Raw genomic sequence first — 254,161 nt, forward strand, 5'->3', positions numbered from 1 at the left:
CTCTGCTGTGGCCCAGGAAGGCAGTGGAGGATGGCCCAAGTGCTTGGGCCCTGCACCCCATGGGAGACCAGGAGAAGCACCTGGCTCCTGGCTTCGGATCAGCGCGGTGCACCAGCCGCAGCGGCCATTGAGGGGTGAACCAACAGAAAAGGAAGACCTTTCTCTCTCTCTCTCTCTCTCTCTCTCACTGTCCACTCTGCCTGTCAAAAAAAAAAAAAAAGTATGACATTGTCAATGTGTATATTTTGTTTAATACAGTGCCTAGACGTAGTAGGAATAAGATAATATTTAGAAATCATTTCATTAGCAAAATTTTATGGATAGTAGCCATATTAGGGACAATAATAATTCAACAGCTATTCATTGGATATCTGCAAAACACAAAATACCACAATGAGCTACTTGCAAACAAAGTTCCTCGTGACAGTCTACAGTGGCAGATACACATGATAACATATGAATGTAACCAAAATGATAATCTCTTCCAGGAGTAGAATGAGATGTTATATAAAGGAAGGTGAGTAATTTTAACAAATGGGAACAAGTGTTTTGCTGTCTCATAGCCAAGACATGATGTGAATTGGATGTGATCATTGTAGCTCAAGACAGCAACAGTCTAAAGATGTGATATAATGTATAATTTTAGTGTTCACACAAGTGAAAAAACAATACTTGACAATTCAGAGACACTATATGGCATAGGTCATATAAATATAAAATTATTACATTTGACTGAAAAATGGAAGTTATGCAAGAATGAAAGCTGAGGCTGTAAATGAGATCCATGGCAAGATGTGAAGACCCGTGAAGGTCAGGCACACAGTGATGCTGCCCAAATTACACAATTTGTAAAGTCAGAGAGTCGTTCTACTGACAACAGCAGTTTACAAGATGGCTGGTTTTGTTTCCTTGGACATATATACTGTGTGGCTTTTGTGATTACTAGACTTGATACTGAAGGTAGGAAACCTTTTCATATGTTTATTTTTTTACCCCTCAAAATATTCAGTTTTCCAATTAAGATAAAGATAAGCAGGACTTAGGGCAAATAGCAACCTATTCCTACAAGAGTCTACCTAAGAACTTTAAACCTAAACACAAAATTTCTAAACTCTATTTTTTTCACAATGATAGAGTCTAACGTCTACTGCTGCTACCTTCAAGTTAAGCTCAAAATAATGTAAAGTGAGAGGGAGAAATGATCCATTGTAGTCAAAATTGTAAGGACAAAAGTGCCTACAACCATCCTATTTAAAATGGTTTTGGTGGATGAAGATCATGTCGTGATATCAGGAAACCAATTTCTCCAAAACCCAGATACTTGGACCAAAATTTCTGGGAACATTCTTGCTTCAGTGAAGCATCTCTAGAGACTATGCAAATAGGTGATTGCACTGAACCGTATTTTCACGGCTCCCAATTCCAACCCCATCACACTTACACACTTGAATTGGGAACTGCCTGCTGTGGTTGAATCCCATTCCACCATTTTCCTCCCCAAAAAGACTGGAATCTTTATCCCAATCCTTCCCCATGTGATCGTATAGGGAGATAGAATATCTACAGAGAGAATGAAGTACAAATGAGTTTATCACAGTGGGCTCTAATCCAATAGAAATTTAGACACAAAGATAAACATATACATAGGGAGATTACTAATTAAAGATGAAAGCAATGATCAGTGTAATGCATTCTCAAGTCAAGGAATGCCAAAGATTGTCAGAAAACCAGCAAACTCTAGGGCAGAGCATGGCAAACATTGTCCCTCTCAGTCCTTAGAAGGAAACAACCTGCCAACATCTTTATCTTTGACTTGTAGCTTCCAGGAATGTGAGACAATGCATGTCTGTTGTTTAGTCACCCAGATTGTGGTCCCTTGTTACATAAGCCCTGGGACATGGAATCCGTCCTGTTAGCCTCACAGGTCCCAGTTTAAATGTCACTTCTCTGAACAAATATGACTAGGTCAGGTGCCTAGTTCTGTGCATTCAAGGTGCCTTGTATTGATCACACTGTGTATCTATTGCTGCCTGAACTAGGCTTTGAGTCTTTACTTGTTTATTGCAGTATCTGTAGTACGTAATACAGGGCCTGGAACTCAGCTCCTCAGTAAATATTCATTAAATTATATAATTAACAAAGGTGAAAAAATAAAAATATATTATCAAAAGATACCAAAACATTTGAATTTACCAGGGCAGTAGTTCAAGGAAAACAGAATCCATCCCAGGATTTGCAATAATGGGAAATAAATCACAGAATTTGATTTAAGGTGGAAAATTAAATGTTAAGTACAGAAGCAAGACACATGGAGACCCACAGAGGGATCTCTGACTTACCTTTTCCACATCCCCCAGGCCCTCAGTGTCTAGAAGGACTAAGGTGAATTTTGGCTGGGAAGGATGGGGCACACACCACATCCAGATGCCCTTGGTTTCAGACTTCACTGTAGTTCCCAAATGAAAGCCTACAAGGGAAGAGGAGAAAGCAACATGCCTGTGTGTAGATTCTAAGAAGGCAATACACTGAGGTTCAACCCTGCATGGAGCCAAGCTAAAGATGTGAAATATTAAAATGGAATAAAAGTGGCTGCATGGACCTCATAGACAAAAAGTATTAACAAGGTCATGGATAAATTCTCTTTAGCTCAATAAGAAGCAAATGAGATGACCTAATTTTTAAAAAAGACTCAGATAGGGCTTTAATGAAGTAGGAAGCACAAATGGCAACATGTGGAAATATGCTTAGCCTTATTTATGACAAGGGCTGTGATATGCAATTAAGCACTCACCACATCAGCAAAAATTTAAAATCTTACATTGCTGAATCTTTGTAAGGAGTAGTAAATTCTTCATTGCCATTAATAGGTGTGAAAAGTTTAAAAGCATTTTGACTTTATCTGGAAACACTGAACATACCCTATGACACAAATGCCCTGTGACACAGCAATTCCTCTTCTGACAGATACAAGGCAAGTATATGTAAGATAGCCTTTTTTGTAAAAGTCGAACACTGGAAATAAACCTCTGTTCACCACAAAATGTGAATAATTACAGTATGCTTATATAATGACATTCTAGAAAATGTTGAAAATAAGTCCCTTAATGATACATATGGCAAACTGGATGGATCTTATAAATTTCTTTTGAGTAAAATTAGCAAGAATCATTAGCATACATGCCACGTATGTAATTATGTAAATTCAAAGAAAACATACAATATGGGGACAATTCAAATAGTTTTTAGGAAATTGAAATAAAATATAATTTTATGGGGCTAGTGCTGTGGTATATTAGGCTAAGCCTTCACCTGTGGCACTGGCATCCAATGTGGGTGCTGGCTCGTGTTCTGGCTGCTCCTCTTCCAATCCAGCTCTCTGCTTATGGACTGGGAAAGCAGTGGAAGATGGCCCAAATGCTTGGGCCCCTGAACCCGTGTGGGAGACCCAGAGGAAGCTCCTGGCTTCAGATAGGCCCAGCTCCAGCCACTGCAGCCATTTGGGGAGTGAACCTGTGGATGGAAGACCTTTCTCTCCATCTCTTTCTCTCTCTCTCTCTAAGTCTGCCTCTCAAATAAATAAATAATAAAAAAGATAATTTCATAATGCACAATTTTTGAAATCCATGCATAATTTCTCATCATATGCATTTTTCACAAACTTTTTGAGGGCCCTTCAATTTACATGCCATATAAATACATATAAATTGCATACTATTCCCTTTAGGTAAAGCTTAAAAGGAGATCAATCTAAACTTTTCCTTATAGATGCGTACATAGATCATAGAGCAAGTTAGCAAGTTGTGGAAACCAGTGGCGGAAGTATAATGAAAATCAAAACACTAAGGAACATTCAGAGGTTGTAAAATCGTGTGATTTAAGTGTTTGATGTTCATAGTTTTATTTCTTGACCTGGTCAAAAATTAAATAAAAGTTCCCTATATTTACTATCTTATTGTTCATTGTATTTTGTTAATTCTTTATGTATTCTATTTCATATATTTAAAAAGGCTAGGAAAGAGAGAGAGAAGAGTATAAGTTATTAATATTTTACTTTGAACATGAAGTAGAAAAATCAAAAAGTAGTTCCATTGAGATATGGGATAAACAACAAATCCTTAATCATTCTCTCCATTGCTCTCTTGTACTCTTTTTCATTACTTCCATCCTGCCTCCATTTTTAAAAAGAAGACACATTGAACTACATTTTTATGCTGCTTGGTAAACCTGATGTGGGAAAAAGCAGTTGAGCTTCTAAGCAGGAGAGAAGGGATTGTATCCAGAAGCCCACTGGAGTGAACATTAGACAGGCTGGGATAACTCTTCTTTGTTTTAAGTTTTATTTACTTATTTGAGAGGCCGATTTACAGACAGAGAGAGGGAGAGACAGAGAGAAGACTTCCATCCACTGGTTCACTCCTCAGATGGCCGCAATAGCCAAAGCTGAGCCTCTCTGAAGCCAGGAGCCAGGAGCTTCTTCTGGGTGTCCCACGTGGCTGGGCCATCTTCTACTGCTTTCCCAGTCCATTAGCTGGAAGCTGGATCAGAAGTGGAGCAGCTGGGACTCGAACCAGCACCCATATAGGATGCATGCCGTAGTGCAGGTGGAGGCTTAACCTGCTACATCATAGTGCCAGTCCTGGGATAACTATTCTTTATCATTTGAGTGAAAAGTGACATTCAATGGACAGATGGATTTGAAACTCTAAATTTGATAAAAAAAATAATAATCAATCGTGGATATTTTTATCCCTTGGGAGGACTCAGATTCTTCCTGCAGATGACCCTAGAGTGAGCAAATCAGTTTGCATTACCAATAGTTCTAAGAAAATGACCTCAGCCCTAGGACAACACTCACCATGATTCTCCCCTGCCAGGCGGTTCATGAGGTAGGATTTTCCTGTACGATACATTCCCACAATGGCTACCACCACCACAGGCTGAGATATCTGGTTAAGAATTTCCAGTGCTTTTGGATTCACCATCAACTGCCCATCCTGGTTTTCCACTATACACATGGGGGCCTCCATGTTGACTCCAGATGCCATGGTAACCTGTAAATCCAAAAGAACTCAGTAGACTATAATAGGCCAAAGCCATCTCCAAGGGCATGCATGTCAACTTCCTGCTTATGGAATGTATTTATCAACTTCTTACGATCTGTACAACTGTAAAGGGAAAGTATGTGGCCTTCCAGTGACAGAAGGGAGCTCTTGTCCTCCAGCATGTCCATCATCTCTCATGATGTTAATGAATGACAGGCAAGTGGGTTTTATTTGACCCTAATAATTCATTTATCTGAATATAAAATCCTAAGTAATAAATCTATCTGTGATGTAAGCTCTCTTCATGGTGTCTTAGTCATACCTTCTTTTTGAACCTTGAAAGAACTCTAGAGATCAAATAATTTTATTCTTTCTTATCAGATGTAATAAGAGCATGTAGATATACTGAATGACTGCTTAAAGCTTTATCAGTTAGTGGAGAAGTAGGAATTGAGCATCAGTCTCTCTGCCTCACTGTAGAATCTGCTACAAAAAAGTATCAAAATCAGCTTCCTCAAATAAACATTCTTTCTAACTGATGAATTTTCACAAAGAAACATCAAAGGTTCTCTAGTGACTAACCCCATAAGACAGCATCACAAATGTATAACGTGATCTAAATTGATGACATTAACTGTGCTGTGTCATATAAAAACCACTGCCAGACTAACTTATTAATTTATCAGTTGAATTTGTATGTCTAATAGGAAACTTCACTTCATCTTAAATTTTGTCAAAGGCATGACCTTGAGATTCAGTCTTATTTATAATCTTTATGCTTTATTCATTATATGTATAATGAACTTGACACTATCTCAATTTTGTGGGTAGAAAGAATATAAAATATGTGTTCAGTGTGTCTTAGAATTCATACGAATTAGAACTCAGTTCATTTGTGACAGAAAACTGTTGTTTAATAAAAAAATAAATGTTATTCCCCTCCATCACTAAATTTGAAAGGGCAAAACACATGGCTCTGCCTCAGAAAGTCACCAGGACACACTGGCTCCTTTTATTATCTGCTTTGCCACTTTAACAAGCTGCCTCCTGGCTCAAGGTGGCCCACCATCACAGACACCTTCCATTCAGCAGAAGAGATTAGGTTTCCTCGTTTAAGTACATTTTCTAGATGATTTATTATGCATAATCATGGCTCACATCCCATTTGAGATGTTTTCATATGACTTTGTTCAGAGGATGCTTAAACAAATAGAAGCAGCAAAGCAAAAGACAGAAGATAAAGATCTTAGAATACTAATATTGGGGCACAGACAAGATGCAAATTGTCAGAGACTGAGAATGTTCCAGAATTTCTAGGAAAACTATGACATGTTAGGCTAAGAAGGGTTGACATTAAAAAGAAGGTGGGGTCAACAGACTCACTATGTGGAGAGAGTTCACAAAACTATACATATCTTTATCAATCTTCACCCATTTCATAAATATCTATTGGGTATCAGCCATGCCCTGCACTGTGCTAGGCGCTCAGTGTATGGCAGTAAACAAAATGCACATAAATTTCTCTCTCATGGAACTTTAGTAGAGACAGATAATAAAATAGAAGCAAAACATATTGTGTGTTTATATAAGTGTGTGTATAAGTATATGTATACATAAATATACGCATCCAAATATAATGGTAAGGGCTGTGGGGGAAATAGGAAAGGAGTGAGGATTCGGAGTGTTGGGAGTTGAATTTATGCTTAGGGTAGTCAGGGAAGACCTCCCTAAGAAACAGAACAAATGGAGGTGATCGCCGGCTGTGATGATGGCACATTTAATGAACTGATGGGGCAGGAGTGGGCTGGAGGGAAGAGGAACACAAGGAGAAGAAAGAACAGATGCAGAAGGGACTCCCACCCACCATGAAGTCAGGAAGTGCCTTGTAGCACCGAAACAAGAATCCCACAAAAAAAAAAAAAAAAAAAAATGAAATTTGTGGAGTCAAACATGAGCCTTTAGCTGCTGGCATAAACAGCAAACATTATAGAGTTTCTTTCTTTGATTTAAGGTTTAAGAAAGCCCTGGGGAAGGGACAAGCCTACAAAGTTTGATTTTTTTAATTTAAAAATTTTTTTTACTGATTTTAAGGTAGAAATGAGACATCCAAGCCAAGAAATACTCTACTCCACATGGAGTAAGTGGAACGATGTAAAATGAGGTCGTGTAGACCATCAGTGGTTTCCAAAAGCTGCTCTCCACGAGTCCTCTGCAGTGCAGGTTACAAGCCTCAAGCTCTCCATCTCCCACAAGTACCGTGGGTCATTCTGATGCCATGCTTCTCGCGTGGCCCGCACATTTGAAACAATTTAGGATAAACAAGTAGTTAGATAGTATAGATATGTTAAAGAATTGATTAGTTAGGGTGGATTATTTCACTTACGGATAGATTTTTAAAACAATTTTTTAAAAATTTATATAAGGTGAACAAATTAGATGTATTTTATATATACAGATTTAGGAGCATAGAGAAACTGCCCACCCTGCCCTTCCTCCTGCCCATGCTCCCACCCATCTCCTCCTTTCTTATTTTTTCTTTTAATTTTTACAATGACATGCTTTCAGTTTATTTTATAATCATAAGACTAACCCTCCACTAAGTAAAAAATTCAACAATAAGAAAAAAAAAAACAAAACACTGTTACTTAACAGTGGCGACAAAGGGCTGCAAACAATAATCACTTCGCAAAATGTCAATTTCGCACTTAAGACAGGATTTGTGGTGTCCACGGGAGTAAGTGTGGATGATTCCAAAATAAACGAGAGTCAGTCTCCGAGGCTTTACGATGTCTGAGTGATGATCTTTTGCCTTGCCTACTGCCGCCAGTGCACAGAAGGGGACAGCCAGGAAAGGTCTGAGGACAGGAAAAAGTGACCCCACAGCAGCGCCTCTGCCAGGAGCTGGATTTGGGCAGCTCCCTCCCAGGACAGCTTCAGCTGCTTTGCTGGGAGGAAGGCAGGAGGCGCCCCTCCGCGAACCCAGCAGAGATCTGTGTTGCTGCTCCAGGTGCAAACCCTGAGAGCAGCAGAGCAACGCTGGGACACCCGGCGGTTGGGGCCGCCTCGGACCCTGGGGCTTCGCTGAGCCCCGGGAGAAAGCGCCCGTCTTCTTCACCCCAGGGGCCCCTTGAGGTTCTCCCGCCGCCCGCACCCACCGCCCGCGCCGGGGCTGCGCGGGGGATTCGCGGCGGTCACGGTCAGTGAAGGGTCCGGGCAACCAAGAGTCGCCGCGCACTCACCGGGCCAGGGCGCCGCCGTCAAGGCCAAGTTCGCTGCCCGCGGTCTGGTCCTGAGTCGTCTGCTTGGAAACCCACTGTTACGCTGAAAAATAAAGCAGATGTAACTACCCAAAAAAGGTCTGAGGGGAGGAGAACCGAAACTGAAACCGCACTCCATTCTTGGCTAACTGTTCGAGGGTTTGCACCATTTGCACGCGTGAAGGAAATGGGTTTGTGTTTTGCTGCGCTGGTAAAGTCCGCGGCTCCCCGCCAGTTTCTGAACCGCCGCGCCCGCGCGCTCTCCTCACAGATAGAACATGTCCCCTTAGCACTCAGCCTCACTTCCGTCAGGTAAAAGGTTCCCTGTGAGTGCCCACTGCAGACCCTCTACGTTCCTTGAAAAGGAAAATCAGCGATTTGGGGCGTGAGAATTCTCTTTCCATTCTTTGGATGTCAAAGCGTTCACAAAATCAAACTTGACAGAGTTCGGTGTTTGAGGTGGAGGGGAGCTGTCCATCCATGCTGCATCACAGAGGAGCGCAGCGACCGGCTCAGACGTGAGCACCCCGCTCTCTGTGCTCGGGATCTCTGGACGAGCTGACACTGTAAGGAAATCACTGCAGGTATGGATACTCCCCAGTACTGCTTAGTTCAAGCCTCTAGGATCTGGACACTACATCAGCAGAGTCTACCTCTCACTCACCTGCAGTGCCCTACAGGTCCCCAGTAGACTCGGTACAAATGGAGCTGTAGGGTGCTACACTTACACATCAAAACACCAGCCTGTCTATTCTGGAAATACAAAGTGACTCAGACTTCTGCCAATTTGATCCTCCCTGTTCTCTCTTTTGCCTGTATTTACTATAAGGTTTGTGGATGAAAAAAAAAACTGTAGTTGGCGTGACATGAACTAACTGTGATTTGACTTCTGTTGATGAATTCTCTGGTCCTGGGTAGTTTAGCTTCTTCCTCCACCCATCCCTCTCAAGTAAATAAATAAAATCAGTGAGAGAGAGACAGAGACAGAGACAGAGACAGAGAGAGAGAGAGAGAGAGAGAGAGAAGAGGGAGTGAAAAAAGGAAGAGTCTGAGGAAATATGGAAAGGTAGAGAATAAATGCCATGAATCAGCCAAGATCCACTGAAGCCAATGGGCTCATTGAGAATGAGGCTGCTTGTGACCTGCACCAAGGTTTTTATTCCAGGGGCAGGTCAAGTGAGCTCATGTAGGAGGCTGTGGCTGCAGTTTAGAAGAACATACACTGGCGTCCCGGCTTGAGTGGAAGGAAATATTGCTCTGCAGCATCATCCAGGGACTCAGGTGCCTTGCAACCTGCGGTTCTGTACACACTAAATCAGAAGATTCATCTGCGAGCTCAAAGCTCGAGTGCTGCCACAGCTGTGATGCAGATAGGAACAAAGAAAAGAGGAATGCACAGGCTATGGGCTCGAATTTCATCTGGTCTGGATCCAGAAGTGACACACATACACTTCTGTTCATGGTCGTGTGAAACGTAGCACACGGCTACATCATATTGCACGGGTAGTTAGAAAAAATAATTTCTATCTGGGTTGTTATAAAGTCCTTTTATAGAATGCAGTCATGCAATATTTAAATGGGAAAACTCTTTTATAACTACAACAGAATATGCACCAACATTAAATCCAGCCTTTTTTTAGGTCCTGAAATTGCACTTTGCTATTTTTAAAAGTGAATCCAAGCAGGGCTATGCACAGTGGTCTATACTGAGCCACAAACATGGGAGTGGCAGGTGGGTGGGCTTGGAGCCAAGACTAAGTGACAACAATCTTTCTCTCTGGACTGGATCCAAGAAGTCCTTATCGTTTTTGTGTTTCAATTTGTTTATCCAGTTGTTAAGAGGTGACTCTAGAGAAGAAGAATCTAAGACCACTCCCTCCTTTTTGACCACAAGCAAGGGTTTTTTGTTTTTGTTTTTTTTTTGACAATGGAAAAAAGTAAATTTTGAGTCTTTCAGTACCAAGGTTTGCAACTGCTACAAAGAAAAATATCTTTCAAATTTAGATTCAAGAAGTCTCAGGCACAAGAGACTAATGCTGAGAGAAAGATGTATTGAAAAGTTTTCCCAAAGTGATGGAAGTTACTGAGACTGTGTTTAAACCGACCTGAGGTTTGTTCACATCCTGTTTGTTCCACTCTGGAAAAGACTTAGTAGCTTCTGTTAGCAATTGTGTTTTTTTTTTTTTTCTTTTCATTTTTGTATCTTGACAAGTAGTGTACTCAGCTTTGGAGCCTGGTGTTAATAATCAGATATGAAGAGCACTGTTTTTTGAAAACCTGCTGTACAAAGTTTGTTGAAAGATCATAAAACTTGCCTCCGCCAGGTGCCTACAGGAAAGTACAGATACAGAGCAGGGAGGGCGGACTGAGCATCAAGGGATGATACTGCACAGCAGTACTGGGAGAACAGAGATGGTCCATGCCTTCAGTAGGACCCTTGAACTGAGCAACAAACAATAGAAGCCCACTGTCAGGACAGAACAAGCTCACAAAAAAGAAAAGGGTCATGTTCCAGTAATGTAGGGACTGCAAAAATTGGGAGTGGAATAGCACCACTGGATTTACTGAAAAAAGAGTATAGTTATAGAATTGCACTGGTGAAGGTTGAAGCTTGTGGAGCAGTAACAAACAAAGCCCATGTTCAGTTGAACTACGGCTGCACGGGAGCAACAGTCACCACAAACCTCATAACATAAAAGAGGGGTGCTGATTTCCAAACACAAATATTATGATCACAATCCCAATTGTATCTTTAGCAATGCCCAACATTCAATTAAAAAAACACACACAAGATACACAGAAAACTCAAGTAAAAGCCATGCTATTCATTTTGAAAGAAGAAAGCAAGCAACAGAAGCAGAGAGAGAGAAAGTGCTGAAATAATTATGTAAGCCCTCTAACATCACTATGATTCTTTTGTTAAAGGATATGGAAAGGTGGCCAACATACATACATAGAGATGGATTTTCAGCAGAAAAATGGAAAATAATCAAATGGCCATTTGGAAATGATGTAACTGCCAGGCACAATATCAATTGCTAATTTAATGTGTTTAACAAAAGACTGAACATGTACATAGCCAAGGAAAGAATCAGAAGCCTTGAGATATGTCAATAGAAATTAAGCAAACTGAGGCTTGAAAGCATTCCAAGAGTGAAGGAATAATAAGTGAGCACAGGACATCCCACAAAACACTGTAGAAAGGTTCACCATGAAGTGACTGGGATACTAAAAGAAGAAATGTGAGGGATAGAGAACATAACCGAGCAATCTCCAAAATTACTGAAATACAACAAACAATAGACGCAGAAATTCAGAGATCCTCAAGCAGAAAAATACAAAGAAAATCACATGTTTGTACACTATTGGCAAAGTGAGAAACCTAAATACAAAGAAAACATCTTCAAGGCACCTAGAAAAAAACAAACACTATATGCAGAGAAGCAAAATTAAAAATGTGGGCAAATTTTCTGAAATTATGCAAGTTAGAGAAAATGGAAAATATTTACAGAACTGAAAAAAAAGATTCAACCCCAAATTCTCTACTCAGTTAAAAAAGGTTTCAAAGTGAATAGAAATATAAGGTTATTCTAAATAAATCTGATAGAAAAATGTTTAGTGAATTCAATATAATCCTAGTGAAAATCCCAAAACTGTTGGGTCTATAAAATGATTCTGAAATTTATGTGCAAATATAAATGCAAATGTTCATGTAAAGCTACTTTTGAAGAAGATGTAGAATATTTATTGTAACAGAAAAAAAATTATTAAAAATTTAATAACTACCAGATTGTAATGTTCACACCTGGAAGGGGAAACAGGTCAAAAGAACCATGGAGACAGCCCCATAACAGATATGCTCATATGTGGATATTGACTTAAGAACAGAGCTGTTTGTTCATAAGGCTAGGGAAAGACTATCTTCTGACTGATTTATCCTGGGAAATTGAGTTATCCTTCTACAGAAAAATACTCTGGACCTGTAATTTACACCATATAGGATTTCAATTTTTTTTTTTTTTTTGACTGCCCCGGCCTGCGGGGTAATCAACTAGGACACGAGGAGGGCAGACCTGAATGGAGAGACAAACCAGACACGAGAAAGGAGACCAAGACAGTATTCTGATCAAGGTCTCACTTTATTGGAGAAGGAGGCAGCTTATATAATACAAGGCAAGGATTGTAACAGTTGAGGGCAAGCAGGGGTCATCTTACAACATAGTTCAAAGGAATAATTTCACAGGAATCAGTATCAGTTTGACAAAGGGAGTTACAGCGAGGTCTTACAGCTACCAGACGTGCTTATCAAGGTACAAGAAAGAGAGCACTGAAGCCAGATGGCCAAGCGCTAACCATATCAGTGAGCTGTACAAATGGAATTTTCTAGTGAATCCTCCTTACAGAAACACAGTTGAAGGTTAATCTAAACAAAGGCCTATACAGGGAAACCAGCACAGTGGCTCCCAACATTTGACAGGCAGAGTTAGACAGAGAGAGAGAGACAAAGAGAAAGGTCTTCCTTCCATTGGTTTACCCCCGAAATGGCCGCGACAGCCGGTGCGCTGCGCCAAAAGTAAGAGTTAGAGAGAGATATTCCATCCACAGGTTAACTCCCCAGATGGCAGCAAGGGCCAAGTTTGGGCCAGGCTGAAACCAGAAGACTGGAGCTTCTCAGTCTCCCACATGTGTGGCAGGGGCTCAGAGTCTTACTTAAGCCATCTTCTGCTACTTTTTCCAGGTCATTAGGAGGGAGCTGGATTGGAAGTGGAGCACCCAGGACTTACCAGAGCACGTATGGGATAGCAGCATCACAGGTGGTGGCTTTATCCACTACTCCACAATGCCAAGTCCCCAGAAATTAAATTCTTAAAGGATTATAGTTCTAAATGTGAAAGGTAAAATGACACCCATTTTAGAGCAGAAATGAGTAAGAAATAATGAACTTCGATGAGAGAGAATTCTTACAGACCACACACACACATACAAAACCACACACACACAACCACACTAATCATAAAATCAAATAGTATTGAGTATATTAAAATCAAGAACTTTTCATGAAAATACCTCAAAAAGTACTAAACTAGGTCATATAATAGGAAATGACATTGACAAATCATCTCCCCACAAAAATTCACATCCAAAATATATAAGGAACTCTTAAAAATTAAGAAAAAAGACAGATAACACAAGAGGGAAAGATCAACAGTCTTTGCACACACAAAAGAAAAAAGAATAGCAAGAAAATATATCAAAAGGTGTTCCACTTGATTTACATGAGGAAAATGAAAGTTATTGCCTCAGTGAGATATGCCCACACAGCCACCATACTGGCAACAGTGAAAATTGTTGAGATAGCAGCCAATCATAATCTACAGGTAGATATATAAATTGCTTTAGAGACTCTGATTTGATGCTAAACTTGATCCAGAAAGCCTGAGGGCCCACATCCTCCATAACCTAGGAGTCTCCCTTCTGGAGTATCACACAGGGAAATCTATACACACAGACGAAAGTGTACCTGTTCAAAAATGTTCTCAACATTTCATAAAAGGTAACCCTGAAAATCCAAATGTTTTTCAACAACAGTATGAGTCAATTGTTTTTGTCTTCATACAATGCAATATAAATAGCTCAGAGCTCCACACAATGGACTACACACATTTTATGAATATCACATTGACAAATGAAGCAAAGTACAAAAAGAACACAAACAATGTAATTCCTTTTGTATAAAGTCTGAATGCAGACCAAACTAGATTATATTACTTAAAACCCACATCATATGTTCTAAAATCCTAGAAAAGAACTGTGAAAGTTGTGAAATTGACTGACACTTGCAGGGTTGTCAGATGTTGTAATAAGCACCTTTAAGGTATTAGGAATGCTGAATTTGTGTGCCTGTGCGATGATTTATAAGTTCATTTTAGAATTATACTTATGTATTTCCTTATATATAATACTATACATATAATATTGACATTTTATATATCTGAATTGTTATATTTCATAATTTTAAAAAGTAGAAGCGGATATGATTTATCAAATTATTGCTTTGAAGTGGATCAAGATTATATTGTAAGTGATTGAGGTATGGAGTCAAGAGACATTTCAAAAGAGTTTTTATTTTCTTAAATATATCTTTATTTTTTACATTTTAACCTTTTACCAATTTAAATTTTTACATATTATGCTCACTCGTGTGTGTGTAGTGTATGTGTATGAAGTCTGGCTCCAAATTGATCTTTGCCTAAATGACCAATCATTTTTCTCAGTCTATTAAGGGGTCCATTTTCACCCTACATATCCTGCATGCAAACTAATTTGGGGCTTTTTGTTCTTTTTGTGATCTGTCCATTCCAGGATCATTATTGCCTGTTCTCTATTTCTTTTTTGGAAAATTCATCATCTATTTTCTCATGTATAATTATTTTCTATTTTTTGAAGCTATGCTTCTGATTTTCATTATTTTAATAAGCACCTCAGACATTTTTGAAGATTATTTATTTGAAAGAGTTACCGAGGAGTGGGGTAGAAGGGGACAGTCCTTCAATCTGTTGATTCCCTTCCCAGATGGCCACAATGGCCAGGGCTGGGCCAGGTCAAACTCAGGAGCTAGGAGCTTCATCCAGGTCTCCATATGGGTGTTGGGGCCCAAACCCTTAGCCCATCTTCTGGAGCTTTTCCCAGGCCATTAGCAGGAAGCTGAATGAGAAGTGGAGCAGCCAGGATGTGAGCCTGGTGCCCACATAGGATGCAGGTGTAGCAGTCTGCAGCACCACTCACTATGCCACAAAACTGGCCCAGCAACTCTGTTAGCATATTATTCAATATTTCAATTTTTTCCTAAGCAAGAAAAGTACTTCTATGACATTATCCTTAAATAAGTTACTTAATGTCAATGCCTCAGAAAAATAACTAATAGCACTAATAAATATTAATGATCTTATTACTAATTATTATGATAAAATAATAAGAAATGCCCATGGAATTATGTGAACAATGGATGAATTTTTTTTTTAAATTTTTGACAGGCAGAGTGGACAGTGAGAGAGAGACAGAGAGAAAGGTCTTCCTATTGCCGTTGGTTCACCCTGCAATGGTCACCGCGGTAGCGCGCTGCGGCCGGCGCACAGCGCTGATCCGATGGCAAGAGCCAGGTGCTTCTCCTGGTCTCCCATGGGGTGCAGGGCCCAAGCACTTGGGCCATCCTCCACTGCACTCCCTGGCCACAGCAGAGAGCTGGCCTGGAAGAGGGGCAACCGGGACAGGATCGGTGCCCCGACCGGGACTAGAACCCGGTGTGCCGGTGCCGCAAGGCGGAGGATTAGCCTAGTGAGCCGCGGCGCCGGCCCACAATGGATGAATTATTACAGCCACCTCAAATGGCACAGAGCAGATGCTGAAGAAATACCAGCGGGCATTAATGCCTATTCAGAGTGCTAATTAATAAAAAAGTTATATTAGCATCCTATTGCTGCCATAACAAAGTACCACAAACTTAGTGGATTAAAACAACAGAAGCTTATTCCCTTCAAACTGGAAAAATCCCAAGTCTTTGAGGGAAAATCCGAATGTTAGCAAGTCTGTTTTCCTCCTGGAGGTTCTGGAAAGAGTCTCTTTGCTTTTCACTACACTTACAATGTAATCAGTTAATTTCACAACAGTGAAACCAGAAGAATAGACAAGACTGCATAGTTCTTGGTAGCTTCAAGGAATGGCCAATGTTTATGTTGCAGTGTGTTTTCTGTCCTTTTGCACCTAAGGACAGCCCTTCGATGAGATCAGGGTGACTGGGGCAGAAACTGGGACAAGAGGAGCCGAGAAAAAGGGCATTTATGAGTCACGGGTGACAGCAACATGCTCCACTGAAGGTTGCCAAACAGGGAGAGGATCTAATTTTGGTGGGGAATACATGAATATATAAAAAAAAAAAAAAAACAGTATTGGCTTGGGTGTTGGTTTCTTTGTAATATGGTCTAGGTTAACAGCACCAACGAGCAGACCCTTAGGTAAGTGACTTCATTTTGCTAAGTCTCAGGGGTGCAAGAATCTGTTCAAGATAGGCAGCAATATCAGTGTCTAATCTGGAGACATAGTTGTCCTTTTCAGCCATGAAAAGGGTTTCATGGATGTGAAAATGTATTTATTCTCTCCTCTATACATTGTATAACTTGCAAAGGTCATTACAAACTATTGCTTGACAAATGCTCAGCTGAATTAGCTGGTACCTTCTGAAATTCCATTCAAGTCTAGACACAGAACTGAGCAGCTCTAGATGCTACCTGATGTGTGACATCCAGTGAAGTAAGCTTCATAGAAAAGAAAAAAGAACAGACATTAAAATTTATCTGCTTTTCTTCTGAAAATATGATGTAATACAACTGGAAAAGTCCTTACATAAGTAAAGAGCTATGAGGACAAAATAGATGCTGTGCCGCGTTTCTGTAACTTACAAAACATTTTACTGAAGATAAATAAAACAAAGACAAACAATAACAACAAAAACAAAAAGATAAAATAAAATGTACTTTAATTCTAATGTTAAAGCAATTCTTAGTTTCCTTAGAGAAATTTAGAAAGTTTTCCTATACATTTTAAGCTACTAAGAAAAATAAGGCAAATTAATACTGAGTTTTGGTGTTTGAAATGTCTTGTGATTACAATTTTGAAAAAGACACATAATCTATAATTTTAAGGGGGAAAATCAGTGGTTTTTACATACAACTACAAAGTTAAGATTATTTAATATTGATACTATAGGCAAACATCAAATTAGATTAGCTTCACCAGACCTTCTAGCACTTTATACAGCAGTCTATACACCACTTATTTACCAGATCTTAAGAATAATAAACATGGAAGACAAATTTATTAGGTACTAAATAAATTGGCTCCAATTATCAAGTGGTCTATTAATGTTATGCCCTTTTTGAAGGCAAACAAAAAGAAAAGAATTCTTTAGCCTTTAAGCTTACAACACCATCTTCATGTTGTAGTTCCTTTCACCTTCCACAAGATATCCATCTCATGAGATATCACGTGCTTTCAGCCTGCAGTGTCTCTGTACGGGTGACCAATGGCACAGTTGACAAATCACATCAGGGGTCCTGGAACAGTGCTCTCCACCAGGAGAACTCCACACGACTCCCACAATGTCACTGGTGCTTCCTGCTGATGGCTTCCAGCACATGCCCACAAACAGGAGTGAGGTCCAACAGAGCCTAAGATTTGGATCAAGTTCTATTGGACTGAGTCTATGTGGGTAACACCTTTTCCATAACGAAAATGCCCTGACAGAAATGTGGAAGATTAGACAGGTGGCACTGGGATGCAAGGGAAAGCTGCTCCTTATGTAACCCAGTATCACCCCTAATTGAAGGCAGCGATAAAATCACCTTGTTGTATAATTTATAATCTCTTCAAGGAAGTTATCATCATTTGAATTATTGAGATACATGTTTCATCAGTTACCAGCACCATAACCTTAAAACTTTCTATAAAATTATTTAATTGTTGACTTCTAAACATATACAGTTTCTTGTTCCTTTATCTCTTTGGTGAAAAGAAAGCTCCAATGTTCATTTTTGGGTGAGGTACAATAACGCTGACAGATCTGGAAGTCTTGTGCCACTTCAGTATCTGCTGTGCAAGCCTTCTTTGTTCAGCTTGGAGTTTTGCATTCAGCATTGCAGCCTCCTCCTAAAAAGTGATGAAGAAAAACTGTAAGACTTAGCAAAAAGTGAAGGCCACCTTGTTTCTGATGGCCTACATCACTCCTTCCCCTTCTTTATTCATACCACTAGACAAGCCTCGACTATCTCCCATTCACGTACTTCGAACCCACTCCTGCAATTATCCAACCTCCTTCTCTTTCTCTACCTCCAGAAATATCATCTCTCAATCCATGACATGCTAAATCCTTAGCATTCCCATTCCAAGATTCTCTTTTTCTTTACACTGCACAGTTTACTTGGACAAACAGTCACTTCGTGACGTGAAATCTCACCCACATACAAGAGAATGGCGGCTCTATTTCTAAGAGAAGATGCTCTGGGTGACATGCAGGATCATTTGAGGTCTGTGCCTTAAATGAGGGAATTTGTTCGAGGTCACCACAGTTTTGGAGGCAGAAGTAGATAAAAAGACTGAGATTAAAAAAAAAAAAAAACAACAACAACAACATAGGTTGCCTGCCTTATCCTTCAAGAAAGAGGTGAAATAAAAAATATCTTAAAGTAGTCCCTGAGAAACTGAGGGAAGAGTTAGCATGCTGTTTGTCTTAAGAGGGTGCTGGCATAAGAATCTCAAACTAGGTTTGCAAAAGTAGAAGGACTGCAAATCCTACTCAATGGGTTGACAATTCTGATACTTTTCGAGGCTATGGGACATTGACATTTAGTTATCTCCTTTGGATTCATTTACCTCATTTAAAAAGTGGGGACACAAAAGTTCTGTTTCACAGTGAATAGATATCATGAGAGAACATGTGTAATTGCTTGGTACACTGCTGGCTAAATAAGATCCACTGTGTACTGAGTGATGAAAACCTGCAGGAATAGATGAGAACAACCTCTGCAAGTTAAAGGTTCAGAACCAGGGGCCGTCAAGACAGAGACGTGGTGATGGGCATTAATTTAATAAGTTATTTGTAGTCAAAGCAAAAGATTATCCAGGGAAATGGCAATGACTAATTACTGTGAGCTGAAAACACCATTGTTTTAAAAGCTTATTATGTTCACTCTGTGTCTAAAAGCATTTTGAACACAAACATTAACTAACTTCATTATCAAAATATCCCAGTAAGTATGACCACTATATCCTTCTTACACATGAAGAAAACAAGACAAAGAGGAAATCCATAATATGATTAGCTCTATATGATAGCAATTCAAAAAGCCTGTGGAGAGGGAATTATAAGATTAGATTATTTGGTGCCAGAAATTTTGAAATCTATGTATACAAGGAGTCTTCAAAAAGTTTATGGAAAATGTATAGTATTAAGAAATGCATGACTTCTGGGACTGGCGCTATGGCTCACTTGGATAATCCTCCGCCTGTGGTGCCGACATCCCATATGGGCACCAGGTGCTAGTCCTGGATGCTCCTCTTCCTGTCCAGCTCTCTGCTGTGGCCCAGGAGGGCAGTGGAGGATGGCCCCAGTGCTTGGGCCCCTGCACCCGCGTGGGAGACCTGGAGGAAGCATCTGGCTCCTGGCTTCGGATCGACGTAGCTCCGGTCGTGGTGGCCATTTGGGGGGTGAACCAATGGAGGGAAGACCTTTCTCTCTGTCTTTCTTTCTCACTGCTAACTCTATCTGTCAAATTACAAAAAAAAAAAAAAAAAAAAAAAAAAAAAAGTTTGTAGAAAATTGAATTAAAAGATAAGCTTATAAAAAAATACCTGACTTCCTAAACAATTTTGCACCAAAATAAACTTATCTTTTCATTCCTTTTTCCCATAAACTATTTAAAGTCCACTGATATTGAGTAGGAGGTGAGGCTTGGATGTATACCCAGCAGAGTGGCTCCAGAATCCTGGTTCTAAGCCTCCATATTTGATCCCCTGACCCTCTTCCCAATGGTTGATCATCACAGTGTGGGGAGAGATGGTGAAACCCCGAGATGAAATGACTGATGAGTACCTGGAGCCGGCGCTCCTTGGCCCTCCGCTGCTCTTCCAACATCCGTGCTCTGTTCATCTCCATTTGCCGCACCTCTTCCTGGTGGCGCCTCTCCCGCTCCTCCATCAGCCGCTGGTTCTCCCGTTGAACGGCCTCCAACCTTTCTGCTTCAGCCCTTGCCGCCTCCGCTTGCCTGCGTGCCTCTGAGGAGAGAGTGGAGAAGGTCAGACCCCTCCAGGATGAACGTGCCCCTTCCCTCTGCCTCCCACATCTCCCTGTTCATAGTCCGACTTCTTTGGGAAAGTCCCCAGGGCCTGTTTCTCCATCCCAGGAAACCAGAATGCACTCCTCATGCCACGCTCAGATGTGGCCTGAGAGGCTAAGAAGCATCTTTGCCAACCCACTGTAGTGTAATGATCCCAACAAGCCAGGCCAAGTTCAAATGTAGACTTTTCTGTTCATCTTGCATTGTTCCCATCCCTTCTCACCTTTCATCTTCTTCTCTCTGGCTGTGAGAGCCTGGTCTGTCTGCAGAATTGTAGCGCTCACAGACTCCTTGGACTTTAAATACTTCTGCAGAACTTCCTCAGCCTAGGAGGCCAACAACATGCAGTCAGTCATAGGGAATGGCAACTGCCAATGCTATAAATGTCTCTGTTTCTCTGTCCTCTCAACTCTCTTCCTCCTAGGAGGTGCTCAACCTGTGCCTGCTGGAACTGTCCACCAACCTGCTCCTGCCACAAGGTGGACATAACCCCCAACAGGCCCCTTAGAGCACTCAAGGCCACCATATGCAAAGGATTTGTTCACAGGTAGGAAAATACAGCTTCTTGGGTGTTTGGAAAACTGTTATGGATTCTGGGGAAAGATGCTCTTTCTCCCTCCTGAGACTGAGGGCACTAAGGAATAATTAAGTTGGACCTGGCACTGTCAATGCTGTTGCCATGGGGCTAAGTCTGCCTGACAGTGAAGCCAATAGTCAGGAAAAGGGAATAAGTAGTAGGGGTTGGAAACAAAAACAATAGAAATTGATGACAATGTTTAAATTCTAAATCATATCTACATTTGAAGCAAAATTAAAACCTTTTTATGAGCTTATATAAGCCAATGAATTACTGATTTTTCTAAAATTAGTTCAATTATTGGGATTCTGTCCTGGGTAGCCAAAAATACCCCTTTGTGGCCATCAATGCTGATGGCTGAGCAGAGGTCTGATGACTATGGTAATGGTTCCATGCAGTTCCAGGGATATCATTCAAGCATAAATTTGGCTTTAGGAACACCAGTACCAGGCACGTATTTTCCTATGCATGTTCATTTAATGAAAGAGTAACCTCTGGCAGAGGCAAAAACCTCATCTGTACTTACAGTGGTGTCTTTCCTCCTGTCCTCAATGTTTTTTAAACAGATGCCCCCATGCATTTTCTATAATTAATAAATCAAATCAGGGATACCTGTATCCCTTTCCTGGGCTTCTGATAGTACTTTGCCTTCAGCTCTTCTGTCTTCTGAAGGTAGAGATTGTGACCTCCTGGTTTTGAATAAGTCCCCTGCTTCACTGCTTCTTCTAGGGGACCAAAAATATCCTGAAGCAGAGCTGAGCAAAGATCCGATGAGGCTTCCAAGTTCCGTTTACAAAAGGCATCACGCTTTGCATCTAGTTGTGTCTTTAAATGGGGAAAAAAAAAAAAAAAAAACAAGGGAAGATGTTAGCATTTCTTCAGTTTTTCCAAAAAGAATTTACAGTTTTTTCTAGAAGTACAGAGGAATGCAAGCAAACTATCCATCCCATGAAACCTAGAAAAGTTCCAATGATGATATTCTGTAAAAAAAATAGCATTTACTTTATTTTAAGATTTATTTATTTACTTGAACGTCAGAGTTACACAGAGAGAGAAGAGGCAGAGAGAGAGAGAGAGGTCTTCCATCTGCTGGTTCACTCCCCAGATGGCTGCAATGGCCAGAGCTGTGCTGATCCAAAGCCAGGAGCCAGGAGCTTCCTCTGGGTCTTGCACGCGGGTGCAGGGGCCCAAGGACTTGGGCCAACTTCTACTGCTATCCCAGGCCATAGCAGAGAGCTGGATCGGAAGAGGAGCAGCCAGGACTCGAACTGATGACAATATGGGATGCCAGGCACTTCAGGCCAGGACATTACCCAGCTGTGCCACAGCGCTGGCCCTAGCATTTATTTTTGAGTTTGAAATTTCCTGAAACCCCACTCTCTTGTTAGCTTTCCTTTAGAGGTGTTCTTCAGACAATAGACATCTAGTCTCAGGCTGTCATTCTAAATGAAACCCCATGATTTATGATATTTCTAGTTTCAATGTTTCACTGGACCTTGGATTTCCATAAGAAAGTGAATAGGCCGGCGGCACAGCTCACTAGGCTAATCCTCCACCTGCGGCGCCGGCACCCCAGGTTCTAGTCCTGGTCAGGGCGCCGGATTCTGTCCCAGTTGCTCCTCTTCCAGTCTAGCTCTCTGCTGTGGCCCAGGAGTGCAGTGGAGGATGGCCCAAGTGCTTGGGCCCTGCACCCACATGGGAGACCAAGAGAAGCACCTGGCTCCTGGCTTCGGATCAGCACGGTACGCCAGCCGCAGTGGCCATTGCGGGGTGAACCAATGGAAAAGGAAGACCTTTCTCCCTGTCTCTCTCTCACTGTTCACTCTGCCTGTCAAAAAAAAAAAAAAAAAAAAAAAAAAAAAACAAGAAAGTGGAATAGAATAGTTGGCTGGAATTATATTAATTTACTCTATTAAAATTGGACATATTATTACACAAGATGCAACTGACAATGCTGTATGATAGACTAAAAATAAGGAAATGTTAGTACTTTGTAAATGCAATTCTTTGTAGTCATAAAATTAATTCAAATTTAGTCCATGGATATAACATGTTAAAGATGTGAAAATAAGAATAGGAATACTTGACCACAAATCCATCCTTGAACCAAACCTGTATCCATCTCTGACCAAAGGTTGCTCCACCTGACTCCAAAGCATTCAGGAAGAAAGAATATCCCCAACCCAACTGTTAAGACCCCCTACTGCCTGTTTAGGGACTTTCCCAGTGCATGCACATGCCAAGAACTGCCCAGTACTACTCTTGGAGAAGTAGTCCTGAGCAACACCACCTCCCTGAGTGTGTCATGTGCCAAACAAGCAACTGCACCTGTGCAGAACGTGGAGCTGGATGCAAACTGAAGTGCCCTGTACTGAGCAAGATTCTCCAGAGACCAAGAGGGCATGGTTATGCCTCCCCAACATGATAACAATGCTACTCACCTCTCATTTGCAGAGGCAATCAGTAGAACCTGTCTCCACCACGTTGTCTCCACTGTGCTCGGGCATAAACCCCTCCCTAGCCCACCATAAAAATCTGTCTGGGTAAAACATTCAAGTATAAATTTGGTGCTAGGAACACTCACTTTACAAGTGAGTCAAGAACCTTGAATTATTATCGAAAGCTTCAGAATCTACAGGGCCTAGAGTATTACCTGCTTGTTTTCAGAGTAAAATTGATATCATGGAACCATAGGTAAATATCATTTTCAGTCTAGTAGGAATTGATTATCTTAATTAAGACCTATTTTACCATTCATTCCAATGCTTTGCCTTGGTTTGGAACTTAACAACCATGAAGTAGAACAACAACAAAAATAATCACCTCTAATTCCTTCTGGAACTTTTGGTCCATGTCCTTGAAGGAGTCCTTCATGAAGATTTCGATGGCTTCTCTCTGGAAAGCACTGTGCAGGTCCAGCAGCTCCTGGAGGGTTTCTGTGGGCAGCTGCACCTTCTGGCTCATCTGCTGGTCGTAGTGGGCAATGGCCTTTTGTACTGCAGCTGCGTTCTCTACCTGGGCCAAGGTAAGGACTGAGTTCTCAATACAGGGAAGATCCCCACTGTTGATGGCATTGACATAGGTCAGCACCAGGGTCTCTAGACCTTCACAGGGAGAAAATATACCTGCATTATTTCCAGAGAAAGGGACCATGGTGTGTGTGTGTGTGTGTGTGTATAAATTTTACATTTATTTGTCAGAAAATTTTACTTTTCTCATCAATATTCAAGTGGCCAAAATAAGTTCCAACAGGAAATTGTGTAATCAAAAGTACAGGTCTTTTTTTACCTTGAGAAAACAAATAATGTTCAAATAAGGACATGGGAGAAATCTCAAGATCTACAGAATGGTCCACATTTCATTCTCCTCCCATGAAAAAATAGGGAGATAATTATATAACAGCCATCCATATTCATTTCATTAGAATGCCATAGGCCTTGTGTCTTTAATCTTCGTACTCTTTTCCTCTTCCTCAGTTTTTCAGTCTCTTTAGGATACATTTTTGTCTCTCACTTTAATGTGTGTTAACTGGTATAAAGGTTTAGCATCCACTGATAAAGTGTGAAGATAGGCCGGCGCCGCAGCTCAATAGGCTAATCCTCTGCCTGCGGCACCGGCACACCAGGTTCTAGTCCTGTTCGGGGTGCTGGATTCTGTCCCAGTTGCTTCTCTTCCAGTCCAGCTTTCTGCTATGGCCCAGAAAGGCAGTGGAGGATGGGCCCTGCACTCTCATGGGAGACCAGGAGAAGCACCTGGCTCCTGGCTTCGGATCAGCGCGGTGCACCGTCCGCAACCGCCATTGTGGGGTGAACCAATGGAAAAGGAAGACCTTTCTCTCTCTCTCTCTCTCTCTCTCTCTCTCTCTCACTGTCCACTCTGTCTGTCCAAAAAAAAAAATCTGTAAAGTGAGCATTTTATACCCACTTTTCCTTATTGATAATTAGAGCTTTCCTGTTTTTTTTTCTTATCATTTGCAGAATTGTGTTTGCACTCAACTTCACTCTATAATTTAACAATAATTTACAGAATTCTGAGACATAGATTTCTTAGGAAAAATTTGATCAAGAAATCTGTTTAGATTTCTTTGCAGTTAAAGACATTTGGGGTGTTTGTTCAATGTTTGTGTCAATCACCTTTCATCTCTACAGAAAGTATGTATCTCTTGTTCATCACAGCAAAGGCAATGATGCATAATAAGAACCAATATATTTGTTGAACAAGTACTGCCAACCCATGTTTGTTAGTGTAGTTAAACAGTGGGTCATTTCTGGGTAAAACATTTTTAACTTGTTCTATCTTCAACTTATATTCCTGTTTTATGTAACTTTGGAGGCATTAACAAAAACTAAACCTCTAGAAATATGTTTCATATCCATTAAAACTTAATGAATTTAGTATATTTGGTTTTCATGGTAGTAATTGCTTATGCAATTGTCAATGCTGGAACTATGAAAGAATCTTGTAAGTGTCCCTTACTCTTGGGGCTGAATGAAGGAAAAATCCCTAAAGTACTCACGAGGTCCATTAACCTTGATACCTCCCGGAAGAGTTTTGATCATGGAATGGCTAAAGATGTAGGAACAAAATTCTTGCACTTGTTGCACAAATTCACATTCCAGCTCATCATCATGCAGTATCTCAAGTTGGGCAAGTTTCTTCTGATTGGTGGGTAAGTCAAAAATAAAGCATTTCCTTGTTGGGAAGAACTTCTTTATACACTTACGAGGAAAATTGTAAGCCTGAGTTCTTTGATCAGTTCCTGGGGAAGGAAAAATAGGACTTGTTTAGTACAGAATTTACTTTCATTTTGATCTAAATAGCTGAAATAAATGCCTTTTCATCTGATGTTACTTAAAGATAGAAACCTGCCTCACTCCCAACTGACTTTGAGTCTTGCTGGGAGGGTTGACAAAGGTCTAGGCCCTCCTGAAGGACTGTGAGGTGCTCCCATCCTCTCAACATATCACAGACTCTGGGAATCAAACTGCCAAGGGGGAGCACCTATGGACAACTGGCTGTAGGAACATCTCTGCTCTCTCCATGGATGGACAGGTTAGTGGGGCTGAGTGGATCCTCTGCTCCCTGTGACTGTGGGAGCTTTGTGTGCTGTGACTGTGGGAATTCTGTGACTGCATGATAGGCTGTGAGGTGTCACTGGGTTTCTGGGTAGTCACTGTCTCTGACGTCAGAGCCTCAGTGCTCCCTGACAGCATGGGTTGGGTCACTGCAGAGGGTTCTATGCTCACAATGAAGATCGCACAAATCCTTTGTTCAGTTCATGCACCAGTGTGGATGGAGGTTTTACCCACTGTGGGCTTACTCTGATCAATGATCACCTGGGAAAAGAGATGAGGTTGTGATGACACTGACAGGTGTGATCATACCATTTCTCCTGTTGACATTAGAGGAGATCTATCATGCCCAACTTGGGTGTCACCCTGGATTCTTGCCTTACCCTGGAACACTGACCACAGCTCCCTGGCCACACCTAACACATGCCTCTGGATAGTTATTGAAGATCAAACATTCCACTAAGCCATAGAGGCATAGTGCAAACATAAAATCCCTCAGAGGAGAAAACCAACAATTATCTCCACAAATATCTGAAAACAAATGCAGAACTTCAAGAAATAAGAATAAGTAAGACAACCTAACTCCCCCAAAGGAACACAACAACACTTCAATATTTGAATGTGAAAGGAAGAGATTGATGAAATGCCTGAAAAGGAATTAAAAAGAGTGATCATAGGATTACTCAGACACAATGAGAAGCAAATTCATGAATTAAAGAAATTTATACATGACATGGATGAAACATTTTCCCATCAGATAGAGACTTTGAAGAGAAATCACATTGAAATATAAGAAATGAAGAATTCAATATGTCAATTAAATAATACAGGGGAAAGCCTTAATAACAGAATTGATGAGGCAGAAGAAAGAATATCCAGATAGAAGACAAATCTTTATAAACATCTCAGACCAAAAGAAGCAGGAGCAGGAGCAGGAGCAGGAGAAGGAGAAGAAGGAGAAGGAGAAATCAGAAACATTAAAAACTATGTTAAAGATTTATAGGAAAGTATCAAAAGCCCCAACACATGGGTCTTAGGAGTTCCTGAAGGTGTGGAAACAGCAAATAGGTTGGATTAGAAGGCATATTCAGTGAGATAATAACAGAAAACTTCCCTAATTTGGAGATAGAAAGGGACATCCAAGTTCAGAAAACATAAGGAACTCCTCATAGATATGAACAGAAAAGATCTTCACCATAACACATTTTAGTCAAACTTTCAACAGTAAAACATTAAGAAAAGATTCTAAAATGTGCACGAGAGAAATGCAGGATTACTTTCAAATGTCCTCCAATTGAACTCACAGCTGATTTTTCATCAGAAACCCTACAATTTGGAAAGAATGGAGAGACATAATCCAAGTCTTAAAATAAAAATACAATCAACCAAGAATACCATACTATGCAGAGATCTCATCTATAAATGAAACTGAAATAAAGCCATTCCATAACAAACAGAAGTTGAAAGAGTTTTTCATCACTTGTCCAGTCTTACAAATGATGCTACATGATGTGAAACACACAGAAACACATAATCATCATTATGAATGAATGTGAGGATAGAAAATCTCCTAGAAAAAGTACCAAAGAAATCCAAAGCAGACAATAGGAATATTTATGGAAAAATGGCATGGCCAGATTGTTACTTATCAATAGTAATTTTAAATGTAAATGGCTTAAATTCTCCAATAAAAAGATATAGACTGGCTGAACTGGTTAAAAAACAAGACCCATCTACTTGCTGCCTGCAAAACACTTCACCAACAAAGACACCCACAGACTGAAAGTGAAAGGTTGGAAAAAGATATTCCATGCTAAGGGAAAGCAGAAATGAGCAGGTGTAGCCATCCTAATATCAGATAAAATAGACTTTAACACAAAAAACTCTGAAAGGAGACAAAGAAAATAATTATATAATGATTAAGGAGTCAGTTCAACAGGAAGATGTGACTGTAATAAATGTATATGCATCCAATCCAGGATGCCTGGCAGTTTAAAATAAATGTTAATAGATCTAAAGAGAGACATAGAATCCAATACAATAGTAACAGGGGACAGTACCCCCACTTTCATCAGTAGACAGATCAACTAGACAGAAAATCAACAAAGAAACAACAGAGCTATCTACACTATGGACCAAATTTACCTTACTATTATCTACAGCACATTGTATCCCACAGTTGAAGAATACACATTGTTTTCTTTAGTGCATGAAATTTTCTCCAGGATGTACTATATTCTAGAACATAAAGCAAGTGTCAGCAGATTCAAAATGATTGAAATGATTCCATGTATCTTTACTGACCACAGTGGAATGAAGCTGGAAATGAGAAACTTAAGAATCTCTAGAGAATATGCAAACGCAAGGAGACTGATCAACACACTCCTGAATGAACAGTTGGTCATAGAAGAAATCAAAAGGGAAATAAAAAAATTCCTGGAAACAAAAGAATATGACAATGCAACATATCAAAATGTATGAGATACAGCAAAAACAGTGTTAAAAGAAAAGTTTGTGACAATTAGTGCCTACATCAAGAAATTGGAATGGTATCAAATAAATGTGCTATCACTGCATCTCAAAGACCTAGAAAACAACAAGCCAAAACCAAAATTAGTAGAAAGAAATAATTGAAATTAGAGAATAAACAAAAAAATTAGCAAAATTAAGAGCTGTTTTTTAAAAAAATAAATAAAATGGATACACTATTGGCCCAACTAACCAAAAAAAAATGAGGAAGAAGATCTAAATTAGTAAAATCAGAGATGAAAAAGGAGATGTAACAGATACCACAGAAATAAAAAGAATCATGAGGAATTACTGCAAACAGCCTTTTGCCAAAAAATTGAAATTCTAGAAGAAATGGATACATTCCTGGACACATGTGGCCACTAACACTGAGTCATGAAGACTTAGAAAACCTATACAGACCAATAACCATGATGAAAATCAAATCAGTAATACAGACTCTCCCAGCAAAGAAAAGCCCAGGACTGGATGGTTTCACTGCCGAATTCTACCAGACATTTAAAGAACTAATTCCAATTCTCCTCAAGCTGTTTAAAAGAATTGAAAGAGAGAGAATCCCCAAGCTTCTTCTATGAGGCCTGCACCACCTTAATTCCAAAACCAGAAAAAGATACAATAAAGACAATGAACTATAGACTAATATTACTGATGAACCTAGATGTAAAAATCCTCAAGAATATACTAGCTAACTGAATCTAAAAATACATTAGAAAGATCACTCATGCAGACTAAGTGGGATTCATCCCTGGTGTGCATCACGTTAACAAATTGAAAAATAAAACCACATGATTATTTCAATAGATACAGAGAAAGCATTCGATAAAATACAACATTCTTTCATAATAAAAGGTTTAAGCAAATTGGGTTAGAAGGAACATTTCCTAATATAATCAAGGCAATTTATGACAAACTCTCAGCCAGCATCATATTGAATGAGAAACATTTCCACTAAGATCTGGGACTAGACAAGGATGCCCACTTTCACAACTGCTATTCAATATACTCCTGGAAGTTTTAGCCAGAGTCATTACAAAAAGAAAACAAAGGAATACAAATTGGGGAGGAAGAAGTCAGATTATCCTTATTTGCAGATGACATGGTTCTATATACAGGAGAACCAAAAGACACCTCTAAGAAACTATCAGAACATATATGAGAATTTGGTAAAGTACCAGATATAAAATTAACACAGAGAAATCAATAGCTTTTGTATACAGAGACAATGCAAACTGCTGAGAAAGAACTTGTAAGATCAGTCTCCTTCAGAATAACTACAAAAAATTCTAAATAGCTTAGTATAAATTTAATCAAGGAGACCAAAGACCTCTGTGAAGAAAAACACAAAACTTTAAAGAAAGAAATAGAAGACACCAAAAATGAAAAATCTTCCATGTTCGTGGTTTGGAAGAATGAATATCATCAAAATGTGCATACTATCAAAAGCAGTGTACAGATTCAATGTGACCCCATTCAAAATACCAATGACATTCTTCTCATATATAGGGAAAATGATGCTAAAATTCATATGAAAGTACAAGAGACTCTGAATAGTGAAAGCAATCTTAAACAACAAAAACAAAGCTGGAGGCATAACAATGCCAGATTTCATTACATACCACAGGGCAGTTATAATGAACACATCCTGATACTGGCACACAAATAGACATGTAGACCAGTGGAACAAAACAGAAACTCCAGAATTCGCTACATGGATCTACAACCAGCTTATCTTTGACAAAGAGCTATAATCAATCCCTGAAGCAAGGACATTCTCTTCAACAAATGGCGCTGGAAAAACTAGATCTCCACATGCATAAGTATGAAACAAGACCCCCTACCTTACATCTTATACAAAAAATCAACTAAAATAGATCAAGGATATAAGTCTATTACCTTCTATCATCAGCTTACTAGAGAAGAACATTGGGGAAACTCTGCAAGATATTGGCATAGGCAAAGACTTCTTGGGAAAGACTCAGAAGCATAGGCAATCAAAACAAAAGATAGACAAATGGGATTACATCAAGCTAGGAAGCTTCGGTACTTGAAAGGAAACAGTCAAAAAAATAAAGAGGCAACCAACAGAATGGGAGAAAATATTTGCAAACTATGTAACTGAAAAAGGATTAATATCCATAACCTAAAATGAGTTCCTGAAACTCAAAAATAATACAAAAAAGCAATCCAAATAAGAAATGGGCAAAGGACTTAAACAGGCATTTTTCAAAAAAGGAAGTTCGAATGGCCAATAGAAACTTGAAAAAATGCTCAGGATCACTAGCCATGGGAGAAATGCAAACAGAAACCACAAGGAGGTTTCATCTCATCCCAGTTTGAAGGATTCTCAAAGAAAGAAAGAAAGAAAGAAAGAAAGAAAAGAAAAGAAAAGAAAAGAAAAAAAAAAGAAAGAAAGAAAGAAAGAAAGAAAGAAAGAAAGAAAGAAAGAAAGAAAGAAAGAAAGAAAGTCAACAAACAATAAATTCTGGTGAGGTTGTGGGGGGAAATGTACCATAATCACTGTTGATAGGAATGTGAACTAGTCATCCACTGTGGAAGACAGTATGGAGATACCTCAGAAAGCAGAAAATAGATGTGCCATATGGCCCAGCAATCACACTCTTGGGGATTTACTCAAAGGTAATAAAACCAACATATGAAATAGTTATGTATAACCCCATGTTTATTGCAGCTCAATTCACAATGGCTAAGATATGGAATCAATCCAGATATTATCCATCTACTGATGACTGGATAAAAAAATTATAAATACACACACTCACACACACACAGAGCAAGAGAGAGAGAGAGAGAGAGAGGGATAGAGAGAGAATGGAATATTACTCATCCATAAAAAAGAATGAAATCCTGTCTTTTGCAATAAAATGGATGCAATTAGAAACCACTGTACTTAGTGAAAGAACCTATTTCCCAAAAGACAAAAACCATTTGTTTTTCTCTATCTGTGGTAACAGAGTATCAAAAAATATAATGTATATAAATGAAATTAACATTTTGAGATTTGATGGTTTTTAAAGCCTCATCTCTACTGTTTAGGAACAGCGGTCTTTTTTTTTCTTCTTACTATTTGTTGACTTCTTTGTTTAGGATAGGGTTAATCTTATGAGTATAAAATAGGCTGAGAGTAGATCATTGTAAATATTAAAGGAAGGAATAGGAAAGGCAGGAGGAGGGAGAGTGGGAGCATGGATGGGAGGGAGGTAGGTTGGGAAGTATTACTATGATCCTTAATCTGTATATATGAAATGCATGAAATTTGTTTCCCTAAGAAAAACTTAAAAATAAAAAAAATCCAAAGAACCAAAAACATAAATACACAAACTTAATGAAGGAAAAGAAAAAAAGAAAAGAAATTTGTTCTAAGTTCAGGGGAGTAATATAGTTTGAAAATCTGCTAATTCATTCTAATTTAATAATATTCATTACTTATTTTATAAAATAAATATTAAAAAACTATATATTTAACCACTGTTCTAATGAGATAATTTCTTAGTTTAATTTAATTTTCTATTTCCAAAACTGAAGTCTTAATCACCTTCTTTCAGCTTCAGTGAGTTTTCCAGGTATTCATCTGCTGTGATGAGCTGCCCGTCTGTTTCTAGGCATAGGTAGAAATCTCTCAGAGTCCACACCAGGTCTGGAAAGAAGCTCACCAGGTCAGCAGTGTCTTCAACCTCATTTAGGTCAGGTGACGTTCTGACCCTTAGCAGATCTGTCAGTTCTGTTACATGGCTGACACACAACTAAGGAAAACTGATGGTAACAGGACTGCACCTGAGCCCCTTTCAGTCGTCTGTATCCCCAGACTTTGACTTTGATTTTGGCTCTTATACAGTTCCCTCACATTATTACTTTTATTTGTATTTTCAAAGTTTCTCATTTTTATTTTTGTGACTCATAAGCTCTGACAGAGAGCTGGTGAATCGAGAAGTTCTCTGGCTTTAGTTCCATTATGAACCACAAAAGGATACTTCAGCAGGTCGATAGCCCCCTGGTCAATTTTGTTCATGGTGTTGTATACAAAGACACTACTCAGTAGGATCGCCAATGCAAAGATCTGGGTATCATTCTTGTTGTCAACCTAGACATGAGAACAAATTCAAATCATGTTTTAATGACATTCCCAGTTGAGCAGTCATTAAAAGCAAATTCCTGACCTACAAAAGTTAAACAAGACAAATAATAATGAGTGATACATGAACTTTGAAAATTTATTATTTGCATAAAAAATTTTACACTGATATATATGTTGTTGACATTGTATACAAATCAAGGTAGCTTTTTCTCAGTTAAATATTTGTTACATTTGCCTGAGTGTACCTGGAAAAAGCTCATGTATCTACTGTTTAAATAATGTATTGAATAAGACAAAAAAGAAAATAAAAGATGTGAGGAGATTATAAGAGCCAGAGACTTGATTTGAACACATGTTTATCTGACCAAGAACCCACCATTAACCAGTATTCTCTGTAGAGTCAGGGGTCCAGTACTGGTTTCATTTTTCATGATCTTTATGCATCTGAGTTAACTGCCTAGCTCAATATCAGTGCCATCCTCTCAATACTTTTAGCTCAAAAGTATATGATTTTTTAGCTGAAAGGTATATTTTATCACTTCAAGCTTCCAAATTATATTAAAAATGGAAATGAAAGAAGGAGTATAGTCTGGAGAAGAAGTGAGTGTCTTACACAGCAGTTAAGCCACCACTTGGGATGCCCACACCCCATACCAGAGTGTCTGGGTTTGAGTTATGACTATACTCCCAATTCCAGCTTCCTGCTATGTGTAACCATGAAGGTAACAGTTGATGGCTCAAGTAGATGGGTCCTTGCTACCCACATTGGAGTCCTAGATTGAGTTATCAGCTCCTGTCTTCAGCCTTGTCCAGACCTGGCTGTTGTGGGCATTTAAGGAGTGCACTAACAGTTCGGGGATCTCTGTCTACTTTTAAATTTTTTAAAGGGTATAACCAAGAAAAAATATTAATTTAGGAAAAAACTAAATCCTCTCTGTATAAAGAATGTTCAGAAATGAGAGATAAATTTAAAAGGAATACTGCAGCCATACCTTCTCTACATCACCCAGACCTTCTGTGTCAAGCAGAACTAGGGTGTGCTCGGGCTTCTCAGGATGAGGCACACACCACATCCAGATGCCCTTAGTGTGAGACTGCACGGTGGATCCAACTGAGAAGCCTGCAGAGAAGTGGAGATGTTGTAAGAGAGGAGGGGCTCTGGAAAGAGGAGAATTGTCTTGATCACTGAAAGAGGATTTAGGGAAAGTAATATGAGGAGACAGCAAAAAGCATAACCAGTATGGATCTGAATTAAAATAGAAGAATGGGAAAATAACAACAAATATCACAGGTAAGTAATTTGTTATTTAAAATAATAGCATGATACTAAAATTTTAATAGCTTATAATTATATGAATGGAAATTACTTCACTAATATCTCACTCTTTATACGGGGAACACAATGATGCTTTTTCCAAAGAAATGCTAGGGGCAAATAAATAAACACAGTGTGAGGCTTCAGGACAGACAGCTGCCCTTTGTCTCCCAGGAGATAAAAAGACCAGTGCCTTCCACACATTGGCTTTCAGTGCCCCTCCCCCTCCCCACCTTTCTCCCTTCTCTTCCCCAGGCTGAGTGGTGACAGTGTGGGTGGACAGAGGAGCCCCTCAGAGCTCAGCTGTTGCCACTCACCCTTCTTCTTCCCAGCCAGCTTGTTCATGAGGTAGGACTTGCCCGTGCGGTAGAGGCCCACGATAGCCACCACCACCACAGGCTGTGTAATGGCAGACAGGATCTGCACGGCCTCCTCATTAACCATGAACTGCTCATTGGTGTTCTCAATGAGGCACAGGGGTTCTGCCATGAGGCTCTCCGAGGCCATGTCCAGGACGTTACTTTGTCTGCAAGGGAAGAGATGAGCTGGGCCGGAATATCTAGTGTTTAAACCGAGAAAATCATTTTGTCTACTGAATCTGGGCATATGCTCCTCCCCAGCATGGCCTGTTGCTGAAGAATTTTCTAAAAGCTAAAAATAGTTTAGCAAATGTGGGTTGCAGTAGAACACTACATCCTTCATACTCTTGACCACGTTATTGGCTCCTAGCTATTTGGTAGACACAGGGAAATCCCCATTCTGAGTCTAACCTGTTACTGGTTTGAATATAATACATATTCCAATAGGATTTGGCTTCCTCATGCTTCTTTGCTTTTACCTCCTTGAATACCTAGTTTGGGTCTTCATCACCATTATTTGGGTTTTTTTTTTTTATTATTTCATAAATGTGAATTTACAAAGTGCAACTTTTGTATTGTTTTTGCTTCATCACCTTTATTTGTTAAATAACACCTGTTGCTTTTACTCCATATCAGCTTACTTTTCTCTTAGTTCTATGTCCAGACAAACTATATTACATTAAGTAATGCCATAGTATCATCTAACAAACCAGTTTTGTTTTGTTTTTGTTTTTGTTTTACTTCATAGAGCTGGGCTGTTTAAAGAATTTTTACATATTTATCAGTGTACTTGGTTAAACCCAAGCTTCAAAGCATAATCACATTATGATTGGCTAAGTGACTGAAAAATTTGTTTGTTAACTTCTGGGCATCAATTCCTGTAACCTAAAAAATCTGTAGTAAAATGTTATGAAGCTGTATGAGACACAAGCAGATACTTGTATTTCTGCCCTGCTTTGTCATAAAGAACAGGCCTCTTCCATTTTAGAAGTGATTATTTAGAGCCAGCATTGTGGCACAGTGGATTAAACCATTGCTTATAACCCTGGCATCCCATTTGGGAGCCAGTTTGAGACCTAGCTGCTCCACTGCCAATGCAGCTCCCTGTTAATGACCTGGGAAAGCAGCAGAAGATGGCCCAAATGTTTGGGCCCCACACCTACATGGGAGACCCAGAAGTTCCCAGCTTCTGGTTTCGGTCTAGCCCAGGCCTAGCAGTTGTGGCTATTTGGGGAGTGAATCGGTAGATGGAAGATCTCCCTTTCTCTGTAACTCTGCCTTTCAAATAATTAAAAAATAAATAAATCCCCCAAAACACCAGACGTAATTATTTACTAGAGAAATTAAAACTCATTACCTGCTAGACTTCATTATTCAGTGAAATTTTACCATAAGAAGTCTAGACTTCCCATGACTTTATTAGCAGACTATACAACTTGTTTTTGTTTTGTGTTTACAATCATAAAGACCATTGTCTTCCTCTCCTCTTAGCCAGTGCCATAGAAATCATCCTTATGACAGAATGAGTGAAACAGAAACTGCTTGGGAGCAGACAATAGGAGATTCATTGCAAATGGCATTGCACCAGGCATGGGAGTCAAGGAATGCAAGCCTGTCGAAAGGGCAATTCCTCAATGAATTTAGAGACTCAAAAGCCAAGACGCTGTTCTTTCTAATCCACTTCCAATGTAATACTGGCGTCTTATATTTGTAGAATTCTAGTTGCCTGACGCATTTAGCTGGATTCACTCATTTTTAGATTAGAAGATGGCAGGAAACTTACAGTGATGATCTTCAATAATTATCTGGAAAAACAGAAACACATAAGCCAAATTTATAAGCAGATATTGGGGCCTTACAAACTCTTGTTCTTTGGGTTGATGTCACTCATGGAGGAGAGAACTAGCTTGTCTTAAGTTTTCAGACTTATGAATAACATTAGTACTATGTATATATGCTAATAACAGTGTCACCATAGGTTGTCCCCCAAGTGTTATCTGGGTAGCATCTTTAATGCTTATAAAAGAACCAAATCTCTAAAACATCTTCAAAGATGCACAATATTCAATCCACATATGATGGCTGCTCTACCCTTAAAGCTCAACCAGTGATGTCGCTCCAGCATGCATTCTCCCTGTCCCTACTACAGCCCCATAACCTTTTGTAAATAAAAACAATGCAAGAACAATTGAAAACACATGTGAAAAAATATACATTTTTGACTGTATAGTAGTAATTTAGATTTAATTTCCAATCTCAACCCAGCAACTCAGCTCTATCACGTATCACTCACCTCTCCAAGACTGTTTCATAAAAATTGAGATAAATACTTATTTACAGTAGTATAACTGCTATCTTAGAAACAACAGTTATCTAAAGGAGAGAATAAAAGTACAAAATGGAAAGTACCTAGAAATGTAAAGAGAAAATGCATAGACATGCTGGCAATGATGTTTCTAAAAGTAAACATCTCAGATTTCTGGCAACCCAGTTTAGATTTTATGCAGAAACAAAAGTTTTTTTCTTTTCTTTTGCCTTGTTTTGTGCTATTTTTGAATTGAATTTAGAACAAATGGAAAATGTTCTTATAAAGGAAGTACATGGAAGCCAAACAAGTAGAAGATATATGAAGTTTGTGCCATAGAAAGAAATTCAAGGGAGAAGAGATCCAAGAGGTAACCAAAACTGCCTAATAGAAGTGAGGGGTCCCATCAGGAAAACTTTGAGTTGAAAGATTCTTGCAGTGAGAGTGTTTGGCCCAAATATTATGCTGCAGGTTGGGACACCTGCATTCCATATTTTGTATAGCACCACTGCTCCAGATTTCAGCTTCCTCCTAATGCAGACCCTGGGAAGGAGCAATTGATGACTCAAGTACTTGGGTCCATGCAACCTGTCAGGGAGAACTGAACTGAGTTCCAGGCTCTTAGCTTCAGCCTGGTCCAGCTAGCTCCGTGATTGGGAGCATTCATTGAGTGAACTACTGGATGGGAGATCTCTCTGGGTCTTTTGTCTCTGTCTCTGTCTCTCAGACTTTCTGATAAATAAAAATACATAATTTTTTAAAATACTCGTAATAGTAGAGGCAACAAAGTAGTAGACACAGAATAAAACACAGTGGTAGTTAAGTAACTATTGCCAAGAAACAAAAACTAATTAGGGCTATTTCTTTTTTTTTCCTTCTTTTTTTTTCTCTTTTTTGACAGGCAGAGTGGACAGTGAGAGAGAGAGACAAAGAGAAAGGTCTTCCTTTGCCGTTGGTTCACCCTCCAATGGCCACCACGGCCGGGGTGCTGCGGCCGGCGCACCGCGCTGATCCGAAGGCAGAAGCCAGGTGCTTCTCCTGGTCTCTCATGGGGTGCAGGGCCCACGCATTTGGGCCATCCTCGACTGCACTCCCAGGCCACAACAGATAGCTGGCCTGGAAGAGGGGCAACCAGGACAGAACCAGCGCCCCAACTGGGATAGAACCCGGTGTGCTGGCGCCACAAGGCGGAGGATTAGCCTAGTGAGCCACGGCGCCGGCCAGGGCTATTTCTAAAGGAAGAAATCCAACTTCAAAACACATGATTATGACTCAGAATACATGGCTGTTTTCATGGAACCTCTTAGTCATTTACAATGGATTTCAACTTTTTTCTTTCCTTTACTTCCTGGGAACACGGAGATCCTGCATATTAGCAAGCTATTTACATTGCATCTCATTCATTGCTCTCTCCAGAAAACAACTAGCATTTCTCTTCAGGCTTTAAGACTGCAGTTTGTACCAGCTTGATGGTATGTGATCAAAGACAAAAAGTAACGTAAGTAGCAATCAGAATCCCCAAGAAGTCAGAAGAGCCAAATGAAGAAAAACAGTCTCAAGGGATTTCAAATTCAAACTAAATGGAATCTTGCATGTCTCTTTCCACCTTTGCCCAGTCTTACCTTAACTGTAGCAATAAAATCAACAGAAAGCAGAGAGCTTTCAGTGAAGGCAAGAAAGCTGCTTTGATGAGGACTTGGTAAGAAGCTGCTTCAACAAGAACTGGTAAATCTAACTCTTGTACCCTAGTTTAGAGATCCTGATTTCTAATATAACTTCATCATTACCCAACTCTGGGAAGTTCCATCCTCTTCCCAGCAACATCAGCAGACAGTTTAACTGTGAAGCAGTGAAACTGAAAGCAGGAACGGGTTTTGGGAAATTCCCTGCAGGAAACTGCAACAGGGCAAACCCAGATGCACCGGATATGTTCTGGGTGTTGCCAAATGACAGGCTGAGGTTATTTGGTCTGATTTCCCAGAAATTCCATATTGTGACTGAACTTTGAGACCCTTGGCAATGTTTCCAAGTATATGACATTCTTACATAGCTTGAAATATGGTGGTATTTATCTCCAGTTTAAAATCAAGAAAGGAGGAAATCTCATAAAATTTTGGGGGTCTAATTTTCTGATATGTTCAGTGCACTTAGGGTCAAGTTTATTGCTTTTCTAGTAGGCTCTGTAGCTGAGAATTTTACTCACATGAAAGGGTGTATGTTTGGCATTTAATAAATGAATGATAACAAGGATACTATTAGGGCCAGTGTTGTGGCACAGCAGGTTTAGCTGCCTCCTGCAATGCCAGTGTCCTGTATGGACATTTGTTCGAGTTCTGACTTCTGATCCTGCCCTTGGGAAAAACAACGAGGTGCCTGGGAAAGCAATGAAGATTGCCCAAGCATTTGCCACCTGTATGGGAGACCCAGCTTGAGATCCAGGCTCTTGGCTTTTGCTTGACTTTTGCCAAGTCCCAGCCATTGTGGCAATCTGGGGAGTAAACCAGCAAGTGGAAGATCTCTCTGACTCTCTGTCTCTGTGTGTGTGGGTGGGAGAGTGTCTCCCTACCCCTCTGTAACTCTGCTTTTCAAATAAATCTTTATAAAAAGATATTATTTACTAAACACTTGCTACACTCTCTGAATAGTACTCACTACTTTTTGTGAATTACCCTATATTTATCTCTCAACAAACAGATAACCTTGACTTTACAAAATCTAGGGCACAGAAAAATACAGTTAAGTTGTCCAAGATCACAAAGCTACTGCTAAATGGATCTTAAGGTTAAAACTCAAGCACTTCATTCTAGTCGTACTGTATTTGCTGAGGGAATGATCATCATAGTCATCATAACATCTCAGCCTTTTTAGTGATTATATTCTAACTTGTAGACACTTCAAATATCTCACTTATTCTCACAACCATCCTATGAGACAGTTGGTTTTATCCTTATGTTACAACAAACAAACGTGGATTTAGGCTGTGTTTCCTAAAGCTCTGTCCTTGAGACAAGAATTGGAGACCATGGGTTTTATCTGGAAGGTGACTGTAAGAGATAAATTAAGAAAGTAGGAACGTGAAAACTGGATAGGAAGGAAGCCAGTAAATACAAGCACACCCAGCAGGTCCCTTTTTAGTCTTTACGCAGCCAGGCTGCCAACTTTTCAGATCTTTTCATTGTATTTCACTTTGTACTATCTGTAAATAATCTCTTTGGGGACCAGTTTGTGGCATATCAGGTGAAGCCATCACTGGTGAAGCCAGCAGCACATATGGTGTCATGGCTGTTCAACTTCCAATCCAGCTACCTACTAATGGCCTGGAAAAGCAGCAGAAGATGCCCCAAGTGTTTGGGACTCTGCACCAACATGGGATACCTGGAATAAGCTCCTGGCTCCTGGCTTCAGCCTGGCCCAGTGCTGGTCATTGGGGCAACCTGGGGAGTGAACCAGGGGATGAAGATCCCTCTGTCTCTACCTCTTTCCTTCTCTCTCTGTAACTCTGAGTTAAACAAAAATCATATTTGGGGCTAGCTGTGGCTGAGCAGGTAAATCCAACACCTATTGGTTGAACTCTTTAATTAACACACAATTATTGTTAGGTGTTTAACTGAAGAGTGATCCCTGTTAAATATAAGAGTGGGAATAAGAGAGGGAGGAGATGTACAGTTTGGGACATGCTCAATCAGACTTGCCCCGAATGGTAGAGTTAGAAACATGCCAGGGGATTCCAATTCAATCCCATCAAGGTGGCATGTACCAATGCCATCTCACTAGTCAAAGTGATCAGTTTCAGTTCACAATTGATCATAACAATAGAATTAAGAGTCAAAGGGATCACAGAAACAAGACTAGTGTCTGCTGATACTAACTGATAGAATTAAAAAGGAAAGAACGATCTAACATGGGAAGTGGGATACACAGCAGACTCGTAGAATGGCAGATGTCCTAAACAGCACTCTGGCCTCAGAATCAGCCCTTAAGGCATTCAGAAAATCTCTTCAGTGAAACGGGGGACTAGGAATCTTCTTGAAAACAATGCCTGCAACATCTTTTCCAATATTGAAATGCCACACTATGTCCCTTTTTTAAGATTTATTTATTTGAAAGGCAGAGTTATGGAGAGAGAGAGAGAGAGAGAGAGAGAGAGAGAGAGAGGAGAGAGATACAGAAGAGAGACACAAAGAGAGAGACAGATCTTCATTCTGCTGGTTCACTCCCCAAATGGCTGCAACAGCCAGAGCTGGGCCAGGCCAAAGCCAGGAGCCCAAAGTTCTTCCTTGTCTCCCATGTGAGTGCAGGAGCCCAAGCACTTGGGCCATCCTCTGCTGCTTTCCCAGGCACATTAGCAAGGAGCTCAATCAGAAGTGGAACAGCTGGGATTCAAACCAGTGCCCACATAGGATGCCAGTGCTGCAGGACACGACTTTATCCCACTGAGCCACAGAGACATCCCTCCTCACTATACCCCTTAACAGCAGGTAGTGTTGAGTTATTTCACCTACTATGTTAAGATTGATCAGTAACAAGAAATAAGTGGAATAGAAACAAAACCCTTTAAATTTAAGTGCCTCAAATGCAGAGGCAAAATATCAGCATGTCCCAGTGTCTCAGCCTTCTACCCCTAGCTTAAGGTGTCCTTGCCTTCCTTTATGATTGCTAATGAACTAACTAAAAGCAGCTCATTGAATTGAGCAAAGGGTGCAACTGATGTGATCTGGATAGAGAGGCATCTGGATGGATCTGAGTAAGCTAGAATCCTAATGGCCCTGCAGGTTATCTGTTTACCTGTCAATAAAAGATGCCCCACCTTCCCAAAATACCCCTGTGTCTCATCTAGGAACAAGAAGGAGCAAAAACCACTAGGATATATGGATATTGTAAGCTCCACATGCAGGCTTATGCACATGTCATAAACTTCCCAGATGGCTGTATACACACTAAACCAGCACCTTGTACCTCATAAGAGACAAAAGCTGTGCCATGCCTACAATTGGAGTTGCTACTCAGGTTTTTGTCTCCCTCCCTGTCTTTGGGTAATCCTTTGGCACACTCAAGATGGGCATTTCTCCATGTGTGGCAGCCCACATTCATGTGAGAATGTGTGTTTTCTCTCTCACTATTAAATAAATCCTGTTCATATTTGTACATGTATGTAAATGTCTTCACATATAATTCTTATTTCTGTAAGAAGTAAGGACTGGGAATAAAAATTAATGTGTTCATGCCCACAGCATAAATGGTGTACCAGCAAGGAGACTGAAATAATTGGAAGGAGACTGTATTTCCACAAGTGAATGAAGTGAGTGAAACCCCACCTCCTCCTGGGTCTCAGCCTTCTCAGGTTCCAGGAAAAAAATGCCTATGTTCCATTCAAAAAGTTTTTTCTCTGCTCTCAGACTTTTAGGTGGGCATTTTAAAATGTAAGTCTCAGTGCTTTTCTTCCTCTGCTGACAGCTGCAGCCCAGCAGCAGGAGCAGGCTGTTAAGAAAAACTGAGGGAAAAGCTGACAGAGACATGGGGTGAGAGAATGCCAGCTCTTGGCCAATAGCCTATCATGCACAGCCATTCTCTGCCTCCAGTGTGTTTCTAAATCCAGTGCCCACTGTGAGATAGGTCAATGCTTAGCACTAAGCCACCAAGGCCAGATTCCTCATGGCTGACTCAGCCTTCTGGCCCAGGTTTATTCTCCTATTGTATTCAGACCAGCATGGCACTTTTTAACTCCTCACTTTTTAAAAGATTTTATTTATTTACTTGAGAGGTAGAATTATAGACAGTGAGAGGGAGAGACAGAGAGAAAGTTATTCCATCCACTGGACGCTCGCCAAATGGCTGAAATGGCCAGACCTGATCCCATTGAAGCCAGGAGCCAGGAGGTTCCTCTGGATCCCCCACACAGGTGGAGGGGCAGAAATGCCATCTTCCACTGCTTTCCCAGGACATAGCAGAGAGCTGGATTAGAAGAAGAGCAGGGACTGATGCTGTGGTGTAGTGGGCTAAGTCTCTGCTTGCGGCACCAGCATCCTATATGGGTGCCAGTTCGAGTCTCGGCTGCTCCACTTCCAATCCAGCTCTCTTCTATGGCCTGGGAAAGCAGTAGAAGATGGCACAAGTCCTTGGGCTTCTGCATCCGATTTGGAGACCCAGAGGAGCTCCTGGTTCCTGGCTTCGGATTGACTCAGCTCCGGCCACTGTGGCCATTTGGAGAGTGAACCAACGAATGGAAGACCTCTCTCTCTCTCTCTCTGAATCTCCTTCTCTCTGTGTGTAATTCTGACTTTCAAATAAATAAATATATCTTTTAAAAAAGAGAGAAGAGGAGGAGCAGCCTGGACTAGAACCAGCTCCCACATTGGATGTCATCCCCACAGGTGGAGGATTAACCTACTGCACCACAGTGCCAGCCCCTTAACTCTTCACTTTTGCTCTATGGGAGGTAGAGGAAGAAGGAGTCAGTTCTTGTTGCCTAGTTACCAGATCCAACTGCTGGATGTGGAGCATCCTTTTTTGATGGTGGAGGTTTCTGCATTCAGCCACAGAAGGCAGGACTTCCTCTTTTGGCAGAAAATGGCTAGTCACCATCACCATCCACTGGGGTACAGGACAGCATGTCTGAATTTAATGGGGCTAGATGACCCAGGAGATTCCCACAGCCTAGGTATTTCATGCTAGGAGTCCCAGGTGATTACTAGGACTGGTGATTACTGGATTGCAGGTAAGGGTACTAATATTTAATTGATACAGGAGTCACTCTGCACTAACTTTCCACACAGGAACTCCATTTTCAAAAAGTTGCATAGAATTATTGGAGTTGATGTTAAACCTCACTTTGAGATTTACTCTTGCCTATTGTATATCAAATAGAGAATATTCTTATCTTTCATCAATTTTTGATAATGTCTGAATATCCAAGTCTAGCTTAGAAGGGATTTGCTATCATCCCTCGTGCTTCACTCATGTTAATTACTACTAAGTTTAGGCATTTGTTAGGATGTTTACAAGCATTGAGGTGAACCTTAGTATGGATGATCCTTCTGCTGAAATAAAAATAGAGCCTCAAGTCTGGGATCAGGGAATTCCTGGACAGACAACCCATGTTGTTCCTGTCAGGGTCCTCTTGAAATACAAGACTACATTTCCTCATCAGCATCAGTAACCTATAAAATCAGAAGCTAGATAGGGGCTCCAAACCTTCACTGATAATTTTCTCAAACACAGAGTCCTGGTCCCATTTCAGTCTCCCTTAAGTAATCCCATTCTGTCTGTTTTAAAGCCAAATGAGGAATATAGAATGATTTAGGATCTTAGAGTTATCAATGAGGCAATCATCCCACTTCATCCTATTGTGCCAAATCCTTATGTTATATGGCTGTGTGTATACCTTATGCTATATATACCTGAAGTAATATCACAGTACACATTCCAAGACTTAAAATATTCTCTCTTCTGTATACAGTTAGACTCAGTATTTATTTGTCTTTGAATGGACTAATCTGTCCTTAAAGATAATTGAAGAGTATACTTGGATAGTCCCTCCTCAAGGTTTAAGGGACAATGCCCATTTGCTTGGCAATGCTCTTGAAAAGGAACTCACAGAGCCATTCTATAATATATAGATGATAGTCTCATTTATAGGCACTCCAAATAGGACTCAAATAAAAATAGCATACAAATATTAAACTTCTTAGGGAAGCAGTGACATAGTTTCCCCAACTGAAGCTCAAATTTCTAAATAGGAGGTAAATTACTTAGGATATGTTCTAACCCCAGGAAATAATGCTCTTTCATTTGATGAAAAGGAAGTTATACAATGTATAGAGCCACTGTAAGTCCAAGAAACAGCTAAGGACATTCATAGGAATAGAAAGTTTTTGAAGGATATGGATTCAAGGATTTGAGTTGATAGTTAAACTTTATATGAGATGTTAAAGTGTACTGAAACACACTCACTTAATTGGACAAAACAACAACAGGAAGCCTTTTCAAGTACTAACACACTGTTAACAGAAGCTCCAGCACGAGGAGTCCCTAATTTGGACAAGTCATTCACTGTGAATGTAGCAGAGAAACAGAATAGCTCTGACTCCACTTTCACAATCAGTAGCTGACTTTTCTCACCAACTGTTGGATGTCCTGCATGCTTGAGGGTCGTCACGACAACAGCACACCAACCTAATCATAGTTTAAAAAATTTTTGGCTAAGTTTTGCCAGGAGACCTTGGATAAGTCATATTATCAATCTAGTTCAGGTACAGAAAGCTCTGACAGAGTATGGTAACAATATTCTCTCGGTACCAAACCCCAAAAGTCACAACCAACTTATCACCCCAGGAGATGTAGTTTTGTTAAAACTTGGAAAGAGGGGTCCCCTTCTGAACAATTACAGCCTAAATGAAAAAGACTTCACCAGGTGCTACTTAGCATTACTACTGCAGTATACACATTTATCACATGCATATGCTTTGGAGCCATATAAAATGTAAGACTCAGAGCTGATCATTGAAGCTTAAATGGCATTCTGAAGAGAGGAAACAAGTGAAGTTAGTGTTACTGGGAAGGGGCGGAGTTGACAAAGCTATGGGTTGTTCAGGAGAAGAACTGCATGGAGAACAAACACTTCTGATGCACATAAAGTTTCTCAGGTCAAAGTCCTTAGAAGAGATTTGTGTTTTAAAGGAAATAGATGGAGGTGGAGACCTATAAACTCCTCTCCTATGAGTCCTACACAGTTTGATGACATTACAGGGAGGGAGGTCATGACAATTCAGTTTCTTTTGAAACAAAGTCCTGCAGGCAGATAAGGGAACTTCAGAGAAAACCACTCCCTTTAAAAGAGAAAGAAGGGCCAGAGACAGGCAGCAAGGTGAGATGTTGGAGCTGAGTCCCCTTTTTTAATTACAAGTTTTTGGAGAGTCAAAGCACCAGACATTGAGCCATCTTGTTCTAAACCCCAATATTTCCTTCACTTTAGTCCTGCTATGCTCATTTGAAATTTTAACTATTCACTCAGTTACTTGCTATCATCTCTTCTGAATAATAATAAACTTTTACTCTCTTAAAAGAAATGGTTACTTCCAGGGTGGACAACTGGGTTAAGCTCCAAAGTCAAGGAGCATTCAGGTCTATCTTTCTGGATTTCTACATTATAAAGTGTTGGATCCCAAATCTTTGCAGACTTTCTGTCTTGTAACCATAATAAATGTGTTTTCTCTTCCTTTCTTTTCATATTTTAACTAACAAAGGCTAAAAGCAAAGTATCAGTCTTGTAAATTACCTGTGACTAGTATTATGAATAATAATGCTTCCATAAGAATTCCATGGCCAACTGAAAATAAATGACTAGAATGACAGTCCTTACATCCAAGATAGGGAAGAAATTTGCAGCTAACTACAAACAGCTAAGCTTCATGTCAAAGAAACCTCCACCTGACTCACATCCTGATGATCATCAGAAGACATGCTGAAAATTTGCTTAACAATCGACTAGATTACTGATTTTTTTCTAACCTTCCTCGCCACACACACAACTACACTTTCTCCTTTAAAGGTCATCCTGATAGCTTTCACATTAGTGGAATAACATATTGGGGACTTCAGAGTCTGCCTCCTTTAAGATGACCTCTCATAAATGAACGTCTCCCTGAATCAACCCTCATCTTATGTGTATTGACTATTCAGTGTGGGGCAGCCCAGGCCACTTTGGGTACAGAAACAGTCTCACTAATATTGATACTTTCACACACACATACACACACACACAAACACACACACATACACAAACATGTACTTTCACTTCCCTCCCTCTCTTTTTTTGTATTCCCTATGATTTTAATCAAATGAATTTCCAAGTTATAGTCTCCTTAATGACTTGCTAACAATGTGGGGCTCAATGTCTTTATGTAAATGGATTGCTTACTCTCCTTCTTATACATTTTCCTCCCTGGAAAACTGGAAAAATAAATCAGTATATTAAATCAGTATATGAGGCTAAATGATATATATAAAAATATGGACCAAAAATCAATTAATAAATGAGAAATATTATTATCATTGTTCACTTGATAAACACAGTGTAGCATCAGTGAAGTGGTCAAAAGCATCAGTTTTAGAGCAAGAATTCTTGGGTTAAAACCTTACTGACTAGTTCTGTGATTTTAACAAGTTATTAAGTCTCTGTAGCATTGGGATAAAACATATATGTGATAAGGACAAGATGGAACCATCAGTGTAAAGAAGTTATCACTAAGTCTAAATCAGAGGTGGAAGAAGTAGGAGCTAGGCTCATTAGTATTTATTCTTGATTTAAAAATTAGGTTCTAAAAATTCAAAATTTTATAAGACACAGAAATTCCCATGGGGCACTTAGAGTTTTCCTATTCTAAACATGAGTAAGTCCTTGGTGAATCTAATACTCAAGGCAAGTAAACAAAGAAATAATTATTAATAAGTCTTTTTCCCTCCCATTGCTTCCAAACTGGCCCACAAAAGAGAAGTGAACGGTTTTATTTTAAGTGACTTTTAAGGTGTCTTGAAATATCTTCTGATGATAAAATTGGAAAATCCTGGTTGAGAAATCATGTCAAACCCTCCATTAGGTCATTCAGTGATTCCTGTTGTGGATGTGGAGTCAATGGCTCAGAGTCAGTGCACTTTTTCATTTTTTTCCCAACTTTTATTTAAAATATAAATTTCAAAAGTACAACTTTTGGATCACAGCAGCTTTTCCCCCAATAACCTCCCTCCCACCCACAACCATCCCATCTCCCACTCCCTCTCCCATCCCATTCTTCATCAAGATTCATTTTCAATTATCTTTATATACAGAAGATCAACAATATATACTAAGTAAAGATTTCAACAGACTGCAACCACACAGACACACAAAGTATAGAGTATTGTTTGAGTAGTAGTTTTACCATTAATTCGTATAGTACAACACATTAAGGGCAGAAGTCCTACATGGGGAGTAGGCAGACTCAGTGCTTTCAGTTTCATACTAGGCTGCTTTTATAAGAGCTTGCTGTTTTCTTTAGATATTATTCATAGGATCATAGGGTACTGCTCTCAATGAGTAAATCTGAGACAAGTTGAGCAACAAAATAAATATAATAAAATATTAGAATTCCCAGAATAAAATAAATATCTATCAGTCTCTACTGATACAAGTAATAATAAAATAACAAAATAAATAAATGAAGGAGAAGGGGTGGCTCTTGCTTAGTAGAACTCCATTAGAAAATGTAGAAAGAATAAAATACAAAACACATGGGCCAAGGCCAGTGCTGTGGCACAGCAGGTTAACACCCTGGCCTGAAGTGCCAGCATTCCATATGGGCACCAGTTCAAGACCCAGGTGCTTCACTTCTGATCCAGCTCCCTGCTATGGCCTAGAACCTGGGAAAGCAGTAGAAGATGGCCCAAGTCCTTGGGCCCCTGCACCCATGTGGGAGACCCAGAGGAATCTCCTGGCTCCTGGCTTCAGATTGGAGCAGTTCCGGCCAGCCATTGTGGCCAATAGGGGAGTGAACCATTGGATGGAAGACACCTCTCTCTCTCATGCCCTCGCTCTCACTCTCACTCTCACTCTACCTCTCCTCTCTCTGTGTAACTCTGACTTTCAAGTAAATAAATCTTTGTAAAACACACACACACACACACACACAGGCCAGCATTGCGGCACAGTGGGTTAAGTCACTGCTAGGGACATATGCACCCCATATTGAAGCACCAGTTTAAGTCCCGGCATTTTGATCTCTGATCCAGCTCCCTGCTAATGTGCCTAGGAAGTGGTAGATGATGACAAAGTACTAGAGACTGTAAAACACATGTGGGAGACCCAGATGGAGCTCTTGTCTCCTGACTTCAGTCTGGCCCAGCGTTGCTGCTGTGGTCATTTGGTAAGTGAACAAAATGTGGAAAATTCCAAAAGTAGAAGATCTCTCTCTCTCTCTCTCTCTCTCTCTCTCTCACTCTCTCTCTCTCTCTCTCCCTCTGTCCCCTCTGTGTCTCTCCTTTGTCACTCTTCCTTTCAAATAAATAAATCTTTTTTTAAAATAGAAGATACCTTTTAGGTAAACATCACAGCAACAATCATCAATGGATGCTAAAAAAATTGACCAAAACTACATGAAAGTGTGATAAGACTATATTTATACAGTCTCAACAAATATTACTTATATTTACAAAATGTTGAACAGTACTTTATAACAGATAAATCTAACAGCCTCTTAATCAAATAATGAAATTAAAGCCAAAACATCAGGAAAAAAATCATGTCAAAGTCATTTCTGTATTGATCTTGCCAAAAATGTGTAACTTCAATCTAATACTGAGGAAACACTGGAAATGCCCATTATTCCATAAATGATAGGTCAGTATTCTTTAAAATGTCAAAATCATGAAAAGATGAAGAAAAAACAAGGAACTATCAAAGATGAGAGGAGACTGAGGAAGTATAATGTCTAAATAAAATGAAGATTTCTGGACTAGATTGTGAAACAGTAAAAGCACACGAATGGCCGGCGCCATGGCTCAACAGGCTAATCCTCCGCCTTGCGGCGCCGGCACACTGGGTTCTAGTTCCGGTCGGGGCTCCGGATTCTGTCCCGGTTGCCCCTCTTCCAGGCCAGCTCTCTGCTGTGGCCAGGGAGTGCAGTGGAGGATGGCCCAAGTCCTTGGGCCCTGCACCCCATGGGAGACCAGGAGAAGCACCTGGCTCCTGCCATCGGATCAGCGCAGTGCGCTGGCCGCAGCGCGCCAGCCGCGGCGGCCATTGGAGGGTGAACCAATGGCAAAAAGGAAGACCTTTCTCTCTGTCTCTCTCTCTCACTGTCCACTCTGCCTATCTTAAAAAAAAAAAAGCACACGAATACACGAATATTAGTGGTTACTGGTGAAAGTAAAGTGTTTGGTTAGTTAACACTTTATTAAGATGCTGCCTCAATATTTTTTGTATGGTTTTGTAAGGGAGTCACATTAGAAAAAGCTGGGGAAGTAGTTATGCAAAATCTCTATACCCATTGTGCAAATTTTCTGTAAATATATATCAATATAAAGTTATTTTAAAGAAAACCAGTTGGCCAGCCTATAGAATTGCCATTAAGGACATTTAAAAATGTGTCAGAAACAAAGTTCATGGGTAGAAAGCAAAATTTTAGTACAATTGTTAAGTTCATCTCAGCTAACCAACTAGAAATTGCTTTCCATTTCCTGTTTTCCCTTGCAGACAATGGAACATGGCCTCAGAAATCCACACACTAAGCCCCATGTGCCTCATTGAGAACACTCATGGCCAACTGATAGCCAATCAGGAAGCTTTGCAGATCCTGTCTGCCATTAAGCAGCCTGTGGTGGTAGTGGCTATTGTGGGCCTCTATAGCACAGGTGAGTCCTACCTGATGAACAAGCTGGCTGGGAAGAAAACAGGTGAGTGGCATCAGCTAAGCTCTGCTAGGTCACCTCTCTACACCCACACTGTTACCACCCAGTATGGGGAAGTGAGAAGAGAAGGATGTGAATGGGGGTGAACACTGGAAGTTAGCTTTCATTGTGCTAGTGGACTCCTTATTTTCTCTCTGTTTGAAGGATCGGAGGCAGTTGGTTCTTATATCCCACTTTGACTTTATTTTCCCATTTAAATCTATAAATGTTCCTTTATGAAAGAAATGATGTATTAAAATTAACTTGTGATTGGGATTGGATTAAAATGACTGAGTAGGGAGGGGGCTTACCACTCTAATCTAGGAGAAGATAGTTTAAAAAAGTAGAGAGAGTATAGTCTCATGGAAGAGTGAGGAGAAAACAGCAGAGGAAACTCCATGCAAATTAGAGGGACACAGTGGAGGGTATGTGAATGCACAATTCAGGACCCCAGCAGCCAAGAGCCTCTGCACCAGCTTTGGAGAGAGGTGAGACTAGACTGAAGCAGCCCAAGCCACTGGCAATAAAGCGGCAGGAAGAGCCAGGAGGGAATCTGGCTTGGAGCCCTGGGGACACTAGTGTACCTGCCAAAGTAGAGGAGGGAAATAAAGGGGGGCAGGTATCTCTCTGATCACACTGAAGCAGTGTCCTGTAACAAGCTGATACAGAGCAGGTGCCATTTTAGACATACATAACAGCTGTGCCAGCTCGTGTCTGTGCACAGCAACCAGCTGAGCAGACACTCTTGAGTGTGGTGGGGAGAACTGATGCTCATGACTGTGGGAGACTTGTGCACTGGGACTGCAAAAACACTGAGGCTGCATGGGAAGGCTCAGGATGTGTCTGGGACCACGGGCAGTCACTGTGGGTGGCTCCACATACTCTGGGCTCCCTGGTTCCCTGGTGAGGGACATTGCTGGGGAATCTGCTTACACTGAGGACTGCACAGATCCTTTGTGTGGTCCTTGTGGAAGTGAGGACAAATATTATACCCACTGGGGCTAGTGCACAGGCACTGGTCTCATTTGAGGAGAGGAAATGAGCTAAGTATGCACCAACAGAGGAAAAACTTCCCCTCTGATTTAAAAAGAGAGAGAGATTTACCACACCCAAACACTCCCTTCACCCTGGAGCACTGAACCCAGCTTCCTGGCCACACCCACCACACACTTCTAGGTACTCCCTGAAAGAAGACACTTCATGAATCCACACAGACATAGTCCAAAGATAAAAGCCAACACAGCAAAAACAAACAATGAAGAAACCAACAAATATCTCCACAAATACCAAATAATAAAAGCACCAATTAAAGAAACAACAATAAGGAACACAACATGATGCCTCCAAAAGAATACAACACTTCAATAGTGGATTGTGAAGATGAAGAGTTTGGAGAAATACAAGAAATCAAATTCAAAACTTGATCATAAGATTACATAGAAACAATCAGAAGCAAATGCATGAACTAATGAAAAACAAACATGATGTATATATCCTGGATATTAATCCTTTATCAGATGTATAATTTGAAAATATTGTTTCCCATTATATCAGTTGTCCCTTTCATATGTAGAGTGATTCCTTCGCTGTGCAGAAGCTTCTTAGCTTGATGTAATCCTGCTTGTCTATTTCTGCCATTCTTGCCAGTCTGCTGCCTTCTTATCCAAGAAGTCTTTGTCTATGTCATCATCTTACAGTGTTTCCTCTATGTCTTTCTCTAGTAATTTGATGGTCTTGGGTCTTAGATTTAGATTCCTCATCCATCGTAAGTTGACTTTTGTAAAGAGTATAAGAAAGGAGACTTGTTTTATACTTCTGCATGCAGAAACAGAGCTTCCCAAACACAATTGTTGAAGAGGCTGTCCTTTCCCCAGGGAGTGATTGTTATCTAATTTTCCAAAGATTTGTTTGTTGTAGATGCATGGAATAATTTCTGGGGTCTCCGCTCTGCTCCTTGGTAGACATGTCTATTTTTGTACCAGTATCAGGCTATTTTAATAACCCTGTAATATGTCTTGAAATCTGATATTGTGATGTCCCAGTCTTTGTTTTTGTTATTTAATATTGCTTTAGCTATTTGGGATCTCTTTTTATTCCAAATGAATTTTAGCATTTTTTTTCTAGATCCTTGGTAGTTTGATTTGGATTACATTGAATCTGAAAATTGATTTGAGTAGTATGGACGTTTGATTATATTACTACTTCCAATCCACAAATATGGAAGATTTTTCCATTTTTTGTATCTTCTATTTCTTTAATGTTTTATAACTTTCATCATAGAGATCTTTCACATTTTGGTTAAATTTATTCCAAGGTTTTTACATTTTCTTGTAGCTATTGTGAATGGGACTGATCTTACAAGTTCTTTCTCAGCCATTACATTGTTTGTGTACATAAAGTTATTGATTTTTGTGTTGATTTTATATACTGAAAAATTATCAAACTCTCTTTTGAGTTCCAATAGCCTCTTAGTGGAATTTTTGGTTCTCCAACATATAGGATCACATAATCTGAAAACAGAGATAATTGGACTTCCTCCTTTCTCATTTGTATCCCTTTGATCTCTTTTTCTTGTCCAATGGCTCTGGCTAAAACTTCCAGAACTGTATTGAACAGCAATGTTTAGAGTGGACATCCTGGTCTGGTTCTGGACCTCAGTGGAAATGCTTCCAATATTTCCCAATTCATTATGATTCTGGCTGTGGGTTTGTCATAGATTGCCTTGAGGGATGTTTCTTCTTTACTCAATTTGCTTAGAGATTTTTATCATGAAAGGATGTTGTATTTTATCAAGTGTTTTATCTGCATTCATTGAGATAATCATATGTTTTTAGTCAGTTTGTTTATGTAATTATCAAATGTATTGATTTTGCATACATTGAACTATTCTGCATCCGTGGGATAAATCCAACATGGTGAACGATCTTCCTGATTTATTTTTAGAATTGATTAGCTAGTATTTAGTTGAGAACTCTTGTAGGTATGCTCGTCAGGGATTGTGGTGTATATTTGTCTTTCATTATGTCATTTTCTGTATTGGTACTAAGATAATGTTGGCCTCACAGAAGGAGTTTGGGAGGATTCCCTCCCTTTCAATTGTTTTGAGTAATGAGAAGAATTTGAATTAGTTCTTAAGAAAGTTTGATAAAGAGACCAGTTCTGTGTCATAGTGAGTAAAGCCACTGCCTGTGACAATTGCGTCCCATATGGGTACTTCTCCTAGATAGACAGCTCCATTTCTGATCCAGTTCCCTGCTAATTCACCTGAGAAGGCTGCAGAGAATGATCCAGGTGGGCCCCTGTGCATATGTAGGCAATCTGGAGGAAGCCCCTAGCCTCCAGCTTTGGATCAGCCCAGCTCCAGCCATTATGGCCATTTTGGGAGTGAACCAGCAGATGGAAGACCTCTCTGTCTATGCCTCTCAATCTATCTCTCTGTAACTCTTCCTTTCAAATAAATAAGTAAATCTGTTTAAAAAAATATTGGTAGAATTCAGTGTGATGCCATCTGGTCCTGGACTTTTCTTTGTTGGGATGATCTTTAATACTGATTCAGTCTTCATGTTGGTTATTGGTCTATTTAGGTTTTCTATGCCTTCCTGACTCAATTTTTGTAGCTTTATGTATCCAGAAATCTATCCCTTCCTTCTAGATTTTCCAATTTGTTGGCATATAACTGTAGTAATTCCTGATGATTCTTTTTATTTCTGTGATATCCATTAAAACATCTCTTTTTTCTTCTCAGATTTTATTAATTTTGATCTTCTCCTTTTTTTGGTTAGTTGGGCCATTGATGTCAATTTTATTTATTTGTTCAAAGAATCAGCTCTTCATTCATCATTTTTATCATTTCATTTTTGTTTCAATTTTGTGTATTTCTTCTCTATTTTTTATTATTTCTTTCTTCCTACTAATTTTGCATTTGGGTTGTTTTTCTAGATCCTTGAGATGCATTGTTATATTGCTTATTTGATGTCTTTCAATTTCTTGATATAGATTTAATTGCTATAAATTTTACTATTAGCATTGCTTTTGCTGTATCACATAAGTTTTGATATGTTGTATTGTCACCTTCATTCATTTCTAAGAAATTTTTTATTATCCTTTTGATTTCTTCTATGGCCCACTGATCATTCAGGAGCATGTTGTTCAGTCTTCACATTTTCAGATTTTCTAGAGTTTCATAAGTTGTTAATTTCCACTGTCATTCCATTGTGGTCAGAAAAGATACACAGTATTATTTCAATGTTTTTAAATTTATTGAGACTTGCTTTATGGCCTAGCCTAGCATATGCACTACTCTAGAAAAGTTTCCATGCACTGATGAAAACAATGTGTATTCTGCAACTGTGGGATGAATTGTTCTGTAGATATCAATTTGTCCATTTAGTGCATAGTGTAAATTAGCTCTATTGTTTCTTTATTGATTTTTGTCTAGTTGATCTGTCCATTGATGAATGTGGGGAATTGAATCTCCCATTATTTATGTATTGGAGTCTATGTCTCCTTTTATATCCATTAACACTTGTTTTAAAGAGACACTTGTACTGGGTGATTGACATTTAATAAATCTTCTTGTTGAAGATGTGACTATATTTAGATTTTCCTTTGATCATTACATAATGCTCTTCTCTTTTAGCGGTTTTGGTGTTAAAATCTATTTTTTTCTGATATTAGGATGGCTACAATTGTTCTTATTTGCTTTCCATTGGCAAGAAATAACTTTTCCCATCATTTCACTTTCAGTCTGCATATATCTTTGTTGGTGAGATGTGTTTTATGTAGGTAGTAAAAACATAGATTTTGTTTAATCCTTCCAGTAGTCTGTAGCTTTTAATTAGAGAATTTAATCCATCTACAAAGTTATGATTAATAAATAATAACTTGGTCCTGCCATCTTCCCATAAATATTTCTAGTATTTGGTTTGAATTTCCTTTGTACTTTTACTAGCAGATTTTCTGCCTTCACATTCTTTCATAATGCTGACTCCATATCTCTACTTCTGTGAGTAGCACATCCTTAAGCATTATTTGTAAGGGTGACAAATTCTTTCAATTTCTATTTGTTTTGGAAAGTCTTTACTTCACCTTCATTTATCAATGAGAACTTTTCAGGGTACAGTATTCTGGGTTGATAGCTTCTTTTATTTAAGGACATGGACTATGTTTCCATTCTCACCGAGTCTGTCAGGTTCCTGATGCAAAATCAGATGTTAGTCTAACTGGGGATTGTCTGAAGGTAATTAGACATTTAGCTTGTGCAGATTTTATGATATTTTCTTATGTTTTGATTTCAAAAGTTTGATTATGATGTATCATGGTCAAGATCTTTTCTGAAGATTCCTATTAGCAGTTCTATGTGCTTCCTATATTTGCATGTCCATATCTTTCTATGAGTTAGGGAAGTTTTCTGCTATTATTTCACTGAATAAGTCTTGTAATCCATTCTCTTTCCACACCTTCACAAACTTCTAAGATACATAGTCTTGGTCACTTGATAATATTGCATCAGTCTTGCACACTATTTTTGTTTTTTTAAAATTTTTTTCTTCATTTTTGCTCTCTGAGAAATTTCCAAAAATTTGTCTTCTGGCTCGGATGCTCTTTCTTCTGCCTCATCAAATGTGTTGTTAAGGCTTTCCATTGTATTTTTATTTGACATATTGAATTATTAATTTTTAATATTTCCGTTTGATTTCTCTTCATATTCTCTATCTCCTGGCAGAATTTTTCATCCATGTCATGTATGGATTTCTTTAACTTGTTCATTTGATTCTCTTTGTTTTTGAACAATCTTGTGATCATTCTTTTGAATTCATTTCTGGAATTTCATCAATTTCTTAATCTTCACATTATAATTTTGAAGTGCTGGTATGTTCTTCTTGTGGAGTAAAAATGTCTTTCTTCTTCATATTTCTTGTATTCCTATGTTTAGTTTTAGGCATTTGTGGAAACACTTGCTGATTTTCTCCTCTGAAGGCTCTTATGTTTGAACTAAACCTCTATGATTTAGTGGAGTGCCTGCTCCTTCAGTGGATATTAGAAGTGTGTGCTGGGTAGGGCCAGGAAGCTCCAGGCAGTTCTCAAGTGTGAGGCAAGAGTCCAGAGTGACACCCAACTTGGACATGGTGGATGTCTTATTTTTTGTATTATTTTTTGACAGGCAGAGTGGACAGTGAGAGAGAGAGACAGAGAGAAAGGTCTTCCTTTTGCCATCAGTTCACCCTCCAATGGCCGCCACGGCCAGCGCACTGCGGCCGGCGTATCGTGCTGATCCGAAGCCAAGAGCCAGGTGCTTCCCCTGGTCTCCTATGTGGGTGCAGGGCCCAAGGACTTGGGCCATCCTCCACTGCACTCCCGGGCCACAGCAGAGAGCTGGCCTGGAAGAGGGGCAACTGGGACAGAATCCGGTGCCCTGACCGGGACTAGAACCCAGTGTGCCGGTGCCACAGGTGGAGGATTAGCCTATTGAGCCGTGGTGCTGGCCAGTAGATGTCTTCTACTGTCAGCAGGTTGGATGGTATGATAGCATCAAATGGCATGATCACAGACTTAGCTCCTCTCTGCCAACATGAACCAACTTCCCAGGATGAGTCCATAGCACCCACCAGTCCACCCACACAGGTGTGTGACAGCACAAAGGATATTGTGCTCCTCAGTGTGAGAATGGAACTCTCTGCAATGACCCACCCCTGCACTATAGGAACACTGAGGCTGTGACACAGCCACAATTTATTGCCCAAAAATCCAGTCACATCCCACACCCTATCAAACAACTACAGAACTCTCAAGTCACAGGCACAGTGATCCCACAATCACAGGAAACAGGAGATGCACTCTTAGCTCTGTGAGCCTTCTTCAATCACAGAGAGAACCACAACATACCCACAGCCAACTGCCTGCCTGATAGAGGTTGGCTGGTGCTCCAACTTAGCAAATTGACTCCAGGTGCCTTGACAGAATGAGGAGAAGAAAGCATTTCATGGGCCTAAGTGGTGCACAACCTGCCACCAACCCTCTAAGCCAGACTCAAGGTCAGTGGAGCCCTCGGATTTATTCCTCTAATAAAATCTCCCAGTCATACACAGGCCACAACAGCCCCTATTAGCCTTAAAAAGATAGCATTTCCTCCTTTCTGGTAACCTCGTACCTTATTTGGGGGGTGGGTATAGAGGAATGCAGTGTGCTCTTCCTTCACAGGGTTAGGCAGGTGCTCTGCCTCCCGCCAGCTCTTCAGACCAGACTCAAAGTTAGTAGGGACCATGATATGCTTCTTCAGGTAATGTCACCAGTGGCATGGGCTGCTGGAGGTTCCTCTCACCTCTCTCCAAGATGGTGTCCCTCCAGCTGCTGGTTGTGAGAATTGCAAGCAGTGTACTGTTGTTTGAGTGTACCGTACCTTCTGCTCCATGGCGTCTCTCTTCCCTCCGTAGAATTTCCACTGCAAACCTCTCTCCAACTGTCCCCTAGGAATGTAATTTCTCCTCTTTTCTTCTTTTCTTCTGCAACTTTCCCATGGTCAAATCATCAGTGTGTTTTTTCCTTATTCCATCATCTTAGATCTCTCCAGAATAAACATTTCTTTGTGGTTCTGGAGATGATCACTTTGTAGCTATGTTATCCTAATTGGTCTAACTGAGGAAATGAAAACATTTCTTGACTAAAGTAATTGGAATCCATTTTACATTGTATTACCTACCTCTTCTTGGAAAAAGACTTTTCTTTCTCTACTTCTTTAATTTCTTTTTGTTCTTCACTCATAATTTTCAATTTTCTCTTTATATTGAGTTTATGAAAAGAACAGGGTTGAGATATATTTGAAGAAATTAATTTGAAATGGTACTACTTCTAGTTTTTATTCCTGCAAGTAGTGACAAAAAACAGAAAGCTTTAATGAGCATTGACTGTCCATTATAAAGTTCTTCCCAAATATGAAGTGCTTTATCTTTGACTGCCCTGCTCACAGGAAGTTCCTTATCCAACAGGAGCAGGTGCAAGAGCAAGATCTGAACCCCGAATTCATAGACCAAGTTGCTGAATTCTGTTCTTACATCTTCAGCCATTCTGAAGCTAAGGTGGCATCACAGTCAATGGACCTCATGAGTCACCTCTGTCTTCCCACTTCTTAACTGGACTTTCATTTGGCCCATTACAGAGGATAAAAAGGGAGACATAAACATGACTTCTCACAAACAGTAGTCAAATGCACCAAGAAAAACACAACACAAAGAACACATTTTAATCTTACATGGTAGCTAATACTTTCTTTTAGTATCTTATGTTCACACTAGCAAGTAGGAAAAAATAAAATACCTAGAATGCAATTCTAGTTTAGCAACATTTTCCATGAACTTCTCAGATCTCTGCTTATAAAACAACCTACCAGGAGATACACAGAGCAACAGATTTAGACAAATATCATATTTAATTGAGACTTTACCATTAACAATAGTGTAATCTTCTTGATTAAAAAATAGTTAGAAAAATGTCTTCAGTGTACAAACCGTTGGGTATTAAGATGGATAAAATAAATTTGATCTTTATCCCCATTCTAGTATGTTGGAAGCAAAATCATGACAAAGTAATTTATATTAGCTGCTATGAGATAGTAAGGGGCATATGCAAGAGAAATATAATTTAAAGTGGGAGATAGAGATTATTTGTCTGGGAAAGTGATATGTAAGAAAGAACTTTTAATATGGGAGTTAACTAGAACAGCAGGGAGGATTAACTTCACAGACATAAATAATGTCATGTGAGAGGGCCCAAGGAACCAAGGAAATTTGCAACCCCACAAAAATGGAAGACATGTGGTTGGAACAAGATTAGAGTGAGTAAGAGTGGTGCCATTATTGGAAAGGACATACAAGTCTCTTTAAAAAAATATTTATTTGAAAGGTAGATTGACAGAGATAGAGAAAAACAGAGAGAAAGTTTTCCAACCGCTAGTTCACTCCACAAATGTCTACAATGGCCAGGTCTGGATCAGGTGGAATCTAGGAGCCTGGAACTCCCTCCAGTTTTCCCAGCTGGGTGGTAGGGGTCCAATTATTTGGGCCATCATCTGCTGCCTTCCTGGGCAATTCAGCAGGGAGCTGTATTGGAAGCAGAGCTCCAGGACTCAAGCCAGTATTCTCAAACCAGCGCTCCAATATGGGATGCAAACATCACAAACAATGGCTTAAACTGCTGTACCACAAAGCCAGCCCCAGGACAGGTCTTCAGAGGACTGCAGATGACTTCAAGGAGTGTAGAGTTTTCTCTAAGTTCTATAGGAGGATTTTGAAGGAGTTTTGGCAGCAAGATAAATTTATCAATCTTATGTATATAACTATCTTTCTCGGTATCTTGTAGTTAATATGTTGGAGTGCTGTAAGAGAAGAAATGATAAGATGGATTCTATTTGCAATGTTTTAGCAATAAATGGGAATTTGATTAGGCTGCAATTATAGCAGTGGAGATGGTCAAAATGAAAAAGATTTTGACACATTTTAGGTCTCAAAACCACAAAACTTGATGATGAAAATAATACAGATGTACAGAGGGAATATATAGAAGGAATTGTCAAGCTTGTCTCCATTTTCAATTAGTAACTGAATGAATGAGACAGCAATATCAGAAGAAATAGTTTCTCAGAGTAAATAAAGTTGTTTACATTTGGATTACTTAATAAAGACTTTCTTCTGGAACAGGTAGTAAGGAATATCATAAGACAAATATATACATTCAAAGCTTAGAAATATTAAAGTCAAAAGAAATTAGTAAGTCATCCATACAGATGGTATTTAAAGCTAAAGAATGATAAAAGAAGGTGAAGGATTGAGTCAAGAAGCGCCATATGGACAGAGCCACCAAGAACTCCAGTTATCCCACAATTGACTTTTTCTGGGATGTGAGGGTTTCAATGTGACAACCAGCAACGCAGACCTGGGTGAGTTATTCACCCTATCTGTAGCTCTAAGAAGAAAATATCAGGGAAGACTCATCCATCCAGGTATAACATAGGACTAGTGGCCTGCACTACTAAAAAGGAAGAGAGAGAGGAGAAAAGAAAAAGAAAGAAAGAGAGGGAGGGAGGGAGGGAGAAAAGAGAGAAGGAAGGAAGGATAGAAAAGGAGGAAGAGTGATTCAGCAAAATTCTTTCCTTGGCTTTTTTCATAAATTAGAAGTGAGGAGAACAAAGGGAGAAAATAAATCAAGGATAGATAAAATGGGTAAGAAAAGACCCAAACAGAGGCCTTTACTGTGAGGAAGCAGGTTAAGCTGCTGTCTACAGTGCCAATTTGAATCCTGACTGCTCCACTTCTGATTCAGCTCCCCACTAATGTGCCTGGGAAAGTAGTGAAGGATGACCCAAGTGCCTAGACCCCTACACCCACTTGGGAGACCCAGAAGAAGCTCCTGGCTCCTGGCTCCTGGATTCACCCTGGCCCAGTCTCAGCCATTGTGGCCATTTGGAGAGTGAACTAGCAGATGGAAGATATGTCTCTTTCTGTGTCCCTCCTTCTATCTCTCTCTGTCCTTCAAATAAACAAATAAATCTTTTTGAAAAAACCTAAACCTAAAATCTCAGGACCCAAAATGTCTTTATTCATATCCATTCTTTCCAACATCTCTCCTTACTAAAGTAATAATCTGAGCATTACTTGTGATCAGCCTGCATGTTGTAGATAAAGTACCCTCTGAGTACTGGGGCTCTGAGACTGAAACTATTAAAGATACATTCCCCCAGAATGTAGGTCCCCAGGCAACCTGCATTTCATTGCTCCAGACCAATACCTGTCAGTGCACAATTGCCATCCTAAACTGTGGATGAAATCTGAGATGTGGATAAAACCTCCAATGCATTCTGCTGCTCTGGCACTGTGATTTTTGGCTCTATAATTCCCAGGAACACCTGCACTTGCCCTCTGTGACCTAGGGAAGGTTCCCTCTACATTCCACTGCTGTAAGTCCATGGTTGCCAGAGCAGAGTCTCCAGCATATCGTAATTTTCCCCACAGGACCTGGTCAATTTACCTTTCCTACTCTGTAGCTCTGGGACTGTGACTATTAGTACTATATTCTTTAGAGTATAGCAATCACCCTGTGGGACCTATGAAAGCCCGATCTCTATTCCACTGCCCACACTTGACAATACACAATCTCAAGCATAGCCTTATATGTCCCATGTAAACTGGGCAATGTACCCTTTGCATACCCCAATTCTGAGACTATGGCTCTTGATACCATCAGCCACATATAATCCAAGCCCACCAAGCAGGACCTAGAAGGTCCCATCCATATAACACAGTTCCATGGCCACAAGCATTGGTGCTACAACCACAGAGTCACTCAGGCTTGCCTGGTGAGAGGAGAACAGGATCGTGGCTCTCAACATCACAAACCCTAGTTTGATACCTACTCTAAGGGGACACTGCCCTGGCCCCAACCTCTCTTCTTCCTGCACTGGTTCTTTTCCTCAACCCTATAACTTGGCTTTAGGCGGATAGGAGAAAAGAATGTGCACCCTCCCCAGAAAAAAACTGAAGGATCTTTAAGCTTAAGGCGAGAAGAATCAGCTCTAGGAAAGTTCTCTGTCTTCCCTATTTGCCTAAAAGCAGGACATAGGTTCACAAAAACAAAAGACATTGTGCCCCTTTCTTCCAACAGGATAAAATACAGATTAACCTGGGGGACACTTTGGAACAGTTACTGGATTACAGATGGGGCCAGAGGAATCTGAACTAAAAAAAAACTTTGTAAACTAGCATTTATCTATAATTTATTTGCCTTCCTCTAATTTGTTACCTGTAGAGACGAAAAGTCCTTTGTTTTAGCACTTTTCCATTTTATTTGAAATGAAGAGAGACAGAAATAGAGAAAGAGAGAAGGAAAGAAAGAGAGAGAGGTCTCCTTCTGATGCTTCATGCCCCAAATGTGTGCAACAGCGTGGGCTGGGCTAGGCTGAATCCAGGAGCCAGAAACTCAGTCCAGACCTCCTTCCTCTGGAAGGATTCAGCCACTTGAGCTGTTTCTTCTGGTAGCACATTAGCAGACAGCTGGAATGGGTAGTGTAGCCAGGACTGAAAACCAGACATTCTGATGTGCAACTTGGGTGTCCCAAGCAGGTTCTCAAGAGCTAGGCCAAATAACAATTCCAACTATACTCTTTTTTAAAGATTTATTTTATTTATTTGAAAGACAGAGTTACAGAAAGAGGTAGAGACAGAGAGAGAGAGGTCTTCCATCTGTTGGTTCACTCCCCATATAGCCACAACAGCCAGAGCTGTGCCAGGAGCTTCTTCCAGTCTCCCACGTGGGTGGAGGCACCCAAGCACTTGGGCCATCTACTGCTATCCCAGGCCATAGCAGAGGTGGATGGGAAGAGGAACAGCCGGGACTACAACTGGCACCCATATAGGATGCCAGTGCTTCAGGCCAGGGCTTTAACGTGCTGTGCCATAGCACTGGCTCCCCTACTATACTTTTCTGAAGATGTTATGTAACTGATAATTCTAAGTTACCTCTTTAACAACAGTTCATTCTCTGCATGTCTAAATGTATATGTTATGAAATAACCATGTTAGTAAACTTCCATTTGTTTTTTCTTTTGTTAATCTGTCTTTTGTCATAAAAGTCTTTTCCAATTAAGAACCTCCAGGAATTGTTTTCCCCCTATAAGAGTGAGTGAACTTCCTCTAACAATTTAATTTATCAATCATTTTTTATTGCTTAAGTTTCTGGTTGATAGTTACAAACTGCCATCTCTCCCTCTGCTTCATCTGGCATTTCAAAGTATTTTTGCAAACATACACATTTTGGTCTTTATTGAGAATTGTATATTCAGGGGATAAAAATAATAAACTTTTGTTTTACCCTTTTACATGTGCTATCTCATTATTTATTTTGCCACAAGAGAGAAGGAGACTTGTAAACAGTTCACAGACTCTTACATTGGAATCTCTGGCAAAATGTACCACAGGAGAAACATGTGTACCACTTAAATTGCATTACACAGTGAGAGGACTTGAGGTTTTGGTTAAATTTCCAGCTGAGCAGCAGCTGCGCATGACGACATTTCTCTGGCCAGTGAAACACGTGCTCTCAGTGCAGGAAATGCAGTATCTAGAGATTCTGCAAAGGCAGAAAGAGGTCTGCAGCAATGTAACAGACACTTCCTCTACTATTGCAGATAGTAGCCACTGGCGGAGGATGGAAGCCCAATCTAACACTAGATTGGGTGTTTTACCAAAATGGAAATCTCCAAATAAAGAAACTCCAACCTGAGGCCTGGTACGCTGGTCGAGTAATGGCAATCCCATCTAGACCAGGAACAATGACGAATGTGAGTCCTTGAGAGCTGAGATGTCTTCCATCCAAGGCAGAGGGTCTCAGAGAACAGTGAGGTTGCTGAGTTTTCCGTGGAAATCGCATGTCACTGAGAGCAATCCAAGTTAGAGCACTGGGGAGAGAGTTTTTGTAGTGATTACTGTAGACCAGACCAGAAAGGCTCCCTGGAACTGAAATAACCTTATAGAATGAGCAAATCAGCCTACTCAACCCAGTGTTCTAGGGAAAGGAACTGTGCCTTAGGGGAGGAGAAGGACAAGCCGAGACACGAGCATATTTTACCCATCACTGCAGCCAGGACCAGCAAGCGCAGCCACTCTCATCCCACAACTGCTCACCCAGCCAGACCCTCTGTCTTGGACTGTTTTCCGCCACCATACAGGCTACCACAGGCTGGGTAATTTATAAACAAGAAATGTCTATTTGGCTTGTGAAGTCCAAGAGCACAGCATGAACATCTGGCCAAAACCTTTGTGCTGTGTCATCTCATGGTGAAAGCAAGAAGAGCAAAAGAATGCTTGCAAGAAAGTTCATTTTCCTGTGGTAACTCACCCCCTCCTGCAGTAATGGCGTTCACCCATTCACTCAGCCCTCACGGCCTGAACACCTTGTGTTTGGCTCCAGCTCCCAGCACTGTTGCTTTGAGGATTCAGTTTCCAGCACAGAAACACTGGGGTGGCATAGTTAGGCCATAACCTTCTGCCCTTGGTCCCTAAAATGTATGTGCTACTCACAAGGCAAAATATGTTCATTCCATCCAATAGCCCCTACGGCTTCAATTTGTTCCAACATCAACTCAAAACTCCAAGGTGAAGATTTTTCCAACTCAATCGAATGTGGGTTAGACTCAAGGCATGATTCATCCTGGGACAAATTCACTTTAGTTATGAGCCTGGGAACAAAAACAAGTAAGCTACTTTCAAAATACAGTGATAAGACTGCCACAGAATAGACATTCCAGCTCCAAAAGGGAGAAATGGACAAGAGAAAAGAAAAACTAGGACTCAAGTCCAAAACCCAACATGAAAAACCACATTAAGTCTGCAAGCTGGAGAATTATCTCCTTTGACTCCATGTCCTATACCCCATACACACCAGGATGGGAGTTTGGCCCCAAGGCCTCTTGTAGCCCCACCTCATGTCTTTATTGAGGTGGGCTCAGGTTTTACTTCTCTCAAGTTGAATCCCCATGCCCACAGTGTGTTGCACATTAGTATCTCTATAGGTCTGGAATCTTACAGGAAGACCCATCCTTGAGGTTCCACTAGGTATTACCCTAGTGGTGGCTTCTGATGATTGCTCTAATCCCACATTTCCTTCATTGGTCTTGTTCTAGAAGGGGCTTTCCGCTCTGGCTTTGTCTCTGTGACAATCCTTGGTCAGGGTCCCAGGCTGTCCACAACATCCTTTGAAGTCTGGGTGCCAGCAATGCCCCCACAACCTCAACTCTTGCATTCTTTGGGCCTGCAGAATTAGTACTACATGGATGCTGCCAAGGTTGACAGCTTGTACCTTCCACAGCAGCAGGTTGAGCTGCACCTGGACCCACCAGAGTCATGGTAGGGCATTCAGGAGTTGTGCTGGAGTGCAGGAAGCAAATACGCGAGGTGGCCCCAGGTATTGAGTCCTTCTGCCCTGAAGGCCCTGACATTCTGAGCCTAACATTCTGATAAAATGGACAGTATCAAAGATCTCTGAAATGTCTTTGGTGTCTTTCTCAGATTGTCTTCATGAGTAGCATCTGGGTCATTTCCATTCAGATGAATCTCTTTGGCAAATGGTTGCTTTCCCAAAGCTTAATGCTATGTCCTAAATACATATTTTCACCCTTTATGTGCCCAGGCTGCTGATTTTTCAAATCTTTTCATTCTGCTTCCCTTTTAGCTGTCTGTAAATCATCTCTTTCCTCTTGTATATCCTACTGAATCCACTTAAAAAATGGCCACATGGCAACTAAAAGCCTTTGCTTTTTAGATGTTTCTTTTTCTAGATAGCCTAGCCCACCACTCTTGAGTTATACACTCCATAAAATCCCAGGACGTGGAAGCCATTCTAAGTTCTTTTTTTTTTTAAGTTCAATATTATACTCCATTCTGTCTATTTCAGTACTGATGGTCTTCTTGTCTTACTTGCAAGTACACAAAACACATTACAAAATTCACCAGTAAAATTTGGCAAATAGTAAATAAATTTAAGCAACGTAATTCCTTGGTTCTTAGCAACAGAGAATCAATAAATTTAGAAACCATAACTTTTGCCTTTAAGCCAATTCACAGATACTCAAAGAAAACCTGTATATTTTAAAGAAATTTTAGATAAAGCAGAAAATCCATCTTCTTCCATTTTAATTATTAATAAAAGACTATATCCTATGAAAGAAAAATTATCTTTGATTTATCATTTCCTCTGTAGAAATAAATATTTACATTTAATTTGTGTTGACTTTTTTAATGTTGAATTTTTTAAATTCATGATGTGTTCATTCCCACAGGCACAAAGGGAAGTGAAGTAGAGCATTAAAGCTTGTGCCAACATTTCTTTGTTTCAGTTATCTATATAACTCCTAAGGAAAAGATTTGACCTAAATTCTACTTTTCACTTTGGTCACTTTTTTTAACCTTTTTTTTTCTTTTCAACTTTTATTTAATAAATATAAATTTCCAAAGTACAACTTTTGAATTATAGCAGCTTTTCCCCCCATAACCTCCCTCCCACCCACAACCATCCCATCTCCCATTCCCTCTCCCATCCCATTCTTCATCATGATTCATTTTCAATTATCTTTATATACAGAAGATCAAAGAAATTATGGGATATGTACTCTATAGAATATTATACAGCAGTAAAAATGAATGAAATCCAGTCATTTGCAACAAAATGGAGGAATCTGGAAAACATCATGCTGAGTGAAATAAGCCAGTCCCAAAGGGACAAATATCATATATTCTCCCTGATCAGTGACACTAACCAAGCACCAAAAAAGAAACCTGTTGAAGTGAAATGGACACTATGAGAAACAGTGACTTGATCAGCCCTTGTCCTGACTCTCGAGGAACAACTTAATACTTTATTCCTTTTAGTATTTTTTTTGTTCTACTTAATACTATTGGTAGAACTCTTTAACACACAATTACTCTTAGGTGTTTAAATTTAACTGAAAAGTGATCCCTGTTAAATATAAGAGTGGGAATAAGAGAGGGAGGAGATGTACAGTTCGGCACATACTCACTCAGACTTACCCTTAATGGTAGAGCTAGAAACGTGCCAGAGGATTCCAATTCAATCTCATCAAGGTGGCATGTACCAATGCCATCTTACTCGTTAAAGTGATCAGTTTAAATTCACAATTGATCAAAAAGATGGGATTAAGTGTCAAAGGGATTACATAAATAAGACCAGTGTCTGCAAATAATTGATAGAATTAAAAAGGAGAGAATGATCCAACATGGGAAGTGGGATACACAGCAGACTCATAGAATGGCAGATGTCCTAAATAGCACTCTGGCCTCAGAATCAGCCCTTAAGGCATTCAGATCTGGCTAAAAAGCCCATGAGAGTTTCGCAGGCATGGAAAGCCAAGGCATTGTGGCAAAAGAAAAAAATGACCTAAATGAAAGCTCTCTGTGAGTGAGATCCCAGTGGAAAAAACAGGCCATCAAAGAAGGCAGTAATTTCTCTGAAGGGAGGAGAGAACTCCACTTTGAATACGGCCTTGTCTAAATAAGATCAGAGTTGGTAAACTCAGGAGGCTTCCATGGCCTTGGCAGCTCATGATAAGAGCCTCAGATGATCACTGACATTATAAATAAGAGTGTCAATTGTTAACAACAGGAGTCACTGTGCACTTACTCCCCATGTAGGATCTCTGTCCTTAATGTGTTGTACTATGAGAATTAACAGTAAAACTACTACTCAAACAGTACTCTATACTTTGTGTGTCTTTGTGGGTCCAGTCTGTTGAAATCTTTACTTAGTATATACTAAGTTGATCTTCTGTATATAAAGATAATTGAAAATGAATCATTCTAAGTTCTATCCAACTGTTAAACAAGTATGCTATTTCCTCAAGTTTCCAATATCTTCTTCCCCAATTCCATCTGTGACGTCATCAGAATGGCCTTTACTTCTGCCAGTGTTCTGATCGTGACCACATCAGTAATCTCCAAGAAGTTCCACGCTTGTCCTACTTTTCTCTTCTTCTTAGACTTCACTGGAATTTCCCTAAACCCTCTGTTGTTGGCAACCTAGGCTTTTGCTAATCTGCTTCTCCTATTCTCCTAGACTTTACCCATTTCCCTGTTCCAAAGCGGCTCCTATATTTTCAGATATTTGTTGCAGCAACAGCCTAACTCCTAGCACCAATTTTCTATCTCAGTCCATTTTCTGCTACTATAAAATACCAAAACTGGGCAAATCATACACAATAAAACTTTATTAGGCTATGGTTCTGGAGGTTGAGAAGTCTAATGGCATGGCACCAGTATCTGGCAAGGGTCTTCATGCTGTGTCAGCCCATGACAGAAGGCATTTTGGTAAAACACCCAATCTAAAACTAGATTGGTCTTCCATCCTCTGCCAATGGCTACTATCTGCAATAGTAGAGGAAGTGTCTGTTACATTGCTGCAGACCTCTTTCTGCCTTTGCAGAATCTCTAGATACTGCTTTTTTGTGTGCAGAGAGCACATGTTTCACTGTGTGCCATGCACTGTTATACTACAAAAGGTGTTTTTCTCAGAAATGTCTTTGAAGGAAGTCCTTCGAACATAAGGAAAATAGTGTCAGATAGAAATCTGGATCTTCCCAAAAGAATGTAGAGCACCTAAAATGATAACAAGGATAAATATAAAGATTTTTTTGTCATAAATCTCATTTTCAGGTGTAGGTGACTACTTAAAGAAGAGTCCTGACAATAGATTATATAGTTTAAAACATGTGATGGTACATGAAGAAAAATCTCAGAACTTAAAATAGGCAATTCCACAATTATCTCTGGCTCTGGTGCTTCGGGTCCTACCATGCATCCATGTGGGAGATCCAAGTGGCTCCTGGCTTCAGCATGGCCGACTCCTGGCTGTTGTCATTTCAGGAAGGGGGTTGAATCAGCAGAGGAAAGATCTCTCTCTCTCTCTCTGTCTCTCTCTCTCTCTCTCTGCCTTTCAAATGAGCAAATATGTTTTAAAAAATGGTAAGGATGGGGATGACAATGTTTAACCTAGGAGTTAAGATGTCCCTAGGGATGCCTGCATAACGAATCAGAGTTCTTTGGTTTGAGTCCTCGTCCTGCTCAAAATCCAAGCTTCCTGATAATGAACCCTGGGAGGCAGCTGATGATGACTCAAGTACTTGCATCCATGACACACACATGGGAGACCCAGGTTGAGTTCCAAGCTCCGGATTTTTGTCCTGGCCTAGCCCCAGCTGTTGCTGGCACTTGAGCAGTAAATCAGCGGTTGGGAGACCCTTCTCTTTCTCTCTGTTTCTCTGACTGTCTACCTTTCAAATAAATAAATAAAAAATACAGAAATGGTATAATCCTGGGCCGGTGCTGTGGCATAGCGGGTAAAGCTGCCGCCTGCAGTGCCAGCATCCCATGTGGGTGCCAGTTCATGTCCTGGCTGCTCCACTTCTGATCTAGCTCTCTGCTATGGTCTGGGAAAGCAGTGGAAGATGGCCCAAGTCCTTCAACCCCTGCACCCACGTGGGAGACCCAGAGGAAGCTCTTGGCTCCTGGCTTCAGATTGGCACAGCTCCAGCCATTGCAGTCAATTGGGAGTGAACCAGCAGATGGAAGATATCTCCCTCTCTCTCTGCCTCTCTTTCTCGCTCTGTAACTCTGACTTTCAAGTAAATAAATAAATCTTTAAAGAAAAAATGGTATAATCCAGGAAATTACCCAGGCCTTATGCCTATCTTAGGGACAAATTTTTCTCATTTTTGCATTTTCAATGGTAGTAAATGTCTGGGGATTTTGTCCTTTCTTGTCTGTTTTCCAACATCGCACAGTCTTAATGTGGATGGGTAGCCATCTGGTTTCCAGTTCCCTCCCTTGAACTATGGGAAGCAAAGCAGACCTTATCTGACACATGCTAATCTAATTGTGGTTGTACTTTTTTTGATCTCTATTTGCCTAACATGAATTTCAGATAGCAATGATATCCTGGAAATGATATGCAAACCACAGAAGAAAATGAGAACATAAATAAACTATACTTCACAAAAATTAAAAATTTGGGGGTAGGCATTTGGTCTAGCAATTAAGGTACCAGTTATGATGCCTATGTCCCACCTCAGAGTGCCGGGGTTTGTGTGCTGACTCTGGCTCCTGATTCCAGTTTCCTGCTAGTGGAGACCTAGGAGGCAGCAGATGATAGCTGAAGTCAATGAGTCCTTGGCATCCACATGAGAGAACTGGACTGAGTTCCCGACTCAGATTCAGCTCCAAACAAGAGCCACTGTGGAGTTTTGGGAGGGAAAGCACAGGTGGGAAAATGCTCTCACTCTTACTCTTTCTCTCTCTTAAATAATAAAAAATAAATAAAAATATTTAGTGCACAAAAGGACACTATCAACAGAATTAAAAATTAAAAATCCATTAAATGGATCAAAATAGTTGTAAATCACCTGTATGTTAAGGGGATAATATTCAGAATATAAAAAGAACTCCCACAACTGAACAACAAAAACTCAACACAACAGGCCAGGGACTGGAAGAGACACTTCTCCAAAGGAGATACAAAAATGTCCAAAATAAGCACCTGAAAACATACTCAAAATCACTATTCACACGTATAAAAATATCTGTGCCATAATAAATTTTTAAAGAATTGATTTGATGGGGCCGGCACTGTGGCATAACAGGTAAAGCTGCCGCATGCTGTGCCAGCATTCCCAGCTGCTCCACTTCCAATCCAGCTCTCTACTGTGGCCTGGGAAAGCAGTAGAAGATGGCCCAAGTCTTTGGGCCCCTGCACCCACATGGGAGACCCAGAAGAGGCTACTGGCTCCTGACTTTGGATTGGCACAGCTCCAGCCATTGCAGCCAATTGAGGAGTGAACCAGCGGATGAAAGACCTCTCTCTGTCTCTGCCTCTCCTTCTCTCTAACTCTGACTTTAAAATAAATAAATAGGCCGGTGCCGTGGCTCACTTGGCTAATCCTCCGCCTGTGGCACAGCACCCCGGGTTCTAGTCCCAGTTGCTCCTCTTCCAGTCCAGCTCTCTGTTATGGTCCAGGAGGGCAGCAGAGGATGGCCCAAGTACTTGGGTCCCTGCAACCGCATGGGAGACCGGAAGTACCCAGTTCCTGACTTCGGACTGGCGCAGTGCTGGCCGTAGCGGCCATTAGGGGAGTGAACCAACAGAAGAAAGATCTTTTTCTCTGTCTCTCTCTCACTGTCTAATTCTGCCTGGCAAAAAATAAATAAATAAAATAAATCAATAAATATTTTTAAAAAATTGATTTGAGAAAGATGCAATTTATAAATTGGAGAATACCAGATGGAAAGAAAAAGTATATAAGTGTTCCAATAACAAAGTGTCAGAGGCAAGTATTTATTGAGAAAATATGGAAGCAAGATCAAGAAGTTATTTAATTGGTTCTCATTACAAAATTATCTTTTAAAAGGCTTGTTTGAAAGTCCTTAGCCACATAGTCATGTAATACTTGGCTGCTTTATGATTAGCTGGGATTGCTTTGTTTCTAACATCAGCTTTTTCCAGAAATTACTCAAGTTAATTTCCCTCATTAATGAGCAATAAGGCAATTTTTAAGGCATAGTTGGTTTTGCATACTTAAGAACTGTTAATATCTGATCTCATTTTCATTTTCCTTTGACACAAGGGAAAAGCAAATAAAAACCATACTAAGGTCCCACTTCACATCCATTAGGATGACTATTATTGGAAAATAGAAAAAAAAATGTTAGCAAGGATGTTGATAAATTAGAACATTTGCCTTTGTGCCTTGCTAGTTACTATTTACTGTGGCTTTCAAAATAATGGGCCTAGAATTAACATTTGATCCAACAATTCCACTTGTAGATATTTATACAAAAAATTGAAAGCAATGACTTTGAACAACATTTGTACACCAACGTATGGCAGCATTATTGACAGTGGCCCAAGAGCGGAAAGAACAGAGGTCCATCGGCAGATGAATGGATGAACAAAAGTGGTACTTGCATGCGATGGAGTATTATTCAGCCATTGAAAAGGATGAAAAGCTGTTCCTTGCTACCTCATGGATGATCACTGGGGACACTGAGTGAAATAAACCAGACATGAAGGGATTAATATTGTATGTTTCCATTGATACCTCAGTTTGGAGTGATGAAAAATTCTGGAGAAATTTAGTGCTGATAGGTGCACAACATGTGAATATATCCATGTCACTGAAATGTACTAAATCTGATTCATTGATAGAACAATGGATTCAGTTCTGTGTATTTTACCACAGGTTTTAAAAGCTAGATAACCTATTGGTCTGTGCTGTGTGCTGCAACCACTTACTTGGCAGAATTACCTTCATCAAATACATTGATTATCTCAGAAGGGTTTTTTTTTTTTTTTATCAAAAACCTGCAGTGACTTTCAAATGACCATCATCTACCCAGATACACTGTCAAATGCATCGGGTGTGACCTAAGTGCTCTTCTAACTGCAGCTTTAAAAGACTGATGGCAACAAGAGCTGGAAGTGGAAGAAGGAGACCTATGTAAAGAACACTGACATTTACCGTTAACATAGCACCATGCCCTTCTTGCCTCATTTTAAATTGTTTTTTTGTTTTTGTTTTTTGTTTTTGTTTTTGTTTTTTTTTTTTTTTGACAGGCAGAGTGGATAGTGCGAGAGAGAGAGACAGAGAGAAAGGTCTTCCTTTTTTGCCGTTGGTTCACCCTCCAATGGCCGCTGCGGCCGGCGCATCTCGCTGATCCAAAGCCAGGAGCCAGGTGCTTCTCCTGGTCTCCCATGCGGGTGCAGGGCCCAAGCACTTGGGCCATCCTCCACTGCCTTCCCGGGCCATAGCAGAGAGCTGGCCTGGAAGAGGGGCAACCGGGATAGAATCCGGTGCCCCAACCGGGACTAGAACCCGGTGTGCTGGCGCCACAAGGCGGAGGATTAGCCTGTTTTAAATTGTTAATATAGCCACCCTTGTATTCTTTGTGTTTGCATTTCCCTTCCCTGGCAGGTATTTAATGCTCAAACTTTCCAAATCTTTTTGCTTGGATGTATGTCTTAGGAATAACATACAGTTGGATTTGCTATGTGATCCATTCTGAAAAACATTTTATCTTAATAAAAATCTGCTCTTATTAAATATATATTAAAATTTAAAAAGTGAAAAATAATGTAGCTTCCTTTCAAAATGAGAGGGCAAGGGGAAATGTCTAGAATCTTAAGAATTCAGATACGGTGTGAGGTACTTGCTGAGAAGAGTTGGGTTTCCTGCTGCCCTCACAATGAGATAGGAGAAAGAATAAAAACTAATCATATGTTACATCAAGAGATACATACAAGTCTCTAGCAAATATATACATATATATATGTGTGTGTGTGTGTGTGTGTGTCTATATATATGTATAGACAGAGAGACAGAAAGAGAGAGGACTAGTGTCACCATTTAGTGAATCTAGATGATGAAAGGAACATGGGGTTTCATTGTAATTTTTTCAAGGTAAAAGTTTGATTTAAGGAATCAAATATTAAAAGTATTATTCCAGGAAGCTTCTGGAAAATTTTTGGTTGTCATTATATCAAAGTGGCTTTCTGTATCTGTGTATTTATTCATAATCATAATATGTAAGCCTAACACTGTTCAAATGTAGCAAATATTGCTTGATATTTATATGTCAAATTCTCAGGATGTATCTAAGGTCATCAAAAAGAACTACTCTATGACTTACTGCTTGTGTGGCTGTTTTTTTTTTCCTTATTAAGATTCATTAATTTATTTGAAAGTTACAGTGACACAAAGAGAGATCTTCCATCTGCTAGTTTACTCCTCAAGTAGCCACAACAACAATGGCTGGGCCAGGCTAAAGCCAGGAGCTAGGAACTCCATCTGAGTCTCCCACATGGGTTGCAGGGGTGCAAGCACTTGGGCCATCTTCCACTTCTTTCTCAGGTGCATTAGCAAGGAACTGGATCAGAAGCAGAGCATCTGGGACTCAAACCAGTGCTCAGGTATAGCTGGCATGACAGGCAGCAGTTTAACTTGCTGCACCATGACGCAGGCCCCTTGCGTGGCCTTAAACAAGACATTTCATCTAGCTAAGATTAAGGTTTTTTTTTTGGGGGGGGGGTTATTACAGGGCTAACATGAGTAAAATTGTAGTTCCAACCTGAAGAATGTTTTGATAATTAAATGTCATTATAAGCTTACGTGAGACCACTTCAAAAAGTTCATGGAAAATGAAACTAAAAGATAAGTTTAAATTTGGTCAAAAAACTTTTGAAATTCATGCACCTTTTTCCACAATATACATTTTCTATAAACTTTTTTAAAGACCTCTCATATCACAAAATAGGATTTCAGTAAATATTGAATTAGGTGGAGATTAAGCTATAATATCTATATTAAGCAAAGTGATCTGTTAGATTATATAGTTCAACAAAATCTGCAAACTGTAATTTACTAAGAAACAAAAGCTACAAACAAATTTTTCACCATAGGATAACAGTAGCCAAGTTCAAATACATTGTTCCTATGTTACCTCTGCCTGTCAGATTCCTCAGTGTGGGAGCAAGGAATGCAGAGGGAAGCCACCAGAACTCACATCTGCACTGCAATCACTGAGACTTTATAGTCCCCTGTCTACAGTGAAAACTAGAGAAAGCTCTTGGGAAGTGTGGCTGTCACTACAAACAACTAAATAGAATCCAAATTCCTGATGTCTTACCAGGGAATGATTCACAGAACATTTAAATCCAAATTAACAAAGTACAGTGGCCAGTGTTGTGGCGTAGTGAGTAAAGCCACCACCTATGATGACTGCATCGCATATCAGTGCTCTGTGTCAAGTCCTGACTGCTCCATGCTAATGAGCCTGGCAAGGCAGCAGAGGATGCTCAAGTGCATCTCAATTCTCTATAATTCTCTCAATAAAAAATTCTGCTTCTGTCCACCCTCATTGTCTGTATTGTGATTCTTCATCTCTGTGAGACAAAAACCAAAACAAACAAACAAAAACCACTCCAAATTCCTGTAACATCATTGGTGCCACGATTCAGATCCATATCCAGTGACTTGGACTGACTAGGATTCATACAAAGAATGAGTGAAGTGAAGAGAGCGGCAAGATGGCAGAATAGGAAGGGAGTACACTGACAGTCCAGGAAGACACAGTTTAATTAAAGTGGAGATACTGCAGGGTCAAGAAGGGTAGGGGAAGAAACAGCAGAGGAAACTCTTCTGGAACTAGTGATTCACAGTGGACCTGCATGGAGAGCCTGGGAGCCCAAGTTCGGGACACCAGCAGCAGAATCAACACACCAGCCCTGAAACACGAGGTGAGGCAAACCTCAATAGCCCGAGACATTAGCGGGAAAGCAGAAAGAGGAGACTAGAGGGAACGAGGCTTGAAACTCAGTGGGGGAGAGTTCACCAGGCTAACTAGAAGAGAGAGAGGAAAAAAAAAAAAGTGACCGATACGGACACGAGTTTCTCTCTCTCCGCTCACCCCTCAAAGGCTAGCAAGACAAAGAGCAGGCGCCATTTTGGACATACGTCATAAGCAGGGCGACCTCAGGTCTGCACTGGCCCTGAGGCTAGCATAAAAACCTGACTCTGGGGGGAGGGGTGAAATAACAGGAGATTAGCATCTAACTTGGCAACCCAGTGGGAGACTGCAGGAGAATTGGAGCCCACACTGAGGGCAGCAGAGATTCCCTGTGTGGTCCTTGGGAAAGAGCTTCCGATCTCTGGATCCTGTGGATATATCATTCGCCTGCTAACTACCTCCAATTACATTCAGCTGTTCAGAATTACTTCCCTTTTGAATAAAAAAAAAGAAAAACAAGGAAAAAAAAGAAAGAGAGATTTACCACGCCTAACCTGGGAGTGTCATCTTTGACACACCCTCAACCCTGAGGAACCAAACAGAGCTCTCAGTCCACACTCATCTCAAGCCTCTAAGGCTCCACCAAAAGCAGACAGTCCACTTAATATAGAGCCATAGTATAACAAGAAAAACCACCACAGTGAAGAAACCAAATATCTCCAACATGCCAAACAACAAACGCAAAAACCAAGGTAACTAGAACAAGGAAGACACTATGATGGGCCCAAATGAAAAAGACACCCCAATTCAAGATTATAAAGATGATGAGATCGAAGAAATGCAAGAAGCGGGTCTCAAAAAATTGATAAGAACATTAAGAAGTTCTCAAAAACAAATTCTTGAACTACAGAAATCCTTAATGGACAAGATAGAAAATCTCTCTCGTGAAAATGAAATATTAAGGAGGAATCAAAATGAAATGAAACAACTAGTAGAACAAGAAACTGTGATAGTGATGAGAAATCATAATGAAATGAAGAATTCAATAGATCAAATGACAAACACATTAGAGAGCCTTAAAAACAGAATGGGCGAAGCAGAAGAGAGAATATCAGACTTAGAAGACAGAGAACAGGAAAGGAAACAGGCAAACCAAAGAAAAGAAGAGGAAATTAGAAATCTAAAAAATATTGTCGGGAATCTACAGGATACTATTAAAAAACCTAACATTCGGGTTCTAGGAGTACCTGAAGGCATGGAGAGGGAGAAAGGATTAGAAGGCATTTTCAGTGAGATACTAGCAGAAAATTTCCCAGGTTTGGAGAAGGAAAGAGGCATCTTAGTACAGGAAGCTTATAGAACCCCTAATAAACATGACCAAAAGAGATCCTCACCACGACATGTTGTAATCAAATTCACCACAGTGAAACATAAAGAAAAGATTCTAAAATGTGTAAGAGAGAAACATCAGATTACTCTCAGAGGATCTCCAATTAGACTCACAGCAGACTTCTCATCAGAAACCCTACAAGCTAGAAGGGGATGGCAAGACATAGCCCAGGTACTAAGAGAGAAAAACTGCCAGCCCAGAATATTATATCCTACAAAGCTCTCATTTGTGAATGAAGGTGAAAGTAAGACTTTTCATAGCGAACAGAAATTGAAAGAATTTGTTGCCACTCGTCCTGCCCTGCAAAAGATGCTTAAAGATGTGTTACACACAGAAACACAGAATCATGGTCACCAATATGAAAGAAGGTAAAGGAAGGAAACCTCACAGCAAAAGATCACAGGAAGCTCAATTTCTCTTTGACATAGAATTAAACTCTGATGCTCTGTTAAAGCAATGTGTTAAAGTAATCTACTATGTTCTCTTGATGTCTTTTAAATTCTAATTGTTCAAAAACAGCTGAATTTTTATTAAGAGCTATGGGTTATTTAAATATGTGCTTATTTTCAAAGATTTGAATAATCACCTTGTAACAATGATCAAATTTGTTCTATATTATGTCATGATTTTAAGGAATCTTATTTCAACCAGATATTTTGGATTTTGAGCCTTCTTGGCATTCTTGACAGGCATTCAAAAAATCAAAGTTTCAAACAATCTGGACTCTAAATTTTCCAGTAAATCTTGGACTTTAGTTTTTCCAGTTTGGGCCCAACTGAAAAAATCGAAGGACCTATGTCTCTCATCTTATAGAGACACCAACTAATCAGGCTATTTGGAGTATATTAGAAGTACTGTCAAGATGTGACGTGGTACCAAATTTTAAGTTTCTATAATGGAAAATGCTATTAATACAAATGTTTGAGAATTAAAAAGTCTAATGGTCTTGTGTTACTAGACATGATAGTTATCTTAATGAGAAAGCCCCAGAGGCCTAAAGGGTTAAATACTTGTAAAATCCTACAGGTGCTTTCAAAAATACTGTGAAGTAAGCAAGTGCCTCTTGTTGGTTGATGAGTTTATAATTTTAAACATGGCGACTTAAAGTCTTTTGTCATCCACAGTTATATATGATGTGCTGCTCATAAAACTAAAGTATTGTTGGTTCTGTGTTTAGCTGTCCTCCTATAGGTTCCTATGGACTTTTTCCAGCCACTTCTATTGTATTCAGTACTTTGGGATGGCTCTGTAAACAGATGAAGCCAATAATGTATTAACAGTACCAACTGAGAAAAAGTATGGTTAACTGAGGTTACTAAAAACAAAAAGCAATTCAAATCAATTGGCAATCTACAAAAAGAGTTAAAGATTTTAAAAGCTATTATTAAAATTGCTATATTGGTCTATTATGCTATGTTATATGTGTGTACATATTGTATGTCCACATGGGAAAATTTTATTAAGAGTTTTATTTTAGGGCCAGCGCCGTGGCTCAGTAGGCTAATCCTCCGCCTTGTGGTGCCGGCACACCAGGTTCTAGTCCCGGTCGGGGCACCGATCCTGTCCCGGTTGCCCCTCTTCCAGGCCAGCTCTCTGCTGTGGCCAGGGAGTGCAGTGGAGGATGGACCAAGTGCTTGGGCCCTGCACCCCATGGGAGACCAGGAGAAGCACCTGGCTCCTGCCATTGGAACAGCGCGGTGAGCTGGCCGCAGCGCGCCTACCGCGGCAGCCATTGGAGGGTGAACCAACGGCAAAAGGAAGACCTTTCTCTCTGTCTCTCTCTCTCTCACTGTCCACTCTGCCTGTCAAAAAAAAAAGTTTTATTTTAATTTGCTTATAGATAAGATTGTCCACAAATTTAAGCTGCTAAAATCAAAGATACATTTTAATTTGTGTGACCTGAATCTGTGTATCATATGTTTTAAACTTGTTGGTAGAAAGAAACTAAAAAACATTTTATATGGTTGTGCTTAAGTTTACTGGTTAAACAAACTACACCATGTTAGATACTTAAGAGGTGTTTCCAAATACATGAATCTTAAAATTTATAGAAGGCATTGGACCTTCTGGTAAATGTTTTCTTAAGTTGTTATATAATGGTTGAAACTATTTGCTAAGTATTCATGTAATATTGCTATTGTCAGCAAGCAATCTAGGACTTGCTCCCTCATTTCTCTATTCTAAGCCCAACTTGTTCTTTCATTTCTCTATTCTCCTCAAGGTAGGAAACTAATTCTATTATGAAGGAATCTGTAGGATGCACAATTTAATCTTTAGACCTTATAAAAGAGATAGCTACATTTTTCTGTAATAGCATAGCCAAAATAAGAGCTTAAATAATAATCTCATAGCTAGATTTACTTCGCCATCAGCGAAGTATACAGTAAGTAGAAAAAAAAACCTCCCTTTCAGACCAAAGGGAAAGAAAGTTTTAAAGTGAGAATATAATTTTCCTCATGGGCATTGTCTACCTTAGAAAAACTACTACAGAACATGCCTGTGACTATAGACTTGTCATTCAGGTCACCGAAGATTAGAGATGGGACTTGGGCACTCCCTTGACTTGCATCCTCTGGTCTGCTTTAACACAAACCAGGAGGAAAAGAAAGCTAGGCATCAGAAGCAATGGGTGGCAGGCAGGCCTATTAATGGCTGATCTGTACAGTGATCTGCCCTTAAGGAGACCCAACAGGCCAGTCCACTGCAGTGGCTTTCAATGTGGTAAGCCTGGGCTTCAGCAGAAGTCAGCTTGTGAAGAGCCCTGGCAGCTCTGCCAAGAGTTGGATCACTGGAAATGGACCTGCCCTGGAGTCGAAGGATGCCCAGGTCAGAGCCACAGATCTTATTGGCTCTAAGCTGAAAAGCCCTTCACTCAGCCCAACTTCCAAAGTGACCACTGCAGCTGAGGGTATGGTCAAATAGGGTCAGCAACATTGCAGGCAGAACTGTAAATTTCTTGTTAGAGATGCCCCTGCCTTTACCTGGCCAGCTCTCCTCCCAGGCCAGCCAAGCAATGAAAGTCAACAGAGTGCCTTCCCCTAGGAGGTTCACACCTCCCTTAGGATATACCCCATGTGAAGAGATAGATAGGTCTGGGTCTCTTAACTTACAAGGCCTAAAGCCCACCAGATTATTATCAAGCCCCTTCTATCAGGTTCTATTTGCCTCTCAATCAGAAAACTTAATTGTAGCTTAGACAGCACCTTTCTTAGCTCCTCTAATAATGACTCTGTCCTTTGTTCTAGACCATGTCTAGCGCACTTGGGCCTCATCCCTTTGTAATCATAACCTCTACTCTACCACCAATGGCTCTATTCCCAACCTGTGTGTACTGATGGTCCTCTTCCCCACTCAATGCTGTATAATTGTTCAAACCTGGTAAATGCCACTCTTAGGATCATTGGTTACTATCCTCACTCTGTCTTTTATGACCTTGTCTAAATATGATCAGAGTCAGCAAACTTGGAAGGCTTCCATAGCCTTGGCAACTCATGACGACAGCCTAGGGTGGTTACTGGCACCATAAACTAGAGTGTCAATTTGTTGGGTCAACAACATGAATCACGGTGCAGTTGCTCCTCATGTGGGATCTCTGTCCTTAATGTGCTGTACATTTTGATTTAATGCTATAACTAGTACTCAAACAGTATGTTTCACTTTGTGTTTCTATGTGGGTGCAAACTGTTGAAATCTTTATACTAAATTGATTTTCTGTATATAAAGAGAATTGAAAATGAATCTTGATGTGAATGGGGAGAGGGAGCGGGAGAGGGGAGGGTTGCAGGTGGGAGGGAAGTTATGGGAGGTTCAAGCCATTGTAATCCATAAGCTGTACACTGGAAATTTATATTCATTAAATAAAGTAAAAAAAAATTAAAAAAAAAAAGAATGAGTGAAGTGGACTGTTTCTGCCGCTGCTTTTCAGAGAAACTTACCCCCACCCCCACCCCACAATGGCCGGAGCTGTGCCCATCTGAAGCCAGGAGCCAGGACCTTCTTCTGGGCCTCCCACGCAAGTGCAGGGGTGCAGGGACCTGGGCCATCTTCCTCTGCTATCCCAGGCCGTAGCAGAGTGCTGGATTGGAAGTGGAGCAGCTGGGTCTCCAGCCAGTGCCCATATGGGATGCTGGTGTTTCAGCCAGGGTGTTAACCCATTGCACCACAGCGCTGGCCACCTTACTCCCCTTTGCAGTCATTTTTCTTTAAAAACATCAGGTCTCTGCCAGCGACTTAAAAGCTTCAAGTTAAAAGTTTTAAGGCAAGCTGGGCTGGCTGAAGCTGTTTCTCTCCTCCTCCCACTTTATTTTCCTTTCTCTGATTATTCTCTCAGGTTGTGTGTCTGCCCTGCAAACTCTCCTCATTTTCTTCATTTGGTCCTCTCAGCCCAAGTCCCTGGTCCTATTGGTCAAGCACTCCGGAGATGCCTTGTAGCTTCTAGATTGGAATTCAGGTGCCACTTTTCAGACTCGGGTCTCCTCATGACCCAGACTTATGGAAACAAGTTCTCTGGCACTTTTCCTAGTACCCCTGGCAGCTCCTTTCCTGCCCTCATTTTTCTTTCTTTCAGAAAGGACCTGACAGAAGTAAATCCTTTTCATAGCTCACCTCTCATAGTAGCTCACTGGGAAAATTTCTACCCTCTTACCATGCCCTTTTACTCTTTCCTCTGCTTATTCAAGTCTTTGTGACAAGGAACCAGTGACCTCCCTCTAGACTTTGGTCCTGACAGTATTAGTTGAAATTCTCTTTGTAGAATTTCCAAGTTCAGGTCCATAAGACATAGCTCAAAGCTAGGATTTGTAGAATGACTGTTTCTATTCACAGGAGGCAGAAATGGTGACACAGGTAGGGTATCTAGTCCTGTTCCCAGGATTCCCGCAGGTCACAGGCAAGCAAGGGCTGAGCACGGGTATACCCACCTAGTCTCACCTGTGGCTTCCTCCATCACCATGGGCTTCAGGGTGTGTCTGGTCCCACAGACTGGGAGTTTGAGAAATGTTGAGAAACTAAGGAGAGTTAAAAGCTTATGGAGGCCTTTGTTTTTATCTGCACATTATAGATGAGAACAAGGCCTCTATGGCTGGTAACCCTTTGGGGTGCATTCTCAAGTATTTGAATTCCTTTGCCCTCCAAGCTTAAACAATCATAAAAAAAGCTCTTTTTCTGCACCATTGCCCATCCTTATTACAAACTAGAAGGTGGAGAGAGCTGGCACCCTGAGGAACCTAGATATTTCACACAGCCTCTATGCTGTCATATCATTCCCCAGGGGATAACTTAAAATTCCATTATCAGGTTGTGGAGCCAAACATCTGCTATGCTTGTATAAGGACCTAAAGGGTTACACCTACTCTTCCCCACCTCCTAGGCCACCCTAGCTGCAATGATGGTTTCAACAGTGATGGTTTCCTCTGCTTTCAAGTGGTTTAACTCCACCCGTTTGCCTAGTGAGAGGCAGATAAGAAGACTGATTACGTTTTTTTTAATTTTTTTTATTAGACAGGCAGAGTTAGACAGTGAGAGAGAGAGAGAGAAAGGTCTTCCCTCCGTTGGTTCACCCTCAAAATGGCCGCTGCGGCCAGCGCTGCACTGATTCGAAGCCAGGAGCCAGGTGCTTCCTCCTGGTCTCCCATGCGGGTGCAGGGCCCAAGCATTTGGACCATGCTCCACTGCCCTCCCGGGCCACAGCAGAGAGCTGGACTGGAAGAGGAGCAACTGGGACTAGAACCCAGCGCCTATATGGGATGCCGGCACCACAGATGGAGGATTAACCAAATGAGCCACGGCACTGGCCCTGACTGATTACCTTTCAACTCAAGGTTCATCAACAGGCAGGACTCTCCCTGGCAAACAGGTTGGACTGAAACAGATTTAGTTTAACCTATAAAAATAAATGATGTTATTTTACCGTAACACTGCTTGGGTCTCAGTATTCCTTGGAATTAAATGAGAAATGGTCACTAAATAGATTGCTGGTTTATGTCACTGTTTTCCAGCTTTGAGTTGTTTTGTGAACAAAAATGGGAGTACTATACATGCAGTATTTATGTTGTTATACCAAATGAGCCAATACAAAGTGCTTAAACAATGTACTGATACAAATGCCTGTTGGTTTAGGTAAATCATTGATAATGTGCTTTAAATTTTTCTCAAAAGGAATAAACATAAAATGAACTATAATTTTTTAAAATTGTTTACAAGACTTTTGAAAAGATAAGCATTAATATCAAAGGTACATAAGATTAAAGACATAAGATTAAAATCTAATCCTGCTTGCTGTAAGATCTTCTTCGGTTCTGACATTGTGAAACTGTCAGTTATGGGATGATTTCATGTGCTAACTCTTACCAAAAACACACAAATTTAGTGTCTTATTAAAGTAACATCTGTGTTCACTACTATCTTCGTTAAGTTCTGATTGCTGAAAAGAATTGAGTCTTGAAAGAATTAAAATTATCTTTGAATATATACTTATTCTAAAATATTTGGCTGAACACTTTATGACTGTAATTAAATCCAGTCTATAACTGGTTAAATTACCCTACCTTAATAGATGGATATCACTGCACAATGTTAAGGGATCCTGTTTTGACTGGATATTTTAAGCCCTCTTGGCATCTTTGACAGATTTTCTGAAAATCAAGGTTCTGAATTCTTCTGACTTTGATATAGAAAGTAATGCCAAAGGATATATTTCTCACCTTATAGAGATAATAATAATTGGATTTTGAATTATATTAAAGGTACTGCCAAGATATAAAAATATGCAAAACTTTAAGTTATGCTATTATAAAAGTGTTATTGATATAATTGCCCAAAAGTTACAGAATCTTGTGTTGTTATCATTCAGGATGATTATCTTGATGAAAAAGGCCCAGAGGCCTAAAAGCGACAAGTGTTTATAAAATCCTTCGTAAACTTTCTAAGATGCTGTGTGGAGTGAACATAAGTGCCTCTTCTTGTTGATTGATGAGTTTTATAATTTTAACATGACCATGTAAAGCCTTTTTGTCATCCACATTTTTATATGCTTTTCTGAAAACATTTGCAATCAGATTTATGTAGAAAAACTCTAACAAATATCCTGAAACACAGATTTTCTGACAGCCTTGTGATCAATGGAATAGATAAGAAGTTTAAAACTCTGTGAAAATAAAAATAAAGTGCTCATGGAAATTAACCAAAAATTAGTTATATAAGGCTGGAAAACTGTTAAAAATTATGGATGTCCATATGTTTTATTCAAAATATTATTGGTTCTTTAATTAAATGTTTCCTCTTCTAGATTTGAAAGAACCTTTTTTTCTCTGTGACTTCTGTTGTACTCAGTGCTTCTGGACAGCTTTGCAAACAGTTTAAAATGTTTACCTTTCCTTCTGTTTAATTACTGTAAAATTCAAATTTTCTGATGCATATAACATTCTCATGGCAAGGCGATTGTGTTTACATGAATTCAATGGAGATCTGTTCTCCTCATAACAAAGTGTAGTATTGGCATATGTGTGGCAAAACAACTCTTTTACCTTACTTAATAAAATAGTCAATCAACAAACAAAACCACACCTGCTTTTCAAAGTAAATGCTGATTTTTTTCAGGCTGGCTAATCCTGAGAGTTTTCTGTATCTGATTACCAGATAACCTTGATCATTATTTTTAACAAACAGACTTGATTTGTTGTGTTTCTGTTGGCTTTGGTGTATATTTTCCTTTTTGTGCTTTGTGCTTAATGTCTGTCAGAATTCTACAGAAATACACAGCCCCTGCAAGGGAATGGTGGCCTGGCACTTGGAGAGGATGACCCAAGACTACAGAACAGATACAGCCAAGTTTCACACTAGGCTCCAGGTCCAGTTGCCTAAGGACCTCTTCTCAGAGAAGCTCTTTGTTGCTGAAATGTGGCTAAGAGGGTTATTGACACTGACTCCTGGTCATGGAACACCTCCCTCCCCATGCGGGAGAGACCAGATCAACAACCAGGTCAAATCTGCCCTGGCAATGGGAAGACAAATAAAAGGTAGACACAAGGTGATTGATCAGCAATGTCCTCAACCAAAGGATTTGATCACAAGAAGAGACTAAAATCAGGATGAATTCATTTGTGTCAATCCTCAACAAAATTAAACAAAGCTGAAAGGCTGTAGAGAAAGGATTTGTAGGCATGGTTGACTGCTACCTGCTCAACACTGCCTGGCTCAAACACTAGGTGTCCTTTTTACTGTTATGGCTTTGGTTATTGCTTCAGTTTGGTTTACTTGCCTCCTTCAAACTCTGCAACAAGCTACTTCTTAAATTCCTGGCTTCAAAACTCTGTATATTTAATCCTCTTGTAAAATTTGCCCCTGCTCATGTAGAGGCTGCCAAGCTAGAGATGGTATTATGGGTGGAGCCCCGGAAGCAATCCTCATTCTACCAGGGACCCTAAGACCAACCCTCAGGAAAACACTGTGCTGCCAATCCAGTTCGATGCACCCCACTATGCCCTAATGGGATTAGGACCCATTTTTTCCTAAGGAGAGAATATGAGGATTTAAAGGGTCAATCGACAGTTAGGAAAGGCCCCTGTGAGAATGAGGAACCAGGTATTTGTATAAAACCTTTGATCTGCTGATTAGACAAAAAATTGCCACAAGAAAATGAAAAGATTGAAAGTTAGGGACATAAACTGTCTCATACCCATAGTTAACTATAAGAAACCAGGACAGAATGAAACACACCACAAAGCCATGTGTTCTCAACTGTCACATTTCTCAAGTGGTTGGCAAGACGATGTTTTTAACTGGTCAATAACCATGACTACTTCCCAGGAGACGTAGAAATAAAAAGCAAACTGACCCCTGATGTGTTGAAACTATGTAAAGAATTGATCAATTGATATGCACTCCCTCTTTAAGCTCTCAATACCCAGAGCTTGATGGACCTCTCCTTTGGGCACCCCTTACTAGGTAGCAGGAATCTTACTTTTCAATTCTCTGTGACTCCCTCAATAAAAGTTTTCTTCTTGCCAACCCTCATAGTATCCACATAGTAACCCACATAGTAATTTTTCATACCAGCAAAGCAAACAATCAGCTCCAAATTCCTGTAACAATACCACCCAGCTAGCTCTACAAACTTTGTTCAAATAATAATGTTTCAGGGTTTTCAGTCCACAGGGTCTATGCCATAAGGATTCAAGCAAAGTATTCAAGAGAATTTGTAAATGAATGGGTATGACTGTGTCCCTTTGAAACTTTATTTACAAAAATAGGCAGCAGGACGGATGTGGCCTGTGGGCCATGCTGTGCTGACCTCTGGTTAGCTCAATGTAATGGTACAACATCCAAAGGGTTACCACCACTCCGGGGACCACTGTTCTGCAGGGTCATGGTTCAGTTCCAGAATCCCAAACTGAATGTCTGTTTCTAGACTCACTTTGGCCAAACAACATGTACAAAGCCTTATTTTTCTGGAGCACAGATGTAAAAAAGGAGCGTTTACTCCATTTATGTGGGTATCATCCTGAGTGCCTGGACCGCACATTCACATGCTCACACAACTAACTGCATCACTGCCCACAACACAGCACTGCCCATAGCTCCTGGGTAAGCCACGGAGAGACAAGTGGTGATGGAACAGTCACTTGTAAAGCAGAGAGGCTGGTTTGCTCACTTCTGCAAAGGAAGCCTGCCATGCGGCACATGGCATTGTGACCCCAGCGAGCCTGACCAGAGTGGGCAATAGTGAGGGTCACAAAGACAGATTTTGCAGGGGGATTTTTGCTTGCACCTACAAGAATGACCATACCACAACATAATTTCCACAGATGCATAGTGAGATTATACCCGAGATAAAAGCTTGCAAGTACTGCCACCAAGTGGTAACTCAAAGTCACTTTTTTAAATATATGTGATTTGATTTACTGATATCAATATATACTTTATAGAAATGTTTTGATATTGGATATAACATAGAAAATCTTATTAAACTATATTTATATTATAATGGAATGTAAATTATTGTTTAAGTTATATTTGAGGGCAGGCATTTAGTCTGTTGGTTAAGATACGACTTGGGATGCCTGCATTCAACGTCAGAGTGGGTTTGGGTCCTGGTTCCAGTTCCAATCCTGTCTTCCTGGGAGGCAGGAGGTGATGGCTCAAATACGTGGGTTCCTGCCACACACATGGAAGACCCAGATAGAGATCTGGGCTTCTAGCCTCAGAGTCCAGGCCCACCTGTTGCAAGCATTTGGGGACTGAATCAGTGTGTCTGTCTTTCTCTCTGCCTTTCAAAAGTAAATACATATTTTTAAAACATTAAATTTTATTTTAATCATACTAGTTAATCTACATTAATAAATTTTATAAAATAATTGTATATTATTCATTACATATTTATTTTCTGTATTATATTTATTGCCATCACATCTTTAAATTATAATTAAATTTAAATCACTATTTAAATTATAATAAAATAAAAATCACCATTTAAATTATAGTAAAATATAAATCACATAATTTTTAATTAAAATAAAGCAGAAATCTATATGCACACAATGATAGCATTGCCTTTGCATAATTCCTAATGTAAACCTTGGCTACAATGTAGATTCTTTAAAGGTTAATTGGAATAATGAGAGAGGTGGTACAATCTTATGTTCCTCTGGGAAAAATGTGTTTTTATTTGAGTTTTTCATCCAAGAAAAAGAGACTTAGGTAAATGCAATTTATGGGGGAAGAGATAATAGGAAGTCAGAAAAGGGAGATGACATAGAAAATGAGAAAGCCTCAACAGGGACTGATTGCATTGATGACCATTGTGTTAGCTTTCTGTTACTTAAAATAGCCAAGAGTAGCTCCTTGGGAAGGAAAAAGCATATTTCTAGTTAGGTTGCAGAGGTTCATCCTACAGGATCAGGCAGCCCAGCTAGTCTGGCCTCTGGTGGAGGCTGGCAGTAGCTAATCAGGTACACAGGAACTATCACACGGGGATCTGGGACTGGGTACAGAACCATCACACAGGGATCCAGGATCAAGTACAGAGCAACCATCACACAGGGATCTGTGAGTGGGTACAGAAGAACCATCACACAGGGATCTGGGACTGGGTATAGAACCATCACACAGAGATCCAGGATCAAGTACAGAGGGACCATCATACAGTGATCTGGGACTGGGTACAGAGGAACCATCACACAGGGATCTGGGACTGTGTACAGAACCATCACACAGGGATCCAGGATCAAGCACAGAGGGACCATCACACAGGGATCCAGGATCAAGCACAGAATGACCATCACACAGGGATCCTAGCAGCAGAAAGAAGAGACGCCGAACTCAGCTTAAAGCCAACCCTAGTAAAAGCTACCATCTGAGGGTGCACCCCAGTGACCTAAAGACCTCCCATCAGACCCACCTTTCAGACACCATAATTACATCAAGTCCCCACCCTTAATCCACCAACCCTTAATACGAGTTCTGAGTTCATGGGACGAGTGTCATGGCATAACCAGTTGATCTGCTGTGAGGAGATAGAAGGGTTAATAGGCAGTTAGGGTAAACCCATGAGAATAGGAACCAGGTGTTTGCATGAAATCTGCCATCCTTTGCTGAGACAAAAGGCACCACCCCAAGAAATTGAAAAGATGGATAGGCAACACAATGGGTCCCACAGCCGTAGGTAACTAAGAAACCTGGCAGAGCAGAACACACCACAAAGCAGCAGGTTCTCAACTGTCAAATTTCTTTTTTTTTATTTTATTTTTTATTTTTGACAGGCAGAGTGGACAGAGAAAGGTCTTCCTTTGCAGTTGGTTCACCCTCCAATGGCCGCCGTGGCCGGCGTGCTGCGGCCGGCGCTCTGCGGCCGGCGCACCACGCTGATCCGAAGCCAGGAGCCAGGTGCTTCTCCTGGTCTCCCATGGGGTGCAGGGCCCAAGCACTTGGGCCATCCTCCACTGCACTCCCTGGCCACAGCAGAGAGCTGGCCTGGAAGAGGGGCAACCGGGACAGAATCCGGCATCCCGACCGGGACTAGAACCCAGTGTGCCGGTGCCGCTAGGCGGAGGATTAGCCTGTTAAGCCATGGCGCCGGCCTCAACTGTCAAATTTCTCAAGTGGTCAATAAGGTAACATTTGTTAACTGATCAGTAACCATGACCTCTGCCCTAGAAACAGTGAAAAACAGACCCTTGATGTGTGAAAACTACCTAGAAGGATTGATCAATTGCTATCCACTCCCTACATAAGCTCTCAATACCCAGACCTTGACAGACCCCTCTCTTGGGGACGTCTCCTGGATATCAACAGTCTTAATTGTCAATTCTCTATAATTCTCTATAAAAATCTACCTCTCTACAATACTTTTGCTTTGCTCATCCCCACGCCTTATTGCCATCAGAAAAAGAACCAACTCTGAATTCTTATAACATCACCATATATGGGTGCTCCACTTCCAACTCAGCATCCCTGCTAATGCACCTGAGAAGGCAGGGGAAAATGGCCCACGTGCTTGGACCTAAATTGGAATGCCTGGCTCCTGACTTCAGGCTGCCCCAGCGCTGGCCACTGCAGCCATTTGGGGAGTGAATCAGCTGATGGAAGACCTCCCCCCCCCCCCCCGTCTCTCCATCTCTCTGTAACTTTGCCTTTCAATTAAAAATTTAAAAAAAAAAACATTAAAAAATAAAGAAAGACTTGAGTTTAAACATCTGTGTGAATTTGGGGAGCTGGGTTCTGCTCAACCCATAACAACTATTATGGGCAACAGAGAACCAATTCCAATATGGACATTCAGAAGAATTACATACAATACATTTTTAAAAGATACATTTATTTATTTGAAAGTCAGCGTTACAGAAAGAGAAGGGAGGGAGGGAGGGAGGGAGGGAGGGAGGGAGGGAGGGAGAGAAAAAATCTTCCATCTGCTGGTTCACTCCCCAAATGGCCACAATAGCCAGGCTGGCCCACGCTGAAGCCAGGAGCTTCTTTCAGGTCTCCCACATAGGTGCAGGGGCCCAAGGACTTGGTCTATCTTTCACTGTTTCCCAGGCCATTAGAAGGGAGCTGGATTAGAAGTGGAGCCTCTGGGACTGAACCAGTGCCCATATGGGATGCCAGCACTGAAGGCAGTGGCTTAACCTGCTGAGCCACAGCGCTGGCCCATAGAATGCATTTCAGAGGTGTCTCTTTGAACGACAGTGTGTATTATTTCTTAATAACCCACAGTTCCCATTGACTGGTAATTACCCATCAGGAATGTTTAGAATTTCTGAATTTACAGATTGTGCTTGGGCAAAATAGACTTTTTTTTTTTTATTTTATTTGAAAAGCAGAGAGATAGAGATCTATCTACTGATTTACTTCCCAGATGCCCACCACAACCTGGGTTAGGTGATGTCAAAGTCAGGAGACTCAATATGTTTCTCTCACATGGGTGGCAGGGATTCAAGCACTTAAGCCATCATCTACTGCCTCCCAGGTGTGCATTAGCAGGATCCTGGATTGGAAGTGGAGGAGCTGGAACTTGAACCAGGTACTTCATTATGGGGTGAGGGTACCCCAAACAGCATTTTAGCTGCAGTGCCAAACTGTTGCCCTTCAAGCTAGCCTTTTACAGCTGAAAGAGAAGCCTGAGTGAGAAAAAGAGAGCGACACTTGCAGTGACACCTAGCAGTGTGCTAGCACTATGCACGATGGCTGTACAAAGGGTTTGAAAATAGAGGCAACCGACAGATGCAGCAAAAAATAAATACCGGCAGTAACTTAAGCTGGGGATTTGAAGAATGCCACGGCCTGTCTGAATAATCTATCCAGATGAAGATAGGCTGAAAACAAAATTCTGGATTTGAAAGGTTTGATCATTTGCAAATTAATTTTTAAAAGTGGCGAATTATAAAGAATGACATTATAGTGGGAGTGGGAGCCCAAGTAGTTAAGTGGAGCATCATGGTTGCTTTTACTTAACAGCCTTTGCCAATCAAGGGGATGGAATGCTCAGGTGTGAAGGCATTGTGAGGTAAGGGCCAGAACTTTCCCAAAGCTCTGAGTCTAGTCGGAGACCACTCTTAGCTGTTAATGGACCACACGAATAAATCTTCATGTGTGCTGCACAGGAACATTAATCAGGGCACTCTAAAAAGTCTCATATTTGAGATTTGGATCCATCAGCAGAGACTGATTTAATACCTCTAGAGTTGCGGCTGAGCATAAGTATTTTTTAAACTCTAGCCTCTCCTATGTGACTCTAGTGGCAGTGAAGAATGCAAACAACTTGACTAAATATTCAGAGAAAATGTGTGGATGGGAACGAGCAAGGTAAGTGGATTTAGAATCATCTAGTTTGAATAATTTCAGTGGGCTCGGGGGCATAAGGATTGGGGCTGCTTGTTTGGCACCTGGCCCGGAATAGAGGTGATTAGGGCAGGTAAATAGTAACCCAGAGTATGCGAGCCCATATGGGAAGTGGTTGGGTTGTGCCCTGTAGGGCTGGTTGGTTGTTTATGAAAGACACACTTGCAGATGAGCTCTTTACTGTATCTAAAATCTGAGTAGGAATAAGCATTTGGCACTGCTGGGGATGCCCACTTCCCTTATCAGAGCACCCGGTTCAAGTCCCAGTTCTGCTTCTGAACCAGCATCCTGCTAATGCACACCATGGAAAGTCAGTAAATGACAGATCAAGTACTTAGGTCCCTGCTACTTACATGGAAGATCTAACTTGCATTTCAGGCTCCTGGTTTCAGCCTGGTCCAACCCTGGCTGTTGTGGGCATTTGGAGAGTGAACCAGTAAATGGAAGCGCTCTCTCTCTCTCTCTCTCTCTCTGTCTCTCTGCCATTCCAAATATATATATATATGTGTGTGTGTGTGTGTGTGTGTATTTGTATATCTATGTATATGTATACATATATATGTATGTATATACAATTTTTTTTTTAAAAAAGAACTGATGGGACCGGTGTTGTGGTGTATCCGGTTAAGCCTCTGCCTGCAAAACTGGCATCCCATATGGGTGCCAGTTTGAGACCTAGGTGCTCCACTTCCAATCCAACATCTCTGCTAATGCATCTAAGAAACCAGTGGAAGATGGCCCAATTCCTTCTTCCCCTGCACCCACATGGGAGACCCAGAAGAAGTTCAGACTCTTGGCTTCAGCCTGGCCCAGCCTCTCGGTTTCTCTCTTTCTCTCTCTTTCTCTCTCTCTCTCTCTCTCACACACACACACACACACACAGACACACACACACACACCCCTCTCTATAACTCTGGCTTTAAAATAAGGAAAAAATTGTTTTTTTTTTTTTTAAAAAAAGAACTGGCTAGCCCTAGGAGGGTCAATATTTTCAAAGCAAAGCCTTTAGATGTAAAATCTTACTGAAACTAGAAAACATGGTTATTTGAGTGTTGCATCTCTTAGACAGCCCTTAAGCTAAACACAGATCTTGGCCCAAAGCATCCAGAATAACCAAGAGATCTGATAAATAACAAAACACATTACAAACCTACAGTAATTGAAGCAGCATAAAACAGACATTCGTGTAAGGAAGCAGAGGTAAATTCACACATTTGAAGTCAATTGATCTTCTACAATGATGTTAAGAGTACACAATAGGGAAAGGATAGTCTCATCAACAAAGGCTGTTGGGAAAACTCAATATCTAAAGGCAAAATAATTAATTGGGCCTCTATCTTGCTCCATTCATACAACTAAATCTGAAAAACTTAAACATAACACCTGAAACTGTAAAATTCTTGGAAGAAAATATGGGAGAAAAGTTTCTTAATATTGGTCTTGGCAATGATTTGGAACCAAATCAAAAATAGATAAGTGGGACTACATCAAATTGAAAAGCTTCTACCCAGCAAAGGAAATAGTCAACAGAATGAAAAGGCAATTTATAAAAGGGAAGAAAATATATATAAACCATATGTCACACAAGGGACTAATATACAAAATGCATAACTAATTCTATAGCAGCAAAACAAAATAACAAAAACATCTCATTTTGAAAAATCAGCCAAAGAACCTGAACAGACATTCCTCAAAGACTCAAATGGCTAAAACAGGTATATACTACTTTATTAGTTTGATGTCATGCTCACCTATATTCAGTTTTCCCAACGCCATGTATTGAGGAAACTATCCTTTCCCTATTGTATATATTCTTGTGGAAGATCAGTTCACTATGTGCATAGATTTTTTTTCTGAGATCTCTATTCAGTTCCATTGGATCGTATGTTTGTCTATATGTCAGTACCATGTCATTTCAATTATTGTAACTATGTAGTATTTTTTTTGGAAATATGTTGAAAAGGTGCTCAACATCACTCATAATCAAGAACATGCAAACCAAAACACAATGTCATAGTGCCTCACACTTGTTAGGATGCCATAACCATAAAAAAAGAATATAAGTGTTGGCAGGGAAATGGAAAAACTGGAAGCCTTGTTACACTGTTGATGAGAATGTAAAATGTTGCAACTACTATGGAAAACAATACTGAGGCCGGCACCGACTCAACAGGCTAATCCTCCGCCTTGCGGCACCAGCACACCGGCACACCGGGTTCTAGTCCCGGTCAGGGCGCCGGATTCTGTCCCGGTTGCCCCTCTTCCAGGCCAGCTCTCTGCTGTGGCCCAGGAGTGCAGTGGAGGATGGCCCAAGTACTTGGGCCCTGTACCCGCATGGGAGACCAGGAGAAGCACCTGGCTTCTTGCTTCGGATCAGCGCGGTGTGCTGGCTGCAGCGCACTGGCCGCGGCAGCCATTGGAGGGTGAACCAACAGAAAATGAAGACCTTTCTCTCTGTCTCTCTCTCTCACTGTCCACTCTGCCTGCCAAAAAAAAAAGCAATATTGAGGTTCCACAAAAATCAAAAATAGAGTTAATGTATGATCCAGCAATATTTGTTCTGATATGAATATATAGCCAAACAAATTGAAAGCAGGATCTCACAGAGATATCTGCATTATTCATGAGAGCCAAAATATGGAAATAGAACATTCACCCAAAGATAAAGAAAACATGGTAACATTGTGTGTGCATACACACACACACACACACATGAGTGTATGAGGAAACTTGAAAAGTAATTGGAAAAATGGAAATATTAGCTTTTTTGCTGCAAAACATTTTGAAATCAATGTATCATTTTCATAATACAGATTTTTCCAAGTATTTTGAAAAAATGCACTAAAATAAACACACTTTACATCTCTATTTTCCATGAAATTTTGAAATACCCTCATGTATGTGTTACACCCACATTCCTCATGTATATGCAGTGAAACAGAATACTATTAAATGAAATATTGTTTCACCTTTAAAAATGAGGTGTGCTGCAACTCACAACATTTTTATTTGAAGTGAATAAAACCCATCCAGAAGGACATGTACTGTATGATGTCACTTATGAGCACACTTCAGCAAGTTCATGGAAAATGGAATTGAAAGATAAGTTTTTCTTGGTAAAAAAAAAAATAGAAATAAACGTTTAATTCAAAAGTAAAAAAAATTACAGTACAATAAGCTTGTATTTTCAAACTTATTTAGAGACAGAACTCCTATGTGCTGGTTCACATTTAAAATGCCTGCAAATGCCAGCTCTGGGCAAGGCTGAAGCCAGGAGCCAGGAACTCTATCCAGGTCTCTCACATGGGTAGCAGGGGCCCAAGTACTTGCAGTCATCTTCCACTGCCTCTCAGAGTGAACATTTTTTTAAAGATTTATTTATTTATTTATTTGAGAGGTAGAGTTACAAAGAGAGGGAGAGACAGAGAGAAAGGTCTTCCACCCATTGGGTCACTCCCCAAATGGCTTAAACAGCCAGAACTGGTCCAATCCAAAGCCAGGAGCCAGGAGCTTCTTCCGGGTCTCCTACACAGATGCAGGGGTCCAAGGTCTTGGGCCATTTTCTACTGCTTTCCCAGGCCATAGCAGAGAGCTGGATCGGAAGAGGAGCAGCCAGGACTAGAACCAGCGCCCATATGGGATACCAGTGCAGAGGCTTAGTCCACTATGCCACAGCATTGGCCCCAGGGTGAACATTTTTAACCTTGATGAAAGGCATATAAATGCTCATTACTCTATTGCTTATATCTTTATGTCTAAAATGCTTACATTTGAATATTGAGATAAAGAAAATAATCATCCAAATAAACAAAAAAAATCTTGTAATAGTGATAAAAATGGTACAATCAAAATGCTCTGCAAAAGAAATTATTTAAATGCATTTAGAGAGTGGGCATTTGGCTCAGAAGTTATGTCTTGGTTTGGGCACCTGCATCCCATATTGCTTTGCATGGATTTCAAAGTGATTATTGCACCAAAATTAACTCATTATTTTAGTTTGTTTTTCCACAAACTTTTTGAATTACTGTTGCAAACGAAAATCATTTCAGAGAGCTAGTGATCTATGGCATCAAGGAAGAAGTCACAAATGACACGAGGAAGCACCTTGGATATCTGAGGTTTCAGAAGCCCACCTGGTGGTAGCACTATCTGACCTGAGGACTCACTGACAACTACCAGGGAGGATCTTCTTTTTGTAAAATATTTACTTACTTATTTGAAAGTCAGTGTTACAGAGAGAGTGACAGAGAAATGGATCTCCCATCTGCTGGTTCACTCTGCAGATGACTACAACAGCCAGGGCCGGGCCAGGCCAAAGCAAGGAGCCAGGAGCCAGCAGCCAGGAGCTTCTTCCAGGTCTCCCACGTGGGTAGCAGGGGACCAAACACTGGGCTATCTTGCGCTGCTTTTCCCAGGTCATTAGCAGGAAGCTGGATGGGCAAGTGCAGCAGCCAGGACACAAACCATGACCATATGGGATGGTAGCATTGCAGGCTGCAGCCTTATCTGCTATACCACAAAGCTGATGCCTAGGGAAGACCTGTTAAATCTGTCTATCCTCACAGAGAGAAATCAAGTGCCAATGCACTAATGCCAGCCTGAGAAAGGCATTAAAAAGATTAAGTAAGTTTATAGCATGGCATGGGGAAATGTGTGCAATATATTTTTATGGGAAAAGAGTAACATAAAATCATTTCTATTCTATTATAGAATATAACATTTCAAAGAAGGATGATCATATGCAAACTTTTTTAAAGATTGATTTATTTATTTGAAAGGCAGAGTTACAGAGAGAGGAGGAAAGACAGAGACAGAGACAGCCAGGCTGCAATAGCCAGGGCAGGGTCAGGTCGAAGCCAGGAGCCCGGAGCTTCCTCTGGGTCTCCCACGTGGGTGCAAGGGCCCATGCAGTTGAGCCATCCTCTGCTGCCTTTTCAGGTACATTAGCAGGGAGCTGGATCAGAAGTGGAGTAGCCGGGACTGAACCAGCACCCCTATGGGATGTCAGCACCTGCAGACAGCAACTTTACCCTCTACACCACAGCATGGACCCCCATGCAAACTGTTGACAGTATGACCTACCATATGCTAAGATTCATAGGTGACTGTTATTAGGACCCTATGTTTAAATTCACAGGTAACTTTTGCTTTTCTTGCACTATCTGCTTTTCCTAAGTATGTACATATATATGTATACATACATATATACAATATATACATATTATATATACATACATACACATACATACATATATATAATACATTTTAATAGAAAAACAAAAATGTGTTTCTTTTATAATTAATAAATAAAAATGTTCAGGGACAGGCATCTGGTGCAGCAGTTAAGACAGCTAAGTCCCATTTTGGAGTGCCTGTCCTAGCTCCACTCCTGATTCAAGCTTCTTGCTAACATACATCTTGCTAAGCAGTGGTGATGGCTTGGGTGGTTGGGTTGCTGCCACCCACATGGCAGACCTGGACTGCACTTCCAACTCCTGAGCAACTGGGGAATGAGCTAGTGGATGAAGGTCTCTATCTCTTCCTCTCTGATGCTTAAAATAAATAAAATAAACATTAAAAATACATATAACTTTTAAATTCATGCCCAGCTCTGGGGAGCAGAACCAGTCCACAGTAATTCCCTGGTATCAGCATGAACATAAATCTGGACGCCAAAGAAGGAAGGACCTTCTGATTCTGCCAAGCAATACTCCAAAAGGGGGCGGCTGCTCCATCCAAATCCAGCAGTGAACTCTGAGAAGCAACTTCATACATTTCCATGAAGAAAACGCTTTCTCCCTTGACTCCAAACCTCGAGACTGAGACAGGAAAAACTGCTCACATGCGACCAGCAACAGAAATCTATCTGAGTCTATCAAATTGTACCAACTAGTTAGTGTGGGTATGAGGTGGTGGGAGTGGGAAGTCAATGCCCACCTTCAAGGAGCCCACTGGTGGAAGCCAAGTGATAATCCCAAAAGTTATTTCTTTGTTAACCATTTCCCCAGCCAGAGGTCATGTCAGCTTTGAAGAGTATGCCTGCTTCTCAGTAGATGTCCACAAGAGGGAGGTAGAGGGTTTTTAAAGCCACAAAACTGAGCCCGAGATGGAGGGAGAGAAGGAAAGAGAGAATAAAACACCAGCCATGTTTACATGCTGCTCTTTTTGTGGGACTAGACTGGATCTCCAAGAATCAACACATTGTGCTTCCATGTGTAAAAGTTCTTGCATAAAGAAAATAATTTATTTAAGATGTTACGTTTATAGGAAGAGATGAAAGTCAGATAAGCCAATGATGGTAGTACAAAGAGATGAGGAACTCTGAATCCCTCACAATCTGCACATCACTAAGGGAAAGAAGCTAACCTGAGAAGGCTACATACTGTATGATTCCAATCATAGATCATTTTGGAAAGAGCTAAGTTAGGGAGACAGTAAGAAGATGGTGGCTGTGGGAGTTGAGTGGAGGGAAGGAAGAACACAGGTTTCTTGGAGGACAGTGAAACTACTCAGTGTGACATTGTAGTGGTGGATCCACATCACTATACATTTGTCTCATAGAACCCACAGCTTGCACACCACCAAGAGTGAAGCCAAACATACACTCTGCACTTCAGATGATCAAAATGGGAACATGTAGGGCAGAATGTGGAGGGCAGGGGAGGTTATGCTTGCATGGGAGCCGTGAGTTTACAGAAAATCTTTATGCCTTCTGCTCAACTTTTCTGTGAACTTAAAACATCTCCAAAAACTAAAATGTGTTACAAAGAAACCAAACCAAGACTGTTTTCTCACTGCTTCTGGACTGCTATCTGCTGCAGAAACAAAAGGAAATGCTCTATTCATCCAGGAGGCCAGCTGTCTGCATGCCCTCTTATGTGTTCTAACTTCTTTTTCCTTTAAAGTTCCTCCTTACCTTTTCTCTACCCTTAGACCCATAATTGCCCCCTCAGCCCCCAAATTTCATCTGTCTTATATAATAGCATTCCTTGGAGTCAATGCTAAGTGACAGATACACCTATTCTAATAAACTATGGATTTATGTGTTTTGCACTCTTTTTAAAGATTAATTATTTATTTGAGAGAGAGAGAGAGAGAGAGATTGAGAGAGAGAGAGAATGTTTCATCCAGTGGTTCAATCCTCAAAAGCCTGCAACAGCCAGGTTGACAAGGCCTAAGCAAAGAGCCTATAACTTCATCCTTCATCCAGGTCTTCCTCATGGGGGCCAAGAACACAAGGACCTGGGCCATCATCCTTTGCTTTCCCAAGTACATTAGCAGGAAGCTGAATCATAAGCATGGAATAGCCGTGACTTGATCTGCTGCTCTGACCTGGAATACAGACATCCCAAAGACAGCCACAATGCCTGCCCCTTCCATAAATTTTAAGCATGATTTTTAATCGCTATAGATTAGAAGGATTTCCCCACCCCCAATAAATTTTGGTCAACACAATCTTCCAGATTGAGGAGCCTCTTAGCTGAGTAAGATAATGAAGCTACTCCCAGCATTATCTGTTGCTGTTATCCTATCATGTAATGACATTTAATTATACATGTACTGTGTATTGGCCATCATGCTATGTGCCAAAGTCAAACAAGACATTCTTTCAACCTTTAAGCAAATTCCAGATAACTGGGAAGGGATAAAGTAGCAGTTATTCATCTTCCCAGTTACCTTTCTGGAACTTCACCATAGCAATCAGTGCATGTCCAAAACCCCCCTGCAAAGGATGATGGTTTTCTTCATGATCCATGGTTAGAAATGCATTCTTGTCATAGTCAGGACAGTCTTGAAATGGTTGAGTGTTTCCCAAATACACACACATACAGTTTTGTTCATTATTTTTCCCCACTTACTTTGAGGGCAACCCAGGATAGCAGAGTTCTGAAAAACACTTTCCAAAGCCTGAGCTGAACTCAGCATGACCTTGGCTTCATTTTTCCCATTGGCTCTTTCCAACTCTAACTCAGATTTGGAGGAAAGTTCAGTCCATTTGGCAGAAACTAGCTGGTGATGTACTGTTGACCTAAGCTTTTTTTTACAAAGTTTAAGTTGAGTCAGTTTCAGGAAAAGTCAACAGGAACAGCTGTCATCATCCTTCCAATTGATCCACTATAGTAGGCAAGAGATGCTTCTCTGTATTTATTGATTTGGCTGGAATGAGGTTCTTTGGCCCCTGGAAACTTTTCAGACATGCCAAATAAAACCATATTTTCCTTTGAAAATCTGCATACTAGGCAGATAAATATTTTATAGGCAGTTATAATCCCCTTGGCCAAATCCAAAATTGAATTTTGAAGATCATGTGTCTCTTCATTGGGCAAGCAAAGATGCATTGGTGGACCCCACAGCCTCCAGAGGGCCCTGGGCTACTCCCAGGCATCTCCTCAGCAATGCACTGGAAGTCACTGTGGTCACGAGAAGCAACCTAGGGACAATAATTAAGAAAAGAAAAAAGAAAGCTAATGACAAGTATATCCAACCAGTATTTTTGGTTTTGATTGAATCCTATCCTTAGTTCTAAAGCTAAGATTGTACACAAATGGAATACAAGTTACAATTTTATGGGTTCCTAAAGGGATCAATGCTCAGCTTGTAGTTCTATGCTTTTTGTTAGGCATATGTGCTAATATCACTGGTAGACAATGCATTAATCTCTACTGATCACTTACATCTTGGTCAGGATGAGTTATAGATTACTTCCTGACAGCCAACAGCCAAGGACAGGAAAAACCAAGAACATCAGAAGAGTGGGAAAATAAGCACTGAAGTGGGAAACAGGCACAGTTCTATATAAAAGGATGCATACAAAGACAGACATACTGAAATTTTTACCAGGCCAAACATGCATAAAATATGATAATGTATCCTCTAACCCTTTTCCCAGTTGGAATCTGCAAAATTTCCACAGTTGCATCTGCAAAATGTTTGTTCTTATAGATAGAAATCTGCTTTTAAATGATAGTCAAAGAGCTTGTGTGTATGGTAAATAACCATGCTCCTAGTGAAACGAATCTTCAAATAACTAGAGATGCACAATCTAAGAAAGAGTTCACTTTGTCTCTTGCTCCAACATTAAGGCTTTGAGCCAAGAAACACATCAGAAAGAACTTAAAAGTCCATAGGGTTCACATTAAGTGGAAAAGGTCTATGGAAAAGACCTTGAAGTTGGGAGCTTGCATTTGCAATTGTGTCTGCACATGGAACAGCTTTTTACACCATCAAGTGTTTTGCAAATGCTATGACTATGATCATAGAAATATTCACAGAGCAATGAACCTTTTGTCATATTTGCATGTTAAGCCAAAACCCATGGGATGTATTTCAAATTTATGCCTAGTTCCTACATATAAATATATTATTTGTCCTTCTATAATTTGCAATAAGTGATGAAAATGGCTCTCTAGAACATAAGCACATTGCACTTTATACTCCACACAATGCCAAGAATGAAAAATTACATGTGTCATTTCCATTGAATTCCAGTCAAAATTACAACAGGACATTTAGGAGACCTCAGTATATTCAGGATATAGAAAAACGAAAGTTCACAAAAATCTAAAATTATTCCTTAAGCATAGAAAAGAGGAAGTGTCTGCCTGCTAGAAATTAAGACATATTACATGTCCTCGATGACCTTAAAGAACACATGGTTCTGGGGTGGGCATTTGGCTCAGCAGTTAAGTTGCACCTGGGACTCTCCTATTCCATATCAGAGTGCTTGGTCTGAGTCCCAGCTCCTCTGCTTCCAATCCAGCTTCCTGCTAATGTGCACCCTAGGAGGTAGTAGGTGATGGCTCAAGTACTTGGGTTTCTACCACCTGTGTGGGAGACCCAGATGGAGTTCTAGGCTCCTGCATTCTTCTTGGTCCAACTGTGGCCATTGCAGACATTTGAGGAGTAAAGCAACAGATGGAAGGTTGATCTCTGTCTCCCTCTGCCTTTCAAATAAACAAAAATAAGTCAATAAAACTTTTAAAAATCCATATGGTACTGATATAGGAACAGATAAGTGCAAGTAAATATTGAATTCAGAAAGAGAACTCTATGCATATGGAAACTTTCCTTAAGTGAAGCAACGATGTGTTGTTTGTGGGTGTGTGAGGAAAACTGATTACTGAATGGGAATATTTAGGTAGGGTTGTGCCTCACATCACACACAAAGGTGAGCTCAGGATTAAAAAAAAGTAAAAGTCTAAAGAAAAATTATAAAGCTAATAGAAGAAAATATAGCAAAGAATCTCTTTTACCTTTTTATTTGGGGAAAGATATTTTTACTAAGACTTCAAAATCACACACCATAGGGGGAAACTGTTAAATTTCTTTCCATCACAAGAACCATTCAAACTTTAAAACATAGGTGACTGCACAAAGATTATTACACATCTATAATGGATGTGGTATCTACATCCGAGTGTATCTAGAGACATTTTAATTGTCTCGACAAAGGAATTTCTAGAATGTCTAAGGAACAAAAAAATTGACTAACAATAACAACAAAAAGCTACTTAAACCAATAAAGAAATGACCAAATGATTTACATCTATATAAATGACAATTATCTTTTGTGTTCATAAAACCAGAAAACCTGAAAACTAGCACATATGTAAAGCACAACTCTTCCAGTGCTGAAAGAAATTTAAAAATAAATATGACATCACTTAGTAGCTATCATATGTAAAGAAACAGAATCAGAAAACACCAAGTGTTGGTGTAAATGTTGTGAACCCAAACTAGCTCATCTGGTAGAAGAAATGGACAGTCTTTCTTGAGAGAAGTCTAACAATTCTTATCCTAGGAACATACTTCCAACTTCTGGATGTATACTTCAGAGAAGTTCTTGCAAACGGGGGATGTGGTGACCCAGAGATGTGATGCATCCGTGGCAGGGGTTTTGGAGCAACCTAAATGCTCACCACTACAGACTTGGTAACTAAGTTATTGCAGAGGACAAATTTTGAATTACATGACAATGAGAAGAAAAAGCAAGAAACACAAGCAATATATTCCATTTAATTAAAACACATGCATATATAATATTATGCATATATCTAAAGTCAAATTGAAAATGTGTTAGAGAGGACATATTGAGATGATAGGGGAGTAATAAATTGAAAGGAAGAGATAAGAATATTAAAATTAAAATCAAATAAAACTGATACTTTGCACAAGCTAATATTGAGGAGTACAATGAACTTAATTCTGCAATAAAGGCCCAATTTTGTAAAAGAGAAAAAAGTGGGGAACATTGCCTGAGGTCATACACTACATTGAGATGAAGTCTGGGCTTCAGTAGGGTTGATAGTGTCATTCACCAAGAACATGATCTGTACTAGTCATTGTGCCAATAATGTGACTTGCACTAACTCATTTAATACATACACACACACACACACACACATTATTATTATTTCTATGTTAGCAATGAGGAAGCAGAGACTCAGCTTATGTTATATGTCTAAGGTCAACCAGCAAGTAAGTGATACAGCTGGGATTTAAATCCAGAACTATACAACTCTGAATTTCATATATTACATTCCCTGTATCGGCTCATAATCGGAAGAAATAAGTGAAGCTATGGAAATGAGTTCATTCTTTCCCATTCCCCATCATCTGTCACTGACCACTGTGGTTACTATGGTAGACTGGCTAACAGCACCCAGATAGGTCCACGTGGTAACCTCCAAACCTTTGAATGTTTCAATGTTTCCATATGTGGCAAAAGAACTCAGCAGAGGTGGCCTTGTAAAAATGGGGAGAATCCTGGACTGTCCCAGCAGACTCAGTGTAATCCCAAAGCAACTTATAAGGAGAACATAGGAGGAATCAGAGAGAAGAGTAAAAGCCAGGGTCATGGAACCTGAGGTGGCAATGACTCCAGGAAGGAGCCATTAACTGAGGAACGGAAGTGTCCTCTAGACGCTGGAAAGGGCAAGGAAATGGCTTCTCCCACGAAGCCACCAGAAGGAACCAATACCTTTATTTTAGCCCCATAAAGTCTCCAGAATTGGAAGAGAATAAATGTGTGGGTTTTTTTGTTTGTTTTTTTGACAGGCAGAGTTAGACAGTGAGAGAGACAGAAAGGTCTTCCTTCCGTTGGTTCACCCCCCAAATGGCCACCACGGCTGGTGCACTGCACCGATCTAAAACCAGGAGCCAGGTGCTTCCTCCTGGTCTCCCAAGCGGGTGCAGAGGCCCAAGCACTTGGGCCATCCTACTGCCCTCCCGGGCCACAGCAGAGAGCTGGACTGGCAGAGGAGCAACCGGACACAACTGGCGCCCCAACCAACACTAGAACCCGGAGTACTGGCACTGCAGGCAGAGGATTAGCCCAGTGTTGTTTTAAGCCAGTGCATAGTCATCTATTAACAACAGCCATAGGAAACTAAGAGAAATAGTTCAAACTCACGTCAGGATCTTTGCAAGTTGTCATAAAAGTGATAGATACCTTTCCAACAAGACCTAGTGCTAGTTAATACCAAATTGGCACTAGACTCTGGATTTCTTGATGCCTCAGTGCCAGGCAATTTCCCAATTTCCTTACACCTTGCAGCCAGCCCAGGCAAGTCTCTGGAATAACAGTGGCTAGGACTTGGATATATAGTAAAATATAGACATCAGAAGTGAGTAACTTGCTTAAAAGGAGCAGAAGTTTAAACGCCAGGCAAAGAGACTAAATAATTCCTGTGTTTCTGCTAGAAAATAGCCCAAAATATACAAAGAAACTTTTCTAAACCTAAATTCTTATTTGTAAGGTAGACAGCTCAGGTTTGACTCAACTACTCTGGCAATACTATCTACATGTTATTTTTTTTAAGATTTATTTATTTATTTGAAAGGCAGAGTTAAAGAGAGATGGAGGCAGACATAGAGAGATATTCCATCTGTTGGCTCACTCTCCAAATGGCTGTAACAAATGGGGCAGGGGAAGACTAAAACCAGGAGCCAGGAGCCAGGAGCTTCATCTGGGTCTTCCATGTAGATGCAAAGGCCCAAGGACTTGGTCCATCTTCCACTGCTTTCCCAGGCACATTAGCAGGGACATTCCAGAATAAATAGTCATTGATAGAATTTGTCACCACTCATCCAGACCTACAAATAATACCTAAAGTTGTGCTACAAATAGAAACAGAGAAAGTCATCACCAAGAAAGAATGTGAAGGCAGAAAATCCCCTATAAAAGTACAAAAGAAATCCAAAATGAGCACTAGGGGTGTTTACGAAAAATGGCAGGACTGAGTCATTACTTAACAATAATAACTTTGAATGTAAATGGCCTAAATTATCCAATTAAAAGATACAGACTGAATGGATGGCTTAAAAAAACAATATTCATCTATTTGCTGACTACAAAAAATACACCTCAACAACAAAGATGTTGGGGTCTTAAGCCTGAGGCTGTCCCCTGACCAGCAGGGAACAGTACAAGCACTCCCTGACAAGGCGAACAGGAAAGGTAAGGTCAATGGGTCAAGAACACAGCAAGCACCTGTGAGTTCTGTCGAAGCAGGAACTACTTTATTGAGGAAATGTACAGGCTTATAAGGTTTACAAAAGACATGTGCAGTAGGGGAACCAATCAGCGAAAAGGTCATGCAGGCATGGGTGGACCACGCATGGGGCATCTTAAGCAAAGTATAGGGATCATGCACTGTCCACATGTCCGGAACTAAAGCAGACCTATCACTGCAAGTGGTCTGATCTTGCATGGCTTAACCACAGCAGCCACAAACACATCCCTCGAACATCCGCCAGGTGCTATGTTGTCAGGAACTATTTTAGGCAATGTCCAATTCAAAGATACATACAGACTGAAAATAAAAGGATGGAAAGAGATATTCCATGCTACTGGAAAGCAAAAATGAGCAGGAGTAGCTATCCTAATATCAGACAAAAAGACTTTAACACAAAAACTGTTAAAAGAGACAAAGAAGGGCATTTGTAATGATTAAGGGATCAATTCAACAGGAAGATGTGACTATAATAAATGTATATGCACCCAATGCCAAGGTGCCTGGCTATTTGAAGTAAATGTTAATGGATCTAATGGGAGATACAGGCACCAATACAAGAATAATGGGAACTTCAACACCCACTTTCATCAATGAACAGAAAATTGACAAAGAAACAACAGAGCTAATCTACCCTGTGGACCTAATTGGTATCTACAGAACATTTTATCTGACATCTGCACAATATACATTCTTTTCATCAGTACTTGAAACTTTCACTGGGATAGAACTAGGCCATAAAGCAAGTCTCAACATGTTTTTAAAAAACTGCAATTATACCATGTATCTTTTTTTTTTAACTTTTATTTAATGAATATAAATTTCCAGTATACAGCTTATGGATTACAATGGCTTCCCCTTCCCATAACTTCCCTCCTACCCGCAACCCTCCCCTCTCCCGCTCCCTCTCCCCTTCCATTCACATCAAGATTCATTTTCAATTCTATTTATATACAGAAGATCAATTTGGTATAAAATACTTCAACAGTTTGCACCCACATAGAAACACAAAGTGAAACATACTGTTCGAGTACTAGTTATAGCATTAAATCAAAATGTACAGTACATCAAGGACAGAGATCCCACATCAGGAGCAAGCGCACAGTGGCTCCTGTTGTTGACCCAACAAATTGACACTCTAGTTTATGGCGCCAGTAATCACCCTAGGCTGTCGTCATGAGTTGCCAAGGCTATGGAAGCCTTCCAAGTTCCCCGACTCTGATCATATTTAGACAAGGTCATAAAAGACAGGGTGAGGATAGTAACCAATGATCCTAAGAGTGGCCTTAACCAGGTCTGAACAATTATATAGCATTAAGTGGGGAAGAGGACCATCAGTACACACAGGTTGGGAGTAGAGCCATTGGTGGTAGAGTAGAGGTTATGATTACAAAGGAATGAGGCTCAAGTGCACTAGACAGGGTCTAGAACAAAGGACAGAGTCATTATTAGAGGAGCTAAGAAAGGTGCTGTCTAAGCTACAAGTAATTTTTCTGATTGAGAGGCAAATAGAACCTGATAGAAGGGGCTTGATAATAATCTGGTGGGTTTTAGGCCTTGTAAGTTAAGAGGCTCAGACCTATCTATCTCTTCACATGGGGTATATCCTAAGGGAGGTGTGAACCTCCTAGGGGAAGGCACTCTGTTGACTTTCATTACTTGGCTGGCCTGGGAGGAGAGCTGGCCAGGTAAAGGCAGGTGGCATCTCTAACAAGAAATTTACAGTTCTGCCTGCAATGTTGCTGACCCTACTTGACCATACCCTCAGCTGCAGTGGTCACTTTGGAAGTTGGGCTGAGTGAAGGGCTTTTCAGCTTGGAGCCAATAAGATCTGTGGCTCTGACCTGGGCATCCTTCGATTCCAGGGCAGGTCCATTTCCAGTGATCCAACTCTTGGCAGAGCTGCCAGGGCTCTTCACAAGCTGACTTCTGCTGAAGCCCAGGCTTACCACATTGAAAGCCACTGCAGTGGACTGGCCTGTTGGGTCTCCTTGAGGGCAGATCACTGCCCAGATCAGCCATTAATAGGCCTGCCACCCATTGCTTCTGATGCCTAGCTTTCTTTTCCTCCTGGTTTGTGTTAAAGCAGACCAGAGGATGCAAGTCAAGGGAGTGCCCGTGTCCCATCTTTAATCTTCGGTGGCCTGAACTACAAGTCTATAGTCACAGGCATGTTCTGTAGTAGTTTTTCTAAGGTAGACAATGCCCATGAGGAAAATTATATTCTCACTTTAAAACTTTCTTTCCCTTTGGTCTGAAAGGGAGGTTTTTTTTTTTTTTTTCTACTTACTGTATACTTCGCTGATGGCGATGTGAATCTCTCTATGAGGTTATTAGTTAAGTTCTTATTTTCAATAGATATTGTTGGGAAAATTAGATCTCTGCATATGTAAGTATGAAACAAGATCCTTGCCTTATACCTTACACAAAAATCAACTCATAGTGGATAAGAGATCTAATCTAAATACCTGAAACGATCAAATTACTAGAGGAAAACATCAGGGAAACTCTGCCAGACATTGGGATAGGCAAAGATTTTTAGAAAAGATCCCAGAAGCCCAGGCAATCAAATCAATAATAGACAAATTGGATTACATCAAGCTAAGAAGTTTCTGTACAACAAAGGAAACATTCAACAAAGTGAAAAAGCAACAGACAGAATGGGAGCAAATATTTGCAATCTACACAACTGATAAAAGATTAATATCTAGCATTTATAAAGAGCTCAAGAAAGTATACAACAATGAAGTAAACAATCCAGTTAAGAAATGGGCAAAGGACATGAACAGGCATTTTTCAAAGGATGAAATCTAAATGTTCAACAGACACATGAGAAAATGCTCAGGGTCACTATCCATAAGGGGCATGCAAATAAAAAACACAATGAGGTTTCACTTCACCCCAACTAGAAGTGATAGCATCCAAAAATCAAAAAATAATAAATGCTGGTGAAAATGTGGGGGAAAGGTACCCTAATATATTGTTGATGGGAATGTAAACTAGTACACCATTACAGAAGACAGTATGGAGATTCCTCAGAATCTGAAAATAGATCTACCATATGTTTGGGAATTTACCCAAACAAAATGATATCAGCATATATAACAGTTATTTGTACCCTCATGTTTATTGCAGCTCAATTCACAATAATATATGGAATCAACCCAGATGCCATCAACTGATGATTGGATAAAGAAAATATGGTATATATACACTATGGAATACTACTCAGCCATAAAAAAGAATGAAACCCTATCTTTTGCAACACAATGGATGCAACTGGAAACCAGAGTCCTGGCTCTACCATGTACCAGCTGTCTGCTCAAATTTTCTGTGCATACTTCCTTATAAACCATATGGGTAATATGCTGATTTTTTATCAAATTCTCTGGTAACCATTGTCTTAGTTTATGTTCTGTAGCTATAGCAAGATATCTGAGACTGGACACTGTATAAAGAAGAGAAATTCCAAGAGTATGGTATTGGCATCAGCTTTGTAATTCACATGGGACATGCTGCATCATAACAGGGTATACAACATTGCATGACAAGGCAGAACAAGTATGTTGACTCAGATCTCTCTTCTTGTTGCTAAAAACCCACTAACACCTTCATGGGTGCCTACCCTTAACATTTCATCTAACTCTTACTACTCCTAAAGGACACTCAAATATCATTGACATATGAGTTTGGGAATTAAGTTTCCAAAACAAAAACTTTTGGGGGAGACATAATTCAAATGATAAAACTCCAGAAATGTTTTATGAATTACACATGTTGATTATAATTGAATACTAATAACTACTTAAAACAGAATTATTTGTTTCAAATTATCATAGAAGTTCTTGACCTCAGAACACAGAGACTACCAAGTCTTTCCCTGTGTATTACCAAATTAGGAAAACAAAAGCAGGTAGTTAACACACTCAGTAGAGGCAGCATTTGATCTAGCAGTTAAATCAGGTTAGAACATTCACATTCCATAATGGAGTGCCTGGCTTCAATGCCCACCTTAGCTCCTGACTCCAGCTTCTTGCCAATGCAGATCCTGGGAGGCAGCAGATGAAGGCTCAAGTGCTTGGGGTCCCTGTTACCCACATGGGAGACCTAGTTTGAGTAGCCAGCTCCTACACTCAGCCTTAGTCAAGGGCATTCATGAGCATCTGCAAAGTGAATTCCTGAATATGAGCATTTCTCTCTGTCTCTCTACCTCTTTTTCTCTCTCCATCCCCCATCCTTCTCAAATAAATAATTTGTATATAAATTTAAAAAATTATCTCCAGAGTATTTGTAAAGTTAACTCTAGAAGCAATGTGTTAATATAAACCTGTAAAAAAGTATGAATACCTGACCACATATCGATGTTAGATTTTGTTGTGTGTTACGGAGAATAAATGATGAATAAGGTAAAATTTCTGCCTTTAAAGTGGAGGATAATGTCCTTAGATATCTATCACCAATAGAGATAAAAATTGGCTCTGAAATGATTTCTCTCTATCTGAATATTTTGCTTTGTATCTGCATACATTTAAGTCTGTGCATGTGTACATAAATATGTCTGCACAATTCAGTATGTGCTTTATATCATCTTAATAGCCTCTGGGACAATTTCATATCCATAGAATTATTTATCTCCCCAAATATTCTTGTCTTAGTCTTTTCTGCTTCAGTAAAATATGCCACCATCATCCCAGCTGCTCAAACTACAAGAACCCAAAAAATAAGAGTAATAACAGATTATAAATGAGTTTAAAAATCATCAGAAATGGAAATAATAATAATTAATTATGAATGATTGCTTATGTGGCAGATACTGCCCTATGCTATACAATAGATATTTCTATCAACCCAATTTGCAGGTAAGGAAACAACCATGGCGTTTCAGTGTCCTGTCTAAGACAATATGGCTAGTTTGTGGCACAACTGGAATTAAACGTTTGTGTCTATCTCTATATGTTCATGTGTGTGTGTGATACTTATAAAAGTATGCATGGTTGTTACAAAATGTGATGAGAAAAGCAAGTTTATGTTTCTAATCTGTAATGTGAAAAGTATAAAATATCTATCCTAATGATAATCAGATAAAGGTTAAAAGGTCAGATTCCATAAAGGAAGGCATTTTAGGAGAATGGATCACTTCCATTTTAGGATTAAAGTGACTCATCAAAGATATTTTAATCAATTTGTCTTGTAGTCTCACTATCTTTTTTTTTTTTTTGACAGGCAGAGTGGACAGTAAGAGGGAGAGACAGAGAGAAAGGTCTCCCGTCCCTTGGTTCACCCCCAAAATGGTCACTATGGCTGGCATGCTGCGCTGATCCGAAGCCAGGAGCCAGGTGCTTCCTCCTGGTCTCCTACACGCGTGCAGGGCCCAAGGACTTGGGCCATCCTCCACTGCCCTCCTGGGCCACAGCAGAGAGCTGGACTGGAAGAGGAGCAACTGGGACAGAATCCAGCACCCTGACCAGGACTAGAACCTGGGGAGCTGGTGCCGCAGGCAGAGGATTAGCCAAGTGAGCCGCGGCGCTGGCCTCTCACTATCTTGATACAGCACATTTTTTCCAAAGACAGCCTCTCATCTCTGGGTACCCAGAGCAGTTCATCCTGAAGAGATGAAATCATCTTCTTTTGAAACTTGCTGGGGTGGAGCCAAGATGGCGGATAGTCAGGACGTGTGCCGATAGTCTGGGAAAATAAAGTTTCATAAAAGTGGAATTATTGTAGCCTCAGGAAAAGACTCAAGAAAAAAAGTGCAGAGGAAACGTTTCTGGATCTAGTGGATGTGACACAGAGGACCTACAGGGAGCCCACCGCGTGGAAGCCCAGCCACGGGAGCCGAGCCGCAGAATCTCGCCAGCATGGGAACGAACTGGAGGTAAGACAAAAACGTCAGAAACCTGAGACATTGGTGGGGAAAAGCAGAGGCCTCTCTCTCCATTCACCTAACAAAACAAAAGAGCAGGTGCCATTTTACATATGTAAAGCGCCAAGGAATACACAAACTCAGTAACTTCGGGACTAGAGTGAAACTTGAGAACACATCGAGGGCTGCATAAACTCTTTGTGTGGTCCCAGGGGTAGATCAAACGAATACTCACAGAGGCCAGATTTCAATTACCCTCAATTCCACTCACCTGTGCGGAATTACTTCCCAACTGAGTCAAAAAAAAAAAGAGAGAGAGAGAGAGAGAGAGAGAGATCCAGCAAGGAGCAAGGGAGAGAACAATCTGGGTGAGTCACTTTTTGCACAGCCTTAAACCTAAAAAATCAAGCAGAGCTCTCTGGCCACACCCATCACAGCCTCTAAGGAACCATCAAAGCAGACAGCCCACTTAGAGGTATAGTATAACGAGAAAAAAACACCTCAGCAAAAAAAAAAAAAAATTATCTCCAACATGCCAAACAACAAACGTAGAAAACCGAGGTAACAAGAGCAAGGAAGACACTATGATGCCCCCAAATGAACAAGACACCCCAATGCAAGATTATGAAGATGAAGAGATAGAGGAAATGCAAGAAGCGGATCTCAAAAAATTGATAAGAACATTAAGAACTTCTCAAAAACAAATTCTTGAACTACAGAAATCCTTAATGGACAAGATAGAAAATCTCTCTCGTGAAAATGAAATATTAAGGAGGAATCAAAATGAAATGAAACAACTAGTAGAACAGGAAACTGAGATAGTGACAAAAAAAACACAATGAAATGAAGAACTCAATAGATCAAATGGCAAACACATTAGAGAGCCTTAAAAACAGAATGGGTGAAGCAGAAGAGAGAATATCAGAATTAGAAGACAGAGAACAGGAAAGGAAACAGTCAAATCAAAGAAAAGAAGAGGAAATCAGAAATCTAAAAAATACTGTCAGGAATCTACAGGATACTATTAAAAAACCCAATATTCGGGTTCTAGGAGTTCCTGAAGGCATGGAGAGGGAGAAAGGATTAGAAGGCCTTTTTAGGGAGATACTAGCAGAAAATTTCCCAGGTTTGGAGAAGGACAGAGACATCCTAGTACAGGAAGCTCACAGAACCCCTAATAAACATGACCAAAAGAGATCCTCACCACTTCACATCGTAATCAAACTCACCACAGTGAAACATAAAGAAAAGATCCTAAAATGTGCAAGAGAGAAACGCCAGATTACTCTCAGAGGATCTCCAATTAGACTCACAGCTGACTTCTCATCAGAAACCCTACAAGCCAGGAGAGAATGGCGAGATATAGCCCAGGTACTAAGAGAGAAAAACTGCCAGCCCAGAATATTATATCCTGCAAAGCTCTCATTTGTGAATGAAGGTGAAATAAAGACCTTTCACAGCAAACAGAAATTGAAAGAATTTGTCGCCACTCGTCCAGCCCTGCAAAAGATGCTTAAAGATGTGTTACATACAGAAACACAGAAACACGGTCACCAACATGAAAGAAGGTAAAGGAAGAAAACCTCACAGCAAAAGATCACAGGAATCTCAAACCATATATTAGAAAATATCTTTGGGAAATGACAGGGCAAAGTTATTCCTTCTCAATAGTCACATTGAATGTTAATGGCCTGAACTGTCCACTTAAAAGACACCGATTGGCTGATTGGGTTAAGGAACAAAACCCATCTTTTTGCTGCTTATAAGAAACTCATCTTTCCAACAATGATGCATACAGACTGAAAGTGAAAGGCTGGAAAAACATATACCATGCCAACAAAAATTAAAAAAGAGCGGGCATAGCCACCTTAATATCAGACAACATAAACTTTACCACAAAAACTGTTAGGAGAGACAAAGAGGGGCACTATTTAATGATTAAGGGATCCATTCAACAGGAAGATATAACAATTATCAATGTATATGCACCTAATTACAGGGCACCAGTTTATTTAAAAGACTTGTTAAGGGACTTAAAGGGAGACTTAGACCCCAATACAATAGTTCTGGGGGACTTCAATACTCTACTCTCAGAGATAGACAGATCAACAGGACAGAAGATCAACAAGGAGACAGTAGATTTAAATGACACTATAGCCCAAATGGATCTAACAGATATCTACAGAACATTTCATCCTACATCTAAAGACTTTACATTCTTCTCAGCAGTACATGGAACCTTCTCTAGGATTGACCACATACTAGGCCATAAAGCAAGTCTCAGCAAATTCAAAAGAATTAGAATCATACCATGCAGCTTCTCAGACCACAAAGGAATGAAATTGGAAATTAGCAACTCGGGAATCCCTAGAGCGTGTGCAAACACATGGAGATTGAACAACATGCTCCTGAATGAACAATGGGTCATAGAAGAAATTAAAAGAGAAATCAAAAATTTTCTGGAAGTAAATGAAGATAACAGCACAACATACCAAAACCTCTGGGATACAACAAAAGCAGTGTTAAGAGGAAAGTTTATATCAATAGGTGCCTACATCAAGAAATTGGAAAGGCACCAAATAGATGAGCTTTCAAGTCATCTCAAGGATCTGGAAAATCTGCAGCAAACCAAACCCAAACCCAGTAGGAGAAGAGAAATAATTAAAATCAAAGAAGAAATCAACAGGATTGAATAAAAAAAAAAAACCATTACAAAAAATCAGCCAAACAAGGAGCTGGTTTTTTGAAAAAATAAACAAAATTGACACCCCATTGGCCCAACTAACTAAAAAAAAGAAGAGAAAAAACCCAAATCAATAGGATCAGAGATGAAAAGGGAAACGTAACAACAGACACCACAGAAATAAAAAGAATCATCAGAAATTACTACAAGGACTTGTATGCCAGCAAACAGGGAAATCTATCAGAAATGGACAGATTCTTGGACACATACAACCTCCCTAAATTGAGCCAGGAAGACATAGAAAACCTAAACAGACCAATAACTGACACAGAAATTGAAACAGTAATAAAGGCCCTCCCAACAAAGAAAAGCCCAAGACCAGATGGATTCACTGCTGAGTTCTACCAGACATTTAGAGAAGAACTAACTCCAATTCTTCTCAAGCTATTCAGAACAATCGAAAAAGAGGGAATCCTCCCAAATTCTTTCTATGAAGCCAGCATCACCTTAATTCCTAAGCCAGAAAATGATGCAGCATTGAAAGAGAATTACAGACCAATATCCCTGATGAACATAGATGCAAAAATACTCAATAAAATTCTGGCCAATAGAATGCAACAACACATCAGAAAGATCATCCACCCAGACCAAGTGGGATTTATCCCTGGTATGCAGGGATGGTTCAACGTTCGCAAAACAATCAACGTGATACACTACATTAACAGACTGCAGAAGAAAAACCATATGGTTCTCTCAATAGATGCAGAGAAAGCATTTGATAAAATACAACACCCTTTCATGATGAAAACTCTAAGCAAACTGGGTATGGAAGGAACATTCCTCAAGACAATCAAAGCAATATATGAAAAACCCACGGCCAACATCCTATTGAATGAGGAAAAGTTGGAAGCATTTCCACTGAGATCTGGTACCAGACAGGGATGCCCACTCTCACCACTGCTATTCAATATAGTTATGAAAGTTTTAGCCAGAGCTATTAGGCAAGAAAAAGAAATTAAAGGGATACAAATTGGGAAGGAAGAACTCAAACTATCCCTCTTTGCAGATGATATGATTCTTTATTTAGGGGACCCAAAAAACTCTACTAAGAGACTACTGGAACTCATCGAAGAGTTTGGCAAAGTAGCAGGATATAAAATCAATGCACAATAATCAACAGCCTTTGTATACACAGGCAATGCCATGGCTGAGAAAGAACTGCTAAGATGAATCCCATTCACAATAGCTACAAAAACTATCAAATACCTTGGAATAAACTTAATCAAGAACGTTAAAGATCTCTACGATGAAAATTACAAAATCTTAATGAAAGAAATAGAAGAGGATGCCAAAAAATGGAAAAATCTTCCATGCTCATGGATTGGAAGAATCAATATCATCAAAATGTCTATACTCCCAAAAGCTATTTATACATTCAATGCAATACCAATCAAGATACCAAAGACATTCTTCTCAGATCTGGAAAAAAATGATGCTGAAATTCATATGGAGACACAGAAGACCTCGAATAGCCAAAGCAATGTTGTACAACAAAAATAAAGCCGGAGTCATCAGAATACCAGATTTCAGGACATACTACAGGGCAGTTGTTATCAAAACAGCATGGTACTGGTACAGAAAGAGATGGATAGACCAATGGAACAGAATAGAAACAGCAGAAATCAATCCAAACATCTACAGCCAACTTATATTTGATCAAAGATCCAAAACTAATCCCTGGAATAAGGACAGCCTATTCAATAAATGGTGCTGGGAAAATTGGATTTCCATGTGCAGAAGCTTGAAGCAAGACCCATACCTTTCACCTTACACAAAAATTCACTCAACGTGGATTAAAGACTTAAATCTACGACCCGAAACCATCAAATTATTAGAGAGCATTGGATAAACCCTGCAAGATATAGGTACAGGCAAAGACTTCTTGGAAAATACTCCAGCAGCACAGGCAGTCAAAACCAAAATTAACATTTGGGATAGCATCAAACTGAGAAGTTTCTGTACTTCAAAAGAAACAGGAAAGTGAAGAGCCAACCGACAGAATGGGAAAAAATATTTGCAAACTATACTACAGATAAAGGGTTGATAACCAGAATCTACAAAGAAATCAAGAAAATCCACAACAACAAAACAAACAACCCACTTAAGAGATGGGCCAAGGACCTCAATAGACATTTTTCGAAAGAGGAAATCCAAATGGCCAACAGACACACGAAAAAATGTCCAAGATCACTAGCAATCAGGGAAATGCAAATCAAAACCACAATGAGGTTTCACCTCACCCCGGTGAGAATGGCTCACATTCAGAAATCTACCAATAACAGATGCTGGAGAGGATGTGGGGAAAAAGGGACACTAACCCACTGTTGGTGGGAATGCAAACTGGTTAAGCCACTATGGAAGTCAGTCTGGAGATTCCTCAGAAACCTGAACATAACCCTACCATACAACCCAGCCATCCCACTCCTTGGAATTTACCGAAAGGAAATTAATACGGGTTAATAAAAAAGCCATCTGCACATTAATGTTTATTGCAGCTCAATTCACAATAGCTAAGACCTGGAATCAACCCAAATGCCCATCAACAGTAGACTGGATAAAGAAATTATGGGACATGTACTCCATAGAATACTATACAGCAGTAAGAAACAATGAAACCCAGTCATTTGCAACAAGATGGAGGAATCTGGAAAACATCATGCTGAGTGAATTAAGCCAGTCCCAAAGAAACAAATATCATTTGTTTTCCCTGATCAGTGACAACTGAGCACCAAAGGGGAAACCTGTTGAAGTGAAATGGACACTATAAGAAACAATGAACTGATCAGCTCTTGTCCTGACTTTAGATGTACAATGTAATACTTTATCCTTTTTAGTATTTGTTGTTGTTGTTGTTGTTGTTCTAGTACTAGTGGTTGAACTCTGTAATTAACACACAATTATTCTTAAGTGTTTAAATTTTAACTGAAAAGTGATCCCTGTTAAATATAAAAGTGGAAAAAGATAGGGAGGAGATGTACAATTTGGGACATGCTCAATCGGACTTGCCCCAAATGGTGGAGTTAGAAATGTGCCAGGGGATTCCAATACAATCCCATCAAGGTGGCATGTACCAATGCCATCTCACTAGTCAAAGTGATCAATTTCGGTTCACAATTGATGGCTCTGATAGGTCTAAGAGTCAAAGGGATCACACAAACAAGACAAGTGTCTGCTAATACTAACTGATAGAATCAAAAAGGGAGAGAAGGATCCAACATGGGAAGCAGGATATACAGCAGACTCATAGAATGGCAGATGTCCTAAACAACACTCTGGCCTCAGAATCAGCCCTTAAGGCATTCGGATCTGGCTGAAGAGCCCATGACAGTATTGTAGGCATGGAAAGCCAAGATACCATGGAAAAGAAAAAACAAGGGAGAAGACCTAAATGAAAGATCTCTGCAATTGAGATCCCAGTGGAAAGAACGGGACCATCAAAGAAGGAGGTACCTTTCTCTGAAGGGAGGAGAGATCTTCCACTTTGACTATGACCCTATCAGAATAAGATCAAAGTCAGCGAACTCTAAAGGCTTCCATAGCCATGGCAACTCATGACTAGAGCCTAGGAAGATTACTGACGCCATGAACAGGAGTGTCAAATTGTTAAGTCAGCAACAGAAGTCACTGTGTACTTACATCCCATGTGGGATCTGTCCTTAATGTGTTGTCTAATGTGCAGTGATGCTATAACTAGTACTGAAACAGTATTTTTACACTTTGTGTTTCTGTGTGGGTACAAACTGATGAGATCTTTACTAATTATATACTGAATCGAACTTCTGTATATAAAGATAATTGGAAATGAAAAAATAACTGGTGTTAAATTGGAAATGGCATAGAAAATTAATTAATTTTTTTAAAAAAATATTATGTAGGATCTCTTCTTTAATGTGCTGTACACTGTTATTTAATGCTATAACTAGTACTCCAACAGTATTTTTCACTTTGTGTTACTATGTGGGGGCAAACTGTTGAAATCTTTACCTAATATATACTAAACTGATCTTCTGTATATAAAGAGAACTGAAAATGAATCTTGATGTGATTGGAAGGGGAAAGGGAGCGGGAAAGGGGAGGGTTGTGGGTGGGAGGGAAGTTATGGGAGAGGGGAAGCCATTGTAACCCATAAGCCGTACTTTGGAAATTTATATTCATTAAATAAAAGTTTAATTAAAAAAAAAAAGAAAAAGAAACTTGCTTTGGCAAAGAGAATGTGTTTAGAGGATCCAAGATGGCAGAATGGGGAGGGCACTTACTGCTCTAGCTAGGGGAAGATAGTCTTAAAAAAGACAGCGTGGCAGGGAGTGCATTCTCAGGGCAAATTTAGGGAGAAAACTACAGTGGAAATTCTTAAGAAAGGGATATGTTGTAGACATATGTGGAGGGTGCAGACACACAGCATGAGCATGGACACAACACAGGACCCCAGTAGCCAAGAGCCTGAGAGCACCAGCGTTTAAAGAATGAGATGAGATCAGACTGCAGCAGCCTGTGCCACTGGTGATACAGCTGAAGGGAGAGACTGGCATGAGTCCAGCCTGGAACCCTGTGGGGGAACGAGTACCTGCTAACCTAGAGGGAAAAAGGGGCATGTTTCTCTTTCCCCATTGCCCCAACAATGGCACCCAACAACTGGCTGAGAGAGGGAAGGCACCATTTTGGACATATGTAACAGTTGCACCAGCTTGTGTCTGTGTGCCCAGCATCTGGGCAAGAGAAAATGCCAGAGTCTGACTGGGAGGATTGACAGGGAGCTGGGCACCTACGTAGCAGTCTGAGGTGTCCCAGCCTCTCAGCATAGCATAGGCTTGAGGGCTCAAACTGCCTAGGTGAAACACCCACAGGCAGCTGGCTCTGGGAGACTCTCTGTCTCTGTGGACAGTCCGGACTAGCAGGGTAGAGTGGATCCTCTGCACCCCATGACTGTGGGAGCCTGTGTGCTGAGACTGTGGGAACACTATGACTTCAGGAAAGAGCGCAGGGTGTAGCTGGGTCTAGGCAATCACTGTAAGTGGCTCCACACCTTCAGAGCTCCCTGATTGCAATGGGATCTGTGCCCATACTGAAGATTACATAGATCCTTTGTGTGGTTCTTACGGGAGAGTGGGTGAGTATTGCACACACTGTGAGTTACACTCAGGCATTGATCATTTTGGAATAGAGAAAGTGATGGTGTGACTATGCCAACAGAGTGGATCAAACCCTCTCTTCTGATTAAAAAAAAAAAAAGAGGAGTTCTACCGTGCACAACATGGGTATCATGCTCAATATTCACCCATGCTGGAGCACTAAGCAGAGATCCCTGGCCACACTCAGCACACACCTCTGGCTATTCACTGGAAGAGCAGACATTCCACTAAGCCACAGAGGAATAGTCCAATGATAAAAGCCATCAAAGGGGAAAAAGCAATAATTATCTCCACAAAGCCTAAAAATCAACACAGAAATTCAAGAAACAAGAATAAGGAAGACAACATGACTCTCTCAAAAGGAACATAACAACATCTCAATATTAGATGTGAAGATGAAGAGATTGATGAAATGCCTGGAATAGAACTCAGAAGCAAATCCAAGAACTAAAGAAATCCATAGATTACATGAATAAAATTTTTTCCCATGAAATTGAGACTTTAAAGATAAATCAAAAGGAAATAATAGAAATGAAGAATTCAAGGGCTGGTGTGGTGGTGCAGCAGGTTAAAGCCCTGGCCTGAAGCAGCAACATCCCATATGGGTGTCAGTTCTAGTCCCAGCTGCTTCTCTTCCAATCCAGCTCTCTGCTATGGCATGGGAAAGCAGTAGAAGATGGCCCAAGTCTTTGGGCCCCTGCACCCACAAAGGAGACCTGGAAGAAGCTCCTGGCTTCAGATAAGCACAGCTTTGGCCCTTGCGGCCATCTAGGGAGTGAACCAGCAGATGGAAGACCTTCCTCTCTGTTTCTACCTCTCTCTGTAACTCTGTCTTTCAAATAAATAAAATAAATCTTAAAAAAAAAAAAGAAATGAAGAATTAAATAGATTGAATAAGAAATATGGTGGAAAGCCTTAATAGCAGACTTGGTGAGGCAGAAGAAAGAATATCCAAGCTAGAAGAAAAATCTTGGGAAATTTTTTCAGTCAGATAAGAAAAAAAGGAGAAAGTAGAAAAATTAAAAACACCATTGGAGATGCATGTGGTACTATAAAAAGACCCAACAAATGGGTCTTAGGAGTTTCTGAAGGCATGGAAAGACAGAATGCATTAGAAGCCCTAGTTAGTGAATTAATTAAAGAAAACTTCCACAACTTGGAGAAAGAGAGGGATGTTTAAGTACAGGAAGCACACAGAACTCTTAATAGACATGACCAGAAAAGATCTTCACCACAACACATTGTAGTCAAATTTTCAGCAGTAAAACAAAGACTAGATTCTAAAATGCACAAGAGAGAAATGCCAGACTACTTTCAGTGGATCTCCAATTAGACTAACAGATGACTTCTCATTAGAAATCCTACAGGGTAAGAAAGAATGGTGAGATACAGTCCAAACCTTAAGAGAAAAAAAATTGTCAACCCAGAATACTGTATCCTGTAAAACTCTCATTTATTAATGAAGGGGAAATAAAGACCTTAACAGAAATTGAAAGAATTTGTAAACACTTGCTCAGCCTTACAAATGATGCTTAAGAATGCACTACACACAGAAACCCAGAAATATAGTCATCATTATGAAAGAATGTGAAGGCAGAAAGTCTCCCAATAAAAGTATAAAGGAAATCCAAAGTAAACAATAGGAATATTTATGGAAAATGACAGGGCATATACATTACTTATCAAAAATAGCCTTAAATGTAAAACCTAAGCTCTCAAGTTAAAAGATACAAAGTGGCTGAATGGATTAAAAAATAAAACTCATCTATTTGCTGCCTACAAGATACACACCTCAACAACAAAGATACATGCAAACTGAAAGTGAAAGGACAAAGAACTTTACGATGAGAATTATAAAACATTAAAGATGGGGAAAAGTTGGAAGCATTTCCACTGAGATATGTTACCAGACAGGGATGCCCACTCTTACCACTGCTATTCAATATAGTTCTGGAAGTTTTAGCCAGAGCCATTAGGCAAGAAAAACAAATTAAACGGGTACAAATTGGGAAGGAAGAACTCAAACTATCCCTCTTTGCCGTGGCTTAACAGGCTAATCCTCTGCCTTGCGGCACCAGCACACCAGGTTCTAGTCCCAGTTGGGGCGCTGGATTCTATCCCGGTTGCCCCTCTTCCAGGCCAGCTCTCTGTTATGGCCCGGGAGTGCAGTGGAGGATGGCCCAAGTGCTTGGGTCCTGCACCCCATGGGAGACCAGGAGAAGCGCCTGGCTCCTTGCTTTGGATCAGCATGATGTGCTGGCCGCAGCGGCCACTGGAGGGTGAACCAACAGCAAAAAAGGAAGACCTTTCTCTCTGTCTCTCTCTCACTATCCACTCTGCCTGTCAAAAAAAAAAAAAAATGTCCATTCTCCCAAAAGCAATTTATAGATGCAATGTGATACCAATCAAAATATCAAAGACATTCTTCTCAAATCTGGAAACAAATGATACTGAAATTCATTAGGAGACACAGGTGACCTCGAATAGCTAAAGCAATCTTGTACAACAAAAACAAAGCCAGAGGCATCACAATACCAGAATTCAGGACATACTACAAGGCAGTTGTAATGAAAACAGCATGGTACTGGTATAGAAACAGATGGATAGACCAATGGAATAGAATAGAAACACCAGAAATCAACCCAAACATCTGCAGCCAACTTACATTTGATCAAGGATCTAAAACCAATTCCTGGAGTAAGGACAGTCTATTCAATAAATAGTGCTGGGAAAACTGGATTACCACGTGCAGAAGAATGAAGCAAGACCCCTACCTTACACCTTACACAAAAATCCACTCAACATGGAATAAAGATCTAAATCTATGACCCAACACCATCAAATTATTAGAGAACATCAGAGAAACCCTGCAAGATATAGGCATAGGCAAAGACTTCTTAGAAAAGACCCTAGAGACACAGGCAGTCAAAGCCATCAAACTGAGAAGTTTCTGTACTGCAAAAGAAACAGTCAGGAAAGTGAAGAGGCAACTGACAGAATGGGAAAAAATATTTGCAAACTATGCAACAGATAAAGTTTTAATAACCAGAATCTACAAAATCAAGAAACTCCACAAAAACAAAACAAATAACCCATTTAAGAGATGGGCCAAGGACCTCAATAGCCACTTTTAAAAAGAGGAAATCCAGGCCGGCGCCACGGCTCAATAGGCTAATCCTCTGCCTGCGGCGCCGGAACATCAGGTACTAGTCCCGGTAGGGGCACCAGATTCCGTCCCAATTGCTCCTCTTCCAGTCCAGCTCTATGCTGTGGCCCGGGAATGCAGTGGAGGATGGCCCAGGTCCTTGAGCCCTGCACCTGCATGGGAGACCAGGAGAAGCACCTGGCTCCAGGCTTCGGATCAGCACGGTGCGCCAGTAGCAGTGCGCTGGCCGCAGTGGCCATTGGAGGGTGAACCAACATAAAGGAAGACCTTTCTCTCTGTCTCTCTCACTGTCCACTCTGCCTGTCAAAAAAAAAAAAAAGAGGAAATCCAAATGGCCAACAGACACATGAAAAATGTTCAGGATCACTAGCAATCAGGGAAATGCAAATCAAAACCACAATGAGGTTTCACCTCACCCCGTTAGAATGGCTCACATGCAGAAATCTACCAACAACAGATGCTTGTGAGGATGTGAGGAAAAAGGGACACTAACCCACTGTTGGTGGGAATGCAAACTTCCACTGTTGGTGGGAATCAGTCTGGAGATTCCTCAGAAACCTGAATATAACCCTACCATACAACCCAGCCATCCCACTCCTTGGAATTTACCCAAAGGAAATTAAATTGGCAAACAAAAAAGCTGTCTACACCTTAATGTTTATTGCAGCTCAATTCATAATAGCTAAGACCTGGAATCAACCTAAATGCCCATCAACAGTAGACTGGATAAAGAAATTACAGGATATGTACTCCATAGAATACTATACAGCAGTAAAAAACAATGAAATCCGGTCATTTATAACAAATGGAGAATCTGGAAAACATCATGCTAAGTGAAATAAGCCAGTCCCAAAGGGACAAATATCATATGTTCTCCCTGATTGGTGACAACTAACCAAGCACCAAAAAGGAAACCTGTTGAAGTGAAATGGGCACTATGAGAAACAATGACTTGATCAGCCCTTGTCTTGACTGTTGATGAACAACAAAATACTTTAAACTTTTTAGTATTTTTTTTGTTCTACTTAATACTATTGGTTGAATTTTTTTTTTCGACAGGGAGAGTGGACAGAGAGACAGAGAGAAAGGTCTTCCTTTGCCGTTGGGTTGAACTCTTTAATTAACACACAATTCTTAGGTGTTTAAAGTTAACTGAAAAGTGATCCCTGTTAAATATAAAAGTAGGAATAAGAGAGGGAGAAGATTCTCAATCTGAGTTGCCCCAAATGGTAGAATTAGAAATGTGCCAGGGGTTTCCAATTCAATCCCATCAAGGTGGCATGTACAATGCCATCTCACTAGTCAAAGTGATCAATTTCGGTTCACAATTGATCATAATGATAGGATTAAGAGTCAAAGAGATCTCATAAACAAGACTAGTGTCTGCTAATACTAACTGATAGAATAAAAAAGGGAGAGAATGATCCAACATGGGAAGCAGGATATACAGCAGACTCATAGAATGGCAGATTTCTTAAACAGCACTCTGGCCTCAGAATCAGCCCTTAAGGCATTCAGATATGGCTGAAGAGCCCCTGAGCATATTTTAGGCATGGAAAGCCAAGACACTCTGGCAAAAACAAAATTACAAAAAAACAAAACAAAAAAAAAAAAACAAACAACTAAATGAAAGATCTCTGCAATTGAGATCCCAGTGGAAAGAATGGGCCATCAAAGAAGGAGGCACCTTTCTCTGAAGGGAGGAGAGAACTTCCACTTTGACTATGACCTTGTCTAAATAAGATTGGAGTCGGCGAACTCAAAAGGCTTCCATAGCTTGGCAACTCATGACAAGAGCCTAGGGCGATTACTGATGCCATAAACTAGAGTGTCAATGTGTTAAGTCACCAACGGGAGTCACTGTGCACTTACTCCTCATGTAGGATCTCTGTCCTTAATGTGTTGTTCAATGTGAATTAATGCTGTAAGTAGTACTCAGACAGTACTTTACACTTTGTGTTTCTGTGTGGGTGCAAACTGTTGAAATCTTTACTTAATACATACTAAATTGATCTTCTGTATATAAAGATAATTGAAATTGAATCTTGATGCCGGCACTGCGGCTCAATAGGCTAATTCTCCGCCTGCGGCACCAGCACACCAGGTTCTAGTCCCAGTCGGGCGCCAGATTCTGTCCCGGTTGCCCCTCTTCCAGGCCAGCTCTCTGCTGTGGCCTGGGAGTGCAGTGGAGGATGGCCCAATTGCTTGGGCCCTGCACCTGCATGGGAGACCAGGAAAAGCATCTGGCTTCTGGCTTCAGATCAGCGCGGTGTGCCGGCCACAGCGTGCCGGCCGCAGCAGCCATTAGGGGTGAACCAACAGAAAAGGAAAACCTTTCTCTCTCTCTCTCTCTCACTGTCCACTCTGCCTGTCAAAAAAAAAAAGAAAGAAAGAAAATGAATCTTGATGTGAATGGAATGGGAGAGTGAGCGGGAGATGGGAGATGGGAGTGTTGCGGGTGGGAGGGAAGTTGGGGGGGGGGGAAGCCACTGTAATCCATAAGCTGTACTTTGGAAATTTATATTTGTTAAATAAAAGTTAAAAAACTAAAACATTAAAGAAATAAATAGAAGAAGACACAAAAATGGAAATATCTTCCATGTTCACGGATTGGAAGAGTCAGTATCATCAAAATGCCCATACTACTGAAAGCAGTTTACAGATTCAATGCAATCCCAATCAAAATAGCAAGGACATTCTTCTCAGATCTAGAAAAGATGATGCTGAAATTGTATATGAGAGACCTTGAATAACCAAAGCAATCTTAGACAACAAATACAAAGCTGGAGGCATCACAGCACCTAATTTCAAGGCTTACTGTAGGGCAATAATAATCAAACAGCCTTGTATTGGGGGAAAAATAGACACATAGACCAATGGAACAGAACAGAAATCAATCCACATATCTACAACCAACTTATCTTTGAAAAAGGAGCTAAAAGCAACCCCTGGAGCAAAGTCAGTCTCTTCAACAAATGGTGCTGGGAAACCTGGATCTCTGCATGCAGAAGTACGAAGCAAAACCCCTACCATCTTCATATAGTTAACATTACTTAAGTCTTCATTTTTGGGGGGCAAGATTACTTTAAAATACAATAAAGTCAAACAACTGAAACAAGGAGGTTAAAACTACCTTCCTCAGTTTGCATGTCATTTTCAGAGTACATCCATAAATCCTTTGGCTTTCCTCGTCCAAGAGCAAAAGCTAAAGACCCCTGCCCTTGACTGTAGCATAGTTTTAATGGCTAACCTATGATGATTAAGTCTACTAGAAGTATCAATATTCACTTATCAGATTGGTGTGCAAAACTACTGCAACTTTTGCCTTGAGAATATGCTTTCTTTGACCCTACTCTGGGGGGAGCCATGTCATGAGCAGCCTTGTGGAGAGGCCCACATGAGGAAGCATTGAGCTCCTGCCAGTCACCATGGAGGGCAGCCCTGGAGATCCTCCAGCCCTGGCAGAAACCTGGACTGAAAGCCCCGTGAGAAACTTGAACCACAACCAGCTGCCTACACCTCTAACAGATTCCTGACCCACAGAAACTGAGAGGCAACAAATGTTTATTGTTGTAACTGGTAAGTTTTTGCTTTTAATTTTTTTTTTTTTGACAGGCAGAGTGGACAATGAGAGAGAGAGAGAAAGTTTGCTTTTAATTTTTAAAAACTTACTCTACTTCTTAAAAACTTTTGATTAACATGAAATAGTCATGCATTCTTATGGGGTATGTTACAGCATTTCAATACCTATACACAGAGGAAACCCATCAAATCATGCAACAAGCCTTTCCCATTTTCTTACCTCTGTTTGAAGCCTGTTAGCTCCTCTCCTCCAGTTCTTTACACAGAACATAAATTCTTACTGTGAACTATAGTCACCCCACTGTGCTGTGAAACACCAGAACCTGTTATCTATCTAACTGTGTTTTGGTACCTGTTATCCAAACTCTCTCTCTCTCCTGCTTCTCTCCCCATTCCTCCCAGACACTATTAATAACTATTCTAAGTTCAATCAACTATTTTAACTACTAAATATGAGAAAGAATACATAGTATTTATCCTCTGTGCCTGGCTTATTTCACTTAGTGCATCTCTAATTCCATCCATTTGGCTGCAAATTTCAGGATTTTATCCTTCTGTATGGGGGAAACAATATTCCATTCTTTATATATACCACATTTTATTTCTTTTAAAGGAGATTTATTTGAAAGGTAGAGTGGCATAAAAGAAAGATGGGGAGAGACAGAGATATCTTCCCATCTGTTGGTTTCACTGTCCAATGCCACATTAGCTGGGTTTGGGCCATGCTCAAGCCAGGAGCCAGAAACTCCATCTGGGTCTCCTACATGGGTGGCATGAACTCACACATTCATAACATCATTTGTTATCTCCTGGGTGCATCAGCAGGAAACTGGACAGGAAGCAGAGAAGTTGGGACTTGAACCAGTCACTCTGACATGGGATACATCTCAAGCAGTGGCTTAGCATCCTGTACTATAACATCCACCCCTACAATATTTTCTTTATGCACTCATCCAACTACTGACATTTATATTGATTCTATACCTTGGATACTGTGAATTGTGCTGTAATGAACATGGGAACATAGATATCTCTTTCACCTGCTCATCTCATTTTCTTCAGATATCAGTTGGCAATTTTGAGGAAATTGTTTACACAGCAATAGATGAGGAATATATTAACACAGGTTGAATTTGGATGGTGTATTTCATAGAAGCACAAGTCAACATACCACTGGGATTCTGTTGGTTTTTCAGATGTTTAACACATGTGTTACAAAAAAAGGCTACATGTTTTTATTTTAAAAAATATTCATGGGGGGAAGAGAAAGAGAGAGAGAGAGAGAGTTCCTATTTGCTAGTTCACTCCCCAAATGCCCACAATGTCCTGGGCAGGACCAGAGTTGAAGTTAGACAGAAGCTGAACACAGGAACCACAGCCTGATGTCAGACAGGTTCTCCAATACAGGATGCAGGCATCTTAACCTTTAAGCCAAACAGAATAAAAGTGCTGGAGGGCCGGAGAGCATAAGGAAGTCTTACCTTTAAAGTGAAAACTGAGATTTAGACTAAGTGCTCTAATTTCTGAATCAAGCTTTGCTTTGTAACATAAAGCAAGTGTGGGACTTTCTCTCAGTAAGTTCTCTTGAGCTTTCATCCAGCAGCAGGGAAAGCATTTATCCTACTCATTACCCTTTCAGGTGACAGTGGGAGGCAAAAATAAAATTGCTTTTTCATATTACATTGTTCAACCCATACTTATTCAATAACTAGTTGTATTTATATTAATGGAAATATTATCCAGGTTAGCATATGAATAAAAACAAGAATTTAAATGTAGCATTTCATCACTATCATGAAAAAGGGATTATAAATAACAATAACAATGCCTTACATCTAAAACACTTCTTTTAAAAAAAATGAAAGTCACCTTCATGACTATTTTCCATTATCTCTACAAGGCTTTGCAGCAGTAGTGGAATATACTGTTAAATAAAGCACCACATCAAGAGACTCACTTACACAAAGCTGACTGAACTCTGAGTTCACAAATCTAACATATACTAATAAAATATTAGCCTTATACAGCCCCTTGCCTTGGGTACAGCTCAGCCTGACTGGTGGTCTCCATATTTGCCCCACCGAGACCCACTGGATATGGATCCAAATCCTCAGCAGCTAACTCAGTCTCTAGGCCTGGCCTGGAACTGCGCTTGCCCCAGACCCCAGAGCTTCATGTTATTCCCTTTGTTCTCAATTTGTCCCTGGCTCAAGGCCCCACTTCTACCTTGGTAATGTACAGCTTCTAACTGCCCATCCCCAAGCTCTTGATGACTTGCCTATACTGCAATTCCTTCTCATAACACTTTTTGGTTAGTTGTGAAGGGTTGGAAGTTTGTCCTTGACATCAGCTGTGAAAACTGAGTCTTCATAACCTTTGACAAATCTTTGTCAAGTCTTCATTAATGTGTCTTGCCCAAATTGTGGAATGCCTTAATACTTCAACCAACCATTTCCCTGGTTGTGCCTGACTAAATCCCTCTCTAAGATTTTTCTTATTTGTTTGCCTAAACTTCTACTCTAGTCCATAGATACAGTAAAACTTTGGCAGTTTGTTGCCAGGCCTTTGCCATTCTACAGGCCTGGTCTGATAGAAGCCACTAACATGCTCAACAAAATCCCAATAAGGACGCATTCACATTTGTTACCATCTTGCTGAGTTCTAGTCACTATGTAAAGTATTTTATTATTGGTTTTTACAATCCTATGAAGTAAGTACTGTTGCCTTTTGCAAATGAGGAAATTGAACCACGTGCTAGTTGTAGAACTTGCCCAATATTAATCATTCATAAATAGTGGAGACAAGACTTGATGTAGACATCTACAACTTTCTAATACAATTCCTTATTTAATGCACACACATTTATCAGGAAGAAAGTATGGAATTAATCCAAGAGATGACACTGAAAAAGCCTGTATGGACAAACACCAAATGCATTTTAGAAAAAGCAAAGACACGTGAGAACAAATTACTTTAAAGCTACTGATAAATAGGTGAGAAGAGCTATGAAAAAAAGAAAATTCAAGTTGAATATGCTGAGTTGGCAATTGGACAAAATTCAGGGAGAGACACAGAGAATAATAAGATGGGTTTCTGTGGAAGGACTTCTGGTCGCCAAAATCTAGAGAGGGAAGTAGTTGGAACTCAGTTCTAGATGAATAAGAGCTGGAACTGCTCCAGGTACCACATAATGCATGCCGAGAACTTTAACTCTCTTTCCAGGAAGGCTTTCCACTAACTCAGAAGAAATAAGAATGTAGGATGGCTGAGTCCCACTGAGTTGGGAATCCTGCCAGAGAAGGGTCCACAGAATCTTAGCCTTCAGGAGGTCAACTATTTATCTGATTCACTTTTCTGAGTTATAAAATGGGAATATTAGTATCTATCATGTAAGACTATGATAAAGATGAGGAAATAATTATATAAACAACCACCACAGTTCCTGCCACAGCAAACAATTAACATTGGTGCCATTAAGATTTGTGGGGGAAAAAAATAGGAAAGATGATCATTATGACAAGAAAATGATTGTGAGTACTCCATAGGTAGTTTAATTTTTTTTCTTAATGGCTATTTTCTTAGTTCCTAGTAGAGTTCCTGACACATAGCAGATAATCAACAAATATTTGTTGGATGAGTGAATAAAACAAGGAATGAAAAATACTAGTGACTGCATCTCAAGGGCCAATATAAAGTTCCTTGCATCAGAGAAGGCAACAGTTCACACACTTGCTATGTCATCAAAAGTTCTGTCATTCTTTGTGTCTCATGGGTTTCTTAGATCTGGCAGGCTATGAAGCACAATCTAGGGCTACTGTCAAGGTGGACAATGTGGAATCCTATACTGTAGCATATTGGATTCATTCAGAATAAGATACCACATCTACGCCCTTCAGAACTTTCATGTCTGAACAGCATTTTCTGTGATTTACTCTCACTCTGGAGGTTGAGTGGGTCAAGATAAGGATTCACCAGGGGCCGGTGCCACAGCTCACTAGGCTAATCCTCCGCCTGTGGCGCCGGCACCCCAGGTTCTAGTCCCAGTCAGGGCGCCAGTTCTGTCCCGGTTGCTCCTCTTCCAGTCCAGCTCTCTGCTGTGGCCCAGGAGTGCAGTGGAGGATGGCCCAAGTGCTTGGGCCCTGCACCCTCACGGGAGACCAGGAGGAAACACCTGGATCCTGGCTTCGGATCGGCATAGCACGCCAGCCACAACACACTGGACATGGTGGCCACTTGGGGGGTAAACCAACAGAAAAGCAAGACCTTTCTCTCTGTCTCTCTCTCACTCACTGTCTAACTCTGCCTGTCCAAAAAAAAAAAAAAAAAAAAAAAAAGATTCACCAGGTATTCCATAGTCTCCAGTTGCTTGACCAACCCTTTGGTCTGCAGTCAATAATCATTAAAAGGGGGTGAAGGGCATTACTTGAATAGGGGTGTATGAAAGTTCTGAAATAACATAAACGTGAAATTATTTAAGTTGTAGAGATGCAGAAGTTCAGGAATAGACAGGGTAGATGAAAGAAACGTTCATAATCAATGAAATTATGCAAGAACAATGCTAGCGCAAATCTTTCACCACATTCTGAGATTCCCAATGCTCACTCCATATAAAAATGAAATAAAATACAACATGATAATGGAACAGGGATTTTGAACACTGTGACCCTTTCATAAACAATAGAACAAAGAATTATTTACACTGACAGCACTTGAAGACTATTTTGAATCAGTGACTGATGCCAACTCTAGCTGCAATTAATAAAATATCCATGGCCAGTGATATAGAAAAGGGAAACCAGATGCTTTTAAAGACCTACTCTTTGTGTGAAGGCTGAATCCCCAAAGCAGAGTTGACTGCTAATGAAGACAAACGAGAATCAAAATAGATGACTGCAGCTATCATATGGTAGTTGGTTTGGTTCCAACTCAAACATCAAACCAATCTGTGACACTCTAAGATCTTTCTATGAGCTGGCACCAGGCAACAAATAGCCATCTGTATTGCTGGGGATAGCACCAATGAGAGCAGTCATCTATTTACATAAAGGCAGGCTTCAGTGGCTAAAATGATCCTATATTTGGCATGGTTTACACTCATAAATACTATGCCAATAGGCTGTAACTGGTACAATGAATAGTTTTTTTCATGCATGATAAATTTTCAGTGTTTTTCAAGAGACTAAGTCCACAATTTAGAAGTACATAAACTGTTTTACCTTGAAGCTAGCTATGTAGAAAAGAAAAATATAGCTGAAATGTAAAAATTTATCCCTTTGAATTTAAAAATTTTATGATTATTTCTTTCCAAAATTGAGGGTATTTTAAGTTGCATTTGTATGCTTGAAAAACATTTTTAAAGATTTATTTTATTTATTTAAAAGTCAGAGTTACACAGAGAGAGGAGAGGCAGAGAGAGAGACAGAGACAGAGAGACAGAGAGAGAGGTCTTCCATCCGTTGGTTCACTCCCCAGATGGCCACAACGGCCGGAGCTGCGCCAATCCGAAGCTAGAAGCCAGGAGTTTCTTCCAGGTCTCCCATACAGGTGCAGGGGCCCAAGGACTTGGGCAATTTTCTACCGCTATTCTAGGCCACAGCAGAGAGCTGGATTGGAAGAGGAGCCGCCAGGACTAGAACCGGCGCCCATATGGAATGCCGGCGCTTCAAGCCAGGCTTTAACCCACTGCGCCACAGCGCCGGCCCTGAAAAACATTTTCTAAAAAAAGCATGAATGTTAGAGTCATACAGAAGTATATTCCACTTCTTTCCAGTAGTAGCTGTATAACCAGGTTCCTATGAGACTCTGTTTCTGGTCTGCAAGATGAGAAGCTCTCAACTTTTTCTGAAGATAGGAGACTGAGAGAGATAGCATTTAACAAAGAGTAGACTGCAGAAATTAAGTATTAAATAAATAGTAGTTACTCATGTTTATTTCTTCTCTATCCTCTATATGCCAAGAGACTAAAAGATGATGTTTCTAAATTTTAAAAAGTAATTTAACCTAAATTTGGCACTCGGTCAAAAAAATTTATTTCAGGAGTAATTCAGATAAGTCTCTATAGCTGAAATGACAAAGATATACCTCAAAAGCTAATGCACAAGTTTTTAAAATTTAAGTATTAATAATGGCATTTAAATGAGATCATAAAAGAATCCTGTGGGTACAGGTGTTTGGGACAGCAATTAAAATGGGATGCTCTTTACTTAGTATATACTGAAGCGATCTTCTCTATATAAAGATAATTGAAAATGGAAAAAAAAAAAAACCTTGGTGTTAAATTGGAAATTACATAGAAAAGTAATCAATCTTTTTTAAAAAATATCATGCAGGATCTCTGTCATTAATGTGATGTACACTGTTATTTAATGCTATAACTAGTAATCCAACAGTATTTTTTCACTTTGTGTTGCTATGTGAGGGCAAACTGTTGAAATCTTTATATATACTAAACTAATTTTCTGTATATAAAGAAAATTGAAAATGAATCTTGATGGGAATGGAAGGGGAGAGCAAGTGGGAAAGGGGAGGGTTGCGGGTGGGGGGGGAAGTTGTTGGGGGAGAAGCCTTTGTAATACATAAACTATACTTTGTGGAAATTTATATTCATTAAATTAAAAAAAAATGGGATGCTCTCATTTCATATTGGAGTGCCTGGGTTTGAGTCCCACCTCCACTTCTGATTCTAGCATCCTGCTAATGGTCATCCTGGGAGGCAGAAGTGATGCCTTAAGTATTTGGTTCCCTGCCTCCCACCTGAGAGATCCAGATGGAGTGCTTGGCTCCTGGCTTCAGCCTGATCCAACCCTGGCTGTCATGGGCATCTGGGGAGTGAACCAGTAGATGGAAGATTTCTCTATCTGTATAACTATCTGTCTTTCTTTCAAATAAAATAAACAGATTTAATTTTTTCAAAAAATCCTGCAAATTATCCTTGCATAGATATCCTTGCATAGATCCTAGTTGATCTATTTTACATTTTGGACTTTCTTACTTTTATATAAACAGATTGCCTAAAATAAAATATAGCTACATTTAGTTCTTTGTAAGTCAAAAATTATGTATTTACTCATCAGTGCCAGTAGACCTTGAAAACTATTATACAGTGTTTATTATATTTCACATTTCAAAAAACTATTCCCTGGAAAATATTAAGAGTTGATTTATTTAAAAGTATGAGGATGTTATTACAGTTCATCTTCCATGGACAGGCCTCTATGTGAGGGATGTTTGTGTGTGTGTGTGTGTGTTACAACATTAGAGAAAGCATATTCTCCACCTAGTAGATAGGAGATACTTTTGTGGATGTTTGTTGATGTTAGCAAATATTAAGCTATCATCAGCCTCTGATGCTTCTCAAATTAACTTAATTGGGAAAGAGCACCAAGAGTTAGAGGAAAATAAGACTGAAAGCATGGAGAGGGCCTGATTCCTTCTATTGAGAGTTGACCTTGTCTGGTGTTGTGTGGGCAATGAGAAACAAGAAGGGGCCACTGAAGATAAAATTTACTACAAATTTCTGAGAAAACACATAGAAATATTAAAAATTGGAATACACAAAATATAGATTAGATAGCTCTGGTTGCAACATAGAATAATAGAAATTATTAAAGTGCAAACTCATCTGATTATGTGAGAAATTAAACATCATAAGTGGTCCTCTTGCAGTACTGACCATCATTACTATCATTTCCTCACTTATTCTACAGAAGCCAGCTGTGATTTCTGAATCATGAAAACAGATGAAGAATCAATTCTAAAGCAGAATTTAGTTTCAAGTTTTCCTAGAAACTTCTCTATGAAATCTTAAACAAAGATTGAAATGTCATCTGCTAAAAAATATTCTGGTGTGACAAATTTAAACAATATAAAATCCAAGAGATTAGAAAACACGGTTCAATCATATTACCATTCTTTGGCTGGCATTGAGAAAGCAGATGTTAGCTGAAACTTTACGAAATATTTCATTTGCATACAATAGATCTAAACTTTTCCTGAATGTCTTTGTTATTGCTCCCACAATATTCATATGCCAAGGGGTCTTCATTTTGTTGTTGGAGCTAATAGCTCATCAGATTGTACTGGTTCTCCTGGCTCTAATATAATAACTTGTGTTTTAGGAGAATAGGAGAAATACTGCTTTATGATTAAAATCACAACTTTTAAATATTTCTAATATTTTTAAATATTAGTGTTCAGATGGCACACCATTTGGAATAATAGGTGTTTATTTGAAGACTACTTTGAGAAAGTTACTTATTTGGTCACGTAGTTAAAATGTGCTAGACAAAGTGAGAAGGTGATTTCAAGCTAGAATTATGTGTTCAATGACATATATTGATTTAGCTAGGGACCTAACTTCACATTTCAGTGGAGTCTTGTTCTTAGTGAATGGCAATTTTTCTCAAACCTAAACAAGCAAAGTTTTTGAAACGGTTTCTAGGATCTATGTTACTTGAACATCAGCATTGAAAAAAGGCCAGGGTTTATCACACCTAACATGGACTATAGCTCTGTCTGTAGGTCCTCCTTCACTTTCTTATTAGGTATATCACAATCTCACGTATTAAAAAGAGACCAGGTGTATACTCTACTCACAAAATAGAGTTACTTCTGAAGAAATCGCTTCAGGGTTCAGATTAAATTGAGTTCACATTACACCTAAATGTTCACCATTTAAACCCCAATGGAACTTAGGGATTTGGAGCACTACTTGAAGTCTCTCTGTTACATTTAGCTTGAGAGAGAATATTTACCATACAAGGTTCTTGCTTTGAGGAGGTAGTCCCTACCCCTTGCTAAAGCAAACATTGTTGAGTAGGAAATGGACCCATTTACAATACTCTTGAAATTCTCATTCTTGGATGGCATTGGCGAAGAGATCTCAGGATTGTTGAACTGTGATAAGACTGAATCAGAGGGCTTTTTCAGGCCTGTGATTTTTGGATTTCAGTGTTTTTAGATACTACTGAAATTAATTCATATACTATAATTCACCTTCATACAAGTAAAATTCAAGTGACAGCAAAATTGTTTTATAAAGCAGTTAATTACTCAGCATTAATTAAACACAAAGGACAAAACATGTGTTTCTCAAACAAATAAAGAGTACAATCCAGTGTTTTTTAGAAGTTCAGAGTTCAGCAACCATCACTGCTATCCAAACCCTTCACCCAATTGCAGCTGCTTTGATTCCCTCCATCTCAACCCCTGGGTACCACAAATCTGTAGATTTGTATGGATTGTTTCTGTAGCTTGGTCTATTCTGGACATTTCTTATAAATAGAATCATACAATACATGGCCATTTGTGACTGGTTTGTTTCACTTAGCATAATGCTTCCAAATTTCATACATAATGTGGTCCATATCAATATTTTATTGTTTTTATGGCTGAGAAAGATTCCATTATATTAATATGCTACAATTTGTCTTCATTTAATGATTGATGGACATTTGAGTTGTTTCTACAATTAGGTTTTTGTGAATAATGTTGCTATGAATATTCATGCACAAGTTTTTGTATGATCATATATATTCAGTTATCTTGGATAAATGCCTGGGATTAGAATTGCTGGGTCATACAGTTATTCAACATTAAACATTTTGGAAAATTTACCACACTATTTTTCATACTGGCTGTACCATTTTACAATCCCACCCACCATGTATATGGCTTCAAATTTTTCCACATTCTGAGACTTTTCATTGCCTGTCCTTTTTATTTTAATCATACTAATGAATTCGAATGAATATCTTGGTGTGACTTTGATTTGCATTTCCCTAATGACTAATGATGCTGAACATATTTCATGTATTTATTGTCCATTTGCATATCTTTTTTTCAAAAATGCCAATTCAAATCTATTTCCCTTTCCCCCACAATATTGTATTGTAGTAAAATACATATAACATCAAATATACCATCTTCATCATTCTGAAGTGCACTTCAGTGGTATTAAACTCCCAATGTTGTGCAACCATAGCTACCATCCATCTCCCTAATTCTTTTCATCATGTAAAACTGCAATGCTATGCTCATTAAACAATAACTCATTTCTCTATCTCCACAGCCCAGCATCCACCATTCTCCTTCATGTCTCTACAATTTTGACCTATGCTAATTACCTCATATAAGTGGAATTATATATTACTTGTCTTTTTCGTGACTAGCTTATTGCACGTAACAATGTCTCAAAGTTCATCAATGTTGTGGAATATCTCAGCATTTCCTTCTTTATTAGGCCAAAAAATATTCCACTCTATGTAGGTCTCACATTTTGCTTATCCATTAATCCATCAATGCACACTTAGGTTGCTTTCATGTTTTAGTTGTAGCGAGCAATGCTGCCATGAACCTGTGTGTACAAGTATCCCTTTGAGACCTTACTTTCAATTTTATTTGGTATATCCTCAAAAGGAAATTTTTCGAGGGATTGCATACTTTATACTTTATCTCTAATCTTTTGCATTCCACCAAGAGTTCCCAAAATTTCCAATTACTTTACATACTCACCAACACTTGTTCTTTTTTGATTTTTTAAAATACTAGTGATCCCAATAGTTGCAAGGATTGAAGTGTTGATTTTAACTTTTCTAGTGATTAGGAATGTTGATCTTTTCGTGTTTATTGGCTATTTCTATATTTTCTTTGAAGAATGACTATTCAAGTCTCTTGTCAATTTTTGAATCTGGTTGTTTGTTGAAATTGAAGAATCCTCTATATTCTGAAGAGTAATCTTATATCAGAGATATGATTTACAAATGTCTCCTCCCGTCCTGTGGGTTTTAACTATATTGGTACTATCTTTTCAATGCATGAAATTATTTGATTTTCATGAAACCACATTTATCTGTTTGTTGTCTGTGCCATTGGTATCATATAAAAAAATGGTCAAATGCAAAGTAATGAAGTTTCTATACCATGTTTTACTCTAAGAGAGGTATAGTTTTAGATCTTATATTTCTATCTTTGATCTATTTTGAATTTTTTAAAATATTTATTTGAGGAGCAGAGTGACAGGGACAGCAACCTCCCAACTTGGTTTGCTCCCCAAATGTCTGCAACAGCTGAAGCTGGGAGACAAGAAGGCAATTCAGGTCTCCCTAAAGGGTGGCAGGAACTCAATTACTTGATTCAGGGTCTGCATTATCAGGAAGCTGGAATCAGAAGCCAGAGATGGCTATCAAACCTACATACTCCACAGTCATCTTACTGGCATTTTAACCACTAGGCTAAATGTCCATCCCTTGAGTTAATTTTTATATATGGTTTTAGGTAAGGTTCAACTTCATTCTTTTGCCTGTGAATATCCGATTTCACAGCATTATTTGTTGAAATGCTGCCCTTTCCCCCATTGAATAGTCTTGACATTTATTGAAAATCATTTCACTATTCATGCAAAGACTTATTTCTGGGCTCTATAGTCTAGTCCATATATATATATTTTTTCCATATATATCTATCCCACATATATATTCTATTCCATATATATATATATATGTGTGTGTGTGTGTGTGTGTGTGTATATATATCTTTATGTCAGCACCATGTGTTGGGAAGTGAACAGTGGTTGGGAGATCTCTACTCACCATTTTTTGAAACAAACAATTTAAAAATCATTTATTCACTCATAGTTTTTTGGTGAAACTTTTAGGTTTTTCCAAGTATAAGATCATACCATTTGTGAAGGAAAATTTTCTCATTCCTTTACAAATATGCATGTCTCATTTCTTTCACTTACCTAATTGTTTTGTCTAGAACTTCTAGAACAATGTTAAATACAAGTGGAAGAAGTGAGTATCCTCCTCATGGTCCGGTTTTCAAAGAAGATCTTTCTTTCATTTGTTTTTCAAGTTGTATTTATTTGAAGGGCAGAGTTATGCAGAGGAGGGAGAAACAGAGAGGTCTTCCATCTGCTGGTTCCAAATGCTGAAGCCAGGAGCTTCACTGGGGTCTTAAGCATGGGTGCAGGGGCCCAAATACTGAGCCATCTTCAGCTGCTTTTCCAAGCACATCAGTAGGGAGCTGGAATGGAAGTGAAACAGCCAGGAATTGAGCTAGTGCTCCTATAGAATGCCAGTGCCACATGCAGTGGCTTCAATTGTTGCATCACAGTGCTGGCCCCCAAGGAAGAGCTTACAATACTTCACCACTCAGTATGACATCTGCTGTGATTTTCCATATATGGTTTTTATTATAAAGAAATTTCTTTCCATGCTTAGTTTAAGTGTTTTTTTTTTTTAAATCACAAAATGGTGATAAATTTTGTCAAAAGCTTTGTAAAATCAATTAAGATTGCCATTGGATTTCTTTTCCATTTAATCTGTCAATGTTGTCTTACACTGACCAATTTTCACAAGTTGAACCATCCTTGTACCTGAGGAATAAATCCCACTTGGTCATGGTGTATAATTCTTTGAATAGCTGCAAAATTTGGTTTAAACTCTTCTATTCAGGTTTTTGGGAAAGTTTCAGAAAGATTGGTTTATTTTTTTCAAGTTCTGTAATTCCTTACTTTCTATCTGGTTTGTTCTATCCATTATTGAAAATGGGATATTGGGGAGCTTGTGCTGTGGCATAGTAGCTAAGCTTCTGCCTATTGTGCTGGCATCCCATATAGACACCGGTTCACTTCCAAGCTGCTGCTCTTCCAACCCAGCTCTCGGCTTATGGCCTGGGAAAGCAGTAGAGATGCCCCAAGTGCTTGGGCCCCTGCACCCTTGTGGAAGACCTGGAAGAAGCTCCTGGCTTCAGATCAGTCCTGCTCTGGCCATTGCAGCCATCTGGGGGATGGAAGATCTCTCTGCATCTCTCCCTCTCCCTGCCTGTAACTCTACTTCTCAAATAAATACATAAAATATTTTAGAAGAATAAAAAAAAGGGATACTGAAGTCTCCAACTAGTATGTAGAATGACCTATTTTTCCCCATTAGATCTGTATCTGCTTCATGCATTTTGGTGATCTATAATTATGTGTGCAAATGTTTATAATGACCATATTTTTATGACCATATTTTTTATTGAATCTTTTATAAAATAGTGTTCTTGTGATTTAAAATTTACCTCATATTAGCCCCCTCCGCTATTTTTGTTATTGTGGTTACTCTTTGCATTAAAAGAGTATCTTTTTGCCATCTTTTACTTTCAATCTACTTGTATTTTTAGCTCTAAAATGAGTCTCAGGGGACAGGAATTTAGCGTAGCAGCTGAAGTTGCAGCTTGGGATACCCCCATCCCATATCAGAGTCTGGTTCAAGTCGCAGCTACTTTTTAAGATTTTATTTATTTATTTGAGAAGTAGAACTACAGACAGTGAAAGGGAGAGACAAGAGAAAGGTCTTCATCCACAGGCTCACTACCCAAATGGCCACAATGGCCAGAGCTGAGCTGACCCGAAGCCAGGAGTCAGGAGCTTCTTCTGGGTCTCCCACGTGGGTGCAGGGCCAAAGTGCTTGCACCATCTTCTTCTGCTTTCCCAGGTCATAGCAGAGAGTTGGATCAGAAGAGGAGTAGCCAGGACTAGAACCAGGGCCCATGTGGGATGTTGGCGCCACAGGTGGAGGATTAACCTACTGTGCCACAGCGCTGGCCCCTCCTCCCCAGCTATTCTTCTACTTCAGCTTTCTGCTAATGTACACCCTGGGTGGCAGTAAGTGATGGGAGTCTGAGATGGAGCTTTAGGCTCCTGGTTTCAGCATGGCCCAGGCCTGGCTTTTATGGGTATTTGGGGAATGAACCAGTAGATGGACGATCTCTTTCTGATTTTCAAATAAAATGAAAATGAGCAAATAAAAATTAAATGAGTCTTGGAGGGAGGTATTTGGCATAGTTTTTAAGATGCTATTTCAGACACCTGCATCCCATATCAGAGTGCCTACACTGGAGTCCCAACCACTCCTGATTCCAGCTTTCTGTTAATGTATACCTTGGGAGGCAGCAGGTGATGACTCTAGTAGTCATTGCTACCCAAGTGAGAGACCCAGATTGAGTTCCTGGCTCCTGGTTTTGGCCTACTGTAGCCCCAGTTGTTTGTGGGCATTTGAGGAGTAAACAGTGGGTGGGAGACCTCTCTCTCTCTCTCTCTTCTCTGTGTCTCTTGCTTGCTGCTTGCTTTTCAAATAAATTTTAAAAATAAATGTCTCATATGGACAACACATTTTTGGATTCTGTTTTATAATATAATTCATTCTGTTAATCTGTCTTTTGATTGGAGAGTTGATTTCATTTACATATAAATAATTACTAAGCAGGAGGGTTCTAAGTCATTTTGCTAGTTGTTTTCTGTATGTCTGATAGCTTTGTTTCCTTCATTTTGTGCATTACAGTCTTCTGTGTTTAGTTTTTTTGTAGCAAAACATTAAATTCCTTTGTAATTTCCTTTTGTCGCATTCTATAGCTATTTTATCTGTGATTATCATGGAGGTCACATTTAACTTTCCAAAGTTGTAACAATCTAATTTGAATTCAAACTGGCATAATTTCAACAATATATGAGAACTCTGCTCCTTTAACAGCTCTGTTCTTGTTCTTTTTCATTGCTAATACCACAAAATTACATCTTTTTACACTGTGTACCCACAAATACAAGCTAATAATACTTGAAATGCACTAGTCTCTTAAATCATGTAGACAACAAAATGTGGAGTTACAAAGCAAAGTTATGATTATTCTAGCCTTTAGATCAATCATTTTTTCATGTATTAGTTTCTTAAACCATGTAGAAAATAAAAAGAGCAGTTACAAACCATACTTAACAATACTAGCTTTTATAGCTATCCCTGTCTTTATCTTCATTGTGGTCTTGATTTCTTCACGCAGCTTTGATTTACGTCTGGTGACTTTTAATTTCACTCTTGGGACTCTCTTGAGAACATCTAACAGGACAGATTAAGTGGTCATGGACACCCTCAGCTTTTGTTTATCTGAGGTCTTAACTTCTCTCTCACTGTTTTGAAGGACAGTTTTATGGGAAATAGGATTTTTGGTTGACAAGTGTTTTTCTTTTACCACTTTGAATGTATCAACCCATTGTCTCGTGGCTCCCAGGTTCCTGGTAAAAAATTTGCCTTTAATTTTATGGAGAATCCCTTGTATGTAAAGAAATTACCATCTTCTCACTGGTTTAAAGATTCTCTGATCAGCTTTGGCTTTTGAAAACTTTATTACAAAAGATCTTGATGTAGATCTTTTTTAAAAATATGTATTTATTTGCGAGGCAGAGTTACAGACAGAGAGAGGGAGAGACAGAGAGATCTTCCATTCACTGGTTCATGGTTCACTCCACAAATGGCCAAAATAACCAGAGTTGGGCTGATCTGAAGTCAGGAGCTCCTTCCAGGTCTCCCAGGTGGGTGCAGGGTCAGAAGCACTTGGGCTATTTTCCACTGCTTTCACAGGCCATTAGCAGAGAACTGGATCTGAAGAGGAGCAGCCGGGACATGATCTGGTGCCCATATGGGATGCCAGCACCAAAGGCAGATGGTTAACCTACTATACCACAGTGCAGGCCCCAGTGTAGACCTCTTTGAATTCATCTTCCTTGGGGTTCATTGAGCATCTTGGATTACATTCGCATCTTTTTTTTTTTTTTTTTTCAAATTAAGGGAGTATCCAGACATTATTTCTTCAAATATTTTCTCTGCCCTTCCTCTTTCTTCTGTCATTATGGACTCCAACAATAAATATGCTGACCCAAATTGTGTCATCCCACAGATCCTTACACTCTGTTCACTTTCCTCCAATCATTTTTCTTTCTGTTCTGAAGACTCAATGCTTTCCATTGTCTTATTTTCAAGTTACTTCTGCCTGGTCAAATCAGCCTTTGAATCTCTAGTAAACTTTTCATTTTATATAGTCTACTTTTAAACTCAAGAACTTCTTATTTTCTTAGGTTTTCTATCTCTTTTCTGGAATTTCAATTTTGTTTATGCATTGCTGAGGTTTTTGTGTTTTTATTCCACATCTTCATTTCTTTGAAAATTGTTAGGACAGTTGTTTTAAAGTATTGGTCTAATAGATCTGCAATAAAGTTTTTTTCAAGAACAGTTTTTGTTGATTTTTTTCCTTTGAATAGGTCGTGCTTTCCTGCTTCTTGCCTTTTGATTCAAAACTGGGCATTTGATTCAATAATGTGGCCACTCTGGATGTTAGATGTTCCTTCTTCCCTAGAGTTTATTATTGTTGGGTGTTTTGTTTTTTGGTCATTGTTTTTGTTTCTTTTTGTTGTTGCTATATATTGTCCCTATTCCAAGATCAACCTGAGGTGTAAGTAAATTAAAGGTCTTTCCAGGTTTTTCTGAGCCTGTGCCTTGCCCTGAGCATGTATGATCACTTTCTAATTTTCTCTATACATGCAGTTGCTGTTGAGTGTCCTGGCCTTTAATATCTGGATACCAGAGATGGCAAAAGAAAAAACATGAAGTGAGACACTGGCCCTTTAAAGCCCCTATAATTCACTTCAGCTGAAAGGGACTAACAAGTAACAGTGAGGTGGGCCATAACACCAGTGGCTACCTAGCTCTGCACCTCTGTCATCAAGGATCAGACCACAGTTCCCCATTAACTGGAGTTAGAGTCCCTTTACCGACCTCGGCTCCCACAAACTACATGTAGAATTGTTCTTGGAACACATGCACAGTTGCTTGTCATGGGCCAGAAGAGGTGCAGCTGGGATGAATGTGGCACCACTATGCTAAGAGTTGAAATGACTTAGAAGAACCATAATTTATTACCCAAGTCTTCCAGACTTCCAAAATAATTACACTGACAGATTCTGATATCGCAGTTTTTTTAGGTGAAGAAATTACTGGTGATTCCTACTCCACTATCTTTCCAGACTGTACCCTCTTGCCCATTTTTAAACTTACTCAACTTTTAACTGTTGAATTATGTTTTTGTACATTCTAGACACAACTCCCTTTTACATGATTGGCAAATGTCTTCTACCCTTCTGTGGCTTGTCTTTTTGATACATAAAATTAATATTTTAATTAACCCTATCCCTCTCTCTTTACAAAGAACAAGAGAGAATATGACATTTCATAAACGTTTAAGTGCAAGAGCTCTGAAGGAAGGACAGAAAGAGAGAGAAAGAAGCAAGATCTGGAATATGAGTGCAAATTATGTCATTCTCAGTGCTAAAATACCAAACCTATACTTCCAATACATCAAAAATAAGTCTATCATATCTTGTTTCTAAAATCCAGAACTTTAGAACCTAACTCAAAATCAGTCATCGAAAAAAAATCAATCAAGTAGTAATTCCTGCAATATAAAGATCTCCAGTAGAGAGCACTAATGTTTCTTAAATATTCTGTTAGTAGCTTTAAGCTAGAAAAGGCTGAGTAAGCAGCTACTATTCTTTCCTATACCAAACACCTGGGAATGGAAGACACAATAACATTTACCCTACATTCATTAACATTTATCGATCATCCACTATTCCCAGATACTATGTTATGCCCTGGGATGTCAAAGGTAAATAATATAACTAAGGAATTAGAGTCTAGTGAAGAATCTTACCTCATTCTCCCAATAACTTTCCCCTTCTTCCACAAATCAAGTAAAGCATTTAGTAACTAATCATCCACTTCCCTATCTCTAACCACATACACACACACACACACACATACATATACATATATATATATATATATGCATTAACTGTCTTTGTGTTTAAAAGCAATAGGCTCAGGAGGGCCTCAGATATAATCTACTCAAAGTCTCTCCATTTACAAATAGAAACTCTAAACTCAGCCTGAGTAACTGACTTCCCCAAGATCATGATAACAGTGAATGTACTTCTGAAGTCAGTCATGATCTTCTCACACATGTCTTCACTGGCTTTTATTTTACACCATTCATCATGGTTTCCAGCATCTCCAATCCCGATTCTCTAATCAAGAATTATCAAAGAAATCTCAAGATGTTAGAACTTCAAAGTCACAAGACACTTAAGTTGAAAAGAATGATCCAATGTTAATGTGGATGTGGATGTTACCAGAAGGGGATGAAGACATTACAAATAATCAATTTGGTAATGAGTAATTTTAAGGTCACTTTAGTCTACCACCACCTAGATATCACCTCTAAATTACTTCATGTATTCCCTGCCACCTCCAAACCCTGAACCTTTACATGTGCGTATTATCTTCAGTTAAGTAAGAACAGGTTAAAATGTGAGAAACAGAGTTAGGGGTCAAATGCTGAAATGACATCAAAATGAACAAGATAAAGAGGATGCATATTTCTGACTTCATTTCATTCATTCATATGAAACTACTACTGATTCCATGCCTCATAGATGTAAATCACTCTATCAGTTTCTGATGGTGCACTAGTCCATATGATGAATGTGGCTTTTGTTCTCCTGAAATACACACTTTTGTAGCATTCTTCAAGGTCAGTGATCTGCAGTTAAGCAGTGGTCATCTTTCAAGCGGCTGGACTCTGAAAGATGTCTGAGCTACAGAAGGTTTAACAGAATGACTGAACAAGTTTGGAGACTGCTAATAGATTCTATCTCTCAGGTATACAAATCATAGTAGTAAGAGTCTTTAGCAAAGCCCATACTACTTTATTTGAGTGATTTGTGTGAACTATAAAGTTGTTTATAAAAAGAAATTGTTTAGGGGTCAGTGCAGTGGCATAGTAGGTTAAACCTTTCCTGAGGTGCTGTCATCCTATATGGGTACTGGTTTGAGTCCCATCTGATCCACTTTTTTTTTTTTTGACAGGCAGAGTGCACAGAGAGAGAGAGACAGAGAGAAAGGTCTTCCTTTTGCCGTTGGTTCACCCTCCAATGGCTGCTGCAGCCGGCATGCTGCGGCCGGCGCACCACACTGATCCGAAGGCAGGAGCCAGGTGCTTCTCCTGGTCTCCCATGGGGTGCAGGGCCCAAGCACCTGGGCTATCCTCCACTGCACTCCTGAGCCACAGCAGAGAGCTGGCCTGGAAGAGGGGCAACCGGGACAAAGTCCAGTACCCCAACCGGGACTAGAACCCGGTGTGCCAGCGCCCCGCAGGCGGACGCTGGCCCTGATCCACTTCTAATCCAGCTCCCTGATAATAGCCTGGGAAAGGAATGGAAGATAGCCCAAGTGCTTGGGCCCCTGCACCCACGTGGCAGACCTGGACAAGGCTCCTTGTTCCTGGCTTCTGATCAGTTCAGCTCCAGCCATTGCAGCCATTTGGGGAGTGAACCAGCGGTTCACTTTTCTGTAATGCTGTCTCTCAAATACATAAATCTTTAAGTGAATAAAAATTGTTTAATGAACATAAAGTACATGTACTTTTTGTCCTCAGGTTTACCCTGAAGAGTAAAAAAAAAAACTGTTTATTGAAGTGATAATTCAGGAATTTTGATATTAAAATTTACCCAAGTATGATGATGAAATTGTAAAATTTCTACCACCTACATATTTGTTTTCATCTGTCAATATAATTCCCCCTGCTCTTTCCAAGCTAGGTTATTCCCCACCTACAATGAGGTTTTTATAAGCCACCAACATGTTTTACTCACCAAAACAACAGGCTTTCTCTGATACCCTTTTAATGTACTCATCTAGTACAAATTTCTTTTGTAATTAGTTTACATTTTATTTGAAATGGAGAGAAAGAATCTCTATCCATTGCATCACTTCCCAAATGTCCACAATGATTACGGGTGGGCCCAGCAGAAACCAGGAGCCCAGGATTCAATCTGAGTCTCCCATATGGGTGATAGGGACCCAAATACCTAAGCTGCCATCACCTGCTGTTTCCTGGTGGTACACCTTAGCAGGAAACTGGATCAGAAACAGGAGCCAGGACTCGAACCTAGGCATTCAGACATGGGATGTGTGCATCGCAAACAGCAACTTAACAGTTGTGCCAAATGGCCACTCCTCTGGCCTCAGTTTCTAAAAATAAATTTAACCTATTCTCTCCTCTATCAATGTATACCCACCTACCCTTGATCCTCAATATTGAAATAAGGTAAAAAAAAAAAAAGTATTTTTGCCTTTCTCATAAGGTAAACAGGTTATACCCAGCTACTCTTTTTTTTTTAAAGATTTATTTGTTTATTTGAAAGTCACAGAGAGAGGAGAGGCAGAGAGGGAGAGAGAGAGAGGTTTTCCATTCAATGGTTCACTCCCCAATTGGCTGCAACTGTTGGAGCTGTGCTGATCCGAAGCCAGAAGCCAGGAGTTTCTTCCAGGTCTCCCACATGGGTGCAGGGGCCCAAGGACTTGGGCCATCTTATACTGCTTTCCCAGGCCATAGCAGGGAGCTGGATCAGAAGTGGAGCATCCGGGACTCAAACCGGTGCCCATATGGGATGCTGGCACTGCAGGCCAGGGCATTAACACACTGAGCCACAGCGCCAGCCCCTATCCAGCTATTCTAAAGCATGTTTTTGTTATACCTTCTGAGCTGTTTAAAGAGCCTATGTTTGGAGATTCTACTGGATCTCAAATTTGCCTCTCCTTTTTCAATTTTAAAAACTTTAAGCTTCTTGATGGGAAGTGTACCATTTCTGTTGTATTCCACCAAAACAAAAATTTGGTGGATAGAGTGAATTGGGCACAAAGATATACAGTAAGTTAGTCAAAGAATAAGCAGATATGGAAAGGTGTGCTGCATTTGGTTATGGAGGATTCAGAAAGCAAAGCCAAAGTGGTTGATACTGTGGAAGAGACTGGAAGTTTGTTTCGGAACAGTTGTTACTGATTTATTGTGTCCAACCATAACAGCTCTGTAAGAGTGCTGTGAGCTGGTGGGCTCCGGGAAGCCAAAGTCACAGCCATCACATGCACCAGTGGATCCTCAGAAACCCCTTTGATGTTTTGCACTCTGTGGGCACAGCGTATCTGTTGGATGATACAAGACTGAGTGGGCCAGCGCCACGGCTCAATAGGCTAATCCTCTGCCTGCGGCGCCGGCACACCGGGTTCTAGTCCCGGTCAGGGCACCGATCCTGTCCCCGTTGCCCCTCTTCCAGGCCAGCTCTCTGCTGTGGCCAGGGAGTGCAGTGGAGGATGGCCCAAGTCCTTGGGCCCTGCACCCCATGGGAGACCAGGATAAGCACCTGGCTCCTGCCATCGGATCAGCGCGGTGCGCCGGCCGCAGCGCGCCAGCCGTGGTGGCCATTGGAGGGTGAACCAACGGCAAAAGGAAGACCTTTCTCTCTGTCTCTCTCTCTCACTGTCCACTCTGCCTGTCAAAAAAAAAAAAAAAAAAGACTGAGTGAAGTGAAATGAAGATTGAGAATTCTGAAACATGGATTATCCCTATCTTTTTCCATAGTCCTAGGTAGACACATGGAACATACTGGGAAACTGAAACTTCTGCTTAGACTGTTAGTGGCTTTCCCTATGTCTCGTGGCCAGAAAGGCAACAAGAGAACCCAAGAGAACACTTCAAGTCCAATGCTCTTCCCAGCATACACCTCTTCTCCAGCTCTACAATGCTCTGAATCATGTTCTTTTGCAATGTATTTTTACTTTTTATCCAAGTGTTTAATGAACTAGGAGATAGATCAGCTTCTGCTCCTCTGAAGTCAATTAAGTAGAGGCTGAAGTCCAGTGATCAATGTGAATTATAGCTAATGGAAAGTCTTATATTAGACAAAGAACACAAGACAACACAGCTGCCAAGAAAAAAGGGGGGGGGGGGCTGATCAAGATCTAACTGACCTACTCCAAACCCAAGACATGGAAGCATTTGTCATGAGGAACCCCAGAAACCAGCTGCTTTTACAGCACAAGGAAGCCTCTTCCCTAGATTACTACAGGGTTCAGAGAACCTAGATTGAATTCCCACAGGGAGCCCAGTAAGTTTCATCTCAGTCACCAGAAGCCATGACCAGCAGAGGGCTCTTTTTAGACCCTTTTACAGCAGCAGAGAGCTACTAGTTCTGCTTCAGTTCTGGGTTTTCATCCTGGCTTCCGTTGTGAATATTTTCTTAGAAGCCGCCTCCTTTGCATGGACAGAAAAACAGTAAGAGTCAATAATTGTTGGCTGCTTTGAGGTAGTCTCCAATATGCGACCCAGATGACAGCTTATTTTCTATAAATGGGATGCATGGGAAACTTTCAAAGAAATATTTGGACAAGTTCCCAGAAGACAGATCAACTGAGGATATCAGGCATCCTACAGCAGGAACTGATGGCTTCCCTTAGGGGAAAGGACTCAAATGAGGGTCACCCTGATAGCACTTGTCTGTTAAGGAAGGGACGTGCATAGTAAGGCACACAGGGCACTCAGCACAATGGGTGGTCAAAACACCGAGTGAATAGTTATGACTATTTCAGACTGGGATCAGGTCAGGATCAACTCACACAGAAGGGCACAGCCAGCATGAACAATTGCAGTTTGGATTTCTAGGTCAAGCAACCTTTTTCCAAACACATGATTAATATCCAATTTGTTATCTCAGAATTCTTACCACTGTGCTCATTCTCAGAATTTGTCCCAAGGAAAGGCCCAAGAAAAGTTCATTTGAAAGCTCTGCAACCTCAAGATTGAAAGGGTCAGAAAAATATTGTAAACTGGCAAAAAGTGAGTAAAGATCTTTGATTATGACAATGTACTCAATCATAAACAAACCTGGGGACTGTGGCAAACTTCCCAAGTGCAGGAGTAGAACCGATTTTTAATTTTGCTCTTTTCTTTCTGACCTGATACTTCAATAGAATTCACAATCCTAAACTATGATCCTAAGATTTAAAATATATAGGCTATCATAGTAATATTACAATTTAGAAACCTGAAGTTGTCTAAAATTTCTCAGATCCATGTTCACTGATTCTCCCTCAATTTTACAATGCCCATCAAACTCATCTCCCCTTTCGGAGGCTGCGTGCTATCCAGACACACTGTCACCACCACAGTACTGTATCTTTAAGAAAATTATTATATATGGATTTAGGTATTCTTCACCTCCGCCAAACCTTCAGTGACTTTTTGTAGACATTGTAGATAGTCAATGTTTAATTTTAAGACATACAAAATTTTTTACAATCATGCTTTTTAGAATGCCAAAATGGAAAAGAGCTGCCAGTGTTTGATAATATGCTGTCTTCAATGAATCATAAGAGCTGTTATCAAGATTCACAGGAAACTAAACTCTTATCAAGGCAACCACATGCAGCAGAGCTCAGCACTAATGTCACTCAGCCCAGAAGGGATCTTCCAAATCCAGGAGTCCGGTGACACCTTCATATAGGCCACGGAACTCAGCTACTGCGTGACCACATTGCAGTCACCATTTCATTTACATCATTGGAGATGTTGCCTATGTCATTAGGAACTGGCACACTTGCTGTTCCTATTCATCTCCTTTGTCACATGAGTGCAAATGCCCTATCACTAGTTATTTTTGAGATGTTATAGAAAGCAGAATCTTGAGGTCGGCGCCATAGTGTAGCAGGTAAAGCCATCGCCTGCAGTGCCGGCATCTCATATGAGCGTCAGTTTGTGTCCCAGCTGCTCCAGTTCCAATCCAGCTCCCTGCTGGGGCCTGGGAAAGCAGTAGAAGATGGCCCAAGTCCTTGGGCCCCTGCACCTGCGTGGCAGACCTGGAAGAAGCTCCTGGCTCCTGGCTTCAGATTGGCACAGATCCGGCCGTTGTGGCCAACTGGGGAGTGAACCAGCGGATGGAAGATCTCTCTCTCTCTCTCTCTGCTTCTCCTCTCTGTGTAACTCTTTCAAATAAATAAATAAATCTTTAAAAAAAAAAAAAAAACAAGCAGAATCTTTGTACTTCAGCTTCTCCTCCAGGTTCTCATCCTGCCACAAAGAGTCCTGAAGGTGAATCAGTCATTTTAAGACAATGTTTGGGGCACACAGGGCAAAACCACAAGATGTTTTCTTAATCCTGTCCCTCCGATGTTAAGTTCTCCTTTCTTCACGAGGCTTTTTCTGATTACTCCCACTAACACTGTTCTACATTAATTTGAGTGTGAGAAGTACCTGACTTATTTAGTTGAAAGAATGACAGAGATCCTCCACGCACTAGTTCACTCTCCAAATGCCTGCAACACCTGGGGATGGATTACACCAAAGCCAGGAGCTGGGAACTCCATTGGGTCTCCCAGGTGTGTGGCAGGTACCGAAGTACTTGAGCCATCATCTACTGCTTCCCAGCTGCACTAGGGGAGGCAGGACAGGAAGCAGAATAACTGGGACTAGAACCAGCCTGCTGGGATGTGGGGATCCCAAGTGGCAGCTTAATCAGCTGCACCATAACACCAACCCCAACTGTTCATAAAAGCTGCATGCTGCTGAGGTCAGGGACCAAGTTTTATGTTCCTCTGGCATCACCTATAGTGTCTAGCACACTGCTGGACACATAATAAACTGCTTAACATCCATGACGGAGTTTTAAATCTCTGCTTTAGTCTTTGATGGGTTTGGCTGTAGAAATGGTACCTGAGTCTTTCAGAGTTTACTTTTTATCAAAAAAAAAAAAAATCCTTGAGAGAACGTCAGGTACTCCTGTAAGGACTTATCATATTCCAAGGACCTCAGGGGTCTTGTTTTCAAAGATAATACAATGTAGTGGAAAAATTGGGCACAGACATGAACAGTCAAGCATTCCTAATTATAAGGCCTATAATGGGATGCCAAAATATTCTAGTCACTAAATACTCTCTCTTTATGGGAACATATCATGTACATATTATTTAAAAAGTACCTGAGAGCAGTATTTGGGGTTATTCCTCTTTCTCTCCATTGTAATGCTATTGGGAGCTTAAAAAGAGTTCTTCAAACAGTTCTGGAAAACAGAATTACAAGATTTGTTTTAATGCAAAAATGTTGAAATTCATGCAGTTTTTTCACAGTTTGCATTATATGAACTTTTTGAAGAGCCTTGTATGCATGGATTTTCACAATTTTTGCACCAGAATAGACTTTTCAGTTCCATTTTTCCATGAGCATTTTGAAGTACCCTCATATGCCATAGCAAAAAAATAAAAAAATAAAATAAAACAGGAGAAACAGCTATTTGGGGCTCTTGCTTCAGAAAGAGATTCCGAGATACAATATCACAAATTTGGAAGTCTTCTTTCTCCATGGAATCAATGTTGTCACCTTGACAGGTGTTTGAGAATTAAAATAACATTTATATGTTACATGTCTGAAGTTTACCTAGAAATATTACTGTTTGAATGAAATTGGTTGCTTTAACTATCAGCTAATGGTAAATTGGGTTGCCAAGCATTATTTTTGTATTCACATCGTCATTGGGATTGAAATGTTGAAGGCATATCTAGTTTATAATCTCTTAAGTCTGAGTTTAGGGAAGGTAAGTAACTACCCCAAGTCATATAGGCTGTTAACCGCTGTGATGGAAGAATGGGTCATCTGCTCAGGGATTTGATGGGGGGAGGAATATTCCTTTCCAAACATTCAGAAACACGTACAAAACGGATTCTTTCAAGTTTCAATGTCATAACTTTACAATCTGTATCTAATACCACTTTTTTCTTTGTTTCATTTACAAGGAATACACCTATATGTGACCCATCTCCAAATGGTGAGCAGTTTGAGAACCAAACACAAATGTAAGTTAGATTTAGATCTGTGCATACACAGTGGCTCACACACATGGCTCAACAAAAACTTGTTGAATGACCAATGAAGGCATGTTCTTCCAGCTTCTCCCCCGAGACGCAGGAAGACGACAGCCGCCAACCCAGAATTCAGCAGACAAGGAAACAACAAGAGACACACAGGCAGCCTTCTTGCTACCTCTCAGAGTGATTCAAATTGTAGTTCTAATCTGAACAGTCTATGTGGGACACCGTTTGTCTCATGTAACTCGGGACTGCGTTTTCTTTACTCCCATTTACAAAACCTGATCAGATGTCCCTAATGCTGAGTCTTTTATACTCTATTCCTTTGGGAGGTCCCTTGCAAAGTTTTACTTTATAAAGAGATGTCATTGCCATAGCAACTAAGAGATATTTAATCTTGCCTAATTGAATCATTGTATTGCAAATGGGAGCTTGGGCAGAGGCCGAGTTAAAATGGAGTGTAAGTGGAGGACACAAAATATCAAGTCCCCTTAATTCCTAGGGTTTGGATTAATGTTATTTTCTGGTGAGGCGCATTGTTACTGTTCAAACTCCGGGCACTTAACCCTAGAGGGAAGTGGGTTGGGCGCTAGCCATGGTGCACCTGCAGTTGATTAGCCACAACGTAGGTCATGAGTGCAGTCTCCCAGGTCGCCCCCTCTCATCTCAACGATCAGCACACCTGAGAGGGGCGGATGACACTGGAGGCCAGAACTGAATTTAGGCAGCTTAGTGCGGTACAACTGTAAAACCCTCCCTCCAGGGGCTCGGCCCAGGGACTTCAGAGTCCAAGAGGCGGGTTCCCCCGCGCTGCTCGCGAGCCTTTCCTCGGGCCCCAGCGCACGTTATGTAAATAACAAGTTATTCGGGGCGCACACGTGAGAAGGCGGGAACCCGACCCGCAAACAAGCACACCGGGTACGGCCAAAGTCTCTGGCGTGGCGGCGCCTGGGGACCGGCCTGGGCCCCTCTCGCTCCCTCCGCTGGCCACAGCCCAGCGTCCCCCGCGAGGCGCGCGGCTGGGCCAGGGGACCCGGCGGCCACATGGCGCGCTCGGGGAGGTGGCTGCGCTTTGTTCCCAGCAGAGACGGGTGAGTCACCGGCCCCCGCCACTGCAAAGCTGGGCAAAACCTCGCGCCCAGAGCGAGCAGACAGTTTCACAGCAGGAGCAACTACCCCAGCGGCCGCGGCTGCTTCCTCTTCGTCCTGCTCCTCGTCCTCCTCGTCCTCCTCCTCCGCGGCAGCCACGGCCGCCACCGCCGAGGCCGCGCCGCCGCCCCTACCTCGGCCCGGCCCCTCCTCCTCCGCGCGCGAACTCAGTCAGCGGTTCGCGCCGCCGCGCGCCCATTGGCCGCCGGAACGCGCCGCGTCACAATGGAGCCGCTCGGAGGCGGCGAGCTGGGCAGCGCCGGGGCTTCCCGCTGAGCCCGCAGCCGCCGGCAGCCGGCAAAGTGCGGGCGCCGGGCCGCCGCCGGCGGGCCCGGAGGCGCGCGGGGTGCCCGCCACGGTTCGCCCCGGCGACTCGGGGTTGGAGTCGCACAGGTAGGTCGGAGCGTGACAGCGCGGCGTGTGGAGGAGGAGCCGAGCCCACCGAGGCGGTGGAGGAGGAGGACGGGGCTAGGAGACGCAGCAGGTGGGGTTGGGAGAGCAGGTGCGGTTACCTGTCTGCACCTCACCTGCGTGCCTGGTTGCGGACGGGTGGCGCGGCCGGAGACGTGAGTGGCGGTTTCGTTGCTCCCTTGTCTCCGGGAAAGAAGGAGCGATACCCGCTGAGGGAAGCTTTCCCGGGTGCTAGGGTCATCTGGGGCGAAAAGAGTGGGTGGGCGGCCCCCCTGTGTCCTCCGGTAGCCTTGGCGCTGCACCTGTGCGAGTCCTCGGGCGGGGCGGAGAAAGGGTTCTGCTTTCCCAGGCTGGAGCCTCGCCCAGGTGAGCGGACCTCCGTCCAGGGCGTCCTCTTGTGGTCGCTGTCGTTTGCCCCCTGCCCTGGCGCTGTTTGTTGGCAAACATTCTGTGTTCTCCTATACTGATTATTCGTCTACAGTTTGGTGCTGGCGTTGGGCATTCGTTTGACGGGGGGGCGGGGAAAGAGGGCAACGGATTCCCATTTAAAGAGAGGCACAGGAGTTTCCTCCCCTTGGGCTACAGTTGAGCAGGTGTTGAGAGGTCAGGAGGAAGGAGGTGCAGGGTTGGCTCATTACTCTGCGTCCTCAGCCGACACTTCAGGTGGCATTTGTGAAGAGGTATTTGTGGTCAGGACTAGCCTAGCACCCCCTACCGCCTGCCCCCACGCCCAAGGGCAAACCTAACACCGGTGTGTGTGAACTTCCTTGAAAATAAATTCACCTTGCCTAGACACTTAAACACTTAGCTGTAAAAGGATATCAGTATGAAAAATATTACATTGTAAATATGTAGGCAACTTAAAATAGGCAATTGGTTGAACGCATACTGAGACATTAAGCAGTGTGTGTCTTTATCAGCCTTTCTCCTGAACCTTAGAACAGGACCCAAAGCTTGGAACAGAAGTCACACTGCAGTATCATTATTTAACAATTTGGTACTCCCCGTGGGTACAAGGGACACTTCTGGAGAACTAAAAATGCGGGGGCCAAGGTGACTTTGTTTTTCTGCCCCTGACTGTCCTAGTCATCCTCTCCAGTCTTTAAGAAAATATGAAATGACAGCTAATCCCTCAGGTCGTTGGGCCCATGTGGTTTAAGATATAAGCCCTCACATGGCTGATGGTGCTCTGAACTACAAAGAGGGCTTTTGGTGTAGTTGGTGAAGGGGGGAGGAATTGCTATTAAGGGCACAGTTGGGTGCTGGCACTTTTCTTACACCTAGTTTTAAAAATCTGTGTTAACACTTACTGGTTTTCAAAACGTATCGGTTTTCTTCAGCGGGAAAGGTGTTCCAGCTTGTCCAGCCTGGCATGAGTATATTCAAAGTTGGGATGGTTTTGTTGTATTAGTTAAGCTTTGCTTTTTTAATCCTCCTCACTACCACATTCCCCGTAGCAGTTTTCAAATCCTAGAATGAACAGGGCCCCAAACACTAAAGCTTGGGAAAAATACCAAATCCTCTCCGGTTTTAGTAGATGAATCAATGTGGATATTTGCCTGCACTTTTATTTTCTGAAGTTGAAGGGGCAAAATGTGTCAAGATTTCAAAGATCCTTACTTTTTAGCCAAAGTTTCACTTGGAAGTAAATTTTTAACTTTTTAAAAAATCATTTCAGTAGTACCTATTTTTATGTTCTTTTAAAAAAATTTTTACTATCTATACAAAAATAGCCTCTTTAATCCAATATCTAATTTTCACTTGGTGTATATCAAGTTGCTTTCTAAATTTTGTTTCTCTTTTCCAGCATTCTTCCACCATACACTAACGTTATCAGAAGCTAATGCATTCTGATTCTGTCGTGTTCATCTGCGTTTGGTGAAATGGCTTGCACTGCCTGCCACATAGCATGCCTTTCACTGCTGTTTGGACTCTGAAAGTGCTGGATTCACCAGCAAACAATCTCAATCTGTAGCTACTCAAAAGGAATTTGAGAGGCCCACTTATAGGGTGGAATTTGTTTAACCAGTTGTAAAATGCAATGTGTGTCATGTCTTTTTTTCATATTGATGCCTTTTCCTTTATTGCTATTACCTACTTTCACTTTATTTCTCAATTTAAAATTCCTACCTGCTTTTATTATGACTTAATTTTCTATGTTTAAAATAATGCTTTTGGCAGACATAATAACTTATTTTTCTTTTTTCTGGATCACTAAGGTTGATCTTTATTTAGGCCCAATACCACAAAGTCTCCTTGCTAAATTCTTATCACTGTTGTTCATTTAGAAATTGAACAAAAGATAGTGATAAACTTCACGTTCTATGACTTCACTTCATTTAGGATTCTACTTGCGATACAATTTAAATTTATTCCTTTGATGCTTTTGTGAACAGAATAAAGGAAATGAATAAAAAATGAGTAGTCAGGATTTCAACCTTGACCTTTCGTTTTTCCCTTTTTGACTTTATGCTGCCTTTGATATGAATCACGTGGCTCTGCTTGTCCCTTTTACAGCCGGTATACATTTGAACTGTATCTCCTGCTTCTTCAATTTCAATATCTCTTGTAATTCTTTCTGCCTGTTTGTCTGATCCTGTGGCCATTTCCACAGTTCCATTCTGCCTACTCTCCACCTAATAACATCTTTCACAGAACCTGTCAGCTTGCACAGCTTCTGTTTCTCTTTCATTTCCAGCTCCTTGCAGGTAACTGAGATCCTCCTCTGTGTCTTTAGTGGAGCCCAAGTTCTGTTCTACTAGCATGTTCCTTTTGGTTCTTCCTCAAGTATGCAAATTTGAGAGCATGCTTGAACCTTCCTTATTTTATTTTGTCAAATGCCTTTTCAGCATTCTCAACTCTTCCAGTGTTCCTTTAAAAAAAAATCTTGCAAATGATAAGCAAGAAATCTTCAGGATTTTACCTAACAGCACGAAATTGTGCACACTGGTGTACTGTGTTTGCACACTATGTCATCACCTGTGATGAGTTGCTGGATTTTGTCGGGATTAACTGCCAGTAACAGAGACCACAAAGAACATTGGCTTAATCAAAGTGGTGTTTGTTTCTTTTACACATCTAAAAAAGAGTTGATGAAGAGAAAATCCAGGGGTGGTGGTTCTACACTACAGTCTTCTGAGAGTGCGACTGGCTCCACCTTTCATTTCTAGCACGTGTAAGATTAAGCCCCGGACCTCCTGGTCCGAGATGCAGCCTCAGCCATCGTGTACAAGCTCCAAGGAGTGTGGAGGAAGGAGAAAAAGGCAGGAGTCCATGGTCACTGAGGGATGTTTCCCAGGAGCTGTTATATGCCCCTGGTTATGTCTTATTGCCCGAAACTTAGTGACATGACCTTAGCTCGCTGTGATAGAGACTGGGAAACTATCCAGACAATGTTAATCCCAGCTAAAAAGTGGGACATTCACATCCCTAGGAAAAAGGAAGGGAATGAAATTAGGGTATCCAAACACCACAAGTATTCTCAAACTGATTTCTTAATTAATACTACCTGTCTCACAGAGTTCTTAGCATTAAAAAGCACTGTCCATTAAAACATGTAATACAGGTACCTGAATATAACCGGCTTTCAGTGAATGCAACTTCACATTCTTTCCTATTTAGTTTTTCTATGAATAATCTACTTCCTCTGCTGCCACATCATTGGCATCTGGTACCAGATTATTGCATTGTACCTGGTCCTGGGGAGGGAGAATGGAGCATTTGAGTGACAGGGAGCAATATATTATTGTCCAGTGGCAGCATTTATTTCTGAGCTTGAGAATATGGCTTGGATGAGTAACAAATCAAATAGACCTGGATATGAGTCCTGCCTCTGCCACTTACTCACTATGCAATTGTAGCATCTCTCTCAGTTCTCTTATCTGTTAACTGGGGGCAATAATCAGATGTGGGGAGTGAATGGGGGAAAAGTATATGAAGTGCTTAATAATGTGCCTGGTAACATAAATGGTAACTTTTTAAAAATTTGTCCTAAGCTGGATGAACCTTTTTGAAAATCAACTCTTTCTTTTTAAAGTACTTTAAAACTGGTGATCTCTGTGCATATTCAAATGAACGTTTTAGCTTGTTAGTTACACTTTTTAGAACCATCTTCAAAGGCAGTTCATAACACAGCTGCAGTTTTTCCCCTGTCTGCCTTTTGATCAGAGGCAGATATTCTAGCTAAGCCTCAGCCTTGATTTGGATGATTTTTGGCTGATCCACTCTCAGAAGCTAAATGTTACCATCATTGAGTATATTTCATAATTTTTAAAATTTGTTTTCATTTGAAAGAGAGATGGAGATCTTCTATTGATTGGTTCACTCCCCAAATGTCTACAGTAGCCAACACTGGGCCAGCCCAAAGCCAGGAGTCCTGAACTCAATCCAGGTTTCTCATATGAGTGGCAGGGACCCAAGTGCTTAAACCAGCATCTGCCTCCTCCCAGCGTGTGCAGGACCAGGAAGCTGGATTGGAAGCTGGGAAGCAAACCAGGCATTCCAATATGGTATACAGGCTTTCTATCCAGTGTCTATCAACCATTTCAAGTACCTGACCCTATTTCATATTTTTTTAGCTGCTATTTATTAAAGTATTCAACCTGCATTTTCCTGGGAGCTGTTATACACCCTTGGGAATGTCTCAGTGCCCCAAATTTACTGACATGCCCTACCTCACTAGTATAGACTAGGAAATGTTGCCCTTTATCCAGACTATGTTAATCCCAGTTAAAAAGTGCCAAGCACTGTGGTTGACTCTGGGTCTGCAACAATAAGCCAAATATTCACGGTCCCTCTCCTCTGCAGGTTATAGGTTACTGGGGGAGAGAGGTAAATTATTCACTGCAGACAAGTGAAAAATTGCCACTGTGAGAGTTGTTACAAAGGAGACGCCTGGGTACTGGAAACACATGTGTGCAAATGTTTGTGGATGGCTGCTGAATGGTGACTTCAGGAACTAAAATGTAGCCAGTGTGCTGCCTATTGGAAGGAGAAGGAAGAGCGTGGTTGGAAAATAAGCTCAGACATGAGATGAGTCTGCCCGTAGGCAGGGACCAAGAATGTGTCACAGGTTTCCAGCGTCATCCCATGGGAGGCACTTCCTAAGATGTGGATCCTTATGCATATATGTCACTTCATGATGTCACATTCTGAAGAGGGCTACATTGTTCAAAGATGGTTTATCTGTGCTGTATTGGCAAAATGCAATTATAGATACTTTTTTGCTATACCAGGCAGAAGCACCTAAGAAAGGGAGCTATGAAATATCTTTTCAGAGAGGGACAGAGGTCTGATCTGCATCACCCTTAGTGGCTGGAATTTGAAGTCATGTGGCCAAGGGGGAAGAGGCTTTTGAAAGATTGTTGGCAAGGGAATTGGTAGTTTGTAACGCATCATTGGCAAGTAACCACAGGGTGTGAGGTGTGGGGCTTTGTGTTCCAGAGGGCTGGCAGGATTATTGTGCCTGGGATGGCCACGGTCAGGGCCAGTGGACAGCCCCAGGTTCCAGTCCCCCTGTGGCTCCAGGGTTTGCATAGACGGGAACACAGTTTGGCAGGCAGTACCATTTCTCCCTTTGTCCTGTCTGGCTGATCAAATCCCTAATCCTCTCTAATCCCTGTGGCAGTCTTGGAGGAAGCTGGGTTTTCAAGGCTTCCAAGTGTCTTCCACGTATGGTGCTGTGGTATGACCAAGCCTCGGGGTCAGAACCATCGGCCCTGGACTGCAGGTTGTTTCCTGCTCTGAGTATTTAAATTTAAAATGGATTCTGTTCCTCTCAGGATTTTTTAAAGTTCATCTCTCTAGGCAAAACTAAATGAGTTTGTTCTTGGCCCTATTTCAGTGCCAAAATAGGCTGTCCTCAGCTGAGCAACAGCTCATCTTCCAGAAGCATTTGTGAGTCATCACGCAGTTTCTCAGAGGCACAGGGCTGGCCATAGTGGTCAGGTTCCCAGGCTATTCCCAGGAAATTTCTGCTGTGCCAGCGCTGCTCTATGGTGCCAGAAGTGTTTCACCTTCACCCTCCTAGGAACTCTCCCTGTCACTTGGACTTTCTCTTACTGTTTGCCCCTCTATTTGGAATTCTTCAGTGACACACCAACCTCCTCCCTACCCCCAGGGTCTTCTGTGTTGATGTTCTCTCTGCCTGGAATGCTGTTCCCTTCTGAACATATGGCTGCTTCCTTCTCTGTGGACAGCCAGCTCAAATATGACCGCAGAGATACCTTCCTTGACCACTCCAGGTAAAGTAACCAAACCCCACTCTGCACATCCCAATCATAGTCTTCATTCCTCAGTTTATCCTTTGCACATTGTTTATGTTCTGCTCAACTTCACTCCGTTCCAGCATGTAAGTGCTGTGAAAGCAAGGATTTATCTCCCTTGTGATAGTGGAAAGTAGCTACCCCACTAAGCACGAAACGGGGCTAATAATGCCTGTGCGTCCTGCCTCATGGAACAAATGAGGGCCTGGAGATAGTGGACTCAAGATACTTTCTTTTCTCCAAAACTTGCTGTTCACCTTCTGATTCCCTATTTTTTTGAAAATAGCAATGGCATTTACCCAATCCTATAACCCGGAAGACCCTAGAATTCATTCTGAGCTTCCCATTGCTTCACCTCCCCGTCCCCACCCCTGCCTACACAGCCAGTAGACAGCCTCTCTGAGGCTGCATTCCAGGCCTCCTGCAACAGCATCCTTTCTACACAGCCCTCGACTGTGGGAGCTTTTTCCAGGAGCTGCAGCGTTTGTCATCTAACTGGAAGTTTAGTATGGTCTTGTCCAGTTCACACCCACCCAAAGTTTTTGTCCACACTGCAGAAAAGTTAACTTCCTAAAAGGCAAATCTCATCCTATCACTGCTCTTTGGGATGGTGCCCTTTGCCTCCAGAGAGCACCTCAATGCCATGTGGCAGTCTGCTGTTGCCTGAGTTCTGCAGCTCTTCTGTGTCACATCTTGCCAAGCTCATTTCTGCATCACCAGTGCTTGCACTGCAGACACAGTGAGCGTCACACCCCATTTACCAGCAGCACAAGGAAGAAGGATCTCAGGGGCTGGACGGCGTCATGGCTTAGTCCGTGGTTTTGTTCCTTCCCTTTGACATCCTCTTGACAAACAGATGTCCATTTGTTAAGACTCAGTTCAAGAGTCCCTCTTCCAGAACAACCATTCCTGACCCTTTCCCTCTGTCTGCATGGTCCCAGAGCCCCTCATTCCCTCCTCTGTGCTGCCTCTGAGCCTTGTACAGTTGTCACGAACATAAGCCACAGAACAGCTCTGATTATTCCTGGATGCTCTGTCAAGGTAGAGTGCATTGTGTTCATCTCCTGGACTTTCTGGGCAAGCATCACACCTGGCATACTGAGACCATGCAATAAAGGGCTATCTGGGAGAAGGTGAGAGAATGTAACACAGCATATGTATTTCCTAGCCCAGGACTCCATTTCAATTATAGACCATACTCTTTGCTAAAACTCAAAATGATATCTCCTTGAAGGTTGGAAATAATAAGGCACATTATACGGTCATCCTTCAGAATCTGCATGGGGTTGGTTCCATGAATACTCAAGTCCCTTTTATAAAACAGCATAGTATTTGCATAAAATCTGTGCACACCCTCCCATTACTTTAGATCATCTCTAGATTAATATGTAATAAAATGTAAATCTATAAAATAGCGGTTGTATTATTTAGGAAAGAATGACAAATTATATGTGTGTTCAGTACAGATACAATTTTTTAAGAAAATATTTTGATCCATGGTTTTTTGAATGCATGGATACAGACCCCAGGGATATGGAGAACCTACCATACCTGTTGTTAATCGATATCATAAATAGCTCAAACAGGGGCAGGCATTGTGACACAGCTGGTAACACTGCCAGTTGGGATGACCTCCACATACCAGTGTGCCTGGCACTGAGTTCCAGTTCTGTTTCCCATTCAGCTTCCTGCTAATGGGCTCAGGAAGCAGCAGGTGATGGCATAAGTTCTTAAGTCCATGCCACCCACTTGGGAGACCAAGATGGAGTTGCAGGCTCCTGACTTCAGCCTGGCCCTGTCCCAGCTGGTTGTAGACATCTAGGGAGTAAAGCGGTAGATAGACGCTCATGTGGTTGCTCTCTTTCAAATAATCTTAAAAAATAAAAGTAAAAAAGATTAAATAGCCAAAATATATTTTCAGTGAACTAGTGTTTATTGAACATTTGCTGAGTATCATATTTGATAACTTGCAGGGAATGTTTGAATCAGCTTTGGCACTTTCTGAAATAATCCTGGATTTGTCTTTTTATTAGAAATCAAAATTTTAGATGGCTAGCATACACTCCTGGTTTATAGTAGGTAGCTTTTTTTTAAAGAAATATTTTATACCGAAGTGTGAAGCACTATTTTTAAAAAATTTCTTTATTTATTACTTGGCTGGCACTGTGGTGTAGCAGGTAAAACCACTGCCTGCAGTGCTGGCATCCCATATGGGCGCTGGTTCGAGTCTTAGCTGTTTTACTTCCGATCCAGCTCTCTGCTATGGCCTGGGATAGCAGTAGAAGATGGGCCAAGTCCTTGGGCCCCTGCACCCGCGTGGGACAACCGGAAGAAGCTCTTGGCCTCAGATTGACACAGCTCTAGCCGTTGTGGCCAACTGGGGAGTGAACCAGTAGATGGAAGATCTCTCTCCCTCTCTGCCTCTCCTCTCTGTGTAACTCTGACTTTCAAATAAATAAATCTTTAAAATATTATTTACTTATTTGAGAGACAGAAAGGGATCATTCTCATCCACTGTTTACTCCCCAAATGCCTGCAATGCCTGGGACTGGACCAGACTGAAGCCAAGAGCTCAGTTTAGGTGTTGCACATGTGTGGCAGGGACCTTACTACTCAGAGCTTCACCTTGAGTCTCCCAGGGTGTGCATTAGCAGGAAGCTCAAATTGCGAATGGAACTGGGACTTGAATCCAGGCCCTCTACTCTGGGTTACTGACATTCCAAACAGTATCCTAACCACAAACCAAATGCCCACCCCTACAGGTAGTTTTAAACAGCATCACTGAATCTTTTTCTCTGACTCCCCTCTAAAAGAATTTTGAAAAACTGTGTGCTTCTCTTCTACATTAATATCTAAAATTTCATCATACTTTTAAATAATTGCAAACTATATTTCTGGAAATATAAATGATTTTTTAGAATCACTCACTTAAATGTACCCAATAAAAGTGAAATTAAATACCAAAATGATTTGAAGCCCATTACAATCCATTTAAAAAACATATGAACAGCTCTTCAGGAGTGTCAGGAATTTTTCATAGTTCCTTTTATTCATGGAATTCATTTCATTCCTCTTCTCCTTTAAAACTTAATTTCAGTGTAACATTCTTATGTTTGAAAGTCTCTCACTGATTACCTTATCCTCTTTTGACACACGTACAGACACAGTAATCCTGATTATGTTTTTAAAAGTGCTTGTGACAGTAAGGCTCTAAATGTTAAATAAAATTTCTTTGAATTGAGTTACTGATTTTTGTTAGTATACAATTGATCAGAACAACAAATACATTAAAATATTAACAATTTTTAAATTGCTATCATTTTAATGTACAGGCATTTCTTAATGAGATAATACATGGAGTTAAAGTCATTTATTCATGCATAGGTAAATATCTACTGGAATAAGCTAGACTTCTTAATCAAGTCAAGTGGTTCTTTTTTAAATGTAAGTACTTAAGAAATAGTCCCATAAATATGTATAAGAGAATGAAAGCAGTGTAATTCCACTCTGTTTTCTATTTTTTAGAAGATTTATTTATTTATTTGCAACCCAGAGTTACAGAGGGAGAAAGAGATCTTCATTTACTGGCTCACTCCCACATGGCTGCAATCAGCCAGGCCTGGGCCAAGCCAATGTCAGGAGCCAGGGGCTTCATCTGAGTCTTCCACTTGGGTGACAAGGACCCAGACACTTGTGCCATCTTTGGCTGCTTTTTCCAGGCCATTAGCAGGGAGCTGGATCAGAAGTGGAGCAGCTGGGACCTGAGCTGGCACCCATATGGGAAGCCGGCATAGCAGTCTTTACCTGCTGTGCCATAGCACCAACTCCACACCTCCCCACCCAACTCCACTTTTAAGTTCCTGAGATACATACTGAAAGTCATGAAGTGATTGATCACAAAATGACATTAGGTGATCCATTGCCTGACGCGGTGATCCGGTCCTTCTCTGATGTTCTGAGCAGAGAAATGGAAACTTCCCCTGACTCCTGAAAGGTTCTGCTTCTCTGTCATGGAGGTCTTTTACTTTCTCAGTGTTTCTAACCCTATGGGTATTTCAGTACACCCTCTGCTTGGTGCTCTAGAGATTTGAACAGACACAGTGCATCGATAAGCAGCGTCCTGAAATGTGAGATATTTACTCTTTCTTTGAATTGTGGGAAAGGATGAACTAGGAAGGAAAGCAAGCTTCTTATCATAATGTCAAAGAAAGAAACTATTGATTACTGTGTTTTGATCTATACACATTATTTATATATATATATATAGAAATATCACCCTGAAGCCATAAATGTATACAATAATTGTCAATAAAAATTTTTTGAAAGGAATGCATGGAAGGAGTCAAAAAGGCACTAGTGTTTTGAAGGTGATATTCTTTTTTTTAAGCTTTTATTTAATAATACAAATTTCACAGGTACAGCTTTTGGAACATAGCAGTTCTTCCCCCCCATACCCACCCTCCCATCCCCACTCTCATCCCACCTCCTATTCCCTCTCCCATCCCATTCTTCATTAAGATTCATTTTTAATTGTCTTTTATATATAGATCAACTCTAAGTAATGCTTTCAACAGTTTGCAGCCACACAGACACACAAAGTATAAAGTACTCTTTGAAGACTAGTTTTACCGTTAATTCTCATAGTACAACACATTAAGGACAGAGGTCCTACATGTGGAGCAGGTACACAGTGACTCCTGTTGTTTTAACAATTGACACTCTTATTTATGATGTCAGTGACCACCCAAGGCTCTTGTCATGAGCTGCCAAGGCTATGGAAGCCTCTTGAGTCCATAAACTCCGACATTATTTAGAGAGGGCCATAATCAAAGTGGAAGTTCTCTCCCTTCAGAGAAAGGTACCTCCTCCTTTGATGGTCCCTTGAAGGTGATATTCTTAGACAAGGGTTGATTGAATATCTTGAAGTAGATTCTACCTGAGTACCTCTTCCTTAAAAAAAAAAAAAAAAAAAAAAAAAAAAAAAAAAAGCTTCTTAACCTCATAGGCAGCTTTGAAGATCTCTAGTTTGAGTGCTGAGAGAAGCTTTTAGTCATGTTGGCTGTCAACTCAGAGAACAGGCTGCTGTGGGCCAGCTTGGAGATTTCTTCTTGGTCAATGGGGACATTCAGTAGGTAAAGAGCAGTTAGAGGGTATCACTCTTTTAAATATGCCCATTGTGGGGGCGGGTGTTTGGCATGGCTGAGTCACTGCTCGGGATGTCTCCGTCCCGTATCAGGGTGCCTAGATCCAAGTCCAGGCTGTGCTTCAGATTTCAGCGTCCTGCTACAGCACACACTGGGAGGCAGCAGATGATGACTCAGGTATTTGGTCTCCACCTCTCACATGGAGACCCAGAGTTCCTAATCCATCCCTGGCTGCTGTGGCCATTTAAAAAAAAAAAATTTTTTTTTTAATTTATTTGAAAGTCAGAGTTACACAGAGATAGGTGAGGCAGAGAGAGAGGTTTTCCATCCGCTGGTTCACTACCCAATTGGCTGCAACAGCCGGAGCTGCACTGATCCGAAGCTAGGAAGCCAGGAGCTGCTTCTGGGTCTCCCATGTGGGTGCAGGGGCCCAAGGACTTGGGCCATCTTCTACTGCGTTCCCAGGCCATAGCAAAGAGCTAGATTGGAAGAGGAGCTGCTGGGACTAGAGCTGGTGCCCATATGGGATGCCAGCGCTGGCCCCATGCTGTGGCCATTTTGATAGTTACCCACTGAATCAAAGATTTCTGTCTCCCTGCCTTTCAAGTAAAATATAAATAAATAAATAAATATATTCAATACACCCTGTGGAACCTAATTCAACACCAAATTGATTTAATCACCAGCATGCATTTTAAGAACACATGAACAGATACTCCTAGAACTGTCATAAGTTGTACTCTGTTTTTTGATACCTATTGTTAAACTTCAAACATTGGTTGATGGTCACCACTTAACTGACAGCTGAGACAGTGGGTGTTTGGTTTCTAGGAACAAGTCTTATTGAAAAAAACAGTTGCTTATGCATTTTGTCAACAATGCTAATTTCTTCCTAGGAAGAGGTTGTGTGCAAAAATGTGTGGTTCCAGCCTGGATTTGGAGTTTTGTTTTCCGTAACAGAGTAATAGAATCTGAGATCGGAGAGAGAGAAACTGAGGGTGGTTTGGAGTTGTTGCACAACTGTCATGTCAGCGAATAGGGAGCCTCTCCTGGTTCCTGGATGCTCTGATCCTGGGTCAAAGAACCTGAACTACTGTCCGCTGCTCTCTTGCCTTCTCCTAACTACTTAGAGCAAACGTCTCACAAAACACTTGGCAGGAACTCCCACCACATTGTTTATTGTATTGTATGTCTGTTGGTCACCTCCAGTGTGCATTTATAGTCTCATTTATTCCTCTGATGACCTGCAATACAGGGGAAGGTCTCATTCCCATGATACCAGTATGGAAACTGAGTGCCTGAGGGGATATGTCACTTGTCTAAGCAGACTCATACTCAAAAGCAAATCTAGCACTCAAATCAATATAATAACTCTTTCCAGAACAATATTGCCTCTCTTTTTACAGATGTATTAATTTATGAAAGGTTCTAAGGATTAGGAACCTTGTTGAAAGTAAGTCAAAACAGTGAATGAGAGAGATTTTCTTGTAAAATGCTTCACAGAATGCATGGCTCGTAGCAGGCTGCTATAATTTTTTTTTAAAAAATAATGTACTTAAGTCTTTGTTCTGAAATGATGTTTCATTTTGTAGATTGAAGAAAGTCCATTCAACAAATTTTCTTTTTGAGCTCTTAAGATACGCCAGGCATTGTGCCATGCACTGAGAATAAATCCAATCATGAGGAAAACAAAAAACCCCTTCTGTATGTAACATATATCCTAGACAATAAGCAAATGCAAGGCATAGTGGCAGGTGATAAGTGTTAAAGGGGAAAAGAAAGGACAAAAGGCTAGAGAGTAGTGGTAAGAATTTGAGTCAAGGGACAGTGTTCCTGGCTTGGGCACTTTTGAGAGGTTCTAAGTAAGACATTCACCCGAATCTGAATTCAAGGCCTTGAGTCTATTTGGGTAAACTGATTCAAGTCCTAGCATTTTAGCATTGTGTGGAAGACAACTTAGAAATTATCTATTGGTTTTTTAAAAAAAAAAGTATGGTATAGATGTTCTTGAATGTCTTTGCATAAAGTCACCTTAGAGCCCCTCCCCAAGTTCCTATCCCTTTTCTATTTCAGTGACTTCTTTTTGCTAGTAAGACATTAAAGTTGAGAAAGGGAAAGTAAAAACTGTCCACAGCGTCACAAAATTGGTGATTGAATCAAGGAAGAAAAGAAAGTCCAAAAAATTGTCTGTTATGTCCTCCATTAAAAATATGTAAGTAGCAAGAGCATTAAATTATCTGAAAGTGGTGGCCAATGACTTTGGCCTTTGATAAGTCAGACATAAGAACAGTCTCTGAGGCATCTCCTGGGACTGTTGTCTGAATGTTAGTGTTTTCCCCACCAAGACTCAGGTGTTGATAGGTGGGACCTTTGGATGTGACTGGACCATGAGGGTGAAGCTGCCACAGACAGGATCCGTGGCCTTATAAAAGAGCCCCTATGGAAGGGCATAGTAAGCAGTGGCCAGCTGTGGGGAACAGGCCCTCACCAGGCACTGAATCTACTGGAGCCTTGATCTTGTCTTGCCCAGCCTCCAGAACTATGAGAATAAGTATTTGCTGTCTATAACCACCCAGTTTATGGTATTTTTTAATAACAACACAAATGGACTAAGACATGCACCGTTTTTGTTAAAACTGCCCCAGATATTTGATGTGACTGATGTGACACCTTAATTCCTAACCAGTAGTGTAACAAATAACATCCCAAGCGTTATAAATATTCTGGGAGATTATGAGCAAGGAGAACTCAGGCTGGTGCCAGGGGAGGGAAAAAGCAAAGAAATGGAGGAGATATCTCTACTTCCAGCTGATACCTTGGCACCTCATCTTTATTACTTACTTACTTACTTACTAATTTATTTATATTTATTTGAAAGGTGTAGCCAGAGAAATCTTCCTTCTACTGGTCAACTCCCCAAATAACTGCAATGGCTGGAGCTGGGCTGATTCGAAGCCAAGAGCTTCTTCTGGATCTCTCATGTGGGTACAGGGACCCAAGGACTGAGGCCATCTTCCACTGCTTTCCCAGGCACATTAGCAGGGAGCTGGATTGGAAGTGGGGCAGCCAGATCTCAAACCAGCACCTGGATGGGATGCCCACTATACCACAGCAACAGCCCTGGCACCTCATGATTTTAAAACACAAGGAATTACAGGGCCGTCAAAGGTCTCTGGGTATACAGACAACAGGGTGGCTGGAGGTAGGAAAAGCTTTGTCTTCCTGTCAACAGGGGCAGTGACTCCCTTAGGGTGAAACAACAGTCACCTGAACCCCGCCCAGTAATTTATACAGAAACTCAGAAGATAAACTTGTCACTTGCAGGAAAATATTCCTGGTAGCAACTTATCTTCCCAACCACACTTCCTTAACAGATGTCTTACCTCTTAGTAATACAAAATAATCAGAAGTGTTAAGGAATAACTCCCCAACTGGATTCAGTACATATTTCCAAAAGTAGGTGCTATTTAAATTCAGTTTGCATATTCAAGATTTTTTTTTTATAAAATACATCTAGCTTTATCATCTCAGAAGCCTAGCCAATGTACCACCTATAAGCATTGCTGTTTGTTGAATATTTAAAGCAACTTTGTGTTCTCTTAAAGACAAAAATGTGCACTTTTTCACTTCAACTCTGACAGGAGAAGTTCTAGCTTTTTCTCATTCATTGAATTGTTCCCCCTTATCCTCTCCCTACTCCCTGTTTTTTTTTTTTTTTTTTTTGAATTTCTAGCCTACTTTTTCATCTGTGTGCCTTGTTACTATGGTGATAGGCCCTCTAGAAATAGAGAACAAAGCAGATGTAATGAGCATCTTCTACATGGTTTATGCCCTGAAAAAGGATCTAAGTTTTACAGGCATGGCTCCTTTACTAGTGGCAGAACTGGGCCAGCCCAGCTGGGAACGGGTCTGGGTTTATGGGCTGATTTGGATCCTGCTGTTTCCATTGTCCTGCACTTCATCAGTGTTTCTCTACCAGAGGTCACAAAGGTGAGGAAAGATCAATGGGACCCTACGGAGAAGATGTAATACAGAAGTCAGAGCCATAGAAATAGTCAATCCATTTATTTCAAAGGAAAGATCTGCCATATTGCCTTGGAGAGATGTCTTAGAACAATTTTAATGCTTAAAGTTCACCAGTCATTAATCCTATTGCTGGTTTTGCATCACTCTATCATTCTTATTTAAAAAAAAAAAAAAAGGCTTGGGGCTGGCACTGTGGCATAGTAGGTTTAAGCATCCACCTGCCATGCTGGCACTCCATATGGGCACCAGTTCCAGTCCCGGCTGCTTCACTTCCAATCCAGCTCCCTGCTGATAGCCTGAGAAAGCAGTGGAAGATGGCCCAAGTGCTTGGGCCCCTGCACTCACGTGGAAGATCCAGAGGAAGCTTCTGGCTCCCGGCCTCGGATTGGTACTGCTCCAGTCATTGCAGCCATTTGAGGAGTGAACCAATGATGGAAGACCTCTCTCTTCGTCTCTCCCTCTCTCTCTAACTCTGCCTCTCAAGTAAATACATCTTAAAAAAAAAAAAAAAAAACTTATTTTATTTGAAAGGCAAAGACAGAGAAGGATTTTTCCATCCTCTGGAAATTTTCTCTCCCACATTCTCACAATAGCCAGGGCTAGACCAGGCCAAAGCCAGGAGCCCAGAACTTCATCCAGGTCTCCCCTGTGGGTGGCAAGGACCAAGTATTGAACTATCATCTGCTGCCTCCCAGGATGCATTAGCAGGAAGCTGGATCAGAAGCAAAGTAGCTGAGACTCAAAACCGGCATTCTGATATGGGATGCAGGTCCTGCAGGTGGCAGCTTAACCTGCCATGCCACAATGTTGGCTTCCTGGCTGTTGAATTTTTAAAAAATAAGTAGTTAAGCTAATATATGCTTATTTTATATTTATTTTAGAATTAAGATGAAAATTAGTGAATTCCATACGATGCAGGAGAAGTTCTACAGTTTTTTACCTTCTATATTCATCCTCATTGCTTCATATACAAGTATTAACATCTTCATGTATATTTGTCATATACCTGGACATCCTTAATGAACTACCCCGAAGTTAACTAAAATATTCCAGTTACTAAATTCCATTTTTTCTAAAGTTATTTTTAAATTTTTCTTTATTTTTTATATTTTTGTATTGCTTATACCTATGATTAGAGATCTTGTACAATTTAAATTTTTTTTTTTTTTTTGGACAGGCAGAGTGGATAGAGAGAGAGACAGAGAAAAAGGTCTTCCTTTTTGCCGTTGGTTCACCCTCCAATGGCCGCTGCAGCCGGTGCATCTCACTGCCAAAGCCAGGAGCCAGGTGCTTCTCCTGGTCTCCCACGCGGGTGCAGGGCCCAAGGACTTGGGCCATCCTCCACTGCCTTCCCGGGCCATAGCAGAGAGCTGGCCTGGAAGAGGGGCAACCGGGATAGAACCCGGTGTGCTGGCGCCACAAGGCGGAGGATTAGCCTGTTAAGCCACGGTGCCGGCCACGTGCCTGCCTTCTGGCTGGAAATGACAGATTTAGGAGAAGTGGTGTTTGTTCCAGGGGCAGATTTTGAGTCCTTTTGCACAGGACAGGCCTGCCAGAACCAGGTACCACCTCCAGGAAGGGAAACTCATTGTCTTCCAGGTAAGCTCAAAACCACGGGCACGTTGACAAGGGGTTCGTGGCTTGGGGAGAACAGAGGTTGGACTTGTGGCGCATTTACTCCTCCATGGACTCCTGTTCTCCGATTCCTCCCTGACAGAGCTGGTTTCCGTTGCTTTTGATGTTTTCATGAAGGTAGAAAGTAGGCCAAGTAAGATTATTTTTACCAGTTAAGAAGCTGTCACTCTGTATAACTTGGCTCAAGTTAAGGCAGATGGTAGGCAGGATAAGAATTCTGTATCCTTAGTCTTTTTTTTCTGACTTCTACCAAATAGCTCAAGTAGCAAACTTGGTACACCCCTGTAGGAAATAAGTGGCTATACCAAGAATTAAGTTATCCTGATCATTCTAGCATCTGGGCTCTTGATATTGACAATTATATCATTTAAATTTGTGAAGTACATTTTAAAAATGTGTGATGTGTGTATTTTTTAATTTTTGAAAAAAATTATTTGAAAAGCAATCTGAAAGAGAGACAGCAAGATTTCCCATCTATGGGTTCACTCTTCAAATATCCACAACAGCTGTGACTGGGCCGGGTCAAAACCAGGAGCCTGGGACTCAATCCGAGTCTCCCACGTGGGCAGCAGGGACTGGTGTACATGAACCATTGTCTGCTGCCTCTCACAGTGTGCATTAGCAGGAAGCTCTATCAAAAGCAGAGCCAGGATTCAAACCCAGGAACTCTTAATAGCTATACCAAATGCTAGCCCTTAGATTTTACTTTTTTTTCTGGGTGCATTTGAAACTTAGACATAAATCTAGGCTACTTTCACATACAAGAAAGAGCTAGGCAAAGACCACTGGCCCTGAACATATCTTGCTTTTGTGAGTTTCTGGTTATTTTGTATTTGTTGAGCCTTTTTCCACCTTTCTGTGATGCTAGAGAGGAGGGAGTCCTCTGTGAGGACAAGCTTTTGACGTCTGTGGTCCAACCTCACATCAGCCCCTTCCCTGCTTCCTTTGTCACCCTTGATGAGCCTGGGCTTCAGGGGGCATCCCTCTACCTGCTTTCCAGTTGGAACACTTACTACGATTGCAATGAAATAATTGAGTAACTTTAAAATTTTTGTCTCTACCACCAAACTGATGTAGGGGTGACATCTGTTTGGAAACAGCATTGGTTTCATCATTGTTGTTTCTCCAACATAATTCACCATGTATCCACCACTAACTACTCCATAGCTCAGTGACTCCTTAGTCCATTGTTCATTCCATCAAGCTAAGCTACTTTTTATTTCCCTCAAAGGTCTGTTGGAGGTTATTCACATTGATATGAGTGTAGTCGTTGTGCAGCCTTCTATAGTCACTCAACTGTCTCACTTGTCTCATCTGAGAAGTGGAGAAAACCTCTTGATTTGGGAGTACTAGAAATAATACAAATTACCTAAAAGAACATTTAACATGTAGTTATTTCATGATGAGTATTACCTTCCACGTTTTTATTTTTCATTTATTTATTTTCATTTATTTGAGAGATGGAGAGAATGCTTTTAACCACTGGCTCACTCCCGAAATGCCTGTAGTGGCTGGGACTAGACCAGGCCAAAGCCGGTAACTGGAAACTCAGTCTGGGTCTCTCCCACAAGGGTGGCAGGGACCCAGGTACTTGAGCAACCATCTGTTGCCTCCCAGGGTACACAATGACAGGAAGTTGCATTGTAATAGGGACTCTTACTAGGTACTCCAATATGGGATGTGGACATTCCAAGTTGTAACTTAACCACTGCATCAAATGCCTGCCTGGGCTTCTGTGATTGTTATAATATACTGAGAATACTGATTACTTCAGCCTCCGTCAGCTGTTTATTAGGGCTTACTGCCTCACACTGGGCTTGTTTTGTCTTTTCTTCCTGGGAGGAGCTGTTAGGACAGATTCCACCTCATTTTGTCTTTTTGTAATTTGTCAGTTCAATTAACTGGCTGAAATCAGACCTTTCCTGCTTATTTTGAAAAGAGTCAGAATCCCTAATACTGAAAATTGGACTTGCAGAGTGATTGATCTAATAGGAACCCTACTGACAAATTAGAGAAGTTAGAGCTAAGGACCAAGTCAGAGAAAAGATTCTACATTTTTGTGATAGTCTGAAATTTGTTCAATCCTCACATTCTCTGAAACTTGACCTCATTTTGCAAATGGACAAGTCAAACTATGGTCAGGAATGGGTGTGTGGTATACTGGTTGCTTGGGATGCCCACATCTCATAGCAGAGTACCTTGTTCCAGACCTGGCTACTCCACTTCCCATACAGCTTCCTGCTGATGGGCACCCTGGGAAACAGCGGGTGATGACTCAAGTACTTGGGTCACTGCCACACACAGGTGACACCTAGATTGAGTTCCAGGCTTTTCTCTCTCCCCCTCCTTCCCCCCGCCCACTTCTGCCTTTCAAATAAAATGAAATATTACAGTCCCTCACATTTTTAGTGTGTGTTTAGAGCTATGTAGGCTACAACCTTGAAGAGTCTCTTACACAAAGTGATAATCATGAGTAATAATACTCAAAGCACTTAAAGTGACATAAATCTAAAAGATATAAATCCTTTTTTTCTTTTTCCAGCAGAAGTCTTGAAACATCTTTTTTTTCCCCTGCTGTTCATGAAGATAACAAAATCAGTGACTGGTAGTTTCCTCACTCCACAGCAATTGCTATAAGAGAAAGTTTATTCTAATAAGATCTCATTTTTTAAAACATGATTTTTAAAATCTCTATAAATGTGTGTGTCTGAAGAACAAGATGTGTGGATACATGGTTATCCTGCGTGTGGTGGGGTTTGATGAGAGGGGTAGAGTAGAGGGAAGGAAACTGTTGTTCTGTAGTGTATACTTGGGATTCTGGATCGATTTTTCTTCTCAGAAAACGTCTCTGAGGTGAATCTTATATTTAAAAAAAAAATTCTTTCTAAATAAAATCTTTCCTTCCCTAATAAGATTCTCTTGGTGCCTTATTGTCCATTGTGCTGTGAATTTTGAAATGTGCTCTGTGTATTTCTGTGATTTTGACCTAATCATCTTACTTGGATTTACCAGGCTCAGCAGCTGTTGTTTGTATCAACTCTTGCTAAGCCACATTATCGTACAAAGTTGAAAAAACCCTTTTTCCTATGTTGGCCTAGATTATTCACAGTTTTATGAAATTTAAGCCTTTTCCCCAAGCCCGGTAATTTTTATTTCCATTTAAGAAAACATAATAGTATTGATATCCCTAAAAAAGAGTCCTTTAGATGGGCCAAGCTTGTATGAAGTTCATGTGGTTTCTAGAACAGTATTTTCTTGACAAAGCGCTCTATCCTTTGTTCTATGGGAAGAAGACAAACCTGAATTCTGTTGTAATCTAAGTGATGTAATAGATGTTTGTATTTTGGTATTAATGATTGTTCTTTGGTAATGCAGAACACAAAATTGAGAAGTTAAAGACCTTGAAAATGTCCTAAGAAAACATTAATTCAGAATTATAACCATATACTGAATGATTCTGCAGTTTTATTTCCAGGAGGAAATCAGATGTTGAATTCTGCCTTTTAATGTAAGCATTTAACAGGAGTTTTTCTTACATAGCTGAACATACATTGCCTCCTTTGCAATTCCTTTTTAGGAATCCCTCAATTTGTCTGTTTTAATTATAAGGCAGTGGTTTTTGAGGTTTGAGAAAGACACTAGGTATGCTCTCAGATTCCTCTCAGGGTTAGTTTTGTTAATTCTGAATCACATGTGATCACTAAACTTACCCTTTTTCCTTTTGAGAATTTAAATGTTTTTGCCTCCTACATCCAAGATCTAAAGAAATAGATTTCCTTGTTGCCTAGTGATACAACCAGTTTTGCATTTACAGATAATAATGTACATCAATAATGTGCTTTATCATATACAAAACCATCTTTACCTCTAAGGGTCTTCTAAAAGTTCATAGAAAATGTATATTATTTCTAAAAACTATGCATGGAAAATTTTCAAAAAATTTTATACCAAGGTAGGCTTATCTTTATTTATTTATTTGAAAGAGTTACAACAGATAAAGGAGAGGCAGTTGGGGGGGGTGGGGATCTTCCATCCACTGGTTCACTCCCCAGTTGGCCACAACAATCAGAGCTGTGCCAATCTGATGCCAGGACTCAGGAGCTTCTTCCAGGTCTCCCACACAGGTGCAGGGGCCCAAGCATGTGAGCCATCTTCCACTGCTTTCCCAGGCAATAGCAGAGAGCTGGATGGGAATTGGAGCAGCCAGGACTCAAACCGGCATCCACATGGGATGCCCACAGTGCAGGCGGTGGCTTTACCCACTAAGCCACATCAAAGGCCCCAAACTTACCTTTTAATTCCAATCTTCACCAATATTTTTAAGTGCTCTTATAAATAATCCATTTGATTCTGACAGTTTGGTAAGGGGGAGGCAGAATGGCTGTAGTTAATTCCTGTTTTTGCAGATGGGCTCAGAGAAGTCTCACAGTCTACACAAGACAGCATTTAAACTGAAGGGCAGGATAGAACTTGGGCCTTATAAGTCTGTGTTCTGTCTTCCTTATGCCCCCTAATACTGTGCTTCAAGACTTTTTCAACATAAGGAATTTTATCAACAGGCTATATTAAAATTGTACCATATTTTAATAAACTATAAAACCAAGTTGATATTCTTTGTTCCCACCCTAATGAGAGTTAGTGATTACACGGTTTGCATGAGAAAAGTTTCCTGATTTCTAGGCCAGTGATATTGTGATTGTCCAACTTAAGAACAACAGAACCAGGAGAGGTGTCTGGCACAGTGGTTAAGCTGCTGCTTGGTGTGTGCACATCCCATTTTGGAGTGGCTGGCTCAAATCCTGTCTCTATTGTTTGCAGTCTGGCTTCCTGATACTTAAACATCCTGGGAGGCAGCTGATTACAATTCAAGTACTTGAGTCCCTGCCACCATGTAGGAGACCTGGGTAGAGCTCTGGGCACCTGGCTTTGGCTTGGCCCAGCCCTAGCTATTACGGGCATTTGGGGGAGTGAACCAGCTGATGGAATATCTCCATCTGTATGACCCTGTTACTGTCTGTCTTCCAAATTAAACTTTTTCCAAAAACAGAATAATAGGACAGCAGAAAGACAGATGTCCTGAAGAGACATATGACTCAGTGAAGTTCAGTGGGAACAATGTGGGAGGTCCGCCTTGCAGGATGAGACAGAATTTGGAAAGAAGCGGGTGGGAAGGAAATGTTTTATCTGTGGTGTATAGGAAAGGGCATGTGTAGCAGTGAGAATATTGTGGATGAAATGTTATGTCCAGGGTTTCCTTTAGAATGCACCTGTGTATGGGTGACTATGAGGTGAGCATTGCTGGAACTAGGGTGAAGATTACATGGGGCATCTTTAAACTATTTATACTTTTTTCCATAATGGAAAAAAATTTAATAAAAATAGCACATTATATGTCTTTTTGAAATTATTTATTCATTTGAAAAAAAGGCAGAATGACAGAGGGATCTTCCGTCTGCTATTTTACTCCCTGAATGCCCACAACAGCCAGGGTTGGGCCAAGCTAAAGCCGGGAGCCAAAAACACTTTATCTTGGTCTCCCAAGTGCATGGTAGGGGCCCAATTATTTGGGCCATTAGCCACTGACTCCCCAGGTGCATTAGCAGGGAACTGGATCAAAAGCAGAGCATTTGGGACTCCCAGCACTCTAATATGGGATGCCAGTATTATCAGTGGCAGTTTAACCTGTGCTGTGATACCCATACCTATTATGTGTTTAAGTACTGGCTAGGCTAGCCTATCTTGAATAGACAGTATGTTCAAAAGTGTGGTGGGAAGTGATGGGAACACATTCTGGGATGAGATTTGATGGTGGGAGGCCCATGACTGTGTACTGTGGAGTCCAAGTGAGCACTGGTAGACAATGGGCATTGATTGGACTTAGAAATTTTATTTGACTGTGAGCTCAAGGTGGAGCTGCAGTCCAGTGTGGTGTCCTCATCAATATGGCACTCACCCACTTGACCATCTGCTTGGGCCCTGCCACATGCTGTATTCCATTCTGAGAAGGACATCTAAATAGAATGTTTGCAATGTGAGCTTCCTGGTGGGACAGAGGTGTTAGATGTGGCCTGCCAAGCACAGAAGAGGATTCCCCTTCCTAGCTGTTTGCTTCCTGTTAGAACCCCCATTGTCTCATGGTCTTCTACCTGGAATGAACAGATTTCCCCTTCTTCCAAATCCTCCTCCTACACCTTTTCAAACTCTTTTTCTCTTGAGGGACTGAGGATGGGCAGTTTTTTAAAAAAATAACGCATGACTGATTTCCCAATGATATGAAGGCCTGTGTTCTTAACTGCATCTAATCTGACTGCCCTGAAAGAGGTGTTAACAGCAGACCATTACACACCAAACCTTTCTTGGTGAAGCTCTCTGGGCCAGTTTCCTCTTCTTTCTGCTTAAATATTTTTTCATTACTAAAAGACACAGAGGAGAGATGTGTGTCAGATATTTAGATACTTGATAATATTTAGGAATTGTTCATTATCAGGATGTGTTCTGGTGGTATTCTAAAACTGACATACATAAGCTTATAAAAACTGGGTTGTACTTTTAAGAATTATGGAAGGCACTTGTTAGTCATGAAAAAATCATATAAACTTAAAAAAATTTTTTTAAAGACTTATTTTTTGAAAGGCAGAATTAGACAAGGGATTGGGGTGTAGAGAAAGAGATAGGTCTTCCATCTGCTGGTTCACTCCCCCAAAGGGCCACAACAGCCAAGACTAGGCCAGGCCAGAACCAGAAGCCTAGAACTCCATTCAGATCTCCCATGTAGGTGGCAGGGGCCCAAGTACCTGGGCCATCTTCAGATGCTTTCCCAGGCCTGTTAGTGGGAAGCTAGATTAGAAGAAGAGCAGCAGGGTCTCGAACAAGAGCTCATACAAGATGCTAGCATCACAGGTGGAAGCTTAACTTACTGTACCACAACACTGGCCCCACACAAAGTAATAAAGTAATACTCAAATATGGTACTTTCTCTGTTCTAAGGTTACTGGTGTCTAATCTATCGACACAAAGAAAGTACTGCCTATAGTGTGCTGCACATCTCTTTCCAAAGCCATGCTTAGTAAAATCATGTTGGGATTGAAATTGGCTATAATAAAAAGGGGGGGAAGGGCTGGCGCTGTGGCTCACTTGGTTAATCCTCCACCTGTGGCGCCAGCATCACATATGTGTGCCAGGTTCTAGTCCCAGTTGCTCCTCTTCCAGTCCAGCTCTCTGCTGTAGCCCAGGAAGGCAGTGAAGGATGGCCTGGGTGCTTGGGCCCCTGCACCCGCATGGGAGACCAGGAGGAAGCACCTGGCTCCTGGCTTCAGATCGGCGCAGTGCGCCAACCATAGCAGCCATTTGGGGGGTGAACCAATGGAAGGAAGACTTTTCTCTCTCTCTCTCTCTCTCTCTCTCTCTCTCACTGTCTAACTTTGTTAAATAAAAAAGAAAAGAAATTGGCCATAGTGGGAAAATTTACACCATACAAAATGGCAGAGACTATAAATAACATACTTTTTGTTTTGTTTTGCTTCAGATAATTGGTTGTTAACAATCTGCTAGCATACCTCTGAGTATGTTATAATATGTGGTTGTATAAAGAATTTGCTTTAGAGGTACAGTATATATCAATACATACTAAAATAAAACAGATGTAATATGGTATCTAGAATTTGTTTCAAATCTAGTTGGATATCATTGTTGCATCACAGTGATGTCTTAATTGTACTACTATATTTTTGTGTATGTTTGAAATTTTCTATAGTAAAAAGTGAAAAATTAAGAAAAATTACAATATAAAATAAGTTGCCTATACTCAGTATACATAATTAGAAACCCAGTGCAGTAGATGTCTGTACATCAAACTTTGATTCCTGTGTTCTATTGTTAAATCTAATTCTCAAACTTTGGTACCTTTATTGTGTAAATGGTTCAGATCCTTGAATTTAAATATTTGTTTTCTTGCTAAATAAAATGAAGAAATCATTATGTGCAGTATTATATCCATAAGGGCAAAGGAGTCCAATAGCATCCTACCTAGGACACTGAACAACTCTTCACAGTGAATGGGAAAAAGTTTGTTGGATTGAAATTCTGTTTGCCAAACCAGTTGTACAAATAGGGAAAATGAATCAAGTTATTGCTCAGAAGACTACTTGTGGCTACATGACAGCTGTATCCCATTAGGTTTGTTCTGTCTAGCTGATTTGAGTCATTGCCCCGGAAAGGAGGGTTGTCAAGTGAATTCTATGCAGAGGACGAGAGTCTTTCTAAATACTACCTTACTTATACAGTGGATGTGTTAGGAATTATTGGTATATTGAATTAATCTCAGTGTAACAATTTAAAATGTCTTAGCCTACATTACGTACCAACTCCATTTCATAAAGAGTTCAAATGCATTAATACTTTTCCCTAACATGTATTTATACATCATTTATACTTATATAGAAAGACTGTACCATAAACTACACAGAACACATCTCTCTAAGTTTGAAGTTCTAATATTCATTCTTTTTTTTAAATTTTCATTTGTGCAAGGAGGGGAGAGAAAGAGAAAAGGAAACTTCTGTCCACTAGTTCACTTGCCAAATGCCCACAACAGCAGGGCCTGGGTCAGACCAATGCCAGGAGCCTGGAACTCCATCCGGATCTCCCATGTAGTGGCAGGAACCCAGGTATCTGAGCCATCACCTGCTACCTCCAAGGGTGCACATTACTAGGAATCTAGAATTGGGAGCACAGCCAAGACACAAACTCAGCCACTCCAGTATGGGATTCACCTGTCTCAAGCAACAGACTTCTTAACCACTATACCAAATGCCCAGCCCTAATTTACTCTGAATATGATTTTGGAGTATAGTAATAACTTCTTGTATTTGATTATGTGATAATTCATACAAACTAAATCCAGCTGACCAGAAAGAAATTACATTGAGTAATGAATGTAAGTTGTCACAGTGATTATTCCATCAAACTGATTGGTGAGGAAATTCTTAGGTTTTATAATGGGGACAGAAAATAATAACCTTGATAGGAAAGTAGTCCAGTATATCTGTCTTATAACTTTAAATTATGTGAGTCTCTGGTCTTTGTAGAAGTACAGGATTAGCTTATTCTCTAAATGTAATCCCCTTACATGCCCCCTCCCCTGACATACACACGCATACAGGTCTCAAGTAATGCAAACAACAGACGTCAAACTTACGTCATCTGAAGTCAAAATACTGAAGCAATATCTGAGTTGACACAGGTGCTGAAAACAGGAATTGAGATCAGGGAAACCAGAAGTGAGAATAGGTTAGGAAGAAGAATCATTTTAAGTGCTCGTAAGATACAGCTGGACTGAGAAACCACCTGGAGGACCTGAGTGACTGGGCTGATACTGGGCTGCAGTTCCCCTGGGTTAATTCCTTTGTCTCCATAACCTTCAGTGCCCTGCTACAGGGTCCACTACAGCATGGTTAAGTTGGAGCATGAGTGAGACATGATTGCTAAGGAAACGCACATGATAAGTTCATGAAATAATCACAAGATTGTGATTGGTTCACTCAACAAATATTGACTGGGCCCCCACTATCTGGGTTGGGTGGTAGGGATGGATACCTTAGTGAGGCCTACGGATGGAAGTCCTGAGCTCTTGGAGGTTACTGCCTATTGAGAGCATCCAAACAGTAGACAAAATAAATAACTATGAAGTGCCTTAAGCAGAGATAAATTATGTAGAGAACAAAATGGGAACAACTCTTCAATATTAGATTTTCCAATGATCCATTTTCCAGTTCTGTCAAAGCAAGCAAAGGAAGTTTTTCAAAAACTAGCAAAGAAGAGGTACATTTATAAAAATATAAAGTATACATATCTGAAATTCCTTCTTGTTTCTGTTATTTCTACAACCAATAGTTTAAGTACAAATTAGAGTTGGAAAGTAGTTTGAGAAAGGTAGCAGCTTTTTTTGAACTGAAGCAAAATTAGAGCTATATATGTTTTGTTAGAGGGTTGGCAGTTCATAATCAGGAAAGCAGTGGCCACCTGCAGTGAGGAGGCCAGAAGTTATTTAAAGAGTTTAATGTTCATATGCTTGAAAGGAAGACAGATCTTCCCTTTGCTGGTTAACTCCCCAAGTACCAGCAGCAGCCAGGACTGTGCCAGGCTGAAGTCAGGAGCTGGGAACTCTATCTTGCTATTCCATGTAGGTGTCAGGGACTCAAGCACTTGAGCAAGCATTTACCTTCCAAATTATATTAGCAAGAAGCTGGGTCAAAATCAGGGGTGCCAAGACTCAGACTGACCCTCCATTATGGTAAGAGGGGGTCCCAAGTGTGGCTTAAGCCTCTGTGCCACAGCATCTGCCTTGGGGCATTATTTAAAAACAAAATATCTGATTGCTTCCAATCCTTTTTTACCTTCAGTTGGGCAGCTAAACAGAAGCTGTTCAAATAGGTGCTTTGTGGTTGTGTGCATACTGTATGTATTAGAACATACAGACTATTTGCTATTCAACTTTATTGTCTTTCTAAAAAACAATCCAATCATTCAGTGGGAACATTCAGAAAGGATGCTATTAAATTAATTCCAGTTACCAAGTGCAGAGCTTCAAACCCAACACTGACAAAAAATGAACAACCCAACAGGGGCTGGTGCCATAGCTCACTTGGTTAATCCTCCGCCTGTGGCGCCGGCATCCCACATGGACGCCGGGTTCTAGTCCCGGTTGCTCCTCTTCCAGTCCAGCTCTCTGCTGTGGCTCAGGAAGGCAGTGGAGGATGGCCCAAGTGCTTGGGCCCCTGTACCCTCATGGGAGACCAGGAAGAAGCATCTGGGTCCTGGCTTCGGATTGGCACAGCGCCGGCCGTAGTGTCCTTTTGGGGGGTAAACCAACGGAAGGAAGACCTTTCTCTCTGTGTCTCTGTCTCTCTCTCACTGTCTAACTCTGCCTGTCAAATAAAAAAAAAAAAAAGAACAACCCAACAAACCTATTGATATTCTCTCCTCTCCCTGGAGCCTTAGTTTGTATTTTTCTGACTGCCTGCTAGTCCTTTCCACTTTGATGACACACAGCCACTGCAAGCTCACCATTTTAAAATCCACACGCACCATCCTCCACCACTGACACTGAGACCAAAAATAGGGTGGTTACTTACCCTTGAGTCCTGGCTGTCTTTAGCATTAAGTCTGCCACTGAGTCCTTCTGATGAATTTCTAGGAAGCCCTCAAATCCGTACACAAAGCTACTTAGCAGACCACCTACTTGAACGTGCTTACAAACGATAGTGATACATTTGCTTTTATCCCCTCTTGTCTTCATCCTCAGTCTTATTTTAGGTTTTAGTCCAAGCCTCCTTTCTTGCTTAACCCCTAGATTATTGATCTGTCTCGCCTCTTCCTGGTATACATTTCTCTTTCTAATGAATCCTCCATCCTGTTACGAAATCTCTGAGCAGGTCATGTCACCCCTTCCATAAATTCCTTTCTTGATTTCATAGCCTGGTACCTTTCTCTGATTTGGACCTGTATGGCCTTTCCATCTCCCTCTGTAGCTTTCCTACTAATTTTACTCTAGAGAGCTCTACCCAGTCAAAACTTTGCTATGCTGAATCCTTAATGAAGGTATAGGACCTTAGTTATGTGAATAGTTAGTCTCGATTCAAAATGAAAGGATATTGTAAAGGAGAGAGAGAGCAGGGGTGGGAGGGAAGTTATTGGTGGGGGGGGGGGAGCCATTGTAATCCATAAGCTGTACTTTGGAAATTATATTCATTTATAAAAATTTTTTTTAAAAAAGCTGATGCTCTGTTGCTTTAAAAAAAAAAAAAAAAGGATATTGTGGAGTTTCTTGACCTCTTTGTAGATTCTGGTTATTAACCCTTTATCTGTTGCGTAGTTTGCAAATATTTTTTCCCATTCTGTCAGTTGCCTCTTCACTTTCCTGACTGTTTCTTTTGCAGTACAGCAACGTCTCAATTTGATGCAATCCCAAATGTTAATTTTGGCTTTGACTGCCTGTGCTTCCGGGGTCTTTTCCAAAAAGTCTTTGTCGGTACTTATATCTTGCAGGGTTTCTCCAATGTTCTCTAATAATTTGATGGTGTTGGGTCATAGATTTAGGTCTTTAATCCATATTGAGTGGATTTTTGTGTAAGGTGAAAGGTAGAGGTCTTGCTTCATGCTTCTGCATGTGGAAATCCAATTTTCCCAGCACCATTTATTGAATAGACTGTCCTTACTCCAGGGATTGGTTTTGGATCCTTGATCAAATATGAGTTGGCTGTAGATGTTTGGATTGATTTCTGGTGTTTCTATTCTGTTCCATTGATCTATCCATCTCTTTCTGTACCAGTACCATGCTGTTTTGATAACAACTGCCTTGTAGTATGTCCTGAAATCTGGTATTGTGATGCCTCCGGCTTTGTTTCTGTTGTACAAGATTGCTTTAGCTATTTGAGGTCTCCTGTGTCTCCATTTGAATTTCAGCATCATTTTTTCCAGGTCTGAGAGAATGTCTTTGGTATTTTGATTGGTATTGCATTGAATCTATAAATTGCTTTTGGGAGAATGGACATTTTGATGATATTGATTCTTCCAATCCATGAGCATGGAAGATTTTTCCATTTTTTGGCATCCTCTTCTATTTCTTTCTTTAAGATTTTGTAATTTTCATCGTAGAGATCTTTAACGTTCTTGATTAAGTTTATTCCAAGGTATTTGATAGTTTTTGTAGCTATTGTGAATGGGATAGATCTTAGCAGTTCTTTCTCAGCCATGGCATTGCCTGTATATACAAAGGCTGTTGATTATTGTGCATTGGTTTTATAGCCTGCTACGTTGCCAAACTCTTCTATGAGTTCCAATAGTCTCCTAGTAGAGTAAAACAAACAACCCACTTAAGAGATGGGCCAAGGACTCAATAGACATTTTTCGAAAGAGGAAATCCAAATGGCCAACAGACACATGAAAAAATGTTCTGGATCACTAGCAATCAGGGAAATGCAAATCAAAACCACAATGAGGTTTCACCTCACCCCAGTTAGAATGGCTCACATTCAGAAATATACCAACAACAGATGCTGGTGAGGATGTGGGGAAAAAGGGACACTAACCCACTGTTGGTGGGAATGCAAACTGGTAAAGCCACTATGGAAGTCAGTCTGGAGATTCATCAGAAACCTGAATATAACCCTACCATGCAACCCAGCCATCCCACTCCTTGGAATTTACACAAAGGAAATTAAATTGGCAAACAAAAAAGCTGTCTGCACATTAATGTTTATTGCAGCTCAATTCACAATAGCTAAGACCTGGAATCAACCCAAATGCCCATCAACAGTAGACTGGATAAAGAAATTATAGGACACATAATCTATAGAATACTATACAGCAGTCAAAAACAATAAAATCCGGTCATTTGCAACAAAATGGAAGAATCTGGAAAACATCATGCTGAGTGAATTAAGCCAGTCCCAAAGGGACAAATATCATATGTTCTCCCTGATTGGCAACAACTAACTGAGCACCAAAAAGGAAACCTGTTGAAATGAAATGGACACTATGAGAAACAGTGACTTGATCAGTCCTTGTCCTTACTGTTGATGTACAATTTAACACTTTATCCCTTTTAGTATTTTTTTTGTTCTAGTTAATACTATTTGTTGAACTCTGTAATTAACACACAATTATTCTTAGGTGTTTAAATTTTAACTGAAAAGTGATCCCTGTTAAATATAAAAGTGGGAATAAGAGAGGGAGGAGATGTGCAATTTGGGACATGCTCAATCGGACTTGCCCCAAATGGTGGAGTTAGAAATGTGCCAGGGGATTCCAATACAATCCCATCAAGGTGGCATGTACCAATGCCATCTCACTAGTCCAAGTGATCAATTTCAATTCACAATTGATCACACCGATAGGTCTGAGAGTCAAAGGGATCACACAAACAAGACTAGTGTCTGCGAATACTAACTGATAGAATCAAATAGGGAGAGAACGATCCAACATTGGAAGTGGGATACACAGCAGACTCGTGGAATGGCAGATGTCCTAAACAACAGTCTGGCCTCAGAATCAGCCCTTAAGGCATTTGGATAAAACACCTAAATGAAAGATTTCAAGGAGGTACCTTTCTCTGAAGGGAGGAGAGAACTTCCACTTTGACTATGACCCTGTCAGAATAAGATCAAAGTCGGCGAACTCAAAAGGCTTCCATAGTCTTGGCAACTCATGACTAGAGCCTAGGGAGATTACTGACGCCATAAATAAGAGTGTCAAATTGTTAAGTCAACAACAGGAGTCACTGTGCACTTACTCCTCATGTGGGATCTCTGTCCTTAATGTGTTGTCCAATGTGAATTAATGCTATAACTAGTACTGAAGCAGTATTTTACATTTATGTTCTGTGTGGGTGCAAACTGTTGAAATCTTTACTTAATATATACTAAATTGATCTTCTCTATATGAAGAGAATTGAAAATTAATCTTGATGTGAATGGAATGGGAGAGGGAGCAGGAGATGGGAGGGTTGTGGGTGGGAGGGAAGTTATGGGGGGAAAAAGCCATTGTAATCCATAAACTGTACTTTGGAAATTTATATTTACTAAATAAAAGTTTTTTAAAAAATGAAAGGATAGAATTCACCTGGGGCTGGCGCTGTGGCATAAAGGTAAAGCCGCCACTTGCGGTGCCAGCATCTCCTGTAGGCACCGGTTCAAGACCCAGCTGTTGCACTTTTGATCTAGCTCTTGCTTATGGCCTGGGAAAGCAGCAGCAGATGACCCAAGTCCTTGGGCCCCTACACCCATGTAGGAGACATGGAAGAAGCTCCTGGCTCCTGACTTCAGACTGGCGCAGCTCTGGCCATTGTAGCCATCTGGGTGGGGAATGAACCTGTGGATGGAAGACTCTTCTCTCTGCCTTTGCCTCTGCCTCTCTGTAACTCTGCCTTTCAAATAAATAAATCTTACAAAAAAAAAAAGAATCCACCAATTTGCTCATTGGTCTTCCACTGAATATTGGAACATTAACTAGCACTTTATTTTTCATTCCTTTCTTCTTTTCTCATCTCCTCCATCAGCTAGTGCTTATCATCTTTTCCTTCATAGTCACCTAAATGTCTTCATTACTGTCATTCTCTCTGATGTTCCCATGTTCTGGGTGCTCACTACTTTATTATTGAATGGCTTCAGAATGGCCCTACCTGGTTACCATCATTCTCGCTCCCCTCCCTGCTCCTGCCCCATTGTATCTCTCATGTCTCACCGTGCTGTCTTACTAAACTATTGCTTCATTCTTTTACATCTATATTGGTTCAAATCAAGCCATACTTTTCATTGTGGAGTTTTAAACCCTAGATGCCCTAATTACCTCATTCCTTTTCATTATCATCCCCCTCTGGTGGTACCGAAAGTCCCCTTAGTGAAGTCTGCTACCTCCCCACTCTTCGTTTAAGACCTGGCTGCTCGTGCCCTTCCTCAGCTGGAGATCTTTTCCTGCTCCAGCTCCTGCGTATCTCTGAACACTCAGATGCATCTGTCTATGCTGCGTTCTCCATTCCCTGCACTAAGCATTAACCTTAGGAGTGGCGACTTTGGATGGTTGCAAGAACACACTATTTGATGTCTGAATTATGGAACCAAGTTCTTGCTTACTGGCTCTGTGTCTTTGGCAATATATTTTTTACTCTCTGGGCTAGAGTCCTTATTTTAAAGTCCTATGCATGGTTTAAGTTACTATGTGAAAAAAGAATGCCCATATATTTACACTTCAAAGCATTATTCTGATGTTCTGAGTTGTTCAACTATAATGTTTAATCATTGGTCATCTGTTTTCCTATTCTGTGTTCATTTCCCAACCGCTTCCCTTTTGTGGTTATTTGAAGGGTAGATATAAGATGACATATACTTTCTAGTTCTATTCAGCCCATCCATAACAAATAAATTCTCCCAGTCAAGAAAATCCCGTAAATGCAACCAACCATAAAGTATCAGGCTACCATGTGAAAGTGTGGTATGCGATTAAGTGAGTGAGGGAGTGCCAGGAGGGAAAGTGTGCCCAGAGAAAAGGTGACTGAGATGGGGAGTGGCCTGCCTGAAAACTGACTTGTTTGATGGTTCCATAGACACACTCCGAATTAGACCCCAAGAAGGCTCTTTAGCCTGTGAACACAACGGCAGTTAGTGAGTTAGCCCACTTTCCTAGGTGGGACACTGTTCTTGGAACAGAATAAGTTCTCATGTGTATATTGAATTCACTAACCACGTGATTTGAATGTCATATGCATGTTTATTCACACAGACATGCCAGTGTTATTTGTGCGTCACTGTTTAATAATCCTGCCCCTTACCTTTAAAATCGCATTCTTATACATAAGCAATAGTGTGTCTGCTTTGTCTGCAGAGTGTCAATCATGTAACATTTGCATTGTGTGACAGGGGCCACTGATCACTTGTGGAAGTCATGGGTAGTTGAGAAACTACCTACTTATTTATTTAGATTGCAAAAAAGGTGTTCCTTTGAAGTGTTACAGTGTATGTGATATAAATTTACTCAAATCCTGCTTCAAATTAAAAATAAGAATAATGAACAATAATCAGTAAATGAGAATGTGTTTTTATTTTTTACTTGAATGTCTTCCAGGCCTCTGCCACATTCAACCTCCTTGGAACAAGGGAAGTGCTAATGGAGGCAAAGAATTGATGATTCCACTTAGAGTCCCTCTTAGAAGCAAAACTAAACTGTAGCAAGTTTGTTTGATGACAGTATTTTTGGACAATAAGAATAACCATTTGGTACTTACAACTTTTAATCTGTCTAGGTAACTGATTCTTGTTCAATCTTGTTCAACTAATCAGAAGTAAAATATAGTTCCTGTTTTTAGAGAGTTTATCATTCACAGAACAATACAGAATATGACAGTAACCCAAGCCAGACAGTGAGGAGAAATGAGATTTGCCTGTTACCTAAGAAAGGCAAGTCTTTAAAGGTTGTAGGAGTAAACTCACAGGCAGGAAGCTGGTGGCTGGGCCCTGCGCTCCATTGGCCAGGCAGGTTAGGTGAGTGCTCTAGTTTCAGGAGGGCTTGGCAGGTCACATGAAATCACATTTGCATAGATGATTGGGGAAATCACCAAGCAACACATTGAAGACACACGCTTTTTGAAATTCCTCTTATTACTGCTTTGGTTAAAGTGATGTTTCCAAGTGAATGGGCTTTAAAATGAAATATTAATAATGCCTCTGTTAATTCCAAGTGCCTTCTTTCATTTTACTAGGATTTCGCAACGTGATCCTATTTGGTTTCACTTCCTGATTTGTCCCCTCAAGCCTGTAGCTTGGGAAATAGGTTAATAAAGTGTTTATGAGGGGAGGATATTGTTACACAATGGTTGAAAGCATTTTGGTTTGATTTGGACTTAGTTCATGTAATAACTTTTACAGAAATAAAATCTCTAGAAACTAAACTGTAAGTTTAAAAAACAAAACAAAACCTTTTGGCGCTGAAATTAAATCACCTTGTGAAATCACCTCCACTCCAGAACTGTTTGTTTACTTACCAGTTGTGAAACAAATGAAACATTGCTCTGTAATTAGAGTAGTTGTAATTTGATTTTAAACAGTTTCACTTGCATTGTGAGTGCCTACTGATTTTTCTAGGGGTTAAGGGCCCAGTGTATATCCAAGCTGTTGGTTTACTTATAACTATGCTTAACATGCCCAATTATGTAACTGGCATTCTTTTTTGTGAATGTTTTAAATGAGTGTTCTTGTGTGTTATATAGCATTGCACAAAATATTTGGTTATTTAATTCTAACAGAGTAATCACACACCATACAGTCTAAAGAACACTGTTCAAATCCATTTCTCTTTCAGAAAAGTCAGTTATGACTTTCAGGAAAAGCCTGCTTCCTCAAAATCTAATTGCTTTGTCCAGTTGCATCATTTTACTGGCTAATCTGAAAGTTTAATTTTTTTAAAGTACGACTATTTTTCTACTTGGAATTTTAATTTTGAGGTCCACTTGCGTTTTGCTTCTCAAGATAACCAGATATATATCCCCATATAAAATTAGGCTTCCTGCTCTCCAACTACTTCCTGTGAATCGTTCCAGATGCTTACAAATTATTCCCCAACATATAAAAATATGTCCCTAAATGTATTTTTCCATAATTCCCTGGGTCAGATACCATAAGTGACTTCCTACTTCATAGATGATCAAGTCTTTTCTGCTCATAAAATTATTTGACTATTCAAGCACAATTTTTACATGCAAAGCAATTTCTTGTGTATATTGTGTTCTAAACCTGAGGTATGTTTGAAAAATTCTATCCGGATATTTGAGTCTTTATTTACTATTTGACATTAATCTAATTTCTTTTTTTTTTATTTAATGCATATAAATTTCCAAAGTACAGCTTATGGATTACAATGGCTTTCCCCCCCATAACTTCCCTCCCACCTACAATCCTCCCCTTTCTGGCTCCCTTTCCCCTTCGATTCACATCAAGATTCATTTTCAATTATCTTTATATACAGAAAATCAATTTAGTATATATTAAGTAAAGATTTCAACAGTTTGCACCCACAAAGAAACACAAAGTGAAAAATACTGTTTGAGTACTAGTTATAGCATTAAATCACAATGTACAGCACATTAAGGACAGAGATCCTACATGAGGAGTAAGTGCACAGTGACTCCTGTTGTTGACTTAACAATTCGACACTCTTGTTTATAGCATCAGTAATCACCCTAGGCTCTGGTCATGAGTTGCCAAAGCTATGGAAGCCTTTTGAGTTCACCGACTCTTATCATATTTAGACAAGGTCATAGTCAAAGTGGAAGTTCTCTCCTCCCTTCAGCGAAAGGTACCTCCTTCTTTAATGACCTGTTCTTTCCACTGGGATCTCACTCACGGAGATCTTTCATTTAGGTTTTTTTTTTTTCTTTTCTTTTCTCTCTCTTTTTTTTTTTTTTTGCCAGAGTGTCTTGGCTTTTCATGCCTGAAATACTCTCATGGGCTTTTCAGCCAGATCCAAATGCCTTAAGGGCTGATTCTGAGGCTGGAGTGCTGTTTAGGACATCCGTCATTCTATGGGTCTGCTGTGTATCCCACTTCCCATGTTGGATCGTTCTCTCCCTTTTTTATTCTATCAGTTAGTATTAGCAAACACTAGTCTTGTTTATGTGATCCCTTTGATTCTTAGTCCTATCATTATGATCAATTGTGAACAGAAATTGATCAAATGGACTAGTGAGATGGCATTGGTACATGCAACCCATGCTCATTGCCATCATTTCTATCTCAAACATTCCCCTTCATTATATCTCCAACATTCATACTCATGGGTATTCATAAGCTCTCGATTAACCTTGGCTTTTTTTCATTTGTTTCTCTGTTCCTCCACATAAAATAGTATATGCCCTATTGTTAACTTCTCTTCCTTCTATACAAATCCTGTACACATTTGTTGGTCCAGCTCCTAACTCCTGTGTAGTGAACTATTTCTTTAAGTGCAACTGTATGATTCATTTTTTCAATCTTTTTCTGTTTGTGCCTTCTTTCACCAAAACATAAGCTCCTTTTCAGGGTTGAGTCAGTCTTTGACACTTTCCTGTCCCCTCCGTGAGCTGGGACAGTGCTTTATACCTAGTAGGAGCCTGTTCACGAGTGTTGAGTCCACCTGGTTTCGGAGTGCGAATTGTAATGTTCCTCTTAGACCTCCTCCCAGGGGCCCGTCTCTGGCTTTGGCAAGCTGGTGAGAAGTAAGTTCTCTTCATTTCTCCCTTTGTTCAACTAACAGTGACTAAGTTGTTGCCTTCCTCAAATGGATAAGACTGTAATGAAAACAGATGGTGTTGTCAAATATAAATAGGAAAATATTTCTTGTGTAGGGGTGAGGGGGAGAAAAAAAGAGACAGGAAAAAAAACATGCCATCAGCTTTTTTGGCACAATTTTTCCATCTTTCAAATTTGGTTGCTAAGAAATAACCATAGATTCACATTCTGTGCATAAAGGAGAAACTTAGCTCACTGGCAGGAGGCTGTGCCAGCTGAGCTGCTGAACTGGTCACTGAGCCATGACAAACCCCACCCTGCTTCAGAAGTCATGTGTTAGTCTTCCAGATACAGAGTGTGGCTTCTGTCTTCTGGAAAACCATCAAAAGTCAAGTTCCCATTGAGAACAGAGTTTCTCCCCTTTGCCAATACCAAGTGAAGCCACAGAATCCTGCTGAGTTCTGACTGGATTGAGTTCTACCTGGATTATTGAATTGCGCCTGGAATGTGGGAATTCTGCCTGATTCCTGTGAGTTATTTGTGGGTTCTTTCAGAAGCCTCCTCTTACTCGAACTTCAGTGTACCCACAGCTGCCGCAGATTACTTGCAATGCCATGACTGAAAGAAATCTCTCTTCCCTGCTAATGGGGATGAATGCTGTCTTTAGTTTCTGCTAAAGGATTCAAGAGCCTTTGCAGGTTGCATGGAATTTGGGAAAGCCAAGGTCATTTAAGATTATGAGAAATTGTGGTTTTCTCAAGCAAGGGGGTCTGATCTTTATCTGCTTAATTAATGTTCAGTCTCAGCTTCTGCCTGCTAAGTACTTGGATATGATGATGAGCACCATATGTGTAGACCAGGCCTCAGAGAATTTATGGTTTAGTGGGAGAGAAATAAACTCTCAATTACTGTAGATGTCTGGTAAGTGCTATGAAAGGGACAGAAAACTACAAGTGGCTACTGCCTGAGCACCATGAGCCAGACTGGGGGTGCTCTTATTTCACTTTTTTCAAATCCCCAGCTGGCATACTTTAAGTGGCCTATTATACATCTGTTACCATAGGTAGATTTGGAGAAGAATCCTCCGCTCAGGTGCTTGTTTTATCACAGTGACAGATTATAAGAGAGGTCCTCTACAAATTCCCTCAGATGCAGATGCTAGATACCATCAGATTCTAGTCTCCCAGGCTCCCTCCCTTGATCTGAAGTGCCATTGCCTTGCTTTAGGATTGCAAATCAACCTCTTACTAAAACAGGCTCACTGAAATTAGTGTGCAATGCAGGTGACTCTACAGGGACCCTTAACACAAGACTCATGAGGTCATCTTTCTCCCCTAGAGACAGCATCTTGACACTTGGTCCTATTTTGAGGGGTTTCTTTTCCAGGAACTCCAGGCCCCAACTGAGAAGTAACTACCACCTACATGTAGCCCCTAGAATGACTGGGGCCCACTTGGCCAGCATGAGAATTCCCAAAAGCTCGCTATGTCCCTGGCCAATTGAAGGAGGACCACAAGGTCTATAGACAGAACACAGACATCTCAGCCCTAACTTCAGTCTGTAAAATGCTTTGCCCCAGTCACTCTGGGAGTACGGAAACTGTGTGGTAGCTGCCGGCTGCCTTGCTCTGAGCTTACTTTCTTGTACCACACTGTTGTCTGTAATTGGCTTGCTGTTCACTGAGTGAGCAGACCCAGTTTTGGGGGAAGGAGGTTCTATAGCAGTTCTTCCAGCCAGTTTTTGAGGAATTCTACAGCAGCTTTACTGGCATTCTGTGCTGGGATCACATGCTTTTACCTAGGGCCCTGGGCCTCCATGCCATTGTGAGTTTTCAGTAGGACTTAAATATTATGGGTTGTCAATGATCTTGCAACACTTGTTGTTTTGTTTCCTTGGGACCAAAGTGGTGTAAATAAAGCTCACTTCCTGGGTTGATTCATTTCCATTTAAAATAATGTCCCAAGATAAAAGGCATCCTGTCTTCAAATCACTTTACCAGCAAAAGAAAAAAAAAAGCTTTGTACTAGTTCCCCTTTATATTTACCATTTCAATGCTTTTATGTTTTCCCACTATTTCTATTACCATTAATGTCATCTCTTAGGCCAGTATGAATGTGTGATAGAGTTGGGGAGGTGCATGCCTGGGTTTCAGCCCCAGCAGGTGGTGCCGAAGGCAGGCCCGGGACTCAGCCTACAACACATTTTCCATACTCCCATTGTGGAAAACCAGCCCCTATTTCTGTCAAGAGTGGGAGCAGTGGAGAAGCGAGCTGAGACTGGACCCAATTGGCAGCCAGGCCTCTGGGGCTTGAGAACAACAGATATGAACATTAAAAATAATAAGCAGTTTGTATGTACTAGAACACAGTTGTAGGGCAGCAGATCAGCAAGTAGAGCAATCTCCCTGTGTACCTGGAGCAATAGCATAGTCATAGCAATCACTGCTGCTGACCAAGATGTAAAGAAAACTTGTGTAAAGATGCCCAGTATCTGTGAGTATAGTCACTGGTGGCATATAGATAGAGCCCGAGGTCTTAAAAACCCAGATTCTTCCCCTTACAGCAGTGGTCTACCCTGTGAATCCATGGCACAGCAGCATCAGGCAGTAAGAGGAGGCCATAACCTAATGCGTGCGGTTGGCAGGTGCCCACAGCAAGCCATAAGGTGCAGTACACTGACTTCCCATTCTAGCCATTCTTGGTGATTGTTGATCACTGTGATAACAGATTACAAAATCCAGTCTGCCCAGCCTTTGCAATCAAACTCCAGCATCCCTGGGAAGGAAATAGCAAGAGCCCATCAAACAGGAAGCAAGCAGGAGAGCACTCTTCCCATCACTCTCCCCATCGCTCTCTCCACCCCCTTCCTGTTGTTAATAACAACAAATCTGGAGGTAATGTGTCTTAGGAAGTTACAGACATGCTATGACCCTACCCCATGCCTCAGTGATGGTTGCTTTCCTTGATTTTAACATCTCATCACATTATTATGTTCCCCTTATCCTCATTATAGTTCCATAGAGAACCTATGCACATGGTTCTCTCATCTACTGTGGCTTTGGATGGGCATTTCTACCCCCACATAACCAGAGAGCAAGAAAATGACCAGGCAATGCTGTAAATGTGAATTTGTTGTTATGCAAGTCTCAGAGAATGATCTGTTTATTTCTTTCATGTAAGTGCCAGCATGTCCGCATATCACTAAGGCCAAGGATTATGACTGCTTTCTTTACATTTTTACTTTTTTTTTTTTTACATTTTTTTTTTTTTGACAGGCAGAGTGGACAGTGATGCCGTTGGTTCACCCTCCAATGGCCGCCGCGGTAGCGCGCTGCGGCCGGCACACCGCGCTGATCCGATGGCAGGAGCCAGGTGCTTCTCCTGGTCTCCCATGGGGTGCAGGGCCCAAGCACTTGGGCCATCCTCCACTGCACTCCCTGGCCACAGCAGAGAGCTGGCCTGGAAGAGGGGCAACCGGGACAGGATCGGTGCCCCGACCGGGACTAGAACCCGGTGTGCCGGCGCCGCAAGGCGGAGGATTAGCCTAGTGAGCTGCGGCGCCGGCCATGACTGCTTTCTTAACCACTTCGCTGCACGCACACACACAGTCTCGCTGCACTATGATCCCCCTATCCTCATCCCTCTGTCTCTTCTTGGTCTCCCCCTCTCCCTTTACAAACTTATTTGACTGCTCTTGATTCTTTTTGTTATACAGATCTCTTAATAAAAGAAGGTTAACAAGAGGGTCAAATGCTTTTTGAAACCATCCAAACTTATTGAATTTTTAAACACATGGGTACTGAAGTGGTTATTTTAGAAAAAGAAAGAAATCTCAGATGTGCGTGTACCTTGATAGTGTCTAGAAGATTTTGAATGTCTTAGCTTCAGATATGCCTATTTATGTAATAATAAAGACCTTAGCCTTTCCTGTAAAAAATTGAGGGATCATATCATCTCTCTCAACAAATTCCTAATTCAAGGTGACAAGACAAATTGATAATTTCTGTTTACTATATTATTTAATATTCACTATAGCAACCTAAAATTATGGACAAAGCAAATTTCAAACATAAAAATCATGTTTTGTATGGTATGTTTTCTAGTACATGAAGATCTACTTTATATTTAATTTGTATAATTGATTTATGTTCATTTTAAATCAGTGAAAACAATTTTCCTATTTTACATTTGTGGTGAAATAGAACATAAACTTACTGTTTTAACCATTTTTTAGTTGACAGTTATGTGGATTAAGTACATACACTTGTTATGCAATCATAATTATGTATTTCAAGACATAACCCCTTGCTTAGGTGACATTGGTCGTATCTCTGACTTGTCTCCAGCATAAATGTTGACAGGGATAACAGACATTGCATCAAAAAGTGTAGATTGCATGAACAGGTTAACCCCTTAAACACTGCTTCACAGTGCATTGTTTTGGCTTCACAACACTTTGTCTTCTCATGTAGTAAATGACTAAGGAACATTACATGTATGTTTCACAGCACTTTATAGTAATTGGAGCATGTAATATATTGCAAATCTGGCATGGAAATCACTGAGCTGGAAAACCAGACTCCCTAGTATCAAGTTTGATTTCTGTTGATAGGATAATACTTTAAAGCCAATCTTTAAAGAATTAGTTTTTATTTTTATCTATTTTTTTAAAGATTTATTTTATTTGAAAGAGTTACAGAGAGAGATAGAGACAGAGAGAGAGGTTTTCCATCTGCTGGTTCAATGCCCAATTGGCTGCAACGGCCAGAGCTGTGCCAATCCGAAGCCAGGAGCCTGGAGCCTCTTCTGGGTCTCCCAGGTGGGTGCAGGGGCCCAAGGACTTGGGCCATCTTCTGCTGCTATCCCAGGCCACAGCAGAGAGCTGGATCGGAAGAGGAGCAGCTGGGACTAGAACCATGACTAGAACTGGCACCCATATTGGATGCTGGCGCTTCAGGCGAGGGCGTTAACCCACTGCACCATAGCATAGGCCCCTAAAGGATTAGTTTTTAGATAAAGCTGCTATTCTGTCAATAGATGACCATTCTTGGGTGCTCACCTTTTGATTTAGAGTTACCTTATTTAATTCTGTAAGCAATTCTTTAACATTAGAGAGAAACCTTTGTTATCACTGTTTTACAGATGGGAGAGTGGTGCTTAGATACCTTATCTAAGATAAAGCACTGGTAAATGATAAAGTTAGAACTCCATGTTAGTCTTTCTGCCCTTGAATCTCACATGCATTCATCAGAGTTTTGGGATAAAATTGATCTAACAAAGTAACAGTTTGAAGGCATGTGTACTCCAGATACTCATAAAGAAGTCATATTTAGGTGATATGGTATTAATTTATTTTAACCACATGTTTATAGATAGGTATGGCAGGAAGAAAAGCCATGTAAAACATGATTTAAAGACAGATTATGTTACTCTCCCGAAATTGTGGACCCACTTCCTGGTGAATTCAATCAAGAAACCCACCAGAAGGAGTTTTCACACAAAGTAATTTATCTGCTGCAAATGAGGAGACCATGGGGAATCATTCCCAAAGGCATGGCTCTGCAAGCAGGGGAAATGAGTATATAAGAGTGGAAGTTCTTAGCATTGCATGCAAGGATGAGTACAAGTCCATGCGGATGCCGTTCAGAAACATGCTCCAACATAGGTTGCACGTTCTGGTGATAAGGCTTATGTTTCTCCCCGGGGCAGAGATCTTGGTATGAAAATGAAATGAAAGGTGTCCTGTGGATACTTTTTGGCCTATCTGTGCAAGCAGGGATTGCTCTTATAGTAGGGTCTGGACCTGTCCAGGGTAGCTGGTGATTACATCTCCCAGGAATGTGACTGAAAACCTGAAAGACAACCTGAAGAACATCAAGTGCATTTAGGGTCTTGAAATAAAAATGAGTCATAGTAAAGACTTTTGAGCTGTTTGATGGCCTTACCTGGTTATAGTTAAACTTGGGTTATTCACCTTGTTAATAAATTGTGGATAACTGTTACCCTGTAAGAGGTTGTGCAAGCTGGATGTGTCCTTGCTTGACTCTCTGTCATGTCAGTCATAATTACCTAATAGGCAGGCTGACTGGAAGAAGCATTTGTTGATTCTAGAACATTGAGCAATGGCTAGGAAAGCAATCTAGTCACATTTTAAAATCATCTCTTTCATTTTCTCTAAAAGATACATTTTAGATTGGAAAAAGGGAGAGGAAAGTCACATTCCATATAAAATTCATTTTTATATAGCTCTTTGGGGAGGCTGTGTAGCAGATGGCTCTTAGTCAGAGCTAGTGTGAATTCTGGGTTTGCTTGTGAGCCTAGATGAGTTTCTTCGTTTCTCAGATCCTCATCTTTCTCACCTTCGGAGTTGAGATCATAATACCACCCCACCAAGTGCACAGTAAATGCTAGCCCTCCCCTTTCCATCTCGCACCACCTATCCCATTCGAGTGGTGTTTGCTGAGAATCTGTTATATGTGAGTTCCTTTCCAGCACACGCAGAGCTCAAAGGCTGAGGCTGGAAGGAATCTAGCTAGATACTTGCAATGCAGTTTAACAGCAGTATAATGGAACTATGTGTGCTTACTAAATGTCAAAGAAGCATGAAGTATGGAATAATTATTTGGGGGACCAGTTGGATAGCAGTGTTCATTTTAAACAATATTTGTGCTTAATGGTTATTTAATACCTGGTGAACATTATATCTTTGTATTTTGTGATTAGAAATTAGCTTGAGCTAAATACTAGGCTGATTTGTAATGCATGGTAATTTGATTTCTGTGTGGATTAAGAGCATATTACAGCAGTTAAACCTTCCTCAGTGATCACTATCAGAAGTTATTAGTTTCATGAGACTCAAAATATCTAAGGACCTGCAATGCTGTCAGCTTGATCATAGCTCACAGGATCATGGATTATAATATTTGTAGAGCACCTAATATGGGCAGTTCTTGAGGAGACAAAAAGGTCCTTGTCCTCCAGAGTTTATGGTCTTGGAGGAAAGCAGACTGAACAATCAGTAGACACAGAGCACACTGATGCACGATATTGTGTGAATGATCATGTGATAATTCCAGGGTCCCAGAATTATTCCTGCTACAAAATACTAAGGTTAACTTGTGCAAACAAATAATTGAGAACTCCCAATTTGATAAGATATTAAGGGCATTTCAGAATGTTGTAGTATTTATCCAGTGGCCCATCACTGATTCAAAATGCCTTGCAGTCATTATAATACAACCAGTCTTGCTGAATTTGACAGCAGTTCTCCACGCAGATTTGTGAGATGTAACTTTGCAAGTTTGAATTTTCCTCATCTCTTTCTGAAAGATGAAGGCTTAGCCTCTGCTTCTGATCTCTGTGCCTGCCATGGGGTGACAAAAATGCCCAAGGTTCTGTCCTCCCTGCTTCCTTTGCCACCCTTCAAGACCCGCCATTCGTATGCACCAGCTATGCTCACAGATCTCTCAGAAAGCCAGGCCTCCACTGTACCCTTGGTTCCTACCTCAGGGGTGAACCTGTTGTTCACACATTAATGATTTACTAAATATTCATGGAGAAAACAGGAATAACACTGGGCTAATCACTTGTTAACTCTGGGCAGGCTAAGGAATTTGTGCCAAGGCTGCTTCAGACTGTTACCCTTTGAATACATGTTCACAACATTTTTTTTTTTTTTTGGACAGGCAGAGTGGACAGTGAGAGAGAGAGAGAGAAAGGTCTTGCTTTTCCGTTGGTTCACCCCACAATGGCCGCTGTGGCCGGTGCACTGCGGCCAGCGCACCGCGCTGATCCGAAGCCTGGAGCCAGGTGCTTCTCCTGGTCTCCCATGCGGGTGCAGGGCCCAAGGACCTGGGCCATCCTCCACTGCACTCCTGGGCCACAGCAGAGAGCTGGCCTGGAAGAGGAGCAGCTGAGACAGAATCTGGTGCCCTGACCGGGACTAGAACCTGGTGTGCCGGTGCCACAGGCGGAAGATTAGCCTATTGAGCCACAGCGCTGGCCCACAACATTTTTAAGAGAAACCAAGTTCTGTATGGGAAAGGGGAGGCAAATAGCCCCTCTAGTTTCTCCTCCTGCCAGTTCCTGGGATTTCAGCTGACCAGAAGGAAATAGTAGTCAGACCTCCGTAATCTCCCTCCAATACATTGAAAGGCTACCACAAAACACATCAAACACCAGAGTTAAGGGAAAGGTTTATTGTCAGGTGGAGGAAACAGGCCAGAGGGAGAAGTTGAGAAAGCAAAAGAGGTTGAGAGAGAGAGCACATGTGTGGGCAGCAGGTCCTGTTACATTTTTGCAGGGGATAAGGAAGTGGGAGCAATGAATCCCATTAGGGTGAGGTTGAACTGACACTTGTGGTTGGGCTGTTTGGTCACCTGACTTCTAGTGAGCTAGGCTGGGCTTAGGACTGAAGCTTACTGTGCAAGATGGTGCCCGAGGCTTAAGATGGTATCACAGAGAAGACCATGCCATTTTACTAACACGCATTGCATACTCTCCTTATGCAGCTCTGGAAAGAGATACTATGATAGATCCTTGGAATATAGATAAATAAGATACTGAGTGCCCTGAACTTGATGCAACAGTTAACATATAATATAAAGCAGTGTTAGAGAAATATGTGTGAATGTTATCCAGAAACACATTTTTTTATTTCAACATGTTATTGAAATTCAGTATACATACCAAGAAATGCACATAGGTATACAGATAAATGAGTGTTTTTGTCCTCTGAGAACACTCGTAACCAATGCCCAAATTAGGAACAAAACATTACTAATACCCCCAAGAGTCCTCACTCTATCTGCCTCTCCATTTCTCTCTTCTCTTTTCTGCTAAATAAGTCTGAAACACGTTTACAGATGAAGGAGCAGTGAATTCAGGCTGTGTCTGGTGGTTTGTGGTACTGGTTGCTTCCCAGTGACCCCAGAGTGGCCCGGATGATGAAATGGAAGTGTCCCTCTTTTCAGTCCATCCATTATTCCGTTTTGAACTTTCTAAACTGATGAAATAGACTTTAATTTTATATGACCTAAAACCTTCAATTTAAGGCATTGCACAAGGCATAGTGAACAAGTATGATCTTGCAGTATTGTTGCTGTAGCTGATCTGCAAAGTGATTTCTCATAACTCCACATTTACCCAAAACAGGTCCTTCGACCAGACATACGTGACTTGTTGCTGGACCTTGCCTCTTAGGATTTCATTTAACTATCACTAAATGATAAGTTTACCCAAACGGACAACATTGTCAGATTCCAAAATTGTGTAGTAGCTCTGTGCTGTGCTAAAGGAGTGTGTTAAGTCACTTTCCACTTCCTGTACCAACTGGAAGGAAAGAAGAGCAACCAGACTTGTCCTGACTCACAGCAAAGGCCTTGGGGCCTCTTGTTTATCAAAAAGCTGAAAGGTATTGTTTCTTAATCTTCAGCCCTCTGGGAGTATTTCCTTATGTGTCCCTCACTGGGAATCTTCTGAAAAAAGCTTGTAAGAAGGGAATTCTAAGTGTTTTGCTTATTTCCAAATCTTCCAGAAAACATCTTTTAGAATATTATCTTGGAATTGACTTTTTAAGTGAAAATTCACATTTCTTGTGTTGTGTCTCTGAGAGAATAGGAAAGCTAGTTTGGCACACGCAGGAGCAGGGCAGGCTGGGAGCACTGCCACCGCCTGTCTCAGCGGCTGAGTGTCAGATCTGCTCGGACAGTCTGTGTCCTCTCTCTTATTCTGCCTAATATGAGTGATTTATTCTGTTCTGAGAAGCATTGCCATCTAGTATCTTCACCTGTGACTCTTCCAGCTTGGTACTTTTGTGTAATCTGATGAAGAAGAGGAAAAGCAGATAGCTTTTGCTATAGTTTCTAAAATTAGTTTGAATGTTTTGATTTTAGCCTGGATAGAAAAACTAGCTATGTGTTATTGTTTCTTTGACTTGACAGCAATGATTTCACCCTGAGATGACAAGTTGTCATTATGGTAGAGTTCTCATTTAGTTTTACATTTACATCTCCTCAGCAAAATATTCCTCAGGTTTAGGTAAATGTTAAGTATTTAAAAAGCAACAAAACGCCTTAATAGGTACACTGGAAAATGTTCATCCAAATTCCAAGAAATACAAAATAAAGCTACAGTAAGATCCTTTTCACATACGCAATTAACAAAGATATTGATGGTTTTTTAAATGAGAATTCTTAAATCTGATGAGGTGCTACTCATGTTCTTTATAGGAAAGGAAATTAGAATAATCCTTTTGGGAAATAATTTGTTGTTATAAATCAGATGTCTTAATATGTTCGTGCTCTTTGACCAAATAATCTCATTTGGAAGTCTTTGCAAAAGAAATCACATGAACAGTACAGAAATGTTTACAGCATTGTTAGTAATTTAAAAAAAAACCCAGGGTGAAACCGTTTTGCTTATTAATATTTCCGAAATTAATAAGCTGTGTGAGCTCTTCCCATGTATTCAGAGAAGAGCTCTGAATAGTGGCTCAAATAGACCAAATAGGTAAGTTTTAAGGATTTTCAGTGTGAGAAATGCATAGGAGAGTGAGGGCTCTATCTAAAGGAGAAAGAAAAGTCTAGAAATTAAGTTGGGGGTCCATGCCAAGCAGAGAGCAGGCCAGGAGCCACGTGCAGCAAGCGTTTGGTCTGAGCAGCCACAGGCAGCTTAGCACAGTCTGCCAAAAGGCCACACGCCCTGCAGGTGCGGGGCAACAAAGGACAATAATGACAATAAAGGGGGAAAAGGGGAGGGCCCACCTCCCACCATATTCCAGGCCTTTTATCCACTTCCAAAGGGGAATGCTTACATAGCCTGATGGGCAGGTGGACATACAGGTGGGGTCAGGTAGGGGCATGAGATCACACAGGGGTTATGGTGAAGGGACGGTCTTCCAGCTCACAAATCTAATAATTTTATCCAATCTGCCTGCCTACATCAAAGGTTCAGTAGGAGAATGCTCTTTGTAAAGTTGTCTTTTTTGTACATTTCATAAAGTTATATATGCTGGAAATTTTAGAACTGCTTTGTGGATAAAGGATCTTGTAGCCTTGCAATGCATAAAATATGACAATATGTTTATGATTTCTTTTCAGGAATTTCTCAAGTTGAAACTAATTACAGAGTTTCCGGCTGACCAGCATTCATAGGGTAAGAGTAACATCCCCAATTGTGAACACATGGCAAAGATAATTACAATTACGTTGGTAGCTTGGGGCAAATAAATATTGAGTACTGAAAGAGATGACTGCTTACAGATGTTTTGAGTAAAATCCTTCTGATGTTTTTAAACCAGTTAAACAGAAATTTAGAATTGTCAACATTTTAGCTGAAATGTCATCTTCCTGTCTTTTGTGGGTTTTCTAAGTAGGAAAGTGTATATGTGTCTGTTCGATGCTGGTCATCTTTAACATTTAAAATCTAAGGAATATAACAAATGTCTCTAAGAGATTTGGAGGTATTTTTTCAATTTTTGTTTAAGGCAGCATTTTTACTGCATGGAATCAGTTTGCTAGGTCTCTAAGTGAAAAATGGCCACAATTTCCTTGAGCTGACAAGTCAGAAGTAAACAAGTCCTACAGATTCTTCTTCTGTAATTGTGGAAGATAGATCTTAAGTTAGCTCCACAGTGGAGCTTTGGACTTTGGTGAGTGATGAATTTGTACAAAATAGCACAGTTGTCTAGTTTGTGCACACACTGTATGCCTTTGAATATCAACCATCTCTGAACATGTAGTTCAGATGAATCAGTGGTGAGGACAGTGAATCTGTTAACTACCTTATCTTGAATACCCTTTGATCTCTTGAGTATATCCATGTTTCCATACCAACTGATTGAGTTGACTCTGCATTTTTAGCTGGTAACAGATGTTACCTCTCCTCTACTTGGTCCCCTTCCCTCAGTGGCTTTTTCATCACTCCTGGACTATGCAAACTCTTTATCCTTTAGCCATCCTCTTCACCTTTCCCCATGTTCATGACATTCTAGCCAGAGTGGCTACCTTTCTGACCCTAACCCATCCTGGATTTGTTGCCCCTTCTATCTGGAATGTTCCCCAGTGTGGTCCCTTGACTGGCTCCATTTAGATCATTTTAATGGCAGACCTTCTAAGCCTTCTAAGTCCCTGACTGCCCACTCTGCAGCATCCTGTGGTCTTCATTGTTTTTCTGATTGTACTATGCTTCTAGTCTTGGCCATTGTTTATCTTCCCTTACTGCTCAGTGAAGTCCGTCAGAGCAGAGATCCGATCTAGTTTCCACACCTAGATTTCCTTAACACTTACAGCTTCTCCTGGCACATAGTAGGCATCCTGAACATTTGTTGTATGAATGGACTAGAATTCTGACGTCTTTAACGAAGGCTGCTGTTCATTAGTATTTCACCCATTCTCTCTGGACATTTTGCTCGTGTAGAACCAAGTGAAGTATTTATTAGGCTTAGTCCAACATCCCTCTCATTTGGGCGCTGAGATGATGGTGCACCTTTCCACTCTGCATGTTTTCTCCATCCAGCAGGGTCGTGATCCTGGGAAAGCAAAAACAAGGCCTCGTGTCTCCTTAGTGTGCCTTGGTGGTGCCTGGTCTCCATAACTGAGTGCATATGAATATAACCTTTAGAGGAAGGAGTACATTTAATGGCTCAATCATGTTTTTATGTATTTATAGAGATCACTGTTTTGTCTTTTCCAGAGCTAAAATAACTTTCCTTTCCAAATTATAGCATATTTTTAAAAGAACTATAACATAGAAATAAATGGTCTGGAGTATATTTGCAACTCTGCATTCATTTTATTAGGATATCCTATTATTAAGGAAATTAGATGACCAGAATCAATACTGAAAACCTCCTGGTTCTTTTCAAATTAGGAACTGTGGATCTGAGTCCCTCTTCTTTTATGTTATGACCGTAGAGAAGCCACTTACAGTCCTGTTGACTTCAGTGGCCTTATTTATAAGGAGTAGACATTGGTTTCCATGGAGTCTTCCCAGATGAATAGTCCCTGTGATTCTGCCTTTGTGAAAGGTAGGTCACCTGTGGAAGCAAGTGGAATGATGATCTCTGCCGCCCTCATGTCATTTGAAAGGAGCACATGTGTGACGCACAAGAGACTGCAATGACGTGGCTTTGGCTTGCTTTATTGTGGCTTTCTATTGTGGGGGTGGGGGTGACCTGGAGATTATTGTTTAATCAATAAAATGTGGGGGGAAAGGATCTGAGGTTGCCTTCTGTTGTTTATACTTCATCTCCAAGAATTATCTAGGCTCTGGTGTCAGTATTACAGTAATGTGGCTGCAACTTCTCTCATTTTAAGTGCATTTTAGATAATATGGTGGCTTTTTAAAAGCACCTAAGAATTGAAGTGTGTTTGTCTAAAAGGACAATTACCATCTAAGCCAAATATATAATGTACTCTAGAACCACTCAAAATAAGGAAATACTGAAGCAACCCTGCTTAAAGTTCAAGACAATCCAGGTATCCTTAGGATTTCTAGAGCTGTCCCCATAGTTTTCATTCATTACATAACTTTGAATTTACTTTTCTTTATATTCATGTATTTAATTTCATCAGTTCATTGACTTTGTCCTGGGGTTTCAGATGGCTAGGGGAATTTTCCTGACATTTGTTTGTAATTGGCTCACAGAGCAGTCAGCATCTGTGGGTCAGCAGCTGTAGAGCGGCACATGTGTGTCCCTGGCCTCATTTGCTTTCTCTGCATTATCTGATCACAGTGTGATCAGGGTATCAAACCCTGGTTGCTATGCCCCCGAAGCACTGTGCTGCTCCCTTCCTCACAGACCCCGCTTCTCCATCCTCTTTTCTGCATCCTTGAATGATATTTCATATCAAAGCTTAGATTCTGTCCTCCACTCACTAAATTCTGTCTAAGAATTCATCTCTAGGACACCTGAAAGCTCATGACTTCCTGGGGTACCTTAAAGATGGCTCCAGCAACTCCTTCCAGCAAGAAAAGCATCACTTTTTCTTCTTTTTGAATCCGGCTGTCCCCATTGCCTTTTCTGACCAGCCAGATGTGGCAGAATTGGAATGGAATCATTTCAAAGGCTCTGGGCCTTAAGAGATTTGTACCTTTTGCTTTTGTGTGCTTGAGACATGACTTTGTGGAAATTACCCACCTTGTTGCAAGGCAGCCTCAACAGCATGTGCAGGATTGACAAGGCCTTGGTCAACAGTCCAACCAGGGTGGACTTCGGTCAGCAGCCAGCCCAAGTGCCCCGTGATTAGGACACTTCAGAGCTTCCAGCCATCCCAGCGTTCCAGCCAAGGCCATGCGGAACATAAAGTTTTGGTGTGATTTGTTAACACAGAATGAAGAACCAAAGCAAAAATTAGTACTTGGAAATGCAGTGTTACGATAACAAAACATTGGGCATTGATTTGAGAGTTAGTGGCAGTGAAGGTCTGAAGGGCAGTAAGAACACTACTGATGGTGGTGGAGGGCGTGAGGAAATTGCTGTTGGGATGTATCTGTTTTGTATTGCAGAAAAATAGGCAAAGACCATTACCTGTAGTAACACAGATGTAGGAAATGAACCTAGTGAACTTGTGAATTCAGCTTGGGAGATTTTCCAGCAGAATCCTAGAAGTATCAATTAACTCTTTTTTTTAACCACCTGTGACCAAAGTAGTGCAAGAAATAGATGAATTAAAAGGAAGCAGAATTCAGAGGAAATATTTCCAAACTAGAATTTTCTAGAGCCATAAATATAACTGTTCTTATTCTCTGCTTCTCTACCCAGTCAAAGGTACACAAATAAAGAAATACCTCAGGTCCAAAGATCATACCCCCAGCACTACTGCCAGTGAAACTTGGTCTCAAGGTAAAAATCAAAGCAGGGGCATACCATAAGACACAAAACTGCAAGAAGACTTAAGGAAGTGATTCCCTGATCCACTCACTCTGCTACATGGAAGGGCTTCCAAGGATCTTCACGGTGTTGTCCCACAACATCCTGGTCCTGTTTTAGATGACATGATCCTGGATTTCAAGCCTGAATTTGATGCTATAGTAAGGTGAAATCTGAGAGTAGCCTAGGAGAGGGATGGTATACTTTCCAGGTAGAATAAAGGTGAGTCCTCTGTAGCCAGACAATGTACAGTGGTGGATTAAGCAAAGCTACAAAATCTTTGCTTCTCTCGCCATTGAGTGGTGGAATCTCCTTGGCCCTGTGGCTTCTTTGACCCATAGATTTTTTTAAAAAATTATTTTATTTATTTGAAAGACAGAGTTATAGAGAGAGGTAGGTCCAGAGGAGAGAAAGAGGTCCTTCATCCACTGGTTCACTCCCCAAATGACCACAGTGGCCAGAAAACTGAGCTGATCCGAAGCCAGGAGCTTCTTCCAGATCTCCCACATGGGTGCAGGGGCCCAAGCTTCTTTCCCAGGCCATAGCAGAGAGCTGGATCAGAAATGGAGCAACTGGGACTCAAACTAGCGTCCATATAGGATGCCAGCACTGCAGACTGGGGCTTAACCTGCTGCACCATGGCGCTGGCCCCTTGACCCATAGATTTTGAGTGGATGTGGCACTGTGTAGCTTCAAGAGCTGTGCCTTCGTGGAAGTACAGCTTACAATTTTATGTTTGGAAAGTGCCATCTTAGAACCAGGCCACAGGGCCAGCATTGTGGTATAGCAAGTTAAACTGCCACCTGCAACATCAGCATCTCATATGAGCCCTGGTTTGTGTCCTGGCTGCTCCACTTTCAATCCAGTTTCTTTCTAATGTGCCTGGGAAAGCATCAGAAGGTGGCCCAAGTGCTTGAGCCCCTGCATCCACTGGGAGACCCAGATGAAGCTCCTGGCTCCTGGCTCCTGGCTTCCTCCTGCCTTAGCTCTGGCTGTTGCAGCCATTTGGGGAGTGAAACAGCCAATGGAAGATCTCTCTGTTACTCCTTCTCTCTTTCTAACTCTGCTATTCAAATAAATGCATCTTAGGAAAAAAAAAAAAAAAGAATCCATCCAACATGCTATATGAGGATAGTGAAACTGCTATTCAAATAAATGCATCTTAGGAAAAAAAAAAAAAAAGAATCCATCCAACATGCTATATGAGGATAGTGAAACTGAAAGAGCCACATGGAGTCTCACATGAAGGAGTTACCAGCCAGCAATTAGCACCAAGTGGTTGCTTGATGACTGAGGACATTTTGGACTTTCCAGCTATTTTTGTATCTGCCAATACCATGAAGAATCTCAAGAAAGCAAGCCTGATTTTTATTAAGCAATTAAGGTTTGGAATACATAGAACAGTTAGTCAAAATCCTTCAATATTATGCTGCTGGAGTCTAGCCTCCTCCTGGGAAAGACTCTTAACCACCATGAATAAACTCCGCCTAAACATATGAGCTTTTTCTTTTTAATGCCTCTTGCATTTTTATGCATTGCCATTTATTGTACACCAAGTCTTGTAAATTTTGTAAGATATTTTAATCTCATGGGGTCAAAATCTGAATCCATTTTACTCCTGCTTCTAGAATCTTAGTTTATAGTGACTATTTCACTTTGCTTTCTTCTCAAACATAGTACAAAATTTACCCTTATTGTTTCTCCCCCACATGATAACAACAGCCTTTCTATGGGCCCCTTTGTTTCTAATTCCTCCTCTAAATCTACAGCCCAGTGACTCACTGATTCATTGCTTCACATATTTGAATCTGTGGCTGAAGGGGGAGGGTGGGTTCATGGCTAGATGGTGGCCATTACTTTGTAGTCTATGAAGAAGGAAGAGCACCCAGACATACTTTGGGACTTCAAAGAAGACTTTAAAAAGATAGGCACTTTTCCCAGATGGATTGTTCCCTAAAGAGAGAACTCAAAAGAGTTAAATTGAAATTTCAGTTAGATATGTGTTTGACCCAAGAAATATCTTGAATAGGAAGTAAAGATTTTGAAGGGGTTTATGCAAGCCAGAGATGGACACAACAAAATGAGAAGCCTATGGACCAATATCCCTGATGAATTTGGCTCCAGAAATCCTTACAAAATACTAGCAAATAAAATCCAAAACACATTGAAAAGATCACTCACCTTGAGCAAGGAAGATTTATCCCAGGTGTATGAGGAAGGTTCAACATATGCAAATCAATAAACAGGATACAGCACTACAGAGTGTGTGTGTGGGTGGGAACGACATGATCATCTCAACAGATGCGGAAGGGGCACTCATGAAATCCAGCACCCTTCATGATAAAAGCAAGCAAACAACTCTGAGCAAGTTAGAGGGAACAACCTTCAGTAAAGTTCATCTGAGGATCTTCAAAAGGTTTATGGAAATGTGTAATATGAACAAAACACGGATTTCAAATTTTTTGCACCCAAATCGACCATCTTTTAATTCCATTTTCCACAAATTTTTGAAGCACTCCCATATCCCTGTGTATAACAAGCCCATAGCTGACATCATATCAAATGGGAGGAAAGCTAAAAGCTTTCTAAGATCTGGAAACAGACAAGGATGCCCACTTTCACCACTTTTATTCAACATGCTGCTATGAGTCCTAGCCACAGCAAGCAGATACTAAGAAAGAAAAGGCATCCAAACTGGAAAAGAGGAAGTCATATTGTCAGTGTTTGAAGGTGACATGATCTTATGTTTAGAAAGTTTATTAGAATTAATAAACTAATAGAGCAAAGTTACAATATACAAAATCCACAAACAAGATTAGTAGCATTGTTAAACAGAAGAGCAAATTATCTGAAAGAAATCATGAAAGCAATCCAATTTACAATAACTCTGAAAAATATAAAATACCTTGGAATCAATTTAACCAAAGGAATGAAAGATCTCTTCAATGAAATCTATAAAACTGATGGAAAAAATTAAAACATACAAAAATCAAAGCTATCCCATATTCACAGAAGAATGAATATCATTAAAATGTTTCTGTTACTCAAAACAATATACATTATCCAGTGCATACCTATCAAGATATCAATGACATTCTTCACAGAACTAGAAAAAGCAATCCTAAACTTAGTATAGTAAAACAATCTTGAGCAAAAAGAACAAAGCAGGAAACAATATACTACTTGACTTAAAAATATACTACAAACCTGTAGTGATCAAAATAGCCTGGTATTGGCGCTCACACACACACACACACAGACACATAAACAAATAGAACAGAATAGAAAGTCTATACATAAACCCAGGCATTAACAACCATCTTATCTTCAATGAAGGTACTAAAACCATATGTTGGGAAAAAGCCTGTTCAATTAACAGTGCTGGGGGGTGGGGTGGGGCTATGCTGTGTCATAGTCATCTAAAGCCTCCACCTGCAGCACTGGCATCCCATTTGGGTGCCAGTTGGAGTCCTGGCTGCTCCTCTTCCGATCCAGCTCCCTTCTATGACCTGGGAAAGCTTTAGAAGATGGCCCAAGTACTTGGGCCCCTGCTCCTGGCTCCTGGCTTTGGATCAACCCAACTCCAGCCATTGCGGTCATTTGAGAAGTGAGCCAGTGGATGGAAGACCTTTTTCTCTGTGTCTCCCTCTCTGTATCTGTAACTCTACCCCTCAAATAAATAAATAAAAATCTTAAGAAGTGTGCTGGGAAAAGTGGATACCTACATGCAAAGGAATGAAATTTGATCCCTGTCTCTCACCATTTATAAAAATCAGGCCGGTGCGTGGCTTAACAGGCTAATCCTCCACCTTGTGGCGCCAGCACACCGGGTTCTAGTCCCGGTTGGGGCGCCGGATTCTATCCCGGTTGCCCCTCTTCCAGGCCAGCTCTCTGCTATGGCCCGGGAAGGCAGTGGAGGATGGCCCAAGTCCTTGGGCCCTGCACCCGAATGGGAGACCAGGAGAAGCACCTGGCTCCTAGCTTCGGATCAGCACAATGCGCCGGCCACAGCGGCCATTGGAGGGTGAACCAACAGCAAAAGGAAGACCTTTCTCTCTGTCTCTCTCTCACTATCCACTCTGCCTGTCAAAAAATAAATAAATAAATAATAAATAAATATAAAAATCAAACCAAAATGTATTCAAAACTTAAATGTATGACCTGAAATTATGAAATTACTTTAAGAAGACATACAGAAACACTTTAGGACACTGGAGTCAGCAATAATTTTTTTAAAGACCACATAACACAGGCAGCAAAAGCAAAATAAAGAGATAAATGGAATTAAATAAGGTAAAAAACTTCAGCAGAACAAAGGAAAGATTCAACAGACTGAAGAGACAACCTACAAAATGGGAGAAATCATGTGCAAACTATACATCTGCTAAGGGGCTAATATCCCGGTTATCTAAGGGATTCAAATAACTCTGTAGCGATAATAACAATAATCTGATTCTAAAATGGAAAACAAACCTAAATAGACATTGCCAAAATGAAGACATACAGATGGCCAACGGGTAGGTGAAAAAATGATCAGCATCACTAATCATCAGGGAAATGCAAATCAAAACCACAGTAAAACATCTCTTCACCCTGATTAGAATGGCTACCATCAAAGTTACAAAACAAGTGCTGGTGAGGATGTGTAAAAACAGAAACCTTTGGACTCTACTGATGGCGACATAAGTTATACATCTATATGGAAAACAGTCTGGAAATTCTTTAAAAAATTAAAAATGGAACTACAATATGATCAAGTAATCTCTCATAAGTATCTATCCAAAGGAAAATGAAATCCGTATGTTAAGTATATATCCAGGGGGCGGCACTGTGGCTCAGTGGGTTAATGCCCTGGGCTGAAGCGCCAGCATCCTATATGGGCACTGGTTCAAGACATGGCTGCTTCACTTCCGATCCAGCTCTTTGCTATGGTCTGGGAAAGCAGTAGAGGATAGGCCAAGTCCTTGGGCCCCTGCACCTGCGTAGGAGGCCTGGAGGAAGCTCCTGGCTCTTGGCTTCGGATTGGCACAGCTCTGGCCATTGCGACCAATTGAAGAGTGAACCATCAGATGGAAGACCTCTCTTTCTCACTCGCTGTCTGCCTCTCCTCTCTCTGTATAACTCTTGACTTTCAAATAAATAAATAAATCTTTAATAACATATATGCACATATACAAAGGAAAATGAAATCGGTATGTTAAAGAGACAACTATACTTTCACATTTGTAGTAGCACTATTCAAAATAGTCAACCACCTAAGTATTTTTCAGTGGGTGAATAGAGAAAAAAATATATGGTATGTATACACAATGGAATACAATCCAGCCATAAAAAGGGATAAAATCCTGTCATTTATGACAGCATGGATGGAACTAGAAGTCATTTTATTAGGTGGAAATAGGTCAGCATGTGAAGACCAGTAACACATGATCTCATTCAAATGTGGAATCTAAAAATGATGATTCTCGTAGAGGTTAAGAGTAGACAAGAGGTTATCAAAGGGTGGGGAGAGTAAGGAGTAGCAATGGAGAAAGTTTGATGAACAATTATTAAGTCATAGTTAGAAGTGAGAAGTTCTGGGGCCAGCGCTGTGGCGTAGCAGGTAAAGTTGCCGCCTGCAGTGCCGGCATCCCATATGGGTGCCAGTTCGAGTCCTGACTGCTCCTCTTCTGATGCAGCTTTCTGCTATGGGAAAGCAGTAGAAGATGGCCCTAGCATTTGTGCCCCTGCATATATATTGGAGACCTGGAAGAAACTCCAGGCTCCTTGCTTCAGATATGCCCAGCTGCAGCCGTTGTGACCATTTGGAGAGTGAACCAGCGGATGGAAGACCTCTCTCTCTCTCTACCTCTGCCTCTCTGTAACTCTGCCATTCAAATAAATACATTTTTTTTAAAAAGTGGCATCCCATAAATATATACAATTGTTATATGTTAATTTACAAATAAAATAAAAATGACAGTGGAGAATAGCCTCCATTTTGGATTATTAGCTTGGGGTCAGAGACAGAGTTCGTTGAAGCAGCATCCAGTTCTCAGTGGATAATGACTCTGAATACCATCAGATCATTATTGTTTATTTTCTCACTGGCTTTTTTGGAAATGCTTTCAAAGGAAATACTGAGAAATCAGGATGCCAGACTTGAGTGTTGTTGTTCCAGTTTAGAGACTTTGGAAGGAGAGCGTCAAGTGAATTCATGTGCTTGAAAAGCTCTCATGACTTCATAATGAGGTTTAAAAGCTAAAAGAATGAGAGTGGAAGCATTAAAATCATTTACTCTTAACATCATTTCTTTGAACTAATTTAGTGCATTTGTATATTAGAAATAGAGATCTCATTTGGATTGACTCTTCATTGTTTGCTAAAAGATAGTCTTGAAAAAAACACCCTGCACACATAAACAGTATTAAATGGCCTTTATGGCAAAGGACAATCATGCCCTAACTCCAGCTAATCACTTCAGTTTGGAAAATTAGCATTTGACATACAGGAATGTTTCAGACTTTTCAGATATCTTTAAATCCAGATGTTATTTACTAAATATCAATTCTTAGTAGAAAATATTTAATAGGAAAAATGTTTAGCTGGGAAAGTAGATTCAATGATATGCAGCTGAAGACTTGACACAGAGCTGCATCTGTGTTTTTCAGAAGATTATAAGAGAATCCAGTTATAACACAGATGTCAGGGTGAATTAGGTAAGAGAGCTAAACTGCTTTTTCTTCCGATTCGAGAGAACCAAGACTGTGGGATAGTTCATTGGATTGACTGAGACCTGTGTTCTGCTGTGGACATGGTTGGGTTTGAGTTTTAGGACCTATGTTCTGATTGAAACTTTTTTTCTTTCACTTTTGCCACCTTGGGCAAGGTAAGTTCTCTGGGCCTGTGTTATTCTCCATGTTTATAATATGAAAAGAGTAAAAGAGCTTGATCTAGTTGTGAAACAAATTAATATAACAAACACTCTTTGAAAGTAGAAAAACAGATATTAGATTAATATATTTTTCTTTGTTCTCTCTTTACTGACAAGAAACTCATCAAAGGAAACCTGAACTAGGTGACTAATGTTTGTAATTTTTAGAAAGGCAAACAGGAAGCATTCTTTACAACTAATTTCCACTTAGAATGAATATGGGAAACTTGTTTTTGCTTGTGGTCCTCTGGCAGATTTAGTTCATAATAATTTCTCATTATTCTATTTTAAGATAGCACTGTTAGTTGGAGTTTGATGTCTTGCTTCCTACATTGAGATACTATTTTTAAAGTAGAAAATGTAGGCATGGGTGTTGTGGCATAGCAAGTTAAGCTGCTGCTTGGGAATCCCTCTTCTGAGTGCTAATGAGTCCCAGCAATTCTGCTTCTGATCCAGTTCCCTGCTAGTGTGCCTGGGAAGGCAGCAGATGATAGGCCATAGCCCAAACACCCAGACCCCTACCACCCAGGTGGGAGACACACCTGGATGGAGTTCCGGGCTCCTGGCTTTGATCTGGTCCAGTCTCAGCTGTTGCAGGCATTTGGGGAGTAAATCAACAGATGGAAGATAACTCTCTCCCTTCCCCTTCCACTCTCCCTCCCTCCTTCATTCTCACTCACTCAGTCTCTATGTTTCTTTGCCTTTTGAATAAATAAATCAATCTTTTTAAAAATAAAGTTGAAAATGTGTCATTTAAAGGAAAATAAAATAATCATCATGATTCAGCACTCGGGAATTATACAAGAAATTCTTCTCTGGCATGTTTTAGATGCAGTGCTATGAAACAATATGTAAATTCTTTCACATATCAAGTATCTTTATCATGGTCACTGTGTATAGGTGCAGTTATGGATTTTGTATACACTCTAGTGGTTTCCATCTTGTGAGCCAGTATACAGCTAGGTTGTCATACATGCTAACTTTGTAACTTCAAAAAAAAATATTGTAACTAATGACAAAGCAGGCTTTACTTTGGTTGGAAAGCTCAAAAACTTTGTGACATGCCCCCAAAAATGAAAAACAAGGATTGCTATCCCCGGAACAATTGTAAAAGCCTTCCTAGCAACTTTTTTGAGGTTCTGTAGCCACTAAACTTCACATTCAGTATAAAAATATTCTAGCATTTAAGAATTTTCTTATAATCTAAACTTAATATACAATACATATAATTCAACTATCACAAATTATTGAACTAGGTGCTGAGAATGACTTTTATTAATCTACAAAGTAAAAAATCTAATATAAATTTAATTTCAAGCAATTTCAGTAATTATTTAGTTACATCTGAAAAAGTATGTTAGTTTGTACCTTTTTCTAATGAAATTGGTAGGCTGAATTTTAAGGATGCTGAGGCTTCTTTAGAATGTGGTGGTTTTAAATAAGGGTAGAGAAATCACATGATTTGATAAATGCAAATAAGACCATCTGTGTATGAGGTCTGAGTGAGAGAAATTAACATATGTAAATTACTTGGGGAAAGCCAAGTGTTATACATACAGAATTTTAAAATGTTACATCTAAGTTTCTACAGAACCTTCTTTGTAATTGAAAGGAAGTTCAAGGAATGAGCATGGCCTGATAGGTGTGGACAGGGTCCTATATATACATGTATAGCTTGACCAGAATATGCCCCAGTGTGAAAAGCCGACTGACTTAGGAATATCTACCCGACGTATCGTGTCATGATTGAGAGGGTCTGAAGACAGAATGTCTATTATTGTTTTTGGATGAATGAGCATAGTTGCTTCAAGATATTTATGCTTTCTCACAGAATGAAGAAAAACACAGAGATGGTGTGTCTAAGAAACTTCAAAAGGTGTCGACCTCCTGATTGAAGCATAGCTGATTTGATTCATTTTTTCATTATAGTAAGTATAAAACTTTGCATTGTTTAAGTCAGTGTTGACCTGTATTCTTTGTTGAATACATCTTCACTCTCTTGTCAGAAATCCTTATCATTGTTAAAACTGCTTGTGTTTTCATTCTGCTACAATTATAGTCACATATTTTAAATGAATTTAACTCTTGGGACCTTTGAGAGAACAAACAAAACCCTAACATTAGATCTGAAGAGCCTTTAGAGATGATGGTTCACTGGCTATCGACTATAAGGTATTTTATTTAGACCTTGCTAGTGAGAGGGAGCTAAACTGTTTCAGAGAGCAACCAGGCATATGATGTTCTTCCAACAGGCTGAATCAAAATATGACTTGCTAATACTTCCACCCACCTACTTTTGCCTCTGGAGCAAATCCATGATGTATTCTTTCATCCATGGGTGGTTGTGCAAAAATGTAAAGATGGACTGTCAGCTCCCACTTATCAATTTGCCTCACCTGAATTTAATTAATTCCCTATGTTCTTCTTCTTCTTCTTTTTTTTTTTTTTTACAGGCAGAGTGGACAGTGAGAGAGAGAGAAAGGTCTTCCTTTTGCCATTGGTTCACCCTCCAATGGCTGCCACAGCCGGCGTGCTGCAGCCGGCGCACCGTGCTGATCCGAAGGCAGGAGCCAGGTGCTTCTCCTGGTCTCCCATGGGGTGCAGGGCCCAAGCACTTGGGCCATCCTCCACTGCACTCCCGGGCCTAGCAGAGAGCTGGCCTGGAAGAGGGGCAACTGGGACAGAATCCGGCGCCCCAACCAGGACTAGAACCCGGTGTGCCAGCGCCGCAAGGCAGAGGATTAACCTATTGAGCTGTGGCGCCGGCCCCTATGTTCTTCTGTAGGGAATGATTTATAGAGGATTGACTCTGATTATTTTGTTGCCTGTTTTATCTTTTTTATTTATTTACTTATTTTTCCCAAAGAAACCTTTTATTTAGTGAATACAAATTTCATAAGTACAACTTTAGGAATATAGTTATTCTTTCCACTATACCCATCCTCCCACTCATACTCCTACCCTTCCCTCTCCTCCCTCTCCCCTTCCTAGTCCCATGCTCCATTAAGATTCATTTTCAATTAACTTTGTACACAAAAGACCAACCCTATACTAAGTAAAGATTTCAACAATTTGCACACACACACACATACACACAAAAAAACTGAGAACAAGTTTTACAGTTGACTCATAGTACAACTCATTGAGGGCAGAAGTCCTGCATGGGAAGTAAGGGCACAGTGAATCCTGTTGTTAATTTAACAATTAACACTCTTATGTATGACATCAGTGATCACCTGAGGCTATTGACATGAGCTGCCTCAGCTATGGAAGCTTTTTGAATCCACAAACTCCATCATTATTTAGACAATGCCATAAGCAAAGTGGAAGTTCTTTCCTCCCTTCAGCGCAAAGTACATCCTTATTTGATGGCCACTTCTTTCCACTGGGGTCTCACTCATATAGATCCTTCAGGTAGAACATTTGTTGCCACAGTGTCTTGGCTTTCCATGCCCAAAATACTCTCATGGGCTTTTCAGCAAGACCAGGAAGCCTTAAGGGCTGGTTCTGAGGTCAGAGTGCTACTTAAAGTGATTACCATTCTGTGAGTCTTCTGTGTGGGTGCTTCCCATGTTGAAAGTCTCTCATTTTTAATTCTATCTATTATTATTACCAGATACTTGATCCTATTTATATGATCACTTTAACATTGACAATGGTATTTTTGCCATCCAGTGTAATAGGATTTGGGGTCCCATGGCAAGTTATTAAACTGTACCCTTAGAAGTAAGTCCATAGGAATGTACATAGAACTATACAGCTTTACAGTTACAAAGTTCCTCCTCCATCTCTTATTCCCACTCTTATTTTTTAATGAGATCCATCCTCAATTGACTTTATACACATATGATTATGTTAAGTAAGAGTTCAACAAATATTATGAAGATAAAAATTAAAAAAAAAAAAACTGTTCCTTGACAGTCAAGACAAGGGCAACTCAAGTCATCCCTTCTCAAAGTGTCAATTTCAATTCTACAGATTTCATTTTAAGTGCTCTATTAGTTCTCACAGATCAGGGAGAACATACGGTATTTGTCCCTTTGGGATTAGCTTATTTCACTAAGTACGATGTTTTCCAGATTCATCTATTTTGTTACAAATGAACAGATTTCATTTTCTTTTTTACCATTGTGTAGCATTCCATAGTGTACCTATCCCATAATTTCTTTGTGCAGTCTTCAGTTGACAGGCATTTAGGTTGATTCCATGTCTTAGCTATTGTGAATTGAGCTGCAGTAAACATGGGGATGCGAATAACTTTTATTTACTGATTTCATTTACCTTGGGTAAATTCCTAGGAGTAGGATGGCTGGGTCATATGGTAGGTCTATATTCAGATTTCTGAGGCATCTCCACACTGTCTTCCATAGTAGCTTTACCAGTTTACATTCCCAACAGTGGATTAGGGTGCTTTTTTCCCCAAATCCTTGCCAGCATTTGTTCATTGATTTCTGTATGAGAACCATTCTAACTGGGATGAGGTGAAACTTCATTGTGGTTGTGATTTGCATTTCCCTAACGGCTGGTGATCCTGAACATTTTTTCATGTGTCTGTTGGCCATTTGGATTTCCTCTTTTGAAAAATGTCTGTTTAAGTCCTTGGCCCATACATCATTGGCCCAACTAACCAAAAAAAAAAAAAAAAAAAAAAAGAGAGAGAAGACCCAAATCAATAAAATTAGAGATGAAAAAGGAAATGTAACAATAGACACCACAGAAATAAAAAGAATCATTAGAAATTACTATAAAGAGCTATATGCCAACAACCTGGGAAACTTAGAAAAAATGGATAGATTCCTGGACATATACAACTTAAATAAATTGAGCCATGAAGACATAGAAAACCTAAACAGACCCATAACTAAGACAGAAATTGAACATCAGGAACTCCTAGAACCTGTATGTTGGGCCGTTTGCTAGTATCCTGTAGATTACCAATAGTGTTTTTTAATTTTCTAATTTCCTCTTCCTGTTTTTGGTCTGACTGTATGATTCCCTATGCTTTGTCTTCTAAGTTGGATATTCCTTCTTCTGCTTCACTGATTCTGTTGTTAAGGCTTTCTATTACATTTTTATTTATTCTATTGAATTCTTCATTTCATTTTGATTTATCTTTAAGATTTCAATTTCATGTGAGAAATTTTCTTTCATGTCATGTACAAATTTCAGTAGTTCATGCATTTGCTTCTGATTACTTCTATGTAATCTTATCAATTTTTTGAATTCTATTTCTGGCATTTATTCAATCTCATCTTCACAATCTAGTATTGAAGTGTTGTGTTCTTTTGGGGGGTGTCATGTTGTCTTCCTTATTCTTGTTTCTTGAATTGGTGCATTTCTTATTTGGCATTTGTGAAGATACTCATTGGTTTCTTTTATCTTTTATCTTTGTACTATTCCTCTGTAGATTAGTGGAATGTCTGCTTTCAGTGAATATCTAGAGACATGTAGTGGGTGCGGCCAAGGAGCTCTGTTCAGTTCTCTAAGGTGAAGGGTATGTCTAAGATAACACACGAAGGTTTGGTGTGGTAAATCGCCTTTTTTTTTCCAGAGGGGAGGTTCAGTCTATTCAGCTGAGCTCTTCTCCTCAGAGGAGACCAGTGCCGGAGCACCAGCCCCAGTGGGTATAATATTCATCTGCTCTGCAACAAGTATCACACAAAGGATCTGTGCAGTCCTCAGTGTAAGCTCAGATTCCCTAGCAACATCCCTCACCAGGTAACCAGGGCGCCCTGAGCATGTAGAATCTCCCACAGTGACTGCCCAAAGTCCTAGCCACAGCATGAGCCCTCCCACACAGCCTGTTTTTTTCACAGTCCTGGTTTACAAGCCTGCTACAGTCACAAGCACCCAGCCCCCTGTTAATTATCCCCACCAGAGTCAGGAGTCTAGTCAGCTGGTTTCTGGACACAGACATGAGCTGGCACAGTTGTTACATATGTCCAAAATGGCACCCGATCTATTGGTTTGTTAAAGGACACTGTTGCAGGGTGACTAGGGAGAGAGAAATGTGCCCCTCCTTTTTTTTTCCTCCTCTAGTTTGGCAGGCACACTATCCCCCAGAGGGCTCCAAACTGGGTTCCCTCTAGGCTTTTCCTGCAGCTTTATCTCCCCTGGCTTGAGCTGCTGCAGTCTGGTTTCACCTTGCTCTCCAACACTGGTGAGGAAGCTGTTGGCTGCTGGAGTCCTGAGTTGTTGGTGTCCATGCCCTCCACATAGATTCACTGTGTCCCTCTAATTTGCATAGAGTTTCCTCTGCCATTTTCTCCCTAACTTCCCTGAGACTGCACTCTCTCCACTTTTTTTAAACTATCTTCTCCTAGACTAAAGCAGTAAGCTCCCTCCCTACTCCGCCATCCTGGAGGCCTCAGAAACTTGTTTTGTCTTTAAACCCTAACTTCACATTGGATCCCAGATGTGATCTCACCAGGCAGATACAGAAAGACTGTTGCCCCTTTATCTGTATTAATATAGCCAAGGATTACAATCCCTACCGTAGCATAATAGATGTCACATGGTTAGGTGGAAGTATGCATGAGTAACAACAAAAATTCATAGACAGTTTTACATGTTCTTTTATCCAGCATTGTTTTCTGCCATACCCCCTGCCACTTCGTGTTTATAGTATTTTTGGGTCTAAGTCCAGGACTTTTCTATTTGTCTCGTGTAATCCTCTTGTTTTTGGTTTTTGTCTTGCCTTGACACACAATTATGGTTAACCACAGTGGGGGCAAGGCAGAATGGGAGAAATTGAGAGTTAGAAATAGATTCTACTGTGCTAGAGTAATGGCAGGAAGCCCTGAAGAGTTAGATAATCAAGCCACAAGTCCTAGGAGGAAGTTGAATCCATATAAAATGGTATGACGCCCAAAGAGGATATGGACAGAAAGTGGTGCTCTGGTCCAGCAATTAAAATCAATGTGCATGGGATGCCCTGACAGGTGAGAAAGCATAGAGTTCAAGGACAGATGGTCAGGAATATGTTGAACATGACCAGCAAAAGAGAGAAACTTGTTATCAGGAAATAGGACCTCTACAGTGGAATTCTAGAGCTCAAGACAGGATACCAGAATTAATGATGGCAAAACAGGCTTCCTTGGGGTGCAACCAGATTAGGGTATCCATAGAGCAGCAACTCAGGCCCAGGAAAGATGAGAAAAATTTCCAACTCAAGAGAGTCGAGGAGGAGTCCTTGGTGTGGTGAGAGTTGGACTACCAGCTTGGGTGACCATGCTACCATGATTACTTTTTCCTCTTGTACTTACAAAGATGGTTTATAAGATCCAAAATATTTCTTTTTATCTTATTCTGCCACACTATAGAGGGTCTAGATTTTTTTCTAATGAACAATTTGTTAAATAATTGTATGTATAAATAAACATAGAAATTCTTGGGAGTTTTATCTGAACAACTTTAAATATGAAAATATAATATCCATACTTTTTTTGAACATTATTTTTGAAGACAAAAATAATTTAGTAGTAGAGTATACTCTACTACATAGCACTTTGTCATCACACCATTAAACATGGGAGGGTTTCCCCCTTGATAAGAGTATTTTGCCAAGGATTTTTCTTCCCTCTCTCTCTCTTTAAGCCATTGTTGCTGTTTCCCAACTTCTAAATACATATGCATGTAAGTTACAAAGCAGGAGTTGAGGGGGAGTAGTGACAGTTTGTTTTGGTCACAGAATCAGTAGATTTCACTATGCCTAAAGGGTAGGTTCTGTAAAGGTTCCTGTGATTGAAGCAGCTCCGAGGCTGCAACTGATGTTCCAGATGTGGAACTGCATGTGGAGAGGAGCTTATTCCAACCTTTTGGAGGGTATTAAGTGTGACTGCTAAAAGCAGTAACACAACAATAAGTTTTTCCAGTATGAGTTGAAGAACCAGCTCTGGTTTTTAGTAGCCTGGCTTGGAGCTGAGCTCCAAGAGGTAACAGATAATTGCCTCAAGTAGTACACCTGTACAGACCCAATTAGTCACTCTATGGTCCCCCATCTAAGGGACTTTGCAGTGCAGAGTTGGGGAGGCCTGAAGTTTCCAGAGGCCATAAGACTTAAGTGCCCATTGGTCAGCCCAGCTTCCTCAGTTCACCTATGAGCATAAATCCTGCTTTGGTATCTGTACAGGCATCAGCATTAAACCCTTATTTGTTCTTGCTTTAGTGGTGTTTCTTTTGTTTTCCTCTCCAGTTTCTGTACGCCTACAAGGGAAAGTCATGATTACCCTAACAGAGCTGAAGTGTTTAGCAGATGCCCAGTCCTCCTACCACATCTTAAAACCATGGTGGGATGTCTTCTGGTATTACATCACCCTGATCATGCTGCTGGTGGCCGTGCTGGCCGGAGCTCTCCAGCTGACACAGAGCAGGGTTCTGTGCTGTCTTCCGTGCAAAGTGGAGTTTGACAATCACTGCGCCGTGCCTTGGGACATCCTGAAAGCCAGCGTGAATGTGTCCTCTCATCCCCGGATGCCACTTCCACTCCCCCTCCGAATCCAGAATGACCTCCACCGACAGCAGTATTCCTATATCGATGCTGTCTGTTACGAGAAACAACTCCATTGGTTTGCAAAGTTCTTCCCCTACCTGGTGCTCCTGCACACGCTCATCTTTGCAGCCTGCAGCAACTTTTGGCTCCACTACCCCAGTACCAGTTCCCGACTGGAGCATTTCGTGGCCATCCTTCACAAGTGCTTCGACTCTCCGTGGACCACCCGCGCCCTGTCTGAAACAGTGGCCGAGCAGTCCGTGAGGCCCCGGAAACTCTCCAAGTCTAAGACTTTGCATTCGTCCTCAGGGTGTTCCGCCGAGGTTGACTCCAGCAAACAGTCGTTGCCCTACCCACAGCCAGGGCTGGAGTCAGCTGGCATAGAAAGCCCCACTTCCAGTGTCCTGGACAAGAAGGAGGGCGAACAAGCCAAAGCCATCTTTGAGAAGGTGAAGAGATTCCGCATGCACGTGGAGCAGAAGGACATCATTTATAGGGTGTATCTGAAGCAGATAATAGTCAAGGTCATCCTGTTTGTCCTCATCATAACTTATGTTCCGTATTTTCTAACCTATATCACTCTTGAAATCGACTGCTCCATTGATGTGCAGGCTTTCACAGGATACAAGCGCTACCAGTGTGTCTACTCCTTGGCAGAAATATTTAAGGTCCTGGCTTCCTTTTATGTCATCTTGGTTATTCTTTATGGTCTCACCTCCTCCTACAGCTTGTGGTGGATGCTGAGGAGTTCCCTGAAGCAATATTCCTTCGAGGCATTGAGAGAGAAAAGCAACTACAGCGACATCCCTGACGTCCAGAATGACTTCGCCTTCATACTGCACCTGGCGGATCAGTACGACCCGCTGTACTCCAAACGCTTCTCCATCTTCCTGTCGGAGGTCAGCGAGAACAAGCTGAAGCAGATCAACCTCAACAACGAGTGGACAGTGGAGAAGCTGAAAAGTAAGCTGGTGAAGAATCCCCAGGACAAGATAGAGCTGCGGCTCTTCATGCTCAGCGGCCTCCCAGACAACGTGTTTGAGTTAACGGAAATGGAGGTGCTGAGCCTGGAGCTCATCCCGGAGGTCAAGCTCCCTTCTGCCGTCTCGCAGCTGGTCAACCTCAGGGAGCTGCACGTCTACCACTCTTCTTTGCTGGTGGACCATCCTGCACTGGCCTTTCTGGAGGAAAATCTAAAAATCCTCCGCCTGAAATTTACCGAGATGGGGAAAATCCCCCGCTGGGTGTTCCGCTTGAAGAATCTCAAGGAGCTTTACCTGTCAGGCTGTGTCCTCCCCGAGCAGTTGACTCCCGCGCAGTTGGAGGGCTTTCAGGACTTGAAGAACCTGAGGACACTCTACTTAAAGAGTAGCCTATCTCGGATCCCCCAGGTTGTCACAGACCTCCTGCCTTCGCTGCAGAAGCTGTCCCTCGACAACGAGGGCTGCAAGCTGGTGGTGTTGAACAACCTCAAAAAGATGGTCAACCTGAAGAGCCTCGAACTGATCGGCTGTGACTTGGAACGCATTCCGCACTCCATTTTCAGCCTCAACAATCTGCATGAATTAGACCTCAAGGAAAATAACCTTAAGACGGTGGAAGAGATCATTAGCTTCCAGCATCTTCAGAATCTGTCCTGCTTGAAGTTGTGGCACAATAATATTGCTTATATTCCTGCCCAGATCGGGGCATTATCTAACCTTGAGCAGCTCTCTCTGGATCATAATAATATCGAGAATCTGCCCTTGCAGCTTTTTCTATGCACCAAACTGCATTATTTGGATCTAAGCTATAACCACCTGACCTTCATTCCAGAAGAAATCCAGTATCTGAGTAATCTGCAGTACTTTGCTGTGACCAACAACAATGTAAGTAAATTCATTCTTCCCTTTTCTCAGCCAGCCCTTTGAGTAGTTGCTGTGTTTGCAGTGTGTAATGTAGGAAAAGAAAATGCATTTTAAGTCACACTAGGCATTCTCTGAGCCAAGCCCAACCCCATGTGGTCTTGAACAAATTACCAAAACACTGGGTATCAGTTTTTAACCTAACTTACAAGTTGTCATGGAGATTTTATGAAAAAGTATAGAGACATTTGGCATAGTTCCTGGCATGAAATAGTTGCTCAACAAATGTCCATTTTACTTTTCTCCCCATTTTCTACATAAGTACCACACGGTTCAAGTATTTTAATTAATTGGTTATGGTGGAGCTTACTTTTTGTTTTGGAAAGTTTTTAAGTACTTCTAATGTTTGAGAAAGATTTTTCAGCTTTGCAAATCTGCCGAAAAGGAATAACTTTTTGTTTAAAAATCTGGGATTATGAATTATTCATAAATCCTTTTTGTGATGCAATAAAAAAGAGTTGAAGTCTACATGAATACCTAGGAAGAAAATTCAAAATGAATGGTCTGGCTCTGTAATGCAACACTAGGGCTTCTGCGAAGCTTTTGCCAGCTTCCATGCTTAAAAATGAACCATAATTTGCAACAGTAAAGCCAACTTGAGGAAAAGTTAACTTCACTGAAACAAGAGAAAACAAAACAAATGAGTAGTTTCCTAGGTTAAAATGTGAAGGAGAAGAAAAGAAAAAATGCCATGCTGCTTTACAGGCCAAGTGAGCTTGGGTGATGTCTGTGTGGGAAGAAGAGCAGGGGAAGCACAGCAGTCAGGTCTGCCAAGAGATGGAGCTGACCTTCCTTTCTTGAATGTGGCCATTGCTGCTTTCTAATACCTCACCAAAAATGTATTATTCCCTAGACTTATTTTCATTCCTATTGTATGTTAGTGCATAGTATTGGCTAATTAGCACATTAATCATCAGACATTATTTTTGGAAACCATGGATATTAGATAAATACCAAAAAATTGGAGGAAGGGGAAGCCAGCATTGTAGCACAGCATATAAAGCTACCACTTGCAAAGCTGGCATCCCATTTAGGAGTGCTGCTTTGAGTCCTGGTTACTCTGCTTCTGATCCAGCTTCCTGCTATTGCTTCTGGGAAGGCAGCAGAAGATGACCCAAGTACTTAGGCCCCTGCATCCACGTGGGAGACCAGGGTGATATTCCTGGCTCTTCTCTTTGGTGTAGCCCTGGCCTGGCAGTTGTAGCCTTTTGGAGAGGGAACCAGTGGGTGGAAGATCTCTGTCACTCTCTGCCTCTCTCTCTCTCTCTCTCTTTCTCTCTTTATCTCCCCCCACACACACCTCCACTTACCCATCTCCATCTTTCCCTCTTTGTGTTGCTCTGCTTTCAAATAATTTTTTAAATGGAAGAAGAGGACAAAATTCATGGTGATGTCTAAGAATTCACGTGTCTGTGAAAGGAGAAAGCCTATTCTAAAATAAGTGAGAAAGCTTTCGGTTTTAAAAGATTATGAGATTTTAAAACTAGTTCAGGTTGAATATACTAGTGGTATGTATCAGAATTATCTGAAAGGCTTGTTAAAACACAGATTGCTGGGCCTTCTTCAGAGTTTCTGATTCAGAGGTCTGGTGTAGAACTAAAGAGTTTGCATTTCTGAAAATTCTCTCAGATAAAGCTGACGATAGTGGCCTAGTGACCACACTCTGAAAACCAACAGAGTAAAGGTTTCTCATTAGTACCATTTAATTGTTCAGTTGACTAATATTCATATTTTGGCTACATCTTTTTCCACTATTAAGTATATAATAAAAAGTATAGATAATTCTTTTGAAAAGCTTTAATTCCACTAAAATAACATAACCAATTAAATCACTACTACAGGAATTTGCAAAAGTTATGGCTGATTAAATTGTTAATTTAATGGTTAAGTAGCTGTGCATTGTTTAAATGTATGAGCAAGTTAATCTTTTGTTAGGTTGATGTCTTGAAACCTTATGTCCACTGGTAATTTTGACACCAAGTTATTGACTTTTTGACTGTGCCTGAAGGAGTGTAGGTGGAAATGTCAATCAGATCCTTTGTTGAATAAATGCTGTCTTTAATAAGATAGGAAAGCTTGTAGCACATAAAAAGTCTTATGTTGAGGTACTTTTATGGCCAAAGTAAAATGATGTCTTAGAGTGATTTTTCTCAGAAACCTGACAACAAGAAGCAAGCAGTTGCTGAACATTTTCAGAACCAAAATGGTGAACATGGCACCTTTGAATGGGTGAGCCACACTCCCCTCTAAACCTAGTGTCAAAGAGACAGTGAAGGGAATTAAATGACATGAAGAAACCTGAATCCACTAAGAACACATCCACCAGAGTGATGGAGAAGTTTGGCCTAATCATGGCAAGTGGTATGGATGGGGTGGAGAGTGAGGGGACAATAGAATATGATATTGGCCTTCAGATATTTGAATAATTTGCTTGGAGAACAAAGCTTGATGGGAGTAACTGTGGTCACCATAGAGCTGCCCAAAGACTGAATGAGCATTTGAGAAGGGAGACGTGATTCATTATTAACCAAGCTGTCCAGATACAGATTGCCAGCCAATTGATGAAAATCGTATTAAGGCCATTAAGGGATTCATGTTCATGTAGGTATTTAGCTAATTTCAAAGTTCCCTCTAACCTTGAGATTCTCATAATTCTATGGGGGAGACCAGAATGTTTATTAAAATTAGAAATTAAAACATCATATTGAATGCATAAAGATTTAAATATGTGTATACTCAGAAACACTTGCCAGTTAATCCATTTGGAATAGTGATTGGTAAAGATTACTAAAATAAGAGATTTTAAAATTCTGTTCTCAAGACTTGAGCAGTGTATCAGGTTTCATATTAGCTCTTGAGTTAAACAGAAAAGACATTAATTGAAATGATGCTGGGCCTCTCATCTTACCACTGAAAAGGCAACAAAACCAATCTTAGAAAAAGTCAAACACAAAGTAAGGAATGAGGACCCTAGCCAGAATCATGGCTCAAAGGCAAACGGTGAGGATGTGATACACCAGCCCTGGGCACCAATCTGCCTCTGAAGACTTGATATTGCTGCTACCGCAATCCTTACCCTACCACAAAGTAAGTTCTTGATGATTTCCTTTTCTTTATGACATTGGCCCCAATCCAAGCTCCAAATATGAGTGCCTGACTGGCATAGCTTCTGAGTGCCCACACTCTTGCTGAACAGGATCTGGGCACACCAGAATCTGATAGTGTTAGTTTCTCTAGTGGAGAGTGAGCTCAGCTTGTCACCAAGACTCATTAATAAGGAGTCCCCTAGGTAACCAACTTACCCTGAGAGGACACCGCATAGTTCCTTCCCTAGGATGGTAATAAGTTCTGTCATGAAAAACATGAAATGTTTCTTTTATCATATGTTTACAGCAGAATATTTAACATGAATATTCACTATGCTTCTCCAAGAGGGAGATATGGTATGCAACATTGCCAAATGTATTTGAGCAAGACCTGTTTTTTCATAGTAACATGTGGGGGTGTTTTCCACAAATACACCCTGAGAACACTGGATTAGGGAAATATAAAAAGACAGATGTCATGTACAGAGAGCTGCAGCAGGCATGCCCAGAGATCGTAAGCGATGAGAGAATTTAGCAAGGTGGGTCAGAGTGGGGAGTACCTGGAAGTCTGCCAGTCAGGTTCATGTCTGAATCACTGCATACGGTAAAACTTGAAAGTGCTAGTTAACTTGAACCATGTGCCTTCAGAGAAGGTTCTAGTTGTAGCACTTAGAGGGTTAGGACAGGACAGCCAAGAAAAAAACCCCATGGAAAGGTTTAATCAGTTATGATTTAGAAGTAGGTAAGTAGATTATAAATAAATAAGAGACACAGACTTGTGTCTGAAAGGAACACCATGTTCCTAGTCCACAGGTCATCAAACCACAGGTTGGAGGTCAGATCCACCCACAGTCCGTTTTTATAATAGCTCAAGTTAAGAATGAATGGTTTATTCTTTTTTATGATTGGGGAGAAAAACAACAGAAATACAGATTTCATGACACATAAAAATTACATGAAATTCGAATTTCAGTGTCCATGAATACATTCCATTCTTCTCATTAATGGGCCTGTATTACATAGAAAAGTGACACTCAGTTATTCCTTTTTTTTTTTTTTTGTGACAGAGAGAAAGGTCTTCCTTCCATTGGTTCACTCCCCAAATGGCTGCTACAGCCGGCGCTGTGCCAATCCAAAGCCAGGAACCAGGTGCCTCCCCCCAGTCTCCCATATGGGTGCAGGGCCCAAGGACTTGGGCATCCTCCACTGCCCTCCTGGGCCACAGCAGAGAGCTGGACTGGAAGAGGAGCAACCGGGGACAGAACACAGCGCCCCAACAGGGACTAAAGTATCTTTAAGTAATGAAAGTGAAAAGTGTAGGCCAGCGCCACAGCTCACTTGGCTAATCCTCCGCCTGCGGCACTGGCACCCTGGGTTCTAGTCTCTCACTATATAACTCTGCCTGTCAAAAAAAAATACTTTAAATTTTTTGGCTCTTGTTATATAAGTGCCAATATAATGTTTTCAGTTTTGCCTCTTGGTCCATAAAGCCTAAACTATTTACTCTTCAGGTCCTTCAGAGAAAAACTGCCAGCCCCTGCTTTGTCCACTGCCCTCATTTTTCTGATATTGAAACTGAGGCTCGGCCGGCGCCGTGGCTCACTAGGCTAATCCTCTGCCTGTGGCACCAACACACCAGGTTCTGGTCCCAGTCAGGGAGCCGGATTCTGTCCCAGTCGCTCCTCTTCCTGTCCAGTGCTCTGCTGTGGCCCAAGTCCTTCAGTCCTGCACCCGCATGGGAGACCAGGAGAAGCACCTGGCTTCTGGCTTCGGATCAGCATGATGCGCTGGTCGCAGCGGCCATTAGAGGGTGAACCAATGGAAAAGGGAGGACCTTCCTCTCTGTCTCTCTCTCTGTCCACTCTGCCTGTCAAAAAAAAAGAAAGAAAGAAAAGAAAAGAAACTGAGGCTCAGAGTGCCTCACCTGAGATCTGAAGCTTCCTGTATGGGGCTGACATGGAACCCAGGAGTTCTGACGCCTTCCGCTCTTTCTGCTACGCAGATGCATCTCCACCTGTGTTGAGCAGTGAGGTAGATGAGAGAGAGATGGAAGCGGAGGGACACAAGGGCCGTATCTGTCTCTTTCCCAATGTCCAAGGGTCATTGGATCAGGTGCCATTGATTGTGTTGGAGAAGTACAAGATGTGGGAAAGGATTTAACTAAATTCACTCAAATCTTACGAAGCACTTCAATTTATACCTAGGTCTTCTGTATTTGTGCATTTATCTCATCACTATTTAGGAATGGAAATATTCAGCTTTGTTTTTTGAAATGATGGCTCTATCAGTGATTAGCATATCCTGAGATAGCATGTTAATTGATCAAGAAAAAAGGAGAGTTGATACTGAGAAGATTCTGAAGTTAAGATTCCAGCCTCTGGGAAGCAATGGGGCATTTAATTATCAGTGTCCACCTTAGACATGGAAAGAGAACCATTCTGTTCTGGTGACTTCAATGAATTTTGCTGAACACATTTGGTGGCCATATAGAGTATAATGTGGCTGTTTTAGTTTTTCTTTTTTTCTTTTTTTGGTCTATTATATACATTATTTGATATACATATATTATAGTTTTTTTAAAAATCTATTTATGAAGTTTATCACCTCCCTAATTATAAACTTTTTCTTTGGTTTTTGGGAAGTAGTCAGAGGTCCATTATGCCAAATTTTTTCATCTCTGCCTCATGTATCATCCAGTCTAAGAAAAAAAGTTAGGTAAAATGTTATCTAACATTTTTATAAAATTTAGTGACCTTGGCAAAAAGTGTTTAGTATTCTTGTAAGCTTCAAGGCAAACTAATTTTAAAGTTGTAAGTAGATTTTTCAGGGCAAGATTGCCGCCTAGAAGGAAAGTCTTGAGTCTATAACAATGTTCCTTCAGTTGCTTTAAGAAAATAAATTAGAGTAAGCTAATTATATCCTGTGCCTTAGCTGGGCACTGACACAGAGAGAACGCTCCCAAGAGAGACAGGGGGTGAAAGAGAGGGGTTATCACCAACTGGACACTTTTGACTCTCTCATTGTACCATTGTTGAAGGTCTAATAGCCTCTGGCTTCAGGGGCCAGCCTCAGAGGTCACTCTGCTGCCCAGTGAAATCCCTCTCCTCTCCTGGGGGCTGAGAAGTCCACTGAATCATGCAGAGATTTTGAGGGAAGATTGATAAGGAAGATTGATATTCAGACAGGAGAGTGAGGCCAGTGGCATCAGGAAAGTCAACCAGTAGGCCATCAGTCCAAGTCAGCCAGGTGTTTCCGGGTACCTGAAGTTGACTGAAGGAAAGGTATATGGGAGTCTCAGCTACAGCTCACGTTAGCTCTTCCTCATTGCACCCATTACAGACTATTTATATTGACTGTTTTTCTCTGCCAGTATTCTAGGGCATCTCAGCTGAGGGTGATTTTTGCCCCCCAACCTCACCCCAGGACATTTCTCTGGACATGGTTGCATTGTTACAGCTGAAGAGGGGAGTGGCACTGGCAATAGGAGAGTAGAGGCCTAGGATACTGCTGAAGATCCTATGACGCACATCCTACAATGCACAGGGAATCCTACAATGCACAGTGCCCCAAAGAAAGGTTCATGATGCTGGGCGAGAAATGTTCACAGTAGCTTGCTAATCTGCTTGATTAGCAATTTATCCCCACCACCCAGCTGGGATCCTGGCACAGAGGAGGCATTGAGCACATGTTTACTGAATACAGATGAGCTATAGTTTCTCCCTTTTGGGCAAGTTTGCCTAAGTCATTGCTTAGGCACCAACAAGTACTCAACCTTTAGTACACATAGCACAAGGCTGACTTTTTCCCCCTTGTAGTCACTGACCCTGCTTCTGGGCTGCAGATGTCTGACCAGAAGGGATTGCTTTAGAGAGGGCAGGGATCGTGGCACAGCAGATTAAGCCACCACTTGGGATGCTTGCATCCCATGTTAGACTACCTGTACTCAAATCCACATCACTTCTCATCCAGCCTCCAGCTAATGTGTACCCTGGGAGGGAGCATATGATGGCTCAAGTACTTGGGTCCCTGCTACCCACACGGGAGACCCAAGATACAGTTCCTATCTTTGGTCTGGCCCAGCCCTGGTTGTTGCAGGCATTTGGAGATTAAAACACAAGATGGAAGAGATAGATAGATATCTACATAGATATTCAAAATTCTGTTCAAAATTTCTGTTGAAGGCTTTATCTATCTACATAGATATCTATCTATCTATATATATATATCTTCCATCTATCTATATATATCTATATATAGCTGTATATACATATCTATATATATTACATATATAGATATCTATATATAGAGAGAGAGAGACAGAGAGATCACCCTGTCTTTCAAATAAAAAAATGTTTTTAAAGGTTATATTTCTTTTTCATCTTTTTACCTCATTTCTCAATATTGAAGTCTAGGCAGGAACTTTAGAAAGTTCATGGAAATTGGAATTAAACAATAAAAATATAAATTTATTTCTCAACATAAATTTTATCAAGATGAATAAGCCTTTATAAATGATAATGCCAACCATTGAGTACATCCCTAAAGAACTGAGGGTCCTGGGAACTTAACTATGTTGAGTATCCTCTAAAGATTTTTTTAAAGATTTTATTTATTTATTTGAGAGGCAGAGTTACAGAGAGAGATGGGGAGACAGAAAGGTCTTCCATCTGCTGATTCACTATGCAGATGGCCACAACAGCTGAAGCTGGCAGCTTCTTCTGGGTCTCCCATGTGGGTACAGGGCCCAAGCACTTGGGCCGTCTTCCGCTGCTTTCCCAGGCCATAGCAAAGAGCTGGATCAGAAGAGGAGCAGTCAAGACACCAACCGGCACCCACAAGGGATGCTGGCACTGCAGGCAGAGGCTTAGCCTACTATACCACAGCGCTGGCCCCTAAAGATTTTTTTTCTTAAGATTATGGAATAAAAGGGCATAAAGGGTAAATTCAGGACTGTAAAGTGAATGCCTAATAATTTCCCTTCAGAATTCCCACAAAATTGCCCTTGTTTGAAGAGAGGAATGAACAGGAGTGTTGTCATGCTTGAGAAGGACTCTCTGGGGAGGATTTCCCAGGTGTTTTTCTGCTAAACTCTGGCTGACATCCCCAAAACACTCTTCTAAGAAGCAGATGCCACTGCTGTTTGGCCCTCAGTTGATAAGCAAAGTACTTTGAATGAAACATCCCGAAATACTGCTGCCTTGACCTTCGCTCATGACTGATCCACTCTTGCTTTGACTAGACCACTTCCACCACTTGGTAGCCATTTGTGCTTTGTCTTCAGCATCGCACTGCTAACTCCATGTTTTCTTGTCTGTTGTAATCTTTCAAAGCAATTCTTCAGAATCTTGATCCTGCTTGTTCAGAATTTCTGTTGAAGGCTTTGCTGCTGTCTGTAGATGATCTAGGTGCAGCACTTTTGGCACTTGTGAACAGAAAGTTTGCTCCACTTTCTTCAGTCAGAATTGTTTAAGCTCAAACAATTGAGATGTCCATGGTATTGGCTGTTATTTCTGCTGCTAATCTTCAGTATCCTTTAGGGCATGAGCAAGATTAATTTTTTCCTCACAAGTTGATGTGGATGGTCTTTTGTTGCAGGCATCAGACTCTACATTATCTTTTTTAAAACAAAAGATTTATTTATTTATTTATTTGAAAGACAGAGATCTTCCCTCCACTGGTTCACTTTTTTTTTTTTTTTTTTACTTATTTATTTAACAGGTAGAGTTATAGACAATGAGAGAGAGAGAGAGAGAGAGGTCTTCCTTCTGTTGATTCACTCCCCAGATGGCCACTATGGCCGGTGCTGTGCCGATCCAAAGCCAGGAGCTTCCCCCTGGTCTCCCATGCGGGTGCAGGGCCCAAGCACTTGGGCCATCTTCCACTACCCTCCCAGGCCACAGCAGAGAGGTGGACTGGAAGAGGAGCAACCAGGACTAGAACCCGGCGCCGATATGGGATGCCGGCGCCACAAGACAGAAAGTGAGCCACGGTGCCGGCCTCACTGGTTCACTCTTAAGAAGGCCAGGGCGGCCAGGGCTGGGCCAGGTGGGTGCCAGGAGCCAGAGGCAGGTTTCATCTGAATCTGCCACGTCAGTGACAGGGACCCAAATACCTAGGCCATCTCCCAGTGCCTTTCCTAGGCCATTAGCACAAAGCTGGACTGAAAGTAGAGCAGCTGGGACACAAACTGGTGCCCATATGGGGTGCCAGCATCGCAGGCAGCAACTTTACCAGCTATCTTCTACATTGTCTTGTTTCTTCCTGAAATGCCTTATCCATTTGTAAGTTGCTGATTTCTTTGGGGCATTGTCCCCATACGCTTTTTGAAAAGCAGCAATGATTTCACCTCTCTTCCATCTCAGCTTCACCACAGATTTACTGTTTATTCTTTCTTCAAGTTTAGCAGAATTCATAGTGGTTCAGTAGAGGCTTTTTTCAAACTGATACCTTTTCTTGCTTTGTGCCTCAAACTAAAAATCCTATTCGGATATGTTATAACAAGTTAGTACGAGTCTGTTTTGATGCTAAACATTTTTGAAATATATGCAGTTTTTCATAAAACACGTTTTCCATGAACTTTCTGAAGACCTCTTATACTTACAAATTTGCATCTGCTCTTGATAAGGAATGAAGTAAGAATATTTTCTCTTTGCTTATATTTTGATATATAGTGAAGGTCAATACTGAATGTTTACCATAGCCATGGTGATTATTAGATACTTTCAAGGATATCCAACACTAAACATGTGTGTAGATGACATAGAAGGGAGTTTCCAATATAATGAACATTTTTAATGCAATTTTATCATTTTTTAGTTCATATACTCAGCTCTCCGTATCTGTGGGCTCACCATCTTTGGATTCAACCTACTGTAGATTGAAAATATTCTGGAAAAAAAATTATATCTAAACTGAACACGCACAGTTTTTCTTGTCATTCCATACACATACAGTATGACAGTTATTTACATAGCTCTTACATTGTGTTAAGTATTATAACTAATCAAATGAAAGTAATGGGCGGTTGTGCATCGTTTATATTCAAATACCATGTCATTTTATACAAGGACTTGGGCATCTGAAGATTGTCTTGTCTGGGAATAGGGAGTCCTAGAACTGGTACCCTGTGGCTACCAAGGGACAACTGTATAAAAGGTATTTATCCTTTTGAGGAGAGACAGTTCTGGATGGCCCTGAGAACTCATCCCCCACCAAAACAGGCTCAGCAGGTCTGAGGGTGCAGGCCAAGCCCACGTGATCCTCTCTCCCCTGTTTGTAACAAAGCCACTTTCTGGAGCAAGGAACCTACATTATTTCATAATTTCACAGCTACCACCGGCCCCAAGCAAACAAAAGGTGGCAAACATCAGGTGGATGTACTCTGTCCAAACTAACCCCGCAGTGGAGTGATGAATTGAACGGGTTTTGAATGCATACCTTCTCTGCAGATCTTTCCTCAGTAAACCCTATTTCATATACATACTGTGGCTCCTTTAGTAATTCACATACAATCCACCTTATAGGGAAACAGTCAAGTTGAGTAACTTAAGGAGTTAGCCTAATTTACAAGCTATTTTTCATATTTAAAATCACACTTTTGTGCTATATGAATTATTTAACTGAGGCCAGGCCAGAAAGCAGCATAAATACTCATATGTGTATGTATATAGAGGAGAGTGAAGTGTACTTGTATATTATCATACCTTTTCTGTCTCTGCTTCTGTAGAGGTTTAAAAAAAAAAAAACAGAATAAAAATGTTCAGTCTATATTGAGGAAAAGTATATAAAGTAGTCTTGTCTGGTCTTGGGATGTTTTAGGGTGTTGCTCATTGCATTACACAATAAACTTTTCAGGAGGACCCTTGAAATAAACTTATTTCTGATCAAGGATTCAAGAATAGCTCTGATACTTTTGAGTTACTGGTCTGTTTTCTTTTTAGGGGCAATATGTATGTAATTGTATTTTCCCTAAGAGTTGCTTGGTAGAGTGTTTAGATCCAAATTTGTTGCCTTCCCATATACAACAAGGGTAGCCCCAGTGTCCTGACTCCTTGTGATTCGCCTATCCTTATTTTTCCTTTGTCTTTTCATCTACTTCAGATCGATTGTTGCTGTTGTCTGTCTCCCTATAAACGTGCAGGCATATATGTGACAAAGGTAGCCAACAGTGTACATGAGTAAATGTATTATCATAGGCTTCTTTTTTTCCCCTTTCCAGATTGAGATGCTACCAGATGGATTGTTTCAGTGCAAAAAACTGCAGTGTTTACTTTTGGGGAAAAATAGTCTGATGAACTTGTCGCCTCACGTGGGTGAGCTGTCACACCTGACGCATCTGGAGCTCATCGGTAATTATCTGGAGACGCTTCCTCCCGAACTGGAAGGCTGTCAGTCCCTGAAGCGGAGCTGTCTGATTGTCGAGGAGAATTTGCTCAACACTCTTCCTCTCCCTGTAACTGAACGTTTGCAGACGTGTTTAGATAAATGCTGATCTACAAAGAAGACACCCAGGTCTCAGAACCGCGTTTAAAAGGAAGCCCCAGGGCTTTAAGTGTGAAACAGAACAGCCTGTGCTGTAAAGATGGAAAGTGAGTGATGATTATGATGAATCGTAACCATAGGTCACACACTAGAGCAACTCAGTGTCGACCCTATATTAAAAGTGTTAACACTGAACTGAAGTTTTGTGAATAATTGACCTTTAACTTATTGAAAATGTAAGAAGTACACATCAAGGGTGGGATGAGGGGCATGAAGTCACTGAAGCTTTTACCGTGAAGATTGTACAGGTGTTATTTCCTCCTCCTCCCTCAGTCCTTGTGACTTCTTTGCACACTTATTTTCACTGACTTCCTGTTTTGATACTAGAATCAAGACCATGAACTCATCAACATAAATTTCCTTGATGTATACTCACCACTGTCTTTGATTTATGTTCTTAGTTTTTTTTTAGACAAGGGTATATTATGCTTGGCAGAACTCCTCTTTGGTTTAATTTTTACTTCCTTTCCCAGCTTGCTTGAGTCTTCCTTAATCTGGTTTTCTCTTAACAACAATGATGAGCCCTGAGAAAATGCCTGCCTTGGGCCTCACTTTGAACAGGAGCAGGGTATTCACCAAGATGTGTTTTGGGGGAATCCTGGAAATTAATGTGTTCTTGAACATTTCTTCTTACCTGTCATCAAAGCCTTTTTTTTAATTTGTTAAGATCCTTCATATTAAATATAAAACATGTTTCTATTGTGTAATCTTGGATTCAACATCTGCTAAGAATTTTTGTAAGGTACAGAGAACATAGGCATTTCTATAAGAATTTACTATTGGTGTCCTTGATTTTGGTTGTTTATGATTCTCGTGTTTGTGTGCTTTCTGCTCAAGAATGTTTTTATACTCTGCAGTTCATTGCATTTGGATAACAAAAGCCTTGTGTTTCATGCCATGAAGTATTTGGGGGTTTCCTTGTGAGAGGATGGCTTATCGTATACCTCTCTCTTTCCTAATCACTGAGCCACTGTACGGGTACAATTCTTAATTACTCACAAAACAGTGATGGAAGAGAGAGGTACAGATTTGACTTTCAGAATTGATTTTAAAATACTTTGTAGAAATTTAGTGAGCATTGAAGCAGCATACTTTTTCCCTCCATTTGCATGATCTCTAGATGTGATTCTAATATAAAACATTCAGCTTCTATTCAGTGTGTGACGTGAGTTTTCAAAGCCCACAAAGAAATAGACACAGTTAACTGAAATTCATCTCATGCTTTTATCTCTTCTGGAATACATTTTGCTCCTTGTTATAAAAGAGCTTTGTGTTTGACCTTTTATTATTATGCATATTGTTAAATGAATAAAATTGACTGACTCACATTTGGGAAATGTACATTATTAATGTGCTTTCCTCTAATGGCTCCAGGCATTCCAATGCCACCTCATTTTGGATGCAACTCTGAAGTAAGCCATTAGCTGCATCTACACCAAACTGGAAAACACTATAGACAGAGAGTACTGTAAATGTGAAATGTGGTTTGTGGTGTGATTTTTCTCACTTTGTTCCAGGAAAATGAAATTGCTCTTTGAAGTATAGCATATGTAGCTTCACACACCCCTGAATTTCAGGCAAAGAATAATTCACATCAGATTAAATTTGAAAACTAGTAGCTATAATAAACATAGAACACCAAAAGCTGCCTAACACACTATTGTTTATACTGGATGGGAAGCAACAGTATAAAATATACTACTTCTGACCAAACTTTGCCTTCAGTCAGAACAGTTAAGTTCTCAGGGAACTAGGCACAACTGATGAAACTTTCTTCAAGGACTTCAAAAAATAGATTCTGACTATATCCAGAGTTGTTTTTATTGTTTGTTGTTGTTATGTTCCTTTCTTTAATGTGAGTTGATGGTTATTTTCATGTTTTGCCATAGAATTATCAAGAGTACTGATTCCAGTGTTGGATAAAATTATCTTCATTTTGGGATGTGAATATGACACAAGGAAAAGTGCTTTTAGCCACATAACTGAATTTGTGTGAAAAATCCCACTCTCCCATATAGGAAGAGTTTTAAAAACAAAATTCAAGTTTGTTACCAATCACCTGACAAACTAGAACCTCTGCATGAGTCACTGGCTCTGTTCAACTGCAAAAAGCATTGACTGAATTTTCTTAATCACCTCCATAAATTTGTGGAAGCAGTTCACTGGCAGGATCAATAATAAATATCATAAGCTGCTTTCCACCACACTAGGGTACAGTTGCTGGTGCAAATTATGTTGTTGTTGGTGCCATAGATCTTGAATATCGTATTTAAATCTTATTCACCAGTATTTAGGTAGCTTTAGAAACATCAAGCACTGATGCATTCAACAATGGGACTACCACTTGACAGACAAAATGGGGTGTTAACACCATCTTTCCTGCACTGAGTGGGTCTTTATTTTACAAGTTTTCCTTTTCCTTTGGGAATTTTAAATGAAGAAAATGGAAGTTGTTAAATTATAAGACTTTAGTTGACATTTCATTTCTAAAAATGTATATGCATTTTCCAAAACAATGATAATGAGGAAGTTATTGAGAACAAAGTTTATGGCTTATGCTACCAATGACATTGGTTCATTTTTTATTTGCATTCACACGTGGACACACACAGGGATATACACGGAGACACATTTATACCCCATGTATGCAAGTGGTAACCTAGTTATTTCATGTATGGAGTATGTTTTCCAAAATTACAAAACGTTGTAGGTTAATTTCAGGGTAGCAATTATTTTTATTCATTACTTATAATCATGGAGTGTTCTATTTCCTTAGTTATGTAAAAGAAAACCAAATGCTTAACTTTAGTTTGAGAATCTGTTTGTATGCCTATAACGGTGCAGTGTTCTTTTCCTCACCTCCATCAGGGTACGTCTGGGTGGCACCCAGATGTGTATGTTCATTCTTCACCATCAGTCTGGATTGTTCCCCGGCGTGTCCCCATATTTCACTATCATTTGACACACTCATGTGACACAGGGTAAATGGAGATCTTCAGGACTGCTCCATAGGCATGCTGTGGGGTGCTGTGGTGATTTATTTGCATAACATTTTTTTTGATAGTGAAAATATTTGTTCTTGTTTCAGATTCAGACTTGTTTAAAATATTGTGTTCTATTGGTTCATTAAAATAAACCATTGTTCTCTGGAACTGACGTTATTTCCTGTGTTTTCAATAAAATTATGTTTCCATCTTTATATTCTTTTAGCGTTATCCTAGCCACATGTGGTTATTTCATCTTCCTTCTCCACTCACTCTCCCCATTAAATTTGATCAACACTTGAGAGTAGCAGTATATTTGTACTAAAGGATTTCAGTGATACTTGAGCTTGTATTTACTTGGAAAGAAGCCAGTGCCTATATTTCTGCCTAATTGAGTAGTTCCACTGTATCATACCCTGCAATATTTAGAACTGATCCTATGATCCTTCATCCCTACCAAAAGCCTAAGAATATAACTGTGGGTCCACTTTGACTTCAGTAACCATACAATGCATTGGGATCTGGGTTTATTTCTTTCTGAAAAGAAGAGAAAGACTGGTGGGGTAGGGGAGGAGTTACTTTGAACCCTGGTTCTTATTACGAAGACATTCTGTATATGAAATAGTTTAATAACTATTGTAAAATGCCCTATATGTTATTATTTCTTTTCTGCAACTGGGTGTGAAAAGCTGGCTTCTTCCTGTTTCTTGTCATTCATGGTTACATCCCCTGGGAGCTATGTACCAAGTGGCTTTGGTAATGGACTAGTTCTCATCACTGTTTTGTGTTTTTTCTTTTTTTAAGCGTGAACCATTTCACCAACACTAAAGCATTAACCTAGAGTATATGAGCCAAGGTATTGGGTTGAGATGGCATACAATTGAATTTTATATTATATTTAAGATTTGCATTTGACTTGTATATTACACTACTGCTAAGAAAAACAATTATGAATGCCTCCTGCATGTTCACTATAACTGAGATGGTGCAATTGTAAAAAAACACAAGGGTATAGAGTTAGAATAGATGTGTTTGTGCAGACATATGTTGTGTATAAGTCTAAAATATTAACTCTTATGAGAAGATTTGTAAAATCCTTCAAATGTTTCACTCTGAGAGAAACAATGAGGAACTCTTGAGTAGGGCCTTTGTTAATTCACAGTGAAGGCTGCAATTGTTATTTTATCTTTATCACATATTTGGAAACATGTACAATTGGTTTTGCTCTGGCAACGAATTATTACAAAATGGAAGAATTGTGTTCAGTGTGTTCAGCTCTCAGGTTTACCATGTAAATCTGCATTTTGGCAGTGAATCCCTCGGCCTCCGATTCAGTAGCTTTTGGTAAACTTTGCTATTTTTAAAGTAACTTTGTGTAAGATACAGATTCACTTTTTATAATAAATTACAAATAAAAATAGATTGAGATCTGGAAGACGTTGACTGTACTAATTCTTACCTGTGTTTACTTATCATGCTCAGGTTCCAGAAGTGGTTCCCTACCTCTTCCCAGCTTCCCTGGGCAAGCATAATATTATGTTATCCAGCAGATTTTTAGATTTACCTTGGGATCTTCATAAAAATGATGTGAGTCTTCAAGATATGCTACAATGATGACAAAAGAGCAAGCACCTGAAAGAGCAGGATTAACCCTAGAATACACTGAGAAGTAAATGAGGGAGTGGAATCTGCCACTCCCGTGAAGGGCCTATCTTCCTAGTTGTGTTTCTCCTCTGAGTTATTCAGAGGCAGATGTTTGCAAACCAACTCAGCTCTCTCCCACCCTTCTTGTTGTTATCTATAATAAAAACCAAAGAACTGAAAGGCAATTCTGAGACGTTTAGTAAAGGGAGAAAAAAATGAATTATTGGGCAAAATATAAACATGATAATTTTATCTTTTGGATCGTTCGATAGGTCTCTCTCACACACACACACATACACGCACACAAATTTTCAAGTTCACATTAGAAAGCTGATATGCAAAAGGGGCTGATGTTGCGGCACAGCTTGGGCTTGTGATGCCTGCATCCCATATCTGAGCTCCAGTTCAAGTCCCAGCTGCTCTGCTTTGGACCCAGGTCCCTGCTAATGCACCTGGGAAATCAGCTGATTTGATGACCACAAGGGCTTGGGCCCCTGCTGCAAGTGCAAAACCAGGATGGAATTCCTGCCTCCTGGCATTGCCTAGCCCAGACCTGGCTGTTGCAGCTCTTTGGAAATTGAACTAGCAGATGGAAGATTCTCTGCATCACACACTCTCTTGTTCTCACTCTTGCTCTCTCTGGTCCAGTGCCTCCCATCACTCTGCCTTTTGAATACATAAACACATCTTTTAAAAAGCTGATATGCAGTGCATTTCTCTGCTAGGATACAGTCATGAATGAAAATAATTCTAATTGTTCCCCACAACTGGCGGTTTGAGAAAGGCTCCCTGCTCCTGCCTCCTTGCACCCACAGCCCACACAGCCTGACTATAGGATGAGAAGAGTGAGAAGTACGTTGAGGAAAGGCTGCTGGAGCCCACTGGACAGAGAGTGCCTTGCCTTTGTGAACATGGTGGCCACTGTAACGCCATGCTGTTTAGCCTTTGCTTCCACACTTAACAATGGGCTTTTTTTTTTTTTTTTGGACAGGCAGAGTGGACAGTGAGAGAGAGAAAGAGAAAGGTCTTCTTTGCCGTTGGTTCACCTTCCAATGGCCGCTGCGGCCGGTACATCTTGCTGATCCGAAGCCAGGAGCCAGGTGCTTCTCCTGGTCTCCCATGGGGTGCAGGGCCCAAGGACTTGGGCCATCCTCCACTGCACTCCCGGGCCATAGCATAGAGCTGGCCTGGAAGAGGGGCAACAGGGACAGAATCCGGCACCCCGACCGGGACTAGAACCCGGTGTGCCGGCGCCGCAAGGCAGAGGATTAGCCTGTTGAGCCACGGCGCCGGCCACAATGGGCTCTTAAAGCTGTGGCAAAGGCATTGCCCATGGGTGCTGATGCAGACAGGCTGCCCTCCCCCAGTGCTGCAGTTTTCCTGGGTTCTACTTCCTTCTGTGGCTGCTTCTCACCCAGCGATCTCTGACCCCTCCTTTCTGAGGTTCAAGTGAAGCTCAAGTGTTGCCCTTTTGGGCAACAGGCGTCACACTCGAGCCCTATATTTATATAAGATCATATATACAGCACCAAAGAAGGATCAGCAGATCATTTTGACATGTGTCATTTTTTTGAATGGAAGTCCCTTCCCTTACCATATCCTCTTGTGTTCCTCTAGACTTGGATTCTAGGTCTCTCTACCTCCTAAATCTCAATGGTTCTCTACAGTGCTGCCTGTCTGCTAGAGAGGTAGACAAATTATTTCTTATAATAAATACCTTTAATTTTGCTGCCCTTTAACAAGTGCTTATTGTTCATGTAGGGCTCAATCCACTTCATTTTTTACTCTCTACCTCCCTCTGCTGCTGAGAGGAGAATAAATCAGCTACAAGCTTGCCCAGTGTCACTCACTAGTAAGCAAACAGTTCCAGGTTCTTTTTGGGAAAATGGCACTCATGCTTACCTGCCTGCAAAGACAACACAGGTTCTCTTGGCTTCGACCATAACTCCTGGCCAGCCCTCTTGCCTTACTGGCTTTTCTTAATCCAGGCCTGCCCAGCTCTGTGCATGCCACAGGTGCTACCCCTTCTGGTCTTGTGTCACACAGGTTGCCAACTACCCATCAGCCAGCTACAGTGACTTCAGTCAGAGCCTCTGCAGGCAGTGTGGAAGTGTATTCCTAAGGTTTATCAACACCTACAGTTGTCTTGGCCAACTTTCTTGTAGAGTGGGGGCCTCACAACTCCAAGTGTAAAAGATGAACTCATGATGCAACCCTAACACTAGAATAGTTGTTTGAGAACTCAGTCTCTACTTCCAGGTAGGGTCCCCAAACCACAGCATCCCCACTTCCTGCTCCTGTATTCAGTGTGGTCTTGCCTTATCTTTATCAAATGTCACCCCAAGGTGAGATGCTGGGAATCACTGACCTTCACCTCATCTCAGTGACTGTCTCAGAACAGATGTACACAGAAGGCTGCATGCACTGTCTGGCACCAGAGCCAGACCATAATGTTTGGGTGCCCTTGGGTGGGTAAGAATTTGGAGACTTAAAGAATGCTTTGAATATTTTTTAAAGGCTTAAAAGCAAGATTTATTTTAAGTTAGGGACCTCCAGCCAGAATGGCATGGAGCGGGCTCAAAAGAGGAAAAAAGCTGAAGGGGCTGGTGGTGTTGGGATTTTTTTTTTTTTTTTAACACAATTTTGGGGAAGAAAAAAACTTAACAGCTTGACATTCAGTTATCAGTTACAAGGTAGGGACAAAACCCATCCAAAGGCCTGATTTTGCAATCTTTTACCCTCTGCGGCTTGCTCATAATACAACAAAAAAGCCATCCACAAGGGTTGGATAGGTGACTTGCTTTCACAATAAACTGCGTGGTCAGGAGGTTGGAATCGCCACTCCCTTGCTATTCTCATGGTAAAACTGGAAATTCCTGAGGAATGGGGCAGGCCCTTTTGATTTTGCAAAGGTAACTTTTGGGAAAAGCTAGCATTTTGCACCTTAAATTTCCACCAGGACCACCCTGACTGCCTATTAACCCATCTGAGTCCTCACATTCCCTCCTCCAGGAAAATGGACCCTAACTTCTGTTAGGGTAACTGAGCAATGACCACTTTGGCTGCTTCATGCTGAACAGGGGCAGAGTCAAGACAGGGTTCCAGCAGGAGGTGGCTTCTCAAGGGCAACACAGTGCCAGCTTGCAGAGAACGCTTCCATCCGAGGTTTTGTGTGCACGGCCATCTAGAATGTCACTGTTTCAAGTCTGGAGAAAATGAATCTAGCAAGCAGATTAAACTCATATGGCCTAGAACAAAGGATGGAGTCCATTAGAGGGCTTAAAAAAGGAGCTGTCTAAACCATGAGCAAGTTTCCCCCACTGAGAGGCAAATGGACACCAACAGATGGGGCCTGATAATAATCAGGTGAGCTTTAAAGCCTGGCCAGGTATGAGGCCCAGGCCTATCTATCTCCTCATATGGGGTACTGGAAGGGACATCATAAGGGAGGTGCAAGCCTCCTTAGGAAAGACACCCTGTTGACTTCCATTATCTAGCTGGCCTGGAAGGAGAGCTGGCATGGTGAAGGCAGGTGGCATCTCTAACAGGAAATTTACAGTTCTGCCTGCAATGTTGCTGACCCTACTTGACCATCCCCTCAACAGCGCTGGTTACTTTGGAAGCTGGGCTGAGTGAAAGGCTTTTCAGCTTAGAACCAACAAGGTCTGTGGCTCTGACCTGAGAGTCCTTCGACTCCAAGGCAGTTGTTTCCAGTGACCTGTTTTGAATATTTCTTCAATATGTATTTGGTAGGGATGGGGAAAACTGTTAGTGAAAATCATGAATCTTATGCCTTACTCCATTTTCCAAAAACGAATTCTAGCAAGAGTCAGAGGTTACAGATGATTGAGTAGAAAGAGACATGGGGATGGGGCTCTAGGGAGAAGGTGAGTCCTCACGTCTCTGGGCATTTCTGCCAAGCATCACCAGTGGAGAAGCAGTTTCTTCCCCCAGGCCTCTTGAGCAGGTCTGTTGACTGACGGGCCTCACCTTCCCATTTCCCCCTCAAAGCACCCCAATCCCCTGGCGCCTCCTCCCCTTACCAGATCTTCTCTCTCTTTCTCTCTCTCTCTCCTCTCTCCCTCACTATGCTGTTCAAGGTTGCTCCAACCACATACCCCAAACATAAATATCCTCGCCTATCACTCACTCCCGTCTTCAAGAATTTTAGATAGCTATTATCCCAGGATGATGCTTTACTTTGTGACCACCCAAATACTAGGGTATGGGGCCGGTGCTGTGGCATAGTGGGTAAGGCCACTGCCTACAGTGCTAGCATCCCTTATGGGCACCAGTTCAAGTCCTGGCCACTCCACTTCTGATCCAGCTCTCTGCTATGGCCTGGGAAAGCTGTAGAAGATGGCCCAAATCTTTGGGCCCCTGCACCCACATGGGAGACATGGAAAACATTCCTGGCTCCTGGCTTCGGATCATTGCAGCTCTGGCCATTGCGACCAATTGGGGAATGAACCAGCAGATAGAAGACTCTCTCTCTCTCTCTCTCTCTCTCTCTCTCTCTCTCTCTCTCTCTCTCTCTCCTTCTCTCTGCATGTAATTCTGACTTTCAAATAAAATAAATAAATCTTAAAAAACAAATACTAGGGTACTTCAAACGTTCATGGAAAATGGAATTTTAAAATTCCATTTATTTTGGGGGTTCTGGCATTCTGGCTTAGCAGATTAAGCCGCTCCCTGTGATGCTGGCATCCCATATGGGCCCCAGTTCAAGTCCTGGCTGCTCCACTTCTGATCCAGCTCCCTACCAATGTGCCTGGGAAAGCAGCAGAAGATGGCCTAAGTGTTTGGGCCCCTGCACCCACATGGGAGACCTGAAAGAATCTCTGGGCTCCTGGCTCTATATAGCAGAAATTGGATAAGAGCAGATTAGCTGGGCCATAAACTGGTGCTAAGATAGGGAATGCAAGCATCAGAAGTGGCCAATTAACCCACTGTGCCACAACACCAGCCCAGATAAGTTTACCTTGATGCCAAAATTTTTTAAAAGCCATGGATAGTTTTTTCATTATAAGCATTTTCCATGAGCTTTTTGAAGACCCTTTGTAAATGTCTTTCTATTACCAAGATTCTCCCTTCCTAGAAGGTAGTTTCTTGTCATAGTTTCAAATTCAAAGTAAGAGACTTATGCTCTGAATCAGAGCAGAGCAAATTTTCAGTCCTTAGACTAGTAACCTAAAGAACTTCATGTGGAAACCTGAGTTAACGGGCTCTGTATTTCCAGTTATTCCAATGACATTTGATGCTCCTTATAAATTAATGCCCCAGGCACCTGTTTAAATGCACTAATCATACCAGCCTGCCATTCAGGTGCCTTATACATGGCCAGGGCCACTTTCTGCTCAATGGGACCAGTGGGTTACCACTATGGAGAGAAAACCTGTTTCACTCTTGCAGTGCTGCCCCGCCCACTAGAAGGTAGAGAGGTTTCCCTTGTGCAATTTCTGAAACTACACCACTAGGGGGGACTAAACACCAGGGTGTGCAAGGAGCCTCTAGTCTGAACCAAGATTGGATTCTTATCCTTGTTTCCCTGGCTCCTTAGTGATGCATAGGGAACCTGCTGAGATCCAGGCGAGGACAGAGCCGGTTTTCTGTCACTTTTCCAGGACAATTAAGCCTCCCTTCTTAAAACAGATTGAGCCTTTCTGAGGCAGCTGCCCTGTGAAAGGGGAAAGCCTGAAGAACTAACCAAGTGAGAAAGAATTGATTCCATCCACATCGAGAGACCTGAGAAAAGTTTGCTGGGCTTGTGACATCAAGGCAGAACAATGCCCATCATGAAACTCATTGGATAGCTTCAAGTTGAGAAAAAGATAAAAACTGAACCACGTGGTCCATGTTCCTTTAGCTTGGAGACTATCCGTGTAAGAGGAAGTAACACAATGGGGTACAGCCATAAGTTTTCTCAGCTCCTACCCCATGCCAAGTAGGCCACCAAGTTTTTATGTGTACTGTCTCAACCCATCCAACAAACCCATTTGGTGGGTTGTTCCAATTTTATAGGTAAGAAAATGGACTTAAAAATTATAAGTAACTCAAGGTCTTAGGACAGTTCCAAAGAGGAACCATATTCAACTTACAAGTCTGCACGGCACATTTCTGTGGAGATTTAGCTGAAAATTTAACATCTGAACTTTATCCTCTTGTACCTACTGTGGTGTTTTGAAAACTCTGGTTTTCAGAGCTGGGTGATCTCTTCCAGTTAGCTTTATGCCTCGTGCTTCCTCCTGCTCTACATCTGTCCTAGTTTCTATCTTTAAGACAATGAGCCCCTTCATAGAATCTTCTCTTTTTCTCCTTATCTTCTAATGTCATTCTGGAATCATAGAACTTTCCAGTGAGACAGAACCCTTGGATCTTCTGAGAAGGAAAGATGGAGTAGTTTGTTGAATATCACAACCCTGCTGACCAAAAGAGATGGCTCCCCTCTCTGTGCTACCCTCTGTTGAATGCTCCGTCTGCTGTGCTGGTTTGGCTAGCTCTGAGGAGCACAAATCATCTGCCTCTAACCAAGGCTTAGAGCAAGAACCAAGACTCCCAGCCAAGTCTCCTGCCCAGCTGCAAACCCTGTACATTTTCTAGTAAGTTATATTCATTTAGTTACAAGTTGTATTTCAGTAACAACCCCTCCCTGTGCATGACAGGGCTGTGCCCACAGCAATCTGGGCTCTATAAGCAAATTAGGCTGTGGAGGAGATTGCTGCAACAGTTACCGTTATTGAGAACTATTAAATCACCTGCCATGAACTTTATACGCATCACTAATGCATAAAGCATATTAAGTAAGCTCTAATTCCATTTCACAGATGAAAATCGGTTCAACAGGCTAACATACTAGATTATATAGTAATACATAACAGAGTTAGATTGGGGCCAATATTGTGGCATAGCAGGTAAAGCCACCACCTGCAACACCAACATCACACATGGACTCCAGTTCAAGTCCTGGCTGCTCCACTTCTGATCCTGTTCCCTGCTAATGGAAAGCAGTGGAAGATTGCCCAAGCACTTGGGCCTCTGCCACCCATGTGAAAGACCCAGATGAAGCTCCTGGTTCCTGGCTTCAGCCTGGCCCAGCCCCAGCCTTCATAGCCATCTGGGGAGTGAATCAGAAGACGGGAGATTTCTCTCTTTGACTCTCCCTCTCTCTAATTCTTTCAAATAAATAAATAATCATTTTTAAAAACATAATAAAGCCAGGTTTCAGAGAGTCTGTAACACCAAATCTCTGCTTTTTGTATATGAAAATATTTCAAAAAGTTTGTGGAAAGGGGAGGGAACATTTGGCGAATATGTTGCCACTTGAGATGCCCATATCCCATATCAGAGTGCCGCCTGGTTTGGGCCCAGGCTCCTTCACTTCAGATTCAGCTTCATACTAGTGTGCATCCTGGAAGGCAGCAGGTGATGGCTCAAGTTACTTGGACCCCTGCCACCCGTGTGGGAGACTCAGGTGGAGTTGAAGCCTCCTTAGCTTCAGCCTGGACCAGCCCTGGCTGTTTGCAGGCATTTGGGGAATAAAACAAGACAGATGATTTTGCTGTCTTTCTGTCTCTGCCTGTCAAATAAAATGAATATTTTTTTAAAATGTGGAAAGTGGAATTAAGATAAGTTTATTTTGGTGCAGAACATTTTGAAGATCACCAAAATGGATTAAAAAAGTCAAACTTCAAAATGTTCTTGCAAAATATGTGTTTTGAAAAAACCATGGATTTCAAAATGTTTTGCACAAAAATACACATCTTTTAATTCCATTTTCCCATGAACTTGTTGAAGTACCCTCATCCTGCACACTGCCATGGTCATTTGACCTTAAGGGTTGGGGTTGGGAGCACAGCATGGAATTTCGAAATCTAACCCAGAATTCTGTCCTTTGTAATGTGCAGACACGGAATATTTTGGAAAGACTGATATGCACATACACATGCAGTGTTAAGCACACTGCAATATAAAAATAACTTCATCCAAATGACTAATGTATTTTTAAATTTTGTGGTTATTTTTGCAAGTGCACCGTTTTTATTTCCATGTTTTAAACCACATCAATGAGTGCATTTGCTCCCACTAGAAGAACAGACTGTCATGCTGGATTCCTGACCCTGTGGGGGTTGTTGGGTGAAGCCACAACCTATTGACTAAGAGTTGTTAACATTTCTGTATTTCTTGTTTCAAGCTGCACATGAGGCCCCCAGGCAGGTTCAGTTTTAGGGAACTGAAGTTCTAGCTGAACTCCTTGAGAGTCCTGATTTATTTTATTGGAAAATGCTGGCAGGCGTTTTAAACTTGGGAAACGACTTCCTACCTCAGCTCAGGCTAAATGCCTCCTTCAGCGGCTGATTTAGATGTCGCATCAGGGAGCGAGGAGGAGGTGGGACACGATGTGCTGTTCTGTTGAGTTCGTGCTGTGTTGCAGACGAGAAGCTGTGCTCCTCAGGCTCCTCCCAGGAGACGGTGCTCTGCCTTCTGGCTGAACGCACAACTAAGCGAGGAGAAAAGCCTCATCCGAGCTCTGAAAGCCCTCTGCCTGTAGCCCTGGCTCGCTTGCCATTTCGCCCTTGCTTCTTCAACAAGCTGGCCCTTTGAGGTGTATGGCATGTCAGGCCCACCACAAGGCACCTGGCTCAGCCCATTCACGCAGTGGATTCCGTGATGATGTTGACCACTCTCAGGGTCCCCTTGCTCCCCTCCACTGAGCTCTATTAATGAAAGAAGATGGCTTACCTGGCAGCTTTGCAGGGACTTGGTACAGGCCCTTCAACTGTTTCTTATTTTCTTCTTGACAAATAAGTTGGCCCTTCTCCCCTTTCCTTCTTTCTGGTGCTGGTGGTGAGTGGAATTCCTGCAGTTCAGCACAGAGCATGGAGGATTTTTCTGCAAGGCTAGAAATGAGCCAGATGGCTTAGGTGTTGTCTCAGACAATCAGTGAAAGCCCAAGCTGGGCTGATGACTGCAAGGGCCTGGAGGAAGTGAACAGGGTGAGCCGTGGCTCAGGGGGTTTGACAACATTGTGGATGCTGGAGGCTGCTCACAGAGGGAAGAGAAAAACGTGCTTATAAGTTGTGGGCTTCAGCACCAGCCCTGCTGTTGCCTTATGTCATTATGCACAGGGTCCCCTAACTGAGCCCAGGAGGCTGATCTTCGCTGGGATGCCTTCCCACTCCAGCATTCTGATCTACAATCTACATAAGATGCTGAGTGAGTAGGAGGTGTTGATCAGGTTAATACTGAATAATTTTCTTTAGAGCGTGTCATAGACTTCTTTTTTTAGCTTTTGAAATGATTCACTTTTATGACACATGAACAAAACTTTTCACTGAAAATCCTAAAGCTTCAGAGCAAATGAAGGAAAATGGAATTTTCTTTTTTTAAAAAAAGTTTTTTTTCTTTATTTATTTGAGAGGTAGAATTACAAACAGTGAGGGCCGGCACCGTGGCTCACTTGGTTAATCCTCCACCTGCGGCACCGGCATCCCATATGGGCACCAGGTTCTAGTCCCGGTTGCTCCTATTCCAGTCCAGCTCTCTGCTGTGGCCCGGGAAGGCAGTGGAGGATGGTCCAAGTGCTTGGGCCCCTGTACCCGCATGGGAGACCAGGAGGAAGCACCTGGCTCCTGGCTTCAGATTGGCACAGCACCTGCCATAGTGACCTTTTGGGGGGTGAACCGACAGAAGGAAGACCTTTCTCTCTGTCTCTCTCTCTCTCACACTGTCTAACTCTGCCTGTCAAACTAAAAAAAAAAAAAAAAAAAGAATTACAGACAGTGAGAGGAAGAGACAGAGAGAAAGGTCTTCCATCTGCTGGTTCACTCCCCCAAATGGCTGTAACAGCCAGAGCTGAGCTAATCCCAAGCCAGGAGCTTCTTACATATCTCCTATGAGGATGCATGGGCCCAAGCATTTGTGCCATCTTCCACTGCTTTCCCAGGCCACAGCAGAGAGCTCTGCTCAGAAGAGGAGCAGCCAGGTCTCAAACCGGTGCCCATATGGGATGCCAGCACTACAGGCGGAGGACTAACCTACTGCACCACAGAGCCAGCCCCTGGAATTATTTTCAAGAGACGTTCTACAGGTTCTCCCCATCAGGACAGACAGTGCACTGTAAGATGAGCCACCTAGAACAGTTCAGAACATCCCAGCAGGGCCTTGATGATGCTCTGCTTCAGTCCCCAGTAAGGAGGAACATCCCAAGGTTGCACATGTGAACAGTTGACTTATTAGGTGGTTGGCCCACTCTTGGACTTTAATGTCAAAGCTTTAAAACTGAAACGGACACCTTGCCACTGGCCTGGGGCAAACAGATGCCTGCAGTTGGAAGTTCTCAGGATTCAGTTGCATGGGCCTGAGTGTGAAGTCAGCTAATGGGCTCCCTGTTGGAGAGAGATGCCTCTAGCCTTTGCCATCTTCTCCTTGGACAAAGGGTGCTGCCCCACCCAAATGCCAACTCCAAAGGCAAACCAACTGCCCCAGCTTACGTGATATGCAGTGGGCCATCCTGGAGCTGTGTGCCATGGTGCCCATCCCAAAGCTGTTCAAGGCCAAACTTAGACTCTGCTGAATCTGGAAGAAGACAGGCACCAAGGGTCCCAAAAGGCACCCATCTCCAACCTGGATGGGAAGCCTATTTTCACCTATGTTTCTTTCTTTCTTTCTTTTTTAAGATTTATGTATTCATTGAAAGAGCCACAGAGAGAGAGAGAGACAGAGAGACCTTCCACTGCTAGTTTACTCCCCGGATGGTGGCAATGGCCAGGGCTAGCATGGGCAGGAGGGGCCCAAGCACTTGGGCCATCTTCCACTACTTTCCCAGGCATATTAGCAGGGAGCTGGATCAGAAGTGGAGCAGCCAGGACTCAAACCAGTGCCCATAAGGGCTACTGTCACTGCAGGTGGAAGCTTAGCTTTCTATACCACAGCACTGGCTCCTCAAGTGACATTTTAACTTCTGTGCCAAATGATCACTCAAGACTTAGTACCTTGAAGGCAAGACCTGGGCAAACATGAGGCTACTTACATGTGACTCATTGAAAATAGGACTGCTCCTGCCCTTTTGTGCACTGTGGATCTAACAAAGTAGCAGTATGACCTGACCCCAGTGGCTTTCTTTTGGCCAGAATCCAATTTCTCCAGGCAGTGTTGGACTTCCCACACACATTCCTTCAGGCCCACCACAGAGAATGCAAAGCAGTCCTCAATGCCAAGCCTTTCCTACCTCCATGCCTTTGTCCAGGCCATTCCCTGAACCAGAGGTGGTCTTTATGTAAAAATCTAGCACAACTCACTTCATCAAAACTAACATAAAGTATCTCTTTACCTTCCCCAAATTGGAGTTAGGTGCTTTTATGAAGGGTCATCAAAATGTTCATCAAAAATGCAAATTATGAAAAAGCTGTGCAAAGACTTTAAATTCTTTTGCACCAGAATAAGCTTGCAACACTAGTTATATAACGTGCTTGGACAGGATCTAATTTGAAGCACAAGAAGGCCAAGAATGTCCTTATCAGACCAACATAAATTCTGCTAAAGTTGATGTAAGAATAAGCATTAAATTCATGGGGCCAGCGTTGTGGCATAGTAGGTTAAGCCTCTGCCTGTGGCCTGGCATCTCATATGGGCACCAGTTGGAGTTCCAGCTGCTCCACTTCCAATCCAGCTCTCTGCTATGGTCTGGGAAAGCAGTAAAAGATGGCCCAGTGCACTTGAACCCACATAGGAGATGCAGAAGAAGCTCCTGGCTCCTGGCTTTAGATTGGCTCATCTCTGGGCTTTGCAGCCATTTGGGGAGTGCACCAGTGGACAGAAGATGTTTCTTTCTGTCTCTCCCTCTCTCTGTGACTCTGCCTCTCAAATAAATAAAATAAGGAAAGGGAGAGGGAGCAGGAGAGGGGAGGGTTGTGGGTGGGAGGGAAGTTATGGGGGGGGGGGGAGCCATTGTAATCCATAAGCTGTACTTTGGAAATTTATATTCATTAAATAAAAGTTAAAAAAAAAAACAATAAATTCATGATGAAACTTGAATGGAAGAATTGTTGATCCTTTATGAAAAGCTTATAGAGACAATGCCCCTATGAAGTTAGTAGCTTGCAAGTAAATAATTCATTTCAAGAAAGGATGAGACAATGTTGAAGATGAAGCCTTAGCAGGAATCCACCCACCTCAATTTGTAAGGAAAACATTCATCTGGTTTGTGCCTAACTTGAAGAGAACTGATGTTTAAGAGCAGAAACAATAGCTAACATCAAACACATCCCAGGTAGTTCAGCTTTCACAACTCTGGGAGAAATGTAAGTGGAGTATGGTTTCTGCTCTATGGTTGTCCAATGTTGCTCTAGATCAGCTGCAGACAGAAGCAGAGCTTCTAAATTTACAAAATTTAAAACAATGGGATTAGGACCCTGAAGCATTTCTTTGAAGAATGTTAAAAGATCAAACATGGCCTTAAATGTGCGATCCTGAAGACAAAGCACAATTAAAGCAATAGCTACTGAGAAGTGGGAAAATAATCCAGTCAAAGCAAAAGTGGACTGGTCAAGGGCAAAGCTCATGGCAGGGATGTGCAGCTCCAGGCATTTGTGTGTCGACTTTCGTCTACTCTCACCAGAGTCCTTCTCCAGCATAGCAATGTCCCTACTCGTTTCTCATCAAGCAAGGGCAATTTTGTGAGAGTTTTGATGGGAAATCACTAGGTATTCACCTGATTGTCCTGACTTGATTCCTTCTGACTTCTTTTTGCTTCCTAATTTTAAAAAAGTCCATAAAGAACACTTATTTTGGGGCCGGTGCCGTGGTGTAACAGGTCAAGCCCCATTGCCTTCAATGCTGTATCCAATATGGGCGTGGTTCAAGTCCTGGCTTCTCCAGATCTGATCCAGCTCCCAGGTAATGCACCTGTAAAAGCAGCAGAAGATGGCCCAAGTACTTGTGCCTGGAACCCACGTGGAAGACCTGGAAGAAGCTCCTGTTCCTGGCTTCGGCCTGGCCCAGCCCTAGCTGTGGCAGCCATCTGGGGAGTGAACCAGTGGATGCAGGATCTCTCTCTCCATCTCTTCCTCCCTCTCTGTGGCTCTTTCAAATAAAATTAATATATTTTTTAAAAACCACTTATTTATCTCAGTTAATGACTATAACAGACTGCATGGACATGGTTAAATTTCCTAGGCCTCAATTCTTTATGGATAAACTAAATGGCTGGTATCATTTTTTTTTAACTTTTATTTAATGAATATAAATTTCCAAAGTACAGCTTATGGATTACAATGGCTTCCCCCACATATACATATACATATACATATACAATAACTTCCCTCCCATCCACAACCCTCCCCTTTCCCGCTCCCTCTCCCCTTCCATTCACATCAAGATTCATTTTCAATTCTCTTTATATACAGAAGATCAGTTTAGTATATATTAAGTGTACAGCACATTAAAGACAGAGATCCTACATGATATTTTTTAAAAATTGATTACTTTTGTATGCAATTTCCAATTTAACACCAGTTTTTTTTATTTTCAATTATCTTTATATACAGAAGATTGATTCAGTATATGCTAAGTAAAGATTTCATCAGTTTGCACCCACACAGAAACACAAAGTGTAAAAATACTGTTTCAGTACTAGTTATAGCATCACTTCACATTGGACAACACATTAAGGACAGATCCCACATGAGACATAAGTACACAGTGACTCCTGTTGTTGATTTAACAATTTGACACTCTTGTTTATGGCATCAGTAATCTCCCCAAATGGTGGAGTTAGAAACGTGCCAGGGGATTCCAATACAATCCCATCAAGGTGGCATGTACCAATGCCATCTCACTGGTCCAAGTGATCAATTTCAGTTCACAATTGAAAACTCTGATAGGTCTAAGAGTCAAAGGGATCACACAAACAAGACTAGTGTCTGCTAATACTAACTGATAGAATCATAAAGGGAAAAAACGATCCAACATGGGAAGCGGGATACACAGCAGACTCATAGAATGGCAGATGTCCTAAATAGCACTCTGGTCTCAGAATCAGCCCTTAAGGCATTCGGATCTGGCTCAAGAGCCCATGAGAGTATTGTAGGCATGGAAAGCCAAGACACTCTGGAAAAAAAAAAAAAGACCTAAATGAAAGATCTCTGCGTGTGAGATCCCAGTGGAAAGAACGGGGCCATCAAAGAAGGAGGTACTTTTCTCTGAAGAGAGGAGAGAACTTCCACTTTGACTATGACCCTATCAGAATAAGATCAAAGTCGGCGAACCCTAAAGGCTTCCATAGGCTTGGCAACTCATGGCTGGTATCATTTTTTACAAAAATGTCATCAACTTGATGAAGCTTATGTTGAAAAATAATGTTTATAATTATTATTTTTTCTTTTAATTCCATTTTTCCATAAGCCTGTTAAAGTCGCCTCATATTCCTAACTTATTCCTAACCCCATACCAAGGTAATGAAGTTATTTATCAATTTCTCCCTCACCAGGGTGATGACCAGAAATCAAATCTTGTTCATATTTTTATCTCCTTCGACAAGTATAGCCTCTAGAACATCGCAGATGCTGAATGAATGAAAGGTAGAAATCCTGGCATTGGCAAGATGTGTTTTGACCAATCAGATGCCTAAGGGCAAGTGTATGTGCCAGAAACTACAAGCAGATTCTTTTGTTGACAAACTGTTGAAACAATGAGAAGTCATTAAAGGCTAATGGGCAAGGAAGTAGTATGAGGAAGTCATACTGTTGGTACACTTTTTGAGTGCAGAGTGAACATCATGAGGTTAATGGGGAAAAATCTTTTTTAAAAAAGATTTATTTATTATTTATTCGAAAGTCAGAGTTACACAGAGAGAGGAGAGGCAGAGAGAGAGAGAGAGGTCTTCCATCCAATGGTTCACTCCCCAGATGGCCGCAACAGCCGGAGCTGCACCGATCTGAAGCCAGGAGCCAGGAGCTTCTTCCTGGTCTCCCACGCAGGTGCAGGGGCCCAAAGACTTGAGCCATCTTGTACTGCTTTTCCAGGCCACGGCAGAGAGCTGGATGGGAAGAGGAGCAGCCAGGACTAGAACCAGCACCCATATGGGATGCTGGCGCCTCAGGCCAGAGCATTAACCCACTGAACCACAGCGCCAGCCCTGGGAAAAAATCTTATACCCATTCTACAGGTGAGGAAACTGAGACTTGAATAAGTTCAGTGATTTGCCAATGGGCAAACAGCTAATAAGCCGAGGAATCTGGTTTAGAATCCAGATCTGATTTCATAGTTGGGTTTTTAAATACTAAGGAAGGGCCAGTACTGTGGCATAGTGGGTAAAGCCACCGCCTGCAATGCCAGCATCTCATATAGGTGCTAGTTCGAGTCCCGGCTGCTCCACTTCCAATCCACCTCTCTGCTATGGCCTGGGAAAGCAGTAGAAGATGCCTCAAGTCCTTGGGCCCCTGCAATCATGTGGAAAACCTAGAAGAAGCTCCTGGCTCCTGGCTTCAGATCAGCTCAGTTCTGGCCTTTGTGGACATCTGGGAAGTGAGCCATTGGATGGAAGACCTCTCTCTCTCTGCCTCTGTCTCTCTGTAGCTCTGCCTTTCAAATACATAAATGGATCTTTAAAATAATAATAATAATAATAATAAATACTATGGAAAGACTCACCCAAAGCTGCAAACACTATCTTGAACTCTAAGATACTTTACATATTCAAGAAATGCGGAAGTTTGACTACAGAATGTCACCAACCCCAGCTGGACTTCAGCTTTTTCTTCAGTAAAATGGGAATTGAAATAGATGCCTCTAAGAAGTCATGATCCCCTACAAAATACAAATGGGTTCCCTGAGCCATAAGTCAAATTAGTTCAAGCACAAGTGCACTTGTGTGTTGGCTTTGAAAAGCTTATTCATGAGTAGCAATCATGGCTCCAACACACAACAAAAGCAATGAAATATTATCTTATTCTTTCCAAATGAGTATCTAAAATACACTGAGGCATTACAGTATAACTTGTCTGAACTCACAGAAAGTGTTTATCTGAGTAGTCCAGGAAACTTTCCATCATTCTCGGTAATTCTGTGTTTCTCTGAAATATGGTTTGGCATTGTGTCACCCAAACATGTAGCACCCCTCCCAAGCCCACCCACCCCCACCTCACCCCATCTCAAGAATCTCAATAAGACACATGCATACTCTGACTTCAGGCTCAGTCTTTGGGTGAAACACCACTGAAAATATCAGTGTAGTTCAGGATGAATTGTAATGAAAAATTCCCACCTATACCACTGAATAACATCTGACTGTGTTGTGGTTTTTTTTTTGTTTTTTTTTTTTTTTGGTCAAATCTGTGTAATAACTCATTTAATTTGGCTTTCATTTGAAATGATCTGCTCGGTTCCATTCTTCAGAAACATTCAGAACAAGCTGCATTCTCATTATAGTCAGCTACATAGGGTGGACCTTTCAGACCATAAAGGAACATCTGTTCTCCATCTGTGGCGCCTGAAAAATAGGACTTTGAATAGACTTTGTAGAGCACTAAGGCTTTTAAAGGGCATGAAATCCATTTCTGACTAAAATCTCAATAAATATGTCTAACAGAATATTGTCATTGTACATACTGTTTTTCAAAGAGCAACTGAAAGGCCATTGTGGCCATGTGGTTTAATAAGAACACAGTCTCTTGATGCAGCCAGACTTGGTTCAGATACTTGCTCTAGCATGTACTAGCTATGTTATTTTACAAGTTGCTCAATGCTGATCATCTTAAGTTTTCTTGGGGATACAAAATAGAGCAAACATTAGTACCTATCCCAAGAGATACTATTTTCAAGGAGACTGACACATACTATAGCACTAAATAAATAACAGCTGTTTCTGTTTTGTTATTACCACTCTTACTACTAGGGACGGAATGACCTGCTTCCTCTGTTATAGCTGAAAGAACACAGGACCTAGGAATAGGAGACACAACTTCGCCTCCACTGCTGCTGCTTGGTAGTTACGTGACCCTGGGGAAGTAACCCAATGGTCTCAATTCACCTTTCTTATCAATAAAACAGGGAAAATTAAAAACAGCTAACTCACAGATAACAATCTGGGCTTCAATGAGATGATTTGTGTGAATTTGTTATGCCAGCTACTAAACTCATCTGTATAAATTATTTTATTGTTGTTAGTGTCCTAGACCAAATGATGTGTCCACTGGCAATTCAGATACTGAAATACTAATCTTGATGTTGTGAAATTAGGAAGTGGGGCCTTGGGAGGAAATTAGATGACTCATGAGGGTGGAGCCCTCATGTTGAAATTAGTGTCCTTATAAGAACAAGTGACTAATAGTGTTCTCTGTCTATCTCTCCTCTGTCTCTGTTATGTGAAGATACAGCAAGAAACCA

At 40.8% G+C, this 254,161-nt stretch overlaps 3 protein-coding genes and 1 long non-coding RNA gene across 8 annotated transcripts in view; 1 reads left to right on the forward strand and 3 right to left on the reverse strand.

The window, feature by feature from the left end:
- Positions 1–8,436, reverse strand: part of LOC133759928 (guanylate-binding protein 4-like) — a 15,795-nt gene extending 7,359 nt beyond the window's left edge. The window contains exons 1-3 of the mRNA XM_062191691.1: positions 8,282–8,436; positions 4,856–5,051; positions 2,340–2,467 (exon numbers count right to left, since the gene is read on the reverse strand). Coding sequence (XP_062047675.1) covers positions 2,340–2,467; positions 4,856–5,045 — 318 coding nt within the window. The 5' untranslated portion in view covers positions 5,046–5,051; positions 8,282–8,436. The remainder of the gene's footprint in view (positions 1–2,339; positions 2,468–4,855; positions 5,052–8,281) is intronic.
- Positions 8,437–16,906: 8,470 nt separating this feature from the next.
- Positions 16,907–38,271, reverse strand: LOC133759929 (guanylate-binding protein 5-like). Of its 5 annotated transcripts, XM_062191692.1 has the most exons (13): positions 38,060–38,271; positions 35,916–35,937; positions 34,091–34,299; positions 33,451–33,578; positions 32,355–32,464; positions 31,919–32,115; positions 25,281–25,523; positions 23,588–23,868; positions 21,377–21,589; positions 20,411–20,513; positions 19,944–20,125; positions 19,341–19,616; positions 16,907–18,001 (listed from the first exon to the last, which is right to left on the reverse strand). In XM_062191692.1, exons 3-13 carry the CDS (start codon positions 34,278–34,280, stop codon positions 17,849–17,851), a joined length of 2,076 nt encoding a protein of 691 aa, XP_062047676.1. In that variant the 5' UTR covers positions 34,281–34,299; positions 35,916–35,937; positions 38,060–38,271; the 3' UTR covers positions 16,907–17,848. The 5 variants fall into 5 exon arrangements, with proteins under 5 accessions (XP_062047676.1, XP_062047677.1, XP_062047679.1 ...); XM_062191693.1 differs by lacking the exon at positions 35,916–35,937; XM_062191695.1 differs by lacking the exon at positions 34,091–34,299.
- Positions 38,272–97,837: 59,566 nt separating this feature from the next.
- LOC133759931 (uncharacterized) lies at positions 97,838–151,232 on the reverse strand. The gene is made up of 4 exons (XR_009865936.1): positions 151,140–151,232; positions 149,081–149,161; positions 136,145–136,428; positions 97,838–98,838 (listed from the first exon to the last, which is right to left on the reverse strand). It is a non-coding gene; the product is annotated as an uncharacterized LOC133759931 (long non-coding RNA).
- Positions 151,233–151,425: 193 nt separating this feature from the next.
- Positions 151,426–236,147, forward strand: LRRC8B (leucine rich repeat containing 8 VRAC subunit B). Its single transcript, XM_062191698.1, has 5 exons — positions 151,426–151,505; positions 199,444–199,498; positions 211,961–212,057; positions 218,324–220,488; positions 231,829–236,147. The coding sequence occupies exons 4-5, from the start codon at positions 218,350–218,352 to the stop codon at positions 232,099–232,101; spliced, it is 2,412 nt and encodes an 803-aa protein (XP_062047682.1). The 5' UTR covers positions 151,426–151,505; positions 199,444–199,498; positions 211,961–212,057; positions 218,324–218,349; the 3' UTR covers positions 232,102–236,147.
- Positions 236,148–254,161: the final 18,014 nt, after the last annotated feature.

This window comes from Lepus europaeus, chromosome 5 (assembly GCF_033115175.1).
Source record: "Lepus europaeus isolate LE1 chromosome 5, mLepTim1.pri, whole genome shotgun sequence".
NCBI lineage: Eukaryota > Metazoa > Chordata > Mammalia > Lagomorpha > Leporidae > Lepus > Lepus europaeus.

What these genes read in the sequence shown, in the direction of transcription:
- LOC133759929 (XM_062191693.1), bottom strand. Translation starts at nt 34,280, where the DNA reads ATGGCCTCGGAGAGCCTCATGGCAGAACCCCTGTGCCTCATTGAGAAC. An exon ending in GGGGCTATCGACCTGCTGAA is followed by an intron (nt 32,116 to 32,354) that starts GTATCCTTTTGT and finishes GTTGTGTGTCAG; the next exon opens with CCATGTAACAGAACTGACAG. An exon ending in ACAGGCGGAGGATTATCCAA is followed by an intron (nt 18,002 to 19,340) that starts GTGAGCCATAGC and finishes ATCACTTTTTAG; the next exon opens with GAGGAGGCTGCAATGCTGAA.
- LRRC8B (XM_062191698.1), top strand. Translation starts at nt 218,350, where the DNA reads ATGATTACCCTAACAGAGCTGAAGTGTTTAGCAGATGCCCAGTCCTCC. An exon ending in TTGCTGTGACCAACAACAAT is followed by an intron (nt 220,489 to 231,828) that starts GTAAGTAAATTC and finishes TCCCCTTTCCAG; the next exon opens with ATTGAGATGCTACCAGATGG.